Source organism: Podarcis liolepis, assembly GCF_965112155.1.
Source record: "Podarcis liolepis genome assembly, chromosome: 8".
NCBI lineage: Eukaryota > Metazoa > Chordata > Lepidosauria > Squamata > Lacertidae > Podarcis > Podarcis liolepis.
Genome location: NC_139560.1, coordinates 11,228,046 through 11,516,403, shown reverse-complemented (window position 1 = coordinate 11,516,403; position 288,358 = coordinate 11,228,046). Strand labels below are relative to the sequence as shown.

Below are 288,358 nucleotides of genomic sequence, written 5' to 3'. Positions count from 1 at the left end.
AGGTGCTTCCAGCAGAACTGAGCCAAAATGACTCCTTGAACCTTTTGCAAGGGGGTGGGTGGCAAGGGTGAGAGGATGTGAAGAGGGGTCAAATGTCTCTCTCCCTTACTATTAGGGACGTAGGTGGTGCTGTGGGTTAAACCACAGAGCCTAGGACTTGCCAATCAGAAGGTCAGCAGTTTGAATCCCTGCGAAAGGGTGAGCTCCCGTTGCTCGGTCCCTGCTCCTGCCAACCTAGCAGTTCGAAAGCACGTCAAAGTGCAAGTATATAAATAGGTACCGCTCCGGTGGGAAGGTAAACGGCGTTTCCGTGCACTGCTCTGGTTCACCAGAAGCGGCTTATTCCTGCTGGCCACATGACCCGGAAGCTGTACACCGCCTCCCTCGGCCAGTAAAGCGAGATGAGCACCGCAAACCCAGAGTCAGCCACGACTGGACCTAATGGTCAGGGGTACCTTTACCTTACTAGTAGCAGTCTCCATCCTTCTTGTTGCTGTTGGGTGCCATTTTCCCTCTCCAAAATGCCCTCCCTGCCAAGTCAATGTAAGGACAGGAGAGAATAGCTTTCTGCTTTCTGCTTTCATTCTGGATAAAAAGGAACATTTCTGGTAGCAGCAGACAGAAATGTCATGTGTGATACAGAGTTAACTGTTACACTATATTGGGAAGTTATAAATGTTTGACATTTTATTATGTTTTTATATGTGTTGGAAGTCAATAACAAAATTATTACTAAATATTATTATTGTTATTTCAACTGTTGGTGGCTCTGTGTGCAACTGAGGCAGTGAGTCATGCTGTTGTTCTAGAGACTGTTATTTTACAATAAAATTGTTCCCCTACTAAATAGCCATTTTCGCCTGACCTCTTCTCTGAAATAGCCTGACATGGTTTGAGAAGTGGGATAAGAACCTACGTGCCATTAGATGCTACCAGGGTCACACAAACATGTGGCCACAGCAAAGGAAAAACAAAGAAGAGCAGGGCATCAAGGCTTCATGATAACTTTTCCCTGACTAGCCCCCAAAAGCCAAGCCAAATGAAAAACTCATCACAAGTCTCCATCTATGTCTTTAATCCCATTTGGGGGAAAGGATGTCGTAAAAAGAGCCTGGCTGCTAGATCAGACCAAAAGACCAAAACAACCTATTCTCAGAGTGGCCAACCATAGGTTTATGGAAAGTGTGTGTGTCTTTAGGTTTGAGAGAAGCATGAAGGTTTTGCATTCCTTTCCTCCAGGTACAAGTCCATCATCTGTAATTATGCATTTGCTTTAACTGAGATTTTCAGTGTGGAATATTCTGGGGGAATAGCTGCAGTCAGACATTAGACCAAAACATGTTTTCAAACGGCAAATCATGATTTCAACCCCAGCTCCACATGAATGTTGTTCTACTTCCAAAATATCTTTTTGCCTGATTTTTGCAGCTTCCCACAGCACAACCCAGACCTTTCCTGAAGGCCCACTAATCCTCGAAGAGGTTTTTTGGGGGGTGAGGATTCTCTAGTGAGGAGAGGGTAGAAAAGACCTGCTGTGATAACAGACTTGGGACTTAGCTATACAGCTGCAAATAAAACATTTTAAGTGTGCTGTAAAGTGCATTTCCCAGTAGTGATGTATGGAAGTGAGAGCTGGACCATAAAGAAGGCCGACTGCCGAATAATTGATGCTTTTGAATTGTGGTGCTAGAGGAGACTCTTGAGAGTCCCATGGACTACAAGAAGATCAAACCTATCCATTCTGAAGGAAATCAGCCCTGAGTGCTCACTGGAAGGACAGATCCTGAAGCTGAGGCTCCAATACTTCGGCCACCTCATGAGATGAGAAGACTCCCTGGAAAAGACCCTGATGTTGGGAAAGATGGAGGGCACAAGGAGAAGGGGACGACAGAGGACAAGATGGTTGGACAGTGTTCTTGAAGCTACCAGCATGAGTTTGACCAAACTGCGGGAGGCAGTGGAAGACAGGAGTGCCTGGCGTGCTCTGGTCCATGGAGTCACGAAGAGTCGGACACGACTAAACAACAACAAAGTGCATTATACAAATGTGACTCTAGATGGCAATGGTAAGCTATGGCAAATTCAATATATTTTTCAAAACGTTTTTTTAAAAAGCATTTTCACAGCATTTTTCATATGTGTCTAGATCCCACCTTGTAATCTTATGCCTATATATATATATATATATATATATATATATATATATAATACAATATATATTTTTTAAAAAAGACATTCAGGATTTCATTTTAAATCTTTATGTAGGAGTAATCATATTTGAAGCTGGTTGCTATAGAAGTATTTAACAGGAATTGCTTGGCAAAAGGGAAGAAAGAAAATAGACAACATGTCCACTCAAGTGTATTGTTTCATATACATGTCTTATTTTCAGTTTAAAATCATTGGATTCTTTTATAAATAAAAAAGAAAATCCAAACTATGTGTGAGTGAAAAGCATGTACACAATTTCATAGAAGACACATCCTAACACCAGTTAATAGCAATCACCATAGTATATTCCCTTAAAAGATTTAATTTATTTAAAATTATATACTGCCCTTCACCATAAGCTCTCAGGGAGGTTCACAGAATAAAATACAGAAGAAAAACAAGTAAATACAGTGGTACCGCGGGTTAAGAACTTAATTCGTTCTGGAGGTCCATTCTTAACCTGAAACTATTCTTAACCTGAAGCTAATGGGGCCTCCTGCTGCTGCTGAGCCGCCGGAGCACGATTTCTGTTCTCATCCTGAAGCAAAGTTCTTAACCTGAGGTACTATTTCTGGGTTAGAGGAGTCTGTAACCTGAAGCATCTGTAACCTAAAGCGTCTGTAACCCGAGGTACCACTGTAAGTAAAACAAAACAGCTAAACAATAACTTGTTTTGTTTACAGCTAAAATATCCCTGTAGAATATTAATCAGGAAAAGGCCTGCTTGAAGAGGAACATTTTCACCTGATGCCTTAAAATATGTAATGAAGGCACCAGGCAAACCTCCCTGAGGAGAGTATTCCACAAATGGGGAGCCACCACAGAAAAGGCCCGTTCTCATGTTGCCACCCTCTGGATCCCACGGAGATTATTATGTTCCCTGAGTTTATATCCCAGTTATAACCTCCCATCCTGAAGTAAAATGGAGACAGATGGACAATGAAATAAGCATGTCTTTTAGCAATCCCGTGAAGCTGCCAAACTCTGAGCAGACATCGCAATACCTATGACTCCACAGTATGTATTTAAATAATTGATAAAAAAAGTATCAGTCAGCGTTGTGTTGGGACAAGACAGAAGTACTATTTTTGGGGGACAGGAGGCGGGCAGGTGTGGAGGATTCTCTGGTCCTGAATGGGGTAACTGTGCCCCTGAAGGTGTGCAGCATGGGAGTCATTTTGGACTCACAGCTGTCCATGGAGGCACAGGTCAAATCTGTCTCCAAGGCAGCTGTTTACCAGCTCCATCTGGTATGCAGGCTGAGACCCTATTTGCCTGCGGACTGCCTCGCCAGAGTGGTGCATGCTCTGGTTATCTCCCGCTTGGATTACTGCAATGCGCTCTACGTGGGGCTACCTTTGAAGGTGACCCGGAAACTACAACTAATCCAGAACGCGGCAGCTAGACTGGTGACTGGGAGCGGCCGCAGAGACCACATAACACTGGTCTTGAAAGACCTACATTGGCTCCCAGTACGTTTCCAAGCACAATTCAAAGTGTTGGTGCTGACCTTTAAAGCCCTAAACGGTCTTGGTCCAGTGTGGTGTAGTGGTTATGAGTGGTAGTCACGTAATCTGGTGAACCGGGTTCGTGTCTCCGCTCCTCCACATGCAGCTGCTGGGTGACCTTGGGCCAGTCACACTTCTTTGAAGTCTCTCAGCCCCACTCACCTCACAGGGTGTTTGTTGTGGGGGAGGAAGGGAAAGGAGAATGTTAGCCGCTTTGAGACTCCTTAAAGGGAGTGAAAGGCGGGATATCAAATCCAAACTCTTCTTCTTCTTCTATATCTGAAGGAGCGTCTCCACCCCCATCGTTCTACCCGGACACTGAGGTCCAGCACCGAGGGCCTTCTGGCAGTTCCCTCACTGCGAGAAGCCAAGTTACAGGGAACCAGGCAGAGGGCCTTCTCGGTAGTGGCGCCTTCCCTGTGGAACACCCTCCCACCAGATGTCAAAGAGAACAACAACTACCAGGCTTTTAGAAGACATCTGAAGGCAGCCCTGTTTCGGGAAGCTTTTAATGTTTGATGTATTATAGTATTTTAATATTATTTTGGAAGCCGCCCAGAGTTGCTGGAGAAGCCCAGCCAGATGGGTGGGGTATAAATTATTATTATTATTATTATTATTATTATTATTATTATTATTATTATTGTGATTGATGGTGTCTAGCTTGTAATGAATGCATAATGTTATACTGCTAAGATTACTGAAATGAATGGCTGTTTATTTGGAAGCTGGCTTTCATTGCAATGGATGAATTTGCATCAAGTTACTAAGGGGGCAATGCTATGGCAAGATTGGCCGAGATACATGGTTTAGGACGCCATGGATCTCCAGCTCTCAACCAGAGTTAAGTGTGATGTAAAAGTTGGTTTTGCTGGACCAGTTGGATCAACAAGAGGCTATCGAACAGCAGCCTCTGATTGGCCTTGGTTCTAGGAGGGAGAGTTTGAAAGGAGAGGTTTTGAAGATAGAGGTTGTTAAGGGAGTTGTGGGAGTTGAGAGGGTTAGAATTGAGGTTTGAGAGGTTGGGAGACAGGATGGGAATCAGGATGAGGTGTAAAGAGTGAATGGGAGAAAGAGTTGGTTCTGGAAAAGCAACTTCTGCTCTGAGCGTATTGTGAAGGACAGAGTATGGTGTCATGTAGGAGGAATAGACTGGAATTTTAATAGGAGGCAGAGGTTTAGCCAGTAGAAGGAGGAGCTGGAAAGGAACAGCCTACTTGGGACTCAAATCTAGTCTGGAGAGGAGAGATTCTTCTAAGGAAAAGAAGAAACTTCCAGACCCAGTGAAAGGAGGGGGTGTGGAGAGCCCTTTGGTCTATTACTTAAAGTACCTCAGGAGCAGGATTGTTAAAGTGGATGGATAAATGAAAGTATCACCGTATAAAGGAACCAAACCTATAACACAAAAACAACAGAGGACGAATTAAAGTGAAATTGCACTGTATTCCTGAAGTAACCTAAGTTTAATCCATTTGTGTTATAAGCTACCTTGCCTCAAATAAATCTTCATTGTTTATTTAAAGAAAACCTGTCTGAGACTCCAACTTCCTAGTTATCCCCTCACAAAGGTTCCCTGCAGGATACTCTGGGCTAGAATTTTTAGAGGAAAGGAAAAGAAACCTTTGGGTAAAGGGTTGTTCAGTGAGGTAGGGGCAATTTTATCTACCGTAAGTGAGAGTGGGCCCAACGGTATGAGAGGGAAAAGTGCCCCTGTGCCTGTCACATTAAGTTCCCAGTGTCTACTCAGCCAAAGGTGTAACTTGATCATTCCAGCTCACTCAGTTGTCTGGGCCAAACTTGTCTGAGCCTCTGCCAGGCTTAGACCCATAGTTCCATGCCGAGTGCAATTTGGATCTGATGTAAATTTATGTTAGCTTAATTTACATTGGCTTGCTTTATGCCAGCTTCCTGTGTATAGGATTGCTCCTTTGGGATGGGGTCCAGCTAAGTTTTAATCACAGCAGACCCATTGAAATTAATGAACCTAACCTACCTTTCTGCATTAATTTTAAGGAATCTACTCTGAGTAACAATAAATTGAACTGGCTGTCTCAGTGCACAGATTAATACAGGAAGGCCACTATTGGATGTGTGCTTGCATGGGAGTAAGCCCCATCTAAAGCAGTGTTACTTACCTTAGAGTAACTATCCAGAGGATTATATTGCATGGTAGTTCTCTTGCTGTGCATAGTTGGTGGGGACATGTGAGAGGTTAGGATGAGAGACAGTGACTTGGTCAAGATTACAGAGTAAGCTTCATGGCTAGGCATCTGTAGGTTATGACTGTTGGCAGTCTTAGTTCTGCAGGGAAGATAAGCTGACTAAAGTGGCATTTGTTTGGCGGTTCACCATGATAACCTCAATAGCAGCAAATTGCTCACTTTGCGATGTTTCCTTATTATATCACAGAATTGTTAGAGCAGCACTGCTGAATGGACGTCTTGCATCGCCTCCTATTACTTCTCAGCAGGGATGTGCTTGCCTTTATGAGAGCGACCACATTGTCTGCTGCCTTATGGGCTGCTTCCAACACACTGCAAGGGAGAAGGATGTGCAGAAAACTACAACCCTTTGGCCCTGCCTACATGACCTCTTTGGCCATGAAAGCAGAACCAGGGACCACCAGCCACCACTGGGAGGGCTACAGTTCCTCATCCTTAAGAACGTAAGAAGATTCTGCTGGATCAAGTCAATGTTCCTTCTAGTCCAGCATCCCATTCTCAGTGGTGAACCAGATTTCTGTGGGAAGCCCAAAGAGGATCCAAAACAACAACAAACCTCTGGCTACGTGAAACGTTCAATAAACACACAAGATGTAACCGGCTGTATGTTTGAAAAAATAATATACACAATCCACACGAAAGGTTGTTGCAGTTCCATAGAATTCTTCCACAGTGTCTAAGACAAGGATTTCCGGAATATTAGCCTTGTTTTGCTGTCCTAGGCTTCATCAGTAGTACAAACTCTAGGTAAAGCAAATAAATACAACATTGTAATCTCACACATTTTTACAGCAAAAATAATACAGTGGTGCCCCGCAAGACGAATGCCTCGCAAGACGAAAAACTCACTAGACGAAAGAGTTTTCCGTTTTTTGAGTCGTTCCGCAAGACGAATTTCCCTATGGGCTTGCTTCGCAAGACGAAACGTCTTGCGAGTTCTTGCGAGTTTGTTTCCTTTTTCTTAAAGCCGCTAAGCTGCTAATAGCCGCTAAGCCGCTAAGAGCCATGCTTTGCAAGACGAAAAAACCGCAAGACGAAGAGACTCGCGGAATGGATTAATTTCGTCTTGCGAGGCACCACTGTATAGAAACCGTCAACAACCATACATACCATATATGATATCACAGGACAGTGGATCTTATAGCCTAGTAGTAACTGCTGTAAGCAGCAACTTTTACAGATTGGAGTTTGATGGACAAGCACAATATTGATTCGAGTAACAGGTGTTGGCAATCAACAGATACAAAATGTCTTTCTTAAAGTGACCCATATGGCACAGCAGAAGTAAAACCAACTTAATCAATACTCAGATGTCATACATATAAACAGTAATGCAACTCATACAAAAATGTAATCAAATATCAGATTCTGTTTAACTGCAACAACCTTTCGTGTGGATTGTTGGACTCTATGAACAGACAGGTGGAATAGACACTTTCACGTATATGGACCTTGATGCATAAACTGATTAGAGAATGGACTGATCCACTGGGTCTTCTACTTTTTTTGTTGAACTTTGTGAGCTACTTCTGTTAAAATCTACAATTCAGTACAATGAATAGTATATATTATTTTTTCAAACGTACAGCCGGTTATGTCTTGTGTGTTTATTGAATATACAGGATCTAAGCACAAGAGCACACGCCCTTCTTGTGGCCCAGCAACTGGTATTCAGAAGCACTGCTGCCCCCAGTGGTGGAAGGAGGGCATAGCCATCAGGGCTACTGGTCACAGATAGTCTTATCCTCCATGAATTTGTCTTACAGTAGACATTGGGAGCCTATCTGTTGAATACATTCATAACACTATCATATCACTTTAAACAGTCATGACTTCTCCTCAAAACAATCCTGGGAAATGTAGTTGGTTAAGAGTTCTGAGAGTTGTTAGGAGACTCCTATTCCTTTCACAGATCGCCAGGTTTCTAATGTAAAGGTAAAGGACCCCTGGATGGTTAAGTCCAGTCAAAGGCGACTATGAGGTTGTGGCGCTCATCTCACTTTTTAGGCCAAGGGAGGCGGTATTTGTCCACGGAGAGCTTTCCGGGTCATATGGCCAGCATGACTAAACCACTTCTGGTGCAAAGGAACACCATGATGGAAACCAGAGTGCATGGAAATGCCATTTACCTTCCTGCCACAGTGGTACCTATTAATCTACTTGCACTGGTGTGCTTTCGAACTGCTAGGTTGGCAGAAGCTGGGACAGAGCAATGGGAGCTCACCCATCACAGGGATTTGAACTGCCGACCTTCTGATTGGCAAGCCCAAGAGGCTCAGTGGTTTAGACCACAGCACCATCCAAATCCCTGCCAGGTTGCTAAAGGATCGGTAGCACAACAGAGAGAAATAAGCCATAGGATATCCCAAGAGTTTCCACTGGAAATCCTCTTGGGATTGTTGCAATTTGACAGTCATAGATGACCTTGAGTCAGGGTGAGTTTGTGGTAGAGTTTACAGTGGACACTAAATTATTCAGGACAGTAAAAACCCAAGCGGGCTGCAAAGAGCTCCGAAAGAATGTTACCAAACTGCAAAGGGTCAACAAAATGACAAATGTGACTCACTCTCTATGTATAAATCCAACACACGTTTGAGTAAAACATCTTCTAATATCGTTCAGTGAGATCTGAACTGGCAGTGACTAAACAGGAAAGATGTGTATGTTGGGGTCATGGTAGTTACCTGGATGAAAATGTCAGCTCAATGTGCAGAGTTGTTGAGAAAAGCTAATTCCATGCCACATATTATTAGGAAAGGGATTGGAAATGAAACTGCCGATATCATGATGTCTTTATAGAAATCTCCAGCACAGCTGCACCAGGGATATTCTGCACAGTTCTGGCTTCCTCATCTCAAAAAGGATGCTGCGGAGGTGGAAAAGGTGTGAGGAAGAGCAATCTGCTAGTGCTGATGAAGGCAGATGGCCAACAGTAGGTAACCCCTCTGCTAAGACATCTATACTGGCTTCCCATTTGCTACTGGGACAGGTTCAAGGCTCTTGGGAGCCAGTGTGGTGTAGTGGTTAAGAGCGGTAGACTCGTAATCTGGGGAACCGGGTTCGCATCTCCGCTCCTCCACATGCAGCTGCTGGGTGACCTTGGGCTAGTCACACTTCTTTGAAGTCTCTCAGCCCCACTCACCTCACAGAGTGTTTGTTGTGGGGGAGGAAGGGAAATAAGATTGTTGGCTGCTTTGAGACTCCTTCGGATAGTGATAAAGCGGGATATCTAATCCAAACTCTTCTTCTTCTTCCCAAAGCCCAGGAAGCTTCTGCCCACCTTAGGGAGGCACGATGCTCATGTGTGTGATGTTGCGACATCAGTTCCCACCCCCAATCACCCTTGCAAGCTGGCACCTCTGGGCCTAAGAGTTCCCCTACGAAAAATGTCACCCTGCACCACTGCTACATATCAGTAGCAATGCATCAGCTTCACATGCAGAAAGTCCCAGGCTCAACCCTGGCTTCTCCATTTAGGACTGGGACTATCCCCAGTGTGAAATCCCAAAGAGCTGCTGCCAGTCAGTGTTGACATTACTGAAGTAGACGGACAAGGCAGCTTTCTGTGACCCTGCATCCCTACAATTGTACAGGTCTGAATGTGCAGGTCTATAGTTTTGATGTTTCTCAATAACTTCTCAGCCTCACTCACCTCACAAAGTGTTTGTTGTGGGAGAGGAAGGGAAAGGAGAATGTTAGCCACTTTGAGACTCCTTCGGGTAGTGATAAAGCGGGATATCAAATCCAAACTCCTCCTCCTCTTCCTCTTCCTCCTCCTCTCCTTCTTCTATTGATATACAAAGTCCTGAACTTGGACCAGGATATCTTGAGGACTGCCTGAGTCTTTTCCTCCCAGTTCCATCACTGAGATCATCCAGAGGAGCACGGCTATCCCCCATGTTAAAGAGGCTCAACTGGTCTCCAGCAAAAGTTGGGTATTCAGTGTGGCAATGCCCTGTTGTGGAATCCTCTTCCAGCAGAGCATCCTTGCTGTGTGACTCACCCTGGCAGCATTCCCTCTGGCCCAAAGATCAGGCTCATTTGCCCTCAGTGACACCATCACACAGCCAATCCTCACTGGCAGGCTAGTGACTAAAAGCTATCCCGTTCATTACAGGACAACCAACGAGTCCTTTAAGCATTACCAGCTAGGCTAGAAAGGAAAGAGGAGGAGGAGAAGGAGAAGCAGTAGTAGTAGCAAAGGGTTGGAGAAGGGAAACGGTGCTGAGCAAATAGCAGTCAAGGATTTTGCTCACTTCTTCCTCCCTTAAAAAAAAGAAAAACGTAAAGGACTCCTGGACGGTTAATTCCAGTCAAAGGCAACTATGGGGTTGCAGTGCTCATCTCGCTTTCAGGCCGAGGGAGCTGGTGTTTGTCCACAGACAGCTTTCTGGTTCATGTGGCCAGTATGGCTAAACTGCTTCTGGTGCAATGGAACACCAGGACAGGTACCAGAGTGCACGGGAACGCCGTTTGCCTTCCCACCACAGCAGTACCTATTTATCTGCTTGCACTTGTGTGCTTTCAAACTGCTAGGTTGGCAGGAGCTGGGGCAGAGCAACGGGAGCTCACCCTGTCCTGGGGATTCAAACCACCGACCTTCCGATTGGCAAGCCCAAGAGGCTCAGTGGTTTAGACCACAGTGCCACCTGTGTTTTACACCTTTACCTTCCTCCCTTGTCAGCCAATTGGAAAGAGAGGGAGAGAACAGATGAGAACTAGAGCTTGTAGGGACAAATGAGCGAGGAAAGACCCAGGCTTTGGGTTTCATGAGAACATAGTAAGAGTCCGCTGGATCAGGCCAACGGCCCACTTGGTCAAGCATCCTGTTCTCACATTGCCTGTAGGAAACCTGAAAGTGGGGCGTCGGCACAAGGGCAGCCTCCCCTCCTGTGACTCAGAGTGACTGGTTTTCTCCTCCCATGGGGCAGGAAAACTGAATCAAGTAGTATAGAGGCCATGGTGGCAGCTGGAACTGGTTGGATCACTAGCTAGACGGAGGCCTGGCAGGCAGCAACAGTGATGTACAGACTACTACCTCCCTGGAGCATTTGTGTGGGGGAAGTTTCTACCACATTGAAATTGCTAGTTTTGACCCAAAGGTCAAAACTTTTGAATTTATTTGGTGCTAGCCTACCATCAATATGGTAATCACACTTCTTCCAAACATCTGATATATACACTGAAAATACACTGCCACCTAGAGGGGACGGTGAAAACGAAACACCATAAAAGGGAAGAAATAAAGCAGGCATAGGCAAACTCCAGCCCTCCAGATGTTTGGGACTACAATTCCCATCATCCCTGACCACTGGTCCTGTTAGCTAGGGAAGATGGGAATTGTAGTCCCAAACATCTGGAGGGCTGGAGTTTGCCTGTGCCTGAAATAAAGGGCTCCTTCAGGCAGTCAATTTCTGTGTACCTAGATGGGACATCTACTACTCCAAAGGCCAGTTGACCAATCCATACCAGTTACCTTCTAAACGGTCAAACATAGATGTGTGCAGATCCCTAAACTTGCAGGATTTATGAAATTGCTGGAAGCTAACTTTCCTTCCTTAATTTTTATTACGTAATCTCTTTAATTTGTCAGTTATTTATTTCACTACATTTGTGTTTCACTTCTCCAAGGAGCGTGAGGTGGCATAAATGGTTCTCCTCTCCCTCATTTAATCCTCACAGCAACCCTGTGAGGTAAGTTAGGCTTTGAGGCAGGGACTGACACAATAAGAGTCTGGATTTGGATCACTACCTGAAGGAGTCTCAAAGTGGCTAACATTCTCCTTTCCCTTCCTCCCCCACAACAAACACTCTGTGAGGTGAGTGGGGCTGAGAGACTTCAGAGAAGTGTGACTAGCCCAAGGTCACCCAGCAGCTGCATGTGGAGGAGCGGGGAAGCGAACCCGGTTTCCCAGATTACGAGTCTACCGCTCTTAACCACTACACCACACTGGCTCAAACAAACAAACAAACAAACAAATAGGGAGTAAAGGTAAGGTAAAGGTAAAGGATCCCTGGATGACTAAATCCTGTCAAAGGTGACTATGAGGTTGCGGTGCTCATCTCACTTTCAGGCTGAGGGAGCCGGTGTTTGTCCACAGACAGCTTTCCGGGTCATGTGGCCAGCAAGACTAAACCACTTCTGGCGCAATGAAACACCATGATGGAAACCAGAGCACACGGAAATGCCGTTTACCTTCCTGCCGCAGCTGTACCTATTTCTCTACTTGCGTGCTTTTGAACTGCTAGATCGGCAGTAGCTGGGACAGAGCTTACTCCATCATGGAGATTCGAACCACCAACCTTCCAATTGGCAAGCCCAAGAGGCTCAGTGCTTTAGACCACAGGAGTATTGCCTGCCTGCGTAGGATTTCGCATCTCTCTGCTCCTTCTTCCCACAACATAATCCTATTTTGGACTCCTGGCCATCAGAGCAGCACCAACAGTGGTGAGGCAAAGCCAGAGTGTGCCTACCAGCACATACCTGGTGTAATGCCAGCATCAGCCCCCTGACTGGGGGTGTATCTCAAGACTAATTCAAGGGCACTGCAGAGCCAGAAACTGTGAAGAGCAAAGCTTGTTAATTCTTTCATCCCCTGCTGTATACAAGAGCTCATCAATGCAATTTGTCAGCAGCTGAGTCACTTTCAACATCTCTCTCTCTCTCTCTCTCTCTCTCTCTCTCTCTCTCTCTCTCCCCACCTCCAAGCCGTTTAGCTTCCTTTATGAAACTTCGTTCCTTCACCAAAGTGTTGCTAATGAGGAGCTCTCCGAGTTTGGCGGCTTTCCAAAGTTTTTGGCCTGGCCCCAGACTCTCTGCAACACATTTACAGCTCTGGCCTTTATAAACAAAACTAAGAAACCGTGAAAATAAGGTTTCAGAAGGAAACTATGCTTTTAGAAGATGTGTGCTCCCAAGCTTGGGTTTGCTGAAGTAATGAGAAGGTTGGTGGGTGATGGAAGAGGGAGAAGATGGGGAAATTTTGGTTTTCCTCATTTTTTAATTGTTCCATTCTCAAGTTCAGTTCTCCACTTTTCCGCATTGGTTTGTGACTTTAATTTTTAAAGTCATCATGAAAATTCATTTGAACTTCGAAGCGAATTTCTCCTATGCAATTTTGCCCTCATGCCCACATTTTTTCCAGAGCCATTTCTCTATATGTAGTGAATATTTACATGTCATTTTCATTAAAAGACCAATTTCAAGGATCACTTTACCCAGCTGTATTTATTATTGTACACGTTACCTGGTTGGAGAACCACATTTCAAAATTCTCAGCAGGGGGATTTCAAGCAACTGCTGCATGTCAGGCCAAGTATTCTTTCAGGAAGTACAGATCTGGTAGGTTTGCCATTAAATGCAAACTTGATCAAGTTTCTCCCTGATCCCTATGGGTGGGGACACGAAAAGAAGTGGCAAGTGGGAAGAAAGGGTGCTTAACCCTTCCTGTGCCTCTCTCAAAGATTCTCCGCTGCAAACACTGGCTTCTCTAGCCCTGCGGTTCGCCTTCTTTTAGCCTGAGACCCCAATTTTTGGGGTGGGGTGGAGGATCAGTAAAAGAAAATGCCTGGCAGGGCAGTTTTCGGCTTTCATTCCATGTCAATTTTGCATGTGCTCAGTCTATGTCCATGCCAAGCCTACTGCCCAGGTGGTAACTTTTTTTAAAAAAAAAACTTTTTTCATTTATTTATTTATTTATTTATTTATTTACTTTTAATGTTGCAATACATATATGAAATCTTTACATAATGATACATATACATTATATTCGTAAATTCACATTTTCACATTTCATTTTGTACCAACATTTATCCATTTCTTATTTCTCACCCTGTGTCTTCCCTCCACCCGCGCGTGACTTCCTTGTTATTATTTTGTAACTTTATCATTGAGATTGTAATTTTGTATCTTAATAATTAAACATTCAATCTTACAATTTAGCTTACCTTAACTTTGTGAAATCAGTCTATACATATCAATAAATTCTTGTTGGAGCATCTTTTGGCCATGTATTCTTCTACACATTTCCATTCTTGTTTGAGATTTTGATTAGATTGCATTCTAATTGTTGCCATCATTTTTGCTAATTCAATCATTTCAATGTTGGTACTCCTTCTGATTTCCATATTTTTATTTGCAACTTCAAAGGTGGCAACTTCAAAGCTCATGATCTTCCTTCTTAGGTTCTTTATTTATAAATCTATAAAGGAAAAGGGGCAGCCCTTCTCATAAATGGTCCCTTCAAATAGAGTTTGAATTTGGAAATTTGTGCTAAGTTCCTTCCCTGTGGGGACGGTGGAAGGAAGTGTAGCAGGTGTGCTTGATAGGTGGGGAGGGCAGGAACTCACTCATTGCCCTCCACATGATGGGCTGGCTCAAGGGAGATGTGTCACACAGTCCAGAGCCAGTGTGGTGTAGTGGTTAAGAACGGTAGACTCGTAATCCGGTGAACCGGGTTCGCTTCCCTGCTCCTCCACATGCAGCTGCTGGGTGACCTTGGGCTAGTCACACTTCTCTGAAGTCTCTCAGCCTCACTCACCTCACAGAGTGTTTGTTGTGGGGGAGGAAGGGAAAGGAGAATGTTAGCCGCTTTGAGGCTCCTTAGGGTAGTGCTAAAGCGGGATATCAAATCCAAACTCTTCTTCTTCTCTTCTTCCAGCCCTTTGGAACTAAGGCAAGTTTTGCTTCATAGAAGCAAAAGGCCTACCTGGTCTAGCATGCTGCTCTCACAGTCACCAACCCAATGTCTATGTTGAACTTGCAAGCAAGTCATGAGTAGAACATCACTCCCTGCCTTTGTGCTCTCAACTGCTGGTAGGTCCAGGCATATCACCTCCGGAGGTAGTTGTTGTTGGCGGCATCCATCTGTCTCGGGAGACCATGGACGACTGCACCTTCGGGGATGAAGTCAAATTGCTGGAAGGTTGTGGCTCCAGAGACCAACACAGGAGCATCATGTTTCGTTGCAGCTGGGGCAGATGAAGGCTCCCAGTTGCGTTGGTGCAGTTGCACCATGACATTTCTTCGCTCTCCTCCCAGCAGTCATTGCTCCTATGGATACACAACCTGACTGTCAGTCTCCAGGCACTGTGCAAGGGATTCCCACACAGTGGGGTTGATGCTGCCAGCCTTCATCTTGCAGACATCTTTAGAACACAAAGTTGGTCCACCAATGGGCCTGGTGCCTGAAGCCAACTCCTCGTAGAGCACACCCTTGAGGATACTACTGTCAGGAGTGCGTGCAGGAGCCAGGCCCTGTGACCAGTAGGGCTTTGCAGGACTGGGGCATTCCTAAGTTTGTTCTAGAGAGGCAAAGCACTGCCGCACAGGTGAGGCCGCTTGGTAACTCACTGCACCTGGTGGCAAGAGCCGGGAAGGGATATAAGGTCAGCATTTCCCTTCGGCTCTTTGCCACAGCAACATGTTTCCTGCCTTGCTGCGTTTGGCTCCTTGTTTCCTGATCCTTGGACCTCAGCTCCTTGACTCCTTGCTTCTTGACCCTTGGACCCTTGATGTCGTGACTCCCTGTTTCCTGACCATTGGACCCCTGGCTTCTGAACTTTTCATTCCTGCTCCCACCCACACCCCCATCTTGCCCCCGGTCCCAATGTCCTCAGCAGGGACTTCAGTCACCCGTAGACCGGACTGTGACACCTACCATCTTCCATTCTGTGAAAATGACCAAGCTGCAGTGTGAAGGTAGCACACAGCCAGAGGAGCTGACTTCGGCCCCAGGTTATGGGTGACCTTACACATACCCCACACACGCCTTGAGGCACCGGACATTGTGTTGGGGTTCCTGCAGTGTGGGTGCTGAACACCCACAACAAAATTATTGTTGGTCCTCGGGCACCCAGAAGAGTCCCCTATAGTTGGAGTCCCTGCACACAGCCATCATGGCTAGTAGACATTGACAGCCTTATCCTCCATGAATTTGTCTACCTAAGTTGGTGGCCATTGCCACATCTTATGGCAGCAAATACCATAGTTTAACGATGAGTTGCATGAAGACGTCCTTCACTTTATCTGTCCCGAATCTTCCAATTTCCTTGGTCCTGGGAAAGAGAGAGGGATAATAATAATAATAATAATAATAATAATATCTCTGCCCACTTTCTTTGCACTATGTATCCTACATATTGAAATCTTGTCCACTGTTAATTCCAAATGCCACGTACCTTTTCAGTATACCTGAAGGAGCATCTCCATCCCCATCGTTCTGCCGGGACACTGAAGTCCAGTGCCGAGGGCCTTCTGGTGGTTCTCTCACGCGAGAAGCGAAGTTATAGGGAACCAGGCAGAGGGCCTTTTCGGTTGTGGCGCCTGCCCTGTGGAACGCCCTCTCACCAGATGTCAAAGAGAACAACAACTCCCAGACCTTTAGAAGACACCTGAAGGCAGCCCTGTTTAGGGAAGTTTTTAATATTTGATGAATTATTGTATTTTAATATTTTGCTGGAAGCCACCTAGAGTGGCTGGGGAAGCCCAGCCAAATGGGTGGGGTATAAATAATAATTTTTTAAATTATTATTATTATTATTATTATTATTATTATTATTATTCACTCTTGTCACCGAAAGGTGGCACAGACATTTGTCACTGCCATTGTGCTAGTAAGAGTGGAGGGAGATGTGGCAAGTCAGTCAATGTCTGTTAACACCAGGCCTGGACAACATGAGCTACTAAGCTGCTGAATGACAGCTGGCAGCCATGGCTGGTCAACCACCAAAGTTTCAATAAACCTCATTTTCTTTCCTATTTGCCTGGGAGTGTTAGATGGAGCAAGAGATTGTCACTCAAACACCCAGCAGGTCACAATGGGCTGTGGCACCTCAATAGCCATAACCTGCCTAGGCCTGGTGCATTATAAAGCCCTCAAATTTAAGCATACCCGTGCAGGGAATGGGAATATATATATATATATATATATATATATATATATATATATATATTCATTTGCATTTGAGCCATTTAATTCATTGCAGTACAACCCTGGAGAATGGGGAGGGCTTGCATCTCATACAATTAGTTTCCAATACCTCTGGCTCAGTTTGCACCAAAATAGCTGCTAACATTGTAAGTTAGCTGCTAATATTGTAAGTTATTTCACGTGTTGTAGGCTGCATTTTTTTAAAAACCCCCCACCAATGCCTTGAAGTCTCAAGGCAAAGAAGCATGTCGTCATAAAATAACAATAACCAGACAAGCTCTTGGGGAGTGGGCAGGCTGCTATGGGTGGAGGCGGACCCCAAGCACTGCCATATTTTTCTGTATATAGGAATGGATAAAATTAAGATATTCCTATACGCAACAACAGCAGCGAGAACATTGGTAGCCAATTACTGGAAAGGAAATAACATCCCAACAAAAAGGGAATGGTTAAGTAAACTATGTGAGCATCCGGAGATAGCAAAATTGACGGATATAATAAGGCATAAATCTAAAACTATGGTACAGAAACAATGGGAGTACTTAAATGAATATTTACACAAACAGGGATCAAACACAAAAGTTTGGTTGTGCGTAGACGTGTGGTGAATGCAGTGGAAGTCTTTTACAATATTTTAACTAGGATTTAAATATTGTAATGTTTGCAGTATGAATTTGGAATAATTGATTGTGAAAAGTTTTTTCCCCTCTCCATTCTTTTTCTTGTTTCTTTCTTTTATCATTTGTCTTTCTTCTTTTCTAGTCTGCATTCTGGAAAATTGTGTAGATAAAATGTTTTTCTGTATGGTTATGTACTGTTTCAATTTCTTTTTTTCTATTCATTTTTTTGTAACATTAAATATAATAATAATAATTTTTTTAAAAAGGAATGGAGAGAGTCATTCGCTGCACTGTCAGGCTTCGGGGAATCAGCTTCCTCCCCCTGTGGCCATAGATAAGAACAGGCATAGGCCCTCCAGATGTTTTGGGACTACAAATCCCATCACCCCATGACTGGCAGAATCCAAGACCAGGGAGAAGAGTTGGTGAAAGAAGACTGGAAGAAATTTAAAGACTATTTACAGAAATATTGTAAAATTAATGAATGTTAGAAGGATGTTGGAAAGAAACTAAGGGGTTTCCAGCTGTAATGCTTTAGGAGATATAAAAAAAAAAAAAGGTTTACAAATGGGTAAAAGCTTAATGGTAAGGATTTGCTGAACTAACAAATTGAAGTGGAATACAAAGAAGGGAGGTATGAGGAGGTCTGGGGAAATAAGCGTAAGGAAGATATGTTACAACATATGTTATGTTGTATTTTGTTTTTTTTATCTTTCATTTTCATTGTTATATTTTAAAAACTTTAATAAATATCTTTTAAAAAAATACAAATCCCATCACCCCTAGTTACCAGGACCAGTGGTCAGGGATGATGGGAGTTACTACACTTGATCTTAGCCAAAAGGCCGAGAAGGAGTTGTAGTCCCAAAACATCTGGAGGGCCGAGTTTGCCTATGCCTGATTAAGAAGATCAAATGAAAGGAATATCTTACCAGTTAGAATCTTTAATAATGACAGTGAGAGAACAAAGAACACATTTCCTAGAAATGGTGGTGCTCCCAATTAAGGCTTACACCCCCTCTGTCCCTATTAATCTACATCACTCCCATGTCTTGTAATCTAAGCTTGCACCCTCTGCACTTTCTGTTTTGAGGCTTTCTGAGCTCTTCTTGACTTTGGGGAGGGTGGTGGAGGAATGTTGCTCAATGACTGTGAATCAGTTAACCCTCTCTCTTCCAGTGTTTCTTCTGCTAGCTGTTCCCCATCCAGTATTTCCCAGCTTCTGCCTTCTGAACTATGCCCACTGCAAACCACTGTTCGAAATCTACACTGTCCTCCTGCTCCTGGGAAGATTCAGGATCAGAGGGAGGGGGTGGTTCCCACCATTCCTCCTCAGTGTAGCCCCTCTCAGCACTTGGACATCCACCTTGCAAAGCAGACTAACCCGATTCAATGGTCCAGGAGTTGCTTGTGGATCAAGGTGCAGCATCTATCCAGATGATGTACTTCTAAAGATTCTGCAGTGCAGTCTTGGTGTGTGAAAAGTGCATTCAAAAATCTGAATTCTACTATTTTTTTACAAATGCATGTTTTACAAAAAAGGACATTGAAAAACATTGATGTGTTTGGGAGGGTGCATGAATTAAAAAATGCATATAACATTGCATATAATTTAACTGTGATTTTTTTGTGCGTTTTTCTAAAACACACACAGAGAGAGACACAAAATGGAATGGATCTATGGTTGGGTGCCAAGAAAATGATAGGTCACGAGAACTTGCACAACCATTCTATAAAGTCAATACATTATTAAAATGCACATTAACAAATCCATGGGGACTTTGTAACATCCCTAACTGAAATATACAATTAAACAAACAATTGAAAAGCATATCAATTAAAACAGTCTTTAAAAACAGTCAAAGCAATAAAACCACAAGTTCAGCTCAGGGGAATGGCTGCCTAAAGAACTGCATCTTCAGGATGATAAAGTGTTAATAATATTGGCTGAAATTCATCCCTCGTGAAAAGACATAAATGTCGGTAAGGATTGTTTTGCCCTGTTATAAGTGGTGGCTTAACGGTCTTTTTGTCTCTCTCTCTTTTTTTAACTGGCATTGATTTCCTGTGTGGCCATCATTTATAGCCATATAAAACCAGGCAAGGTGATAGATGCTCATCAGGAGCCAATAAAAGATGAACTGAAATACATAGGCTTCCATTGAACATCTGTACTCTGCTGGCTACTGCTGCATTAGTCCTGAGGCACACTGGTCCTCCTTGTATCTCAAGAATGGCACAAGAACATCAGGTGCAAAAGCCAGGGCAAGTAAAACATCCTGCCTGGATTTGTTTCCTTGCTTCGGGCCATGAGATCTGGAAGATGAACCTTCTAGTTTAGTTCAGGAACACGAAATCGGATGCCGCGGCTCGTACGTAAAGGTAAAAAGGTAAAGGACCCCTGTTAAGTCCAGTCAAAGGCAACTCTGGGGTTGCAGCGCTCATCTAGCTTTCAGGCCAAGGGAGCCGGTGTTTGTCCACAGACAGCTTTCTGGGTCATATGGCCAGCATGACTAAACTGCTTCTGGTGCAAGAGAACACTGTGACAGAAACCAGAGCGCACGGAAACACTGTTTACCTTCCTGCCACAGCAGTACCTACTTATCTACTTGCATTGGTGTGCTTTTGAACTGTTAGGTTGGCAGGAGCTGGGACAGAGCAATGGGAGCTCACCCCATTGCAGGGATTCAAACAACTGACCTTCCAATCAACAAGCCCAAGACAATGTGAGATGGATCTAATGGAACCCAGGAGAGAAATGCAGCTCTCAGATAATTTTAGAAGAATGTCAAAAGGGAAGATAATGAGAAAGTGGCTTCTTTTAAGGAATGCACCCCTGAGTTTCTTTTTTTGAGGCAGGGAAAGAGGGAAAGGTGAGAGGCATTTGTTCTTCAATGATGAGGGAATTTGATCTTACAAAATGTTTCATAGCGTGAGAGCTTCCAGCCTCCCACTGTGGATCCCAAAGCTCTTCAACTAATCCAGAATGCAGCAGCCAGACTGGTGACTGGGAACGGCCGCCGAGACCACATAACACCGGTCTTGAAAGACCTACATTGGCTCCCAGTACATTTCCGAGCACAATTCAAAGTGTTGGTGCTGACCTTTAAAGCCCTAAACGGCCTTGGTCCAGTATACCTGAAGGAGCGTCTCCACCTCCATCGTTCTACCCGGACACTGAGGTCCAGCACCGAGGGCCTTCTGGCAGTTCCCTCAATGCGAGAAGCCAAGTTACAGGGAACCAGGCAGAGGGCCTTCTCGGTAGTGGCGCCCTCCCTGTGGAACGCCCTCCCACCAGATGTCAAAGAGAACAACAACTACCAGACTTTTAGAAGACATCTGAAGGCAGCCCTGTTTAGGGAAGCTTTTAATGTTTGATGTATCACAGTATTTTAATATTCTTTTGGAAGCCGCCCAGAGTGGCTGGGAAAACCCAGCCAGATGGGCGGGGTATAAATAATAAATTATTATTATTATTATTATTATTATTATTATTATTATTATTATTATTATTCTTCAGAGCCTATGGGGTTCTCCTGCCTTCAGAAAACACCTGGTGAGCTCAGATAAGTTTGAAACCCTTCTCATCCTCAAGCTCCTCTGTGGTCTCTTTTTCAGCGACCCTGCTTCCCCTTTCGCACGTCTATGATCAGCTTTGTAAGTAGCCTCTGCCTTCCTTCGGTTAACCTTTCCCCACATGAGGAACTCTGTGCATTGGATTATCGGTGTGCCACCTTCCCACAACATTGCGCCCAAAGTGTCTCACAATGCATTTTAATAGTTTTAATAGTTCAAGTTCATAGGTTTATTGTTCTAACTAGAGGGCATGACAAACTTGTATTAGGCAATAGTATTAATAAAATAATACAGGACACACTGTACATCCATAATATAAAAAAGACTAAAAAGGTAAAGGGACCCCTGACCATTAGGTCCAGTTGTGGACAACTCTGGGGTTTGCGGTGCTCATCTCACTTTACTGGCCAAGGGAACCGGCGTACAGCTTCCGGGTCATGTGGCCAGCATGACTAAGCCACTTCTGGTGAACCAGGGCAGTGCATGGAAACGCCGTTTACCTTCCCGCTAGAGCGGTACCTATTTATCTACTTGCACTTTGATGTGCTTTCAAACTGCTAGGTTGGCAGGAGCAGGGACCGAGCAACGGGAGCTCACCCCGTTGCAGGGATTTGAACCGCTGACCTTCTGATTGGCAAGTCCTAGGCTCTGCGGTTTAACCCACAGTGCCACCTGCGCCCCTACTTATTCAAGGTCAAAGCAAAATTCCCGAAAATAATAATAGTTTAAAACATCCTGACAAGCTGTTTTCTAGAACTGGTTATCACCCAATTCCATACAGCATAGCACTGCAAAATGCCCAGTAGGCACAGAAACATTTTTAAATACACTCTAACAGAGCGCAGTTCTCTCTTGCCTTAATTGTTGTTCTGTACGAAGAAGAGCTGCTGATATTCCTGATTGCAGAGAGAATAGCTTTGGGGGTGGGTGGGGGATTATTCTGCAGTTTCTAAAACTTTAATGGAGTACAAATCAGAGCCCCAGATTTCAACACCTGGAGTATTAAAGTACATGGGATTTACAAATTGAACACCAAATATGCTAGAGAAATATTCAGCCCAATCAGAATGCAAATGTGTCTTCTGCATTGGCTCCAGATGGAGGAGGGGAGCTGAACAGAGCCCTAATGCAGAGGACTGAATTTCACATATGGCCATATATCCTGTTCGACTGCTCTATGCAACTGTAAAGATAAATGACCCCTGGACGGTTCAGTCCAGTCAAAGGTGACTATGGGGTTGTGGCACTCATCTCGCTTTCAGGCCGAGGGAGCCGGTGTTTGTCCACAGACAGCTTTCCGGGTCATGTGGCCAGCAAGACTAAACTGCTTCTGGAGCAATGGAGCACTGTGACGGAAACCAGAGTGCTCGGAAACGCTGTTTACCTTCCTGCCACAGTGGTACCTATTTATCTACTCTCGCGGGTATGCTTTTGAATGGCTAGGTTGGCAGGAGCTGGGACAGAGCAACGGGAGCTCACCCCATCATGCAGATCCGAACTGCCAACCTTCCAATCAGGAAGCCCAAGAGGCTCAGTGGTTTATGCAACTGTAATGTTAGATTAAATGTGAGGTAAATTCATCTTATGCACTAATATTCAGACACTTTCATTGAGAAAATCTGTGTTGCCAATGCAAACTCTTATTTAATTGCTCTGACTTTTTACGTACCCCAAAATAGATCAGATTGCATTTCTATTTTTCCTTTTTCCTTTTAAAAAAGGTTATCTCACTTCATTAAAAAAGTAGGATGATATTCCTCAGAGATGACATTTAAAGGTTAAAAGTGCATTTATATGACCTGCCCCAAACATCTCTGTAAGGTAGAACATCCTTTTAATCCAAATGATCATTTGCTTGGCTGGCATTAATTAACCTAGATTAAGTTACTGCTATGCATGGAATTAAGTCAATTTGCATGTGGGAAGCTATGTGTTTGAGTGCTGGTTCCTTATTAGTGAAACACAAAGTAGGAGGCTTCCTGGGGGCTGCTGCAAGCAATTTGGCTTAGTCCTCAGCCAAACATTTCCTCCATGTTCCTATGAAAATGATGTACAGGTGGTACATGACTCCAGTCAAGCTTGCAAAAATATATCATTTGCCCGATAATAAATGTTGGAAATGTAAGGAAACTGAAGGCACATTCTTTCACCTTTGGTGGACGTGCCCAAGAATTAAGGCTTTCTGGGAAATGATCTATAATGAAATGAAAAAGGTATTTAAATATACTTGCCTGAAGAAACCAGAGGCTTTTCTCCTGGGCATAGTTGGCCAATCGGTGATAAAGAAGGATAGAACTTTCTTTATGTATGCTACAGCAGCAGCAAGAATTCTTATTGTAAAGCACTGGAAGACACAAGAGTTACCCACCCCGGAAGAATGGCAAATGCAACTAATAGACTACATGGAGATGGCGGAGATGACTGGCAGAATCCGAGACCAGGGAGAAGAATGGTTTCTTTACATGTAAAGGTTCATCATTGTTCCACCCGATGTGTGTATCTTTAAGGGGCCGGAGCAAGGGCCAGAGCAAACTAACGAGACCCAGCTTTACAGCTGTGGAACATAGCAGGTGCTGCTGAGTTGTACTGATTAAACTATGTCAGCAATTGGGTAGAGTATATAAGGAGCAGCACCTAGCTCTCCCATTACCCTGGGGGATGGGTGGGTGGTTGGGTCTGGTTTGGTTTGTTGATGTATTTAGTGTAAATGGAGTTTTTGTTTCTCTTATTAAAACCTTCTTTAAGTAGCTTTTGAGTCCCTTTTTAATGCATGGTCTCCCCAGCAAGCTCTCTGCAGTGTTACTATACTGCAAAAAGCCAACAGTGGAAGAAGATTGGAAGAAATTTAAAATTTATTTACAGAAACATTGTAAAATTTTTGAATGCTGATGATGTTGAAATGAACTGAAGGGGTTCTAGCAACAAGGTAAAATGTAAGATGGAATTGATAATAGATAAGCTAAATTGGATATGAATTTGCTGAACCAATTTTTAAAAGGGATACAAAAAAGGGAGGCGTGAGGAAGTCAGGAAAATAAGTTAACTAAAGATGGGGGGGAGAGAGAGAGTTTTGTCTTCTTTTATATGTGTTTTTTCTTTTTCTTTTTTGTGTTTAATGTTTGTATTTTTGTATTTTGTAATTTTGTATTTTTCTGTTTTTGTATTTTTCTGAATCTTTCTATTGATAAAACTTAATAAAATATTATAAAAAATAAAATAAAAAGCAATATGCATAAAAACACACACCAAACATTTCCTCCATGTTCCCCGCCCCGCCCCCGGCAACTCCACAACCTTCATTGACTTTTATTCCAAAGAAAGCCTGAAGAAACCTGCAAATGAGGCAGCAAAACAGAAATTCTTCCACGAGAGAAGAAAGCCTTCAAGAAATTGGAGACAGTGGCAGAGGAACGGAGGTGCGGTCTCCCCTGGGTGTCATCACTGGGGAGGGAGGCTGACAAAATGATTTTTTTAAAAAAATAAATGGGCTCACGGAACTTTTTAGGAGTGACATGGTGGCTTAAGCACCTGCAGGTTCCACGCTGCCTGAAACGGCAGTGTGGGACTTGCATCTGCCTACTGCCTTACCCTCAGCCACCCTGCAGCTGAGGGGAAGGTGGCGGAGAGGCTCCAAGTGTCGGAGGGGCTTGCCCCGCCCCCATGGGCAGATGACTCCGCCCCCAGCTGCAGGACACGCCTCCGCACCGGGCAGTGGCGTAGCGTGGGTTGTCAGCACCTGGGGCAAGGCAAGTAATTTGCACCCCCTAACCTGCCGCCGCTGCCAGCTTCTTCTTGCTGCTGCCTGGCCTGGTCTAGTGTGGTTCTCTCCCGCGCTCAGCGCTGCGCTGGGCGGCCGCTGCACTGTCCCTCACCCAGATAGTCCCTTGCTCTCTCTCTGCACCGCACGCCTGGCACCCCCCCTCCACAGTGGGCGGTGACCCGGCGGCTCGGATCAGATTCGCACAGCCAGCACTGCAGTGAGAGAGAGTGAGTGAGCCAGGTAGGGGCAAAGAGCTGCGAGTGCGAGCGCCCCCCCCAGATGTTGCGCCCGGTGCGGCCGGCCCCCCCTGCACCCCCCACGCTACACCACTGGAACTGGGCATCTGAGCAGCTAGCTACGCCACTGATTGGAGGACTGTTTTGAGGCAGCACTTGTCTGGCTACTCTTCTTAGGGTCGCAGGAAACTGCCTTATATAGAATCGGACTCTCAGTTCATCTAGTTCAGCGGTTCTCAACCTGTAGGTCCCTAGATGTTGTTGGACTACAACTCCCATCATCCCTGAGCTCTGGCCTTGCTAGCTAGGGGTGATGGGAGTTGTAGTTCAACAACAAAAGCTTCTTTTTTATGTCCATGGAGTTTCCTTGGCAAAACTGGTTTGCCAGTTCCTTCTCCAGGTGGATCACATTTAGTCTAAACTCTCAGCTATGACCTGTCCGTCTTGGGTGGCCCTGCATGGCATAGCTCATCGCTTCTTGGGGTTATTCAAACCCGTTTGCCATGACAAGGCAGTGATCCATGAAGGGGTTAGCTGGCAATAACCTCCTTTTAAAGACAGTTCTCTGCATGTTCACAGGCACTATCTTCCTTGACTTGGCAAAAGTGTCCTGGACCACGCAGAAGGCAGTGTTTTAATTTTAATAGAAGCTTCATTGCCTGCGGCTCCGTAATGTTCCGAGGCCCCATTACAAGATGGAATAACTTTCTATTTTAAGCCAGAAAAGAACAGTTATCAAAACACTTCCTGATCTTAATTGGTGCTCTGCTTTTAACTTCACAGTTCTTCTCCTGCAGCAGGAAAAGCTCCATTTCTCACCCTCTCCCAAATTGAAGCTTCTTCTTCTTCTTTTTTCGGAGGGAGAGAGAAGCAGCTGTATCTTTTTCATTCATTAAGGCTGGACGTTCACAATCAGGGAAGAGATGTTCTGCCATCATATGCTGACATCTCTTATCTGCACCAACCTAAATAGGGACATTTTAATGATGTGCCATTTTTCTTTGCAATCGGTCCTGGATTACAGCTTTGCCTGCAACGGGAATGGGGAACCTGCCACCGTCTGCCTGCTGCTGTGCTCAGGGATTTTTATTTTATTTTCAGCCAGAGCTCAGCTCTGGCATCTCTTAGGTGGGGCCCATTGCCACTCTAAGAGAACAAGGGAGAAGCTCATGGTGAGTTCTGGAACCTCTTTTTCTAGAAAAAGAGCACTGGTTGCACTCAAACAGCACTCAGCATCAGCAAAGAAGGCCTATTATTATTATTATGCCCCACGGAGGACCATAAATAGCAACACCCTAGAGGTCATGGGCCCTAAGGAAGTCAGATTAACCTCAACCAGAGCCAGGGCCTTCTCAACACTGGCTCCGGCCTGGTGGAACTCTTTGCCTCATGAGACCAGGGCTCTGCAGGATCTGATTTCTTTCTGTGGGGCCTGTAAGACAGAGTTGTTCTGCCTAGCCTTTGGCTTGGAATCAACTTGATCCCCTCCCCCTCTTTCCTCTTTCCTTTCTCCTTCTGTGATGGAACTCCTATTTAGGGACTTCCCTGGCTTTTTTCTGGCCCACATAGGACCAGTCTGGATAGTTGGCCTTGGTGAAGATTTGACGTTTTCATCCCCAAAAAGTTTTTGAGTTTCTACTGAAATAAGGCTGCATTTCAATGTTGTATTTTAATCTTATTTTTAAGTGGTATTTTAATCAATTGTTTTTATACCTGGTGTTAGCCGCCCTGAGCCCGGTCTTGGCTGGGGAGGGAGGGTATAAATAAAAATTATTATTATTAATATGCTGCCCTATACCTGGAGGTCTCAGGGCCCTTCACAGAACTAAATTAAAATATAAAACCACAAAATAAATAATCAAAATAAAAACAACTCAATAATACCGCCTCCCAAAAAAACACATTTTAAAAGGGCATAGGTCATAGGATGTCAATCAAATCAACCAAAGGCCTGGTTAAAAAGGAACATTTTTGCCTGGAGCCTAAAGGTATACAATGAAGGCACCCGGCAAACTTCCCTGGGGAGAGCATTCCACAGACAGGGAGCCACTAGAGAGAAGGCCATGTTCTTGTGTTGCCACTCTCTGGACTTCTCGAGGAGGAGGCGCATGAAGGAGGGCCTCAGAAGATGATCTCAGGGTCTGGGTAGGTTCATATGGAAAGAGGCGGTCCTTGAGGTATTGCGATCCTGAGCCATTTAAGGCTTTATAGGTCAAAACCAGCACTTTGAATTGGGCCCGGAAACTAACTGGTAGCCAGTGCAGTCTGACCAATGAGCGGGGGTGGTGGGAGTCCCATCCCCCCCAAATGGAATGAGAAGCCAGTTACCACATGAGCATCTTCCTCCCAGCTTAACTGAAAGTGGAAACCCAATTTTTCCTTTTTAAAAAATAGCTCAAAACTTTTTGCAACTAGGGCCCCTGAACGCAGACATTCTTTTTATTGTGCTCTCTGTCTCTCTCTCTCTCACACACACACTGCTTGAAGAAAGGTAAAGGTAAAGGTACCCCTGACCGTTAGGTCCAGTCGTGGATGACTCTGTGGGGCTCATCTCGCTCTATAGGCCGAGGGAGCCGGCGTTTGTCCACAGACAGCTTCTGGGTCATGTGGCCAGCATCACGAAGCTGCTTCTGGCAAACCAGGTTGGCAGGAGCTGGGACTGAGCAACGGAAGCTCGCCCCGTCGCGGGGATTCAAACCGCCGACCTTCTGATTGTCAAGCCCTAGGCTCAGTGGTTTAACCCACAGCACCACCCGCATCCTTGAAGAAAGGTAAAGCATGTTTCCCCCCAGCCTAATTATGAGCATGTGTGTGCATGCATATCTGAGTGCATGTGTGAGTGAATGTGTGGTTGTGATGAGTGCATGCATGTGTGCTTGCTGTGTGCGCTTGATTGTGGGTTGTTGTGTTTCTGTGGACTCCCAAACGATTGGTAACTTCTTGCCCAGCCCATAATCATTCAAGGCAAGTGTACACTGCAAACTCGAGCTGAGAATGTTTGCATTGAGGCTATTTCAGCTTTGTAGAGCTATCAAGTACTTGTCAAGGGCTTTGAGAGGGTACTTGAGGAAGAAACAGCTAGCCATTTCTTTCTTCTCCTCTCCTCCGTGTTCTCCACAGAGAGAAACAGAGAAAAAGGACCCTGAAGCTTAAATTCAAACACATTATGTGCATTGCAGAAGATATAATCACAATCTGGTTTAGCTAGTTACCATTATGATTTAAGGTACCAATGAAATGCTCAAATTTATTTTTGAGGGAGAGCGTCAGTCACCCTCCATACGCCATACAACTTCTTCTTCTTAAAATGAATTCATTTGGTGATTAAGAAACAAACAGAGCCATTTCACAGAGTGTGATGGCCTGGGATTCCGATTCGGAGGATGAAACAGAGGAATCCCAGCCTGCACAGGAGTCCCCGCCTCCAGGGCCGGCTGAACTGGGGCAAGGCCTAGATGCTGAAGAGCCTGCACCTGTGGCAGTGCATCAGGAGCTGGCCCCAGGTGAAGCCCTTCTGGCCCCAGAGGGGCTTGATGACTCAGTGGCCACAGGTGAGCCTCCTCCAGGGCCCAGTAACCCTTCGGCCTCTCCTGATCTGCAGAGGCTTAGGGCAGAGAGGCGAAGGGAACTGGTTGCCCCCAGGAGGAGTGCTCGCCTTAAGGCCAGAGGAGGCAGGGCTCCTGGGGGCCGGGACCGCTCCTGGCCTTAGAGGAGGATAAAAGCCCACTCAACCCGGCCCCAGGTTGCGGGAGCAACGTCGTTGTTGGCTTTGGACCTTCCTGTGTTCTTGATCCCTGCTCGGCCTCCTGTTCCTGACTATCCGGTACTCCTGTTCCCTGCTCGGCCTCCTGTTCCCGACCATCCGGTGTTCCTGTTACCTGCTCAGCCTTCTGTTCCAGCGTTCCTGTTCCCCGCCCGGCTCTCTGCATCGGACCTCGCCCCTCTTCGTGTGGACTCTGCTACACTCACGGTACCTTACCCCCGGGACCAGCACACAGAGCAACCTTGTGTGAAAAGGTTGGGCATGATGGTGACTGTGATCATGTTACTCATAATGAGGTCTGGGTGAATCAATCTCTTTCCAGTCTCTGTCAGTTTTGCATGTGTTCACTCATGATGAATCTGTTTCACTCAGTTTCCACATTATTTTGCTTAAAAATAAATTGCACTAAAATTTACATTTAAATTCTTTAAAGAAACACACCCATGCATTTCCTTCCTTCTCAAAACCATTAAATATGTTTCGACACATTTTTGTACCTCTTCATGAAGTGGGAAAGTAAGCCTGGGAAGTCGCCACCCTGGGTTCTCCAGATCATGTCAGCTTGTGCCTGAATTCAGAAATGGGGTCCGGCCCTACCGTTAGGCAGGGTGAGACAGCTATCTTAGGTGGCACCTGCTGAGGAGCAGGTAGCAATGGGAAGGTGATGGAAGCTAGAGCTGGGTGCCCTAAGTTAGCCTGCTATCCTGTTTACAGTACTGAAGGAACCTCCAGCTACCTGCCCAGTCAGATTTTGTACACGGGATGGGGATAGGCAGCAAAGGGCTCTGTTCACAAATAATGAGTTCATTAGCTTTCTCCCTCCCCTCGCTAGAAGTGGGGAACCTTAGGGCTGGGGGCAAAATGTGGCCCTCCAATACCTCCACCTGGCTCTCCAGACTCTCATCAGACCACACACCCCTCACCAGCCCTGCTCTGCATGTTCCTTGTATGATTTTGCCTGGCTAGAACATGACTTTGGCCTGAGATAATGCCTCTTGCTTGCTTCTCTCTCTCTCTCTCTCTCTCTCTCTCTCTCTCTCTCTCTCTCTGTGTGTGTGTGTGTGTGTGTGTGTGTGTGTTTTGTGTGTATGGTGCTGGAGGAGACTCTTGAGAGTCCCATGGACTGCAAGAAGATCAAACCTCTCCATTCTGAAGGAAATCAGCCCTGAGTGCTCACTGGAAGGACAGATCCTGAAGCTGAGGCTCCAATACTTTGGCCACCTCATGAGAAGAGAAGACTCCCTGGAAAAGACCCTGATGTTGGGAAAGATGGAGGGCACAAGGAGAAGGGGACGACAGAGGACGAGAGGGTTGTGTCTGTCTCCCATTCTCCGCAGAGAAGTTGGCCATTGACTCTTCCTTTGGCACTGGGAATGGAACCGCATCTTCCACTGCACCTGAGGTCAGATGAGGGACACAGAGCAGGCCATGGCGTGCAGAAATGTTTGCTTTCTGCCCCCAGCCACCCAGTTATCTGCTGCCCATGGCAGCCATCTGATTCTGCCTAACGATAGAACAATACTAGATTCTGCCTAACGATAGAACAATACTTCAGAACAATACTAGAAGAGCACCATACATGTCTAAGCTCATTTTGTGCCACCTTTCTCCCCTTTGTGGTGCTGCTTTGCTTTTTTTAACTGTGTTGCCCACATTGCCAGCCTCATTTATCTCTGGCATTTTCCACATCATTAGCTGTGTACATTTCCTGAGCTTGGAAGCTTTGCTAGCTCTTGTTAGCAACGAGCTTCCAATGCAGCTATGTTAAAATGGAGAATTTGCTAGGTACTCTGAATTCAGGGAGGAGTGAGGGAGTGGGTAGGAGAGACCAGATGGCATCCATACTAGTTAATAATATACTCCCTGGTTTGCCCTCCAGCTCTTGCAGATATATATAGCTAGGATCCTGGTCAGGGTTTGCCCAATTGTATGCTCTAGATGTGCAGCTGTTGGTCAGAGGGGCTCAGGGGCTGCCAAGCTCCCTTGCTTGCAGAGTGCAAACTCAGCTGGGTTCTTTGGGCTAGCACTGAGTATCCCAGAGTCTTAAAAATCAACCTTTGGTTTGGGTTTGCTTTCGTGTATCTCTCTGAATTCTGATTACTGGACAGGAGCTGAATGGGAAAAACAAATAAAAATAATCTAAAAGCAGAGAGGGAGAGCGTCCTTAATCTAGTCCCTGTAAAATACTTCTGAAGGGAAGTAATTACCGGTGGCGATTTCCACTAAGATGACACACTGCACCCCAAATGAAGCATGGAATTCAATGCCATCTGGTGGAAGAGGCTCTCCTGGAGGTATGACTAAATCATTTGTGGTGGCCCAGGGATTATTTTGGGGTGGGTGGGCCCCTGTTCCTTAGTCTCGTCTTCATAATTATTGACATCTCTAGACATTGTATCCAATGGAGCGCTAGGATAAAGTCACTTAGTGGTATGTTTCTTCCACCAACATTTTTGTGCAAGAGAATGAATAGGGCCTGCTTGCTGGTAACTTTGTTGCACAGCAGATTTGTGGGAAATCCTGTGCAATAAATTCCCTGTTGCATTGGATTCCTCTGTTGCACAACATCAAGCACATCCGTTTGGCAGCACAAGTAGACAATGGACAGAGGGTGTTGGATACAACCCTATATAATTATAAGCATATTCCTATATACTATTATATTAGTTATTTGTGAAACACTCATACTTTGGCATACATTTTGTGGATATTGGTGCCATAGTGGTTCTGCAGGAAGATGGCCAGTGGCCATTTTGGCAAATGGCTTTTTCAGACTTATGCCCACTTGCATGTGACATCTACCCAATTTTCCCCCATTCCAAACAATGTCTTCTATGTCACCCAAGAACCAATTGCCATCAGCTAGCAACTTTCTAATAGAAGTACACTGCAGGGACAGGACAAGTTACCATTTCGGTGCAATTTGCCATGCTTTCCAGTGAAAGGATCTCTACCAATGAGCAATGTAATTTGGGCTATAGCTTCTGAGAGACTGCAGATTCTTGGAACAGAAGAATGTGCCTTATACCAGGCCCGACCATTGACCCATCTCAGCTCAGTATGGTTTACACCAGTCAAAATGGTACCCTCCAGATGTTTTGTACTACAATTCTCATAATTCTTGAACATTGGCCATGATGGCTGGGGCTGGTATAAGTTGTAATCTACAACATCTGGAGGACACCAAGTTGGGTGACTGGCAGTAGCTCTCTGGGGTTTCAGGCAGGGTTTTCCCCCAACCCTACCAAGAGGTGCCCAAAATTAAAGCTGGGATGCTCACACTCTTCCTACTACGGCCCTTCTCCAGTGGCACTGAGGTCAAGGAAGCTCAAGTAGCCTCAGGTGAGTTTCCATTCCTAGACAGTGCAGAGCTGAAGAGCATTTCCAGGACAAAGAAGAAGAAGAAGAAGAAGAAGAAGAAGAAGAAGAAGAGGAGGAGGAGGAGGAGGAGGAGGAGGAGGAGGAGGAGGAGGAGGAGGAGGAGGAGGAGTTTGGATTTGATATCCCGCCTTTCACTCCCTTTAAGGAGTCTCAAAGCGGCTAACATTCTCCTTTCCCTTCTTCCCCCACAACAAACACTCTGTGAGGTGAGTGGGGCTGAGAGACTTCAGAGAAGTGTGACTAGCCCAAGGTCACCCAGCAGCTGCATGTGGAGGAGCGGAGACGCGAACCCGGTTCACCAGATTACGAGTCTACCACTCTTAACCACTACACCACACTGGCTCCCAGGACAACTGGGTGGTCTCCAGTGCTAGTCCTGCTCAGAGCAAACTCATTGAAATTAATGACCATGACTAAAGTAGGCCCATTAATTCCAATGGATCTGCTCTGACTACAATTTAGTGCTTATATCAGGAAGGATCATGCCACCCAGTTTGCAGCTGAGAACCTGCCACCACCTGGAATAGAAAGGTGGGGATTTTGAGCAGCCATTCCGAGATTCCAACTGCTGAAGATGTTGGACTTTTTGGAGTTAGCTGACCTGACTGGAAGGATCCGCGACCAGAAAGAAGAGGAATATCAAGAAGATTGGAAGAAATTTAAGGATTACCTGAATAAATATTGTAATATAAATAATTAGAAATCACCTGAAAGTACCAAATAGGCCTAGGAATAAATTAGGATTTGATTGTAAGTAAATTAGATTGAGAATAGCAAGAAATGAGAATAAGATAGTTAATTGCTGGAATTGACTTTAGCTAAGAATGCTTTTGGAGAGCTGTCACATGCAGATATAATGAAATTCAGAAGGGAGGGATCTGAGGAAGTCAATTAACAATGTAAAAGAAATTGGGTTTTTAAGATTACATCTTGTTTTTGTTTTTCTTGTTTAATACTGTATTGTGTGTTTTTGTGTGTGTGTTTTTCTCCCCCACCCTTTTCTTTTCTCTATGTTATATTTGTTATAATTGTGGAAAATTTAATAATTTTTTGGGGGCGGGGGGGGGGAAGAGGTCCCAACTGCTGGAGTGAGATGGATAAGTGCCCAGAAAAGAGGTCCAGTTTCTGATGTCCTCGGATTGATCTGGCCTCCGGTGCTCTTCCCAGTGGAGAACTGTCATGTCCCATCCAAATACACAGCTTGCTTCTTTTGAAAGAAAGAAAGAACACTGTGCTTCAGTTGGATGGTGAGAGCACAGCTCTGTCCCTCTGTGACGTCTGGGTTTTTCCTTCCTTGCCTTGTCATTTCCATCCCTCGTCCTTGCCACTCATGTCTCTTCAGCTTTGCAACATGTCCTATCCATCAGACTTCATTTGTTGTGCTAAATGTCGAATCCCCCTAAGACTCCCTCTCCCGACAGCGGAAACCCACTGGTAATTCCGCAGGCATGCTAACAAGTTGAGGGATGTCCCCTTTCATTTCATTGCAGCAGAATGAGTGACCTATTTTTTATGCCTGTAACTTATTTATTTCAAGGGGGTAGTCAGTGAGTATACAAGTGCTGTTGCCAACAACACAGTTGGTTCCTTGAGTCCAGACAGGAAGTCGGTGATTTCCAAAGGTGACACATTTGTTAAGATCCTGATTCAGATGGTCACTCTCAATTGTTGTCAATGAATGAGGCCATTAGTCATGCATTTGTTTGTGCCCAGAACTGACAAAGGCTCTTTGCGGACACTGAGCTAATTAGGATGGTTAGAGGCAAGGCAACCAGACAAGTTTGATGTCAAATAATTAGAAGGTATTTGCCCCTTATGCAAATAATTCTCATAATAAAGAGCTTGAATAAGGCCTTAGATGGATGATCTGAGGGATTGCAATAATGGTGTCACTGAGCAGGATGAAGAGAGGAGCATGGCTCCAGGATGATTATTTTTCTTTTCTTTTTTATAAAATTTTTATTGGTTTTTCACAGTTTTTATAAACACAAACAATACACAACACAAACAAGGGAAAAAAACACAAACAAACATGTATAATTTCATATCCTTTTTTTCTTAAACCTTACTTCACCGACTTCCCTATACCTCCCCTTTCTACATCCCAATTTCCAAATTTGTTTCAGCAAATCCTAACCCTTGATTTCATCAGATTTTCCCCTTATTCTTATCTTTTACTTAATCTTTTACAGCTGTAATCCTTTTTTTTCCTAAATCCTCGACATTTTAGCATTCATTAATTTTACAATATTTCTTAAGATAAATTTTAAATTTCTTCCAATCTTCATCCGCTGTCTCTTTCCCCTGGTCACGGATTCTGCCAGTCATTTCAGCCAGTCCCATGTAGTCAGTCACCTTCATCTGCCATTCTTCCAGAGTGGGTAGATCTTGTGTCTTCCAATACTTTGTGATGAGTATTCTTGCTGCTGTGGTAGCGTACATAAAAAAGTTCTATCTTTCTTTGGCACCGATTGGCCAGGATGATTATTTTTCAGAGCAGGAGCATTGATACCATCTGCCAGAGCACAGACTAATCATGTCCTTAATCTGACGAGTGAGTGAGGTGATAACAAGGCTTTCAAGATTTGCAACAGATAATTATTATTATTCTCATTCATTCATTCCCTGCCCATCTGGGCAGCTCCCAACAGAATATTAAAAATGCGATAAAAACATCAAACATTAAAAACTTCCCTAAACAGGGCTGCCTTCAGATGTCTTCTAAAAGTCAGATAGTTGTTTATTTCCTTGACATCTGATGGGAGGGCGTTCCACAGGGTGGGCACCACTACTGAGAAGGCCCTCTCCCTGGTTCCCTGTAACCTCACTTCTCACAGTGAGGGAACCACCAGAAGGCCATCGGAGCTGGACCTCAGTGTCCAGGCTGAAAGATGGGGGTAGAGAGGCTCCTTCAAGTATACAGGACTGAGGCCGTTTAGAGGTCAGCACCAACACTTTGAATTGTGTTCGGAAATGTACTGGGAGCCAATGTAGGTCTTTCAGGACCAGTGTTATATGTTCTCGGCGGCCACTCACAGTCACCAGTCTAGCTAGATTAGCAGAGAAAAAGTCAGAGAATGGTCAAACAGAGACCAGCTGCTACTTCTTTCCTTTGATCAGATTCTAATAGAATAAAAGAATTGTAAATTTAGACGGTACCCCTGAGGATCATCTAGTTTGGGCCCATTTCTCCAATCTGTTAAGGTCATCTTGAATCCTGGTTCTGTCTTTTGTAGCATTAGCTACCTTTCCCAGTTTGGTGTCCTTTCCAAATTTGATGAGTATTCACTCAGTTCCTTCATCCAGGTTGTTTATAAACAACATCAAGCCCAGGACAGAAGCCTGTGGCACCCCACTTGTCACTTTTCCCCAGGGTGATGAAGAACCATTTATGAGTACTCTTTGGGTTCAGTCAGTCAACCAGCTACTTACCTCACCCAGCCCACATTTTACGCGCTTCTCCACAAGAATATCATGGGGAACTTTGTCAACAGCCTTACTGAAATCAAGATACATTATGTCCTAAGCATTCCCCTGATTCACCAAGCTTGTAACTCTATCAAAGGAAGAAAGAAAAAGAAGCGAGGTTTGTGTGGAATGACTTGTTTAAGAAACCCATGCTGCATCTTAGTAATCTAAGTGCTCACAGGCCGACTATTTAATTATCTGTTCTAGGACCTTTCCTGGTCCTGTCAGTATACAATATACAATATATATGATATCTTTATTGTCATTGTCCCATGCAGAACAATGAAATTGAAAAACTACATGAAACTACATAAAACTACATAAAAACTACATAAAAACTACATAAAACATTCAAAAACCCCTAAAAACTCTGAAACCCCATTTTAAAATACCCTATACTATAGAGACCCCTTATGCTGCGTTTAGAACCAGAATTGCATTCGCATAGAAACTGTTTCTCAGGCAGCTAGTTCTGGCCTTTATAACCCTGTACCTTCTTCCAGAAGGCAGAAGCTGAAAGATATCATTTCCGGGGTGCGTACTATCCTGCGCTATCTCTGCCGCTTTCTTATGGCACCTGGAAGCATAGATTTGATCTAAGGTGGGAAGAGTGCACCCACTTATTCTCTCTGCAGTCTTTACAACCCTGAATAGCATTGTTTTTTCCCTGGCAGTGCAGCTCCCAAACCACACACACAGACCATAAGTTAATACACTCTCCACAATACAATGGTAGAATGCCATCAACAGGTCCTTTGAGAGATTGTTTTTCCGGAGGATTCTCAGAAAATATAACCTCTGCTGTGCTCTCTTCACCAGGTCTTTGCTGTTTTCTCCCCAGGTTAGGTCGTCTCTCAACTCCATTCCCAGAAATCGAAACACCGAGACCTGTAGTTACCCAAGTCTTCTCCCCCCCCCCCTTTTTTGAAGATGGGGACAACATTTGCTCACCTCCATTCTGCAGGGACCTCATCTGCTCTCCAAGAATTCTCAAATATCATAAACAGAAGGTCTGAGATTACACCCACAAACTCCTCTAGTATTCAACCACATCATTAACTGTGTACATTTCCTGAGTTTTGCTAGCTCTTCTCAGCAACCAGCTTCCAATGCAGCTATGATAAGATGAAGAGTCTGCTTGGTACTCTGAATGTGTGGACCATTTTTCTGCATCCTCCATGTATGAGTATCTGTGCTGGTCCTTTGCACAGGTAGAAGCATGCGGTACCTTTGCTCCTGGTGGGATCTTGGAGGACTGCACTAACTCGAGGGGGAAGTGAGCCAATCAGCGAGTTTCAGGATACAGAGACCGAGCCAGCAATGATATTAAGGTATTTCTGAAAAGTGAGTCATGATGCAACTGAAGCTGGCAACAGCCAGCTTGTGTGTCTAAAATTAATAAGTATCGATGCTGTTTTTATAAGCAGGTGATAGAATTTTACAGCTGTAATTTCAGCCACAATAAATACACCCGCTTCGTATTGACATTGTTACCCTTTGTAGAAGCCGAGTGAAATAAATCCATACGAATTAAAGCCAGAGCTACAACTCAAGCTGTTTTAGTTCAAGTAATTGAATCTGAGTGAATTGACCCTGGTGATATCAGTGTGGGGGGTCGGGGGAGGAACCAGCTTAAATACAAATTCTTTGCCTTGGTGCACTTGTGGATCAAGATATAAAGAAAGTGAGAGTTTTAGATTCCCATGGTAAAATAAGCACAAAGAAATCAGTTTTTCTCTTGCTCTTCCCTTGCCCACTTGTCCAGAGTCGAGCTTACTTGGAATGAAGCTCATCAGAGACTGTGGTATGTTTAGGGTACATGGTTTTATTTATACATATACGCAATCTGAGCAGGATATGGAAAGTCTCGCAGCATTAGCACCCTGAAAGTTCTTGTTTCTCCAAGCACAGAGCAAAAGTGGTTTGCAAGGGCACCAACTTGCCCTCGTGATTGAGGGGGCCAGTGCCGGGTGCTGTGCAAGTGCTTTGCGCGCATGCTACACGATGTGCTAACATCACTTGCACACTCTGTGCAGCATGCTGACATGTGTGTGAGTGACGTGAGCACATCGCATGGCATTCACACATGGGGTGTGTATGGTCACCATGGAATTTTGAGGGGACCGGGCCCCTTCCTTGAATTTATTTGGGTTCTTGCCCCTGCCCCCATGGCATACCTGATGGGTTTTGTCTGCAGCTTTCATCCTTCTGCTCTTTCTCACCCGCTTCCCTTGCGATTGTACTCCAACCTAGAAGGGAAAGGCCCACCAGTTTGTTCTATGGCACAGAGCAAATTCTTTGGTTATGCTAATGTTGGTGCTTAACTAGTCAGCCCAAGCCATTACCTGGTTTTCTTTCAGACATTCTACCTCCACAGACCCAGGATCCCAAGAATTGGAAGGGACTCAGGGTAACATACAGTCTGAGACTCCCCCCACCACAACTCACAACACTATATCTCAAGAAGTACAAATGATAATAATAATAATTTATTATTTATACACCACCCATCTGGCTACGTTTCCCCAGCCACTCTGGGCTGTTCCCAACCAAGTGTTAAAAACAATACAGCATTAAATATTAAAAACTTCCCTAAGCAGGGCTGCCTTCAGATGTCTTTTAAAGATAGGATAGCTGTTTATTTCCTTCACATCTGAAGGGAGGGCATTCCACAGGGCGGGCGCCACTACCGAGAAGGCCCTCTGTCTTGTTCCCTGTAACCTCACTTCTCGCAATGAGGGAACCACCAGAAGCCCCTCAACGCTGCATCTCAGTGTCTGGGCTGAACAATGGGGGTGGAGAAGCTCCTTCAGGTATACAGGACTAGAACTGGGAGCCAATGCAGATCTCTCAGGACCGGTGTTATGTGGTCCTGGCAGCCACTCCCAGTCACCAGTCTAGCTGCCGCATTCTGGATTAATTGCAGTTTCCGGGTCACCTTCAAAGGTAGCCCCACATAGAGCAGATTGCAGTAGTCCAAGCGGGAGATAACTAGAGCATGCACCACTCTGGTGAGACAGTCATGCGGAATATAATGCAAAAATGATGCTGAATATAATGCAAAATGACAGCACAATGCAATATGATACAATTAGATACCCCCAAAAGCAAAAACATAGCAGCACATTTTGAGTCAGAGATCCTTTCCTCCTTCAGCCTCCCTCTAGCCAAGGCACATTCTGACACAAAAAGCAACACTCCCTCCACTAACACATGTACATCGCACCCAGATTTCTTCTTCCAGCTCCACAAATCATGCCAAACCTCCTACTCATCCAGTATCACTCATCCCTCCCAGTACACACAAACACACTCATCCATGGTGTCACTCACAATCTACCTCTCAGTCACCAGTCTGCTGTCACCAATCACTCCTTCCACGTTACCAGAAATGTACCGCAACAGCACCAGGAGACAATGAAACTGTTCACCGACAGAACTATAGAAATGGTCAAAACAAATTGCCACCTGTCATTCACACCAGCGTACTGTTCCTGATGGCAACTGGCTGTCGCTTAGGTTGCTATCTGCCACCCAATATTCTCAACCAAGAAGGAGAGGAACTGCAGACACCGCTCCCTAGTACCCCTTCCTCTCAGCAAGGAGGCCCTTCAGACATTCAACCCATGGAAGATATACCACACATATGAAATTTGAAAGAGGACACCCTAATCACTGTGATGGCCTGGGACTTGGGCTCGGACTCGGAGCCAGAGAAGTCTCAGTCTGCACCGAATCCTTAGCCTCAGGTGGCAGCTGAACCTAGTCTGGGGCCTGATTCTGAAGAGCCCCAGTCTGCACAGGTTCCCCTGCAACAAGCACCAGCTGGGCCGAGTCAGGGGCCTGAGCCTGCCCTGGCTCCAGATGTGGGGATTACCTTGTTGCCTTCAGCTGGGCTATCACTTACAGCTGCTCCACTACCAGTTGGGTCAGGAGAGGCTGAGGTGGCCTCTGGGTCTAGTAACACACTGACGTCTCCCAAGCTGCAGAGACTAAGGTCTGAGAGAAGGAGAGACTTGAGTACTTGCAGGAGGAGTGCTCACCTTTGGGTGAGACAGGGAGGTGAGTCACCGGGGGATCAGGACCAGCCGTTACCCCAACAAAAATAAAAGGCTGTTGGACCCTGCCCCAGGTTGTGGGAGCAACATTGCTGTTTGCCAGAACCTGCCTGAGATCCTGTGCCTGACCTTTACCTGGTTTCCTGCCTCGTGTCCTGCCTTGGCCCTGTCGGAATGACTCCTCGCGGAACCCTTCGATTCAGGACTGGACCTGGACTGCGTGGCTTGGGTTACCTCCAGGCCCAGCCCAATCACAATCCCAAGCCCCCTTCAAGAGCTAGTTTTCTAGTTCTCTGGCTTGATGGCAATGGGCTTGTGATCGACGTGGGTGGTGCTGTGGTCTAAACCACTGAGCCTCATGGACTTGCCAATCAGACGGTCAGCAGTTCAAATCCCCACCAACCTAGCAGTTCGAAAGCACACCAATGCAAGTAGATATTTGGGGACTGCTGTGGCAGGAAGATAAACAGCATTTCCATGCACTCTGGCACTCATCACAGTGTGCCATTGTGCCAGAAGCGGTTTAATCATGCTGGCCACATGACCCGGAAAGTTGTCTGTGGACAAACGCCGGCTCCCTCAACCTGAAAGCGACATGAGTGCCGCAACCCCACAGTCGCCTTTGACTGGACTTAACCGTCCAGGGGTACCTTACCTTTTACCTTTTTGGGGATTGACAGCTTTCCAGCCACTAAGAAAAGGTGAACCAAATGGGGTCCATGAGATTTGAATTTCATTCGTTACAAAGAAAATTCCAAGATGCAATGTCTAGATAACCAGCAGGCACCAGATGCGGAAATGCTGGGCAGGAAGAACAAATGGGCACCAGAATGGTTCATCTTGGCTATCCATATCATACCTACCCATCAATTATTTGGGGAATACTTTTGTCTTCATTAGGGGAAGCCCTCTTGGGGGATGTTTCATAGTGGATACAATTTTATTTTCAACAGCATGTCATTCAGGAGCAATGGGTGCTGGTGGAAAATGGTGGCTGCCACGGGGGGGGGGGATAGCTTCAAATGGGGACTGTCATATTGTTCCCAGAATGCCCTCTAAACTATGCAATGGCTGTGACATTCTGGGAAAACAAATTTTCCCCCATGAGTCGCTGAAAGGATGTCTGTTATTTACTGAGTTGAATAGGATTCAGAATGCAGCAGTCTGATTGGTCCCAGAACAATAGGATCCAGAATGCAGCAATCTGATTGATCCACAGGAGCCACCCAATCCAGCTCCAGGTGGAATTGAATCCGCAACCTGATTGGCCTACAGGAGAATCCCGGAATTAGCCAATCATGTGGGGCCCATTGTGTAAATAATGTATATAAAGCAGACATTCTGGGGGAACTTCCATTCCTCCTCACCACTATGAGCTGAATAAAGAGCATGAAATCCACTCTCAACTCCGAGTATATTTCAATGTCCACGGCCTGTGACTGTCACAAGCTCAGCAGAGCACAGAGTATATTTGTTTGTTATTGGAATGTTGGAGATATTGTGTTAAAAAGGAAATTAATAAAAATTATTGTCAGAGGCTTAGTGCTGTCCAGCTGGCCATAGATAAGACTCCGGGCTCCCAGCCAGTTCCAAACAATTGATTTATTTGACAAAGTTCAAACGTACATCTCCCGTGTTTCCATTAGCCTCCTTGTGCGCAGTTGCTCCCTCTAATCTTACTTCCTCCTTTTCTGCACCCAGCATGCAAGTCTGCAAAAACTCCTCCCCTTACTTCCTCTGTGTACAGCATGACTTGTCCCAGGCTCCTCCTCCTCCCCCTCTACGTCAGACTGACAGTCAGAGGACAAGCTGCTGATAATCTCTTTAGGCTCTCTATAACTGCTGGTTTCTGTCGTTTCATCTTTTCCCGTTTGCCTCTCCCTGACAATTCTATTGGAGAAAGGATGTCCACGGCCACTGCTGCAAACAGGCTAAGGCCATTGGCCAATGTCCTTTTCCAAATACCACTTTCTTCAAAGGTTAGGTTTGTTTCAACAAAAGAAAATGCCTTTTTTCAGCAATGATGCCCCAACTTGAGAATCATTTTTCCAGGGAATCATGTCTGGCATCAAATTTGCTGCTTTTCAAACACCAGGTTAAACCATTCTTTGTATTTGCTCAGATGTTTTAATACTTTAAATGCAGCTTGGATGTCATTTGAATACAATTTGGCTGGCTTTGAAAAGAGGATTAGGCAAATTCAGGGAGGATGAAGCTATCAAGTGCTGCTAACCAAGATGGCTCACTTCTACCTCCACTACTGGAAGCAGCAAAGCTCTCAATATCACTTGCTGGGAATCCCAAATGAGGAGAGGGCTGTTGAATTCTGGGTCTGCTTGCAAGCTTCCCATGGGCATCTGACTGACCATGGTGAGAACAGGATCCTGGAATTGATGGTCTTATCCAGCAAGGGTTTTTTGTTAATTCGGAACTCCTTGAAATCCCGTGTCATCTTTTTTGGAAAACCAGTTCCACACTGCCCCATTTTGGCGGGTGTAAAATGCAACACTCCATGAAATAATGTGTGCCAAATAATTATCTGTTTTCTTAATCAGTGCATGTTTTGCCAGTCCCCCCTTATTTTGCTGAAGAAAGGCATATAAATAATAACCTTCTTCTTCTTCTTCTAACAAAAGATAGACTTTATACGAGAAATGAAACAACATAATTAAAAAACGCCTGCTTCTTGGGAGAAAAGCGATGACAAACCTAGACAGCATCTTAAAAAGCAGAGACATCACCTTGCCAACAAAGGTCCATATAGTTAAAGCTATGGTTTTCCCAGTAGTGATGTATGGAAGTGAGAGCTGGACCATAAAGAAGGCTGATCGCCAAAGAATTGATGCTTTTGAATTATGGTGCTGGAGAAGACTCTTGAGAGTCCCATGGACTGCAAGAAGATCAAACCTCTCCATTCTGAAGTAAATCAGCCCTGAGTGCTCACTGGAAGGACAGATCGTGAAGCTGAGGCTCCAATACTTTGGCCACCTCATGAGAAGAGAAGACTCCCTGGAAAAGACCCTGATGTTGGGAAAGATGGAGAGCACAAGGAGAAGGGGAAAACAGAGGATGAGATGGTTGGACAGTGTTCTCGAAGCTACCAACATGAGTTTGACCAAACTGCGGGAGGCAGTGGAAGACAGGAGTGCCTGGCGTGCTCTGGTCCATGGGGTCACGAAGAGTCGGACATGACTAAACGACTAAACAACAACTTCGTAATGCTACAATCCTCTTACACAGGGCTGGGGGACTTGTCCCCACTCCCAGATGTGGTTGGACTCCAGATCCCATCAGCCCCAGCCAGCATGGCCAGTGGTTAGGGATGATGGGAGTTGTAGTCCAACAGCATCTGCAGATCCACAAGTTCTCCTTTCCTGCTCTACGACATATTTAGCGATTCAGAAGTGAGATTCCTGTAAGACTCCGACTTCTAACCAGAGTAAGAGGCAGAGAGAAATCAAAGCGCCTTCATTTGAGCCCAGCTATTTATATCCTACCGATCAGAGGCAAGGGGTGGGGGAATAATGCAGTGAAACTTGTAAATCTCCTTCAAACATCATAAATTGAACGAGATGGGAGAAGACTGATAAATTGCTGGCAGAGGTAATTCAGTGCTGGGGGTTCTAATGAGCTCATCAATCAATCAAGGTTTTGCTTCTTTGGTTTGTGATATCATCTCTATCCTTTCTATTAAATTATGGCTTTGTTATAAATCTCCCCTTATAAATTACTTTTCTCCCAAATATACTTCCTTATTACAGCTGTACCAGAATTGAAGGACTGCCTGCCCTGCTTCCAATAGAAATCCTCTTTTTTTTTAATAGGGTTACAGTTCTGTCCTTCTCAATGCAGGCCAGAATTCTTGCTTCCTGACCCTCGGACCCTTGGCGTCTTGACTCCCGGCTTCTGGACTCCCATTCCTGCTCCCACCCTGCCATCTTGGCCCCGATCCTGATGTCCCCAGCAGAGACTTCGACCACCCATGAACCAGACTGTGACAAGGAGCTTCAATAAGTTCATTTTTTTAAAAAACTTATTTTTTCCCAGTTTGTCACCCCCCCCCAGTGGTGACAGCCGGGGGGAACCACCCCACTGCACCCCCTTGCTACGCCCCTGGTCCTACCCCTCCCCTAACACCCTATAAACCTCAGCAATGCATTACTGAATAAAGTTTGACCAAGTGGGAACTTGGTGTGAGCCTCTGTACTTGAACCGCCAAGGGGACTTTCCCCCACGCATGCCCCAAGTCCCTTTCTGGAGATGAGAAAGACCATAATGCCATATGGAAAGCATGATTATTTTCTTCTAAAAACTGATGTAATTGACATGGGGGAGGCGGGGGAAATGAGCAGGTCCTCTGTGCCCAGGAAATTGTATCTGGCTTGCTCTTCTGTTGCAAAGGAACAATACAATGAATTACTTTCTTTGTGGACGAGGGATGATTAATTAAACTTGTCTGAGAGAGTTTAATTCCTCTTGAGCCTTGCTTCTATTTTTAGCACATGTAATTTTGGAACTGCCACTTATTCGGATTCAGCAAACAGCTTCTGGTGAGGCTTCTTAGCTCCAGAACAAGAAGACGGGTTTGCAGCAGGCGACGTACACAAGAGTCGGCAACCAGTTTATTTATTTTATTTCCGAGCAAACTAAATTAATGGGCGTGCATAACTCTCCCACAGGTGGAAAGGTGGACCGGTAGATTTGTACTTCCCAGACTGCAATCCTAAAACCTCAAATCTCGATTATTGAAATGTGCTTTATGTGGCTCCAAGTGGTACAGAACACTGTGTTAGACTATCAATGGGGATAGACTATCGCCAGCCCTTAACTCCTGTGCCCCAAAGTCTGCACTGGCTGACCATGTGCTATCGGATCACTGTGACCTTCAGAAACCAGCAAATGAAGCTTTCAATGGCATGCCGATAAGCCAACATATCCTGTCAATTTCTGCTGGCTAGATAAAAAAAAAGAAAGGTAAAGGACCCCTGGACGATGAAGTCCAGTCAAAGGTGACTATGGGGTTACGGTGCTCATCTCGCTTCAGGCTGAGGGAGCCAGCGTTTCTCCACAGACAGCTTTCCAGGACATGTGGCCAGCAGGACTAAACCGCTTCTGGCGCAATGGGACACTGTGATGGAAACCAGAGTGCATAGAAACGCTGTTTACCTTCCCGCCGCAGCGGTACCTATTTATCTACTTGCTCTGGCATGCTTTCAAACTGCTAGGTTGGCAGGAGCTGGGACAGAGCAACAGGAGCTCACTCCGTCTCGGGGATTTGAACCGCCGACTTTTTGATCGACAAACCCAAGAGGCTCAGTGGTTTAGACGACAGCGCCACCTGCGTCCCTTTCTGCTGGCTATGTTTCTGGGAGCCCTGTGTGAAAAGTATAAACACTGATGTTTACGGATTCAACTTTGTTGCACACCTTTCTCCAGAATAAATTGTATACACACCACATTCACACACACACACACACACACCCCAAAGCCCACTCCTTCTCATCCTCTCTTCACTTTAAATGGACCTGATCACTTTAAGAGATGAGTTATGATATTGTGTTCAGAGCAAAAAGCTAGCCTGTGGCGTCTGTGGTAAATTAAATCAGTGTCATCCTCCTGATTTTCTAATTCACCCCTTAGGAAAAGCAACCAGGCATTTTAGTTACTGATTTCTAACAGCAGCTGCAGACTGAACCGAAACCTTCAGGGATTTGTCTGTAATGATCTGAAAACCTTTGTTCTGGCACATCTGCTCTATGGGAGGTTTCTCCACATTGGCAAATTTTCATCCCCTGCCCCCAATTTAATCCAGTGCTTCTGCAGTCCATTATTCTGTATTCATCTGCATTGAAGTCTTTCTGACATCTATTAGCACTATTCCACAGCAGAGGTTTAAATCCTGCTGGGAGAGATACCATTGGTCTTCGTCATCATTTAGCACCTACTAAATCAGAAGTCCAGGAGCTGTTTGCAACATCTGAGCATTCAAGTCTGAGATCAACAGTAGCAGGGGATGTCTCAGATCCTCTTGTTGCCTTGGATGAAGATTTATTTATTTTTGCCCACATTGTCACCTTCTTTTTAAACAAAGGTGGGAGGCACTAAAGTTTCCTCCAGGGTTTTCCTGATTGCACTTCCTGTTCCTCGGTCCCATAAGAAATGAATGGTATACAAAAGATGAATTTAGGGCACAATATTCAACTTTTAGATTGGGAAAGGTTATAGAAAACTGATTTGAAATTCTCAGCATGTTGTGCGCTGAAAGAAAACTATATGAAAATGATATGCAGGTGATTGTTTGACTCCTAGTAAGTCAGCAAAAATGTGTAAGACAAGTACAAATACCTACTGGAAATGTAAAGAAAAAGAAGGTACCTTTTATCATATGTGGTGGCTGTGTAAAGTAATAAAACTTTTTGGGAAATGATGTATAATGAATTGGAAAAAATGTTTAAAATAACACACACACACAGAAGCCTTTTTATTAGAAATTGTAGGTACCGAAATCCCAAAGGAACAGAAAAGACTTTTTTATGCATTTGACAACAGCTGCACGGATGTTACTAGCCCAGAGATGGAAAGAAGACAAAGTCCCTATCGGAGAGGAATGACAAACCAAGTTGATGGACTACGCAGAAATGGCAAAACTGTCTGGAAAGCTCAGGAACCAAGAAGACAAAAACTTTAAGAAAGAATGGGAAAAATTTATAATTTACCTAGGAGACCACTGTAAGCAGATGAAAACACTAGCAGGATTTTAATAACACTTGTAATGTAACAATTACTATGGATAATATGGACAGATACAAAACATGGACTATGAAGTAATATGCAGTTGAAAATGTTGACAATAAGACCCACGGAGGGAATGGGGGAAAGTCTCGAGATTCAGAGAAATCTCTAAATGTGGATATTTACTTAGATATTTACTTACAACTCTACTCTTGTAAAATCAAATAAAAATAATTTTCAAAAAAACAAACGAATGAATGAATGGATATTTGTGCTCCATTTCCAGCTATGGATCAACAGGTAGAAACTTAGGAAGCTAGCTCAGAATTGTCTGCATTGCTGATGGTGGCTTTCCAAGGTTTCAGACAGGAGTCATTGTGGCGATCACACAGGGTCCCTGTATGTTTCACCGTCCATTGATCCCTGTGCCACCACTTTATTTCCCGCTGCCACCACCAAGGCCCTACCTGGTACAGTGGTGCCTCGCAAGACGAAAAGAATCCGTTCTGTGATTCTCTTCGTCCAGAGGTTTTTTCGTCTTGCGAAGCAAGCCCATTGACGGATTAGCGGATTAGCGCTATTAGTGCTATTAGCGGCTTTTAGCGGCTTATCTGCTGATCGGATCAGCTGATAAGCGGCTTAGCGGCTTAGAAAAAGGGGGGGAGGAAAAAAAACCAGCAGGAACTCGCAAGACATTGTCGTCTTGCGAAGCAAGCCCATAGGAAATTCGTTTTGCGAAGCACCTCCAAAACGGAAAACCCTTTCGTCTAGCGGGTTTTCCTTCTTGCGAGGCATTCGTCTTGCGGGGCACCACTGTACAATACTGAGTCCAGTCAGGGTTAAATTGGAACATAAATCTCTGCTTATTTATTGCAGTTTAACAAGTGTGTGGTTTCATAAACAGTATTGGTCAATTACATTCATGGGGTGCCTATCCAGACCTATAACTTCCGCTACCTGCTCTCACTCACTAAACCACCTCTCAGATATTTACTAGTCTTCCTAGCCCCTAACTGTTCCTGACTCAGCTTGGCCAGTGTAGTGTAGTGGTTAAGAGCGGTGGACTCGTAATCTGGTGAACTGGGTTCGATTCCCCGCTCCTCCACATGCAGCTGCTGGGTGACCTTGGGCTAGTCACACTTCTCTGAAGTCTCTCAGCCCCACTCACCTCACAGAGTGTTTGTTGTGGGGAAGGAAGGGAAAGGAGAATGTTAGCCGCTTTGAGACTCCTTCAGGTAGTGATAAAGTGGGATATCATATCCAAACTCTTATTATTATTATTATTATTTCACTATGTAGCAGGAACCCCCCCACCCCAATCATTCTGTTTGCACAAACTTCACACACACTCACACTCACACACTACATACGCCATATTTCTGTTATAAATTCATAGAAAATCAACCATACATCGGATTTGCACTGTTCCATCTTTATTTACTATCAAAGGAGGGTGGCTTGGTTTCTGGTCAGCCATAATCCCTTCACCATCCCAGCACATCCACAGGAGCCCTGCCCAGTTGCTATGTCAACCCTGATAATCCCAGACAGAAGACAATCAAAATCACAAAGAACAGTGGATTCACCACAGACTGAAACAAAGGACAATGATCAGATCTTCCCTCTGGGGGCAGGAAACTGCAAACTCCCCTTTGTCTCCTAGAAGTGACTCATGGGCAGGGGGAAAGCCAGGTGACAGGACACTCAGGTTACCACCACAACTCCTCCCTCAACCCCTCCTTTCTGTAATGTATGCATGATGTCGACCCCTTCTGTAATGTATGCATGATGTTTCTGGGGGTGGGCTTGACCTAGAGGAGGGGAATTTCAAAAGTTTTTATAAGGTCTTGCAGCCCATTGTTCTGGGTCTTTCCTCTCTCTTGCTAGTGAGGGGAACACCCTGTTGCAACAGTTCAATAAAGGCCAAGCCTACAGGCTGCTGTTTTGCTCCATGTTATCCTGGTTGGTGTCTTTGTTTTGTCCAAGAGAGCCCTCAGATTTTTCCGTTAACAACTACACTAACTCAACCTACCCACAGACTCTACCCCAACTCACTCCCGCTCCAACCAACCACTCAAATCCCAACAAACTCCTCAATGAACTCCCCAACAAACTCCCCCTTTGCCCCTCCCAGAGCTGGTTTTGTAGTCCCTCTGACTCCACCCCCTGGGTCCTGATTGGGTAACCTGTTTAACTATTTCACCTCCAGCACTCTCATATATGTTAACGTTACAGTCATTCTCAATCCTACCCAGAGATGCTGGGAATTGAACCTGAGATCTTCAGCACACAGAACACATGGTCCACTATGGGTCTTCCCTTAATGAGAACAAAGGAAACTGCATTATACTGGTCATACTGGTCAAATATGCTCCGTATTGTCTACACTAACTGGCAGAAACACTCTATGATTTCACACAAGATTATCACTGAGCTATGGCTCTTGCCAGTGGAAGAAATGCATGGCAGAGCTGGGTCAGGACATTTTGCTGCTTGTGGCATTGGACAAGATGGGGCTCACCCCACTGAATGTACAAAAGCCAACCAGCCTGTTGGTTTTATGTTGATATTATTCTCATACATTGTATTCCACCTTGAAACATTTTTATACAAGTGCATGTGCAAGTAAGTAAAAAAATAAAATCTGAAAGACAGCAGGTTGGGTAAGTTTGGGATATGGATCCAGTCTCTCCCTGTATATATTCCCTCATCTAAGGCTGTCTGACTCCCAGCCAAGTTGGAGTTATGTAAAGAATGAAGTTCTGACTCAGCAGCTCATGGTATTTGCCCATAAGGTATGAGTCAGCAAAATTTCCCTCCTCTTTGTATGTGAATGAGAAGTTCCAAAGTTCTTCCAAGTAGCTTCAGCCTGACATCCTTAATCATTTCTCTCTAAGTTATGAACCATGACTATTTCTCTGACCCAGAGGAAAACTGGGAAGATGATTGGCTTAAAATGCTTCTCAGTCTCCCTGCTGTGGTGTAATCGTTCGACAAATTTCGCTACAGCTCTAGCAACAGCGTAATAAGCTGAAGAGAATTTTTTTCCCCAAGGTTTGTTCATTCCAAACAAAAGATGAATTTGTGCTGAAATGAATGTTATGCAACTAGAATTGGGTGATGGGGTGAGAAGTCAATGCCCGGCGAGGTGGAAAATCCACAAGACCATTGCTCCTTGAAATAAACTAATGTTCAGCTGTGAAGTGCTGAACATTATTCCATATTATTAGAATTATAAGTTGAAAGAAGACTCAAAACTTTGACCCCTCCATAGCCACAGTGGATCTACAATCCTCTCTTGGGATTATGGAATTCCCTGGGCCCAACATTATTTCTCTGGTCCTTCTCCTCTGTCTGTGCTTTCCCCATCCCTTTCACATCCTGCCCCATTCTGACTCTGCATCAGTTCCACTGAGCACCTGATGCTCCACAGAGTTTTGGGTGCTTCCATAAGCATTGCTAACAGGAAAACCCCGGCAAATTCCAGGAGCTTCTGCACTAAAGACTGGACTCGGGTAAGTGGCATAGTTTGGGACCTAGTGAATGTGCTAAAGTTGTTTTTCTTTAAAATTCAAATGTAAAATGTTTAGGTAGAGTGTCAAATTTCGGATAACAGGCATCCCTCCTCTCATTATGAAGAACACCTACTCAATTTTTCTTATATTATTTAGCCAGTGTGGTGTAGTGGTTAAGAGCGGTAGTCTTGTAATCTGGGGAACCGGGTTCGCATCTCCGCTCCTCCACATGCAGCTGCTGGGTGACCTTGGGCTAGTCACACTTCTCCAAAGTCTCTCAGCCCCACTCACCTCACATAGTGTTTGTTGTGGGGGAGGAAGGGAAAGGAGAATGTGAGCCGCTTTGAGACTCCTTAAAGGGAGTGAAAGGCGGGATACCAAATCCAAACTACTACTACTACTACTACTACTACTACTACTCCTCCTCCTCCTCCTCTTCTTCTTCTTCTTCTTCTTCTTCTTCTTCTTCTTCTTCTTCTTCTTCTTCTCTTTTCTTATTGATCTTGGAATTCCTGATTATCATGTGTCCCCGAAGCCAATTAATTGGGAACCAAACAGGTACATTCTGATTGGAGTTGAACAAGCAGTTGTTCTGTTAGGGTGATTGGGTAGTTCCTGACCAACCATATTCTACTCTCTGTCAACTCCCCACATACCTGCCTTCTGACTTACAACCAGTCCAAAGGGTGCCACAGCCTGCCAGCTTTCTCTTCCTTAGTCTCAGTGTTGCCCCTGTAGAACTGAGCAGGGAAGAGAATAAAGACAAAACTAGAACGAGCAGGCTGTTCCTGTTATTGGCTCTTGTTCCACCTACAGTTTGAGATCTTACTAGTCCTTGTGAGCACCAGCCACCTCTGGCCACTAGTTCCCCAACCCTGTTCAACATCCATTTGAAGTTGCCTTGTACAGAGGCATGCTATTGGTCTGTCTAGACCAGTGATGTCTACTCTGGCTGGCAATAGGTCTCCATGGTCTTTAGTAGAGGCCACCTAGGTGTTCCAAAATACTAGAGATGTCACGGTTTCAACTTGGGGGCTTCTAGACACAACACATATGCCAGGGGTAGGAAGAAGAAGAAGAAGAAGAAGAAGAAGAAGAGGAGGAGGAGGAGGAGGAGGAGGAGGAGGAGGAGGAGGAAGAGGAGGAGGAGGAGTTTGGATTTGAGGAGTCTCAATGTGGCTAACAATCTCCTTTCCCTTCTTCTCCCACAATAAACACTCTGTGAGGCGAGTGAAGCTGCATGTGGAGGAGCGGGGAAGCGAACCCGATTCACCAGATTACGAGTCCACCGCTCTTAACCACCACACCACTCTGGTGCCCTCCCTCCATATGTTGTTGGATTACATCTCCCATCTTCCTTGGCTGGAGCTGATGGGAGTTGTAGACCGAAGAAGCTCCCTGTCCCTGGTATGTGCAAAATACTGAGCTAAGATTCTGCCTTAAGGGAGTCCTTATCGGCAGCATGCCTGAACATTGTTCATTCTGGCTGATGGGACCTGGAATCTGACAATATCTGGAGGCTGGGGAAGACTGCTTTATAACTTGAGTGAAAGGTTTGCAAGTGTCACATGCTCCTTTATATACTTCACAGATATCAGGAACACTAACTGCAAGAACCTCACAACAACCCAATTATCTCAGCCCCTGGAGATGGTTGCAACTTTTCTTCATAAGACAGGATTCTTAAGAACTTTTCAACTCTGGCAGTCCCTCACATAAGGTTATAATGGCTACAAACCATGATGTGTTTTATGGCTGTGTAGCATTTTTAAAGTTTACAACACATCAGTTAGGTGTAATGAAATAACAGCAAGTCTTCTTGGCCTCTTTTTGATGGGAACAAGAAGAGGAATGTGGAGCTATCCTGATGGATAATAATAATAATTTATAATTTATACCCCGTCCATCTGGCTGGGTTTCCCTAGCCATTCTTTGATTATTCTCTTTGCTTCCAAATAGGCCTTAAAAACCATGGTGAAATTCTTCATGATGTTCAGATTGTCCTTCTCTTCCTCATCTCACCTCCCTCCTTTACAGCAGCTTGCAGGGCAGCTAAATTTAGTTCTGAGGAATTATTCCACCATCAAGATGCTTAACAGCTGAGAAAGTCTATTTGTGCAAGAGAGAGAGATTTCTCTTTGATTAGGAGTGACGGGAAGGAAAAGGAAGAGATAAGTATAGAGGATGTCTCAGCTGAGCTTATTCAATCATTGTTAGTTAATGAATGAACATTGGTAGAAGAAAGGAGCAATCAGAAAGCCACAGGGAGAGGGTGTGGGGAGAGTAACTGGTGGTGTAGCTCAATGAAAGAGATAAACACAGAAGTTGTGAGTAGAAAAAAGGAGATAAAAGTCTAGCAAATCAGTTTGATTTAAGCTGTAATCTGATACACCAGCGTTCCCCCCACCTGATGCCCTCCGGATGTTTTGGACTACAACTGTGGCTGATGGGAGTTGTAGTCAAAAACCGCTTTATCACATACACAGCCCAACAAGACAACGACAAGAATCCACCAACAGCATATGAATCAATATGGCTGTATTGTTGTTGTTTAGTCGTTTAGTCATGTCCGACTCTTTGTGACCCCGTGGACCAGAGCATGCCAGGCACTCCTGTCTTCCACTGCCTCCTGCAGTTTGGTCAAACTCATGCTGGTAGCTTCGAGAACACTGTCCAACCATCTCGTCTTCTGCCATCCCCTTCTCCTTGTGCCCTCCATCTTTCCCAACATCAGGGTCTTTTCCAGGGAGTCTTCTCTTCTCATGAGGTGGCCAAAGTATTGGAGCCTCAGCTTCATGATCTGTCCTTCCAGTGAGCACTCAGGGCTGATTTCCTTAAGAATGGAGAGGTTTGATCTTCTTGCAATCCATGGGACTCTCAAGAGTCTCTTCCAGCACCAGAATTCAAAAGCATCAATTCTTCGGAGATCACCCTTCTTCAGTATGGCTAACCTGATTCAAAAACACACACGCACACCCCACTCACACATGAAAACAAAGTTCAACACACCCAATCGCAAACAAGAAACCACAATTTTTCTCACCACCAAAGGAACACAAGCGAATAGCAAAGAGAACCTGCACAAACGACTCTGGCACAAAAACCCACACATACATTAAGCAAAATAGAAATATCACCTCCTGACTATGGGATGTAAACACAGGAGCAGTCAATGACAACATTCCTAGAGTGTACATGTTAGAAACATGGGGAGGGATGTCTGTCCAGCAAGCAGGTAAACTTCCTGGGGACGGACTTCCTCCGCATGTGACCAGAGGTGGGTGTGGCCTCACCTGTGCAGGTAAATGACAAAAGCACAGGGCAGGCAGCCATCTCTCTCTCTCTGCCATTTTCCTTCGATGAGGAAGCATGTAAGGATGCTCTCTTGGCCCCAGCCAAGAGAGGAGATAAGGACTATCTTGCAACAAGATAGATTCTAAGTATATGTAACTTTTTAAGCCTGTCTGCCGTCTGGGATCATATTGTGAACAGATCGTGAGTAAACTCTTTTATACTTTTATAAAGACTGTGTTGTGTCTTGTATTTTAAGAGGGAACAAAGGGGAAATTACCAGGGTAATTATTATAGAGGTTCTAGCGAACCTGTGCACATGTTACCGTTGCGAACAAAAGGGGAATGTCTATAAACTCTGCTGATATTTTGGGAACTTGTTAGCACAAGTTGGATAAGGATATAATTAGTCAATATATCCTCTCCTGCACCCCAGAACATTCCCACACTGACCCCACCCCCACCCCCACCCACCATGGCCCCCTCCACCTCTTCTCCCCTTTTTTCTTCCTAATGTAACCCTAATGTCTCAACAAATGAAACTGACCTATGGAAAATGTAACTTGAAGAAAGAGACATTGTGCATACCTTTGTAAACCAAGAAAACTTTAATAAAATGTTTTTTAAAAAACAGCTTGAGGGCATCAGATTGGGGAAGGCTGCTATACACACTTACCCAGGAGTAAACACCATAGAAAACTCATGCTTCTCAATAAGCATAAGCAAGATTTCACTGCTGGTTGTTGAATCAAACCATACATTTCATGCAAGGGCAGCAGAACTGAAACATATAATCAGGGACACATCATTGCCATCTTCAGCTCATTAGTGGAAAGGTGGGATGCAAATGCAATAATGAGTAAAATTAAGGACCAAGAATGCAAGTTTGGATTAGAAGCGTAAACACCAGGAAGAAGTGATTGAGGGGCCATTACATTGCATGCATTCATTGATTTATTTATTCATAAATGTATTTATAACCCAATGTTTATCTCCAAGACAGAGCCTTCCACTCACCCCCCAATGTGACTAACAATTTACATTCAGTCTAAAGCCACAATCTAAAACAATAAACAAAAGGGGTGGGAAATGAAATTGTAATTTAGAGAGGGAAGGGGGTATTCATTTGTTTGTTTTTAATGCACCGTTAAAATAACTGTAGCTGCTAATTAGAAAAGAGCCTCTGCTCCCAAAACGGATGAATGCTGATTAGAATACGAATATGGAAAAAACGGTGAACATTGCTAATTATATTTGAGGAAGAGGTGTCAAATATAACAGAGCTGGTCCTTTTCTGTGCATTATTGGAATGGTGTTAGATGATGATGCAGTAGCTTGTTCCTCTAATATAATGTGATTTGACATGTTCTGGCATTTTTTTTCTCTTACATTTCCCCTCACCCTCCAGCTTGTAGAAGTGATGGCTGTTTTTGAGCTTGATATGCTGGACAATTTATATTCCAACTTTTGTGACATTGCTCCACTTGTGATGACCTATTGCATATTCATTCATGGGTCGATGGATAGATAGATGGATAGTGTCGCAGGAACCCCTCCCCCATTCATTCAGTTTGTACAAACTTCACACACTCACTCACTCACTCACTCACTCACTCACACACTACATATGCTACGCTTCTGTTATAAATTCATAGAAAATCAACCATACATCGGATCTGCACTGTTCCACTTTCATTTTACTCCATGAAGGAAGGACTACAAAATGGGGAAGGTTTGATATAGGGCAGCCATAATCCCTTGAGCATACCAGCACATACACAGGAGCCCTGCCCAGTTGCTATGCCAACCCTGATGGTCCTAGACAGAAGACCATCAAGATCACAAAGAACTTGCATATAGGAGTGGATTCAGAACAGACTGGAACAAAGGACAATGATCAGCTCTTCCCTCTGGGGGCAGGAAACTGCAAACTCCCTTTTGTCACCTGGAAAGTACTCATGGGGAGGGGGGAAGGAGGAACCAGCCAGGTGACAGGACACTCAGGTTACCGCCACAACTCCTCCCTCAACCCCTCCTTTTTGTGATGTAGTTATGATGTAGTCTTAGGGGTGTAGTTTGGGGGATTAGTAACTAATTAAAGTTGGGGGTCTTCTTTTGTTCTAGGCTTCCATTTTGCTTCATCTTGTTGCGGGTGAGAGTCCTGTCGCGACAGTATTCAATAAAGGCCAAGCCTATAGGCTGCTGTTTTGCTGCAAGTTATCCTGGTTGGTGTCTTTGTTTTTGTCCAAGGGAGCCCTCGGATTTTTCCGTTAACAGTAGACAGACAGACAGATAGATAGATAGATGATAGATAGATAGATAGATAGATAGATAGATAGATAGACAGATAGATATGAAGGAATATCAGGAAATGTGGACAAATATCACTGACATATAAATGGAGTGCCAAGCTACACTGGGAGGTGAGTCAGCTTCAGAAGACTATATAAACTAAGAGGAATGAGGAACCAAAAATAGCTCCCTGAAAGACAAAACAGCTGAAAACCTGAAATGTAGTCACCTTCCAAATGAGAGGGGACCTGTCAAACCCGAGAGTGCTCCTGGAACAAATTATGTCAGCTCTTGAGGCATAGAAACACCAGGAATGAAAAGTTTGCATATAAATATTATTTTCAGTTTTGACCATATTGCTTGTTTAATGTGTTCATCGAGCTGTACTCATGCTGTTAGAGGGATGTGACAAAGGTGACTACAGGGCCCTAGTATCAGTCGAGTGCCCAGGAAATCACACAGTGCACGTTGGAGTTTACTCTTTATTAGCCATAACATGATCGACACAGGAGTGTCAGGCCTAATGAGCATAGCAACCCATCTCCAGCAGGTCTTGCCCCCAATGAATCAGTTGCTGAGACTGAAGGTTCCCCACTTCCCCACAGCTGCCAAAGTTCCCCCCTCTCCAGCATTTTTTCCCAAGCAATCAGAAACTGCATCTCTGAGTCGCCAAATTCTCCTCCACTCTTTTCAAGCCTCTTCTGGTTCTGGGAGACAGGAGAAGAAGGAGAAGAGTTTGTATTTGATATTCCGCTTTATCACTACCCGAAGGAGTCTCAAAGTGGCTAGCATTCTCCTTTCCCTTCCTTTTTCACAACAAACACTCTGTGAGGTGAGTGAGGCTGAGAGACTTCAGAGAAGTGTGACTAGCCCAAGGTCACCCAGCAGCTGCATGTGGAGGAGCGGAGACGCGAACCCGGTTCACCAGATTACGAGTCTACCGCTCTTAACCACTACACTACACTGGCTCTCCAGTGGGGAGAGGAGCATGTCACAGCAGGAGGGGGAGACACCTGTACCTCTTCACCAGCCTGACTCATCTCTGCCTCTTGGCCTCCCTCTTCCCACTGGCCTGCTTCGCCTTCTGATTCTGATTCTGGACTGCTCTCTGACACAGGCTCTCCCAGCTCACTAAGCCCTGTGGCCTCCTCAGCTTCTGCCACCTCCTTTCACTCTTCTCCTTCTTTGTTGTCCTACCACCAGTCCCAGGCCTCTGAGCCTTCTTCCCTTAGGGCAGTGGTGGCCAAGCCCTCTAGATGTTTTGGGACTACAACTCCCATCATCCCTGGCCACTGGTTCTGTTAGCTAGGGATTATGGGAGTTGTAGTCCCAAAACATCTGGAGGGCCGAGTTTGGACACCACTGCCTTAGGGGTTCCCCAGCTGGTTCTTCCCACCATTCCTTTGCATCCAAGCAGTTCATGTTACTCAAGGGCTGCTGGCACACAGGTCCATAGGGACGCAAGAAATTGCCTTATACTGCCTCAGAGTGTTGGTTCATCTAGTCCAGTATTGCATACATGTATTGGCAGCAGCTCTTTGAGATTTCAAGCAAGGGACATTCTCGGTCTTACCTGGAGGTGCCAGGGATTGAATTTTATAATTTCGGTCACAGACCAGTTCCAGCCCACATACAATATCAAGGAAGTCATAAAACACAATAGGGATACATTTGAATTTGCGATTAGGTATAACAGGGACAATACAGATATTGTTGTTGTTGTTTAGTCATTTAGTTGTGTCCGACTCTTTGTGACCCCCATGGACCAGAGCACGCCAGGCACTCCTGTCTTCCACTGCCTCCCGCACTTTGGTCAAACTCATGCTGGTAGCTTCGAGAACACTGTCCAACCATCTCGTCCTCTGTTGTCCCCTTCTCCTTGTGCCCTCCATCTTTCCCAACATCAGGGTCTTTTCCAGGGAGTCTTCTCTTCTCATGAGGTGGCCAAAGTATTGGAGCCTCAGCTTCACGATCTGTCCTTCCAGTGAGCACTCAGGGCTGATTTCCTTCAGAATGGCTCGGTTGGATCTTCTTGCAGTCCATGGGACTCTCAAGAGTCTTCTCCAGCACCAACAACAGTTAAAATATATATAAATTAAAACGTAGCCAGGGATTGAATCTGGGATCTTCTGTATGCAACACAGATGGGAAAAAAATGTCTTGGGTCAGATGCTCCATTTAAAAGTATGAAATCAACCAAGTGTAATATCCATAAACTGTGAAATAGGTTGCTTAGTTTTTATCGGACAATATAGATTAGTGGTTTTCAAACTTTGGTTCCAGGAAGTGCTGGGGTTTGTCAGGAGTTGATCGGAGGTGTCTTGATGGAAATATGAACCATGTCAGGCAAGCTTCTCTCACATAGTGATTGCCCACCTGTACTGATCTTCCCTGCTTGAACAGATTTTGGGATTGGTCTGTGTGTTCTAGAGAGGGATGTTGGGGAATATTATCGTTGCAGACTTGGATAGGAACTGAATTCAAACAAGCAGCTACCAGACTAACGTGCAGCTCAGAAGACAGCTGTCCATCAAATCTCTCTGCTCCAAATGTTGCTGGGCAGTTTTCAGCTAAAAATGGAAACAAGGAGGGGGGGGAAAGAATCAAACTGTTTCTTAAAATGTGTATTTTGAGATAAAATATATTTTAAAATGTGTCTTTCAAGACAAAACAATGTTTAGAAATATGTATTTAAATGTGGAATTGAATACAAATTTTCCATAGATATTTTTTTTTTTAAAAAAAAAGGTTAATGGAGAAATGGAATGAAAGGAATGCAAAAAGGTGGTTCCTTTGGTACTCAGTCCCTATGATTATCCGAGGACCACAAGCCACAGATACATGAGGTGCACTGCCTTGCCAGTGGTACCTTCTCAACCATTTCCCTTAGTTCAGCCTGCTTGCTGTAGATTGAAGTGTCTGCTATGCATCATAGACCAAAACACATCTATAAATAGGCATTGGGAGTATTTTGCTGGGGGAAATTGAGATGTGAGAATAACAACAAGGCAGGGCAGAACACAACAAGCCAGAGCCAGTATCAAGCAATCCAGCTGAGTCTTTGACTCTGGAAAATATACATCTCACCTGAGAACACCTGCAGAGGAGTATTTTCGCCAGTGCTTCCAAGACGGGCAGCGGATAGGGAGCAGAACATCACAGCAGGAACAGTAATACATGTGAGCAGTTATAGATTGGAGCAGTGCTGAGAAAAAACAGAAAAGAGGAAAGGCCACTTCTTAGTTGCAGTTATTCGCCAGCTATCAGACACATATTGTCGTATCTCCTCATAGGGTTTTATTCTTAGTTTTCCTTGATCTTCCTCCAGTAGTTGTCTATATGATACCCATTTTTTCCCTCATATTAACTTTATTCACAACATTTGCCTCCAGGGGTGAAAGCCACCAGGGGGTCCAGTTGTAACTTATATTTGTTCCAGACTTTATATAATGCGTTCCTGAGTAAATGATTTGTAAAATCTGTATGGACTTTTGCCTTCTCATAAACGAGATAGGTATGCCATCCGCATCTGTTGTTAAAACTTTCAAGATCTAAGATGTTAGTTTTCTCCAGTATAATCCAATCTTTTACCCATAAGAAACTTTCTGCCTCATTGTATAATTTTAAATTTGGCAGCGCTAGCCCTCCCCTCACTATTTTATCTGTCAAAAGTTTATATTTTATCCGAGGTTTCTTGCCTTGCCAAATGAATCTTGTATATCTTTTCTCCATTCTTTGAAGCATTCCCCTCAGACTCTGGCCAATTTGGTCCACAGATATGGGGGGGCAGGGGGGAGGGTAGGGCCACAAACCTCCAGATTATGGAGCTACAGGTAGATGAGAATGCACCGAGTAAGAAGGAAGGTACCTTAACATTGCATCTTTTAAAAAACAAAACAAAACCCACAACAAATTATCAATGTTATCAGTTATCTGTTGTTTTGGAACATCGTCAAATCCAACAGTGCCAGTGGATGTGCCAAGTTAGCATGTAATATTCATTGTATGCCCATCATAAATAGTGAATGATAGGACCCACTGATGAATGGGAACTATTTGTTCTTACAAAGCGACATTCCATCTGTTTGGTTTCTCTATGGGTGGCATGCATAGGTTATCTTGAAGTCACCGAAAGGTTCAACCACCAGGATTTTCTCCAAATATATTTTGATAGAACCATAGTTGGATCTGTTCCACCAATGTTCTGTTGGAAGGTCCAGGTTAACCCAGAGATGGAAAGAAGAAAGAGTCCCTACCAGAGAGGAATGGCAAACCAAACCATTAGACTACGCCAAAATGGCAAAACTAACCAGAAAGCTCAGGGACGAAGAAGACAAAAGCTTCAGGAAAGAATGGGGGGAAATTATAATTTATTTAAGAGACCACTGTAAACAGATGAAAACATTAGCAGGATTTTAATCTCACTTGTAATGTAACAAATACTATGGACAATAAGGATAGATACAAAATATAGTTTATGAAATAATATGCAGTTGAAAATGGACCCGGGTGGCGCTGTGGGTTAAACCACAGAGCCTAGGACTCGCCGATCAGAAGGTCGGTGGTTTGAATCCCCGTGACAGAGTGAGCTCCCATTGCTCAGTCCCTACTCCTGCCAACCTAGCAGTTCGAAAACACGTCAAAGTGCAAGTAGATAAATAGGTACCGCTCCGGTGGGAAGGTAAACGGCGCTTCCGTGCGCTGCTCTGGTTCGCCAGAAGCAGCTTAGTCATGCTGGCCACATGACCCGGAAGCTGTATGCCGGCTCCCTCGTTCAATAAAGCGAGATGAGCACCACAACCCCAGAGTCATCCACGACTGGACCTAATGGTCAGGGATCCCTTTACCTTTATGCAGTTCAAGACGCTGACAATAGGACCCATGGAGGGGGTGGGAAGTCTTGAGATTCAGAGAAATCTCTTTACATGGATATGTATCTGGTATTGTAATAAATTTATATTTGTAAAATATAAAAAGGGAAGGTCCAGGTTAATTCTGAAGTCATGTGGATTCTGGAACAGCACCTCTGCACCCTAAAATAGAGTCCTGGATGATAACCAGTTCTTGTCACACATCCCCAGAAACCTCTGACACAATGAAAGATCAGCAGCATCACTGATGTGGTTGTTAGATGTGGTAACAAACCATATCCCCTTTTGTATACACAGAGACATAGTGTCAACATGCCAATGGACACACTGGGTGCCTGGAGGGCGCTGGTACAACAATGCCTAGCAGCAGTCCCAGGACTTGTGGATTCTAGTAAGCCCTCTTTGTCTTCTGTGGTCAGTCCAGCCCCAAAGAGTACCCACAGAGCTGGTGTAAGTTCTAACTGGAGCAGAATTGGATAAAACCAGCGGGCAGGGGCTGAGTCTGGTACTAGGTTTGAAAGAAAAGGTTAAGAGAAGGGGCCTAGAAAATGAGCATTTGCTGGCTGCTGGCTCCTGCATTGAATGGGCTGTGGCTCAGCTAATTTCAGTATCTTAATCACTCTCTCACAGCTGGTATACTCAGTGTGTAGAGCATCTGCTTTGCATGCAAACTGTCCCAGCCTCAATCCCCAACATCTCCAGGTGAGGATGGCTGTGTCCATGTCTGAAACCCAGTCACTGTGGACAACACAGAGATAGGCTAACTTTGTATATGGCAGCCACCTTATGTTCTTACACTTGAAAATCATCTGATTTTTTACAAAGATATATTTATATCCGAATAGTCCCTGCTCCAAGGGAAAGGGCATCTTCAAAAGATGTCCTCCTGACCTGTCCATCACTCAGGCAATTGAGTAAAACAAACATGTTTTATTGTTGCTATGGCCATCTGCTAATGTGAATAAAGTTTCTATTTATCTATCTATCTATCTATCTATCTATCTATCTATCTATCTATCTACCATTTTCATCACAAAGAAACTAATCCAAAATAGATAGTGGCATTGTCTACTTTGGTGAAGACTGTCACAGAAGACTATCACTGCTTTGATGAAGACTGATAGTTAAATATGATGCACAGACCTGCAAAATTTATGTGTTGTCAAGCCTTTTTCTACTTTCCCTCAAAGTCCTACAGACGTTTACCTGAAGAAAGACCTCCAAATTTGCTTTGAGTGAAATCCAGTAACAACTTATTATCATCTTTCAGTGAAACATCTTATTTAAATGTTCTGGGTTTGCCTTGAAGTTCCTTAGATCTTTTGCCTGAGGTGGGCAATGTTTAGCTTCGGGCATTTTTTTTTTAATGGCAGCTCAGTAGACGGTGCTTCAAAACCAAGAGAGCCAGATCCCCTTCTAAAGCCTTTACAGCCTTCTCAAAGAAATGTGTGCAGGTGAATGTGAAAGGGAGAAGCAAAAAGAAGCTGGGAAGAAAAGAGAAGAAAGAAGCAAGTGAAAGTAGAAAGAGATGTATCTGTCTCAAGTGTATCTGTTTGATTATATCCAGTGTGAGAGAAACTCAAACTTAGTTCCACCAAATCAAAGCAATGGAGGAGTGCAAATATCGAGAGTGTGGGGATCAGATGGGATTACTATGAGGAATTATAAAATATGCATCAAGCCATTGTGTCCGCTGTGAAAGCATGGCGTTGACTGGGTTCGATTCATTGACAATAATTTCTGATCAAATCCCACAAGCCTTTGCATTTCTGGCCATTTTCTCTACTGCTCATTTCTCCCTGTCTGACAAGGATGTATAAGCATTCTAAATACACAGGCCAGTTGCTTCATCAGGCAGCCTCAGTACATAAAGATAAAGTGGTACCTCGGGTTACATACGCTTCAGGTTACAGACTCCGCTAACCCAGAAATAGTACCTCGGGTTAAGAACTTTGCTTCAGGATGAGAACAGAAATTGTGCTCCAGCGGCAGGGCAGCAGCGCAAGGCCCCATTAGCTAAAGTGGTGCTTCAGGTTAAGAACCGTTTCAGGTTAAGAACGGACCTCCGGAATGAATTAAGTACTTAACCCGAGGTACTACTGTAGTAGATAGTTTCTTTGATGTATCCTTCCTTGGTTTTGTTAATCTTAGGACCTGGAAATAGAATCATAGAATCATAGAGTTGGAAGAGACCACAAGGGCCATCGAGTCCAACCCCCTGCCAAGCAGGAAACACCATCAGAGCACTCCTGACATATGGTTGTCAAGCCTCTGCTTAAAGACCCCCAAAGAAGGAGACTCCACCACACTCCTTGGCAGCAAATTCCACTGTCGAACAGCTCTTACTGTCAGGAAGTTCTTCCTAATGTTTAGGTGGAATCTTCTTTCTTGTAGTTTGGATCCATTGCTCCGTGTCCACTTCTCTAGAGCAGCAGAAAACAACCTTTCTGTCTCCTTCTTTGGAGGTCTTTAAGCAGAGGCTTGACAACCATATGTCAGGAGTGCTCTGATGGTGTTTCCTGCTTGTCAGGGGGTTGGACTCGATGGCCCTTGTGGTCTCTTCCAACTCTACGATTCTATGATTCTATGATTGCAAGATTCAGCCACAGAGAAGAATTTTGCAAAGGTGGTGCCAGAAAGAAAGGAGGGCCAGATGACCTTTGAGTTCCCTTCCATCATCTATGATTCTGTGCCGCTATGGTCTTCTGCATCACACCAAATTTCCACAGCAGATGTCCAGGGCAGGAGTTGTTGTTTAGTCGTGTCCGACTCTTCATGACCCCATTGACCGGAGCACGCCAGGCACTCCTGTCTTCCACTGCCTCCCGCAGTTTGGTCAAACTCATGCTGGTAGCTTCGATAACACTATCCAACCATCTTGTCCTCTATCATCCCCTTCTCCTTGTGCCCTCAGTCTTTCCCAACATCAGGGTCTTTCCCAGGGAGTCTTCTCTTCTCATGAGGTGGCCAAAGTATTGGAGCCTCAGCTTCACGATCTGTCCTTCCAGTGAGCACTCCGGGCTGATTTCCTTAAAAATGGATAGGTTTGATCTTCTTGCAGTCCATGGGACTCTCAAGAGTCTCCTCCAGCACCAGAATTCAAAAGCATCCATTCTGCGGCGATCAGCCTTCTTTATGGTCCAGCTCTCACTTCCATACATCACTACTGGGAAAACCATAGCTTTAACTATACGGACCTTTGTTAGCAAGGCGATTTCTCTGCTTTTTAAAATGCTGTCTAGGTTTGTCATTGCTTGAGGACCACAGATCTGGATACCGAATATGGTCCTCTAAGCTTCTCTGTCAGGCTCTCAGAGACACCCCAAGCCACACCCCTCACCAGACCTGCTTCACTCTCCTTGAATGTCTTTGTCCTGGCTCAAATACATTCTTGAACTCTGATAATGCCTCTCGCTCACCTGGATGGAGGACTGAGAGGTATGTTTTCTGAGTATGTGTAGAAACTTAAGAGCAAAATTGACAATAGTTGTTCTACCACTTTTGCTTGTGGCCCTCTCCACCACTGAAATGTGGCCATTCTCCAGAAGAGAATGCTTCTCTCAGGCTGAAAAATGGTTCTGCACTCCTGGTTTAGGGACTCTTTGGCAGACGAATCCGTATGGAGCATGTTCTCTCAAGATAGATTCTTCAAAGGAAGAAACAGCGGATTATGCAGTTCGTGCCCACAACAAGATTTGCATTCAGCAACAACAGGACAGAAGCAATTATGTAGTCTGGAAGGTTTCCTGGTCCTTTAAGAAACTGGGAATTTAAATCAGTCTCATTTGCTACTGATCCCGGAAAGTAGGTTAGAGTCCTCATGGAAGTAAATTTCCTGGGTTTTGCTACTGAACAATGCGCAGCTGGGCTCTCTGACAAATATGGAAGATTGGGAAAGAGAAGAGCTTCTTTGTGTTGATGAGGAGAAGAGAGATTGTTTGTATCAGATTGGACCTAATATAAATGAGATGACCTGGCAAAAGCAAGCTCACACATTGCGTTTGTATACATCCTTAAGGGACATATGTAAGAGGCTCATTTATAATTATATTTTGGGGATGGTTCCTGCTCCCATGTAACTGCATTGTTTTATGTTTTCTGGATATCACGTGATCATATTATAAAGCAGTTGTGTTCCATGTTATAAACCAGGCAGTTCTAGGAGTTGTTTCTTTTTGTTTTCCAATGCATTGCTTATCAATACAAAATTCAGTGTGGCGTGAGCAAATTTTTATTCTGAAAGTGTGGCCCAGAGAAAAAAGTTTGAGAACCACTGCACTAGAGGCAAGCTGTTTAGGGCTGACCATACTGTTATGTAGGATGATATGGCTAGCCCTAGTTGGTTTTTATTTACAGGAGAGAGCTCCCCTCTGTCTTCCAAAATATCCAGTTCGACACACACCCCTTCCTTGGTTACTAACTTACAGTGTTAAACAAAATGCTAAGCAATGTGCACCATGTGTACAATTAGGGAAAGGGGAATAATATTTGCATGATTTTCTCTTAACTTGCATAATAGGCCTCATTAGCATCACATATGATTTGAAGTTCCTTGGCAGAGAATTAAGGCTTTCATTTTCACAAAGCTACCCAAAGCATCTGATGCAGCTTTTAAAAAACCAGTGTGGTTGTTTTTACATATACTGGGCAGGAGGCCCAGACTTGTGTGCCATTTCCCATTGAAATTAGATAACCCCTTTTTAAAAAAATGAACAAGAACTTTTTTTTAATATATAAAAAATTGCTGGTCGCTTGACTTCAACAGGAGACAACAGGTAATAGGTTGCCAGAGCATTTTACAAAAGATGACTTCGGGGAACAATCAGGGTGGACAATTTTACTTGCCAAGGCATACAGAGAGTGTGTTTAACAGGCAAAAAAAGATTAGGCACAAAATAACTCTCGCCAGTACAGTAATCTGAAGCTGGCATTGGCCACAGAGTTGTTCTGCCAGCACTCTTGTTCCATAAATGGAAGTTTCTGCCATAGCAACTCACACATCAATTGTGTTTGTTCACAACTTAGGCCCTGAGCTCTAAGTTTCTAGATTTGTGAAATCTCAGGCAACTTCCATCACACAAAGGCCATCTCTCTCTCTCTCTCTCTCTCTCTCTCTCTCTCTCTCTCTCTGGATGCAGTTCAGCTCCAGATTTGGGGTGATGCAGGCATTTCTCACACACAGGGCACCAAGTTGAGGGGGCACAACATTGAGAAGATCCATAACTAAGATGATCCCTTGGGGAATGCCAAATTTGGGGGCAGCACAGAGCTCCATATTATAAAAGGTTACCCAAGTGAGGAGAGGAAAGGTTTTCATGCTGCATTTCTTCCTTCAGGGGTTAATGTGTCAGGCACTGTGTGTAGGCAACTCCCAATACAGTGATTGGCAGGGTCAGCAACAAATCATTCATTCTGTGTGTGAGGGGGAGGAGGGAGACTGCCCTCCCCCCAATTCAGAAATTGTGTTGGACACTCCAGACTACTTTCCAAAGCAAACCAAGCATACATTTGCCATGTTGGCTGGGGCTGATGGTAGATGGAGTCCAACAACTTCTGGAGTGTACCAGGTTGCGGAAGGTTGCTGTATAATTTCTGAATCTATTACAAAAAGAGACAAAACAGTGGCTTATTGCACAAGATGCTTTGCATCAGTTCTAACAGAATGGAGTCCAATAGCTTGTTAATTTGAGCAATAATAGCCTAGCACCTCAAAGTCTGGCAGACTTTTGATGAAGAAAAATGTAACTGACCATCAGTTGTGCAATTGCACATTGAAAGGGGAGAGGTGTGCATTCAGCTTAGGATGCTACTTGTATGTAAACCAATCATTTAGAAAACCTTTTCATGTAAAACAAAACACCACACTCCTTGGCAGCAAATTCCACTGTCGAACAGCTCTTACTGTCAGGAAGTTCTTCCTAATGTTTAGGTGGAATCTTCTTTCTTGCAGCAATGGATCCAAACTACAAGAAAGAAGATTCCACCTAAACATTAGGAAGAACTTCCTGACAGTAAGAGCTGTTTGACAGTGGAATTTGCTGCCAAGGAGTGTGGTGGAGTCTCCTTCTTTGGAGGTCTTTAAGCAGAGGCTTGACAACCATATGTCAGGAGTGCTCTGATGGTGTTTCCTGCTTGGCAGGGGGTTGGACTCGATGGCCCTTGTGGTCTCTTCCAATTCTATGACTCTATGATTCTATATCCACCCTGCAAATGAATCGCCTGTACATGAAGAATTGCTTTTCAGTGGAAGCAAACGTATCCACTGAAGTAATATGGAAGGCTTCGCTCATCCCTAATGTCCTTTTTGTTCATAGAATCAAAGAAGTGTAGAGTTGGAAGGGATCCAACGGTTACCCAACCTCTGGCCGTCCAACCTCTGCTTAAAAGCCTCCAAGGAAGAAGAGCCCACTGCATCTCATGAGAGTCTGTTCCACTGTTTGAACTGCTCTTACTGTCAGGAAGTTCTTCCTGGGACAACATTTGCCTGAATCCAGCCAGCAAGGAACTCACCTGTTCTCCAAGATTATAGACAGAGGCTTTGAGATTACATCCACAAGCTCCTTCAGTACCCTTGGGTGCAGCTCATCAGGGCCCGGAGATCTGAATTCATTTATAGTAGCTAAGTGTTCCCTTACTGCCTCTTTTCCTATATTGGGTTGCAGCTCCTTCCTTGCCTCAGTTATTGTCACGGTCCGGCTGAGGATTTAGGGACAGGGGGCAAGATGGCAGGGTGGGAGCAGGAACAAGAGTCCAGAAGCCAGGGGTCTGAGGGTCTGGAAGCAGGGAGTCATGAAGTCAGGCGTCCGAGGGTCGAGAAGCAAGGAGTCAAAAAACCGAGATCAGAGGATCAGGAAGCAAGAAGCCAAACACAACGAGGCAGGAAATGTGTTGCTGTGGCAAAGAGCCGAAGGGAAATGCTGACCTTATATCCTTTCCCGGCTCTAGCCACCAGGTGCAGTGAGTTACCAAGCGGCCTCACCTGTGCGGCCGCGCCTTGCCTCTCCAGAACAAACTTAGGAAGGCCCCAGTCCTGCGAAGCCCTACTGGTCACAGGGGCCGGCTCCTGCATGCACTCCTGACAGTTATGCTGTTATCACCAGGTTGGGCAGTGCTTTGTTTTGGGGTGAAAAAAGAGGCAAAGCAGGTGTTGAGCAGTTCTGCCTTCTCTCTGTCACCCAAAAGCATTTCTCCATCATCTCCACACAGAGGACTTACCATGTACTTGTTCCTCCTCTAGCTTTGAACATAGCCAAAGAAACCTTTCTTATTATTTTTAATGTTTCTTGCAACCTGGAGATCATCCTGAACTTTGGCCTGCCTGACCTTCTCCCTGTGACTGTTGGCTACTCAAACATACCCTTCCTTCATGATTTCTCCTTTCTTCCATTTCTTACGCACTCCCTTCCTACATCTCAGCTCATCTGTGAGCTCCCTGGAGACGGACTCCTGTTTTGCATCTCCCATGCATCTCAGAAGCAACATTTCCTTCCATTCACTTTGCTGAGGAATCAGAGCAAAGGAATAATGAATCATCCAATGCGTCCTGTTCTGGGTGGGGTGTCTGTGTGTGATAGCAACACTGTCACCATCATTCACATGTGTCAAGGCGCTAAGCAACATTTCTTGCACATCCCACTATTTATAGTCCTTCGTTCACACCCTCCAAGAGCCCAAGGTGGTGGCAGCTACATTTTTTTTAAGCTGCTAATAAATGAACTTCATCTTCTTGTAATTTTTATTTATTAAGGACATAGGCAAATGCCTTTACTACCCTACAGAAGGGCTATTTGAAATGCCAGAGAATGTCATCATCCTGTATAAATATAATAGTTTGAGTTGGGCCAGCCTGATTATTGTGAGTGGTCCTAGACAAAAGAAGAATGTTTTTAATGAGGTAAAAGGTAGGGTAAAGGACCCCTGGATGGTTTGTTGTTGTTGTTTAGTTGTTTAGTCATGTCTGACTCTTCGTGACCCCATGGACCAGAGCACACCAGGCACTCCTGTCTTCCACTGCCTCCCGCAGTTGGGTCAAACTCATGCTGGTAGCTTCCAGAACACTGTCCAACCACCTCGTCCTCTGTCATCCTCTTCTCCTTGTGCCCTCCATCTTTCCCAACATCAGGGTCTTTTCCAGGGAGTCTTCTCTTCTCATGAGGTGGCCAAAGTATTGGAGCCTCAGCTTCAGGATCTGTCCTTCCAGTGAGCACTCAGGGCTGATTTCCTTCAGAATGGATAGGTTGGATCTTCTTGCAGTCCATGGGACTCTCAGGAGTCTCCACCAGCACCATAATTCAAACGCATCAATTCTTCAGTGATCAGCTTTCTTTATAGTCCAGCTCTCACTTCCATACATCACAACTGGGAAAACCATAGCTTTAACTATACGGACCTTTGTCGGCAGGGTGGTGTCTCTGCTTTTTAAGATGCTGTCTTGTTTGTCATCATTTTCTGCCAAGAAGCAGGCGTCTTTTAATTTCATGACTGCTGTCACCATCTGCAATGATCATAGAGCACAAGAAAGTAAAATCTCTCACTGCTTCCATTTCTTCCCCTTCTCTTTGCCAGGAGGTGATGGGCCCAGTGGCCATGATCCTAGTTTTTTTTGATGTTGAGCTTCAGACCATATTTTGCGCTCTCCTCTTTCACCCTCACTAAGAGGTTCTTTAATTCCTCTTCACTTTCTGCCATCAAAGTTGTGTCATCTGCATATCGGCAGCTGTTGATATTTCTTCCGGCAATCTTAATTCCGGCTTGGGATTCATCCAGTCCAGCCTTTCGCATGATGAATTCTGCATATAAGTTAAATAAGCAGGGAGACAATATATAGCCTTGTCGTACTCCTTTCCAAATTTTGAACCAATCAGTTGTTCCATATCCAGTTCTAACTAGCTTCTTGTCCCTCATAGAGATGCAAAGGCAACTATAGGGTTGCAGCACCCATTTCTCTTTCAGGCCGAGGGAGCTGGCATTTGTCCACAGACAGCTTTCTGGCTCATGTGGCCAGCATGACTAAACCACTTCTGGTGCAATGGAACACCATGACGGAAACCAGGGCGCATGGAAATGCCTTTTACCTTCCTGTCGCAGCAGTACCTATTTATCTACTTGCACTGGTGTGCTTTCGAACTGCTAGGTTGGGAGGAGCTGGGACAGAGCAACAGGAGCTCAACCTGCCGTGGGGATTCGAACTGCCAACCTTCTGATCAGCAAGCCCAAGAGGCTCAGTGGTTTAGAACACAGCACCATCTGCATCCCCCCCCCCGCCTGTTGCCTGTTGATGGTTTCCTGAATGTGCAATTCACCTGCAGAATTGGGGAATCTGACAAAGGGTCTGCAGAATGCATGGGAAAGGGAAAGAGGCCACTCTGGTGTTTGAACTTAGATGATGATGATGATGATGATTTATTTGTACCCCACCCATCTGGCTGGGTTTCCTCAGCCACTCTGGGCGGCTGCCAACAAAGATTAAAAATACATTAAAATGTCACACATTAAAAATTTCTCTGAACAGGGCTGCCTTCAGATGTCTTCTAAATGTCAGGTAGTTGTTTATCTCTTTGACATCTGGTGGGAGGGCATTCCACAGGGCGGGTGCCACTACCAAGAAGGCCCTCTGCCTGGTTCCCTGTAGCTTTGTTTCTTGCAGCAAGGGAACCACTAGAAGGCCCTTGGCACTGGACCTCAGTGTCCGGGCAGAATGATGGGGGTGGAGAAGCTCCTTCAGGTAGACTGGGCTGAGGCCATTTAGGGCTTTAAAGGTCAGCACCAACACTTTGAATTGTGCTCAGAAACGTACTGGGAGCCAATATAGGTCTTTCAGGACTGGTGTTATGTGGTCTCGGCGGCCGCTCCCCAGTCACCAGTCTAGCTGCCGCATTCTGGATTATTTGTAGTTTCCGGGTCACCTTCAAAGGTAGACAAGTAGGACCTTTCAAAGGTTGACAAGTAGGACCTGTGGCATAATGTAAAACTAACATTCAACATTCCCTTACTACTCAGCATGTTCATTCTTTATTGGGCTGCTTCTTTGGGGTTGTTGCCCTTTGGAATTTTCTGAGGCCATGGATCCTGAGCTGAAGAACTGATCTTGATGCAGGCATGACCACACACAACTGAACAATAAGCCTGGCCTGGACCAAACTAGAATCGCATTTGCTGGAGCAGATGAGGGAGGAGCCAACAGCAGGAAGTGATGGAGGATTGGGATGAACATGAGAACATAACACAAGCCCTACTGGATCAGGCCAATGGCCCATCTGGTCCAGCATCCAGCCAGGTACCTATGGGAAGGTCACATGCTGCACCTGAGCACAACAGCACTCTCTCTTCCTGTGGTTTCCAGAAGCTGATATTCAGAAGCATTACTGCCTCCAGCTGTGGAGGCAGCGCATGGCCATTATGGAAACATGGGAGATGTGTGACTTTAGGGCAATGGGGTTTAATGACACAGGCATCATCTCAGGCTGAGGACCTTCCAACCTTATATCAGCCAAGACTTGCCAGGACTTCCAAGGGAAGACTTCAGCACCACAAACAGCTCCTCTGCTAAGTTTTGCATTCTCTAGATGTTTTTGAGGAAAGGTAATTAGTAGTTAAGATGAACAACCGGCAGATGTTTTAATAAAAGTCTAATTACTTTTTATGAATGATTACAGAGTCCAGCATGCAAATGAGTTTTGCTAATCTCTTTTTATTATCACTGCCATGGATTTTTATCTATAACACCTGTGAGTAATTTACAGGGAACTATCTCTAACCCCAAGGTTTCATTTCAGAGGTATCTATGTATTCTTAACAAATCCTTTAGGAGGTACACGTTAAATAAAAACAGTAGCAACAACTCTAAAGTGTGACTAATATTTGTTTGAAATCAAAGTAAGCTAGCAGAATAACTTGGGTGTTAGATTATCAGTATGGGGTAATCTACACCCCAGTTATAAAGGCCACCACAGATTTTGCTCCCTGGTGGCTCTCCAGAACAAACTATTGGAGTTCCTAGTTCATATGTAAATGTAATCAGAGACCCTTTTCTATGAGCTTCATCCAAGGAAGGAGCAAACACAAGAGCAGCTTTTTTCAGTGATAGCTCTCCACTTGTGAAATCCTTTCCTTGGGAGAACACACCTAGTGCTATCAACACCAACTTTTAGCAGCAGGCTAAGACATACTGCTTTCTCCACCTTCTGGTTGTTAATTTGAAACATGGTCTGGTATGATTCTGGCATCTTTGAGGTGCTCTTCCTTTTGTGTGGGATAGGAATTGTCCTTTTTATTTTATTGTTGAATGGGGATTTTAGGAATCCTATTTATTGTTTTCTCTTTGTATTTGGTGGCTAACTGGTTCTTTTTACTCTCTTTTGCATTTTACAGATTTGTAGGCTGTTTTGAGACATATTTCTGTAGAAAGTGGTGTGGCGATCACACAGGGTCCCTACACGTTTCACCGTCTATTGATCCCTGTGCCACCACTTGATTTCTCGCTGCCACCACCCAGACCGTACCTGGTACAATACTGAGTCCAGTCAGGGTTAAATTGGAACATAAACTTCTTTTTATTTATTGCAGTTTAACAAACGTGTGGTTTCATTAACGGTATTGGTCAATTACAATCATGGAGTGCCTATCCAGACCTATAACTTCTGCTACCTGCTCTCACTCACTAAACCACCTCTCAGATATTTATTGGTCTTCCTAGCTCCTAACTGTTCCTGATTCAGCTTATTTCGCTACACTAACTCAACCTACCCACAGACTCTATTCTAATTCACTCCCACTCCAACCAACCACCCAACTCCCCACAAACTCCTCCCTCTCCCAGAGCTGGTTTTATAGTCTCTCTGACTCCACCCCCTGGGTTCTGATTGGGTAACTTGTTTAACTATTTCACCTCCAGCACTCTCATATGTTAACGTCACAAGTGGTGAATAAATATTACCCTTAAATATATAATATGCCTACAGTATGTAGCATCTCTGAGCCCTCCAGCCCCTCCACTCTCAGGCAGCCTCAAGGGTTTAAATTGGGACCACTGGGAATCAGTCACTGTGCTCTTACTTGACTGCCCAAGCAAACCAAGTGATCAGGGCAAGAGAACTTCCAGCCAGCAGGCAGATCCTCTGAGTAGAACATCCCCAGCTAAGGAGCCAAATGAAGAAGAAGAAGAAGAGTTTGGATTTGATATCCTGCCTTTCACTCCCTTTAAGGAGTCTCAAAGCGGCTAACATTCTCCTTTCCCTTCCTCCCCCACAACAAACACTCTGTGAGGTGAGTGGGGCTGAGAGACTTCAAAGAAGTGTGACTAGCCCAAGGTCACCCAGCAGCTGCATGTGGAGGAGCGGAGACGCGAACCCGGTTCCCCACATTACGAGACTACCGCTCTTAACCACTACACCACACTGGCTCTCAGAAGAAGCCAATAATCTCCCACTATTTAGGTGTTTAATGTTGACTTTTTCATCTTTATTGTCCAATGTACCTAGAAAGAGAGGATTGTATAGCCCAGGGCTGGCACTGGCACTTGACACCCTTGGTTGAGGAACCAGTTACCACAGGCATCTTGCAAATGTCCCCCAAAACCTGCAGATGGACCTGGCACGGTCTCTACTGCCAGTAAGGGATAATCCTGCAGGACAACCTTCTCAAATAACAATGCAATAATCCTCCCATTCAAAGTGCAGCTTCACACTTCAGCCCATTCCATTATTTCAACCTTCAGAAGTCTTGGTGTCTAGCAGAACGCGACTGCTACACTGGTAAGTGGGGCAGCCCAATGGGAACGTACACCATCAGCTCTAAAAGCACTGCACAGGCTGACAGTAAGTTACCAGGATCAATTCAAGCTGCTAGTATTACTGTATAAAACCCTGAGAGGCTTGGGATTCAAGTACCTAGAAGATCACCTTCCCCAATAGCAACCAGCATGGTGTAGTGGTTAAGAGCAGTGGACTCGTAATCTGGTGAACCAGGTTCGATTCCCCGCTCCTCCACATGCAGCTGCTGGGTGACCTTGGGCTAGTCACACTTCTCTGAAGTCTCTCAGCCTCACTCACCTCACAGAGTGTTTGTTGTGGGGGAGGAAGGGAAAGGAGAATGTTAGCTGCTTTGAGACTCCTTAAGGGGCGTGAAAGGTGTGATATCAAGTCCAAACTCCTCCTTCTTCTTCTTCTTCTTCGACAACCACCTTGGACTCAACAATCAGCAGGTGAGGTCCGGTTGGTGGTGTCACCATTGGGGGGTTGCCCAGTTTGTGTTGGCCCCAACAGGGCCTTTTCTGTGGCAGTTCTTTATTTGAAGATTGCTCACCTTGGTGAGGTGTGTTTGCATCCCCCAGTGTTGCCTTCCAGGAGAATTTTTTAAAAACAATCCCATTTACCTAGGTATGAAAGACCCTGTTCCTCAGAATCCCGAGATTAGAAGAGAAGAAGAAGAGTTTGGATTTGATATCCCGCCTTTCACTCCCCTTCAGGAGTCTCAAAGCGGCTCACATTCTCCTTTCCCTTCCTCCCCCACAACAAACACTCTGTGAGGTGAGTGGGGCTGAGAGAATTCAAAGAAGTGTGACTGGCCCAAGGTCACCCAGCAGCTGCATGTGGAGGAGCGGAGACGCGAACCTGGTTCCCCAGATTACGAGACTACCGCTCTTAACCACTACACCACACTGGCTCTCTGGTCTAGACAACGTTTTCAAACTGTTGTATCATTGCCATGTTTGCCACCCAGGGCTCCTTTGGGAGGAAGAGTGGGATACAAAAAACCCCAAATAATAAGGCCAGGAAATTTTTGGTTCCATGCTGACTGGCAAAAGCACACCAGCATGGTGCCTGCTTCTCTGCTGAATATGAATCCGCACAGATGCATCCCTGAGTAATGGAAATATTTGTAGATGCAATCATTAAAATTACTTTCAGCAGTGAAAATATAGATTTCTACACAGTGAAGATGAAAATGAGTTTCAGATTATCCTATTCAGTTAATTGTACTCAGATCAAAGCACTGGGGCTTATTCCATTATGAAAACGCATGAAGAAGCAACACTTAAAGAAATCAGCTAATTGCAGAAAGCAAATGTCAGGTACAGCAAGTGCTATGAAACAGGGCATTGATGGATGGAAAAGATGTCTGTTTTCTCTGCAGTATCTGTGTAAAATTAGTAACCTTTCTCCAAGGAGCTGGGGGAGGGGTTCCAACCATAAGGAACATGGACCCGTAGTAGCTGCCTTATTACAAAATAATTTCAGAAATAGAGTGGAAAGAGAAGTTGCTGAATTGGTGATTGACTCAATGGGTGCTTGACTCAGTGGGTATGGGTATTACCAAACTTAAAACCATGGAGAGACCTGGTCTGAACAGAGACATTGGATTCTTACCTCATTATACATGATATAGCTATTTTTAGCCATCTCACCCCTTGCTTTTTCCAGTAAGACCAATTGCAGTTATCAGCAGTTGTCAACAGATTTACCACACCTATCAGCCAATCATCCATTCCCACCACCCTTCTGAGCAATACCCCTCCCCACCCTCTCACGATATATAAGGGTCTAGTGACTTCTGTTTCACTGTATCTGAAGAAGTGTGCATGCACACAAAAACTCATACCAAGAACAAACTTAGTTGGTCTCTAAGGTGCTACTAAGGGATGTGGGTGGCGCTGTGGGTTAAACTGCAGAGCCTAGGACTTGCCGATCAGAAGGTTGGCGGTTTGAATCCCCGTGACGGGGAGCTCCTGTTGCTCGGTCCCTGCTCCTGCCAGCTAGCAGTTCGAAAGCACATCAAAGTGCATGTAGATAAATAGGTACCGCTCCGACGGAAAGGCAAACGGCATTTCTGTGTGCTGCTCTGGTTCACCAGAAGCAGCTTAGTCATGCTGGCCACATGACCTGGAAGCTGTACGCTGGCTCCCTCGGCCAATAAAGCAAGATGAGCTCCGCAACCCCAGAATCGGTAATGACTGGACCTAATGGTCAGGGGTCCCTTTACCTTTAAGGTGCTACTGGAAGGAATTTTTATTTTATTTTATATAGACCTGTAGGTACATGAAAATGGCTTTGGCTTCCAGCATTCCAACCATGCACCACAGAATTCAGTGGGAGATTGGTCTACCGAAGCGTTTCAAGCTAGATTGCTTCTTCTGGAGGTAACTAGACGTCCACCCATATGGAACCGTATAAGTACTGTAAATCCTTTTGTACAGTTGTACCTCGGGTTACATACGCTTCAGGTTACATATGCTTCAGGTTACAGACTCTGCTAACCCAGAAATAATACCTTGGGTTAAGAACTTTGCTTCAGGATGAGAACAGAAATCATGCGACGGCGGCGTAGCAGCAGCAGCAGGAAGCCCCATTAGCTATAGTAGTGCTTCAGGTTAAGAACAGTTTCAGGTTAAGAACGGACCTCCAGAACGAATTAAATATGTAACCAGAGGTACCACTGTATTTCTCTCCTGGTGGCTGTACTGCTGCTGATTTTGTCAGCAGGAGGGCGTCTCATGGATCAAAAGTCCACAGTGGGAATTCTCTATTCCCACCCTCACCCCCAGAAACAGCATGCTTTAAAGGCACACATATCTGCTTCTTGGCCTCTGGACCATGTGTAGAGTCAAAATCCATTTCTGCAGGACGACCTTAGCTGGAAGGCAAAACGGGGCCTTCCTTCCCATCCATATGCAAAACCTGACCAGAGAGGCAACTGAATCTTGCTTCAACCCTGGCAATGGGACCTTGTCCTCCGCTGCATTGAAAGCTATCAGGAACATAGGAACATAGACAGGTGCCTTATGCTGAACCAGACCGTTTTGGTCCAAGTAATAATAATAATAATTTATTATTTATACCCCGCCCATCTGGCTGAGTTTCCCCAGCCACTCTGGGCGGCTCCCAATCAGTGTTAAAAACAGTACAGTGTTACATATTAAAAACTTCCCTGAACAGGGGTGCCTTAAGATGTCTTCTGAATGTCTGGTAATTATTTATCTTTTTGACATCTGATGGGAGGGCGTTCCACAGGGTGGGCGCCACTACCGAGAAGGCCCTCTGTCTGGTTCCCTGTAGCCTCACTTCTCGCAATGAGGGAACCGCCAGAAGGCCCTCGGCGCTGGATCTCAGTGTCCGGGCTGAATGATGGGGGTGGAGACGCTCCTTCAGGTATACAGGACCGAGGTCGTTTAGGGCTTTAAAGGTCAGCACCAACACTTTGAATCGTGCTCAGAAACGTACTGGGAGCCAATGCAGATCTCTCAGAACCAGTGTTATGTGGTCCCGGAGGCCACTCCCAGTCACCAGTCTAGCTGCCGCATTCTGGATTAATTGCAGTTTCCGGGTCACCTTCAAAGGTAGCCCCACGTAGAGCGCGTTGCAGTAGTCCAAGCGTGAGATAACCAGAGCATGTAGCTCAAATGTCCCTCTGGATGACGATAGCTTGGAACTGCAAGGTGAGAGAGCACTGGTCCATTTAGGTCAGTATTATCCACACTGACTGGCAGCATCTCTCTGGGGTTTCAGGCAGGAGTCTCTTTCAGGATGACCTGGAGATACTGGGGATTGAAACTGATACTTTCTCCATGCAAGATTGATGCTCTACCACTGAGCTAAAGGCCCTCCCCTGAAGCCTAGAAGGCACATGGCTTCTTCTCTGTCCTCCAGCACCTTGCTGCTTCTCAATAGCTTGTGGTAGTGTTGAATCTGTTTCTTTTTTTTGTTTCCAAGTTGTTTCAATGAGCTTCTCTCTCTTTCTCCAGATGGTAATCTTGCGATGACCTTGTGGACCCAAGGATGGGATGCTGAAAGAAGAAGCATTGCACTGAGAAAACATTGCCACAGTAAAAGGTTAAAGGCTCCCTCCCCCCACCATTACGGGAACTGCAATTTGATGTCTCTATTTGGATTTCAGCTCATTTCTTCCTCTCTCTCCTTCCCAGTGTATAAGCTTCTCAGCAAATATTTGATTTGGCTGTAATTTAGAAAGGAGCACAAGCCGTTGGCTCCATTGGGAGAGGGAAAAGAAATATCAGCTGTTGAAGAGAGAAAGAAATCACTGAGAGTGCAAAACCAGAGCAATCCAGTTCTGAAGATCATGTGCCCTTCAGGGCTTGCAGTACCTAGATCCAGAACAGCGCAGGAAGCCGAGCAGCAGTTCAAATCCCCACGATGGAGTGAGCTCCCATTGCTCTGTCCCAGCTCCTGCCAACCTAGCAGTTTGAAAGCACACCAGTGCAAGTAGATAAATAGGTACCGCTGTAGCAGGAAGGTAAACGATGTTTCTGTGCGCTCTGGATTCTGTCACGGTGTTCCATTGCACCAGAAGCGGTTTAGTCCTGCTGGCCACATGACCCACAAAGCTGTCTGTGGACAAACGCTGGCTCCCTCAGCTTGAAAGCGAAAGGAGCACCACAACCCCATAGTCACCTTTGACTGGACTTAACCGTCCAGGGGTCCTTTATCTTTTTAACCTTTTACCTAGATCCAGAACAGCACAGTAAGCCAAGCAGGAAAATAGGACGCTGAGTTCACAACTGATGGCAGGCAGCTCCATAAACATTCATTTGAACATCTAGGGTGTTCTTAGGGGTGAAAATATTGGCCATTGATGATGATGATGATCCCATTATTTATCCAATTTAGAATCATAGAATCATAGAATCATAGAGTTGGAAGAGACCACAAGGGCCATCGAGTCCAACCCCCTACCAAGCAGGAAACACCATCAGAGCACTCCTGACATATGGTTGTCAAGCCTCTGCTTAAAGACCTCCAAAGTAGGAGACTCCACCACACTCCTTGGCAGCAAATTCCACTGTCGAACAGCTCTTACTGTCAGGAAGTTCTTCCTAATGTTTAGGTGGAATCTTCTTTCTTGTAGTTTGGATCCATTGCTCCGTGTCCGCTTCTCTGGAGCAGCAGAAAACAACCTTTCTCCCTCCTCTATGTGACATCCTTTGATATATTTGAACATGGCTATCATATCACCCCTTAACCTCCTCTTCTCCAGGCTAAACATGCCCAGCTCCCTTAGCCATTCCTCATAAGGCATCGTTTCCAGGCCTTTGACCATTTTGGTTGCCCTCCTCTGGACACGTTCCAGTTTGTCAGTGTCCTTCTTGAATTGTGGTGCCCAGAACTGGACACAGTACTCCAGGTGTGGTCTGACCAGAGCAGAATACAGTGGCACGATTACTTCCCTTGATCTAGATGCTATACTCCTATTGATGCAGCCCAGAATTGCATTGGCTTTTTTAGCTGCCGCGTCACACTGTTGGCTCATGTCAAGTTTGTGGTCAACCAAGACTCCTAGATCCTTTTCACATGTACTGCTCTCAAGCCAGGTGTCACCCATCTTGTATTTGTGCCTCTCATTTTTTTTGCCCAAGTGCAATACTTTACATTTCTCCCTGTTAAAATTCATCTTGTTTGTTTTGCCCAGTTCTCTAATCTGTCAAGGTCGTTTTGAAGTGTGATCCTGTCCTCTGGGGTGTTAGCCACCCCTCCCAGTTTGGTGTCATCTGCAAATTTGATCAGGATGCCCTTGAGTCCATCATCCAAGTCGTTGATAAAGATGTTGAATAAGACTGGGCCCAAGACAGAACCCTGTGGCACCCCACTAGTCACTCTTCTCCAGGATGAAGAGGAACCATTGATGAGCATAGTCAAGACCGCATTTTACCAGCTTCTTTACAAGAATATCATGGGGCACCTTGTCAAATGCCTTGCTGAAATCAAGGTAGGCTACATCCACTGCGTTCCCTTCATCTACCAGGCTTGTAATTCTGTCAAAAAACGAGATCAGGTTAGTCTGACATGACTTATTTTTCAGAAATCCATGCTGACTATTGGTGATCACAGCATTCCTGTGATCTATCCTGTGATTTATATCCCACACTCTTCATTTCAAAAGAGCCCAGAACAGCAGGGAGTCAGAGCCTAGCCTAATAGCCATTGATAGCCTTACCTTACAGGAATTTGTCCAATCCTCAGGAGATATAGGGCTAGCAGGGTGTCAAAAGCCCACTGTGCCCTCCAACACCTAAAGTGCTATAAATTACTTGGATGAAGAAACTTCATCAGATTTGCAGGTGTCTCGAAACTGGAAGGAATAGCTAATGCTGCAGAAGACAGACTCAGGATTCAAGATGACTTCAACAGATTGGAGAACTATGCTCAAACTAACAAAATGAATTTCAATGGGGATAAAATGTCAAGTTCTGCACATAGGCTGGATTAACCAACTGCAGAAATATAAGGTGTTGGACACCTGGCTTGCCAGTAGACATATGAAAAGGTTCTAGGGAAGCTTAGAAGACTGCAAGTGTAACATGAGTCAGCAGCAGCAAAAAAGAAAAAGAAGAAAAAGTGAATGCTATTCTGTGTTGCATCAGTAAAAGTCTAGTGTCCAGATCAAGGAAAATAATAGTCCCACTCTATTCTTCCTTGTTCAGACCACACCTGGAGTACTGTGTCCAGTTCTGGGTGCCACAATTTAAGAGGAGATTGACAAGCTGGAACGTGTTCAGAGGAGGGTGACTAAGATGATCAAGGGACTGGAAACCAAGCCTTATGAGGAACGGTTGAAGGAGCTAGGTATGTTCAGCCTGGGAAATAGGAAACCAAGAGGAGATATGACAGCCATCTTCAAATATCTAAAGGGCTATCACATTGAAGATGGGGCAAGCTTGTTTTCTCCTGCTTCAGAGGCTGGGAACCAAAGCAGTGGATTCAATATACAAGAAAGGAGATTCTGACTAAACATCAGGGAGACATCCTAAGTGCTGCTCTTCCCCTCCCAGAATCTGCTGGCTGGGGCAACTACCTCCCTCTGTCTACTGGTAGGGCCAGTTTTGCTTGCATTCATTTCACAATTCACCAAATTCAGCTGAGTTTTTCATTTCCTCCAAAATCAATGCACAACCCAAGGAACCTTCTCTCCCAACCCCAGCCACCCACTCAAGACTGGTCCTGATAAGAGACAGAGACTGGCAGCAGTTATCTCTTGGCACTGAAGCCAAGGGGCAGATAACAATACTACTAATAATCCCAACATTGCCCAGATCTCTTGCCCCTGACTTCCTGCTTCCCTTCATTATGCATGGAACACTAGTTCTGTCCTGGCTGCATCATAATGACCCCGAAAGAGCATTGCGTGGGAAGGCCTTAACTTTGCAATACCCAGTAAAGTAGTAAACCGTCGGAAGAGAGAACACCATTAGCCTGATAAAATATTTAGCCTCCAATAAAAGTGTTCCATTAGCAGATCCCAGCTTCCTTTGTGAGGCGTGTGTGCGATTTATTTTGTGGGTCTGACAGACAGAAAGAGACAGGGTAGCATGCTGTCTAGAAAGGCCAGGTTTGTGCCAAATTAGGAACAGCTGAGAATCACCAACTTGTTTGTGGACAGAGGAGAGTCTGGGAAGCCAACACAGTCACTCAATGATGCGTTACTCCACAGAGGGAAGCTTTGGCAGAAGCACCATGCAGGGCTCCCAGCCAAAGACCGCTGTGGCTTATAAAACAGAAGAGTTGGAAGGGACCAGAAGGGTCATGTAGTCCAACCCTCTGCAATGCAGGAATCTTTTGTCCAAGGTGGGGCTTGAACCCTCGACCTAGAGATTAAGAATCTCATGCTGTAGCGACAGAGCTATCCCAGCTCTGTAGTGCTGCTGGTCTCTGTGGGACTTGCTGTAAAGTGCTGGTCAACTGATCCGTACTAACAGCAAGTCCACCCTGGGCAGGGACTGGCTCCACTACAGTGTCCCTAATTGAGAACTCCGTAGTGCCACTGATCCCTGCAGGGCTTGCTGTCAGCTGCTCAATGCTGACAGCAAGCCTAGCTTACCAAGGAACAACTGGGAGAGCACTCTAGGGCTCCTGGTTGTTCCTTTGCACATGCATCCTTATCATAGCTGTCAACTTTTCCGTTTTCTTGCGAGGAATCCCTTTCAGAATAAGGGAATTTCCCTTTAAAAAAGGAAAAAGTTGACAGCTCTGATCTTTATCTGCCTCAGACCCGTCATCACATATAATGAGCCACTACTGTTCAAGTACTCGTGAACTCTTGGTATGTATAGTTCAAATATTTCCCTTAAAATCCAGTAAAATAATTACTGGCCAAGATCAAATGAAAGTTAGCAGGGAAACCAGTTCCATATTTCTTGGCTGCAGCAAAACATCAGTACCCTTAAGATCCCCAACACAGCTAACAAGAAAGTTTAAAACCATAGCACACACGACAAATGAAATCACTGCAACTACTAATAAAGCACAGTTTTCATTTCTGTTTTTTAAAAAACAACAACACATGCTGCAGAATCAGTAAACACACTGGCAGTGGAAATTTGTTGAAGTCAACCAGCAGCATATCCCCAAAGATGGCAAGGACTGGCAGGATGCTGTTGAGAGAGCACTGGGGGAATCTGGGCTAGAATCTGACTCGGGAGAGAGGGGCAGTGATTTGCGGGGAACTGTTCTGGCCAGGAGGCAGGAATCAGAGGTAAGGGAAACTTTAGACCTAGAGGAAAAGGAGGAAGAGGCAGGGCAAGGAAATGAAAGGCCAGTGCTTCCCCACCTTCTCCTGTACCACTGTCTAGATCAGAACCAGTAGGGAACTGAAAAATGGTGGGCAGAGGAAGTTTTCATGCAGGCATAGTCTCCAGCTGCATGCATGTAGCCTGTTGGTGGAAGGTACATACGGTGGAGGGAGAGGAAGGTCCTGTTGCTGCAACCGCTCCATAGGGCACAGACCATAGGGAATAGCTGCCTGGACATTTGATTGGTGTGCCTAGATATTCAGAGCTGTGCAAGCGACTGTAAGCGTTATGTTTGACAATAATGAGTTAATTATCTGCCGCATGCATTCCTTTGGCATGGAAGTGCCCTTGACAAAAGCTGTTCAAAAGACAGTCACCACTTCCAGTTGCCCCAAGGCCAATCCCGATGGAAGAAGGTGAGCTCCCTGACAACATTGGCCCCGCTTTTGAAAAGGCTTTGCTCTACATGACGTCCGCCATTCGTCAGGAGCTGGGAGCACATGGTTTGGGGCCATTGAGGACACTTCTTTCTGACCTGTTAGCTTAGAGCCAGTGTGGTGTAGTGGTTAAGAGCGGTAGATTCGTAATCTGGGGAACCAGGTTCGTGTTTCTGCTCCTCCACATGCAGCTGCTGGGTGAGCTTGGGCTAGTCACGCTTCTTTGAAGTCTCTCAGCCCCACTCACCTCACAGAGTGTTTGTTGTGGGGGAGGAAGGGAAAGAAGAATGTTAGCCGCTTTGAGACTCCTTCGGGTAGTGATAAAGCGGGATATCAAATCCAAACTGCTCTTCTTCTTCTCTAAAATCTTCAGCAGAAAGGTGTCCCGCTGACAGCTTCATTCATAAAAGGGTTCCTCAGCAGTGTGAAGATTTAATAAGGCTAAAGTGAAAATTGTCCAACAATGCTAACAGCTTCTAAGAACGTCAAAGAATAGGCATATTGATGAATAAAAGGGAGTAGAGGAGAAAAAGAAGGATCCAATTTGAAATGGAAACCTACAAAGCTCCCTCTGTGTACAAGGCAAGCAATCTCTGAGATTATATAATGGCTGTAAATTTAGCACGAACCCTATTCATGGCTGAGAGTCTATTGACGGGGGCAGCGCCTTTCACAATCCATCAGCTCTTGAGGCCAGAGTGGTGTTGTTTATCTTCCGACTGCAGATGCCAGGCCCCAGGCACGATTGCCGCTCTTAGCATTGTGTTACAAACCACGGCAAAACGGAACTTGGCATTGTGCTACGTTAAAGGTGCAACTTTAACCTTTATTCACTGTCGCTTTGCATGCTCCATTTAGTTTTCCAGGGGCTTCAATCGGCACAAACTTGCCATGGCGGTAATGCACGCAGCGCTTTCAGTTTGGATTTTGAGCGGGTTCCTCAGCTGTCAGGACTGGCTTTTACATTTTCCGTAGCCCTCTATCCTTGCCTTGGGTTTTGCTACAGGGGATCAGCCTGAATTATCAGGCACTGGGGGGCTTCAACTGCAACCCTGAGGTTCTCCGTTGCCCCCTGTGAGCAATGCTCAGAGGAAGGCACTCTGGTTCAAAGGACGATGCAAACTACAGCAGAAGCAAGAAGCAGCTACTGTTTCACAGCCGGGGCAGAGATCCAAGGGCCAGCAAAGAGGCATTGGGCCCCCTATTCAGGTCTCCTGCTGCCAAGGAGTGTGGTGGAGTCTCCTTCTTTGGAGGTCTTTAAGCAGAGGCTTGACAACCATATGTCAGGAGTGCTCTGATGGTGTTTCCTGCTTGGCAGGGGGTTGGACTCGATGGCCCTTGTGGTCTCTTCCAACTCTATGATTCTATGATTCTATGATTCTATAAACAAATACCTCCAAAATAAGAACCATGCATCTGCGTGCTGTATGGGGAGGATGAACCCTGTGGTGTGGAACAGATTTTGTCTTCATGGCAGCTGAAGGTGCACCTCTTATCCCAGGTCTTTGGGGAACAGGGATGAGTATTGCGCAGTTGCATCTTTCAACCACTGCTGATGTGTTTTCCTTTTCCTTTGAGTCTTGTATTTTGATTGTTTCATGCTGTTTTCTTTACCTTCAAGGTTAAGCTTGATTGCGAAGTCCCCCCCTGGGACTTTCAGATGAAGGGCAGAGCACAAATAAAGTTATTGCCATGATTTGCCATTGTTCAAAAGGCAGTATTTTCCCCCACAGTTGCTTACAGCGCTGAAAACAATGCAAAAGAATATGCACAACACAATCACAGCCATGGCAACAGCAGTGCCATACATTTCAAGCCAATGTATCTCAGCAAGCTTTACAACTATAAGGGCTTACCACACCTCCTATTCGAACTAAATTCAAAAATTGTCCAGTAGCACCTTAGAGACCAACTAAGTTTGTTCTGGGTGCATTCGTGTGCATGCACGCTTCTTCTTCAGTGTGCATGCACAGAAAAGCTTATACCCAGAACAAACTTAGTTGGCCTCTAAGGTGCTACTGGACATTTTTTTTAATTTTTTAATCTATTTCGACTACGTCAGACCAACATGGCTACGTACCTGAAACTAGAATCACACCTTCTATTGTTCTTCTGTTCCCCCCCGGGAAAACTGCTCTTTAGCCCTCAATTGGAGCAAACAGCAATCAGTGTTTTCTGTGGATTGTCATTTGTTCCAATTTAGATCTAAAGAGCAGGTTTTCCCAGGAAAGGAGTGGGGGTGGGAGGACAACCGCTCAAACTCATGCCTAGAAAGTGTGGGTTAAGTGGGAAACGTCTCGTATCCATGCTTTCTGAGCATGGGACAAATGAATATGTGGGCGAACTCTCTGAATAAAAACAGATGGTTCTGCCTACTACAATACAGACATACATTAAAAGCAATCCTTATGACTTAGAATAATAGAATTGTAGAGTTGGAAGGGACCCCAAGGGCCATCTAGTCCAACCCCCTGCAATGCAGGAATCTCAACTAAAGCATCCTGGACATATGGCCATCCAACCTCGGCTTAAAGACCTCCAAGGAAGGAGAGTCCACAACCTCCAGAGGGAGTCTGTTCCACTGATGAACAGCTCTTACTCTCAGAAAGTTCTTCCTGATGTTTAGCCAGAATCTCCTTTCTTCTAACTTTAGGCCATTGGTTCGAGTCCTACCCTCCAGAGCAGGAGAAAACAAGCTTCTTCCCACTTCCATGTGACAGCCCTTAAGATATTTGAAGATGGCTCTCATATCTCCTCTCAGTCTCCTCTTTTCCAGGCTAAACATACCCAGCTCCTTCAACTGTTCCTCATAAGGCTTAGTTTCCAGACTGTTGATCGTCTTGGCTGCCCTCCTCTGCACACATTCCAGCTTGTCAATATCCTTCTTAAATTGTGATGCCCAGAACTGGACACAGTATTCCAGGTGTGGTTTGACCAAGGCAGAACTTTTCCTTCACTTGATCTGGAAAGTAGACTTCTGTGCATGCAGCCTAGAAAAGCATTAGCTTTCCCCCCTGCTGCAGCACACTCTGGACTCATGCTAAGCTCGTGGTTCACAAAACACTACTAAGGAGAGGACTGATCATTCATCTTAGGGGAGGGAGATTCAAAGCTGTGGAGCCGATGCAAGGAAGGTCTTGCACCCGCCAGCCTGACCACCCTTCTTGAGAGGTCCAGGACATTAATATGTTTGCTTGCTTGTTTATTGTTCAAAGTATACCCTGGCACTAATAGAGGATGAGTGAGAGGTCACATTCATGCCCTACCTTGCAGCACTATGATGCCGCTTTAAACAATTATGGCTTACCCCCCAAAGAAGGCTGGGAACTGTAGTTTGTAAAGCATGCTGCGAGTTGTTAGGGGCCACTGTTCCCCTCACAGAGCTACAGTTCCCAGAGTTCACTGGGAAGAGGGGTCAGCTGTTAAACCACTCAGAAACGTAACACTACGAGGGGAATGGAGGGTGTCCTAAGGACTTTCAGCACCTTTAGCAAACTACAGCTCCCAAGATTATTTGGGAATCGCCATGAGTACCATATTTTTCACTCCATAGGAAGCACTTTTTCCCTCTTAAAAACTAAGGGGGAAAGTCTGTGCATCCTATGGAGTGAATGCAGGAGGGGCGGAGGTTTTTGACTGAGTCTATTTTTAGATTGTGGTGTGATCTCAGATCAGATGTTTCATGCTTAATTCATCACCGGTTATCCATGGAAAGAGCATATTCTGGATCATTTGGAAACTACAACAGAGTGACTTGGGACAAAGAATGACCTGTTTTTTTGCCCTCACTGTTTACTAAGACAAACATAATGCTTTTCTCTCTCTCTGCAATGATTTCTGATCTCTGCTTCCTGTTTGACGATCAGTTACCAATCCATAAGAAGAACCATCTTCTTCTCATCTCATGGTGGCTTAAATTTATATCCAGGGGCAAACAAAGCTCTCGCATCCATATCCACGTGCCCATTTTGCTCTGAAAATTCACTCCCAAGAGAGGTTAGATTGGCTCCTATTCAGACAAGCATTTGAAAACTACGGTGCAGGTGATGCCGTCACAGCAAACTGCATCTTAATTGCTGGTTATAAATTTGTTTTAATGTATTTCAGCTATTGTTTTCAACTAAAAAATAAAAATAAAATAGTCCAGTAGCACCTTAGAGACCAACTAAGTTTGTTCTAGCTATAAGCTGTTGTGTGCATGCACACTTCTTCTTATACCTAGAGCAAACTTAGTTGGTCTCTAAGGTGCTACTGGACTATTTTTTAATTTTTTATTTTTACTGTGTTAGACCAACACAGCTACCTAGTTTATTTTTATTACTTTACAGTGGTACCTCGGGCTACAGATGCTTCAGGTTACAGACGCCGCTAACCCAGAGATAGTACCTGGGGTTAAGAACTTTACTTCAGGATGAGAACAGAAATCGCGCAGCGGCAGCGGGAGGCCCCGTTAGCTAAAATGGTACCTCAGGTTAAGAACAGTTTGGACCTCAAGAACGAATTAAGTTCTTAACCCGAGGTACCACTGTATATCTTTTAATGATGTTCTTAAATGTTGACAGCCCCATTGAATCCCAGCTTGGGAGGAAGTTAGGTATAAAAACACTAAATAAATATAATCAGGCTAGGGAGTCTACTCTATACCCGGCATCAGTAACCGATGGCTCTCCAGATGTTGCTGGAGTAGAATTCCCATCATCACTGGCCATTGGCCATGGTGGCTGGGGGTGATGGGAGTTCAACAAGTCAAACAACACCTGGAGGGCACAAAGTTGGCTGTCCCTGAATTATAGCCCCTTGACTGGCAGCAGCTTCCCAGCAGCTCTTAAATCACTTGCTTCCTGACTGTTTTTTTAACTGGAAACATTGGGGACAGCTCCTGGGACCTTCTATGTACAATGCATGAGTTCTGCCACTGAGTTCTAGTCCTTCTCAGATCTCCACAGACTAGCATGACCAAATAATCCATGGGAAATGCAGTGAAGTGCCCTGAAAACGTAGAGACCAGTGCACTCCTAACTGTGCCTATCCAGAAGTCCTACTGATTTCAGTGGAGCTCGCTCTCAGGGTAATGGGCTCAGGATTGCAGCCTAAGTTTAGAAGAGGAGAATGGGTTCAAAAACCTTTGAGGAATGGCCATAACTCAGGGCTCAGTCACACTTCCAGTTGTGCTGTGCCTAGAAAGATTTCCCACTTGATCTGCACTTTCTAGGTACAGAAAGCCTGAACTGTTTTCTCCATGCTCTGCCCCTTTCCAAGGGAAAACCTGTTGGGAAACTATGTATGTGCAGCTTCTCACACAGAGTCAATTAAGGTTTGGCAGATAGCCAGAAGGCAATCTGAAGGAGTAAGTCTGCCTGGTGATAACAGAGACATGGAGACCGCTCTCTGATTGGTCAAGCTCTCTCAAGGGAGTGATAATTAATGGCCTACTAACTGGAATGTGTTAGGGCCGCGGGTGGCGCTGTGGGTTAAACCACAGAGCCTAGGACTTGCTGATCAGAAGGTTGGCAGTTCGAATCCCCGCAACGGAGTGAGCTCCCGTTGCTCGGTCCCTGCTCCTGCCAATCTAGCAGTTCGAAAGTACGTCAAAGTGCAAGTAGATAAATAGGTACCACTCCGGCGGGAAGGTAAACGCCGTTTCCGTGCACTGCTCTGGTTCACCAGAAGTGGCTTAGTCATGCTGGCCACATGACCCAGAAGCTGTACGCCGGCTCCCTCGGCCAATAAAGCGAGATGAGTGCCGCAACCCCAGAGTCGGTCACGACTGGACCTAATGGTCAGGGGTCCCTTTACCTTTACCTCTAACTGGAATGTGTTAGTTCAGAGGTTTGTGAGTTCAGAGTTCTGTGTCAGTGTAGGAGTTGTGAGTCGTGTCAGAGAGAGCTAGCAAAAGATCCATGTTCTGTTCCTGCAAATAGTACACTGTATATAATAAACATCTAACGACAAGTTCCTGGTTCCTGCTTCATCTATCCTGTCTGCAGCCAAGTTACCAATTGCTTCCGTGGATTCTGGGTTTACTCTGCTAGGTCTGGCTAAGGTCCTGCAACTAGTCAGAAAGTTGCAAAACACCAAATAGGTTTTGCCAATAAAACCTGCTCTTTAGTGATAGTTTGCAACAAATGGCAATCTGGAGGGAACCTGAATTGCCTTTGGCTCTGATTGAGCACAAAAGAACAGTGGTTTCTGCAGCAGGACAAGACAAACTGCGGGGATACCCTAAGTGTTAGAGCACCAGCTTTACATAAGAACATAACAAGAGGCCTGCTGGATTAGGCCATTGAGTAACCAAACCAACCCCTGTGTTGTGAAATCTGAGTGAGCATTATCAAAAGCAACACAATGGCCAGAAACAATTACAATGTGAAAAACGTTATGGAAAAACTTTATAGTTCAGCATTTAACTAATTGGCTGATGAAGAATTCAACAAAACCGTAGCTGTTATCTGGAAACACTGTTCAGCAGAGTTCAGAATTGGACATTTGCTGATTATACAAAGCTTCACAGCTTGCTCTCCGCCAGGTAAAGTCTGGCACCGTGATTCATTTAAGGACTTTCAGAGACTTTCAGAGACTTCATTTTGTTAGTTTTGATGTTTTGAATTATTCCATAAAGTTTTTCACATTGTAATTGTTTCTGGCCATCATGTTGCTTTTGATATTGCTGACTGATATTGCTGGATTAGGCCAATGGCCTATCTAGTCCGGCATCCTATTCTTACAGTAGCCAACCAGATGCTTGCAGATGCCTAGAGAAGGTCACAAGTTCGTTCTCAAGGAACGTCTCCTCTCTGAAATCCTGGAAAGCTGATGCCAATCAGTGTGGACTAGGTGGAGGGAATCTTTGGGCCTTCATATGTTGTTGGACTCTCAGTGTTAAGTTGGGGTGAACATATCAGACGACACAGCGGTGCTTCAAACAGCTCTTGTTTATTCCGAAGCCAGAACAGAACTGAGCTGAAGGGCTCAGTCAGCCTGCTTATATAGAGCTCCAGTACAACGTTACTGTAGCAACTTTCTAAAACTATCCAATCACTGAACGTCACTTTCGATCCCTCATTTGCATAACTATCTACAGTATCCCCCTGCTGGCCCAGGGTGAGAACTTCAGTACATAACACTCAGCACCCATCATCCCAGTCTATCGGCCATGCTTGCTGGGGCTGATGGGAGCTGTAGTTGCAGCTGGAGGCCCAAGACTTCCCCACACCTGGTGTAGACTATTCTGAACTAGATGAACTGAGAGGCTGAGTCAGTATAAGGCAGCTTCCTTTCCAAATACTGTTCTACATCCTGCAAAGCATGTAGTTCATCTACCTAGGCTTTGCTTTTCCTTGTCATCCTTGGGTATATTTCAAACCTTTTATTTTTGCTTTTAAAAGTACACCTGAAGAAGATGTTCCTAGTATTTCCCCCTCCCCCTTAAACATGTCAATAATTGTGCCTGATTATTTCCAGTTTGAAATTGTTCACTGGAATCATTCTGTGGGGATTATTTTAATTCTCTTTTTCTTCAGAGCTGAAGATCACACCTTGGAGACCATTTCGAGAGGTACTCTGTATAAACCAGTGCTGTTAAACTGACTTTTAAAAGTCATGTTAATATCAATGTTGCCAACCTATTAGTAGTCGTATGCCCACGTGGCATTTTATCTCTCGCTTTAGGGAATTTCAGAAATGATATAGGATAATGAGTCACCGTCATGACTCAAAATCCAGTCAAGCTCTGCAGGGCTAGGCTTAATTGGGGAAATATCAAGCAGACATTGTTTATTTCCTCATTTTGTAAAAGTCTCATTAATGAGAATTTTAAAAGAGCCCCTTCAAAGTGGCTGTGTGAATCGCACAGATTCTCATACCACCTTATTTTCATCCATACTATGTGCTGCAAAATTATATTTCACTTTAGTTTTTCCTTGGGACCAAAAGAGACTGATGCTGAATTTGTGAATACAGTTAATGTGTCTGTTTATCCATCTCCTCCTTGCACTGTGGTTCTGCCAAAAAACCACACAAACCCTTCCCCAAACTGCCATTTTCCCATTTATTGATTGCATCAGTCCTCTGCAGCAGGGTTGGGGAGTATTTTTTTAGTCCAGGGGCCACATTCACTTCTCGGCAACCTTTTGAGGGCCATATTCCAATGGAGGACAGGGCCAGAGACAAAAATGGGTGGGGTGACAAATGTAAACTTTACCCTTGTACGCACATCTCTCTGTGTCCTCCATTTAGATATGCAATATGTACTATCAGAGGACCTCCTAACAACTCTTGGCACCCTTAACAAACTACAGCTCCCAGATTTCTCTGGGGGAAGCCATGACTGTTTAAAGTGGTGTCACAGTGCTTTAATGTCTGGTGTGAATGTGGCCCAGGCTGCCCAGAAAGCAATGCAGAGTGAAAAAGTTTCCCCACCCTCCTCCATTTGTTGATCACCTCGAAGATCATAGAATCATAGAATCATAGAGTTGGAAGAGACCACAAGGGCCATCGAGTCCAACCCCCTGCCAAGCAGGAAACACCATCAGAGCACTCCTGACATATGGTTGTCAAGCCTCTGCTTAAAGACCTCCAAAGGAGGAGACTCCACCACACTCCTTGGCAGCAAATTCCACTGTCAAACAGCTCTTACTGTCAGGAAGTTCTTCCTAATGTTTAGGTGGAATCTTCTTTCTTGTAGTTTGGATCCATTGCTCCGTGTCCGCTTCTCTGGAGCAGCAGAAAACAACCTTTCTCCCTCCTCTATGTGACATCCTTTTATATATTTGAACATGGCTATCATATCACCCCTTAACCTCCTCTTCTCCAGGCTAAACATGCCCAGCTCCCTTAGCCGTTCCTCCTAAGGCATCGTTTCCAGGCCTTTGACCATTTTGGTTGCCCTTCTCTGGACACGTTCCAGTTTGTCAGTGTCCTTCTTGAACTGTGGTGCCCAGAACTGGACACAGTACTCCAGGTGAGGTCTGACCAGAGCAGAATACAGTAGCACTATTACTTCCCTTGATCTAGATGCTCTACTATTGATGCAGCCCAGAATTGCATTGGCTTTTTTAGCTGCCGCGTCACACTGTTGGCTCATGTCAAGTTTGTGGTCATCCAAGACTCCTAGATCCTTTTCACATGTACTGCTCTCAAGCCAGGTGTCACCCATCTTGTATTTGTGCCTCTCAATTTTTTTGCCCAAGTGCAATACTTTACATTTCTTTGGACTCTATCCTTCTTTCATTCTCCCATGCCTAATTTCAATTGCCTCGTCTGTTTCAAGCCTCTCATATGGAATGTAAGGAAGAAGCCGTTTCCATCCCTGTCCTGCATTCCTTGCAACGCTTCTGTTCCACTGCAGTCCGGCTTCCCCTTGGGTCTACCTTGCTTGCCTTGCTATCTGCTGAAACAGATGTAGCCGGTTATGTAACCAGTTACATAATCAATGTCAATGCATTTCAATGAAGCAAAGCCTTAAAAACAATTCAGGAAACAATATAACTGCTTACATAAAACTTGTGGACTAAAAAAATGAAAATGATAGTAAATACCACCTGTGTTTCCTTGCACGATTTGCCTTCTTGACCGTCAATGAGCATGTGAATTGCTGCAGTTTCCACTCTCCTTTCTGATGGAAACCTCCTCAGTTTCTAATGCCTCTAACCCTGAACTCCATTGCTTGCAGGCAGGCCCACCAATGATAATTTCCTTTCTCCTCATATATTTTTTTATGTTGGAGTCTCTTCCCTGCACCTGTGCTGCCGAGCCTTCATTCCTCCCCTCCCCCCACCCAATGTCATCTTTGTTATTTTCTACTCACGTTGGAAAGAGCAAGATGAAATTTGCACCTTCCAACATTACCAACTGTGTCAGACCATCTGTTTAGAAAATTAGAAGAGGAATGTTCTGTCTCTCTTAATGGGCTGAAATGGCTCTATTTTGCTTTGGGAGTTTTCTTCGCAGGCTGTGTTTTCCTCTCTGCCCCGCCGATGACTCTCACAATTCCTTCCCCCCCCCCCCCGGCACAGCAATTTAAATGTCGTTACGATCAGCGCATTGCTGAGCAGTGGTGGGTTCGTTTTGTTTATTGCTTTTCAGATCTGTTTGATACTTACTGCCATTTCCTGCTTTTGACAACTTTCCCAATTTAGGCAATATCCTGAGCTTGACAATTTTGGGTATTCGAGCTATCAATAAATTGCTAAGAAATAAAATAAAATGAGTATATTTGTATCTGAAGAAGTGTGCATGCACACGAAAGCTCATACCAATAACAAACTTAGCTGGTTTCTAAGGTGCTACTGGAAGGAATATATATATATATAAACTTTGCAAATTATATATATAATTTGCAAAGTTATTGTAAACAAATCAAGATGTTAGCAGGATTAATGTAAACAATGTGCAGTAAGGAACAACAACGATGATGACAACAACAACAACATATAAGTAACATAGAGGGTAAATAACAAATTGGTGTAATATGCAGTAAATTAAAATATAAACAAGGAACCATAGAAAGGGGGGGTATCAAAATATGAGAATGATTGTCTGTGAATTTAATTTATTTTTATTTTGTCTATTGTAAAAGCTTTTTTATTATTATTTAAAAAATGACATGAAATGAAATGTTGCCACTTTTCTAGAGGGGGGTGGGATGGGATGAGCAGCGTCAGTTATTCCTGTGGTTTCTTCAATGTATATGGAGCTCTACTGAGTTTCATAAGACAAAGAGACAGGACCCTGCCCTCAAAGACACTACAGTCAAATTTTATAATTTGTGAGCCCCAAATGTGGCAGCCCCAAGGGATCCTCTTAGTTATGGATCTTCTCAATGTTGTGCCCCCTTGACTTGGTGCCCTGTGTGTGAGAAATGCCTGCATCACCCCAAATCTGGAGCTGAAGTGGATCCCCTCTTCTTGGTAACGCAGCCCCTTTCTATTCTCACCCCCCACCTCACTGGGTCAACAGCCCCCACAACAGACTGCAGTGTGGGGAGTTTTAAATATTTCCTCCCTCCAGGATGAATTATTTATGGCTGATATGAGCAAGTCGCGCACAAACGGGAGGTTATGCAAACCCCAATTCTTCACACCCGTCCTAGACCGTGTTCCTAGAACTGCTTCATGCATATTAATCTACTGTCGCAACAGACCCCAAAATCTTAAAATCAAATTAAGCCCCGCGATCCTTAATAGCCTGCAGGCTCTTTTCTTAATAGAAAATGGTCCCCATTTAAACAAGGCATTCCTCTGAGTTGACAATTAGCGCTGCGTGCTCGCTCCAGACTACTGAAGTAATTTGGATTATAAATCAAGCTAAACTTCCACTTACTGTGGAGCCGAGCTGTGAGAGGGAAAATAAGTTGCTGTTTTGTGTTGCGTTTTATGAAAACAGAATCTTTCTGCTATTGCGTATGCATAAGGGAAATATTCCAGTGTGGTGGTGCTTGAGCAAAAAAAATGTGTGGAATAGAGGTTATCTGTTAGGGTTGGTGGGCAAAGACATACCACATATGAAAAAAAACAATCTTTTTATATGCAACAACAGCTGCCAGGGTAGTGATTGCCACTGAATGGGAATCTCAGGACACACCAACCAATGAAGAGTGGATTTGTAAATTAAGTGAGTATATAGAATTGGCAAAATTAACTTCAGTTATAAGATATCGATCAAAACATAAGTTAAGAATGGAGTGGAAGTATTTCGAAGATTCTATGTCAAAACGTTCAAATAATGACATGCTAATAGGCTTAGAATAAAAAACGTAAGCAATAACAAAACCAATAAAGAAAGAAGGAAAAATCAGAATTTAACAAAAATAATTTATTATAGAATGCAAGGGGGGGAAAGGTAGAAAGAAATATAAAGAAGTCGAATTGCTGTGGAGGGAAGTAGAGGGTGGTGGGTTTTATAATTAAGTGTATAATTATGCAGCTGTTGTAATTTAGATATTATATGTTATGTGAGGGAATCATTGGGAATTTTGGTTATTATGTATATATGTTAAGTTTCAATAAAGATCGGGGGGGGGGTAATGTGTGGAATTAAGCATTTGCAGGGCTACTTATGGATAGCAGTGCCAGGGTCACCACCAGTGAGGTACCCATGGCGCCATCAGAGCATTTGCATCTTATAGGGATCTCAAACTGCAGGCACCCAGAGTCTGAGAAAAATATTACGACGTCACTGCCAGTCTGGGTCGACAGTGCTGAGCTGCATGGATGGATTGGCCCAATAGAAGACATGAGCATAGAAGATGGCGTTTATAAGTGGTCCATGTTTCAGAAGCATACACTAAGGTTGGTAGTACAATAGCTTTGTAAACAAGCATTTATGGTTTCCCTTCAGCAATACCCTTTACATAATGATAAAACTGTGGTTAAGAAAATAATAACCTTGTACTGTTTTGATCTCAACCTTTTTCTTTCTTTATTTTTTAAAAGAAAAGTAATTGCATCGAAACAGTAGAATAAAAAGACAGCATAAAATCACATAAAATAATAAGAATTGTCTCTTCCACTTAGGTGTCTCTAACCAAACGTTCTCATCCTTGGCGAATGAGCTCTCTGCACACGCTCAGAGGCACCTCGAAGTTGTCGACAACCTTTATTTATTGAACCGAAATATATACGTATGCAAAGCTGGCTAAGGCTGCCTAAACATTCAAGGATGTAAGTGCTGAGCCCTGGCTTACAAATATGTGCCGCTCTACGCGCCGCCTTGCCTCTGCTTTCGCTCCTCTGCGAGCGCACAGAGGATGCAGTTGCGGCGACGCTCCGCTGCGCTGCAGCAGCCCCTGGGCATCTTTCTCTGCCGCGCAACAGAGGCGGGAGGAGGAGGAGGGGAGAGAGAAGGACAGAAACTACAGCCCCCATCATGCAGAGCGCATCGGCGAAGCCTTTAATAGGGTAGGGCTGGGAGCAAGATGGCAGCAGCGGCGGCGGCTCCGGCTGTAAAGGGAAAGGGAGCGGCGCAGGTGAGTGCGTGCGCTGCCCGCCGCGGATGTGCGGGCATCGATCTCAGGCGCGGGTATCGCTTTGTAGAGGAGGATGCGCATAGGCTCCCATTTGCAGGGCCAGGGAGACAGCAGCAGCAGCAGCGGCAGAGTCCGTCCTCCCTGCCTCATTTTTCCTCTCCCCTCCCTTGGCTTGGGCACAGTGGACTGGGGTGCATTGCAATTTTTTTCCTTTTTTGCATGTTGCATTCTTAACATTTTATATACCGCCTTTCCTCCCAGGAGCTCAAGGCGGCGTACATATGGTCCTCTTCCTCCCCGTTTTTATCCACCCAGCAGCCCTGCGAGGTAGGTTAGGCTGAGAGCTGGTGGCTGGACCCCAGGTCACCCAATGAGCGTCATGGTTTTTATCTGGGCGTTTTCCCTTTCACCCCGTTTCCCCTCCATGCTTCCTCCCCCCTCCCGTTTCACCCCAACAACAACAACCTTGCAAGGTAAGCTAGCCTGGAAACAGCTGGCCAAGGTGGTCACCCAAATCAGCTCCTGAGAGGTGCCTGAGAGGAACCCTGGTCACATCCTTATGCTCTAGCCCAGTATTTCCCAAATTTGGGTCTCCAGCTGTTTTGGGACTACAACTCCCATCACCCCTAGCTAGCAAGACCAGCGGTCAGGAGTGATGGGAATTGTAGTCCGAAAAAACAATTGGAGACCCAAGTTTGGGAGACAGTGCTCTAGCCACTTCAACATACTACCTAATTCACACAAAGCGTAGAGTGAACCCTGTGTCGTTGGCTGCATCGTTATAATTATATCTGGGGTTTTCTGCCCCCCCCCTTCTTAACTTTATGCAGGAAAGTATCTTTCAAATTTAGCAGGACCAGGTGAAAAATGAGTTAGGTCTCTTGATTGCCCTTTTAACAGCTGTGTAGACTTTCAGCTTAGCTACACCTGCTGAAATCTAGTCTGCATGGCCATTAAAGGTGTAGGGACATTTTCTCCTTTGCATCTGCCCCCCCCCATATGCAAAGCATGCCTTCTTCAAATGCCCCCTTGCCAAACCCTCTTGCAGTGTGTTGAGCGTGTGCTCATAGCTGTCAGGATGATTTGACAACCTCTGTCGCACCTCCATTTGCAGTCAGAACCCGTGGCTGGGAAGGTGGGAAATCCTTGCTGATCAGCTTATAGCTGCTAATCTGTTTGTCATCCCCCCCACACACCTGCTTTCCTACGTTCCCTGCCCCTACAGATAAGGCAACTATATCGTGTCAGTTCTGGTGGCGAGGAGGAAGAGATTCTTCTCTGTTATGAAAAGCAGCGCTCATCAAATCCCCAAGTCTGGATTTGGAGAATGCAGCAGAAATGCCAAGATAACCCTTGTTTGTGCCCCTGTTTCCTCTCCTCCCAGATTAGGAACCTGAGAAGCAGCCTTTGACAAAGCTGCAACCCATTTAGTTTAGTATTGTCTACACTGACTGGCAGCAGCTCCCAGGGTTTCAGGCAAGGGACATTCCCAGCCCTACCTGGAGATCGAACCTGGAACATTCTGCATGCTAAGCAGGTGTGCTAACACAAAGCCCTTAATTTGTCGGTATGCCCAAAGCAATTTCTTTCCCCCTTCCCCAAGGTGTTGGTATTTTGGGGTAGGAGTCAATCGTATGCCATCAGATTAAGCAATGGGCTGTAGCTCCGTAGGAGAGCACCTCTGTTCTGCATGCAGAAGGTTCCTGATTTAAAATAAAAAAAATCCTTCCAGTAGCACCTAGTTGTTGTTTAGCTGTTTAGTCGTGTCCGACTCTTCATGACCCCATGGACCAGAGCACGCCAGGCCCTCCTGTCTTCCACTGCCTCCCACAGTTTGGTGAAACTCATGCTGGTAGCTTCGAGAACACTATCCAACCATCTCGTCCTCTGTTGTCCTCTTCTCCTTGTACCCTCCATCTTTCCCAACATCAGGGTCCTTTCCAGGGAGTCTTCTCTTCTCATGAGGTGGCCAAAGTATTGGAGCCTCAGCTTCAGGATCTGTCCTTCCAGTGAGCACTCAGGGCTGATTTCCTTCAGAATGGAGAGGTTTGATCTTCTTGCAGTCCATAGGACTCTCAAGAGTCTCCTCCAGCACCATAATTCAAAAGCATCAATTCTTTGGCGATCAGCCTTCTTTATGGTCCAGCTCTCACTTCCATACATCACTACTAGGAAAATCGTAGCTTTAACTATACGGACCTTTGTTGGCAAGGTGATGTCTCTGCTTTTTAAGATGCTGTCTAGGTTTGCCATTGCTTTTCTCCCAAGAAGTAGGCATCTTTTAATTTCGTGACTGCTGTCACCATCTGCAGTGATCATGGAGCCCAAGAAAGTAAAATCTCTCACTGCCTCCATTTCTTCCCCTTCTATTTGCCAGGAGGTGATGGGACCAGTGGCCATGAGTTTGTTATTGGTATGAGCTTTTGTGTGCATGCACACTTCTTCAGATACACTGAAACAGGTTTGCCACACCTATCAGCCAATCACCCATTCCCACCACCCTTCTGAGTAATACCCCTCCCCACCCTCTCACTATATATAAGGGTCTGGTGACTTCTGTTTCAGTGTATCTGAAGAAGTGTGCATGCACATGAAAGCTCATACCAATAACAAACTTAGTTGGTCTCTTAAGGTGTTTTTGGAGGGATTTTTTTAATTTTGTTTTGACTATGGCAGACCAACACAGCTACCTACCTGTTTCTGATTTAGGTAGTGCAATTGTAGTTGATTGGGAGGTTTGGTGCACCAGACTCACTTCCCCCAAAGCTCTGGACTTCTTGCTGTAAATAAAGTGATGGGGAAACTTAACCGGAAATGGTTTAAGGCAGCATCATCTAACCTCCTTTCAACCATGCAAACAAATCAGGATGAATGTTCAATGAACAGGTCATCTGGAAGCTCCCTAACCTAGGGAGAAGAAAGGAGGTGTCCATAGGGCACTGATAAGTGCAGTGCATCTGACCCACATTTCCCTCCGGTTCTCTGTTGTGGCCAGCCAGATGGTCCTCTTTAGTTGTTTGCTTCCCAGCAAACTGATAGTCAGATGTACTGCCCCTGAATATGGAAGCTCTATTTGGCTAGCCGCTGTTAATTTGTTTAATCAACCTCCTGAAAAATCATCTAAAGCAGCCTTCCTCAAACTCGGCCCTCCAGATGTTTTGGGACTACAATTCCCATCATCCCTGGCCACTGGTCCTGCTAGCTAGGGATCATGGGAGTTGTAGGCCAAAAACATCTGGAGGGCCGAGGTTGAGGAAGCCTGCTGGCCTGCCAAGTATTGCTGGACTACAACTCCCATCATTCCCGGCCATTGGCTACGCTGGCTGGGACTGATGGGAACTGTACCCCACAGCATCTGGCTGCCTCTGATCTGTAGAGTCACAGATCAGGGTCACTGCTCTAAAGCCAATATCAATCATTACCTTGTGTGGCTGCACACTCTGTAATTGCCCTTCATGTGATGATGGCTTGGTTTTATTGTCCTGAGTCTGCTGCCAATCAGTTTTATTGGATTTCTGGTTCTAGGAAGCAGGAAGGCAGGAAGTTAATAACCTCTATCTTCGCTCCTCTCTTTCCCTACAACAGGCATAGGCAAACTTGCCCCTCCAGATGTTTTGGGACTATAATTCCCATCACCCCTGACTACTGGTCCTGTTAGCTAGGGATGATGGGAGTTGTAGTCCCAAAACATCTGGAGGGCCGAGTTTGCCTATGTCTGCCCTACAGCATTTAAGACTTCTACCTAATCACCCTGGTTATCTTTTTATTTCTGGTATACTCAAAAGACCTGCTTCTGAATCTTTTGCATTTTTTCCCCTTTGGGAAGTTTTCCCCGCAACCCATTCATCATTAGGGCTGTTCTATACTGCTTCTTTTCTAACTCTGTGCTCTTCACTTGAGAAAATGTTCGCTGGCTTTCTTTGATTAGAAAACATAGATAAAACACTTAAACAGATGTTTCCGTTTTGGAGAATTAAGGGGTGGTATTCAGCTAAGTTTTACTCAGAGCAAACCAACTTAAATTAATGAACATGGCAAATTAATTTCAAGGGGTTTACTCTGAGTAAAACTTAAGTTGGCTACCACCCATGGTTGTTTAATGTTTAACTCTAATTACCCAGCAGTTGCAGAGTTTGTTTGACAGTAGAAAATGGCAATAAATAATAATGCAAATGTTGGGTTTATTGACTCATAGACGTGTAGATGACCCCCCGGATCATCTAGTCCTATCTCCTGCAATGCAGAAATCATAACTAAAGTACAAGGCTCATTAGAGATGTTTGTTCTGATATGCTGAAGGAATCAAATTCCCTGCTACTGGTAATGGAATCTGGCTTGTTATAGTAGATTGTTGTTGTTGTTGTTGTTTAGTCGTTTAGTCGTGTCCGACTCTTCGTGACCTCATGGACCAGAGCATGCCAAGGCACTCCTGTCTTCCACTGACTCCCACAGTTTGGTCAAATTCATGCTGGTAGCTTCGAGAACACTGTCCAGCCATCTCACCCTCTGTCGTCCTCTTCTCCTTGTGCCCTCCATCTTTCCCAGCATCAGGGTCCTTTCTAGGGAGTCTTCTCTTCTCATGAGGTGGCCAAAGTATTGGAGCCTCAGCTTCACGATCTGTCCTTCCAGTGAGCACTCAGGGCTTATTCCCTTCAGAATGGATAGGTTTGGCCTTCTTGTAGTCCATGGGACTCTCAAGAGTCTCCTCCAGCACCATAATTCAAAAGCGTCAATTCTTCGGCAATAGTAGACTGTAGCGGGTGTAAAATGGAATTGTGTCCTGGTTATTTTGTGTGTGTGTGTGTGTGTGTGTGTGTGTGGTTGTAGTTTTTCCAATAGCAGATTCCAGGCTGCTGCTATTTTTGGGGGGTGGGGGTGGGATTCAGTCAGGGCTATTCAGGTTACATAATTATAGTTAATTGGGAGATCTTTGTGCAACAAACCTGTTTCCCTGGAAAATCAGACTTTTTTGCAGTAAGGAAAGTGACAAGAAAATGCGAGACAAAAAGTGTAAGCTAACATTTGCTTTGCTGCAACTTCACCTAACCTCCCTACAAATGCTCATTAAATAGCCAGCACTGTCTAATCTCATTGCAAACAGATCAGGATGTATACTGAACAAAACAGGTCAGCTAGAACTGCCCTCATTTCAGAGGAGGTGGACTCTGCTTGTGAGCTACAGTTTTCTGAAAGACACAACAGCAAAAAGGGATGCATGGTAACTGTAAGATATGTGTAAATAAAATCCAGTATACCATTACAAAATATAATAGTGCTTAGCATTTGCATGGATCTACAGGGGATGCAATCTGCTTCTGAGTGCGCCAGCTTTTGCTGTGAAAATGGCAAGCCAGGAATAAGGCTGCTGATTGCAAGGCAGCTCATGCTGTGATTAAAGTACAATCCTGAGCATATACCGAGATTTTATTTGTCTCTTTAGCTTCTTATTGGCTGTGGTTCTCTAAGGAAATCAGGCAGAGATCTTTCTCACTCAGGCACCCTGTGATCCCTTTAACTGACATTCCAAGGGGATGAATTCGGGAGCACTTCCAGAAGGATGCACACCAGGAATGGGAAACCAGTGACAGCAGGAAGGCCACAGGTCTCTTGCTTCTGTCAGCCCCAGGCAGCGCAGCCAGTGGTCAGAGGTGATGGGTAGTTGCTGTCTTAAAATGTATAGACTCATAGAATTGCATAGAGTTGGAAAAGACCATGAAGGTCATCTCGTCCAACCCCCTGCAATGCAGGAATGCAGGGTGGGGCCTGCAACCATGCAATTAAGAGTCTCATGCTCTACTGACTGAAGGAGGACCACAGATTCCCCATCCAACATCTAGCCAAATATGAGTGTTTCAGAGGAGGGTATAAAAGATAGTTGGTAGAGCCAGTGGTGTAGCGTGGGTTGTCAGCACCCGGGGCAAGGCAAATAATTTGCGCCCCCTAACCCGTGGATTTGCGCCCCCTAACCTGTGGATTTGCGCCCCCTAACCTTAACCCCCAGATGTTGCGCATGGTGCGGCCGGCCCCCCCTGCACCCCCACGCTACGCCACTGGGTAGAGCACAAGACTCTTAATCTCAGGGTTATGGGTTTGAGCCCCACGTTGGGCAAAAGATCCCTACATTTCAAGTGGCTGACCCAGAAATGACCCTCTTGGTCCCATCCAGCTCTACAATTCTATGAGTCTTAAGTTCTATGCTGGAAGGATGAAGAAATTATATACCCAGTACAGTCATACCTCAGGTTATAGACGCCTCAGGTTGCTTTTTTTCGGGTTACAGACCGCCGAAACCCGGAAGTACTGGAACGAGTTACTTCCGGGTTTCGGCGGTTGTGCATGCTCAGAAGTGCTGAATTGCAGCCCGCCCGTGCGCAGAAGCGCCGCTGTGGGTTGCGAACGCTGTGGGTTGCGAACGTTCATCCCGCACGGATCACGTTCGCAACCCAAGCGTCCACTGTATATCCTTCATATAGTGGTACCTCAGGTTAAGAACTTAATTCGTTCTGGAGGTCCGTTCTTAACCTGAAACTGTTCTTAACTGAGGTACCACTTTAGCTAATGGGGCCTCCCGCTGCCTCCACAATACTACCACCACTCGATTTCTGTTCTCATCCTGAAGCAAAGTTCTTAACCCGAGGTACTATTTCTGGGTTAGTGGAGTCTGTAACCTGAAGCGTCTGTAACCTGAAGCGTGTGTAACCCGAGGTACTACTGTACACATAATAGATCTCTGTGGTCTGTGAGAAAGTTCCATGGGTCCCAGTAGCCCATTCCATAGTAAGGCACCATCTCTACTATACATTTGAAGGACATGTTAGCCATTCTGGTTAACTCTGTGAGCTTTGTGTACATTGGAATATAGGAAGCTTCTTTAGAATTGTAGAGTTGGATGGGGCCCCAAGAGTCATCTAGTCCAACCCCTTGCAATGCATGGATCTCACCTAAAGCATCCGTGGCAGGTGACCATCCAACCTCTTCCTAAAAATCTCCAAGGAAGGAGAGTCCACCACCTCCAGAGGGTGACCGCTCTTAGCACCAGAAAGTTCTTCCTGAAGTTTAGTCAGAAACTCCTTTCATAATAATAATAATAATAATAATAATAATAATAATAATAATAATAATAATAATTTATTATTTATGCCCAGCCCATCTGGCTGGGTTTCCCCAGCCACTCTGGTCAGCTTCCAGCAGAACACTAAAATACAATAACCTATTAAACATTAAAAAGCTTCCCTAAACAGAGCTGCCTTCAGATGTCTTCTGAATGTCAGGTAGTTGTTTTTCGCTTTGACATCTGGTGGGAGGGCGTTCCACAGGGTGGGTGCCACTACCGAGAAGGCCCTCTGCCTGGTTCCCTGTAACCTCACTTCTCGCAATGAGGGAACCACCAGAAGGCCCTCAGCACTGGACCTCCTCAGTGTCCGGGCAGAACGATGGGGCTGGAGACGCTACTTCCCCCATTGGTTCAAGTCCTACCCACCAGAGCAAGAGAAAACAAGCCCTTATACCGAGTCAGACCACCGATCCATTTAGCTGCATATTGTCCACACTGGCTGGCAGCTGATCTCCAGAGTTTTGAGCAGGGATTCCTTCCAGCCCTTCTGGAGAAGATGGGGATTGAACCCAAGCTACAGCCTTTCCCCTTATCATTGCCATCAGTGGACTACATAGACACAATAAATTTGGATGAAAGCACATGTTGAAGTCTGAGCCTGTGTTCTCCATTAAATGAGGCAACCCTGGAAAGCGATGCTGCTGTCCACAGCATTGGTGCAAAGAAGTTATTGCAATGAAGACGAGCACCGAGGCTCTTGAAATGTTAATGTTGTGCCTGTGTGCCGACGCTCCTCTAACGACTCTTCCCAAACGAGGCAAAATAGATGAGTGTTGTGGGCGGCTTTGCACTTGACATTTTCAGTGTGGGTATAAATACCCAGAGTGTGAAACAGGCAGGCTCCCCGCCGGTTGTCAAAGGCACATGCAGAGAATGGTGACCGTTCCCTGCAAAATGCGCAGAAGCAAGCGTCTGATTCTTGGCTGCCCCTTCTGCGCTAAAGCGTCTATTTATACATGCACCCTCTGTTCACACTGGATAAGGGATGTGTGCGTATACGTGTATATATAAAACACCAGATTTTGTTTTAATCTTTAAAAATAGTGGGGAGCTGTATTAGGTTGACACAAATCAAATTAATAGTTGTCGGTTGGGGAAGTGGGCGGGCAATCCTATGGCGAGATCTGTCTGGACGAGCAGTTTAGGATGCAGCCCATCTCTGGCTCGGCCAGCTGATTCCTCTCTCGGCTGGAGTCAAATTCACAACCCTGGCTCAGCCCATTATAGGTAAAGGTAAAGGGACCCCTGACCATTAGGTCCAGTCGTGAATGACTCTGGGGTTGCGGCGCTCATCTCGCTTTATTGGCCAAGGGAGCCGGCGTACAGGTCATGTGGCCAGCATGACTAAGCCGCTTCTGGCGAACCAGAGCAGCGCACGGAAGCGCCGTTTACCTTCCCGCCGGAGTGGTACCTATTTATCTACTTGCACTTTGATGTGCTTTCAAACTGCTAGGTTGGCAGGAGCTGGGACCGAGCAATGGGAGCTCACCCCGTCGTGGGGATTTGAACCACTGACCTTCTGATCGGCAATCCTAGGCTCTGTGGTTTAACCCACAATGCCACCTGCATCCCCAGCCCATTATATGTTGGTGTAAATTGCTCATCCTGGCTCAGGTGCTGAGCCAAAGCTGTTTGCCGGGGGGGGGGAGAGAATCCTAAGCCTGTACACCTTGCAGAGGCCCCCAAGTCCTAGGGGCCCAGTTCTTTTGCTCATGTTCTGAATGTTAAGGGGGAGGGGGAGGCCGAGTGTTGAACTGAGAGGGGAAGGAGGAAGGAGCTGTCAGGAGTTCAGCCTACACTCGAGGAGGACCCTGGCAGAGACACATGCCTGACTGGCATGTTCCCTCCCTCCTGGTCGATCGTTTGGGAGCTTCATAAGCTTTCTTCTGCCTGAACATCACAGCGACCGATGCCAACCGACACCGGCACACTTAGGGATCCGCAGAGTTTGCGCATCATGTGCATGACAGACCTCAGCAACTTAGCATTTTGGCTAATCTACTTTATTTACATATCAACACACACGGAGCACTGCATCATGGATCCCTCCCTCTCTGTAGTATCAGACAGCAAAGAGAAAAAGACAAAGGACAATAGTCCCACTTCATGGAACACAGTAACACCAACATCCTGTCTCTGTCACATCCCACTCTGTGGAGTCAAAACATACACCATCGTGTGATAGACAACAATCCCATGACTGCAATCATGGAGCATGAATTCTACATGAGTACAGTCATACCTCGGGTTGAATGCGCTTCGGGTTGAGCACATCCGAGTTGCGCTCCGCGGCAACCCAGAAGTAACGGAGCACGTTACTTCTGGGTTTCACCATTTGCACATGCGCAGACACTCAAAATGACGTCACATACATGCGCAGAAAAGCAACGTGTGCGTGCGCAGACGTGCCGTCGCTAGTTAAGTTTGCTTCTAGATATGAACGGGGCTCTGGAACGGATCCCGTTCGTATTTAGAGGTACCACTGTAGAATGTGTCCTTTTATTTAAAATGTATCTCTGGGTTATTTGTGGGGCCTGCCTGGTGTTTTTACATGAGTAGAATGTGTGCTTTTGTTTAAAATGCATCTCTGGGTTATTTGTGGGGCATAGGAATTCATTCATATATTTTTTTTTCAAAATATAGTCTGGCCCCCCACAAGGTCTGAGGGATAGTGGACCGGCCCCCTGCTGAAAAAGTTTGCTGACCCCTGTTCTTGTGCATAGGATTGCTCTCCTGATGGAACTACCGGCCTTCTTTTATTTAACTGTTAAGACTATCATCGCCATGCCCCTTGTTAGCCAGAGTTATGGCTCTGATTTCTCCCACGGCTGTTTGTGTGTTCTGTGATTCTGCAAAACCAAAGGCAGAATTCTTCCTGACAACCTCTGTTTTCATTTAGGGGAGGGGAAAAAAACAAGACAAAACCCTCAAGTTTCCTGTCCCCGTGGCTGCAACGCTATTATAGAATCATAGAATTGTAGAGTCGGAAGGGACCCCAAGGGTCATCTAGTCCAACCGCCTGCAATCCATGAACCTCAGCTGTTATGCAAAGACAAATGCAAACCCTGAAATATGTTGAACACATTTACCGGTAATTTATACAACTCAGGGTTTTTCAACACATTGTTTGGATTTCCTTGGTGCAGACCTTCATGCATTTGCTTAACCCTACTTGACCCTCACTTCAACAGTTTTTGACTCCGTTTTAAAGCTCCAGGTTCTAAAAGACCCGTCGGACAGTATTTCCATATCTTGTCCTCAGCCGCTGTGTGTCTCAGCCCTGTGAAAATCCGTATTTTTGAGGTAATTAAAATGTTTTGGCAGCTCTTTGATTCCTCCCCTCCTTTTAAACCACGAAACCTCAGTGAAAGAATTTTTTATTTAGTGTGGGATGCAAAAGCTGGTGGGCGACATCTGTTTGACACACTCCTTAGTGGGTCCAATGGTACATTTTGGAAGGGGGGGGAGAGAAACTTTGCTTTCCCCCCCTTCCCAAAAACCATAGGACATCTTTTTATATAACTGGGAAAAGTCGCATGCAGCATATTGACAATCTGTTGGTGCTGCTTAACCATTGATTTTTCTTTGGATGCTTCTCCTTGCTGCTGCTGCTTTATTATAAAATCATGTTGATGGATGACAATCTGCAGGTGGTAGGAGGATGAAAAAGGGCCGAGATGGGAATAGCCCATTCGAGTTGTCTGCTGGAAGTAGGAAACTGGTGGGAAGAAAGCAGAAAGGGGAAGGGTGGTGGTCGAGAAGACCAAACGCAAGTCTTGGCTGTAGCCAAGGGTTCACTAGAGACAGAGGCCCTGGAGTTGACTGGAGATGGTATGAGCAACTAATTCCATCCTCTTCCAGCATTGCGGGCTTTCAATCCTAGGTCTGCCTCTTTCCCATTGCATGCTACTGCATCCTACATTTTGGGTACCCAATAATAATAATAATGATGATGATGATGATGATGATGATGATGATGATGATGTTTCCCCAGCCACTCTGGGCAGCTTCCAACAAAGACCAAAAATACACTAAATGTCACACATTAAAAACTTCCCTGAACAGGGATTCCTTCAGATGTCTTCTGAATGTTAGGTAGTAGTTTATCTCCTTGACATCTGATAGGAGGGGTTCCACAGGGTGGGTGCCACTAATAATAATAATGATAATAATAAAAATAATAATTTATTATTTATACCCCACCCATCTGGCTGGGTTTCCCCAGCCACTCTGGGCAGCTTCCAACAAAACAATAAAATACAATAACTTATTAAACATTAAATCTCCCCTAAACAGGGCTGCCTTTAGATGTCTTCTAAAAGCTTGGTAGTTATTTTTCTCTTTGACATCTGGTGGGAGGGCATTCCACAGGGCGGGTCCCACTACCGAGAAGGCCCTCTGCCTGGTTCCCTGTAGCTTTGCTTCTCGCATTGAGGGAACTGCCAGAAGGCCCTTGGCGCTGGACCTCAGCGTCCGGCCAGAACGATGGGAGTGGACATGCTCTTTCAGTGCATGCTTTTATGCACAGTGCTCAATGCATCCACCTATAAAATGTTCATTTTGCATGCAACCTCTGTGCACACCACAAAGCACTTTGATACCACTTCAAACAGCCACGGATACCCACCCCCCAAAAAATAATAATTCTGGGAACTGTGGTTTGTTAAACGTGCTGGTAGTTGTTAGGAGACCCCATTTCCTTTCACAGAGTTATAGTTCCCAGAGTTCCCTATGAAGAGGGATTGATGGTTGAACCACTCTGGGAATTGTAGCAAATCCCACCCTCCAGCAACACACACATAGACATACATCTGAAGAAGTATCTGAAGAAGTGTGCATGCACATGAAAGCTCATACCAATAACCAACTTAGTTGGTCTCTAAGGTGCTACTGGGATGCGAGTGGTGCTGTGGGTTAAACCACAGAGCCTAGGACTTGCCGATTGAAAGGTCGGCGGTTCGAATTCCCGTGACAGGGTGAGCTCCTGTTGCTCGGTCCCTGCTCCTGCCAACCTAGCAGTTCAAAAGCACGTCAAAGTGCAAGAGGATAAATAGGTACCGCTCTGGCGGGAAGGTAAATGGCATTTCTGTGCACTGGTCTGGTTTGCCAGAAGTTGCTTAGTCATGCTGGCCACATGACCCGGAAGCTGTACGCCAGCTCCCTCGGCCAATAAAGCGAGATGAGCACCGCAACCCCAGAGTCGTCCGCGACTGGACCTAATGGACAGGGGTCCCTTTACCTTTTAAGGTGCTACTGGAAGGAATTATTTTATTTTGTTTCGACTACAGCAGACCAACATGGCTACCTACCTGTAACATACACACAGACTGGAGATTTGCAGACCCACCAAACCTCTGAACCTTTGAAGGAGAAGGTGCTGGGCAGATATTTAAAAGGGAAGCGGGTCTCTGTTGCTGGTAAACAATTATTCCCCCCCGGCTACTACCAGTTTTACTTGTCCACATCCACTACATTGTGCTACTGGAATATCGCTTTATAAAGAATGTCAAGCAAAGTGCCTGTTTTTGGGGTTTGATTCCATGGTGACATCCAAAAACTAAACTTGTGGTGGCTGTCATGGCAACAGTGTCATAATACTTGCTATTAATATTACACACTGAGAGCATGTTTTGAGGCTTGCCAATTATGTCTATATCTATATATCTGATGCTTTCACACACATCCCATCATTGCGTTTGAGCTACAATATGCCTAAATATTTTTGAGGGGAAATCTTATGGAGAAAATGCAATGGGCCTCCCCCCCCTCACTCTACAAAAATTTCACAGCGGTATTTCTCATGACCTATTTGATGCATATCACTGGTTTTCTAGATAATGGTTGTGTGGGTTTCTGCATGTCTTGCTGCACTCTTCATCTTTGGTCAAATCCCCATGTTTATCGTGCAGTGGTTTCAAAGTGTCTTCTGGAGAGTAACAAGTCTGAAATGCTATTAGTGTAAGCCAGGGGCTGAGAGCGCAGTATGTTTCCAACCAGGGTCTTCTACGGCAGCTGGAAAAGGGTCTAACCAAATGTCTCCATCCACTGCTGTTTTCATTGACTCACCCTCTTCTATATATGGTCCCTTTAAGCACACCTACATTTCATTGGATGCCAGGATTGGACTCCTCATACTTGGGTTCCAGCATGGATCTGGGCCTGAACTTAAAGGCACAGTTATGTAGCTAACATAATGCATGGTTGGGCAGCAGGAAAGGGTTAATCTGGTTGTTGTTCTTGTTGTTATTTATTAAATTTGTATACAGTGGTACCTCGGTTTACAAACTTAATCTGTTTGGAAGTCCGTTCTTAAACCGAAACCGTTCTTAAACCGAGGCGCACTTTCCCTAATGAGGCCTACCACCGCCAGTGCCCTTCCACCGTTCCGATTCCGTTCTTAGACCGAGGTAAAGTTCTCAAACCGGGACACTATTTCCAGTTTTGTGGAGTTCATAAACCAAATCGTTCTTAAACTGGACTGTCCTTAAACCGAGGTACCAATGTACTGCCCTATATCCACAGGTCCCACTGTGGTTGTCAACATAAAATCACAACATTAAAACACAAAATTCATAATAAACACAAGAACAACCCAATATCACACACACACAAACACACATTTTATAAGGGCCTTGGAAGTCTATCAGGTAGCAGCTTGTGGTCAGCACCTTGGAGAGTTCCCATCACTTGTAGGAATTGCTCCATCACCTGTTGAAGCCCACTGAGCAGTTTTAAAGTAGTGTCTGGAGATGGCCCTAACCCACTCTTGGCCATTATGGGCTGGCAGAAGTCCTGGATTTGTTCTGTAGCTTCCATGTGTATGTTCTGTCTTCTAAACCCAGAGATGAGTGCTTTTTATATGGTCCTATATTGAAATGGTCTGGACCTACATTGGCTCCCAGTACATTTCCAAGCACAATTCCAAGTGTTGGTGCTGACTTTTAAAGCCCTAAACGGCCTCGGTCCAGTATATCTGAAGGAGCGTCTCCACCCCCATCGTTCAGCCCGGACACTGAGTTCCAGCACCGAGGGCCTTCCCTCACTGCGAAAGCTACAGGGAACCGGGCAGAGGGCCATCAGATGTCAAGGAAATAAACAACTATCTGACTTTTAGAAGACATCTGAAGGCAGCCCTGTTTAGGGAAGTTTTTAATGTTTGATGTTTTATTGTATTTTTAATATTTTGTTGGAAGCTGCCCAGAGTGGCTGGGGAAAACTATCCAGATAGGCGGGGTATAAATAATAATAATTATTATTATTATTATTATTATTATTATTATTATTATTGTTGTTGTTGTTGTTGTTATTATTATTATTATTATTTTATTGTTGTTGTTGTTACCACTTTAAAAATATGGGGTCTTGGCTTTGAGGATGGTTGTTTGAAAGACTTGGACAGTTCCATTACAGGCCCATTACACAAATTTGCATACAATCTGCGTGCAATTACTCTGAGCTACAGGATGGACCCCGTACATGGTATGCGTGGATTGAGGCCTCTGAAAATTAACATAGTGAGTGACTGACCTCTAAGCAAAGGGAATCAATGGTTTTTTTGTTTAGAAAGAAATGGATAGGTGATCTAAGGATCAATGCAAAAGGATTTCCCCCACCCTGGGCTACCACTGTTAACACCAGCACTGGACAGATGACTGCCTAATTTTTCAGGACGTACCCTCGGTTTTCTCCCTTTGTTATTGGACTTTGGGCGGGGAATAAAAGTTCTCTAAGGCAAACCCCACCATAGCTGCATCTGCAGAACCTCCTATGCCACAGAAACACAGTTTCAAGTTGACAGAGAACTGGTCTGTACAAATAGGAAATGTCATGTCAATTTCTAAGGCAATATGATTGCCTGATCAGTGTTGTCTTAGTTCAGTGTGTGTGTGTGTGTGTCTGTGTGTGTGTGTGTTTAAACATTCTGAAAAGGTTGCTCTTTTCAACTGTCTGGCGTTCTAATTTAGCTTTAGTTCTAAAAGTCAAACTGATACCTTCTTAACCTGTGCATAATTGGTATTAAGAGCTAAGAATACTTTCTGCTGGCCTCTTTCTTTTGCACCTCTTCCATCCTCACTAACGTTAGCTGCTGATTGTTAATGATAATGGTTGGAGAAGAAAGTGCCTGCTTTTCAACTCTGATTTGGAAGAACTTGCAGTGAGCAAAACATTAATTCTGTGAATAATTAAGCAAACTTGTGACCTGAGTGGCTCTCCTGCTATACTGGGAGCTGTGCCAGATGTAGCAATCAGTGCTGTGGGTTTTCTGGGTTTATTTCCTGGAGGTTTTCTCCATGCATATTGGGGTCGTTTGCATTGTAAACTTTTGTGTTTGCATCAGGAAACTTTCTGTTGCCCTAGAAACGAGTGGTCTCATTTAGCATGTTCGCTTCCCTTGTGTTTAGTATGCAAAACTAAAACTTTTGAAACTCACAAGCTGTATTTGCAGTTGGCATCTATTCTTTGCTACTAATGGACTTATAAAAACGGGGGAGGGGGGAATCCATGGAAAAATAAAGCACTGGAAATTTTATCATGGGGAATTTTCTGCCCGACATATCTGGTGACAATAAGAGGGGAAGGGTAGACAAGGAGTTGAACTGACCTGTGCTTCCATATCATGTCTAAATGCAAACTTTTGCACCTCTACTGGGGAGATGTGTGCATGATTTGAGGAGCCAAGAGTGCTATTGTTTCCCTATGACATCTGGCTGGGACCAAAGGATACTGCTATCTATATACAGTGTGAAATTGGTGATCAATTCAAATTGATCCGCATGACGAAGCATGTTGATCTTTCATTGTGGCATTCCGGCTCATAATATTAAGTTCTTGAGATGGCGAAAGGAACTACGAATGCTCTCTCTAGTATATATACTGTGGTGAGGGAGAGGTGTGCTTTTCACTGCTAGCACTAGTGTTATGGAATATACTCCCTCCTGAAATAAGAGCGGCCCCATCAGTATTGGCATCTCGACGGCTTTTGAAAATTCGCTTGTTTATATGAGGATCTCTTGACTTGAGCCTCCTGTTTTAATAGCTGTGCTGTTTTAAAGGGATTGCTTTATTGCATATTTTGGTTTCTGGATGTTTACATTTTGATGCTTGTGGCACTTCCAGTTATGGAAAACAAATGCTGTAGTTGTGGATTCCAGGGTACAAAATAGACTTTCTTAAACTATCCTTCTCTTGAAACCCTTCTCCTTTCTTTTATTCATTTTTCCCCAGATAAGGCTTTCCATCCAGGTTTCACGCTGGTTTTCAATTAAGCTTCATGTGTAGCATTTGCAGCTGGTCTACACGTCATGGTTCGGAAAGGTGAGTGCATTGGGCAATTTATGCAGCGCACGTCTGGCTTATAGAACTGATATAGATAAGCTTGATGCATATGAATATTTGCATTTTGTCAGGTTGTCGTGTATGAAAGGCTTTTTAGTTGAGTAAGCACCAGCTTCTTACCAATTAACTGATTATTTGACTGCCTGTGAATAATTTTGCATATTATCTTAATCTCAGTACAGGCACCAGTTTTTAGGCCTTTGAAGGAAGCAAAAATGTAACATGGAACCAAGAAAAGCTATGTTGTCTCCTTTTCCTTTTTCATACTGGGAAAGGCCATCATTATTTCCTGTTACACTTTTCCAGTGCATTGGAATACCCTCAAGTTTATAAATGTGCTGTTTATTTGCAGCCCAGACAATGAAAACTCAAGCTTGATTAAATCGCTTAAATCAGGGGTAGTCAACACGGTGCCCTCCAGATGTTTTTTTGGAGTCCAGCTTCCATGATCTCAGAACACAGGCTATACAAGCTGAGGGTGAATCAGAATTGTAGCCCAACAGCAACATTTGAAGGTCACTACATGGGCAAGCCCTGAATCGAAACACACAAGCCTGCCATTTTGTATATGCATTCTGCTGTGCAGAGGTGCCTATGTGGAGTTCAAGGGTTACACTGTTCATTACAGCATAATAAACAGTTAACAGCACAATCCTATGCAAGATCCCATTTTGTATAATAGGAAATATTCCCAGATGAGTGCATGCAGTCTTCAAATGTTTATTAACTAAGCCTTTTGACTTGAAAGAAGGGGGGAAAGCACCTCACACAACAGCAAGCAGGGTCAGAAGGTATCCTGTAAAGATGTACATGTTCTTTGGGCACCATGATAATCTTTATTCAGTATACAAGGCATCCATAGACAGCCATGTAGAAGAAGTCTATCAATAGTCATGATGGCTGTTAAGTCTAACAACATTGCATAGGATGGGGACCTTGTGGCTCTCCAAATGTTGTTGGATGCTGACTCTAATCAGCCTGAGCCAATGTGACCAGTGGCCAGGGATGATTCCTGCATTTCAGGGGGTTGGACTAGATGACCCTCGGTGTCTCTTCCAACTCTATGATCCTGTGATGGCTCTTGTTGTTCAGCAGCATCTGGAGGGACATACGGGGTCCTTATCCCTAGTGTAGGGTTAGGTGTGATGGCAGGTGTTCAAACCTTTTAAGCAAGGGATTCACTGGCAATTATTCAGGATTAGCAGCACTGTGTTTATCTGAGGGACAAAGAAAACTAATTCAGAATAAACTGAAGTCTGAGGTGAAATAGTCATGATGATGATGATGATGATGATGATGATGATGATGATGATAATTAATAATTTATTATTTATACCCCTCCCATCTGGCTGGGCTTCCCCAGCCACTCTGGGCAGCTTCCAACAAAATATTAAAATACAGTAATGCATCAAACATTAAAAGCTTCCCTAAAGAGGGCTGCCTTCAGATGTCTTCTAAAAGTCTGGTAGTTGTTGTTCTCTTTGACATCTGGTGGGAGGATGTTCAACAGGGCCCTCTGCCTGGTTCCCTGTAACTTGGCTTCTCACAGTGAGGGAACTGCCAGAAGGCCCTCGGTGCTGGGCCTCAGTGTCCGGGCAGAACGATGGAGGTGGAGAAGTTCATTCAGGTATCCTGGGCTAAGGCTGTTTAGGGTGTTAAAGGTCAGCACCAACACTTTGAATTGTGCTCGGAAACGTACTGGGAGCCAATGTAGGTCTTTCAGGACCGGTGTTATGTGGACCCGGCGACCACTCCCAGTCACTAGTCTAACTGTCCCATTCTGGATTAGTTGTAGTTGGGCCTACCTTCAAAGGTAGGCCCACATAGAGCGCATTGCAGTAGTCCATCTCATTCCTTCTCCTCTCGTGCCTCAATGTCTTCCAGATATCAACCAGAAGTAGTTCACTAGGTGGATCAGAGGCATGTTCCCTGAAGGGGGGGTCGTTGTCGCATACCAGGAGGGAGAGGGGCAATACAGCGGGGCAGTCAGCTCAGTGCAAGTGTTTCTATCAAAGTTGTCTTCTACAGTGGTAAGGGACACAGATGGCGCTGTGTGTTAAAGCACAGAGCCTAGGGCTTGCCAATCAGAAGGTCAGTGGTTCGAATCCCCGTGACGGGGTGAGCTCCCGTTGCTCAGTCCCTGCTCCTGCCAACCTAGCAGTTCGAAAGCACGAAGTGCAAGTAAAAAAATAGGTACCACTCCAGTGGGAAGGTCAATGGCGTTTCCATGCGCTGCTCTGGTTCACCAAAGCAGCTTAGTCATGCTGGTCACATGACCCGGAAGCTGTACGCCGGCTCCCTTGGCCAATAAAGCGAGATGAGCGCGGCAACCCCAGAGTCGTCTGCAACTGAACCTAACGGTCGGGGTCCCTTTACCTTTACCTTTAAAGTAGAAGTAAATCAAAGTGTTTCTTGCTTTCGCCCCTTTTGGTGGCATATTCCACTGGCGGTTTATTAGGTTTATGGAATACTGTTCAAAGCTGTTAGACAGATAGAAGTGGGTGTAAACATGGGCCTTTTGGAGTATCCCTCCTTTAGCCCCTGGCAAAGTTCAGCACAGAGATGCACTGCTTGCTTCTGTGGATGTTGCCTCCATTTGTACAAGTGAGAGAGAACATTTAAAGAAAAGGGAATCAGAATGACTAGAGAGATAATGGATGTATTACACCAAACTTGACATTTGTAGATGTGACCTGCACTCTCATTCCATTAACCTACAGAGGTGAGCTTGAAAGCCTGTTAAATACATTTTCTCGAGCAGAGTTGCTGTTCGGTTGGGTAAAATCCCCAACAATGTTTGACACGTTATAAGCAATGCCACTGGAGTATAATTAATAATAATTATATAATGACTGAAATGCTAGACCTGTGTTCCTGTTGTGTCATCTCCTTTTTCTTTCAGGAGAACAGAATTGAAATGTCTGTCAAAATATTCTTAGTCAAAATTTCTTGCTTGCTTGAAGGCAGTAAGATGACAGAGATTTCATTTCTGTGTCCTTTATTTGACCCCGTTCCATGTGTGTGCTGTGACTTTGGAGGGGGGGGGCAAGATACTGCTGCAGAATTCTTTAATTATTATTTAAGAAATACTGCTTGAAACCTCTCCTACACTGACCTGTGCCAACTATGGGTGAAAGGGTGAAATGCAACCATTTTGCAAGTTAGGAAATTAGACTTCAGCCTCTCAGATCGCTAACTACGATCTCGTTTAAAACTGTTGTCTTACCTTCCTTGCTTTAGATTTCTTTCTCCTTTTTTCTTTCAGAAAAAAACAGGAGTCCTCACACTCCAAAGCAAAAGCTTGAATTTTCTTTCTAAATATACAAAACACTTCCAGTTCAGTGAGTCATTTGGTCATAGGGAAATGAGGTGCTAATTACCAAAATGATAGAAATAGATGATTTTTTTAAAACAAAAAACAAAAAAAACCTACAGTAGTTAAGAAGAAAGCATTCCATATGCTAAATCTATGCATTTTTACAAGTTAATGAAGCAGAACGAGTTTTTGCATAGAAAGATTCAGACATATGTGGTAGTGATTGCTATGCTTCAGCTCTGGGGCATGACGAGATATTTCTAGTGGACGAACATTGCAATGGCCCTGCAATATTCTACTGCTTGAGCCAGTAAACTTGATATAACCTTGCTCAGAGCTCTGGCACTCTTTTAATAGCTCCCTCGTGTATAGCTTATGAAATTTCTTTGTTTCATTAACTGCCAGAGATGAACATTTCGTCTCTTAGTGGGAATTCTTTTCATTATCGGCATAATCTAAGTCTGGCTTCTACTTTAAAATGAAAAGCACAGATTGCAGGTTGGGGGAGGAATCAGCCAGATGTCCAGGATCAGGTGTTCTTCAGACATGTCAGTGGGATGCTTATCAGTGATTGGGGGAGCATTTAAGTGATCCAATCATGTGAGTGGGTGGAGATAAGGAATAAGGATGTGGGTGGTATATATTGAATTTAGTTTTTACTTAAAGACACATCTAACTGATCTGCATTTTCTGAAACAATGTACCAGCTGAAATGCAGCTGTTGTTCATAATATGCCCTTCTCTGAATTTTTCAACACAGTTCAAGTAATTTGTACAAAAATGCATATGTTGAGGTAAAGTGGTGCATTAAAAATGCACACATTAGTGAAAATGACATAGAAGAAGCGCATTATGCTAGGGAAAATTGCTTTGCAAAAGTGCATGCAAACATGCATGCATGTATAAATGCTACTGAATTTTCAGGACTGCTTCCTCTTAAAAGTAAATACATTGCAAACTGATGCAGTCATGGGAAGAATTGAACTTAATAATGGAAAAATGAGAAAAACATCATCTATTCCTCCTCAGGAGTAAAAGGTAAAGGGACCCCTGACCGTTAGGTCTAGTCGTGGCAACTCTGGGGTTGCGGCGCTCATCTCGCTTTACTGGCCGAGGGAGCCGGCGTACAGCTTCCGGGTCATGTGGCCAGCATGACTAAGCCACTTCTGGCGAACCAGAGCAGCACACGGAAAAGCCATTTACCTTCCCGCTGGAGTGGTACCTATTTATCTACTTGCACTTTGACGTGTTTTCAAACTGCTAGGTTGGCAGGAGTAGCACCAACAAAAAAGGCAGCATCCCTAAATAAATTTCATTTATTGTATCACTGAGCAATTTTTCAAATTATTATTTTGGAGGAGGCAGTATTTCATAACTGTTCAAAATCCTTATTGCTACTTTCTGGTTCTTGGAACTGCATTTCTCCTCATTGCTCACCTGTCTGCCTGGTCCATGTTTTTCCAGGTGTTTGCTGCTGCTGTGCTGCTTTGCGCCCTCGCTACAAACGCCTGGTGGATAACATCTTCCCTGAAGACCCAAAAGTAAGTAAAGGAAACGTCAAGCCACGTGGCTCGATTTGTTCCTGTGCTCAGGACCTGCTTGTCGGTTTCCCACAAGTGTCTGGTTGGCTACCATGAGAACAGCATGCTGGACCAGATGGGCCATTGGCCTGATCCTGCAGACTCTTCTTATGCTCTTATGTGACCATGCCTTGCATGTGAAAGGTTCCAAGTGCAGTTCTGAGGAACTTCAGCCTGTTGGCATCCACTACCTCTGGGGATGAAGTCAAACCACTGGAGAGTCACGGCGCCTGCTGTGGCAGCAGAAACCGGTAACTCGTAACTGCTGCCTCCCACATTATTTTTGCCATGTTAGGAGTACCAAAGTGACTTCCCCAGGGCTGTATGGAGGTCTTGTGTTGATCAGAGGACAAGAGCCCCGTAGGAATAACAAGGATGGCAGGAGATTGGATGCAAGTGAGCTGTGCAGGAGCAAGCTGGCAAGCAAGCTCCAAAACAAGCTGCCAGCTAGTTCTGCAGAGGCTCCTTTTATTAGCAGAAGTCAACAATTGGAAACAGTAGTGAAACCACTCTGCACATGACTTTTTTCCATCTAAGCACATTTCCAGCATTAGCAGATACATGTGTTAGGAGGTGTTTCCCTAAAATATTCCCCGATACTTGATTACGTCTGCATCCCTGGTCATGCTCCAGCCAAGCGTTATGTCTAGTAACCAAATCTGTGAGATGATAATCGGTCAGGGGAAAAACTCTGTCTTCCAGCCAAGAAGGCAAAAGGTCAGGGAGTGTGGGCGCAAAGCTCCTTGGCGTACTGTTGCATGCCTGGTGCGAGGTTTGCCTCAGCACAAGCGGAGCGTCACCTCCACAACTCCCCTCCTCGGCCTTGTTGACGTGGTGCAAAGGAAAGCAGAGCAATACCTTTGACACCAGCTTGGCTGCAGGAGTTACCAGAAGGAAGCATACCAGACTCCATCCAACCCTCTCAGGGACTCCATGCCAGATCTGTGTAGGGTTTGCTCCTTAGTCTTTTCTTCTCCCAAAGATGTCCCACCAAACAGCAGAGGACCAGAGTTTTCCTTCTCGTAGATGGGCCACCTTTCCCAGGCTGACCAGCCCCATCTGCCTTTCACTTCCCTCTACAGCACATGTAGAAACCACCTCCTTGACCATATGACCCACCCTTGATCTTCTCAGTCCACTGGAGCCTGTCTTTGCATGCAGGGGAAATCCCTAACTCGCTGAGGGTTTGAAACCCATTGGCTACCCTCACCAGGGCACCCTCCAGGATTTCAAACATGTCGTCTCTCCCAGTCCTACCTGGAGATATCGGGAAGTGAACCAGGGACCTTCTGCATGCAAAAGGCAGGTGCTCTACCACTGAGCTGTGGGAACCAGTTCCAAATAAGATGCAGCCATTCAAGTGCCCAACACTTCAAGCTATTATCCCTCGGAATATAAATATTGCCTCAAGCTAATGCATCAGCAACATTCCAGTACATTTAGGTTTAGTCCTGTGGGATATTGTAATTCTAATTATTTTTTTCCTTGTCTTGCTAATAACTCATTCATTTTTTAAAATTAAGTGGAGTGTGCTGATAATTTGCATACCTTGCCTTTCCACAATTTAATTTTGCCCTGTGGGAATAATTTCAAGATTATTGTTTTTATTTTTTTAAATAAGTACTTTGACTTGAATTCTTAATTCTCTGTGAAAGAATTTGAAATGCTCTGCCAAACATAATTTGCAAAAAGAAAAGAAGCACTATCCTTTCTGAAGTATTTCTTTATATCCAAGTAGCTCAAGATGGTGCTCTCTTGTCCTTCCCATCCCCAGCTTTTCCACACAATAACCCTGTGAGGGTAGCATAAGTGGAAAGGTGGTAACTGGTCCAAGATCAGCTAGTGGGGTTGAGATGTGCAATCTGAAACTGGATCTACTCAGTCCTGACACTCTGGCCATGTTGCCACAACTGGTCCTCTAGTAGATGTTTGGTGGAGGGGTGAGAGCCAGAATTTAGCAGTCTACAATCCTGCTTCTCTCCCCTTCCTATAATGTTCTAGAAAACAGGCATTCAGTGGCCAGTGTCTACACGAGTGCTTCCCAAACTTGGATCTTCACCGTTTTTTTGGACAACAACTCCCATCATCCCTAGCTCGCAGAACCAGTGGTCAGGGATGATGGGAATTGTAGTCTAAAAACAGCCAGAGACCCAAGTTTTGGAAACACTGGTCTACATTATTGACTCATTTATTTTATGATATTCGTATCCTTACTGTCTTCCATCATGCGACCTAAGATGGCATGTACAGTCATAACTTGTATCCCAAATGCCTTGTGAGTTGAACATTTTGCAAACCTTCTTTGGAACCCAAATGTCCTGCAGCCAATCGGAAGCCGCGCCTTGGTTTTCGAACATTTTGGAAGTCAAACAGACTTCTGGAACGGATCTCGTTCAACTTCCGAGCTACCACTGCACATAGTTCTCAGATGGTCACCCATCCAAACACTCACCAGACCTGGACCTGCTTAGCTTCAACAAGGTGGTGGCCTCATATGCCTTTGGTCCATTCCCCAGGACGCTATCTTCACCTAATCAATATCTGGCCATAGTATCCAAAGTGCAAATCATAAGTGATTTTTGTTACCAAGGAAAAAAGAAAAACATTGACTGGTGATTCTTCTTATGATTAGGATGGGCTTGTCAAAGCTGATATGGAGAAGCTGACTTTTTACGCTGTTTCTGCACCTGAGAAGCTCGATCGAATTGGTGCTTACTTAGCAGAGCGACTGAGCCGGGATGTTGTCAGACACCGTTACGGGTAAGCTTCTTACTCGTTAATGCTGATGTTATCTTCCCACCAGTGATTCTTTCAATTTCCCCCTGTAATCTGGGCTAGAACCATGGATGTTAGATAGTGGAGAGGGTGTCTGTGACTCAGGTTGAGCAGCAGTTAAAACCAGTGGGAACTTTTTGCAGGAACTAACCTGATATCAAGGGACGCGGGTGGCGCTGTGGGTTAAACCACAGAGCCTAGGACTTGCCGATCAGAAAGTCGGTGGTTTGAATCCCCATGACGGGGTGAGCTCCCATTGTTCGGTCCCTGCTCCTGCCAACCTAGCAGTTCGAAGCACATCAAAGTGCAAGTAGATAAATAGGTAGCGCTCCGGCAGGAAGGTAAACGGTGTTTCTGTGCACTGCTCTGGTTTGCCAGAAGTGGCTTAGTCATGCTGGCCACATGACCCGGAAGCTGCACGCTGGCTCCCTCGGACAATAAAGCAAGATGAGTGCCGCAACCCCAGAGTCGGTCACGACTGGAGCTAATGGTCAGGGGCCCCTTTACCTTTACCTTTAACCTGATATCAGAAGCCTGTCCTCGGAGGAACAGAAGCTTTGTAGGGCTAGAAGTTTTCATTTTCCTTTGTCTTAGGCCAAGCTTACACACTGGGTGTCCAGCTGTCATTTCAGCATGGCAAAATTCACTACGATCCACTTGACACAGCGATCACACATCTAAGAATCTGAACTGGGCAGCGTTCAAAGCGTGGTTGCAGTCAGGGAGAAAATGAGATGGTTTCATTTCACATTAGGCCCTGCTTGAAATTAGCCTGTGGTCCATTCACCATCTTTATAACTGTTCAGCAATGTTCTCCCGAGCTTGAATGATTGCATTCACACTTAGATGTAATTGCGAGCCATTATCAGTTGTTACTGTGAAAAGGACAGTGTTTTCTGTAAGCGACCTCAAGAACATATTACTCCTGAAGTGAGGTGAAGTTGAGTTAGGTGCCATCCCACCTCTTTTGCGATAGGTCTGGACCCGTCCCGCTTCTTATGAGCCTGATTCCATCTTCTAGCCTTGCCCAGGATAAAGCTATTTGTGGAGCTGAGAGTGGCAGAGGGTACCTCATTCTTCCAAGGCCAAAGCCCAACAGAGGCTTTGCCAGCCTCTCCTTGCTCCACAAACAGCTCTGGTCCAGGTCAAAGGATTTTTCAAAATGTGGGTGCAACCCTGCACAGCGTAGTATCCTGTGTATACCCATTGAAAAGAATTGGGGTGGTTTTAAGTCCACCTAAAAAGAAGGCTGGCGCTGTGGGTTAAACCACAGAGCCTAGGACTTGCCAATCAGAAGATTGGCAGTTCGAATCCCCATGATGGGGTGAGCTCCCGTTGCTCAGTCCCTGCTCCTGCCAACCTAGCAGTTTGAAAGCACTGCAAGTGCAAGTAGATAAATAGGTACCACTCTGGCGGGGAGGTAAACGGCATTTCCGTGCGCTGCTCTGGTTCGCCAGAAGCAGCTTAGTCATGCTGGCCACATGATCCAGAAGCTGTACGCCGGCTCCCTAGGCCAATAAAGCGAGATGAGCGCTGCAACCCCAAAGTCGGCCATGACTGGACCTAATGGTCAGGGGTCCCCTTTACCCCCTATATACCTTAAAGTTACAAAGTTATTCCGATGAACAGGTTAAATAGAAACTGTTGCAGGAGAGTAAGATCCCAGCAGAGCCAACGGATTGGGCCTGGTGGATTGGACTGGAAGGCTGGCTTTGTTGAAAGACCCAGCCTCTCCGGGGGGGGGGGGGGCAAAAAGGTTTGAAATACTGCTTTATAAGCTATTCCAAACCAGGTTGCCTCTTCCCTCCTCCCCTGGAGGATACAGCAGCACATCTAGAACGAGGGTGCTAGGAATGTAACTAAGCCTAGCGTGAAAGGAGGCCCCATGGAACGTAGCAGGACTTCCTTTCAGATAAATATGCATAGGAACAGACAAATATAGCTTATTTGTTTTCCTGAGTGCATGCGCTGCCTGACACCTGTGGATCTTTGCTTGCCTGTTCTCTCAGATACGTTTTGATTGCCATGGAAGCCCTGGACCAGCTTCTGATGGCCTGCCGCTCGCAGAGCATCAAACCGTTTGTCGAGAGCTTCCTTCATATGGTAGCTAAGCTGCTGGAGTCTGGAGAGCCAAAGCTGCAAGTTCTGGGGACCAATTCAGTAAGTAAACCAAAGCTCAGCTGAGCAGGGACCGCGGGAGCAGCGTAAACACTTTCAGTTCCTCTTTTGATGGCTGTAACGAAAGAGGGAAGCATCCTTACAGTTTTGATATCCCCTAGCAGGCAGGCAGAGATGACTAAGGACGATGGAGAACTCCAATGGAGTTCACATTTAAAAGTGAACTTACCTAATTTCAAAACAGTACACAAACTGAAACCCAGCCCTCCTCTGAAATTTGCACTTCTCTGAATTTTGCAGCGCTTAAGTAATGTGTGCAAAAATACATATACACGGGTAAGGTATGTTTCCGAGCACAATTCACAAGTGCTGACTTTTAAAGGTGCTGACCTTTAAAGCCCTAAATGGTCTCTGTCAAGTATACCTGAAGGAGCATCTCCACCCCCATCGTTCTGCCTGGACTGAGCAGAACTGAGGTCTAGCGTCAAGGGCCTTCTGTCGCTTCCCTCACTGCGAGAAGCAAAGCTACAGGGAACCAGGCAGAGGGCCTTCTTGGTGGTGGTGCCCACCCTGTGGAACGTCCACCCTCTATCTGAATTTTAGAAGACATCTGAAGGCAGCCCTGTTCAGGGAAGTTTTTAATGTGTGACATTTTGATGTATTTTTAATCTTTGTTGGAAGCTGCCCAGAGTGGCTTGGGGAAACCCAGCCAGATGGGCAGGGTACAAATAATAAATTATTATTATAAAGTGTGCATATAAATGAATATATTGCTGAAGATAACATAAGTATACATTAAGGGAAATTGCTTTGTATATCAGGCAGAATTTCACGCAAGTATGTGTACATTAGGAGAATATAAGACGAGCCCGTGGCTCATCTGTTCCATCATCCTTGTTCTCACAGTGACCACCCAGATCCCTGTGGGAAATTTGTGGAAGCAGAGCATTGCCATCATGGCTCCATGAATTTGCCCAATCACCTTTTAAAGCCATCCGAGTTGGTGGCTTTCCCTACGTCTTGTGGGAGGGTGTTCCACAGTTTAACTATGAACAAATAATTTCTTTTATCTGTCTTTAATCCTCCAACATTCATCTTTATTGGATGGCTACAAGATCTAGTGTTTTGAGAGAGGGAGAAGAACTTTTTTCTCTAAAAATGCCATACATAATTTTATACATCTCTGTCATGTCACCTCTTGCTCTTGTTTTCTCTAAACTTTAAAAAGTCCTTAGCGCTGCAGCCTTATCTTACAGGGGAGTTGCTCTATCTCCTTAATAATTTTGGCTGCCTTTTTTCTGAGGAATTAGCACTGAAAGGCTGGTGAATTTCCATGAGAACTGAAGTTAAGACTGGGGGGGGGAAATAGTACCCGAGAGAAGCCAAATTTGCCAATCCCTATTTCAGGTGAACTTTTGTTGAGCAAGAGGGAAGAAATGTCTGTCCCTCAAATATGTTGGATATAATACGTGCATTAAACACATCATAGTACCTCCCTAACTCTAGCAAATGTTGAAAATGGATGTATTTTGAGTTTCATTCTCCTCAGGTGATGTGATGTAGTTCTAAAATCTGTGCAAGCCTTCTCCATAGCAACACAAAAGATTCTACAGTCATAAGGAGGAAAGAGCTATTCTGAGATATCATAAATTATTTTCAATTCCTAACTTTTCAGGTGAATCAGGTTTCAAATTGGCCTCGTGCCTGGCTACAGCAGAAGGTACATTCACTGGAAATAAAGTAAACTTGATATTTCTAAGAATGTGCGCAGAGATAATTTGCTCCCTGAAAGTAGAACCTTGCCTGGATATTTATGGAAAGGCTGAATTTAACGTGGTGACTTTCAAAGCGAAGTTTTCACGTCTTAACTTCAAGATTTTAGGGGGCTGGTAAAACAAAGTTCACACAGATCTGTCTGCCCTGTGCCTGTAGCAAAGTTAAGAAAAACAAGTTTGGTAGCTGCCTCTGATTAAGTGCGCATCCAAGTTGATCTTGGTCTTTCAGTGTAACGCCACAAGGGACATATGCTTTAAGCCAGGAAAGTTGGCAATAGACTGTTATCTCTTTCAAGTATTACCTCTGACCATAAACCAATCTTGTATTCTCTTCCTTCTGATTTCCCTAGTTTGTTAAATTCGCAAACATTGAGGAAGATACTCCTTCATACCACAGGCGCTATGACTTCTTTGTTTCCCAGTTCAGCGCCATGTGCCATTCTTACCACGAGGATCCAGAAGTACAAAATGAGTAAGTAACCAGATATGCATGCAGGGCCAGGTTTAAGTTTGATGAGGCCCTAAGCTACTGAAGGTAATGGGGCCCTTTATATGTCCAGCTGTCCTTTGTCAACAACAAATTGTCGCTGTTTTTGTGTGTGTTGAATATATGCTATATGGTAATTTATGGACCTAATAGGTATCTAAAGCCGTTTGTGCATGTTGCCATGCAACCAGTCCATGCAGAATGTAGACACCCTATATATAGAAATGAGCAAACCAGTGATATTTTAGGGAGCAGGCTAGCAGGCGGGGCCCATTACTTACATCACAGTTACATCACAGGAACCTACACAGCACAAAACACTGTTGTAGTATGTAGGTTTTATTTTATTTGTTTTTTATCTTATATTTTGGAAATGTACATCCATGTTTTCTTCCCTTTACATTTTTTTTGGGGGGCATGAGAGTGGGCCCCTAAGCTATAGCTTGTTTAGCTTATACATAAATCTGGCACTGTGTGAGTATTTGCTTCAAGTCCTCTTCCTTGGGCCAGTTCTGGCATCCTGGCTTGTTCACTTCTGCCCAGTCACAGGGAGGTCTAAAATGAGCGTCTGTTTGCAGGATTGTAAACAGCTTTGCAGCCCAAAGCTAATAAAATGGTGTTCAATCAGATACGACAAATTACTGACTTGGTAACCTAAAAGCAATAAATTCGTTGCTGCGATGGTACAATTAATATTCCATAAGTTGATTGGGCTACATACCAGGAAAAAAACCTTCTCAAAGAAGCTGCCTGAATATTAGGATGCTAAATTCCTGCCTAATTTCAGCTGGTAACTAATTCAAGAAGGCTGGAACTGCAACACAAAAAGGCCAGTTTGCTAGTAATACTCAGCCGTCCTCTGGGATACGCGATGACTCTTGTCAATGCCCCATCTGAGGAGCAGAGTTTCTGGGCAGGGAAATATGGGACAAGGCAGTCCCTTAAATTCTCAGATATTTTTCATGGAAGCTCTAGACTTGCCAGATGTATGTTTCTTAATTGAGATTGTATCCCTGTCAAAACAGCTGGCTGACTGTTGTACTCGCTTCTCCTTGGAGGAGAGGAGTCAGAAGCTAAATTGCCTTGAAAATTTCCGTGAACTGCTTTCATTTGAAGCCTCTACTCGAGATCAACTGAGGGCTTGTCAGAGGAGAAGGGGGGAGCCCAGGTTTTTCTGCTCCTTCCCCACAGGAAATGAGTCACCAGCCTGCCCCGCAATGTCCCTTGTTGTCAGTCTGATTCACATGACCTCAATTCATCCCTAAATGTTTTCCACGTTGCAGTCAAAGTTGGCATTGCCCTGACAGAGCAGATGCTGTCCAAAATGGCCGCCTGATAGCCTGGTTCCCCCCACTTTTGCCTCTCTAGTTCAATATATGTCATGATTATTACTTTTTTGTGACACCAGAAAATATATATATACCCTATTTTTTGCTCTATAAGACTCACTTTTTCCCTCCTAAAAAGTAAGGGAAAATTTGTGTGAGTCTTATGGAACGAATGCAGGCTGCGCAGCTATCCCAGAAGCCAGAACAGCAAGAGGGATTGCTGCTTTCACTGCGCAGCGATCCCTCTTGCTGTTCTGGCTTCTGAGATTCAGAATATTTTTTCCCCTTGTTTTTGTTACCATAAAGCACCAATGCTGCAGCAAGCAAAGGCTCCAGCAGCTCAGTCAGCTGCTTGTGGCTGGAAAGCCAGACAGGATGTTTGTGACTGTTGCCATGGAAACAAAGGGGCAGTCCAATCTGTACTGAGCACCGGATGTTAGCTCAGTGTGTGTGTCATATGACCCGTACTGGAAGTACATGGGTGGAGTTTCTTCTTGCTGTTGTCGAGTGCAGACATGTTTCTCTGTACTGATATGAGAGACAGAAATAAAAGATGTAAATAGTTTTCTGTCTGCTTCTTTCCCCTCATGGGGGACACCAAAGGGGGAGAGATGATGAACGGTGTGTTCCTCTCACACATCTGAGATGAATCGCCGAGACCTCGCCTGCTTATCAGCAGAGTGGAGACGCGGGGAGGTAGACAGGAATATCTGCCGGTGCCTACGCTGTGGCACATTCCTCTGACCAGGCGGAATTCCAACAGTGGCAGCCTTCGGATGGTTGCTGTTTTCTTCGATCCATCGGACATCTGGATGAGAGGCTGGTGAAACGTCCTCCTCTGCTCCATGGAAGCCTGATTGGAGAGGCTGATTCTCTGCAGCCAGAAGCTGACCAGAAGAAGCTGACAGCCAAGCCGAAGCTCAAGGTATGAGACTTTTAAGGGCTTAAAAGTGTGAATGCAGGTGATTCATTCTCTGCTTCACGTAGAGCGTGTGTGGGAAAGCAGCTCCAACTTAGAAGAGGCCTGCATACCAGGCATATTTGTGGTTTCCTGTCCAAGGAAAGGAATGCACTGTTGCCTAGCAACGTCCTTCAGAAGGCTGTGCCTCAGAGAGGAGAAATGGAAAGTTACTCGAGAGGGCTGGACAGTCAGTTTTGTTATGACTAGGTCCTCACGAACTGCTGGAAGGGACTTTCCAACGCAGCCAGAGTCAGAGTTGCCAGGTGTCAAGGGTGTAAACAAGCCAGCTATTGGATTTTAGAGGCTTGTGTTTTAGAGTCAATGCAAGGACTCAAAATGGATGCCAAGAAGGGGGGAGGTTTGCCTTCTCCACCCCTCCTGACCAATGACAATTATTCATCTTGGTCTGTAAAGATGAAGGCCCTGCTGCAGAATCAGAGACTGTTTGAGGTGATTGAGAATCCCATCCCTGCAGCACCAACGCGTGCTTGGGAGTCACAGAATGTGAAGGCTAGGACTGCTATAATTCTGTGTGTATCAGACTCGCAGCTTGTGCATATACAGCATTTGGAATTTGCGCAAGAGGTTTGGAACGCGCTGCGTACAACGCATCAGAGAGATGCCGGTTCTTCAGCGTTGCTGTATTTTGAGAAGTTGACCAATCTGAGATTAGCGCCTGATGGAGATGTTCAAGCGCACCTGACAGAGATGAAGTTTCTGCGTCAACAGATGGTGGAACGCAATTTCCGTCTACAGGAGGAAGTGTTTTGCTTCATGATGATAAACAGCCTTAGCCGCACCTACAAGGTTGTTGCCAGTCAGCTTGGTTCGCTACCTGCTCAGGATCTAACCGCGGAAAGAGTGTCTGCTGTGGTCCTGAACGAACACGACAGACTTGCTGCACTGGAAGTGAAAGACAGAGGGAGGCAAGAACAGAGTTCGAATCTTCCCACTGCTGGTGATGCTGTAGCATTGAGTGCCGTCCAATGCTATAATTGTGGACAGACTGGGCATCTACAGCGGAACTGTAAGCAGCCACGACAGTCAAAAGGAGCCAAGGACAGCTCTACGAAGCCTGAGGCGTCAAGCAAAAGCCGTACCAACTGCCAGATGAAACCTGCAAAGGCGATGATGGCGAAAGGAACCACGCCAGATGTTGGGAACGCATTCATAATCGACACCGGCGCCACGAAGCATCTCTGCCCACACAGAGGACTGTTTTCGACGTTGAAGAAGCAAAGCTTCACTGTGAAACAAGCCAACGGTCAAGAACTGGAAGCGACCGGAATTGGAACTGTGTATCTTGAGAGTCTGAACTTGACTATAAGCGATGTTTACCTGGTTCCAGAACTGAAATTTAGTCTGCTGAGTGCTTCGCAGATTGCAAAGAAGGGACTAAAACTGTACTATGATGCTAAAAGATGCAAGATCTACAAAAATGGAGAACTGTTTCTTACCGCCAAAGAGAAAGATGGACTGTATTTGTTGACTTTTGATCAAAGTGATTACATGAAATGTAATACTTCTGATTCTAACGAAATTTCTCTTGCAGGTCTGACCAGTGTGAGCACCAAGAAGGTGGCTAAAAAGGTCGACAGAGCTTTTCAGCGGGTGTATGCTGATGTGATTGGTCCCCTAGAACCATCTAGAGGCGGTGCAAAATATTACCTTTTGTGTGTTGATTGTTACACTAATTATTCTTGGGTTTACTTGATGAAGAAACCGCAGGAAACTTTAGAAAAGTTTCAGGAGTTTTGTGACAAGGTTAAAAGTATGCATGATGCTAACATTGATTGTCTTTTCACAGATGACAAGCCAGTTTTTCTTTTACAGGATTTCCAGAGGTTCCTGGATGAGAAAGGGATAAGACACAAACTTGCTAGTTCCGAAGAAGCGTGGAAGAAATGTGTCTGTGTTAGGGTGAACAAAGAATTGCAAAAGGGGATGCATGCGCAATTGCTGAGTTCACATTTACCACATGATTATTGGGCCGAATCTTTAGCGTCCTATCTTCATGTGTGGTTGAGAAAAGTCTCAACAGAGTTGGGATGTTCTCCTTTTGAGAAGCTGTTTAATAGAAAACCTTCTGTTGCCTATTTCAAGGTTTTCGGGTCTCATGTGAGAACAGAAGCTCCAAATGGGGTAAAGAATGCCAGAGGCATCTTTGTGGGTTATGAAAAAGGTCTCTACAGAGTAATTTTGTCTGAATCTGGTAAGGTGATTCTCACAAAGTTTCTAGAGAGTGCTCCTGAACAGGAGAGAGTGATTGTTCACACTTATTCCACAGATGATTCTGATGATTCTGATGATGAGTTTGATCTCATTGAGTTCAGTGGTACTGATGATGATGACACTGATAGCTCAGACAGCTCAGTTGTCACAGTCATTGAGAGGAAATCTCAAGTAATGACTAGACCCTCAGAAGAGGAGGATGAACCACTGATTAAGCTTAGTACTGGTTCTTCAGAGAGTTCAGAGGCTGAACCAGAAAGCAGAGAAGAGCAGCAGCTCTTACGTAGGTCTGAGAGAGCAACGAAGGGTGTACCACCCAAGAGGTATTCAAAGGAGTTTGCTAACCTTGCATATGTTGCTGTTGTAAACGATCAAGGACAGATTGAAGCTGTGTCTAAGTCAGAGACAAAGGCACAACAGAGAGTTGTTAACCAAGGTAATGTGAAGTCACACAACCAGAGAGGTACATTGGTAAAACCAGTGGCGGGTAGTTCCAAGGGTGGAACTGAAACAACAGGGGAATGTTATAAGTATAACAACTGTTTGTCTTCTCCTCTGGATGACGCTTTGCTCGCAGCACGCATTAATACTTTAGGGGGAGGATGTTACCATAAAGCACCAATGCTGCAGCAAGCAAAGGCTCCAGCAGCTCAGTCAGCTGCTTGTGGCTGGAAAGCCAGACAGGATGTTTGTGACTGTTGCCATGGAAACAAAGGGGCAGTCCAATCTGTACTGAGCACCGGATGTTAGCTCAGTGTGTGTGTCATATGACCCGTACTGGAAGTACATGGGTGGAGTTTCTTCTTGCTGTTGTCGAGTGCAGACATGTTTCTCTGTACTGATATGAGAGACAGAAATAAAAGATGTAAATAGTTTTCTGTCTGCTTCTTTCCCCTCATGGGGGACACCAAAGGGGGAGAGATGATGAACGGTGTGTTCCTCTCACACATCTGAGATGAATCGCCGAGACCTCGCCTGCTTATCAGCAGAGTGGAGACGCGGGGAGGTAGACAGGAATATCTGCCGGTGCCTACGCTGTGGCACATTCCTCTGACCAGGCGGAATTCCAACAGTTTTCCTCCTCCAAAAACTAGGTGCGTCTTGTGGTCTGGTGTGTCTTATAGAGCGAAAAATACGGTATATTGTGAAGTTGTAGCTGTCTGTCCCTGTTCAAAATGGTTGCCCCATAGTCTGCAATAACACTATCCACCCTTCCGTAGCCACCTCAGCATTCTCACCATTTAATTCTGCAGTGTGCATATTCCAGACTGTCAAGATTATATAGGAGGAGGGGGAAATCTCAAACCTATGTTTTGCTACCATTGCACCCGCCTTAAATGGGTCTTTATCACCAAGCCGAGAAACCTTTTTACAGACCCTCGCAAGTGTCCCTATTTTGCAGGGACAGTCCTGGATTTACAGAAGCTGTCCCGGTTTCTGATTTGATCCCAGAATACCCCACTTTTCCTTGGGACGTCCCTGTTTTCATCGGAGAAATGTTGGAGGGTATAGAGTTATACGACCCCAGAGCCAAGGAGATAAGTAATTATACAACCTTTAGAAGACATGTGAAGGCAGCCCTGTATAGGGAAGCTTTTAAATCATGTTTAGGGAAACTAAGGCCCGGGGGCCGGATCTGGCCCAATTGCCTTCTAAATCTGGCCCGCGGACAGTCCAGGAATCAGCGTGTTTTTACATGAGTAGAATGTGTGCTTTTATTTAAAATGCATCTCTAGGTTATTTGTGGGGCTTGCCTGGTATTTTTACATGAGTAGAATGTGTGCTTTTATTTAAAATGCATCTCTGGGTTATTTGTGGGGCATAGGAATTCGTTCATTTTTTCCCCTTCAAAATATAGTCTGGCCCCCCACAAGGTCTGAGGGTCAGTGGACTGGCCCCCTGCTGAAAAAGTTTGCTAGCCCCTGTTTTAAATGTTTATTGTTTTGTTATGTTTTTATATAATGGAGGTTGCCCAGAGTGGCTGGGGCAACCCAATCAGATGGGCAGGGTATTATTATTATTATTATTATTATTATTATTATTATTATTATGGAATAGGATATACCTATTTTCATTGGAGAAATGTTAGAGGATGTGTTTTTATCACAAATACAGTGGTGCCTCACAAGATGATGAGAATCCGTTCTGTGATTCTCTTCGTCTAGCGGTTTTTCGTCTTGCGAAGCAAGCCCATTGATGGATTAGCGGATTAGCGCTACTAGCGGCTTTTAGCGGCTTATCTGCTGATCGGATCAGCTGATAAGCGGCTTAGCGGCTTAGAAAAAGGGGGGAGGGGAAAAAAACCCAGGAGGAACTCGCAAGACATTGTCTTGCCCATAGGAAATTCGTTTTGCGAAGCACCTCCAAAACGGAAAACTCTTTCGTCTAGCGAGTTTTCCGTCTTGCGAGGCATTCGTCTTGCGGGGCACCACTGTAGTTTGTTTCTTGAAGGAAGCAATCTATGTAAGCATATTGCATTCGCCTCAGTCCTGTTTCCGATCTCACGTTCGAGAAGGCTGGAGCTGCAGCACAGATTATTCCAGAAAGTTCTGACAGATTTTCAGGTGCTCCCCACCCTCCTGTCAGCTGCAGGGGCCTAGGCGTCCTCACTCAATTCGTTTCTGATTCAAATTGTCTCCAGTGTCAGCCTTCCATCTGAAACACTGTTTCTATTCATAAACATTCATCTTATGGCAATCTCTTTTCCTAAAATAAACTGCTGTGGGTCATGTGTCGGCGTTTTTAATCTCCGGAGCTAGAATTCTGAATGTAGCTTTGGAAAGCAGACGTTGTTAAGGGTACATGCAGTTATAAAATACCTCAAACGGCAGTGTACTGACTTACCGCTGAGGAAATTCACAAATGAATAAAGTAAGATGGATTATGTATGTTTCACCCTGCAGTTTGCTCATGTCCTTTTAGTGACTTGCGCGCAAATAATTATTGCATCTCGATTTTAAGATAATGTATCATGGGAAACCTCAAACAACAAGAGTCTTATGGCACCTTTAGAGAGCAATGCTTGCAGCCAACTAAGTCCTACACAGAGTAGAACCATTGATATTAAAGGAATTCTTCCTGTTTGTTAATTTTAGTCTATCTAGCCTGAGGCTACGGTGTTAACAAATGAATGGGACTCTAGTCTTTAAAATGCCACAATATTCTTTGATGCTTTTGCTGCAGTGGGAAATGTGCTCAGCTAGAAGGACTATTTTGGATTTATTTGAATGGATGATTTACCATCCTATTTATTTTATATCTTAAACGTATATCTGTGAAATGGATCTTGCACAAATGAACTAAGGCCCAAATGTTAGAAGAGAAAACCGAAATATTGTTTGTGTGCCTGTACACAACCAATGAGCCAGTGTGGTGTAGTGGTTAAGAGCGGTAGTCACGTAATCTGGGAAACCGGGTTCGCGTCTCCGCTCCTCCACATGCAGCTGCTGGGTGACCTTGGGCCAGTCACACTTCTGTGAAGTCTCTCAGCCCCACTCACCTCACAGAGTGTTTGTTGTGGGGGAGGAAGGGAAAGGAGAATGTTAGCCGCTTTGAGACTCCTGAAGGGGAGTGAAAGGCGGGATATCAAATCCAAACTCTTCTCTTCTTCTTCTTGTACAATGAAGTTGTTACTCTGGTCTTTAGCTCCCTCTAGTGAAAATATGGGTGGTTTTTTGTTTTGTTTTTTGCACAAAAGAAAGGTAAGAATGATCTTTCTGAGGCCTTGTTTACGGTACTTAAGTGAATTGCACGTGAATTGCACTGAGGCAGGCCTAAATGCCAATGTTTGTTTCTTATTAAATTTATATGTCACCACCCTTACCTCAAATTCTGTCACGCTGAAAAATGGCTTGGAGCAACATGACCCTAACAATCGCTTTCCCTTCATATGAATACCCAAACCTTACGATTCTCTTCAAAGGCCATACTTCAAATGTCCCTGATTAGAGAACCTTTTCAGTGGTAACTCTCTCACTGTTGGGCTAATCTCATCCATCAGTTTTTTCCTCACCTTCCTAGGGGACCTTTTTAAGCTTTCTAAATAAATTCTGCTCTTTTTGCTGATCAGAAGGTCGGCGGTTCGAATCCCCACGACGGAGTGAGCTCCCGTTGCTTGGTCCCAGCTCCTGCCAACCTAGCAGTTCAAATGCACATCAAAGTGCAAGTAGATAAATAGGTACCGCTCCGGCAGAAAGGTAAACGCCGTTTCCGTGCGCTGCTCTGGTTCGCCAGAAGCGGCTTAGTCATGCTGGCCACATGACCTGGAAGCTGTATGCCGGCTCCCTCGGCCAGTAAAGCGGGATGAGCGCCGCAACCCCAGAGTCGGCCACGACTGGACCTAATGGTCAGGGGTCCCTTTACCTTTACCTTTACCTTTAACCTCATCTCTTAATCTTAACCATCGCAACACTGCCCCTAATAACTGCCAGCACTCATGAAAACCACAACGCAGAGAATCAAAACCCTCCACCAGTCAGAACATGCCAGCAGAGACTCAAATAATTAATACCAGTAGAATGCTTAAATTACATTAAAACGGTGTTAAAATGGCATTTTAAAGCCTGGGAGAATAAAGGCCTCACACGAATGTGGACATCTTTTTGAGGCAAGCGTTCCACAGCTGGATGCTGGAGGTCATTTTCCTTGTTGCAAATTTTATCATGAAGAGGACATAGAGCAGGGCCTCTGTAAGTGATTGTAGGGCTCAGGTATGTATTTATGGGAAGAGACAATCCTTTAGCTGTTGAGGCCCCAATCTGTGCAGGACTTTTTAGTTCAAAACCAATACAGTGGTACCTTGGTTTACGAACTTAATCCATACCAGAAGTCTGTTCTTAAAGCAAAGCGTGCTTTCCCATAGCAGCGGGGGACCCAATTTATAAATGGAGCACACTCGACAGGAAGCGGAACAGTGTTCTGCTTCCAAGGCAAAGTTCACAAACCAAAACACCTACTTCTGGGTTTGCAGCATTCTTAATCCATGTTGTTCATTAACTAAGCTGTTCTTAAACCAAGGTACCACTGTAATTTGGATTGGGCCCAGAAATGTATCAGGAGCCAACAAAGGCTCCAAAGAGGCAGTGGAATATGTCTGTACCACATAATGTTCATATCACATAAGCTAAATGCTACCAAAAAAAGGAGAGGTGAGGTCTCTATAACTATCCTGGCAGATCTTCCAGAGAGAGCCTAACACACTTCTCAACCTATATAAGGCTTCATTGGGCTCAAACTCATTGCTGAGGAAACATCTCAGGTGGCTTCCTCAGCAGGGCCAAGTGGAGTAGTCCATGGTCCTGAACGCTTTCTGCCTGACACGGACTTTGATTTCTTTTTGTTTCCTCAGCAAACCTTATACTCCCATAGAACTTCCCCCAATGGCTATGACAACATTGTCTCATACTGAATGTAAAAAAACTGTGGGGGGAAAAGACTCTTATGAATTGAAAGGGGAGACGTTGTATGTACTTTTCCTTGTTTATTTGTTTGTTCTGCTTCCAAGGCAAAGTTCACAAACCAATATGTCTTGTATTACGGGGAAAAAAATCTTTTAATAAAAACTAATTTAAAAAAGAAATAAAGACCAGGACCTGGTATAAGGTCACTTCCTGTGTTCCTACTATACTAGTGTGAGGAAACTGGCAGAAGTTTATATTCAGGTTGCAGATAAAGTAAAAACGAATCCTAATGTAATGAATCCAGTAGACTGAAAAGCCACTAATAAAACACTTTTAAAAAGTGTTGGGAATGTGCTCGTGGACTTGAATGAAGCTGTGGAAGAGCAAATCCTTATAATTATTTGCAGTCGGCCATAAAATTGTCAATGTGTAGCTTTCGTTGCAAACTCAGAATGATAGCTCTCGTTTGGATCACGCAGCATGTATGAAATAAGGCTTGAACAAAGTCATTATAAATCCTCTTTTTCTTCCCTGAGCGGGATTGCAACTGACAAGAAAGTTGCTCGTGGAGAATTTCAAGTAGGCAGCTGAGCCCAACAAGCACCGTATGTTCGCTTGCCTTTTAAATTACAATTTAAAATGACATTAAAGGTCTTCACCGGCTGATAATTCCACCCCACCCCACATGCGAGGTCCAATTACACCGAACTTTCTCACCTGTGGTAGAGTTATCTCCCTTTGCGGAATCTCTTGACTCCGAACTACCAAAGAACGGGCTTGTCACTTGCAAACAAGTTATCATATTTCTTCAGGGGGAAATATGATTTTTTTGCACACATGACCTTTCCAGATCAGGTGGTATTTTGCGAAGTTTGTTCTCAGCATTGGGCATGGGACTGATGCCCCTGCAGAGGTTGTTGGGACTCATAGAATCATAGAGTTGGAAGAGACCACAAGGGCCATCGAGTCCAACCCCCTGCCAAGCAGGAAACACCATCAGAGCACTCCTGACATATGGTTGTCAAGCCTCTGCTTAAAGACCTCCAAAGAAGGAGACTCCACCACACTCCTTAGCAGCAAATTCCACTGTTGAACAGCTCTTACTGTCAGGAAGTTCTTCCTAATGTTTAGGTGGAATCTTCTTTCTTGTAGTTTGGATCCATTGCTCCGTGTCCGCTTCTCTGGAGCAGCAGAAAACAACCTTTCTCCCTCCTCTATATGACATCCTTTTATATATTTGAACATGGCTATCATATCACCCCTTAACCTCCTCTTCTCCAGGCTAAACATGCCCAGCTCCCTTAGCCGTTCCTCATAAGAAGAAGAAGAAGAGTTTGGATTTGATATCCCGCCTTTCACTCCCTTTAAGGAGTCTCAAAGCGGCTAACATTCTCCTTTCCCTTCCTCCCCCACAACAAACACTCTGTGAGGTGAGTGGGGCTGAGAGACTTCACAGAAGTGTGACTGGCCCAAGGTCACCCAGCAGCTGCATGTGGAGGAGCGGAGACACGAACCCGGTTTCCCAGATTACGTGACTACCGCTCTTAACCACTACACCACACTGGCTCGTTTCCAGGCCTTTGACCATTTTGTTTGCCCTCTTCTGGACACGTTCCAGTTTGTCAGTGTCCTTCTTGAACTGTGGTGCCCAGAACTGGACATAGTACTCCAGGTGAGGTCTGACCAGAGCAGAATACAGTGGCACTATTACTTCCCTTGATCTAGATGCTATACTCCTATTGATGCAGCCCAGAATTGCATTGGCTTTTTTAGCTGCCGCGTCACACTGTTGGCTCATGTCAAGTTTGTGGTCAACCAAGACTCCTAGATCCTTTTCACATGTACTGCTCTCAAGCCAGGTGTCACCCATCTTGTATTTGTGCCTCTCATTTTTTTTGCCCAAGTGCAATACTTTACATTTCTCCCTGTTAAAGTTCATCTTGTTTGTTTTGGCCCAGTTCTCTAATCTGTCAAGGTCGTTTTGAAGTGTGATCCTGTCCTCTGGGGTGTTAGCCACCCCTCCCAGTTTGGTGTCATCTGCAAATTTGATCAGGATGCCCTTGAGTCCATCATCCAAGTCGTTGATAAAGATGTTGAATAAGACCGGGCCCAAGACAGAACCCTGTGGCACCCCACTAGTCACTCTTCTCCAGGATGAAGAGGAACCATTGATGAGCACCCTTTGGGTTCGGTCAGTCAGCCAGTTACAAATCCACTGAGTGGTAGCATAGTCAAGACCGCATTTTACCAGCTTCTTTACAAGAATATCATGGGGCACCTTGTCGAATGCCTTGCTGAAATCAAGGTAGGCTACATCCACTGTGTTCCCTTCATCTACCAGGCTTGTAATTCTGTCAAAAAATGAGATCAGGTTAGTCTGACATGACTTATTTTTCAGAAATCCATGCTGACTATTGGTGATCACAGCATTCCTTTCTAGGTGCTCACAGACTGTTTGCTTAATGATCTGCTCCAGAATCTTCCCTGGTATTGATGTCAAACTGACTGGGCGACTCCCATCATCTGTGACCATTGGGCCACGCTGCCTGGGGTGGATAGGAGTTGGAGTCCATCAGCACCCAGAGGGTTCTCCATCCCTGTCCCTAATAGCACCTTACTTTAGTAAGCACCTTACTTTAGTTTTGAGGGACGTGGGTGGAGCTGTGGGTTAAACCACAGAGCCTAGGGCTTGCCGATCAGAAGGTCGGCAGTTCGAATCCCCGCGACAGGGTGAGCTCCCGTTGCTCGGTCCCTGCTCCTGCCAACCTAGCAGTTCGAAAGCACGTCAAAGTGCAAGAAGATAAATAGGTACCGCTCCAGCGGGAAGGTAAACGGTGTTTCCGTGCACTGCTCTGGCCACATGACCTGGAAGTTGTACGCCAGCTCCCTCAGCCAATAAAGCAAGATGAGCATCACAACCCCAGAGTCGGCCACGACTAGACCTAATGGTCAGGGGTCCCTTTACCTTTTAGTGCTACTTCTGATACCCAAGCCTTCCTTGGAGATATGAGCAGATATCTAGCACCCTGTTCCTTCATCCCAGGCATCCCCAACTTGCGGCCCTCCAGATGCTTTGGCCTACAACACCCATGATCCCTAGCTAACAGGACAAGTGGTCAGGGATCATGGGAATTGTAGTCCAAAACATCTGGAGGGCTGAAGGTTGAGGGTGCCTGCTTTAGTCTTTTGTGGTTCCTTTTCTGAATTCCAGTTTAACAAATGGAATTCCTAAAATCAATTCTGTGCAATTTGCCTTGGCCTTCTTGCTCCTCCAGGTCATCTTTGCCTTCCCTGTGAATTGCTAATGTGCATCTAAACCAAGGCAAGAAAGCAATCTGGATGCGCATTGTTTAACTCAGCGGTTCTCAACCTGTGGGTTCCCAGGTGTTGTTGGACTACAACTCCCATCATCCCTGAGCTCTGGCCTTGCTAGCTAGGGGTGATGGGAGTTGTAGTTCAACAACATCTGGGGACCCACAGGTTGAGAAAGGCTGGTTTAACTGGTGTATACCTGCAGCCCTAGACATTGCTGAAATCACACACTATAATAGGTTTCATAGAACTGTTTGAATGATCCCATCAGTGGTACTGCTTTATCAGTGCACTGGCAGTGAAGCCTTGTTTGTTTGTTCGTATATTTTATTTTTGGCCTCATATCCTGCCCATCATCTCAATATTGTCCCCACTCCAGGGCAGGTAGCAGGGGATAGAATGCAAATATTTTAAAAACCAATTCCAATAACAATGTAATTAGCTAGTTCAAAGTATAACTGTCAAGGAATGCAGTCTTAGCCTGTATTAAAAGACATGTCTTCAGCTGGTTTCTAAAACAGCATCATCTTGGCACCAGCTAACATGTTATGCAATAAATGCACACAATGTGTTACTGTACTCTCTTGGCCACATTGTGCTGCAAGCTGTATGCATTTGTGCAGAGGATTACATCGAATCACAGAATTATCAAATTGGAAGGAACCCCAAGGGTCATCTAGTCCAGGCATAGCCAACCTTCGGCCCTCCACATGTTTTGGACTACAATTCCCATCATCCCTGACCACTGGTCCTCTTAGCTAGGGATGATGGGAGTTGTAGTCCCAAAACATCTGGAGGGCTGAGTTTGAGGAAGCCTGGTGTATACATATTATCAGGAGGTCCATTCTGCAAATTTTAGGAACCAGGCCTTCAGTGTGGTGGCACCTACTCTTTTGACTTCCCAGCACCCAAGTGCAAGACAGGAATTCTCTGCTGACTTTTTGTGCTTACTGAGGACCTTCCTCTTTCAAGAAACCTTCTAAGTTATCTTTCTGTATTGGAATTTTAGAAAAGGTGTTTCTATTGTTTTATTACTTGTTTGCTGCCCTGGGCTCCTTTAGAAGGTAGGGAAGGAAGCGTCATAAATAGGCATGCCATACGTCAGGAAATTTCCTGACATGTCCTGGTTTTTGGGTGTCGGGGTGAATTTTGATGGACTGGCAAAATGTCAGGGAGTGCAAACAGCTCAAAAAGCTTAAAATCACTACTTTTGGGTTTCCCCAAATTAGCTCTACAATTTTGGGGTCTTCCTCAAAAAAAAAAAAAAAGGCTGAATAATTTTTTGGGTGCCAGGAATTTTTACTTTTTGGAAGTATGGCAACCCTAGTAATAAATTCAATGCAAAAGTGATTGAATGAGCGGATCATATTGTTGTTGGCTTCAGCCTTGCTTTGCTGTCTTCCTCTAGGATCCGAATTGCCGGAATCAGGGGCATCCAGGGTGTGGTTCGCAAGACTGTTAACGACGAGCTGCAGGCAACCATATGGGAGCCTCAGAACATGGACAAGATAGTGCCCTCCCTGCTGTTCAATATGCACAAGATTGAAGATGTTGACAGGTGTGTAAGTGCATGCTCATTAAATCCTATTTAATTTATTTGAAAAATAAAAATAAAAATGTATATACCACCAAATATCATGGCGGCAGGCCCGGATTTAGGTTTGATGAGGCCCTAAGCTACTGAAGGTAATGGGGCCCTTTATATATCCAGCCGTCAACAACAAATGGTCGCTGTTTTTTGTGTTGAATATATGATATATGGTAATTTATGGACTAAATAGATATCTAAAGCCATTTGTGCATGTTGCCATGCAACCAGTCCATGCAGAATGTAGGCACCCTATATATAGAAATGAGCAAACCAGTGATATTTTAGGGAACAGGCTAGCAGGTGGGGCCCATTACTTACATCATAGGAGCCTACACAACACAAAACACCATTCCTGTATGTAGGTTTTATTTTATTTTTATCTTATATTTTGGAAATGCACATCCAGGTTTTTTTTCCTTTAAATTTTTTGGGGGCCCCCAAGAGAGTGGGGCCCTAAGCTATAGCTTGTTTAGCTTATACATAAATCTGGCACTGGTCAGAGATGATGGGAACTGTAGTCGAAAAACATCTGGAGACTCAAGTTTGGGAAACCCTGATCTAAGATATAGCAGGTGGCAAACTGTGAAATGACATCTTTAGTGATGGTTCCAGGCATGCAAATGGGACCCACATTTTTATCTTTACTGTGCCCTGTAAAACTGTTTTTCTTCTGCTTATTATTCTCTTGTACTCTTAAGATATTAATTGCTTTTAGCTCTGCAAGCGTTGTCAATATTTTTCTGGGCTTGCATTTTTATTCTGGCGAGTGTGTCTAATGTAAGCTGCCCTAGAAGCATGAACGAACTGCTGCTCATACACTTCTAAAATAAAATGATTAAAGTTAAATGGTTCTCAGTCTCAGCTTTTCAGTTCCAAAGACAATTGTGGGTCTCGCTAGAGTTGGAGCCAGACGATTTTTTGAACCCCGCTGCCCAAAGTGTGGTTGTCATAGTTCAGTACTGAAAAACAAGGGAGGAAATGTATTTAGTACAGAAGATTTAGTGGTGGGGATGAGTCGTGGCAGAGTATTGGTTAATGTTGAATTGGATGTTTGGTTGCTTTTACCCACAGGGTCGCGAAAGATACATTCAGCCTGTTTAAAAGCCCCTTTCAGGTGATGGTTAATTGTGCCTGTGTTGACCTGGGTCAGTGCATTCCGACAAATGCCGTTACAACCCTTCCTGCAATTGGGAACCCCATAATAGCACATGCATGCATCCTCTAAAAACTGAGAGAAGCTACACTTTCCTCACAAGTATTCCTATGCAAATGTGTAGAGATTTAATTAGCTGATTGATTACAATTCAGGCAGTGGATCAACTAAGGCTTTCAAAATTGGTAATAAAAACAGAAATACGTGAGTTAAATTTTAACACAACCGCTTTGAAATCTTTGTTTGGACGTTGCAAATACTCCACCCGAAAAGGCTAATTTCACACGATCGACCCTCTGGATGCACGTATGATAAAGAGCTTGAAAACAGTGTTTATGGATTGTTGAACTGTTGGCCTCATACAGTGCAAGCAATAAGTTTCTCGTCTCATTTTCCTTTTGGATATTATGACTCTTTGCATATGGAGGCATTGCAGAGGGAAGCATCTTGAAGAGTGGGAGGAATAAGCAGATGGTGGAGGCAGATGGCCGTGTGTAGGAGAAAATAGTATCTGCAGCCCACAGCGGAGGGATGGAAACACTTTTTCCACTTAAGGAAGAAGAAAACTTTAGGGTTGTTGTTTTCGTTCTTTCTTTTGGCAGCGATGTGATGCTGTGTGTCTTCTTAAAAAACAGCCACTCACAACAGTGGATGCCCTGGTTTGATGAATTGCATTAATCATAATTAAGCATTGTGGCTATCACACAGGGTCCCCGGACGTTTCACCGTCTATTGATCCCTGTGCCACCACTTGATTTCTCACTGCCACCACCCAGGCCCTACCTGGTACAATACTGAGTCCAGTCAGGGTTAAATTGGAACATAAACTTCTGTTTATTTACTGCAGTTTAACAAACGTGTGGTTTCATTAACGGTATTGGTCAATTACATTCATGGAGTGCCTATCCAGACCTATAACTTCTGCTACCTGATCTCAGCCACTAAACCACCTCTCAGATATTTACTTGTCTTCCTAGCTCCTAACTGTTCCTGACTCCGCTTATTTCGCTACACTAACTCAACCTCCCCACAGACTCTATCCCAATTCACTCCCACTCCATCCAACCACCCAACTCCCAACGAACTCCCCCTTTTCCCCTCCCAGAGCTGGTTTTATAGTCCCTCTGACTCCACCCCCCCGGGTTCTGATTGGGTAACCTGTTTAACTATTTCACCTCCAGCACTCTCATATGTTAACGTCACAAGCATATCATGGAATCACAGAATTGTAAAGTTGGCAGGGACTCTTTCTTCTAGGCCATACCGGTCCAGCCTGCACAACAGTGTTGGAAGCTGTGTGTGACATGTACCTCTCGAGTTGTTTGTGTTTGTGTGTCCATTCTTGGTTGATGACTTGGAAAGATGACTTTGTTGGGCACAACCATGCATGCATACGCGTGAATTTAAAATAACTTAGAGGGCATATGGTTTTGTTTCAGTCGGATCTGCCCCTCTTCGTCAGCCTCGGGAGGGGAAAAAGAGGAAAACCCCTCTGCGCTGTCTGAGAATTGTTTCAGGGAACTTCTCGGCCGAGCAACGTACGGAAACATGAACCATGCTGTCAGGCCGGTTTTTGCGTGAGTAGGAGATCTGTTTGTGTGTGTGTGTGTGTGTGTGTGTAAAAAGAAAGAAAAAGAAAAGACATCTGCAGTGTCACATTTGGGACTGCACAAAAAGAAGCTGATGTGCAGAAACCTATGGGCCACAGCTGTTCTCTTGTGGGACACTGCGGGTGGACCATTCCCCCCGCCCCAAAAAAACAAAATAAAGAAGTTCAGTTGTCCTCTTGAATCAGAGCCAGAAGCTTACACCCAGTCATGTGAGTAGCTGCCCCAGTTTGGGATGCGGGAGAAATTCCAAGTACTGTATTTTTCGCTCTATAGGACGCACTTTCCCCCCTCCAAAATTAAGGGGAAATGTGTGTGCATCCTATGGAGCGAATGCAGGCTCCTTGGCTTCAGCGATAGCAACGCGAAGCCTCTGAAGTGCAGAGGGAGCGCTCCCTCCACGCTCCGGAGGCATCACGTTGCTTTCGCTGCACACCGACCCATCTTGCTCTCCAGGCTTCAGGGATAGCCACCTGAAGCCTTCAGAGCACAGCGCGAGTTCCCGCTGTGCTCTGCAGGCTTCGGGTTCCTTTTGCTGAAGCCAGGAGAGCAAGACTCCCCTGGCTTCAGCAAAAAGAACCCGAAGCCTGCAGAGCGCAGCGGGAACTCGCGCTGTGCTCCGAAGGCTTCAGGGATCTTTGAGGCTGGTAGAGGGGGAAAGCAGCGCTCCCCGCCCGCCCCAAAGAGCAGGTTGAAAGGAACCCAAAGCCCCCGGAGTGCAGTGGGAACTCCCGCCGCCCTCCAGAGGCTTCGGGTTGCCTTCACTGAAGGCGACTGAGCGCACCTTGAACGCACTGAACGCACCTTGTTTTAGATGGGGAAAACAAGAAAAAAAATTCTCCACCTCTCTGCACAGCGCCCTTCAGCGAAGCGGGAGGAGAAATGGCAGGGGCTCTGTTTCTCCTGCCACTTCGCTGAAGGGGCACTGAGCAGAGAGGGGGAGAATTATTTTTTTCTTGTTCTCTCCCTCTAAAACAAGGTGCGTCCTATGGTCGGGTGCGTCCTATAGAGCGAAAAATACGGCACTTTGTATTTCAATGTTTGTCTATTCAAATTGCGCTTCTTGAAAATAATATGTGAACTCAACCACATCAGCCTTTCTAAACGTGCTCTCCTGCAAATTCTGCAATGCCGTTCTTCAACCAAATTGTGCGACTATAAAAATACATAATGACAGAGAACGACTTGCCAAAAAGTGCAACATATTAATGTAATGATTTCGAAAATGGGTACGTTAGGCAGAATTGCAAACAAAACCTGTGTATTAGGAGAAATATGCACGGCGATGCTTTCGATTTTTTTATGAGGCCTTAAAAAAATAAAGCAAACTGATGCAAAAATGTAGAGAAGTGAATTGAAGATTAGAAAAGCGAGAAATTTTCTGAAATTGGCATATGCATTGATCCACAGTCGCAGCACAGTGGTTTGTAGGACTCGGTCATAAGATGTGTTCACTGCTGTCATATAATTGCTCACATTTAGGAATAACTTGATAACGTTTAGGTCCCATTTGCTCTGAGCACAATGCAAAACAATGTTTGGATTAGGGGTAGTCTGGTTTAATTTAATTTATTATATTATACTTTATCTTCTTAGACATTTAGACCACCACAGACTGTGGGACCCCAACGAATTTGCTGTCGCCATTTTCAAAATCATCATGTACTCAATACAGGTAAGGTTTATTTCTCTAACTCTGTCATTTGAAGCAAAACCCAAGGAGGCAGATGTTCTTTGATGACAATCACTCATTGTTTAAATAACAGAAGGCCCCAAAACGCTACCAAATCCCTTCTCCTTCTGAGAAAATGTCAGACACTTACACATTAACTTGGTGCTCCAGAGATATTTGTTATGTCCCCCCCCCCCGATCTGAAACATTTGGCTCCCAAGAAAGGCAGCTGTGTTCATCTTCCTAAGCAGCAAATTGTCTTTTAAACAGATACTTGACATCTGTGTTGAAATCTCTTTTAGACACTTGACTTTCTTCTCCAACCCGAATCCCCAGCTGTTTAAGTAAAATTTTTGCATAGTTGTACAATGCGTGAGCAACTGGAATAATAGAATAATAGAACTGTTGAGTTGGAAAGGACCCCCAAAAGTCGTCTATAATAATAATTTATTATTTGTACCCTGCCCATGTGGCTGGGTTTCCCCAGCCACTCTGGGTGGCTTCCAACAAAGATTAAAAATACATTAAAATGTCACACATTAAAAACTTCCCTGAAAAGGGCTGCCTTCAGATGTCTTCTAAAAGTCTGGTAGTTCTTCTCTTTGACATTGGGTGGGAGGGCGTTCCACAGGGTGGGTGCCACTACCGAGAAGGCCCTCTGCCTGGTTCCCTGTAGTTTTGCTTCTCGCAGTGAGGGAACCGCCAGAAGGCCCTCAGCACTGGACCTCAGCGTCCAGGCAGAACGATGAGGGTAGAGATGCTCCTTCAGGTATACTGGGCCGAGGCCGTTTAGTCCAGCCCCCTGCAATGCAGGAATCTCAACATACAACCGGTCCTTGAGAACTCTCTGTGTCACAGTGAGTCAGTGCACCTGGCTGTTAACCAGAAGGTTGGAGCTTTGAGCCCACCCAGGGATGGCTGTGGGCCAGATTGCTGCATTGGATTACCCCCCGGGTCCTTTCCAGCTCTACAGTCCCATATTCTAAGTGTATGGAGCCTGTGGGAGCTTCAAAATGTAAACGGATTATCTCCTAACTGGGATGGAATGCTGCAAGCGCATAGACTTGTTCCTGAAGGATTCGTACTCAAAGGCCTACCTATGGGTTGGCGAAACTGGCTGCTGCAGGCCCCAGGGACACGGACTCACACACACACCTATGGTGGTGCACCACTGCTGTCACAATGAGATCTAATGTTGGATGTGAGGGTGATCTGGCTGCGACATCTGTCACCCCATTGATCGCCAGGGTTGATTCAGTTGATCTGGCTGGCTAGGCGGGTGTCCCCTTCCTCCCTCACCGCTCCATGTGCGTCCCTCCCAAAGCTGCGCGCTCGGTGGAAGAGGACGACCATCCCAGATAGAAGGAGTGTACCGTTCTTCAGTCAAGGGTATACGATAGCTGCTCTCCCCTGCTAGAACCTCCAAACACAATGAGATCTAATGTGGCTGAAGCTTCTGCTCCTTCATGCACCACAATGTGTGTGGAAGTCTTTTTCTGTACCCCACCCCCTCCGGGAGGTGGGATGATGATACAGTTATTTGACAAAGGCACAAGGGACCCTATGCATGATGGATACCGTTCAGTTTCGTGGCACAAATAAATGGGTTTGGTTTCAATATTTAAAGCCCTAAATGTCCAGCTCCGAGGGCCTTCTGGCAGTTCCCTCACTGCAAGAAGTGAGGTTGCAGGGAACCAGGCAGAGGGCCTTCTCGGTGGTGGCGCCTGCCCTGTGGAATGTCCTCCCATCTATCTGAATTTTAGGAGACACCTGAAGGCAGCCCTGTTTAGGGAAGTTTTTAATGTTTGATGTTTTATCGTGTTTTTAATATTCTGTTGGGAGGCGCCCAGTGTGGCTGGGGAAACCCAGCCAGATGGGCGGGGTATATTATTATTATTATTATTATTATTATTATTATTATTAGGCCAGAGTCCATAATTCTTTATTGACTGCATCTTTCCACATGATCCCATCCCCTTTGGTGGGTTAACATCACATTTGGAGGAATATCAGGGACTGCCTTATGCTGAGCGAGACCATTGGACCATTAGATCAGTATTGTCTACACTGGCTCTACAGGGTTTTTCCTCAGCCCTACCTGAAGATGCCAAGAACTGAATCAGTATGCGGATGATACCCAGCTCTACCTCTCTTTTAAATCAGAACCAGTGAAGGCAGTGAAGGTCCTGTGTGAGTGTCTGGAGGCGGTTGGAGGATGGATGGCGGCTAACAGATTGAGGTTGAATCCTGACAAGACAGAAGTACTGTTTTTGGGGGACAGGAGGTGGGCAGGTGTGGAGGATTCCCTGGTCCTGAATGGGGTAACTGTGCCCCTGAAGGACCAGGTGCGCAGCCTGGGAGTCATTTTGGACTCACAGCTGTCCATGGAGGCACAGGTCAAATCTGTGTCCAGGGCAGCTGTTTACCAGCTCCATCTGGTACGTAGGCTGAGACCCTATCTGCCTGCGGACTGTCTCGCCAGAGTGGTGCATGCTCTGGTTATCTCCCGCTTGGACTACTGCAATGCACTCTATGTGGGGCTACCTTTGAAGGTGACTCGGAAACTACAACTAATCCAGAATGCGGCAGCTAGACTGGTGACTGGAGGCGGCCGCCGAGACCATATAACACCAGTCTTGAAAGACCTGCATTGGCTCCCAGTACGTTTCCGAGCACAATTCAAAGTGTTGGTGCTGACCTTTAAAGCCCTAAACGGCCTCGGTCCAGTATATCTGAAGGAGCATCTCCACCCCTATCATTCTACCCAGACACTGAGGTCCAGCGCCGAGGGCCTTCTGGCAGTTCCCTCATTGCGAGAAGCAAAGCTACAGGGAACCGGGCAGAGGGCCTTCTCGGTAGTGGCGCCCGCCCTGTGGAACGCCCTTCCAGCAGATGTCAAAGTGATAAACAACTACCTGACATTCAGGAGACATCTTAAGGCAGCCCTGTTCAGGGAAGTTTTTAACGTGTGATATTTTATTGTATTTTTGGTTTTTATGGAAGCTGCCCAGAGTGGCTGGGGGGCCCCAGCCAGATGGGCGGGGTATAAATAATAAATTATTATTATTATTATTATTATTATTATTAACCTGAGACCTTCTGCCTGCAAAGCAGATTCTCCACCGCTGAGCTATGGTCCTCCCCCAAGATCTTGCTCTGGGTATCAACTCCTCTTGAACGCAGTTTTGCTGAAGCCCATCATATAATTATGTTTTTTCTGAATTTTGCACCGCTTCAGATCAAGACCTTTTGTGGGGGAACAGCCTGCACCACCCTAAATCTGGCGCTGGTTGCACATTTTCACCTGCTTGCCGAACCCTTTATATTTACCGTATTTTTTGCTCTATAAGACTCATATTTTCCCTCCTAAAAAGTAAGGGGAAATGTGTGTGCATCTTATGGAGCGAATGCAGGCTGCGCAGCTATCCCAGAAGCCAGAACAGCAAGAGGGATTGCTGCTTTTGCTGCGCAGCGATCCCTCTTGTTGTTCTGGCTTCTGAGATTCAGAATTTTTTTTCTTCTTGTTTTCCTCCTCCAAAAACTAGGTGTGTCTTATGGTCTAGTGCGTCTTATAGAGCGAAAAATACGCTAGTTAACATGTGGGGGCCTAAACTATCTATCTATCATCTATCTATCTATCTATCTATCTATCTATCTATCTATCTATCTAGGAGTGGGGCAAGGGAGTAGAGATCTTTGTGCACAGCAGGTAAAACATTGTCAACACCAGTTAAGTGTTTCCTCGGGCAGTTTGCATGAGAAAGAGCAGTTGGAATTAAAGATCACAGGAAGCAGCTTTTAATTTACAATTGAAACTGACAAGTATTTTTTGATTTCTAGGCGCAGTACTCTCATCACGTGATACAGGAAATTCTGGCACACCTAGATTCTCGCAGGAGAGATTTCCCCCGAGTCCGAGCAGGTATCATCCAGGCCCTTTTGCAAGCAGTGGCCATTGCTGCGAAAGGTTCCATAGGTAAGTGCCATGCTATGAGCATATCTGGGTGGGATTGGACACTAATTCTCCATCATGTTGAGAGGAGCAAGTCTGCACCTGCTCAAGGACACCATTCATATCCATGTGGAAATAGGATGTGATTGTGATGAAATAGAGCAGGGATGACCAGCAGGCCTATCGTGATCCAGTCTTAGATCTCCGGGAGGTTTTGATAGATTGCGGTTGATTGCTGGTTAATAATAACAATATTTATTTATTTATTTATTTATTCATACATACATACATACATACATACATACCCCACCCATCTGGCTGGGTTTCCCCAGCCGCTCTGGGCAGCTTCCAACAAAATATTAAAATAGTGGTCTGTTAAACATTAAGAGCTTCCCTAAACAGGGCTGCCTTTAGATGTCTTCTGAATGTCTGGTAGTTGTTTTTCTCTTTGACATCTGGTGGGAGGGCGTTCCACAAGGCGGGGGCCACTACCGAGAAGGCCCTCTGCCTGGTTCCCTGTAACCTAGCTTCTCTCAGTGAGGGAACCACCAGAAGGCCCTTGGCACTGGATCTCATTGTCCGGGCAAAAGGATGAAGGTGGAGACACTCCTTCAGGTATTCCCCTTTCCTCAGTGGTGGTAAAACAGAATTGGGCCCCGCCTCCTTGGCCCACCCTCCATTGTTGCAGGATCTCCAGAACGGAACACGGAGCTTTTGCAGTGAGGCTGATTGTTTCCTTAGTGATCTTTTGGTGAGTGACTCTCCACCTTTCTCCCAGTGTGGTGTAGTGGTTAAGAGCAGTGGACTCATAATCTGGTGAACCGGGTTCGCTTCCCCGCTCCTCCACATGCAGCTGCTGGGTGACCTTGGGCTAGTCACACTTCTCTGAAGTCTCTCAGCCTCACTCACCTCACAGAGTGTTTGTTGTGGGGGAGGAAGGGAAAGGAGAATGTTAGCCGCTTTGAGACTCCTTCGGGTAGTGATAAAGCGGGATAACAAGTCCAAACTCCTCCTCCTCCTCCTCCTAAAAAAGCTCAGCAACTTTTCCCTGAATGCCTCCTCTCTCAGGAGTTGACCGTCCCTGAAATAGAGATACTCTGTCCCCTACACTGGAGAAATCAGCTACCCGATTTTGGTCTGTGTCTACTGACTTTTATGTACGTAGGTTTTATTTGTATGTTCCATCACCAAATGGACATGCAAGGACATTGGAGGTGGGTTAGGATACCAGACTAATGAAAAGAACAATTACATATTTCTTCCCTGCCATGTGATGAGCTGGATCGGGAAAGAAATATTGACTTCCTTCCTCACTGAAATGTCTGGTTTTATGTGTGTGTTAGATTTCTGTCCTACTCCCAAAGAAGTCCAGGGCTCCTTGAAACAGATGCAAATGGTTGCAAATGATTTAATAATCTAATAAGTAAAAGCAGCCCCATGATTTTCAGTCTAGACTTGAATTACTTTATTTTATTATAATTGTTTTGATACTATTCATATTTTTTCTCTGCCCATCCACTGTTAATGGCAAAACCCCCTTAAATTCTTGATTTACATTATGAAGTGTTTGTTTTATTATTTTTTAATATTTAAAAGGATGCCATCATTTTTTTAGTCCCAAAGAGAACATTTTTATATCTGCAGTTGCAGATCAAACAACAGGTTGTGAAAGCATCGTCAGATGTGTGGAGGGGAAAAAAATAAAAGAACAAACCAGTGACTCATTTCAAAGTTATGCTAATTATGGTGCAATTGAGCCAATTGCCTCATCTGTGTATTTTCATTTGGGAACATGCACAAATTGCTCCCAGTTGGAAGCCTTGACCGGCTAACAATGAACAGTAGTCTGGCACGATGTGTGTGTAGTAGCTCATCAGCGCTTTGGGGAACAGCGAACAATAGTATAAATTGCAAATCCCCAAAATGATGGTGAGCGTGTGGTGGCGGTTTTCAGAAAGGCGTAAATAGCCATGGCTGGAGGGGAGGAGTATGTTTGGAACACCCCCTAATTTAAAGTTGCAGCAGAATGATGATTTGGTCAACATTTCCAGAGCTCTTAAGGCTGATTTGGTTTAACTCCAGGACTTCTGGAGGTGGCAGTGGGAGGGTCGGGTGATAAACATGTCTGGTTATAAGGCCAGGAGAGAGTTGGCGGCGAAAAGCCAATTCTTGGGGTGGGAGTCGCGTGCTGAACTTTGGTTTCAACTTAATTTGATTTATTGCATTTCAATGCCTCTTTCCATTTCAACAAATCCCAACAACAACAAATTTACAAACAGTAAATAACAGCAGCATTATTGAGCAATGCAAGTACAGCACAAATCATGTAATGTAATTAACAGATCATCCGTAGAAACAATTGCAATCTAGGACCCTCGTACCTACGGGACTGCCTCTCCTGGTATGTCCCACGGAGGACCTTACGGTCTTCAAATAAAAACATCTTGGAGGTCCTGGGCCACAGGGAGGTTAGGCTGGCCTCAACTAGAGCCAGGGCTTTTTCGGCCATGGTCCCAATCTGGTGGAACGCTCTCTCACAAGAGACTAGGGCCCTGCGGGACTTGATATCTTTCCGCAGGGCCTGCAAGATGGAGCTGTTCCACCAGGCCTTTGGCCAAGGCACAGTCTGACCCCCTACTTTGGTAATCCTCATAGAACTCTAGCCCAATGGTTGCCATTAATTTGATTTGAATTGATTTTAGAATGAATTGGTTTTAGAATGTATTTCAGTTAATTGATTGTGATTTTATGTATACGGTGTTATTTTTACTGTTGTTAGCCGCACTGAGCCCAGCTTTGGCTGGGGAGGGCAGGATGTAAATAAGTTGTTGTTGTTGTTGTTGTTGTTGTTGTTGTTGTTGTTGTTGTCTATAAAACTCCACTGAGGAACCAATAACTAAAAAATAAGCGTCACAATTGCAGTATAAGTCATATTATATGGTAATCAAATCAAGAAGAGGATTTGGCAAATTCTTGGAGGGGAGGGCTATTGATGGCCACTAGCCATGATGGCTATCTTCCACCACCACAGTTGGAGGCAGCAATGCTCTTCCAAATACTCGTTGCTGGAAACAACAGGTGGGAGAGGGCTGTTGTGCTTGAATCCTATTTGCTGCTTTCCCATAGGCATCAGGCTCGCCACTGTAAGAACACGACGCTGGACTGGATGGGCCATGATCCAGCAGCTTCGTCTTAGGTTCTTAATAAGGCATTAAGTGTTGGTGTTGACCTCTAAATGGCCTCGGCCCAGTATACCTGTAGGAGCGTCTCTACCTCCATCATTCAGCCCGAACAATGAGGTCCAGCGCTGAGGGCCTTCTGGCGGTTCCCTCACTGCAAGAAGCAAAGCTACAGGGAACTAGGCAGAGGGCCTTCTCTGTAGTGGCGCCCGCCCTGTGGAACGTCCACCCATCAGATGTCAAAGAGATAAAGAACTACCTGACATTTAGAAGACATCTGAAGGCAGCCCTGTTCAGGGAAGTTTTTAATGTGTGACATTTTGATGTATTTTTAATCTTTGTTGGAAGCCGCCCAGAGTGGCTGGGAAAACCCAGCCACATGGGCAGGGTACAAATACAGTGGTACCTCAGGTTAAGTACTTAATTCGTTCCGGAGGTCCGTACTTAACCTGAAACTGTTCTTAACCTGAAGCACCACTTTAGCTAATGGGGCCTCCTGCTGCCGCCGCGCCACCGGAGCACGATTTTTGTTCTCATCCTGAAGCAAAGTTCTTAACCTGAATCACTATTTCTGGGTTAGCGGAGTCTGTAACCTGAAGCGTATGTAACCTGAGGTACCACTGTAATAAATTATTATTATTATTACTATTATTATTATTATTAATCTATAAAGCAATATTAGCAAAATAGCAATTAAAAAAGAAGCTAAACGCTGTTCTCACACACTCTTTCCCCCCACCAATGACTCAGAATCTTTCAGTATGTTCAGTTCATTAACATAAACACACACACACACACACACACACACACACACTGATTATACAGGTGTTGTAGAAATTTAAAAGGGGTTCCTAGAATGGAGCTATCCCTTCCAGAAACCCAAAATGAGAGGATGTAGGCTCCAAGTGAAAAGTTAGGCCTTTATTGGAATACAAATGCACATAAGGACAGCGTCAAAAGTAAGGAGGAGGCACATACACACAAAAAAACCCAAATCTCACTACAGCCAACCAAAGACAACCAACCACATCCTAGGCCACCCCCCAACCTCTCTCACCACCAAGGAAATACAACAAGCGAATCGTAAGAGGACCCACACAAGTGACACTGGCACAAAACCCCACACATACACTAAGTAGAGGAATAGAAGCCTTGACACCCCACCCCACTCGCCGTTCCCCCCCTCTCCCTCTCTCCTTCCTAACCTAACGCTGTAGGTAGCACTAATGTCTCACAACAAATGAAACTGACCTGTAGAAAACGCAACTTGGGAAAAAAAGAGACAATGCATGTATTTTTGTAAACTAAGAAATTTTAAATAAAAATATGTTTTAAAAAGTAAGGAGGAGGCTGCAAACAACCACATCCAAAACAATGTTTCTGAAACACTTCCAGATTGCACACGTGATTTCTATTCGCTAATCTAAGGGTCACAGCAATCTTAACAATTGCAACCCAATGCCATCAGCCTCAACCAATCGAAACCATTTGGCTCTTCAGATCTGCCCTCGCCATAATATCCTGTGATTACATATAATCATTTTTCAATGTCTTTCTTTATTAAGACTCAGACTAATTTTCCTATTCATTAAATGTCTCCCAATATCCTCTTTCATCTGTCTGCAAAACAATTCAAGATTAATCACAGTTGCCATGCCTAGCTGATTCTCTGTTCGCGCATACAATGGCCGCCATAAATTCTAACAGGTTATTCTTTCCAGTGTTCTGGAATGGGCATTTGCTACACACACAACCTAAAAGCAGCTAGTTCTATACTGTAAAAGGCAGGCACAGCCCTCTTCAGTTTACCTAGAGCTTAGGCTCAAAAGAAAATTTCATAAAACTGTACCATTCTGATGATTCAGTTATCATTTTCTCCATCACAGGAGGACCCTTCTCTAATAGAAATACAGTGGTACCTTGGATTACATGCGCTTCAGGTTACATACGCTTCAGGTTACAGACTCCACTAACCCAGATATATTACCTCGGGTTAAGAACTTTGCTTCAGGATGAGAACAGAAATCGTGCCATTTGCCACTGTTCCTGTATGTAGGTTTTATTTTATTTGTTTTTTATCTTATATTTTGGAAATGTACATCCAGTGGGGGTTTTTTCCCTTTATATTTTTTAGGGGGCCCCAAGAGAGTGGGGCCCTAAGCTATAGCTTGTTTAGCTTATACGTAAATCTGGCAATGGACCCGTCCCTCCGAAAAGTGGTATTCAAGGCAGCGACCACCAGCAGTACAATTACAACAAAATGCAACCATCTCAATGCCCTTGGGTTTATTCAGCTGTGTCCCTCTGGGCCTCTGCTGCTATAGCCAATGTTGCGTCATATTGGGTGGTGCGCATGACAGCTTGGACTTGATGGTCTGGGTCTGCACTGGGTGACTTGCTGCCGGCGGAACAAGCATGGAGACTCCAGGACTCTTGAGTCAACTCCAAGTTGCAGATGCTCCATAGGGAATAGGCCCAAACCTGAGCCCCAGTTACCACTATGATCGACAAGAAGATGGCAACTTTGGCTTTGTTAAGATGGCTTTGTTAAGGCCTTAGCCCTTGTTGCAGACCCCCATGCTCTTTGTCCAGGCAATACAGGTCGGCACACAGGAGTCACAATAACAACAAGGCCTTCTGCCTGTCCTGGGACTTTATTGAGATCCCCTCTCGAGGCAGCCATAGATTCCCATATCTCGGCCTGGTCCCAGTGTGCTTGGTGGGTTCCAGCTAAGGGGTCACTCACTTCTGAGTCCTTTGACTCCCCAGTAGTTGCTTGCTGTAGGCTGTGGGGTTTGGGGAGGGACAGTTTTAGCGGTCCTCTGGGTGGCAGTTTTAGGACCTTCAAAGGTCACAGCCAATGAGCTCATTCCCCAGTTATACCTTTGGCGGTGGAAAGCAAATAAAAAGTGGAGGATGGCTTCTCCATTAATGGTCCGTGACTCTCAGCGCATTTAGCTGAAGACGACATCTATGGAGAATTTTTTCACTTTTTTGTGTTTAAGAAAGCTGAAGTAAAATGCCTCCATTCTTGACACTGTCCACTTGGAACAGAGAACCCCACATTTAAGAACATGAGAAGAGCTGGGTTGCTGGATCAGGCCAAAAGCCCATCTAGTCTAGCATTTGTTGCTCACAGTGGCCAACCAGATGAGTGCAACATCACACTCGCTGCCACTGATTCAAAGCCACTGGTATTCAAAGACGTACTTCTCCAAAATTTGGGCCCCAGTGACCCACCCTTTCGTTCCCAAAGGTTGAAGCCGTTGGTTTTCGTCTCTCCACAGGCCCAACTGTCTTAGAAGTGTTTAACACCTTACTGAAGCACCTGCGTTTCAGCGTCGATTTCGAATTAAGTGACAGGCGTAGCTCAGTGAGCAGTGCCAGCTTCAATGCAAGTGCCAAGGAAAATGACGAGAGAATTGTCCAGAATGCTATCATTCAAACAATTGGTAAGTAATTTTTAATAGTTTTCGGGTTTTATTTGTGGGGTGGAGGCAAAAGCAGTCCTCTGAACCACCCCAAGATCTGCGGGTACAGGGCAGTATACAGATGTAAAATAAATAAAAGCAGCCATGATAATGATTAAAAAAAGTAATTATTAAGGTGGGACATGGGGTGAAGAGCATGCAATATTATTATTAGTAATAGTATTACAATTTTTTTGTTGTCTCCAATGCTAGTCCTACTTGGAGACACATTTGAGTAACTTAGGTCCATTAATTTCCATGAGTCTACTCTTGAGTAAAAAATAACTGGATGTTTTTATTTATTGCATTTGCTAGCAACTTTATGCAAAAAGTCTCAAAGCAACTTAAGCTGAACTACAACGTACTAAAAACTAGGAAAACCAGAAAACGAAAAAAATGCTCATTCAGCGACATAACAATGGCAAATAATAAAATAAAATAAGGACTTTTCAAAATTGCACAGTCCTGATGTAGGAGTAATCCACATACAGTAACCCCTTCGGATGCTGTTTGACTACAACTCCCATCAGCTCCAGTCAGTAAGGCTGAGGGTTGGGAATGATGGGAGTTGTAGTCCATTCGGAGAGCACCACATTGGCCACATCTGTCCTAACGCATGTTAACTGGAATATTTTGGGTTTCTTTTTCTTCTTAAAATCTAAAAAATCATAACAGGAGAGGAAAATTTTTATATGCAAACCAAGGTAAATAGCAAAAAAAAGAAAACTAAAATCATATGCATGATAAAATCTAGCCTGGGGAGACAAAACAATTACCAATTGCTGGTTTTTCATTTGGGGCAGAAGAAAATCCATTGCTGTCTGTTAATATTTCTTCTGGAATAAAAAAAAAAAATCTTTTTGCACTTAGGTTTCTTTGGAAGCAACCTGCCAGACTACCATCGGTCCGAGATTATGTTGTTCATTATGGGGAAAGTTCCTGTTCTGGGAGCAACTTCACACACACTGGACACAAGCCAGTTTGGGTTTGTTCAGATTGCTACATATTTGGGGCTTCCAGTGGGAAATTTTTTTATCATACAGGCTTGGATCCTGAATACTATGGAAGCATATAGAGAAGGGGCTTTTCCTATTTGTCCTTCCCCTTTGCAGCTTCTTGCTTCCCTTGGCCAAAGAAATTCTCTGGAGAATCAGGAACACACATACACACACACACACAAACCAGGTTGGCATAGGTCAAGGAGAAATCACTCAAAATGGTGTGGAGAGACTTTGCATGAACACAACTCAACTCTTAAAATAGCCCTATTCTTTTTGATCTGATTTCCATAGAGAAAGTGTGTAGCCATAGGCGGTTTCCAATTTTGTCTGTGAAGCGAATAACAACTGGAGAGAAATAGAATTTCATTATATATGCTGAAATATGGGTGGCGCTGTGGGTTAAACCACAGAGCCTAGGGCTTGCTGATCAGAAGGTCGGCGGTTCGAATCCCCGCAATGGGGTGAGCTCCCGTTGTTCGGTCCCAGCTCCAGCCAACCTAGCAGTTTGAAAGCACACCAGTGCAAGTAGATAAATAGGTACCGCTCCGGCGGGAAGGTAAACTGGTTTGCCAGAAGCAGCTTAGTCATGCTGGCCACATGACCTGGAAGCTGTATGCCGGCTCCCTCGGCCAGTAAAGCGATATGAGCGCTGCAACCCCAGAGTCCTCCACAACTGGACCTAATGGTCAGGAGTCCCTTTACCTTATACTTCACCAAAGCAAAAGTATGTAAGAACATAAGCCATGCTGAATCAGAAAAAGGGCCCCCGCATCCTGTTCTCACAGTGGCCAACCAGATCCCTGTGGGAAGCCTGCAAACAGAAGCAGAGCACAAGAGCCCCCTCCCCACCTGCAGTTCCCAGGAACTGGTATTGAGAGGCATACTGCCTCCATCTGTATAGGTAGACCTTAACCAACCTGGCTAGTGTAGCCTTATCTTCCACAAATTTGTCTAATCCTCTTTTGAAGCCATACAAGTTGGTGGTCATCACTAACTCCTGTGAGATTGAATTCCACAGTTCAACTGTGCGTCATGTGAAGAAGAACTTCCTTTTATCGGTCCTGAATCTTCCAACATTCAACTTCATTGGATGTTTCTGAGTTCTGGTATAATGAGAGAAGGAACAAAACATTTCTCTATCTAGTTTCTCCTCTTGCACGCTCTTGCAGGTTGTAAACCTTATCTAGTCACCTACAGCTGGTGAGAATCTCCTTCTTGGTTGTTTTATTTTTTCCCTTTTATGCCACAACTAGCTGACATAGGTAGGTACATATGGAGTTGCAGGCTACTAAGACTGTTGTTGTTGTTCAGTCGTTTAGTCGTGTCCGACTCTTCGTGACCCCATGGACTAGAGCACGCCAGGCACTCCTGTCTTCCACTGCCTCCCGCAGTTTGGTCAAACTCATGCTGGTAGCTTCGAGAACACTGTCCAACCATCTCGTCCTCTGTCGTCCCCTCCTCCTTGTGCCCTCCATCTTTCCCAACATCAGGGTCTTTTCCAGGGAGTCTTCTCTTCTCATGAGGTGGCCAAAGTATTGGAGCCTCAGCTTCAGGATCTGTCCTTCCAGTGAGCACTCCGGGCTGATTTCCTTAAGAATAGATAGGTTTGATCTTCTTGCAGTCCATGGGACTCTCAAGAGTCTCCTCCAGCACCAAGACTAAGACTATTCAAGACCTAATAGCTTCTGTAGATTTCTTTGCAAGATTCTAATAAAAGAGCCATTATTTCCAACATCCACCTTTTGCAGTTTGCCACTCCCATTGGTGTTTGCAATCAGCTGTTTAAAATAAGTTTGCAAGTGTGTTTTGAGAGATGTTTTTATTATTGAACAAGAATACTTTGTTTTGTTTTACAGCATGATTAGGGGGAAATCGTTTTTTCTTGTGTTGCACTTGAATTTATTGGCTCACTGGGCCCTTTCCAGTCCTGTGTTGCTATGTTGAGCCTTCCGATCACCTAACAAATTAATTTCCCTCTCCAATAATTCATGAGGGACCCGTCCAGCCACATAGAATGTGGTTAACTGGAAACACCTTCGGCTTTCTATAAAACTAAAAGTTCTGACCAGAGTGGCAGAAGGCTGCCTATTTTGGCCTCGATTGATTCTGTAGGCTTCTGAGAAATGCTTTCTAGAGGAGAATGGTGCTGATAAATGGGCTTCTGGTGGAAATGAATAATTCAGAATCATTCGGCTTCATTCTCTGCTCATCGATTTTCAGACGGGGAGTCACGAAGCAGCAAACTTAAGGCACTCGGGATGATTCTTGTTGTGATGGGGATTTTATTCCTCCGTAAATTCAAATCATCAATACATAGTTATATTTTATTCATTGCTTTTCTAAGGAAACCACCAGACTCCCATGGCTTTTTATTTTTCAGTTTTAATTAGGCATATCAGCCTCTAGAACTCTTTATCGGTCTGGTTATTTTCTGTGCTGCATACATTGTTGTTGTTTAGTTGTTCAGCCGTGTCTGACTCTTTGTGACCCCATGGACCAGAGCACGCCAGGCACTTCTGTCTTCCACTGCCTCCCACAGTTTGGTCAAACTCATGCTGGTAGCTTCGAGAACACTGTCCAACCATCTCGTCCTCTGTCGTCCCCTTCTCCTTGTGCCCGCCATCATTCCCAACATCAGGGTCTAATCCAGGGAGTCTTCTCTTCTGATGAGGTGGCCAAAGTATTGGAGCCTCAGCTTCACGATCTGTCCTTCCAGTGAGCACTCAGGACTGACTTCCGTAAGAATGGATAGGTTTGATCTTCTTGCAGTCCATGGGACTCTCAAGAGTCTCCTCCAGCACCATAATTCAAAGCATCAATTCATTGGCGATCAGCCTTCTTTATGGTCCAGCTTTCACTTCCATACATCACTACTGGGAAAACCATAGCTTTTACTATGCAGACCTTTGTTGGCAAGGTGATGTTTCTACTTTTTAAGATGCTGTCTAGGTTTGTCATTGCTTTTCTCCCAAGAAGCAGGCGTCTTTTAATTTCGTGACTGTTGTCACCATCTGCAGTGATCATGGAGCCCAAGAAAGTAAAATCTCTCACTGCCTCCTTTTCTTCCCCTTCTATTTGCCAGGAGGTGATGGGACCAGTGGCCATGATCTTCGCTGCATACATATAAAGGAGCAGATCTCTCTTAGCCCTCTTGGTATTTTTTTTCTTTGAATGAGGCTAGCAAATGATGCATAATATACTAGTGTGCAACTGAGGATTGTCCAGATAGCAGTTGTTCTCCCCAACCGTCTGCCACATAGTTTAATGCTGCAGAGAGAAGTGATAGGTGGTCCGAAGCAAATTGTGCTCCGCTGTTCGCTACTTCTGATTCTGCAGTGCCATTCTGGTTTTGCTAATCCATCTCAGGTCTGAGAGTTACTCATCAGAATCATTAGTGTTGTCCTCTTGCTTCAGGGTGTCACCCACTTTGAACTAACGTGATGCCCCCTCCCCACCCCCCAAAATAATACCGTTCTTTTGGATGGGACCTAAATAGAGCATCAACAGTTTCAAAGGACATGGGGATATTTTGAGCATTCAAAGTGTCAAAGTCCCTCTCTTGTCTTCTACTTCAACCTTTAAGGAAGGAGGTCAGCAGCAGAAGGTATCTTCAAAGCCAGAAAAGTCTGACAGGTGTCTCTTCCTTCCTGGTGACCAATATCAATGGGCCCTGCCAACATAGTTGGTACTGGTCTTGTTGGTACTAAATACTACAGTGGTACCTCGGGTTACATATGCTTCAGGTTACATATGCTTCAGGTTACAGACTCCGCTAACCCAGAAATAGTACCTCGGGTTAAGAACTTTGCTTCAGGATGAGAACAGAAATCATGCTGCGGTGGCACGGCAGCAGCCGGAGGCCCCATGAGCTAAAGTGGTGCTTCAGGTTAAGAACGGTTTCAGGTTAAGAATGGACCTCCGGAACGAATTAAGTTCATAACCAGAGGTACCACTGCACAGACATTCACCACTGCCATGGTCAAGGCATGCTTAGAGTCCAGCAAGAGTCCAAGACTCTGCTTCTCTCACCGCAAGCTTTCCACAGCTATTCCTGGCTATTGCTTTAGAATTGCTAGATACCAAATGTGGAAACACAGAACACTCCCTTTCCATCTCTTTACACCAAGGCTGTTCCACTGCCAGCTGCTCAGCTCGCAAATCACCGGTTGGTGCGTTGGCTGGGAAACGAACCCAGGTCAACTGCTTGGAAGGCAGTTATGCTCACCACTTCGGCCTTCAGAGTTCTCGTTTGAATATGAATGACCTAGGCATCACTTCTTCTAGTCAGTGTGGATTTTAACTAAAATCCAACAATTTACAGCATTTTGTTGCTTGGGCCACATGGATTCTTCCAGCTTTTGCTTCTGTTCTGAGGCTCACTATTCCAGCTTGCCATTTTATCTTAACATTTTATCATATTCTGCATCCCACAGCCACCAACTATGGAAGTTGTTATGGTTTATCTATTTAAGAGAGAGAGAAGTGTTGATTCAAATTAACTTTGGTTTTCCCCTCCATTTCCTTTAGGGATTTGGGAACCAGACGAATTCAAATTATGCTGCTGAGATCGTTACTAATGGTAAGTAATGAAGGAAATTCACATGATGGCTTTTATATCCTTATTTTAAAAGATGCATTTTACAGCATGGCTAAGCAGGCAGAATAGCCACTTCTTTAAACTTGAAGCAAAAGTAAAATAGAGTGGTGTTTTCCATAGGACTAGTCCACATTTGCAAATACTTTTGTGAATTACTTGTCTGGTTATCTGTGAGACTGAGAAATGCTGAGAGTTGAGTAGGCAGGGAGGTTGTTGTAAATTGGGTCTTTCTTTCGTTTTTGGTTTCCACTGATGTTCTACTAGAGATTACATCAATGTTTACTGCTTGTAAGCCATTCTGCCAACCATTGTTTTACGCTCTTACACTCTCTAAAGGACCAGTTACAGATAGGTAGCCGTGTTGGTCTGCCATAGTCAAAATAAAAAATATTCCTTCTAGTAGCACCTTAAAGACCAACTAAGTTAGTTCTTGGTATGAGCTTTCGTGTGCATGCACACTTCTTCAGATACACTGAAACTGAAGTTGCCAGATCCTTCTATATAGTGAGAAGGTGGGGAGGGGTATTACTCAGAAGGGTGGTGGGAATGGGTGATTGGCAGATAGCTGAGATGAGCCTGTTGACGACTCTTAACGACTGCAATAGGTCTTACAGGAAAAGGCAAGGGGTGAGAAGGTGAAAAATGGCTTAGTCATGTATAATGAGATAAGAATCCAATGTCTCTGTTCAGACCAGGTCTCTCCATGGTTTTAAGTTTGGTAATGAGTTGCAATTCAGCAGCTTCTCTTTCCAGCCTATTTCTGAAATTCCTTTGTAGTAAAACAGCTACTTTGAGGTCTTGTATAGAATGTCCTGGGAGATTGAAGTGTTCTCCTACTGGTTTCTCTGTCTTGTGATTCAGAATTTGTGATTCTTGAGGAGTCATTGCAGGGGCAGCCAGCATGGAAGCTCACTTTAGGTGACTTCGGGTCAGTCACTATTGCTCAGCCTAATCTACCTCACAAAAAACCCCTGTGAGAATAAAATGAACTGAGAGAGAACCATGCATACAGCCCTGAACCCCTTGAAGGAAAAGCATGATAAAAACCCACTTAAAACAAAAGAACTACATCAGTTTTTGGTGGGTTTCTTTTTTTGCTGTTGAATGGGCTCAGCTTTCCCTTGTGCAGTTTGTGCAGCTGAATGGACACAGCTCTTGCCTGCACAATTTGTTCCGTTAAATGGGCACAGCTTTAGTACCCAGCTTTTGGCTGTGTGATTTGGCTGAATCATTTCTTTGGTGACTTCTCCTTACCTTCTCTTTGATGCTCACCAGGTCACAACAGGATACAGTGCCAAGACCATTTCTGCTGCCCTGCCCGCTCCTTTTCTGGATCCTTTGCTCTCTCCTTCACTCATGGATGACTCTGAACTCAGACAGCTGGTCCTGGAAATACTGCACAACGTTATTGATCGGCATGACAACCGAGTGAAGCTCAGAGGGATAAGGTTAATGCTTGAGTCTGACAGGGTCTCTGTTGAGTCCCTATGCAACAGTAGATCATGCCAGTGTACCATGGGAGTCTCGGATGTAGATGCTAAAATTGGTGGCATGCACAAAGAGATTAATCCATCTCTGCCAAAACTCCCATTAACTATGTTCCTTCTGCAGTTTGTGCACTCTTATAAAGCAGTGGGGAAGAAGTTTGTTTGGTTTGCGTTTTGATGCAAACCTATTTAATTTGCAGTTCTCAGGTCAGGAAGCAAAACACATCTGTCATTCAAAATCTCCAAACAATTGTGGTGCAACTCCCTAACCAAGATGTGTGCACATGCTAGTGTAAATTACGTACAAAACTACTATATTATATTGGGCAAAATTCCTGGGTAACTGTACCTGAATTTTTGTGTGGAATATTTAAAGGGAGGGGAATCACATATGGACGCAGAAATGGGGCAAAGTGACTTAAGATTGGGGAAAGATTGTGGTTGCCCAGGCTGTTTGTACTTTTGTTCAGAGCTCTGGTTTGCACTGAAGGCAGGCAATTAATAATGCACTACCAGCCTCAAACCTAGAATTGTTTGGGTACTTTAAGAAAGCAAGGAAATCAGTGCAGTTTTGAAGGGTTCAGTCCGCCATCTTGATTGAAAATGGTGTCTGGTTGTATCCAGACATCAATGAAAACCTGCAAAATTTGGTCTCGATATCTTATAAAGGTGTCCAGCTTTGTAAGTGAACAAGTTTTCAAAAGATATAGCAAATAAGAGAAAACTACAGTAACAAATTATGTTTTCCAACTGTGATCAATAGATACCATTCACTGTACACATTTTTCTTCTGTTTTACATGTTCCATTTTGTCAGTGAAGAGAGGAAAAGTGCAGGAATGTAACAGCTGAATGTTTTTGATGCAGCAATTGATGATTTTGTTTTCCAGGTGCCCTGCCCTGAATGTTAAATAGCTCTTCCAAATTGCTCCTGGTTTAATTAAGCTTGTAATTATATTTTTGTTTTATACAAAACATAAAATGGACTATTCCTGTACTGAGTCATAATTACTTATGATTCCCCCCTTTTTTGAATAGGAAATCTATTGTCATTGCAAAATGTGGATGTAATTAAAATGGAGATGACTTTGAAAATGCCTGGATAAATTAAATACTTTTCACAGCATGATTCCGAGTCTCCCCATCGCTGAGAAGTAATTTGCTTGCAAATTATAATTATTAATGCTGTTTTGAGAAAGTAACATACTGTTTTGTGTCTGCGCAGAATAATACCTGATGTTTCGGATCTAAAGATAAAACGGGACAAAATTTCAAGGCAAGATGCGAATTTCATCAAAAAGGTAATAATATCATTAAAGATCAAACCAATTGTTAGAAGAAAGAGATGTTGCGTACTGTTAGGTAAGGGATATAGGGACTCACTGTTCTGTGGGTAGAACCTGTGATTTGAATGTAGAAGGGCCCAGAATTTATTTTTGGCATCTCCTCTAAATGCAAAGTCTAGTAACAGAGCTGTGTTTCTTCCAGGCAGAGTTGACAATTATGGGCTAGATCAGGGGTCAGCAAACATTTTCAGCAGGGGGCTGGTCCACTGTCCCTCAGACCTTGTGGGGGGCTGGACTATATTGGGGGGGGGGCAATGAATGAATTCCTATGCCCCAGAAATAACCCAGAGATGCATTTTAAATAAAACCACACATTCTACTCATGTAAAAACACGCCGATTCCCAGACCGCCTGTGGGCCGGATTTAGAAGGCGACTGGGCCGGATCCGGCCCCCGGGCCTTAGTTTGCCTACCCATGGGCTAGATGAAGATAAGATGAGCCCTGCTGGGTCAGACCAAAGGCTCAGCTGGTTGGCATCCTGTTCTCTTGGTAGTCTACCATGAGAAGCTGCCTTGAGTCCCAGTCTGAGGAAAAGGCAGGATAGAAATAAATATAACATTATTATTAATTATTATTATTATTATTATTATTATTATTATTATCATCACCTACAACTCCGCTGGCTGGGACTGATGGGAGTCGCGTTCCAAAATATCTGGAGGGCCACTTGATGGAAGAGGCTGCTCCGGCTCTGGTAGAAGCCAATACCTGTATTGTGAATGTGCACCAAGTATTACCTAGTGGCTCCTCAGTGGCTCCAAAAAACCTGACATAAGCATACGAACATAAGGAGAGCCTGCAGGATCAGCTCAATGGCCCATCTAGTCCAGCATGCTGTTCTTACAGTGGGCAGCCAGATGCCTGTGGGAAACCAACAAGCAGAACACAAGCCCAAGAGCCCTCTCCCCTCTCATGGTTTCCAGCAATTGGTATTTGGAAGCATTGCTGGCTAGAACTTTCAAGGCAGAGGATAGCTGTCATGGCTAGCAGCCTGTGCTGGCCCCGGGGGGTTTAACGTGCAGCGTGGTCTAAGTTCAGTCCTAGATCGAGGGTAAGGAGGCTGTCCGTCAGGGGTGAAGCGAGGTCCAAAGCAAGGAGTCGGGCATGGTCAGGAACTCAGGAGAGCAGGTCAGGATGCCGGCAGGAACAGGATACCAACGATGTTGCTCCTGCAACCTGGGCTGACTGGCCTTTATCTCCTCTGAGGCCAGGGGCGGCCCAGCCCACAGGTGACTCGCACTCTCCTGGCCTTAAGGCAAGCACTCCTCCTGTGAGAAAACTTTGTTCCCTCCGCCTCTCTGCCCTGGGCCTCTGCAGCTCAAGAGAGGCTGGAGGGCTACAGGACCCAGAGGCAACCTCAGCTTCCCCTGACAGGGCTGAGAGTGGAGCATCTGCAGGCAATGGGTCCTCTATCACCTCTGGAGTCAGAGCGGATTCAGCTGGTGTCTGCTCCTGAGGATCCGGCACAGGTGAGGGCCCTTCAGGTTCAGCCGGCCCTGGAGGTGGGGACTCCTGTGCAGACTGGGATTCCTCAGGTTCAGCCTCTGAATCCGATTCCCAGGCCATTACACAGCCATTGATGGCCACCTCCTCCATGAATCTGCCAATTCTCTTTCAAAGCCACCCAACTTGGTGGCCATCAAAGCCTCCTGTGATGGAGCAAGTTCCATAGCTTGACTATGCGTAAAGAAGTCATTTCTTGTATCCCAAATCTTCCAACAAAAACCTTAATCAAGACTCCTCTCTGCTCTCTCTAGCATGGGCAGCAGCTGTATAGGCATGTCTACTTAGGATGTAAGGAAGAGGACAATGTCCAGAAGAACTTTGAGCTTCTCTACACAACGCTGGCTCTCATGACAATTGAACTAGCCAACGAAGAAGTGGTCATTGACCTCATCAGAGTGGCTATCGCCTTGCAGGTAGGTCTTTCAAAGTGCATCTGGACGACTTTGTTGATATCATGTCAAAAGATTGGAATCCGTATTTCTGATCAAGAACGGTGCGCTTATTTTGTACGCTTTGAATCTACCTGCTGCATCATTTTCCACCTTGAGAATCTCACCTTCTTTTTGTACATGCTGTGGTTTCAAAATAAAGCTTAGTTAATGTGTAGAGCAGCCTCAGAAATGAGAAGGTGGCAGTACAGTGTTCCCAGTGTTCATGGGATGGATGGGCAGTGGGCTTTTCTGATACCTGTCCATCCCAGTTGTTGCATTCTAGGATCTTACCTGCCTATTGTTCTAGGATCCAAGCTTAGTACATAACATTTTCATTGCTTCTTTTCTTTCTAAGGTTGGATTCTATTGCTATTCTATTCTATTGTTTTTCACCGACTACCCCACCCCTACCCCCCGACTACCTGAACAAAGCTCCTGAATGAATGACGGTCCATGGACCGCAGTTTGGGAACCCTTGCTCCAACACACTGTCAGATCATAACTACCCATGTCCTGAAAAACTGTTTTAAGATGTGTTGTGCACTGCACAAGCTATTAAGACTAGTTTGTCCTGCAAAATAAATAAATAAATAAAACTTGAACTGACTTCTCCACTCAAAAGACTTTACAGTGACCTGGGACAGGGGAAAAAACCTGTTTTACCTTCCTGGCTCTTAGTCTTTTCACCCATATGAAAAAAATATGACCAATGCCAGTCTTGAATGAGGTTCCCTCTTCCCTTCCTTTCATTGTAGGACATTGCAATCCTTAACGAAGACAACTTGCCCATGTTCCATCGCTGTAGTGTGATGGCAGTGGTAGCCGCATACCTCAACTTCCTAAGCCAGATGATCGCTGTTCCTGCTTTTTGCCAACATGTTACTAAGGTGCTGTATCGCTTCTGATTTTCACCGGTGTGCCTTGCATTGATACAGTAGCAGAACTGCCCTTCCGGCTTGGCTAAATCAAGAGCCCAAAGCAAATTTGGGTTGGGGGTTACTTGTGGTAATATGTATGGACTGCAGAGACAGGCCGCTGTGAGTGACAGCAGGCATGGGCTGGGGCTTAAAGGAAGCAGGCTCATCCATCAAACATGTCCACACTTGGAATGCATATTTATTTATTTATTTGCAAACATATACATTTTAACATAGAATGCAAAGTGAGAAAATTGTCAAACGCTGTCTTGTTTTTCCGCTCGTGTTGCAGGTCATTGAAACCAGACATGTAGAAGCACCCTATTTTTTACCTGAAACAATTTTCAGAGAGAAGTGCAAGTATGTGAAATTTTAAACAACTCGTAAAACATGAGAACCAGTAATGTTTTTGACTTAAGGACTGTGAAAGACCATCTCTGTTGCTGGCATGTCTAGTTAAAGGGCAGTGAGGACAGATCTTCTGCCCAAGACCCTGGAGAGCCTCTGAAACTCAGAGTAGACAGTACTGGGCTGGGTGGACAAAACAGAATCATAGAACTGTAGAGTTGGAAAGGACTGCGAGGGTCATCTAGTCCAACCTCCTGCAGTGCATGAATCTTTTGCCCAATGTGGGGCTTGAACTCGTGACCCGGAGATTAAGTGCCTCATGCTCTACCAACTGAGCCATCCTCGAAACCTATTTGGTGTTTCGCAACTCTCTGACTAGTTGCAGGACCTTAGCCAGACCTAGCAGAGTAAACGCAGAATCCATGGAAGCAATTGGCGACTTGGCTGCAGGCAGGATGGACGAAGCAGAAACCAGGTGTTTATTATATAAAGTGGACTATTTACAGGAACAGAACAGAGCACAGATCTTTAGCTAACTCTCTCATACCCAACTCACAACTCTCAACCTCCAACTCCTACACTCAACCTCGTACTAACACACATTCCAGTTAGTAGGCCATTAATCATTATTCCCGTGAGAGAGCTTGACCAATCATGGAGCTGTCTCCATGCCTCTGTATCACCAGGCAGACTTACTCCTTCACATTGCCTTTTGGCTGTCTGCCAAACCCTAATTGACTCTGTGTGAGTAGCTGCACGTATTCAGATTCCCAACACTGTGTTCCCCAGGTTTTAATGCAAGAGTGGGGGAGCTTTCTCAATCCCTTCTGAGCAATCTCTTGGAGCCAGATTCCAGTGTCGGGCAGAACCAGAGGCAAAAGTGTGCAGAGCAATCAATGCAAATCTTACCTTTGTGCAATAGTTTAGTTTTGACGCACACATGCACCCTGCTCTGCTCTGTATCCTCCATTCAGACAAGCAAGAGACATTATCAGAATTCAAAGACACATTCTAGCCAGGTACAAATACTCCAGGTGTGAAGCAGGGCCAGTGGTTTAGACCACAGCGCCACCTGCTCCCTTTCATGAGTAAAGGCAGCCCAGCCATATATGAGCCATATCTACAAGCATCTTGCATGTCCATCTTTCTCTCTGCCATTCCAATACAGATTATTTGAAATTACATACATACATATAAACATATAGATAAGACCAAATAGACAAGGGGTTTGCCTCCAATAGTTTACCTCCTACTTTTTCTTTTGTAAATGTGAATGGAGAAGGAGTGTGGCTTGGTAGAAAGGCCTGGAAGGCACATCCCTGGTCTTGTTGGTACTAAATACTACAGTGGTACCTTGGGTTACAGACGCTTCAGGTTACAGATGCTTCAGGTTACAGACTCCGCTAACCCAAAAATAGTACCTTAGGTTAAGAATTTTGCTTCAGGATGACAACAGAAATCGCCCACCGGCGGCGCAGTGGTGGCGGGAGGCCCCATTAGCTAAAGTGGTACCTCAGGTTAAGAATAGTTTCAGGTTAAGAACAGATCTCCGGAACGAATTAAGTTCTTAACCTGAGGTACCACTGTATTTAAGAATCAGATCTAGGGTGCAATATGCTCCATTGGGTAATTCGCTCTAACCTACGTTCTGAACCATGCCTCTCTTTTTTTTCTCATTCTTTGCTTCTTTTATCTAATGGTTTTAAATCCACAATTGCAAATTGTGTTTTGAAGCCTCCCCAAGTCCCTGGAGAAGGACGAAACGAGCTTGTTCTTCTTGACCAACCAAATGGCAGAATCGCTGGGTGGCAGTGGCTACTGCGTGGAGAGACTGTCTGTGCCATATGTACCACTTGTGACAGGTAAGCCACGCATCCTCTTCACCTGTAGTCATTGACCACGGTTTATCATAGCTGCTTTTTTAAGGGAGGGGGTTGCATATAGCATCCTTTGGTGCTTTCCAGCAGTCCAGCAACATTGGAAGTGCAACCAGGATCCCCATCCTTGTTGTAGGAGAATCCCAAATACTCATAATGTTATCTGAGTGAAATGCATATGCATACATTTTTAGAAGCATATCCTATTGGCTTTCTTGATTGCAGCTATTTATATCCATTGTAGAGGCCCTTTAGAGATGAATAAATGCTGTGATACATTTCACTGCTAGCGAACAACAAAGTCTTCTTGGATCTACTTTTAGGCATGCTCAATAGTCTTATTGATTCTGTGTCTCTATAATAATAATAATAATATAATAATTTATTATTTATACCATGGCCCATCTGGCTGGGTTTCCCCAGCCACTCTGGGCAGCTTCCAACAGAATATTAAAATACAATAACCTATTAAACATTAAAAGCTTCCCTAAACAGGACTGCCTTCAGATGTCTTCTAAAAGTCTGGTGGTTGTTTTCTCTTTGACATCTGGTGGGAAGGCATTCCACAGGACAGGTGCCACTACTGAGAAGGCTCTGTGCCTGGTTCCCTGTAACTTGGCTTCTTGCAGTGAGGGAACTGCCAGAAGGCCCTTGACGCTGGACCTCAGTGTCCGGGCAGAACGATGGGGGTGGAGACTCTCCATCAGGTATACTGAGCCGAGGCCATTTAGGGCTTTAAAGGTCAGCACCAACACTTTGATTTGTGCTTGGAAACGTTCAGGACCAGTGTTATATGGTCTCGGCGGCCGCTCCCAGTCACCAGTCTAGCTGCCGCATTCTGGATTAGTTGTAGTTTCCGAGTCACCTTCAAAGGTAGCCCCACATAAAGCGCATTGCAGTAGTCCAAGCGAGAGATAACTATATGCAGAGTGAGACATGCACACATACGTGTTTAGCTCTTGTGGGTGGGGAACAGGCTCCTTCTCCATCACTAACATACCATATTTTTGGACGCACCTAGTTTTTTTTTGGGGGGGGGAAATAAAGGAAAAATTGTTTTCCTTTATTTCCCCCCCAAAAGCAGGTCGGGGAAACCAAACCAGGTCGAGGAACAGTGGGATGGCGGTGCTGCGCCTCCCTGCTGTCCCCCGATCTTGTGGGGCTGGCCGATGTCTGCCCGGCGCGAGGGGCGCTCTACATCAGGGCGCCCTGCCCACCGGGCGGCAGGTTGCTATCCGCAGCGTGGGGAGCCCTGCGGGGAACTCCTGCAAGGCTCCCCACGCTGCGGATGTCTGCTGGGCGCGGGGGGCGCTCTGCTTCAGGGCGCTCCTCGCGCTGGGCGGCAGGCTGCTATCCGCAGCGTGGGGAGCCCTGCGGGGAACTCCTGCAGGGCTCCCCACACTGCGGATGTCTTCCCGGCACGAGGGGCACTCTGCTTCAGGGCGCCCCTCGCACTGGGCGGCAGGCTGCTATCCGCAGCCTAGACATCCCTGCGGGACCTCCCGCAGGGCTGCCTAGGCTGCGGATGTGTTCCCAAAGCCTGGAGAGCGAGAGGGGTCGGTGTGCACCGACCCCTCTCGCTCTCCATGCTTCAGCAAAAGCCTGCATTCGCCCCATAGGACGCACCCAGATTTCCCCTTCATTTTTGGAGGGGGAAAAGTGTGTCCTATAGGGCAAAAAATACGGTATTAAATGCAGTTGAAAGCATTGCAAAGGAACTGAGACCCAGAGCCTTTCTTGGGTTGCCTAGTTCTTTAGATTCTGGCCCAAACGTTGGTGACTTTTCTGCCGCCCCTTTCTTTTTTCTAATTTTCCATATGGTATGTCATCCTAAAGCTTCTATTTCCATTCTTATGCGTCTTCGGAAATGTAGCTCTATTCCCATCTGGCAAAAAGCCTCATAAATGCAGGCGCAAGTCGAAAGGTAAATTGGAGCTGCCACTGCTTGTTCTAGTTATAGCTTCATGGTGTTAGGACCCAAAGAAAGCCAAATAAGCTCCTTATGCTCATAGATAGAAAATCCCAGTGTTGTGCGATTTTCCTTTATTTCCCCTGCTCCCAGTAGCTGTGACCCACACAACTGTAGACATTAGGGCTGCCATACAGGGTGTCCTGGTTTTTACTTTTTGAAATATGGCACAACCAGGGCCGGATTCAGGTTTGATGAGGCCCTAAGCTACTGAAGGTAATGGGACGCTTTATATGTCCATCTGTCCTTTGTCAACAACAAATTGTCACTGTTTTTTGTGTTGCATATATGTGGTATGGTAATTTATGAACCTAATAGGCACCTAAGGCCATTTGCCCATGTTGCCATGCAACCAGTCCATGCAGAATATAGGCACCCTAGATACAGAAATGAGCAAACCAGTGATATCTTAGGGAGCAGACTAGCAGGCAGGGCCCATTACTTACATCATAGGAGCCTTCACAACACAAAACACTGTTGCTGTATGTAGGTTTTATTTTATTTGTTTTTTATCTTATATTTTGGAAATGTACATCCAGGTTTTTTCCCCTTTAATTTTTTGGGGCCCCCCAAGAGAGTGGGGCTCTGAGCTATAGCTTTAGCTTATACGTAAATCTGGCACTGTTGGCAACCCTAGTAGATGTAGCATATTCGTACACATCTCATAGGTATTTTCCCCAATGGTTTTTTTTATCTATCTTCGCATTTATATCCCACCTTTCCTCCAGTGGCTGTCCTCTCCTCCACGTGATTCTCACAGCACCCCCGCGAAGTAGGCCAGACTGAGAGGTAGTAATTCCCCAAAGTCACCTCATAATTTTCATGGCCAAATGGGGATTTGAACCCCTGTCTCCCAGATTGCAGCCTAGCACTCTAACCGCTACCCCATGCTGCCGCTTTGCGGACTTCCAGTGTGCTTCTGCGCACAGTTCAAATGGCTGGTATTCTATTACAAAGCCCTTGATGGCTCGAGGCTAAGTAATCGGAGGCACCAGCTATGAAGCTGTCTGCTTTCTGACACCTTTAGGCCTTCCTGTAATAATAAATAATAATAATAATTTATTATTTATACCCCGCCCATCTGGCTGGGCTTCCCCAGCCACTCTGGGCGGCTTCCAACAAAATATTAAAACACAGTAATGCATCAAACATTAAAAGCTTCCCTAAACAGGGCTGCCTTCAGAAGTCTGGTAGTTGTTGTTCTCTTTGACTTCTGATGGGAGGGCGTTCCATAGGGCGGGTGCCACTACCAAGAAGTCCCTCTGCCTGGTTCCCTGTAACTTGGCTTCTTGCAGCAAGGGAACCACCAGAAGGCCCTTGGCACTGGACCTTTAGTGTCCAGATAGAATGATTGGGGTGGAGACGCTCCTTCAGGTATACTGGACCAAGGCCGTTTAGGGCTTTAAAGGTCAGCACAACACTTTGAATTGTGCTCAGAAATGTACGGTAAGTGTCCGTCCTATCTTCTGAAATTAAGTAGAAGACCACTGGAGGGAGGACCTTTTCATTGATGGTGACCCAGACACAGGGCATTTCTCCCAGGGACATTTAGCTGATGCCGACTGTTAGTTTGGGTTACAGATAGGTAGCTGTGTTGGTCTGCCATAGTCAAAATAAAAAAAATCCTTCCAGTAGCACCTTAAAGACCAACTAAGTTAGTTCTTGGTATGAGCTTTCGTGTGCATGCACAATTCTTCAGAAGAAGTGTGCAATTCTTCAGAAGAAGTGTGCATGCACACGAAAGCTCTTACTAAGAACTAACTTAGTTGGTCTTTAAGGTGCTACTGTTAGTTTGGGGTTAGTTTTGCCTCCACCCATGCAAGCCAGAGGACTTATTGGAGTTTCAGGATGAATTCCAGCCAGGCAAAAGCACTCAAAGAGAGTGTGAAGCAGGCAGGTGAGGGGTGTGGCCTGGAGACAAGAGGTGTGGCTGGACAGAGTCCTAAGGGCCAGACATAGGGTCCTGGGAGAGGCCACTGAAATTTGAATTGACTCGCTTCAGTTTGGGGCAAAGAAAACAGGAAAACACCATGATGTCTTGACGAGACAGGCATTTCTCTTTTTGTTCAGATGAAGACAGGTTGTCCAGGAGGAAGAGTATCGTGGACACCTTGTCACTTCAGGTAGACATTCTGCCTGGCTGCAGCCTGGATGAAAAGGTATGTAACAGTTCCATTAAAGAAAAGATCGTGCCTCTTTTCCCCCCTATAAACATTCTTCGGTGCTTTCAGTCTATCTATATACCACAAGTTGTGGTAGTCAGGATTGTGATTTGCATTTGCAGATCTACTGTACTGCATTTAAAGTAAAAATGTCACCAGGAAAAAACACACACACATGATTCGAAGGGGTGTTTTCAGGTGGAAAAAATATTTGAGACACTTAAGATGAATTCTAGCTGACCCTTTACTGTGGTTGACACAGTACCCTAAATACTATTGTTTCTTTAGGCAAATAGCACTGAAGAAATCACCTTTGAGACCCTGAAGCAGGCAATAGGTAAGAAAGCTTTGCATTTCTGTATTCACTAGTAACAATAATATGCTCCCATAATATGCTCCTTCAAGGGTAAATTATTTCATTTCACTCTTTGTGAAGATGAATAATATTCCTGATGTTTCCCTTTGCTTTGCTTTCTGGTTACTCTGTTGATACTGATCTCTCCCAAAGACAACAATGGGCTTGAGGAACAAGAGAAAGAAAGGAGGCGCCTTGTGATTGAAAGATTCCAGAAGGCTCCTTTTGAAGAAATTGCTGCACAGTGTGAAACCAAGGTAAGTACTCGGGCCATGATCCGCCTGCTCGATCCTGCTAAGGGCTTAAACAGATGCACCAGGTATGCTGGACCTCATTAGCGACGAATGTCAGAGAGAAAGTGCTAAGGCTCTCCTGTCTCTGGACTAGGAATAGCCAACATGACACCCTCCAGATGCTAGGGACTGCAACTCCCATAATCCTCAACCATTCACCATGCTGATGGGAGTTGGAGTCCCAAACACCCCTATATACTTAGATGCCTCCTCCTTCGCCATGCATACAGGTACCCTTTGGCAAGCATCTTACAAAGGAATCTTCTAGGGCAGGCTTCCTTAACCTCTGCCCTCCAGATGTTTTGAGACTACAATTCCCATCATCCCTGACCACTGGTCCTGCTAGCTAGGGATCAACACAGTTTACCTACTTGCACTTTGACATGCTTTTGAACTGCTAGGTGGGCAGGAGCAGGGACCGAGCAACGGGAGCTCACCCCGTCATGGGGGTTCAAACCGCCGACCCACAGATCAGCAAGCCCTAGGCTCTGTGGTTTAGGCCACAGCGCCACCCACGTCCCCTCGAGACTCCTTAGGGTAGTGATAAAGCAGGACATCAAATCCAAACTCTTCTTCTTCCTGTGGGTTTCTCTGTGATGCTAAAAGGTTTGTGTGGAACCCCTCCCCTTTGAGAGACCCTAAAATTTGTCTTGTTAAAAAAAATGCCTATCCCCATTTCGGCAAGTTTACCATTCCTGCTTTTAAGCGTCAGCAGCTTTGACCTGCGGCCCTTGAAGGGTTGACAATGGTTCAACGTGGCCCTTGACCCCAGAAATGGTTAGCCACCCCTGCCCTAAGAGTTTGCCTTTACAATTTGTGGGTTACTGACACGCATTTTGGTGTGGGCAAGTTTCCTTGAAATGGTTATTCACCTAACTTTTTGCAAGGATATAATCCTGTATGTGTACCCCTCCCCCAGCATATCGGTTGTGTGAATCACTGGTAGTCACTGGGAAAGGGACTGCGCATCTGGGTGTGTCCCCAGTGTCAGGCATGCTGCTGCCCCCACCTCAAGACAGTCATGTGTTCCCACAGGCTTTCTGGTCATGGAAGCCAAATTCATAAGGAGCTGCTCATGCACAAGCTTCCATGCGACTGGACAATCCCAGCTGTGTGGGTACCCACAACCACCATGTCCAATCCCAGTAACTTCATGGTGCCCTAGATGCCCACAATGCCAGTGGATTCTGAGACAAGATCAGTGCTGCTATTGCTGGCTCTGTTTTTTTCCAGACCAATTTGTCAGAAGGTTGCGGTGGTTACCCAGCACCCCTCTCCCTAAAATATTCAATCTTTTCTCCCTGCAGGCAAACTTGCTCCACGACAGGCTGACACAGATATTGGAACGGACCATTCGGTAAGAGTTCATGGAAGTGGTTTTGCGTTTGTGAAGAATAGGGAAGGCTACCAGGTTGTTCCTGGTTTCCAAAAAATAACTTGTGTTTCTGCTTTATTTTGGGTGGGGGCGGGGGGAGATGTTGGCTGCACCCCCATCCATACTTCCTAAGGTCCCATTAATATCTGTAGCACTTCCTTCTAAGGCAGGGGTCGGCAACATTTTTTGAGGCTGGTCCGGTCCACTCCACGGCAGACCTCTTGGTGGGTCAGAGTGTGTGTGCCCACACGTGCGTGCAAGCTATTTCTGGCGCGGTTCTGGGTTGGAAGAACGCCAGAAATAGCGTGTGCGTATGGGCGCTTTTCTGTCCCGGAAGTGCGCCGGAAATGGCTTATACGCACGCGTACAGGCACTCCTCCAGGTGAGGAGCCCCCATGCGCGTGCACACACGCTATTTCCGGCACACTTCCGACCCGGAAGTTGGTCCCCACAGGAAGAAAAAAATTGGCACCGCAGGGGGGGAAAGCATGGAATCCCCACGCCGATCCATAGAACGGCCGTGGGCCTGTTCCAGGTAGCTGAACCTTACACTCCAATCTGGGAGAAAAGGTGGGATATGAATAAATAAAATAGTTGCATAAGTGGGGCAATTGGACAATTAAAAGAACCCCAGACAACTGAAGCTTCCAAAGTAAAGTGGTACCTTGCAAGACGAATGCCTCGCAAGACAAAAAACTCGCTAGACGAAAGGTTTTTCCGTTTTCGATTTGCCTCGCAAGACGAATTTCCCTATGGGCTTGTTTCGCAAGACAAAAACGTCTCGCGACTTTGTTTCCTTTGTCTAAAAACAAAGACATGTTTTGTTTATAAAGTTAATTTATTTTCCCTTCAATTTTTGAACTGCTCTTTACAGTATGTGTGACGTTAAAGAGCAGTTAATAAACTGTTGTTGTACCAAATTTGGCTTTGTTTGGACTTTTTTTGACCATAGGAATACATTAATTGATTTTCAATGCATTCCTATGGGATTTCGTGATTCGCAAGACGAAAAATTCGCTAGACGACAAAACTTGCGGAACGAATTAATTTCGTCTTGCGGGGCACCACTGTATAATGTTATGGAAAGAACCAAAATATGTTGAAGGGGGTTTATGAGTAAGTCAGACATGTGCTGTAAAGTTGAGTAGTCGTGTATACTTGAGCAGAGAGCCATTGAATATTGTAGTTGCGTGAACAGCAAAATGAAGGAGATAAGGATGAAGGCAATTGCTGTACCAGAAAACTGTAACTATGACGCATGACTTAGCTGGACAGAATACCTGTTGTTTAGGAATGCTTAAACCATAAATATTGCTGTATCTTTCAATCTCCTCGGCACTTTCTTCCCTTCCCAGGTGGGGTTAAAGTGGTGTCCATTTCAATGCTGAATAAATGCCTGTTAATTGATCTGATAGGGTTGTCCAGGCAAACCCACAGGGGGTATTGGGTATCACCCCAATATTTCTCCCAGCAGTACCCCAGGCAGGAGACAACCTGAAATGAGTGCCTCATCGCAAACACTGAAAAGCAAGACAAATAAAATTGTGAGCATGCAGTAAAGCCTAAAAACAATGCCTCTATTTGTTCTCCATCTTCCCCAGGCCTCCTCCAAGCCCTTCTGGAACGGTGGCGATTAACACTGGACACAACCATTACCAGTCCATCCCAGTCTACGAGATGAAGTTTCCTGATCTTTGTGTGTATTGAGTGTCCTCTGAATTCATCAAAAAGACAGGTTTTTGGCTTCTCAGAAAATTATTTCATTGATTTTAATGGGGCGTCTGCCCAGAGCAGATTACATTATATTTTGAATATGTTTTTGTTTTGTTTTTATAGGTGAATTCTCCAACACTTCTGCTGTGTCCCAGTAGTAGTGCATTAGTGATAGATCTATACCGGACTTTCCACACGATTAGTTACTTTATTAGTAGTTCTGTGATGTTTCCTCCAGTGTTAACTGCACTATTGCCAGCTGGAGGGGCACTCATGCGCTATTGTGCAACATGAACAGGACAAGAGAAAGGAAGAGAACATTTGTGGCACGAAATGTTGCAGGATTTCAGCAGGGAAGCCGTGGGACATGTACCGATTGGAAACAAAGCAGTATTTCCACCCAAAACAGGCACAAACAGTATTGAAAGCAAGATTGCTTATGAGCACAAATCTTCACAATGAAAAAGACTTCTGGAGGGGTCCTTATTCATTCCACTGAATTCAAGACATTTAAAAAAAAAATATTGCTACTATTTGGAAGGCAAACCTTTCTTTTGTCCCGCCCCTCTTAGCATTTTTTAATTTTAGACTACAGTTTGCAAGTGTAGTTTTGGATGGGCTCTTTTCGTTTTTTTTAACCATGAGTTTTTTGTAACTTGTTTTGACGTATGTGTTTTTGGCAACACTGATATATTTACAGCACTGGGTAGCTATTTATTTGCATAGAATTTACAGCTCCCAGGGAGGAACTATGAGAGTTATAAACAGTCTTGAAATACATTTAAAGTTGTTGTGATAAAGAAGATAATCCATGCATGGAGAGGAAGTTGTGCACACACAGTGGTTTGGTTTGCATGCTAAGCCCAAATCATTGCTTTTGCACAAACGTGTTACATCCCAGAGACAATATTGCAGCTGTATCACACCTCCCTAGTCATTTTACTTCTGCACTGCATGGAGCTAAGCTATGGTTTGGTTTAACACATGGTCAAAACCAAGGCTGGAGACAAGCCACAAGCTAGAATGAAGGTTTGGCTTACAACCTTCAGTTTGTCTGGAGAAAGCTAAGCCTGGGTTCAGACAAAATGCGTAGCCAAACCGTGCCTTAGCTCAGGCATAGGCAAACTCAGCCCTCTGGATGTTTTGGAACTACAACTCCCATCATCCCTAGCTAACAGGACCAGTGGTCAGGGATGATGGGAGTTGTAGTCACAAAACATCTGGAGGGCTGAGTTTGCCTATGCCTGCCTTAGCTCTTCATGGCGCAGCAGCAAAACAACCAGTTGGTGTGAAGCGATTGCAATATCCTTTCTGGAAGCCTGGCCACTAGAATCCCAGCCCAGGAACTGGAGCTGCATACAAGTAGCATTTATTGCTACCAATTATCTGTTGGTGGAGTCTGAGATTCACCCCACCCCGAGCGATTGGCAGCAACTTGACTTGCACATTTCTTCTTAGACTGGACTTTCAGCCTGGGAAAACTCACGCATGGTTCCCTCTGTCACATGTGTGCTTCATCCTGTTGGATCAGCACCCTGATGCAGGCCATAAAAGTGTGTATTCCGTTCAGTGGCAGTCCTCCATATGGGACGCGGGTGGCGCCGTGGTCTGAACCACTGAGCCTCTTGGGCTTGCTGATCAGAAGGTCGGCAGTTCGAATCCCCATGACAGGGTGAGTTCCCATTGCTCTGCCCCAGCTCCTGCCAACCTAGCAGTTCAAAAGCACACCAGTGCAAGTAGATAAATAGATACCACTGTGGCGGGAAGATAAATGGCATTTCTGTGCGCTCTGGTTTCCGTCAAGAGGCTCCATTGCGCCAGAAGCGGTATAGTCATGCTGGCCACATGAACCGGAAAGCTCCATATAATGTTTTGGAGCCTTAAACACCTGTTATTATAGAGTATTGGAATGTGCTGTGCATCCTGCCAAAGGCTATAATGTGGAGACCCTTGCATGCATGAGGCTCCCAATGCTGACTGTCCCATATGGGGCACTCCCTTCCACTCACTGCTGGCAGTTGGAGGATTTGCCCCATGTTTGTGGGGCTGCATCACCAGCCCACGGTCAGGGTGTCTTGCTTGAAAGGCAAGAAGCTTTCTGTTGGGGTCTCTGGAATTGCACTATCCCCCCTCCCCTTCTAAAGGAATATAATTTCTTACAGATTGTGGTTTTGAAATGCAGAGTATTTTGTTAATGAGAACTTAGGAGCAATTAAAGGGAAAGAAAGTTATATTTTTGATATGGCAAGGGATATGGTAAAGGCATTTTAAAGAGGATAAGTATTTCATAGTAGATAGGTAGCCGTGTTGGTCTGCCATAGTCAAAATAAAAAATTCCTTCCAGTAGCACCTTAAAGACCAACTAAGTTAGTTTTTGGTATGAGCTTTCGTGTGCATGCACACTTCTTCAGATACACTGAAATAGAAGTTGCCAGATCCTTCTATATAGTGAGAAGGTGGGGAGGGGTGTTACCATCCTTCTGAGTAACACCCCTCCCCACCTTCTCACTATATAGAAGGATCTGGCAACTTCTATTTCAGTGTATCTGAAGAAGTGTGCATGCACACGAAAGCTCATACCAAAAACTAACTTAGTTGGTCTTTAAGGTGCTACTGGAAGGAATTTTTTATTTTAAGTATTTCATAATGTGCCGAACTGTGAAATGGGTGTGAAGTATTTCTGTGTGTGTGTGTGTGTTTAGCAAACCTTTGTAGTTGATAAGTTTAGAATGTTGTTGTCCAGTAATAGCATACAGTGGTACCTCCAGTTGCGGACATGATCCATTCCAGGGTGCCGTTCGCACCCCAAAAAGTCTGCAACTAGAGCAGCGCCTCTGCGCATGCACGAAGCGCACAGAACGCTTCTGCACACACACGCGTGTTCGCAAGATGCAACATGAACCTAATGCAACATGAGGTATGACTGTATTCCATAGCCCTCTTAATTTGTATGTGCTTTCCTGGATTTCATGGTTAAGTTAAATTTTGTCGGCCCATGTGTTTGGTGTCAACACATTGCCTGTGCAAGGTTAGCGTGTAATATTCTGTTAAAGCTGAACTGCAAAATGTTGTGTAAAGAATGTGATAATAATCAGCAGGGCTGTTGCCCTTCCCTGTTGTTCTGTAGATAACATGGAGTGTTGTGCCAAAGATTTCTCCTGCTTCCCCCACCTCCCCAACCATTCTCCATCAATTTATGAGAAAAGAAACAGTGTTCAGAAAACAGAAGGGATATAAATTTCTGCGAAATTCTCGTGGGCCAGGAACACTTGTTGCACTTACCTGACTTGCGAGGTGGCCAAGGAGTGTGTATGAATGTTCTGCCTTTCATTCTACACAGCGTCGCACTATGCAGTCTTCTTGGGTGCCTGTGTTTCAGAAAAAAGCTCCATGACACCTCAGCCAGACCCTTCTGTAAGCACAAGGGAGCTGTCTACTGTCTGCACCTAGCAGCTGGTCAATGCCATTGTTTTTTAAGTGAAGCCTTCCTTTTTATACTTTTATGTTCACAGGACCTCCCAGACTGCACTAGAATTTTAAAATAAACCAGCATGGAAAGACTCTTTTTTTAAAAAAAAAGACAGGAAAGAGGAAGAACTTCCCTTAAGAACGAAATTGGCACACGCAGCAGTCTCAAGGGTTTGGTGGTCACATGTACCCAACTACATACCCTGGCTTTTTCCACTCTTCAGATAAAGTCCAGGGGAAGATGCCATGGACCTTTTTCAAATCAAGAAACTAGGGAGGCTACAGAGTGCTGCAGAAATGTTTAATGGAGATAAAAACATACAGCCGTGGCCTCCTCACCGCAATAAAGTTAAGCCCACCAGATTCTGAAAAAGGTTCTAAAATACCCTGGGAATAAGGGAAGTCTCTTTTTTCAGGGTAAGAAATCTTCTGAGGAATTGTCGTGTGAATGCCACACACCACTTTTCATGCAAATTTTGGGATCCTGGCCTGTATACGTCAAGACTAATAGGTCAGCAAGTCTAATCAACTTTGCATTCGTCTCAGTTGTTTTTTAAAAAAATTCTTTAGAAATGGCAGGAGATCCATGTGTTGGAATAAAATGAAGACACAGCCCCTGCATGAAATCCTTATATGTGTTCGTTTTTCAGGTTAACTGCTGATTTAACCATTAGGACTAATCCTCCCCAAACTCTCAAAAAATGGGAAGTTTTCATAATGAAGTCTTCTGGTTGGCTAAAGAATGGGGCATCAATGCTTTAAATAATAATTGTTTTAAGAAATTATGGACCCTGTAATCCAGGGGTGACTAAACTATGGCCCTCCAGATGTTGTTAGCCTACAGTTCCCATTGTCTCTGACAGTTGGCCTGGCAGGTAGAGGTTGACTGGAGTCCAGCAACATCTGGAGAACCCACAGGTTAGCCACCCCTGCTGTGAGCATGTTAAGCCAGTTCTAAAGGGCTACAGACTTCGCTTTTATGCATTGCCCCGGCAGGATTTTGACCCTTCCGGGTAGTGGTGCCCACCCTGTGGAACACCCTCCCATCAGATGTCAAGGAAATAAACTATTTGCCTTTTAGAAGATATTCGAAAGCAGCTCTATATAGGGAAAGTTTTAATATTTTATGTTTTATTGTGTTTTTAATCTTTTTTGGAGGGACTCGCCCAGAGTGGCTGGGGCAACCCAGTCAGATGGGTGGCATATAAATAATAAAGTTATTATTATTAAATTATTCTATTCCTACAGCAGCCCCCATTTTTACGCCAAGAGAGAGCTATTCCCTGGTGATTAGGAGATTACCTGGTGCCAAATCTAATGCAACATGAGGACCCGCAATCAGGAAACCCCCCAATTTGTTGATTCACAAACTGTCTTAAGGTTCTCATACAGCTCCTTTGATCTGTGATCCCTTGTATGAGGAAAATACTTTGCCTGTGCAAGATAAAGTTGTTGTGCACATACATGTTGCATGCCCTCCAACATTTCTCCAATGAAAATAGGGGTGCCCCATTCCGTCATTATAATTGTACTATTTATACCCGCCACATCTTACTGGGTTGCCCCAGCCACTCTGGGCGGTTTTCGACATATATAAATACAGTGGTACCTCAGGTTACATACGCTTCAGGTTACAGACTCCGCTAACCCAGAAATAGTACCTCAAGAAGTTTGCTTCAAGATGAGAACAGAAATCGTACTCAGGTGGCGCGGCAGCAGCAGGAGGCCCTATTAGCTAAAGTGGTGCTTCAGGTTAAGAACAGTTTCAGGTTAAGAACGGACCACCGGAACAAATTAAGTACAGTGGTGCCTCGCAAGACGGAATTAATTCGTTCCGCGAGTTTTGTCGTCTTGCGATTTTTTTCGTCTTGCTGTCGGGAAAGTTTTGGAAAAGCTTCAAAAATCACCAAAGTCTTTAAAAACCTCAAAAAAGGCTACCATATGAGTTGCTCCTCGAAGTCAAGTCGCAACTGTATTAACGGTGTTAAGAAAAAGGAAACAAACTTGCAAGACGTTTCCGTCTTGCGAAGCAAGCCCATAGGGAAAATCGTCTTGCGAAACAGCTCAAAAAACAAAAAACCCTTTCGTCTAGCGAGTTTTTTGTCTTGCGAGGCATTCGTCTTGCGAGGTACCACTGTACTTAACCTGAGGTACCACTGTACATAATAAAACATTAAACATTAAAAATACTTCCCTGTACAGGATTGCCTTCAGGCGGCTTGGGGGTCGGATAACTCCATACCCTTCAACATTTCTCCAATTAAAATAGGGATGTCCTAAGGAAAAGTGAAAAGTAAGGGACTCTGGTGGCACTGTGGGTTAAACCACAGAGCCTAGGACTTGCCGGTCAGAAGGTTGGCTGTTCGAATCCCCACGATGGGGTGAGCTCCCGTTGCTCGGTCCCTGCTCCTGCCAACCTAGCAGTTCGAAAGCACGTCAGAGTACATGTAGATAAATAGGTACCGCTCTGGTGGGAAGGTAAACGGCGTTTCCGTGCGCTGCTCTGGTTCGCCAGAAGCGGCTTAGTCATTCTGGCCACATGACCCAGAAGCTGTATGCCTGCTCCCTCAGCCAATAAAGCGAGATGAGCGCAGCAACCCCAGAGTCGGCCACGACTGAACCTAATGCTCAGGGGTCCCTTTACCCTTTACCTTTAAGGAAAAGTGGGAAGTTCCAGGATCAAACCAGAAACCAGGACAGCATCTCTGAATCAGGGACGTCCCTCTGAAAATTGGGGCACTTGGAGGGTCTGATGTTGTTGAGTGAAAGAAAAGACACCGCAGATGTGGCTTCTGCAGAACAATTATTTCGTGGCTGTTCTCTATACAGTGGTACCTCGGGTTACAGACGCTTCAGGTTACAGACTCCGCTAACACAGAAATAGTACCTCGGGTTAAGAACTTTGCTTCAGGATGAGAACAGAAATCATGAAGTGGCGGTGCAGCAGCAGCAGGAGGCCCCATTAGCTAAAGTGGTGCTTCAGGTTAAGAACAGTTTCAGGTTAAGAATGGACCTCTGGAACGAATTAAGTACTTAACCAGAGGTACCGCTGTATGTGCAACCCACCAGAGCCATTTCCCCATGTTGTGCCCCTTTGAAGCTTTTGGGGTTGGTACAAGAGACCCCTTGCACATCTTTCACGTTCTTCATTGGGGCTGGAGCAGGAGAATGCCCAGGTTGCTTGCGCCCATAGCTTTCCCCCCCACAAAACTTAAAATCAAAGTGAAGCAGCAATCGTCCCCTCAGAACCACACCCTGAGCCCTACAGATGTGGTTTCCCTTTTGCTTCAGTGGTGCGTGTGAACGAAGCACCACCAAAGTGTCTAAAAAACTTCCCTTTGCTTGCACACTTCCAGTATTGCATTGTATGTAATAAATATTTTCTATTTTTTTTAAAAAAAAATGGTTTTTGTGCACCAGGACCTAGCATTCATAGTTGTGTTACTACTGTCTTATTCTTCTTTGTATCCATCTGAAGAATGTCACTTTATCCAACAAACACAAACCCCTGTGTAGGAAATGTCACCTGGTACAGATCTCTACAGACCAGTTGGGATTCATGTGTGGACGCTAAAGCCCCTTTCCTGGGATCCACATAGTCCAGCTCTTTGTTTTCATTTCTTTCTCTAGCTTCCTAACTCTCTGGAGGAAAACACTGCTAAAACTAAAAAATGCAGATTCACACACTTCAGATTGGAAAACTGTCCAGAGTGAAAATATGGCTAGTTTATTCCTTTCACCGCTCATGTTTCCCTAACTTTTACCTAATGAAAAGCTTTTGTGAAATGTAGAACACACTGTAATCTTCTATATTTAAGCAAATAAAGGTACATGTGAAAATAAGCCGCACTGTTTGCACGTGTCTTCCTGAAATTATTATTACTATATTATGGTTGCCTTAGGCTTTTAATGGCCTCGTGATGTGCTGAGCCAGGGATGCAGAAATCTCTGGTCCGTGGGCCAAATTTGGCCTGCCAATCTGTTTTAATGAAACTACACCCTGCTGCCCCACACCCAGTCATATGTGACTATTTTGGATTATTTTACAGGGTTTTTCCTCATTAAAAATAATAACAGGACTCCCACTTGTCTTTCTCATGATTAAAATAACTTCCCTTCCAAATTTAATATTTGCCTCAGGGAGGAAAAATTACAGGTAACCATATCTGTAGGTTTTCGCTGTGGGGCAAAGAGCTTAGGGAGGGAGAGGGTGGGCATGGGGCCCTGATTTAAATTGCTTTTCCCTTCACAACTGTTTATAATGTTAAAATCCACAGGAAATCCAGAGAACATAACTACATATCTTCTGCACTGTATACTGGTGTACCTTGATGCAGGATATCATTTTGGTTTCCTGTCTCATCAGAAGTAAATCTCATTGAATCAGTGAGGCTTACTCCTAAGTAATTGGGGTCAATCTTCTTTGTATTGTGAATTTTAAATATCAAAGAAATGCATCACCCATTATTTTTATCTCATGGGCAGAAGTGATCTCTCCTGTGGGTTTTATCTAGGCTCCTCTGCTAAAGTCGCAGCCTCTTTGTCAAAGTCGAAAGAACCATCTGGATTTGACGACCCAATTTTGGCCACTCTATATTTGAATTTTAAAATTAAATTTAAAATCCCAGTTCTCCTCCCCCCCCCCATCCCATTCCAGTTTTCTTGATTTTTAACTAAACCATCCCTTCTTGGTGCCTGAGTGAGGTAAAACAAGATAGAATGACAACTTTATACTGAATTGTGAAATCAAAATAGTGAGTTATGTCAAATGAACTGTGTGGTTTGGGAGCTGCACGGTCAGGGAAAAAACAATGCTGTCCAGGGTTGTAAAGACTGCGGAGAGAATAACTGGGTGCACTCTTCCCACCTTAGATCAAATCTATGCTTCCAGGTGTCACAAGAAAGCTGCAGAGATAGTGCAGGATAGTGCGCACCCCGGAAATGATCTCTTTCAGCTTCTGCCTTCTGGAAGAAGGTACTGGGTTATAAAGACGAGGACTAGCCGCCTGAGAAACAGTTTCTATCCAGATGCGGTTTTGGTTTTAAACACAGTGTAAGGTAGTCTCTGTGGGAGTATATTGTATTTAATTGTGGGGTATCAGAGTTTTTAGGGGGTTAACCAAGCTGGGATAGCAGGCTTGTTGGTTTTTGAATGTCTGGTGTAGATATTTTAAATTTCATTGTTCTGTATGGGACAATGACAATAAAGATTATCGTATTGTTATTGTATCGTAACATTGCTTACCTGAGAGTAAGCCCCACTGAAACCAGTGGGACTTACTTCTGAAAATACATGGTTAGATTTTCAGCCATAGCTGGCCACTTTATTAAATTTGTCTTTAAGGTGTCACAAGCTTTTTGGGGGGTCATCGTTGCTGCAAAAGACTATCAGGGCTACCCATCTAAAAAAATTTTAGCTTTGAAAGGGATCATGCAGGGAAGGCTACTGATTTGTAAATATAGTGTGACTCAGCAGCATAGATTATGACAAAATTATGACAACAAACAATATAATGGAGCCATAGCAAACAGCAGGAGGGATAGCAATGTATCCGGCAGGAGCCGAGCAGCAGAGGAACGAAACCAGCTCGCTTTAATGTTGCATAAAGAGCAGAACAGACAGTACTAATTTCATACATTCCCTACTCCTGATAGCTTCCTAACTGGTGCAAGAGAAACGCCTGTTATCTTCTTTGCAGCCGTACAGCTCTGGAGATTCCCCGGGCCAGGCGTGCTGACCTCTTCCCTCTTCCCAAAAGGCTCCTCGCCAGATCGGTCTCCTCGCTGCTCCTCTCTTCCTCGCTGGAAGCCCTGGAGCTGACCCCAGCACCGCTCAGGGGTCTCTCATGCCCTCCCCTACGGCAGAACAATTTAACCTCCGGCTCCGGACAGGCTTGTCTGTTTGGAGACCCCATGCTTTCGTTGAAAGAGGCGGCCGCCATGCACTCAGCCGCCGCCTTGTCGCAGGAACACTGAAGCTTTTCGCACATCGTCCATCCGATACCTGAGAAAAAGATGCTTCGTGTTAGTTTGTCAAAATCGGACTAGATAATAATCAGGGCCGGCCCTACCATGAGGCAAAGTGGGGCAGCTGCCACAAATGAATCGGGAGGCAGCAGAGGCAGCTCCTCTTGCTGTCCCTTTTGAGCCTCCCATCCTAGCTTTCTTGTAATAATAATAATAATAAATAATAATAATAATAATAATAATAATAATAATAATAATAATATAATTTTATTTATACCTCGCCCTCCCCGGCCAGAGCTGGGCTCAGGGCAGCTAACACCAGTAAAATTACAGTAAAATCATAATAGGAAAAAACCCCACCAATTTAAAATACAGGTTAAAATGCAATTTAAAATGCAGCCTCATTTTAAAAGTAGCCCATAGATCAAAACCATAAGGGGAGGGAAAGATAAGGGTCAGACTGAGTCCAAACCAAAGGCCAGGCGGAACAGCTCTGTCTTGCAGGCCCTGCAGAAAGATGTCAAGTCCCGCAGGGCCCTAGTCTGTTGTGACAGAGCGTTCAACCAAGTTGGGGCCAGTACTGAAAAGGCCCTGGCCCTAGTTGAGACCAATCTAACCATCTTGCGACCTGGGATCTCCAAAATGTTGTCATTAGTGGACCTTAAGGTCCTCCGCGGGGCATACCCCATTGTTGACATGCCTCTACCCTTACTAGCTTGTCCTGGGCCTGTAGGTCAGTTGAAGTGGGTTTTCCCCTTCCCACCAGCAATGGTTGTACATTGGGTGGGAATTTGTGGGGGTTTCAAAGCAGTTACCCTCCAGCTGTGGAATTCCCTTTCCCTGGAGGAATGAATGCTTGTATCCATAACAGGTGCCTGTTGCCCAGTCACAATAACTCTGTTTATCCTGGTTTGTGGTGAATTGGTAGAAGCCAAACTCTAGATCAGGGCTTTCCAAACTAGGAAAACTGAATTACTGTGTCTAAAAAGTGTGTCACCTGTAGTGAGGTTTTTGTTTTCAGGGGGTACACGGTACCAGCAAATTTTTAAAGAATAAAATAGAAAAGTGGCATTTACTGTAACAACTTCATGGTGAGTGAATACCAGAACATATTTTTCCAGGGAGTGCTGCTTGTCGAAAAGTTTAGACAGCTCTGCTCTAGATCAAACAACGTTACATTGAAAATGTGGTATTGCTACATTGATTTTATGCCATTTTATTTGCTCATTCATTTATGCCAACAGAGCCTAGGACTTGTCGATCAGAAGGTCGGGGGTTCGAATCCCCACGACGGGGTGAGCTCCCGTTGCTCGGTCCCTGCTCCTGCCAACCTAGCAGTTCGAAAGCACGTCAAAGTGCAAGTAGATAAATACGTACCACTCTGGCGGGAAGGTAGGCAGTGTTTCCATGTGCTGCTCTAGTTCGCTAGAAGCAGCTTAGTCATGCTGGTCACATGACACGGAAGCTGTACGCCAGCTCCCTCAGCCAATAAAGCAAGATGAGCGCCGCAACCCCAGAGTCGGCCACGACTGGACCTAATGGTCAGGGTTCCCTTTACCTTTACTTAAGTGGTTTTACTGACTGCATTAGAAACCTCTTTGTTGCAAAAAAAAAAAAAAAAGTATATAAATGTTGGAAATACATCTCCCCCCCCCCCTTGGCTAGAGATGTGATGGGGAATATGCAAGCCTCCAGATGTTGTTGGACTGTAATTCACATCATCCCTGACCATTGGCCATGTTGTCTGGGACTGATGGGAGCTGGAGTGCCCATAACATTTGGAGTTCGACCCTGTTAAGAGGACAGAACTGTATGTGCAAGATAGTATGCCCCGGATCCCAGGAAGAGCTTCTCTCATCACTGGCACTGAAACAACATTCAGCTAGGCTGGCTGAGTTTGGTACATGGAGTGGGGACAATGTTGTCCTCTGCCTCGGGCAGCTAAATGTCATGAGTCAGTTCTGACACTAAAATTAGGATTGCTTGAAGACTTTTGAAAGATCTGGCTGGGTTTCCCCAGCCACTCTGGGTAGCTCCCAACAGAATTTTAAAAATACAATAAAACATCAAACATTAAAAACTCCCCAAAACAGGGTTGCCTTCAGATGACTTCTAAAAGTCAGATAGTTGTTTATTTCCTTGACATCTGATGGTAGGGCGTTCCACAGGGCAGGCGCCACTACCGAGAAGGCCCTCTGCCTGGTTCCCTGTAACCTCACTTCTCGCAGGGAGAGAACTGCCAGATGGCCCTTGGAGCTGGACCTCAGTGTCCAGGTTGAATAATGGGGGTGGAGATGCTCCTTCAGGTATACTGGGCCGAGGCTACTTAGGGCTTTAAAGGTCAGCACCAACACTTTGAATTGTGCTTGGAAACATTGGGAGTCAATGTAGGTCTTTTCAGGACCGGTGTTATATGGTCTTGGCGGCCACTCCCAGTCACCGGTCTAGCTGACACATTCTGGATTAATTGCAGTTTTTGAGTCACCTTCAAAGGTAGCCCCACGTAGAGTGCATTGCAGTAGTCCAAGCGGGAGATAACCAGAGCATGCACCACTCTGGTGAGACAGTCTGCGGACAGGTAGAAACTCTGGCCCTATGCAGATGATGTTCCCATTTGAGCATTCTTACACATAGTGGGAAGGGACGCTGGTGGCGCTGTGGGTTAAACCACAGAGCCTAGGACTTGCCGATCAGAAGGTCAGCGGTTCGAATCTCCACGATGGAGTGAGCTCCCGTTGCTCAGTCCCTGCTCCTGCCAACCTAGCTGTTCGAAAGCACCTCACAGTGCAAGTAGATAAATAGGTACCGCTCTGGTGGGAAGGTAAACGGCATTTTCGTGCGCTACTCTGGTTCACCAGAAGCGGCTTAGTCATGCTGGCCACATGACCCGGAAGCTGTACGCTGGCTCCCTCGGCCAATAAAGCGAGATGAGCGCCGCAACCCCAGAGTTGGCCACAACTGGACCTATTGGTCAGGGGTCCCTTTACCTTTACCTTACACATAGTGGGTAAAAAACACTATCATAAAAACATAAGATTAGCCAGTGGCGCATCTGGTCCAGCATTCTGTTCTCACAAGTTGCCAACCACACAGCCATGGGAAGCCTGTAAACAGGACCTGAACACCACATCACTCTCTCCTCCTGAGTTCTCCAGCAACTGGTACTGATGTTTATGTTGCCTTTTATTGTAACAGTGAAGAAGGGAGTCACCTTTCATCCCAAACTTACACTTTGGCGTGCGATCAAAGCACACAACCTCAGATCGCGAATTTCTTTCTGGATGGCATCCAAGTTTCTTGACTTGCTCCAGGCAGCAGTGATGAGAGAAACAGCACCTGTAGTTACACAAAAAGTGCCAAAGTGTTAAGTCTTCTGCAGAACTGCATTTTTTGTATTGCTTTGAATGTCTGGATCCCATAAAAATTTGTCAGAGTCTTTCTAGGTCACTTTCATCAAATGTCTTGGAATTATCCAAACTCTGGTTGTTGGTCATGACAAGGCATGCTTGTGGAACCATCAGAAACAGTGGTTTATTACTCAAAGCACTACATTTCCCAGTCCCCTTAACAAACTATAATTCCCAGGATTCTTTCTCCAAAGTTGTGTGCTTTGAATGTTTGAGACTCTGGACTCAGCTATACAGCTGCAAATATAATGCTTTAAGTGTGTTTTAAGTGCATTATACAAATGCAACACTAGATTGAATGGGTGAACTTATGGCAAATTCAATACATTTTAAAAACTTTTTTAAAAAGCATTTTCACAGCGTTTTTTAAATATGTGTCTAGATTCCACTTCTGTCTTTCTGAAATGCTTTCTATTTACTGCATTTCATTGGATTTCATTCATTTTATCAATGACCAGTGCATGGGGGGGGGTTTTAAAAAAAATACGAACTGTCTGAACAAATATCTTGAAAAGTGCCAACGCAAAATGGCTGCCATGGGTTGACTATTTTTTTTATTATATTGCAAGCCATCCTAGGCAACGTTTGGGGCACAAATGGTGAAATACCCATTTCTTAACATTAAATGTATTTTACTGAAGTAATGTGTGCTGGTGCTGCTGGGGTTATTGCTTGCTTGGTGCTATTTTGTGTCAAAAGTGTTTGCCAGGAGCAACCTGTCCAGTTCATCCGTTGGGTGGCCTCTGCCTTCCTGCCCACAGTAGCATCCGTATAACTCAAAGTCCTCCGGGCATCGGTCGGTTAAGCAATACAGCATCTCCCCCAACTGTGGGAGCACTCGTTTGACTCTTCCGTTGTCTCTCAGTTGCAGGAACGTAAACCGGTCACAAACTATAGAAAGAAGTAGAAATCCAAGTCATATAATTTGAGTCTATCTTTGGACACCTTCTTGTTGTTATGGTCCTCCCTAGAGTTCTTTATGCCAGGGTAGGCAGAAAATAGGTTGGGATCTCCTTGTGATTTGTAGGAAACTGACCCCCTATGACAAAATGACAAACCTAGCAAAGCAATGACAAACCTAGCAAAGGATGACAAACCTAGACAGCATCTTAAAAAGCAGAGACATCACCCTGCCAACAAAGATCCGTATAGTTAAAGGTATGGTTTTCCCAGCAGTGATGTATGGAAGTGAGAGCTGGACCATAAAGAAGGCTGATCGCCGAAGAATTGATGCTTTTGAATTATGGTGCAGGAGGAGACTCTTGAGAGTCCCATGGACTGCAAGAAGATCAAACCTATCCATTCTGAAGGAAATCAGCCCTGAGTGCTCACTGGAAGGACAGGTCCTGAAGCTGAGGCTCCAATAGTTTGGCCACCTCATGAGAAGAGAAGACTCCCTGGAAAAGACCCTGATGTTGGGAAAGATGGAGGGCACAAGGAGAAGGGGATGACAGAGGACGAGATGGTTGGACAGTGTTCTCAAAGCTACCAGCATGAGTTTGACCAGCCCTCCTCGGCACGGTCCCTGACCCCCCCCCCCGTCTGATCATAGAATCATAGAACTGTAGAATTGGAAGGGACCACAAGGGTCATCTAGTCCAACCCCCTGCAATGCAGAAATTTTTTGCCCCACATGGAGCTCGAACCCATGACCCAGAGATTAGGAGTCCCATGCTCTACCGATTGAGCTATGTTGCAGCTTCATAACTTCAACAACTAAAAAGATTCCCACCCCTCCCCACCTGCTTTAAATTAGGACACTGAAAAAGGATGTTAGGAGGAAAACCAGGAGTGGATTTCTAGTGCAAAAGGATTTCATAGAATCATAGACTCATAGAGTTGGAAGAGACCACAAGGGCCATCGAGTCCAACCCCCTGCCAAGCAGGAAACACCATCAGAGCACTCCTGACATATGGTTGTCAAGCCTCTGCTTAAAGACCTCCAAAAAAGGAGACTCCACCACACTCTTTGGCAGCAAATTCCACTGTCAAACAGCTCTTACTGTCAGGAAGTTCTTCCTAATGTTTAGGTGGAATCTTCCTTCTTGTAGTTTGGATCCATTGCTCCGTGTCTGCTTCTCTGGAGCAGCAGAAAACAACCTTTCTCCCTCCTCTATGTGACATCCTTTTATATATTTGAACATGGCTATCATATCACCCCTTAACCTCCTCTTCTCCAGGCTAAACATGCCCAGCTCCCTTAGCCATTCCTTGTGAGGTCAGTTCTGATACTAGTCGCAAATTCCTGAGCTGAGCAGACACACCCTGATATTTAATTTTTAGTGGGTGGCTGAGATCCAGTGAAGGAGCAAGATCACCCCCTTCTCACCTTCTCCAAAGGTTTCATCAGGATCTGGCGTCTCTTCTGGAGATATTGTAGAAAAAGTTCTACCTTCTTCTTCAGCTATCTTGAAATGATTCCCTGTAGATCAGATAAAATGAGGGTTTTTGTTTTGTTTTTAGAACCTCAAGCTTTAAATAAACCTAACTGGTTTAAAAAAAAACACCCCACAAAATGACACAAAGAATCTCCAGGCACTCTTAAAACGAACAATTTATTGTGATATAAACTTGCATGGGTTAGATGTCCATCAAATCAATTGCATCAAGTGGTCAGTTAAAATGGTAAGGATAGATAAATGATAGAAATAGATAGATATAGATGATATAGATAGATAGATAGATAGATAGATAGATAGATAGATAGATATAGATAGATGATAGATAGATAGATAGATATAGATAGATAATAGATAGATAGATAGATAGATAGATAGATAGATAGATAGATAGAGATAGATAGATAGATAGATAGATAGATATGATAGATAGATAGATAGATAGATAGATAGATAGATAGATAGATAGATATAGATAGATAGATAGATGATAGATGATAGATGATAGATGATAGATAGATAGATAGATAGATAGATGATAGATAGATAGATAGATAGATAGATAGATATAGATGATAGATAGATAGATAGATAGATAGATAGATGATAGATAGATAGATAGATAGATAGATAGATAGATAGATAGATGATAGATAGATAGATAGATAGATAGATAGATAGATAGATAGATAGATATACACCCTGAGTATTGTTGAGAGAGGCAGTTCAAAATGAGACCCACTGCCGGATTTACGTATAAGCTAAACATGCTATAGCTTAGGGCCCCACTCTCTTGGGGGCCCCCCAAAAAATTAAAGGGAAAAAAACCTGGATGTACCTTTCCAAAATATAAGATAACAAAACAAATAAAATAAAACTTACATACAGAACAGTGTTTTGTGTTGTGTAGGCTCCTAGGATGTAAGTAATGGGCCCTGCCTGCTAGCCTGCTCCCTAAAATATCACTGGTTTGCTATTATTATTTCATGTTATAGCAAGTTTCTAGAGACTAGATTATGAGTCTTTGTAAACTGTGTTTCTGAATGAACTTTTGTTATTGCCAAATGCCAATGTGTTTGCATTAGTAAGTTTGTTATGAATAAAAAAATCAATTTAAGTTAGAGCTTAACAATTATTTCACTATTCACATACTTTTTAATTGTATTTCACTATGAATATACTTCTTCTTAATTGTATTTCAGTTCAACAATTACTTTGATAAAATACATAATTTGTAGCGTTCAAATTGCTTTAGATACCTATTAGGTCCATAAATTACCATATAGCATATATTCAAAACAAAAAACAGTGACAATTTGTTGTTGACAAATGACAGCAGGACATATAAAGGGACCCATTATCTTCAGTAGCTTAGGGTACTAAATCTGGTCCTGATGAGACCAGACAGTCAAGCAGTACCAGGTAAGAACAGCATTGCACAATCAGGAATAGGAATGATGCACTCCCTACTAGAGACCATTGGTGATGAATTGGCATAGCAAATAGTATAAATAATCACCTAAACAGAAACAATCACATGTCTATGGACCTCTACAGACACTTTACATTTTTTTTCATCAGATGGATACCTGAGTCTCAAGACTCAGCGATTCAGCTGCAAATAAAATGTTTTAAGTGTGTTGTAAAGTGCAATATTACAAATGTGACGCTAGATGGAGAAAGTGAGCTATGGCAAATTCAATGTATTTTTCAAAATGCGTTTTTTGAAAAAGCCTTTTCACAGCGTTTCTTATATGTATGTAGATTCCACCTGACTTACCATTGTCTGTTGATCTCCCAAGAGAATCAGAAGTTGAAACCGACTCAGGCTCTGTTGAGCTAATAACAGCAGGTGGAGCAGCACTGGTTTCTTCTGTGTTGAAGGCTTTCACTGACAGCCCTGAAAGCACACTCGTGATTAAATCACTCGCCTACTAAACAATAAATTTGATTTATGTCATTGGTCTTTATTGGCATAGGTTTAAACCATGGGTAGGCTAAGGCCCGGGGGCCGGATCCGGCCCAATCGGCTTCTAAATCAAGCCCGTGGATAGTCTGGGATTCAGCGTGTTTTTACATAAGTAGAATGTGTCCTTTTATTTAAAATGCATCTCTGGGTTACATAAATAATCCAAACACACATATATAAAAACTAGGAAGCCACCATTGAGTAAATCAGGCAGCTTTAGATTTAGCTTTAAAATTTTTAGCTAAATTCCCACAAAACAATCTTGGTCATTCCACGGGTGGGGAGGCACCACTAAAAAGTCTGTGGCCTGAAAAGTGTCAGGGTTTAGAGGCCTCATTCCTGGTTTACTTAAGATATTGAAGACAGGGGTGCCTCTTGGCCCCTGTGTAGTGTTTTTTCCTGTCCTCTTGATCCATCTTGTCAACATCTGGAATAAGGAAAGAAGAAGGTTCCCAATCACATGGGATATAAACCACAGGGTGACGCTGACTTACCTCTTGGTATGGAGTTTCCAAAAGGTCCAGCAAGGCCTTCCTGCGCTTTAATCATGAATAAAGCAGAAAGTATATGTTAGCAAACCAGACAATGTGGTGTACTCTTTGCACAGTATTTGTTGAGGTTCCCTATCTCAACTCCCCACCCTAAAGCAAAGGCCAAGAAGAATGAGGATTGATTAAAAAGGTTTAGAACTTTTAGAACACCAGTGATTTTTATGAGGGCATTTTCAGCAGAGTGCAAGGACTGGAAACCACATACCTCCATCTCTGAGGGTTTCGAGGCCTCCACCGCTTTCCATGTCTGGATTAACTGTTTTGAAAGAAAAGCATCCAGTGTAGAAATAATACTTTGGTCAGAAAAGCCATTCATTCTCCTGTCCATATAAATTCAAGCAAATAACTACTGTACTTACAAAAGATTCACTACAAAGAGGTTTGTCCTCTATCCTTTATCCTGTATCTGGCCTCCTTATTTACTTCTTATAAACTGTTTCCTTTATGAATAATTATTAAGATTTTTCTAATTATAACTTAAATATCCATAAGGATAAAGGAAGTCTTTTATTTGGTTGTTTGTATTGTTGTGTGTTATGTTCACATGTTCAAGTTTAATGAGTATTGGGGGTGGAGGGTTTGTGTTACGTTGTAAATAGAAATTCCAATAAAAAATTAAAATTAAAATACAAAGAGGATTTGTGTGGCAAGTCCCCTCACCTCTGAAGGAAATTTCAGAGTGGGCCTTAGTGTGTTATTGACTGCTATCATGGACCCAAGTATTTGACGGAGCATTCACTGTGTCATGGACTTTGGTCTACCATGATCTATCAAGAACCTCTATCACTGACTTATTCTCATCAGCTCCACCACTTTTCCACTCTCCACATATGACCCATGAGTTACAAAATATAGGGAGATGTTGTTAGATTAAGGTTGCATAGTTGTTCCTTGGTTCCTTTTCTTCTGATAAATGGGGGACATGGGTGGCACTGTGGTCTAAACCACAGAGCCTAGGGCTTCCCGATCGAAAGGTTGGCGGTTCAAATCCCCACGACGGGGTGAGCTCCCGTTGCTCGGTCCCTGCTCCTGCCAACCTAGCAGTTCGAAAGCACGTCAAAGTGCAAGTAGATTAATAGGTACCGCTCCGGCGGGAAGGTAAACGGCGTTTCCGTGCGCTGCTCTGGTTCACCAGAAGCAGCTTAGTCATTCTGGCCACATGACCTGGAAGCTGTCTGCGGACAAACGCCAGCTTCCTTGGCCAGTAAAGCAAGATGTCATCCGTGACTGGATTTAACGGTCAGGGGTCCCTTTACACTTACCTATGTGATAGACTTTGCAAAACATTTAGCAGCAGCACTGTGGTGTAATGCAGAAGTAGAAAACTTGTGGCCCTCCAAATGTTGCTAGACCGCAGCTACCAAGATCCCTGACCATCGGGCATGCTGACTGGGGCTGATGGGAGTTGGAGTCCCAGCAACATGTAGTGGTCTGCTGGATACCCCATCCCTGATGTTAGTGTTTCGAGCAGGAGTAGCCAATGTGGTACCTTCCTAATGTTGCTGGAATACAACTCCATCATGTCCAACTATTGATTATAATGGATGGACTGGTGGGAGTTGGAGTTGAGGACATCACATGGGCTACCCCTGGGTCAGAGTGTTGGACTGGGCTTGAAGAGACCTAAGTTCAAATCCATCATTCAGCCATATGGCATTCACTGGGTAAATGTAACAAACTGGAATTTCTGTAAATAGGAGGAGGAGGAGGAGGAGGAGGAGGAGGAGGAGGAGGAGAAGGAGAAGGAGAAGAAGAAGAAGAAGAAGAAGAAGAAGAAGAAGAAGAAGAAGATGATTATGAATCAATGATGACTTTGTTTATGTGCTGTGCTGTCAGAAGAGGCTGGGGTTGAAGAGTGAGAAGACAGTGATGTTAACCTTTGAGATGTACAGTACTTACCACCTTCTTCTGGGTTTCTCAGCAAGAGGCCACTGGACTCAGGAGAAATGTCTGTCAAAGGAAAAACAAGAAAGTTCAAATTCTTTAGTTTATTCAGACCATTATAAATCAAAGATTTGGCAACTTCTATGGTGTATCTCTGGCTGAGCTGATGAAGGAGTTAATCCAGTGCAGTCAGAGATCCACTGGATCCTAACCTGCTCACCCTGGAAGAACTTGCTATAGGATTATTCCCAAAGTTAGTTATATCATAGAATTGTAGAATTGGGATCCAAAGGACCATCGATGGCAGATGGCTACCCAACCTCTGCTTAAAAACTTCAAATAAAGGGGATTGAAACATAATAGTTTTAATGATCAATTGATTTTATCTTTGTTTTTATGATGATGACTTTAAGAATATTATGGATTCAGCCATGTTTTATCTGTAAATTCATCTATATACCGCAGTTTATAAGTCTTCTAAACAAGTCTTCTAAAAGCCCTAAAGCCATCACACACCTCCTTCTCTGTGGGCTTCAAGGCCTCCATCACTCGTCGCATCTGAAGCAACTGTTTAAAAGAAAATAAACCAGAATGGGAGCGATTCTTGGTCAGGAAAAGCAAGCATGCTTTGGAAAAGCAACAGAAGAAATTAATCATATCAAGGAGACAAACGATAGCATCATGCCTGCGAATAACGACTTACGGTCTGCTCCAGAACTCAGTACAACCATCCCATCTGTGGTCTGTGGGATAACTGAAAGATACACAATATGGATATATGCCTATGAGAATCTGCAAGCTTCATCATCGCATCCCATAATCAGAATAACATCTGCTGTGCTATATTTTGCTTTCTGTCTGTGCAGAGAACTGTAAGGAGAAGAGACTGATCTTCTGCAAGAGGGGATAAACCACATATAGCCATATCTGAAAAACTAGGCCCAAATCCTCCCCCAAGGTAAGTCATGATATAATAAGATTTGAGGGGGTGTGTGTCTTGTGAGCCATTCAGTTGAACCCCCTTCAAGATACAGGACATCCAGAGATCTAGAGCATCAGTTGGCTGCCCAACCCCTGCTTGAAGACCTCCATCAAATATCAGCCCACCTAACGGACTAACTAGTTCCATTGTCAATCTGCCCTTAAAGGGACCCCTGACCATTAGGTCCAGTCGTGGCAGACTCTGGGGTTGCGGCGCTCATCTCGCTTTACTGGCCAAGAGAGCCGGCGTACAGCTTCCGTGTCATGTAGCCAGCATAACTAAGCCGATTCTGGTGAACCAGAGCAGCACACGGAAATGCTGTTTACCTTACCGCTGGAGCGATACCTTTTTATCTACTTGCACTTTGACATGCTTTTAAACTGCTAGGTTGGCAGGAGCTGGGACTGAGCAATGGGAGCTCACCCCATCACGGGGATTCAAACTGCTGACCTTCTGATCAGCAAGTCCTAGGCTCTGTGGTTTAACCCACAGCGCCACCCGCGTCCCTAATCTGCCCTTAGTAATAATAATATTAGTATTTATATCCCGTCATATGGCTGGGTTCCCCCAGCACTTGATGTCAAGACGTTTCTGCTAATGTTCAGCAGCAATTTACCCTCTTGTAACTTAATCCCATTTGATCTGTTCCTGCTCTCTGGGGCAGCAGAGAATATGCCTTCGTTGTCTTCTACCTGGCAGATCTTCAGGTATTTGAAAAGTACTATCATGCCCCCTACGCCTTGCTCATCTTTTCTACAGGAAAAATAGACCTATTTCCTCGAAGCTTTGCTCAAGAGGACTTGTTGAACACCCCACTGGCTATTGTTATTGCCATCTTGTGATCCGGTTCCAGTTTGTCTCTTCAGTTTCCCCGAAGAGGCTAACCTGAGCAGCAGAGGTTGGTCCATTAGAACAGATGAAGCACTATGCGGAATTGGCGAAATTGACACACAAACTACCAGTACGTGATAAGGACAACTGTGACTTTAAAGAAGATGGTAACCTTTCACAAAGTACTTAAAGAAACAACAAAATGAACTGGACTCCTTGGCAGGTTTTGAGTAAACATACACAAACTTTTTACTGGTAATATATAGATATTATCCTGAGGCTCCAAGACTTTGGCCACCTCATGAGAAGAGAAGACTCCCTGGAAAAGACCCTGATATTGGGAAAGATGGAGGGCACAAGGAAAAGGGGACGACAGAGGACGAGATGGTTGGACAGTGTTCTCGAAGCTACCAGCATGAGTTTGACCAAACTGTGGGAGGAAGTGGAAGACAGGAGTGCCTGGCGTGCTCTGGTCCATGGGGTCATGAAGAGTCGGACACGACTAAACGACTAAACAACAACAACAAAGATATTATCTATCTATAAATTAAGGATCTTTACAATTTTATAATATGCAGAGAATAACATGTGCTGAAAAACCAGAGAGAGGAGCTGAGGGAAGTCTGGGAGTGGGGTGGAAGGGTGGGTTTTTATTTTTGGGGGGAGGGGGAGGGAAAAATGGGGGGGAATGAGGGTGATGTATTTTTGATAAATTGTTATGTTGAAATTCCTAATAAATATATATATATATTTAAAAAACATATGAAGTACTGCCCCATAGACCTCTGCTGGCCCTTAGTTGGCCCCCACCTGCTTGCCTTCTTACAGCTTGCCAGCTTCCTTCCCACTAGTGTTCTCTCTCATAGGACTCGGCAAGGAGGAGGATGGAGACAATCAGAGCCGGATTTAAGTGTGATGGGGCCCTAAGCTACTGAAGGTAACGGAGCCTTTATATGTCCAGCTGTCAGCAACGAATTGTCGCTGCTTTTTTATATTGTATATTTGCTAAATGGCATGGGTAGTTTGAAAGCACTTCAAAGTGCAAGTAGATAAATAGGTACCACTCCGGCAGGAAGATAAATGGTGTTTCCATGCGCTGCTCTGGTTCGCCAGAAGCAGCTTAGTCATGCTGGCCACATGACACACAAGCTGTACGCCAGCTCCCTCTGCCAATAAAGCGAGATGAGTGCCGCAACCCCAGAGTCGGCCACGACTGGACCTAATGGTCAGGGTTCCCTTTACCTTTACCTTAGGCATACTAAAGCCCGGGGGCCGGATCTGGCCCAATCGCCTTCTAAATCCGGCCCGCGGACGGTCCAGGAATCAGCGTGTTCTTACATGAGTAGAATGTGTCCTTTTATATAAAATGCATCTCTGGGTTATTTGTAGGGCATAGGAATTTGTTCATTCCCCCCCCCCCCTTCAAAACATAGTCCACCCCCCACTAGGTCTGAGGGACAGTGGACCGGCCCCCCGCTGCAAAAGTTTGCTGACCCCTGTTAATTTATGGTCTTATTTGTATCTAAAGCCATTTGCGCATAATTGTGGAACTGAAATACAATTCAGAAGTATATTACAGTAGTACCTCGGGTTCCAGATGCTTCAGGTTCCAGACGCTTCAGGTTACAGACTCCGCTAACCCAGAAATAGTACCTCGGGTTAAGAACTTTGCTTCAGGATGAGAACATAAATTGTGCTTTGGTGGCGTGGTGGAAGCGGGAGGCCCCATTAGGTTCGGTTTTAATCCCAGCTAAACTAAGTAAGAACACTGGCAAACCTACCCTCTGCAACAGATGTATCTGTCAGCTGAGTATCTTCAGCCCTGTGGTTCTGAAACTCTATGGAAAGAAAGAAAAAATAGCTTCTTACTGGAAGGGATGAACATATTTGCATAGTCTCCATCTGGGCCTATTCACCTGGGGGAGTCAGGTTTTTTTTTTTAATATATATTTTATTCAGGATTTTCTTGTTTTACAAAAGTGTAGTGCCTCGTATTTTTTTTTCATGTAACATTTTTACAAATCCGTTTCATTTGTTGAGGCATTAGGGGGAGAAGAAAAGAAAAAAGAAAAAAGAAAGGGGGGTGGAGAGAGGGAAGATGGATAGGGGTGGGGTCGGGTGGCGGTGTTTCTATTATGTTTAATGTATGTAGAGTTTGGTGTCAGTGTTGCTTGTGTTGTTCACTTGTGTTCCTTTGGTGGTGAGAGAGGTTGGGGTTAGCCTAGGGTGTGATTGTTTGTTTGTGATTGGCTGTGGTGATCTTTGTTTTTGTGTGTGAGTGAGGTGGGTGGGTGTTTTGGATCAGGTTAGCCATATTGATTTGTATGCTGTTGGTGGATTATTGTCACTGTCCTGTTGGGCTGTGTATGTGATAAGGGGGAGCCATACCGAGGTGAAGGCGTCTTCTTCTGTTTGTCCCCCTGTCAGTTTCAGTTTATTGGTTAATTTTCCTTGTAAGGCTGTTTCCCATACTATTTGGTACCATTGGTCCATGCTTACTCCTGACAGGTCTCTCCAGTGTCTGGTTATGGTGTTTCTGGCTGCTGAGAGCAGGTCTGTTACCTGTCGCTTGTAGACTCCTGCCTCACTTTGGGCTCTGGGATAAACAGTGAAGGATACACATAGCATACCTGCAGCATGAAGCGTCGTCTGACTTCTCTCGCTGACTGTTTCTGTAAAGAAGAGGGAGCAGGTGTTCCATGATTCATTTTCGTAAAAAATAGAAATAAAAAAATGTCCAGGCATATGAAAAATGGACAGTGCGCCTGCTAAAGAGGAAAGGAGGGATGAAAAGGAAGGGGTGAACAGCTCTTCTCAATGCATGAAGTACGTACAGAAATTTGTTCTGCTTTTTAAACTTGATTGACAATCCAGTCCAGAGCCCCACATATATCCTGACACACTTACAAAGTACATGTACTAGAGATGGAGTCTGCTGTTCTGCATCTATTTGTCTTTTGATTGTATTATCGTAGCTCAAACCTGTCTGTTGCAGTTTGCATTTCATTGAACTTATAGGAGCTCTGCCCAATTTGGTGGCTTGCAGAAACAACTTTATTGTTTTCTATCCTCCTGTTGGGACACGGGTGGCGCTGTGGGTTAAGCCACAGAGCCTAGGACTTGCCGATCAGAAGGTCGGCGGTTCGAATCCCTGCAACAGGGTGAGCGCCCATTGCTCGGTCTCTGCTCCTGCCAACCTAGCAGTTCTAAAGCACGTCAAAGTGCAAGTAGATAAATAGGTACCGCTCCAGCGGAAAGGTAAACGGCGTTTCTGTGCGCTGCTCTGGTTCACCAGAAGCGGCTTAGTCATGCTGGCCACATGAGCTGTGCCCAGCTCCCTCAACCAAGAAAGCGAGATGAGCGCCGCAACCCCAGAGTCGGCCACGACTGGAGCTAATGGTCAGGGGTCCCTTTACCTTTATCCTCCTGACAGTACTGCAAGCATTCATCGGTGTTGTGGACAGTAACACAGAAGATTGGGCATGAGAGGCAAACCGGTCTTCTTTGGCATGCTTGTCCATCTCTAGCAAGATCTTCTCACTGATGAACCTTTGATAAGCCTAATTCCCTGGAAAGCAGGCTTAAAACCATTGGCTTGTACTTTTCACTCACTGAGACCTAGACCCAGACACACAAAGCTTTCGCTGCCGTGTGACATAATAGCCAGTAGCAACAAATTAACTTTGCAAGAATACAGTTCATTAAAATTCAATTCAGGGAACAGGGACGTCTACAGACCACCGAGGAAACAAGATCTCAGAGTTTCTCTTTTATATTCTCACCTGTAACCAGAGAGGGACAGAGTGAAATATCCATGCTGTTCAAGGAAGAGTTAATGTGGGAATGCAGAAAGCATTCAATAGCTGCCTTGTCACAGTTGCAGAGAAGGCGTTCACAGGCATCGTCAGACTCTGGAGACGAAAGAAAACCGAAATTGAGGGGGGTTGGAGAGATCAACATACAAAGTACTATTGAGGTATCTGTTTCCACAATCTGCCTTCTCTCTATAAGGTTTTGACCTGGAGAAGTGCATTTCGTTTTGTAGCTGAGAGTGTATATTGTGCCTCCCACACTATTCAACCAGCATGGAACGAGTTCAAGACTGAGAACAGTTCACAGTGAGAGATGGTTCTAATACACTGGAAAACTCATGCTGATATGAAATTCTTTTCTTTCCAATTACTGATTTGGACAGGACTCTCTTCAGGAAACAATACATGCAAAAATCAGCTGCACCTCTGAAAATATTATAATCTGCCAGTAGATAAAACCAAAATGCCACCTGGAAATGGAATAAGCATTTTTTTAAAAAAAAAAAAAAAAGAAGAAGAAGAAGAATCTGAATCTAAACTAAAAACATGTAGTATAGTGAAAACCCCAATAGGAATACACATTCACAGGAATACAATCATTCACATAGGACCACAGGGATTTGATGCGATCACATAGGAAGGGCATGCAAAAAGATTATCCCAAATGCAGTCATGTGCTGAAAGCTCACAAGAACTGGGGGGGGGGGAGTGTTTTACCCAAATCCCCCAATGTTGTGCAATTTGACCACAGCAGCTTACCACATTCAGTGCATGTTAGAAGGAAGCCTCCATGAACAATGATGCAAAGCATAGGACTCTTCCATGCATAAGAGAATGACGGGCCAATGATTGTGCAGAGACCTAAGTACACCATTGTGCAAATTAATTGGAACAAAGCTTGTTTTCTATGCCACATCAATCAGTCTGTCAAGCACCCATAAAAGAAGATGTTTTAGGGATGCTTCAGTTATTAGAAGAAGAAGAAGAGTTTGGATTTGATATCCCGCCTTTCACTCGCCTTCAGGAGTCTCAAAGCGGCTCACATTCTCCTTTCCCTTCCTCCCCCACAACAAACACTCTGTGAGGTGAGTGGGGCTGAGAGACTTCAAAGAAGTGTGACTGGCCCAAGGTCACCCAGCAGCTGTATGTGGAGGAGCGGGGAATCGAACCCAGTTCACCAGATTACGAGACTCCCGCTCTTAACCACTACACCACACTGGCTCTCAAAAGCCTGCAGCCAATAGAAGGAAAAATGCGCTCGCCACAATATATTGAGGTTCTACAAAAGAGAATTATTCCAGAGCTGGAAAAGAGGTATCCTGGCGGTACTGGGATATTGCAGCAGGACATAGCCCCCTGTCACACATTGAAAGTGGTGATGAAATTCATGACAGAGCAGCAAATACAGGTACTTGATTGGCCAGGGAATTCCCAGGACGTAAATCCCATTGAGAATTTATGGGCTATATGCAAAAGTCACCTCCGTGCCAGCTGTTAGGATCATCCTACTCGTGTGTCGGACCCTGGCAGAGACACATGCCCAACTGGCATGTTCTCTCCCTCCTGGTCGATCGTTCAAGAGCTACAAAAGCTTTCTCCAGCCTGAACATCACAGCAACTGATACCAAAAAGCATCAGCACACTTACGATCCTGCAGAGTATTTGCAATTTGTGTAACAGAACTCAGTAGCACAGCATTTTTGGCTAATCTACTTTATTTACATATACAGTGGTACCTCTGGTTGTGAACGGGATCTGTTCCGGAACCCCGTTCGCAACCTGAAAGAAACGCAACCTGCATCTGCGCATCTGCGCACGAGTGGGTCACAATTCACTGCTTCTGTGCATGTGCGTGACATCATTTTGCGTTTCTGTGCATGCACGAGTGGCGAAACCCGGAAGTAACCCTTTCCAGTACTTCCGGGTTGCCGCGGGATTCAACCTGAAAAAATGTATCATGAAGCAAACATAACAAGAGGTTCCAGTTACAGATAGGTAGCCGTGTTGGTCTGCCATAGTCAAAATTTAAAAATTCCTTCCAGTAGCACCTTAAAGACCAACTAAGTTAGTTCTTGGTATGAGCTTTCGTGTGCATGCACACTTCTTCAGATACACTGAAACAGAAGTTGCCAGATCCTTCTATATAGTGAGAAGGTGGGGAGGGGTATTACTCAGAAGGGTGGTGGGAATGGTAGATTGGCAGGTAGCTGAGATGAGCCTGTTGATGACTCTTAACGACTGTTAAGTCTGGTTGTAGTATTCTGTTTCAGTGTATCTGAAGAAGTGTGCATGCACACGAAAGCTCATACCAAGAACTAACTTAGTTGGTCTTTAAGGTGCTACTGGAAGGATTTTTTTTATTATAACAAGAGGTATGACTGTAATACACTCGGAGCATTCTGACTTAACTCCTTCCTCTTTCTCGTCAGACAGCAAAGAGAGAAAGAAACAAAGGACAATAGTCCTACATTCTGGAACACAGTACAGTGGTGCCTCTGGATGCGAATGGGATCCATTCTGGAGCTAATAATGTGGCTAATAATAATAATTAGAAATAATATTCCAGGACAAATACTTTGGCAGTCTCACTCACCATTGAACCAGTGGGTTTGGACTAGATGTGATTTTGGCTTTAGGGGCAATCCCCAAAATATAGCCGCTGTGTAAGTTGCAGGCTTACTGTAGTGTTGAACAGTTCTTAGAATTTGCCTGGCACTGTTCATAACATTTAGCCCACCAGACAAAAAACAAGCCAGAATAGGTGTGTCTTAGAGGCCTATTCATCTGAAGGCAAAGGAACCTTGGGAGAGGAGGGGGAACGGGGACGAAGCATTCATAGCATTTATTACAAAGCCCTCAATCTTACCGCAGGTGATGTTTTTGGTGAGGCAGCTGACATCCGTCGAAATCTTTGCCGGGTCCCACACACATTCTTCTTCTGTTGCTTCTTCGTAACACTTGCGGTGCTCAAAACAGCAGCTTGTTTGGCATGCAGGTGTTGGGGGTGTAACAATCAAATAATTAATATAAGGCTATTCAGAATGTGATTCTTGGCTTAGCCACTTAATCTGTTTAGTTTGCATTTTAATACCTAATTTTCACTTCCCGAAAAAAGACGTGAACTGTAACACTTCAGCATTCACACTTATCTGAATTCCGTGGTGCGACTCTCTAGTCACCCCTCCCCCCAAAAGTGCACTAAAACACTAATTTTATTTATTTATTTTGAACATTCTTATTACATTCATGTCCCACCTTTCCTCAAACGATCTCAAGGTGGCACATACGGTTCTCCGCTCCCCCATTTTGTCCTAATAAAACAACCCTGTGAGGTGGGCCAGCTCAAGGGACTGTGACTAGCCCAAGGTAACTCAGTGAGTTTCATGGGTGGGAGGGAATTTGAACCTTGGTCTTGAGGGACCTAGTCCTACCAGGTGCCCAATCCACTTCATGGGCTGCTAGGGTAAAGTGTGCCTATAGATCTATAGCCCAGAAAGCATTTCAGCCCAAATTCGTGTTAGGATTTTTATCTATCCGAGCTGCTCCAGTGAGTGGTACTGTGATTGTATACATCACGTGAGTGTCTCAGAGAGCGTGAGAAAGGAAGTCTGTATTATCTCTTTCTTCTGAGTACTGAGTTTCACTTCTGTGTGTGTCGCAGTTCTGCACCGGTGTTCAGAGAGCACAGAAATACTGACGGAGTCTCTGTATATAGACTGTAAATAAAGTAGTTTAGAACTACAATTGAGTCTTTCTTCTGCTATGATATGCCGGAAGACTGGTGTGGTCTTTTTAGGAGAGATGGGTTGCCTATCACTGGTCTCTCTGGAATGAAGGAGATTTATAGCCAGAGAGGACCACCAGAGAGACGCTCTGAAGACTTGGGAAGTTGGCAGCCTTCCCGGGCGTTTTTCCAACAATTTGGACTTCTGTTGGTTATCAAAGGTTATCCACCCTAGATTTAAGGTGACATGTGAACCAGGTTATAATGCATGGCAGCCTCTTGTTTTTACAGTTCCAGGCAGTCAACAAAGTCAGAATTAATGTTCCTGGATGCGGGTGGCGCTGTGGGTTAAACCACAGAGCCTAGAGCTTGCCGATCAGAAGGTCAGCGGTTCGAATCCCCGCGACGGGGTGAGCTCCCTTTGTTTGGTCCCTGCTCCTGCCAACCTAGCAGTTCAAAGCACATCAAAGTGCAAGTAGATAAATAGGTACCGTTCCTGTGGGAAGGTAAATGGCGTTTCCGTGAGCTGCTCTGGTTCACCAGAAGTGGCTTAAGTCATGCTGGCCACATGACCTGGAAGCTGTACGCCGGCTCCCTCGGCCAATAAAGCGAGATGAGCGCCGCAACCCCAGAGTCGTCCGCGACTGGACCTAATAGTCAGGGGTCCCTTTACCTTTATCGTACTAGACAGTCTCCCTCAAGAGGTGGTGGACTCTCATTCCTTGGAGATTTTTAAGCAGAGGTTGGGTGGCCATCTGTCCTGGATGCTTTAGCTGAGATTCCTGCATTGCAGGGGGTTGGACTACATGACCCTCGGGGTCCCTTCAAACTCTATGATTCTATGACTCTGTAGTCTTACAGGCCGTTGTTACAGCAAGCAACCAGACACGGACAGGCGTCCCTCACAAAACCTCTGCAAAATGGGAATGTAATCATGAATATTCCAGACTCACCCATCAAACTCATCTGCGGGGAGACCCTCCATTTCAAATCGGCAGGTGCAGCCGTAGTCTTCGAAATCTCTCGGGCAAATGTCGGTCACACACCTCATTTTGCTCACAAAGTTGAGCAGCGCAGGGAAGCTGGTAAAGATGGACTGGAGCCAGGTGAACTGAGAACCCAAACAGTCTGCAGGGACAACCATAATGTGAATTCAGAGTCTGAAGGTTGTTTGTAGTGAGTCAACCGGGCTCATCTCATAAATTGTTATTTTGGAGGCTTTCCAGAGAATCCTCAGAAACACACACACACACACCTCAAGGAGAACACCCTTTGGAGAAAAGGTTGTAGCTCAGTGGTAGAGCATCTGCTGGGAGACAGCGCTGCCTGAAACCCTGGAGAGCTACCACCAATTGGTATAGACAGCACAAAGCTAGACGAACCAGTGGTCTGATTCTGTATAGTGCAGATTCCTATGTTCTCCTGACCCCCATGCCAGTTCCCCAAGTAACCATTGTAAAGTAGGGAGAGTGATGTGAGAGCTCTTATGGCCTGCATGGTCCCAAGCATATTGAGGGGCACATTTCCTGCTGGGATGCATGGGGGTTTGCAGTTTCCCGGTGCCTCCTAACTGAGTAACTTCAATCATGCCGATTCAGTGAATTGGACAGGGAGGCAGAGGAAACTCTAAATCCCATGCCTCCCAACAGAAAATGATACTCCTCAACCCTAATGATCAGACTTATACAGACTCATTTATTCCCAGCAGGTCCTCTCCAGCATGAATTCTCTCCAAGTTTGTTTGGGAAAGTGGGAGACTGGCAAGTGAGTGGCATTGCTTCAGTAGCCAAAGCTCTTTCACCCATACAGAAGAGGGAGATATCAGAATGCTTGGGGGGGGGGAGTAGGAAAAAAAACCTTTAGAAAAAAATCTCTTAAGGGTGAGGGATAAAAACAGCCCAATGAGGATGGAAAGGGGTCAGTGGGCATGGAATGCTGACTGTTGTGTGGCCAAGTAGGAAATAATAATAATAATAATTTATTATTTTTACCCCGCCCATCTGGCTGAGTTTCCCCAGCCACTCTGGGAGGCTCCCAATCAAGTGTTAAAAACAATACAGCATTAAATACTAAAAACTTCCCTAAACAGGGCTGCCTTCAGATGTCTTTTACAGATAAGATAGCTGCTTATTTCCTTCACATCTGATGGGGGGGGCATTCCACAGGGCGGGCGCCACTACCGAGAAGGCCCTCTGTCTGGTTTTCTGTAATCTCACTTCTCACAATGAGGGAACCGCCAGAAGGCCCTCGGCGCTGGATCTCAGTGTCCAGGCTGAACGATGGGGGTGGAGATGCTCCTTCAGGTATACAGGACCAAGGGGTGAGGGAATGGAAGACTGGAATTCTGAAACGCAGCCTGTCACGCTGCAGCAGTTCTCTTCCTGATACACAGCACCACTTTTTTTGTTCTGGATTATGCACATAGGCCCCCTTCATGGATCACTGCCTTGCTGCGGCAAAGGTGCTTGAATAACTCAGAGAAGCTATGAGCTATGCCGTGCAGGGCTACCCAAAATGGACAAGTCATAGTGGAGAGTTTTGACCAAACGTGATCCACCTGGAGCAGGAACCGGCAAGCCACTCCAGTATCCCTGCCAAGAAAACTCCATGGACAAAGACAACAGGCATATAAAAGTTACGACGCTGGAAGATGAGCCCCTCAGGTCGGAAGGCGTCCAACATGCTACTGAGGAAGAGCAGAGGACAAGTACAAGTAGATTCAGAGCTGATGAAGCGGCTGGGCCAAAGCCGAAAGGACACTTAGTTGCAGATATGCCTGGAAGCGAAAGGAAAGTCCAATGCTGTAAAGAAAAATATTGCATAGGAACCTGGAATGTAAGAACCATGAACCTGGGTAAGTTGGATGTGGTCAAAAATGAGGTGGCAAGAATAAATATTGACATCCTGGGCATCAGTGAACTAAAATGAACGGGAATGGGCGAATTCAGTTCGGATGACCATCACATCTACTACTGTGGGCAAGAATACCGTAAAAGGAATGGAGTGGCCCTCATAGTCAACAAAAGAGTGACAAAAGCTGTACTGGGATGCAATCTCAAAAATGATAGAATGATCTCGATATGAAACCAAGGCAGACCTTTTAACATCACAGTAATCCAAGTTTATGCACCAACCACTGGTGCTGAAGAAACTGAAATTGACCATTTCTATGAAGACTTACAACACCTTATAGAAATGACACCAAAGAAGGATGTTCTTCTCATTATAGGGGATTGAAATGCTAAAGTAGGGAGTCAAGAGATAAAAGGAACAACTGGCAAGTTTGGCCTTGGAGTTCAAAATGAAGCAGGGCAAAGGCTAATAGAGTTCTGCCAAGAGAACAAGCTGGTCATCACAAACACTCTTTTCCAACAACACAAGAGACGACTCTACACATGGACATCACCAGATGGGCAGCATCGAAATCAGATTGATTATATTCTCTGCAGCCAAAGATGGAGAAGCTCTATACAGTCAGCAAAAACAAGACCTGGAGCTGACTGTGGCTCAGATCATCAGCTTCTTATAGCAAAATTCAAGCTTAAACTGAAGAAAGTAGGAAAAACCACTGGGCCGGCAAGATACAATCTAAGTCAAATCCCTTATGAATACACAATGGAAGTGAGGAACAGGTTTAAGGATTTAGATTTGGTGGACAGAGTGCCTGAAGAACTATGGATGGAGGCTCGTAACATTATACAAGAGGCAGCAACTAAAACCATCCCAATGAAAAGGAAATGCAAGAAAGCAAAGTGGCTGTCCAACGAGGCCTTACAAATAGTGGGGGAGAGAAGGCAAGCAAAATGCGAGGGAGATAGTGAAAGATACAGGAAATTGAATGCAGATTTCCAAAGAATAGCAAGGAGAGACAAGAAGGCCTTCTTAAACGAGCAATGCAAAGAAATAGAGGAAAACTATAGAATGGGAAGAACCAGAGATCAGTTCAAGAAAATTGGAGATATGAAAGGAACATTTCGTACAAAGATTACCATAATAAAATACAAAAGTGGAAAGGACCTAACAGAAGCAGAAGACATCAAGAAGAGGTGGCAAGAATACACAGAGGAACTATACCAGAAAGAAATGGATGTCTCGTATACTCCAGGTAGTGTGGTTGCTGACCTTGAGCCAGACATCCTGGAGAGTAAAGTCAAATGGGCCTTAGGAAGCATTGCTAATAACAAGGCCAGTGGAAGTGATGATATTCCAGCTGAACTATTTAAAATTTTAAAAGATGATGCTGTCAAGGTGCTACACTCAATATGCCAGCAATTTTGGAAAACTCAGCAGTGGCCAAAGGATTGGAGAAGATCAGTCTACATCCCAATCCCAAAGAAGGGAAGTGCCAAAGAATGCTCCAACTACCGCACAATTGCACTCATTTCACACACTAGCAAGATTATGCTTAAGCAGTATGTGGACCGAGAACTCCCAGAAGTGCAAGCTGGATTTAGAAGAGGTAGAGGAACCAGAGACCAAATTGCAAACATGCGCTGGATTATGGAGAAAGCTAGAGAGTTCCAGAAAGACATCTACTTCTGCTTCATTGACTATGCAAAAGCCTTTGACTGTGTCGACCACAGAAAACTATGGCAAGTTCTTAACGAAATGGGAGTGCCTGATCACCTCACCTGTCTCCTGAGAAATCTCTATGTGGGACAAGAAGCTGCAGTTAGAACTGGATATGGAACAACTGATTGGTTCAAAATTGGGAAAGGAGTACGGCAAGGCTGTATATTGTCCCCCTGCTTATTTAACTTATATGCAGAATTCATCTTGCGAAAGGCTGGGCTGGATGAATCCCAAGCCGGAATTAAGATCGCCGGAAGAAATATCAACAACCTCAGATATGCAGATGACACAACCTTGATGGCAGAAAGTGAGGAGGAATTAAAGAACCTTTTAATGAGGGTGAAAAAGGAGAGCGCAAAATATGGTCTGAAGCTCAACATAAAAAAAACGAAGATCATGGCCACTGGTCCCATCACCTCCTGGCAAATAGAAGGGGAAGAAATGGAGGCAGTGAGAGATTTTACTTTATTGGGCTCCATGATCACTGCAGATGGTGACAGCAGCCACAAAATTAAAAGACGCCTGGTTCTTCGGAGAAAGGCGATGGCAAACCTAGACAGCATCTTAAAAAGCAGAGACATCACCTTGCCAACAAAGGTCCGTATAGTTAAAGCTATGGTTTTCCCAGTAGTGATGTATGGAAGTGAAAGCTGGACCATAAAGAAGGCTGATCACTGAAGAATTGATGCTTTTGAATTATGGTGCTGGAGGAGACTCTTGAGAGTCCCATGGACTGCAAGAAGATCAAACGTATCCATTCTTAAGGAAATCAGCCCTGAGTGCTCCCTGGAAGGACAGATCGTCAAACTGAGGCTCCAATACTTTGGCCACCTCATGAGAAGAGAAGATTCCCTGGAAAAGACCCTGATGCTGGGAAAGATGGAGGACACAAGGAGAAGGGGATGACAGAGGACGAGATGGTTGGACAGTGTTCTCGAAGCTACAACATGAGTCTGACCAAACTGCGGGAGGTAGTGGAAGATAGGAATGCCTGGAGTGCTCTGGTCCATGGGGTCACGAAGAGTCGGACACGACTAAACGACTAAACAACAACATGCACATAGGCACATTCAGATATGTCCACAATTCAAAGTCATGCACACAAACAAACGTGCAGATATTTAAGTGTCAGGAAGTGTTCTCCCTTTAAAACGAGCCTAATTTTTTAAAAAAGAACGATGTTCACTTACCAAAGAACAACGCAACACCTTCCACGTTTGCAAAGACCCCGTTGAAGAATGTAATGTTATCTGAATGTAAATAGTTTTAAAATGTTAAAGGTTATACATGCCCACCTCTCATCTATTTCATTTCATCTACAAACTAAATTGTGGGATAATCACAAAAAATGAACCGTTTTCCAACATTCTGTCCCACTCTCCCAGTATTCTGTCACACTTTATAGTGACCAACAAACCCAACCAAAGGCAGCGAGGCTGTACAGTTAGAAACTGGTCTTGGCTCTGGGTGGGACCGCCACAGGAAGGAAATTCAGAAAATATTTAAAATGACAAAGCCAGCTAACATATGATGGACTTCTGGGAAACCTCTGCCACCCAACCCCTACTCAGGCTATGATTATTGTTCATTATTCCTCGCTACAGGTAATATTCTCATCTGTAGTGTGGATATGCAACACAGCTGCAGCTCCAGTCGATGGGTTTAGCAGCCACCATTTGGGAATGATGCATTTTTTGCAGCTGATCTGAAAAGCGTCAGAGCCCATAGCATTGTTCATTGGACCCTCCTAGCTGATCTAGAATCAATTGGCACAGGCAGAAGAATCACAACATATGTCTTTTTCTAGACTGTCCACTCCGCCAGTGTGGGGATCTTGTCATGAAACATAAGCTCCCTGCATGCAGAAACCAAGAGTGTCAGGGAGAAGGCTACCCTGGATAACATAGGCATTTGATTCCCTCTACTGCAATATGAAACAGTGCACTTCAGCAAGAGCTAAGTCTGCATAAAATAGTAAAGGTAAAGGACCCCTGACAGTTAAGTCAGGTCACAGATGATTCTGGGGTTGTGGCTCTCATCTCGCTTTACTGGCTGAGGGAGCCGACGTTTGTCCACAGACAGTTTTTCCGGGTCATGTGGCCAGCATGACTAAGCCACTTCTGGAGAAACCAGAGCAGCGCATGGAAACGCCGTTTACCCTCCCGCCGCAGCAGTACCTATTTATCTACTCATGCTGGTATGCTTTCAAACTGCTAGACTGGCAGGAGCTGGGACAAAGCAACGGGAGCTCACCCCGTCACGGGGATTTGAACCGACCACCTTCCGATTGGCAAGCCCAAGGCTCAGTGGTTTACACCACAGCACCACCTGCATAGGTTCCACTAAATCCCCATCCCTTGGAAACTGCTGAAGGCAATTCTCACTGGGACAAACTGGTTGTCTGAATCCATTCTTAAACTCCACCTCTTGTAAGCAAACAATTCAGCCCTTTCAGGTAAAGGGCAATAGTTTAGCGGCAGCGCATACTTTGCATGCATATGGTCCAAGAAGTTCAGTCTTATGCCTGCGTTATCCCTAGTCCTATATCTCCGGTATCTCCAGTAAAGAAGATCCCAGAGAGCAACAGAGTTGGAAACACAGATGGCCCATGCCACTCAGGTGGCAGAAATGCAAGAGGCAGCACTCGACCCACCTGACCCCTTGCATCCATCACTGAGAGGGAGGCGTTCCAGCGTGCAACATTGCAGCTCATCTTCCCTGCCCCTGGAGGAGAAGCCAAGCAAGCAGCAAGACTTTGAGGAGCTCTCTGGCTCCTTTAAGTTCAGCAAGAGCTAGGGAACAGCAGGAGCAGAAGAAGTGGAGGACAGCAGTGGGGCAGGAGGTGCCAATTTCCATTTAGCCCCAGGTGGTGAAATGGGCTGGGCCGCCTTTGGTTGGGAGAAACCCCTGCCTGCAGTGGAACTTGGTCCATTAAGAGAAAATGGGGCACTGCCCCAGCAACCTCAGTGAGCCCTCACCTGGTCCATGCCTACCTGCCTTCTTGCACACAGCCTGTCATTGATGCCACCTGCTGTTGGTCTCCCTGGCATCTGCCTTACCCAATGGACACCAGCCATCACAGCCTGCCTGAGACCTGGAGGAGCTATTGCCAGTGTAGGCAGCAATACTTGGCCAAGATGGACATGCAACGCCCCATATTCAGTGGTTCTGTTGCTCCTGGACAGATACAGAACAAGAGCTTCTTACTTAGGTCTCTTTCTGCTGCGTGCGGAAGATCCATTGGAATTGCTGGTGTCTCTGATCCTTGACCTCCTGTCTCACCAGTTCCGTTCAGAAGGAGCACAAATTAAAACAGAAAGATTAATCAATAGAGTGCCTGAAGCCAATTTTCGTCGACTCATTTATTGGTCTCCATTGCAATATCCAAAGTGCATCTCTTACTTGCTCTCCTCTTCTCTATATCTCTTGGTTGACTTCCTGCATTTACCGGTACCTTTGCTATTTCTATATTAAACATTCACTGAAATGAAATTCAAGATGAACTTAAAATGTGTAAGTGTGTTGTGTACCCAGGACCAGGTTGCATATTAGGAACTGAAGGCACATGTATCTGACAGATAATAATAACCCCAGCCACCTGTTGCAGAGACTTCAAAGTCAGTTCTTTCTGAAATAGGTGGGAATTATCTGCACATCTGCGACACTAAGATCAAATTTCCAGGTTCAATTTTCACCTTACTCCAACCAGCTTCACTGAAATGGGGGGGGGGAGAGAATAAGTCTGTAAAACATCACCTTACCCAGAAATTTGGATGGGTGTGAGAAAGTACAGGGAGGAAGGATCTTCTCAGAGGAAGAATTATTTATAATGTAATCAACATTTACAAAAGTATTTGATTCACTTTAATTTAAGGGGGGGACTACACTTGTGGTTTTTGTAGGATTTTAGTACATTTTGTGTAGACTTTTAACTTGGTTTAGCAGCTCCATATAGCTGTGAGAAATTTCCCATTCACTGTGATGGTGGGACACTCTCTGAAGTGAACCCTCTACTGAAGTGAATAGAGACTTCTTCTCTTACACAACTTCTGTATATCAGAAAATACACAGGCCATTGTAATACGTAGGGCTATTCCCAAAAGTTAGAAGGAACTGATACATCTCTCAGCAGCCGATGCATTGATCTGATAATTAAAAAAAAATATCTAATTACCGTATGTTTAATGCACAATTATTTTATTTTACTGTTTGGCTGACAGCTTGATCTTTGTGTTCTACTCAGATAGAGGTGGGTTTTACTGACTTCATCTAGGCCTACTTATGGATATGTTTGCAGAGGATTGCAACCTTGTCATGTGTTCATCACCTGTTGGCATCCACCTGTCTCAAGAGACAATGGAGTGAGCCTCCAGGGGCAATAATAATAATAATAATAATAATAATAATAATAATAATAATAATAATTTATTTGTACTCCACTCTTCTGGCTGGGTTTTCCCAGCCACTCTGGGCGGCTTCCAACAAAGATTAAAAATACATTAGAATGTCACATATTAAAAACTTCCCTGAACTTCCCTTCTAAATGTTAGGTAGTTGTTTATCTCTTTGACATCTGGTGGGAGGGCATTCCACAGGGTGGGCACCACTACCAAGAAGGCCCTCTGCCTGGTTCCCTGTAGCTTTGCTTCTCACAGTGAGGGAACCGCCAGAAGGACCTCGGAGCTGGACCTCAGTGTCCAGGCAGAATGATTGGGGTGGAGACGCTCCTTCAGGTATACTGGGCCGAGGCCGTTTAAGGTCAGGGGTGAAGTCTAACAGCTGTGTTAGCAGTACTGAAGTGACCTCCCTGGGATGCAAGCCTGGGTAGTGTGCCTGGAGGTCCTGGGCTGCCCAGACAACAAGACCCCCCTCTCGGCCTCATTGATGTGGTCCCAAGGAATGCAGAGCAAGACGTTTGGCACCAGCTTGGCTGGAGGAGTTGCCAGAAGCAGGCATACAAGGTGCCATCCAACCATATTAGGGACTCTGCTCTGGATTTCTGTAGGGTTTCCTCCTTAGCCCTTTCTTCTCCCAGAGATGTCCCACAAGTTAGTGGAGATTTAGGATCAGAGTTGTATGTACCTATATGTGTTTTATCATCATCATCATCATCATCAGTTCTTACTATAGAGCAGCCTTCTATAACCTTGGGTCCCCAGATGTTGTAATGGTATTCCGAATGTTCCAGCTCCCATAATCCCCATTAAACATGGCCAATGTCCATGGATAAAGGAACATGCAACCTGACCGAATCTGTGGATACAAGGCTGGGAAGTTCTGCTGTAAGAGCCTATAGGGTAAACAGTTCTCGAGGCATGCTTGATGCAAAACGTCCATACAGAATGATGACTAGAGCTTGAGAAACAGGGACATTATTTTCCACTTACCACCACTATGCAATACCATCAACATATTCACCAGGAGAATAACCATCATTGTTTTTCAGGAATCTTGCCTGGTGAATTAAGTAAAATGTTAGACCGGGCGTGCATATTTCCTTTGAAGGTAATACAATATAGCTTCCCCATTGAAAAGCCATCAGATTATTTATGTCTCCTCAGTTCATTCCACTATTCAACGACAAAAGAGAATATTAGTCCCTGAAAGTATTTCAGCATAGGAACCTAAGAACTGGCAACAGTGATGCAACAGTCAGCTTTTCTGTGGAAGTAACTGCTCATAAAAGGAGAGAATAAAAGCACTTAGAGCTTTTCTCTTCATGAAAAGGAAAAAAAGACTATAAAGATTGTTTTTTAAATTGAATAGTGTGGAAAAAGACAGTGAGTGGCACACACAGGGGCAGACTTTCAAATTTCAGCAGACCTCTTGAGATCAACCAATCTCTTATCTACAATTGCTACCTCAAGAATCTCCAAGGTAGGGTTGCTATAGACGGAATACAGCAGTAGGAAGAAATGTCTGGGAAAATCTGGACATAAGGCAACCCATTTCAGAAGAATTTCCTAAAAGAAATATGTAGCTCAAAAGCTCAACAACTTTGTCAGAAAGGATTTTCACTTTCTGAAATATGGCAACCCTACTCCAAGGGCCCACCCAATTCAAAAAACCCCAAACAGTTTTGTGACTACATCAACCAGCTTCTTCCACATCAATCCTTGGCTTGGATCCCTGACCCTACTGCTGAGTTTTCATTACACATAGGATCATGCTGCACACATGATTAGAATCTAAATCACACCTTCTGCCTCGAAGGTAAAGTGGAACGCAAATCAGGGATGGAGGAGAAATTCGATTCAGATCACATTGAGAGGCAAACCAACCTAACTGGTACCTTACGAATTAATACACAAACTGAAACACAACCATCCCTTTGAAATTCTCACTTCTCCAAATGCAGTTCTCCAGCCAAATAAATGCAAAAGCAGTACATATACATATATAGTGAAAATACCACACCAAATGCATGATATGTGGGGAAATTGCCTTACAAAAATGTGGAAATTAGGAGAGTTTTGTACTAAAATGCTGGTGATTTCCATGAAGACTTTTTAAATAATAATAATAATAATAGCAAAGTAAAATGTGGAAAAGTGGAGAACTAGCAACTGGAAAAAATGAGAAACTGAAATCGACAGATCTGACCATCACTAAAATGCAATCCTGCACATGATTCTTTGGAAGAAGTTATCTCAACTGGGTTCAACTGGACTAATTCAAGTCCGCATGCTGAGGACGGCTGCCTTGTCCCCTTACGGCCACTGGAGTTTCCATCCTTCCAAGTCAACTGCTTTAAGATCAGGGTGCCAGTTCAGATCCGCTCATCAACACGTAAGATCCCCTTCCAACCAAAAGCGCACGACTTACCTTGAGGGATATTGCTCTAAAGGAGATGGGAAGGAGGAAATGGCCTTTAAAGAAGGTTAGGGCTTAGTGATTTATACTTGCTTGGCTATCCCCCCTCACCCATGTGACCACTTTCTTCGTCAACCCCACTTTAAGCTTTCTCAATCGGCCCTTTCATGAGGTTTGTGCAGGTCACAATGCTCGCCGCGGCGAGGTTTAACATTATAGATCATTTATATACCTGGGGCTATATTAAATAGGCCTTCTCTCCAGGGGACTGCGAGTTGCCGGAATAATACAGGCCCTGTTGTAATTAAACAACAATTGCCCCTCTGTTATCCCTCTCCTGCCAAGTCACGTGACGGTGGCGGTAAGAACTTAATAAGAGACAATGTTCCATGTTGAGAGACAGGTGAAAATCTAGACTGATTTGGAGCCCCTGGTTTCTCCAAGTGTTGAAAAGGACAGAGAGTGTTGGGGGGGGGGAATTAAAGGGTCTTTAGGGAGTGTGGGTCAGGGACAGGCAGATGATAGATGATAGATACCTGTAGATAGATAGATAGATAGATAGATAGATAGATAGATAGAGATAGATAGATAGATAGATAGATAGATAGACAGATAGATAGATAGATTATAGATAGATAGATAGATGATAGATAAATAGATAGATAGATAGATAGATAGATAGATAGATAGATAGATAGATAGATAGATGATAGATAGATAGATAGATATAGATAGATAGATGATAGATAGATGATAGATAGATAGATAGATAGATAGATAGATAGATAGATAGACACACATACACACGTATGAAACAATTGCCCCATTTTTTTTAGAACAGGAAATCAAAGTGGATTGCAGGTTTTTTAAAAGAAAAAATAAATGATAATCAAAAGAGCATAAATGGAATACTACAAAGAAAAGTCAAAAAGCTTTCTTGAAGAGCCAGGTCTTCGTCAAATGCCAGGAGGCAAGGGAAGGTGGTGGGGAGAGCAGGCGAAAGTGTGCCAAAGAGCCACAACCAAAAAGGCCCAGCAATTCATCTCCACCGACCCGCAACACACCTCCTTTTTAAAAACTCATCTTTCCAACAAAGGCAGGGAGCACAGAGCTTCTGGTGTGCTGCAGCAGGCGCCACAACTACGAAGTCCAAGTGAAGTCCAAGTGAAGGCAGGAGGGGTTCGCGTCACACAGGGTCCCACCTAAATCTGAGATGCCACTGTCTGCCACTGTTTCCACTCCCATTCCAACCCTGCGCTGTGAGATTCGCTGTACCAGCCAAAGAGAGACCTTAGTTGCAAGCAGGGTCTTTTTGGTTGTGGCACCAACATTATGGAGCTCCCTCCCCTGGGAGGCTCAGTTTGCTGCTTTCCTGTTGTGCTTCTGCCATTTTAATAATAATAATAATAATTTATTATTTATACCCCGCCCACCTGGCTGGGTTTCCCCAGCCACTCTGGGCAGCTTCCAACAGAACACTAAAATACAATAACCTATTAAACATTAAAAGCTTCCCTAAACAGGGCTGCCTTCAGGTGTCTTCTAAAAGTCTGGTAGTTGTTTTTCTCTTTGACATCTGGTGGGAGGGCGTTCCACAGGGCAGGTGCCACTACTGAGAAGGCACTGTGCCTGGTTCCCTGTAATCTCACTTCTTTCAGAGAGGGAACCGTCAGAAGGCCCTCGGCGCTGGACCTCAGTGTCCAGGCAAAACAATGCAGGTGAAGATGCTCCTTCAGGTATACTGGGCCGAGGCCGTTTAGGGCTTTAAAGGTCAGCACCAACACTTTGAATTGTGCTTGGAAACGTACTGGGAGCCAGTGTAGGTCTTTCAAGACCGGTGTTATGTGGTCTCGGCGGCCGCCCCCAGTCACCAGTCTAGCTGCCGCACTCTGGATTAATTGCAGTTTCCGAGTCACCTTCAAAGGTAGCCCCATGTAGAGCGCATTGCAGTAGTCCAAGAGAGAGATAACTAGAGCATGTACCATTCTGGCATGCTCAAGAAGGACTTCTAAAGTATATTTAAATCAGGAATCAGGAAGACCAAGACTTCAATAAGGGATGGGAAAAATTTATAATTTATGGGATTGGAATAACACTTGTAATAAAACAACGAACTATGGACGTAATGGAGATATAAAAATGTGGATTAATATAAAAGACGCAGACGGAAAGGATTAACAATAAGACCCACAAAAGGGTGGAGGGAAGACCAAGAGATTCTTGGGAATCTTGATTTTATATATTATGTTACTATGTGAATGTAAATATTAATTTGGAAAATTAAATAAATAAATTTATTTTAAAAAAATAAAGTATATTTAAGTCACACGGCTTCCCCCAAAGAACCTTGGGATCTGTAGTTCATCCCCTTGTGAAGCTACATTTTTTAGCACCCATTACAAACTACAATTCCCAGCATTCTTCAGGGAAAGCTGTGGGCTTTAGAAGTTTAGTGTCGTTGTGCTGTTTATCTCCCTATGCAAGAACGCCAGCATGCTACAGTGATTAGAGGGCTTGCCTGGAGCTGGATAGACCCGGGTTCAAATTGCTACTTTGCCATAGCACCTTTCATGTGTGATTCACACGTAGAAGGCATATCGGGGGGCACACTCCTGGCCCCACCCCTGTATTAGGCACATTCCTTGCCATTGCTCTAAGGTAATGTGGTCAAGCGGTCTAAGGCACTGGATTTAGGCGCCAGTCTCTCCAGAGTCGTGGGTTTGAATCCAATGGGATACGGTGGGATATCAGCTTCGCCCTAGGCATGGCGGATAACAGCAACAACCGAGGGAAAGAAACACATAACATCTTACAAGGACAGGAAGAAACATCACAGACAGAATAATTGCCACACACAGGAAGAACAAGGATATCGTTTGAGTGCCTCAAACTTTATAAATCATTTAATGTGTCAACACAAATAAAAGTTATTAATACTGCAGTTGTTGTAGAAGGGATTATTATTATGACCCGAATGTAATGGAAATCAATAAGATTTTGGAACGCAGAAATTAAGCAAATAATCAATTCATCCAATCTAGCATAGGGGGGCATTTTATCTAAATTATATAATTCAGTATTTGAACAATTGGTATTAATGATGGTATCATAAATTGGCATTGTTATAATGAGGCTATTATTGGATTTTTAAAAAAATCCTTCCAGTAGCACCTTAAAGACCAACTAAGTTAGTTCTTGGTATGAGCTTCCGTGTGCATGCACACTTCTTCAGATACACATTATTGGATTGTAATTGAAAACTAATAAAAATTATTATTAAAAAAGAAAAGAAAAAAAGAATCTCACCGCTGTCAAGTGTCCTTTTGGCTCAGCCGGTAGAGCATGAGACCTTTAATTTTAGGGTCATCGGTTCACGTTGACCAAAAGGGGCTAGACCAAATTATCCCCTTCCAACTCTACGATCTAGACCATCCTTGAAAACCTGTGACCCTCTTCTTGTTCCAGACTGCACCTCCCACCATCCCTGACCACCAGTCATGCTGGCTGCGTCTGATGGAAGTTATAGTCCCAAACCTCTTGAGATCATTATGTTGAGGAAAGCTGCTCCAGACACCTACACATTAATATGGTTGACGGCAACTACATCGGACAAGGGTAGTGCACTTTTCTCATCCTGAGGGCCATATTTCCTTCTGGGCAACCTTCCAGGGGTCAGTGGTGGACGGAGCCAGATGCAAGAGTCGGTGGAGCAATAAATGCAAATGTCACCTTTGCACAATAGGGGCGTTTCTGCACACAAACACATACATATGACCTCTCTGTTCTCTGTCTGGGCAAGCAAGCAGTGTTGTTTCCAAGGACTAATTCCAGCTTGGCAAAAACACTCAGGGTGTGGTAGCAGCTCCTTGTGCATGGCCTTTTCGACTTTGCAGATGGCCGCACTAACATGTGGATATCTGGAAGCAGGGCCAAGAGTGTGGCGCCACAAACCCAGGACTCAGGGGATGCCTCCCCCCATCAGAATTTAGAATGTTGCAATACAGCGTGCAAGTACAGCGGTACCTCGGGTTACACACGCTTCAGGTTACAGACTCCGCTAACCCAAAAATAGTACCTCGGGTTAAGAACTTTGCTTCAGGATGAGAACAGAAATCGTGCTCCGGCGGTGCGGTGGCCGCAAGAGGCCTCATTGGCTAAAGTGGTACCTCAGGTTAAGAATAGTTTCAGGTTAAGAACGGACCTCCAGAATGAATTAAGTTCTTAACCCGTGGTACCACTGTATGTATATATATCAGGGGAGGAAGTGAGCCTTAAAATGCACAGATCCATAAAAACAGCATGCAAAGGTGGGACTCGTGACATAGCAGAAAACTGCTTGCAAAAATGTGTGTTTTAGTTCCTCTTAGGATGAAGGAGCTGGGGGTGAAATGAGAGGTCACAACAGCCCTGCAACTCTCAGATTCTTCTCCTTCTGTCAGCTCTCCTGCACCTGTCTGAGATGGCCATGGGGAAAGTCTGCTCAGGTGGCCGGCCTCCTTTTCCCTATGCAGCAGTTCATGAAGTGATGCTCCAGTAATGAGATCAACAGCTTGGGTCCTTTGGATACATGGGTGGGCAATGCATTTCAAGCATGACATAAACTTGCTTAGGAAACAGGTTTCCAACCAAGCTGATATCTCGCCCAGCATTAAATGAGAAGCCACCAATCTCCCCGCCCCCAATCCCATGCTCTGTGGCCTGTGAAGATCTACACTCCTTTCTCCATTGTGGAATTGGCAGAGAGCCTTAACTCCGGCCCCTCGCTCAAAACAGTTGGGCCTGCTTGTCTAGCACCACCCAGAGGTACAGTGGTGTGTCTGCTAATGCCATCTTTAGGATGTAGAAGGTCAAGCCTATCCATTATTAAGGAAATCAGCCCTGAGTGCTCACTGGAAGGACAGATCCTGAAGCTGAGGCGCCAAGACTTTGGCAACCTTATGAGAAGAGAAGACTCCCTGGAAAAGACCCTGGTGTTGGGAAAGATGGAGGGCACAAGGAGAAGGGGACGACAGAGGACGAGATGGTTGGACAGTGTTCTCGAAGCTACCAGCATGAGTTTGACCAAATTGTGGGAGGCAGTGGAAGACAGGAGTGCCTGGCGTGCTCTGGTCCATGGGGTCACGAAGAGTCGGACACGACTAAACAACTAAACAACAACAACAACAAGTTTTATCTGCAATTGCCCATTCACACCGCAAGTCACATTTAAATCTCACAGTCCCAGGGAGGGTCAAAACTCAGTGGCAGAGCATGGAATGGTTCCAGATTCAATCACTGCCATCTCCAGGCAGATCTGAGGATATCTCCTGTCTGAAACTCTGGAGAGCTCACTGGGCCAATGGTCTACTCATTGTTAAAGCAGGTTCTTCGTATACTGCACATGATAGGAAACAGCAATAGATTTCATATCAATTCACTTAAATATATGCCATTTCATAATAAAAAAAAGTTCTCCAAGATTTTATCACAATCGAATTCTTGAACATATTTTTATTCAGAGCTGGTTTACCACAGTTAACAACCCTCAACATGCACCCACAACAATACTAATGATTACACTTTATGAAGTACAATGTACAAAAAAAATAAATCATTTAAGTTTAGTTTCATGCTTGAGTTCCACCTCCTATTATTACAGTTCATTTAATCAGTGCTTGGAATGGAAAATATTCTACCCTACTACAGGGGAAAACTCATTCTCCTCTCTTCTTCTTCTTCTTCTTCTTCTTCTTCTTCTTCTTCTTCTTCTTCTTCATACCCGACAGTGATTTCTTGCGCTGGATAATGGGATGAAGTCTAAGAGTTTGTGTGAGTCTTCTTCTTAGCAATGACTCCTCTTTGGGCTTTAAATAGCTCTGCAAATGCTTGCAAGGCATTTTTGCTTTAAAGCTGAAAAAGCAAAAGAGGAAGCTCTTAACAATCTTAGAATCATAGAAATGTAGAGTTGGAAGGAACCCAAAGGTTCATCTGGTCCAGCCCCCTGCAATGCTGGAATCACAGCTGAAGAATCCCTTACAGATGGTGATCCAACCTCTGCTTAAAAACCTCCAAGGAAGGAGACACCATCACCTGTTGTGAGAGTCTGTTCCACAGTTGAACAGCTCCTACTATTAGAAAGTATGGGATGTGAAACACAAGAGCAGTCAAGTACAACATTCCTAGAGTGAACATGTTTACACATGGGGAGGAATGTTTGTCCAGCCAGCAGGTAAACTTCCTGTTTCCTTCTGGGCTGGGGCAGACTTCCTCTGCATGTGACCAGAGGTGGGCGTGGCCTCATCTGTGTAGGTAACAAATGCATAGGACTGGCGCCATCTCTCTCTATGACTACTTTTGTCAAAGAAGCAACATCTGCTTAGCCAAAGATGCTCTCTTGGCCTCCAGCCTCCAGCCAAGAGAGGACAAAGGAACTGTCTCCTTACGAGACAGTTTCCAGGTGTATGTAACTTTTCTAAGCTAAGTCTGCCTTCTGGGATCCAATTGTGAACAGAATGTGAGTAAAAAAAAATTATACTTTTATAGAAGACCGTGTCGTGTCTTATCTTTTATGAGGGAATAAGGGGGAAATACCAGAATAGTTGTTATAGAGGCTTTAGCGAGCCTGAGCAAACACATCCGCTGCAAGTTTAAAAGGGGAATGTTACTCTGCTAAATTGTGAGCTTGTTAACACAAGTTGGAATCAAACAATATATCCTCTCCTGCATCCTTGAACGTTCCCACAGAAAATTCTTCCTAATGTTTAGTTGGAATCTCCTTTCTTGTGACTTGAATCCATTGCTTTGAGTCCTACCCTCTGGAGCAGCAGAAAGCCAGCTTGCTCCATCTTCCCTTCAGATAATGGAAGATTGCTCTCATATCACCTCTCAGTCTTATTTGCATATATTTAATATATAGCAATGGTTCACACTCCCAAAATTGTGGCTTCGATGGCACCCTTAAAAAAAATCCTCTGCTTCCACCCACTACCCTCCTTTGGTTCTACCTCCTGAGTGCTTTGAGCATGTGCAAAGTGCAATATTCCATATTCTGACTCAGTGCAAGGCAGCTTCATTTGTCCCTGTGAGCAATAGTCCCCCACTTCAAGGATGGAGTGATGGACTGTCAAGGCTGCAGATAAAGTTACCTAAGTAAAGTCAGCTGGGAGCAAGCCACTCTGAAAACATTCTGTGCAAAAGCACAACGTATTGTATTCTTGTCATCCATTTCTGAATAGCCTTTCAAATCAGTGTCAAGGCTATTTACGAACATACCGTAACAACAATCAAAACCAGTTTTAAAACAATACCCGAAAAGGGGCAGATACAGGTTTTTTAAACAATACAAAATCAATGCCTAATGAAGTGGCTAGGGAAACCCAGCCAGATGGGCAAGGTATAAATAATAAAATTATTCTTATTATTACACCAAGATGGAAAACCCTGTCAAAATAAAAAATGTCTTCAGTAGTTTCCAGAAAGTACAGGTAGTGAACACCTGTATGATCTCAACAGAGATGCTGTTCCACAAAGCAGGGGAAGTCATAGTGAAAGTCCTGTTTTGAGTTGCTGTGGAGCAGGCTTCTGATGTTTTAGGGACTTCAAGAAGTGAAGTATAAACCCTACTGGGTCTATGATGGTTTCTTAAGTAACCTGGTGCTGTAAAGGGCCTTGTATGTTAATCCAGACTTGAGGTTGCCAGTGCACGAACAGCTGTGGTCAAGCTATCCTGTCCTGTAATCACAGAAGGGTAGTGGGAAAGGAGATAGATTTTGTCCAAGGGAAAGGGAGGCAAGCCTAGGGAATTCAGGTTTTGGGTGCCTGCAAGCTCTCCTGCAATCTTGTGAAAAAGAAGGAAATCTGGGTTCAATTTGCAGCAGAGAAAAGAGCTGAACACCAGGTCTACTTGTTTGTTGAAAACTAATGTCTGCTGCCTAGTCCAAGGTCTACCCATAGCTACTAGCCGGTAGACCCATTAGGATGGACCTGGATTAAGTTAGTCTCACTGATGTCCCACTGAAGGTCATTGTGGAAAAAGTAGTCATGGTTAACCATATCGTATTGACTTCAGTGGGTACTAAATGCAATTAATTTAGTCTTAATATTTTCCATTGTCCATTTCAAGGCCACATCCCCAAAACCCTGCGAGCCAGATGAGAATTTGTCCCATTATATTTGAGAAAGAAAACATTATGAAACACCATTGAGGAACATCTACTTACTCCTTGAATGGGCAGCCCTCTTGACTTTTTCACAGATGTATGTTGCATTCTTCAAGAACCAGGAATAGTTTTCAATACAGTACCTAAAAAAATTAACCAGAATCACAAGATCAATACAATATTGATTAGAATAAGATCTGATCATCTAGTCATTCCACAATTACACAGAACCACCACACAAACACATGGCTGGGTCATAAGAACAAAGGCAGCAGCAACTACAACACTGGAGATGCACTCCATGACTTTTCAGTCATAAAATGTGAGTTTGGTATTTCCAGTCAGTGAGTGGCAAGACATGAATCTTGAGGCAATCCAGTGCTTGGAGAAACCTGGACTGTGTCATCTTTTGTAGCTAACCTTGGCTATGGGACAATACAGCCCAAGCTTAGAGCTCTTGAGGAAGCGGGCAGAGGGACCTCTCCATCCAACAGAATCCATAATTCTATGTTTTGAAAACTCTTTGCTATAATTGTATAGGTCTGAACTTCCTCATGCAAACTCAATGTTCTCAATTATCCTCCCCTGTTCCCCAAATTTAGGATAAAAACCAAGGTGAGACCGGTTCTACCTTTTACCTCATAGCTTCATCTCTTGAGTAGCTTCTGTCCCTTGCACAGAGGCACTGCTGGAAAAATTTGCACAGCTCCATCACACAAGGGTTTATCTTCTGAGCCGTGATGTACGGTGTCGTCATGGAGGTGCCTTTCTTCATTGCCTGCGGACATCCTACAAGGGAGAAGATAATCTCCAAGTAGACCTTGACAGTAGCTCCATATGTTTGGCATGTCAGAGGCACAGGAATAAGACACTTGCTAAAGTCCTGAATAGGGCAGCCAAATGGATCAAGGTGCTGGAGTAATTCTCTACAGTGGGGAAGTTGCAATGTTTGGGGCTTTTTAGGTTAGGGAAAAAAAGAATTAAGACTTTGGGGCATGAGAAAGGTGTATAAAATTAGGATAGGTTTGGAGAAACTTGATCAGGAGAGTTTCCCTCCCGCTCCCACCCTGTGAGAACTTGGGACAACTCTTCACACAGCTCATAGTGGAGATTTGCTCCCACTTGAAGAAGAAGAGTTTGGATTTGATACCCCGCTTTATCACTACCCGAAGGAGTCTCAAAATGGCTAACATTCTCCTTTCCCTTCCTCCCCCACAACAAACACTCTGTGAGGTGACTGGGGCTGAGAAACTTCAAAGAAGTGTGACTAGCCCAAGGTCACCCAGCAGCTGCATGTGGAGGAGCGGGGACGCGAACCCGGTTCACCAGATTACGAATCTACTGCTCTTAACCACTACACCACACTGGCTCTCATCACACTTTAGGTGATGATGGTTACCAACTTGGAGGCCTTCCCACAAGGATTAGGCAAATGCATGCAGGAGAAGACTATCAGTGGCTACCAGCTCTGATGGCTATCTGCAGCGTCCACTGTCAGAGATGGTATGATTCTGAATACCAATAAACCTAGGGAGAGAGCTATTGCACTCATGTCTACTTTCTGTAGAGATCTGGTTGGCCACAGTGGGGACAGAATGTTGAACTAGGCGTAGAGTCATCAACAAAGCTCTTTAGGCCCTCCAATAATTTTCCTTGCTCCTGCCACCCATGTTTAAAAAAACTGGGGGTGGAGGAGGGCAGGTGCAGAGCGAAGTGTACCATGGCTTCAGTGGTCAGCTCCTTCTCCTCATCCTCCTGCCACTACATCATTCTGGCAGTGGTGAGGTCAGAGGATTCTGATGAAAATGGAAAAGGAAGCCAGAATTGCTGAAGTTCGCACATTCATCTGAGATTTAGAGCAGAAATCAGCCAAGCATTATCAATACAGTCAAACCTTGGTTTTTGAACATAATCCATTCCGGAAGACCATTCGACTTCTGGAACGTTCAAAAACTGAGGATCAATGGGCGGTTGGCAAAATCCATTGAAAAAATAGAAAAGCATGCAGCGGAAGCCATTCAACTTCCAAGGCACATTCAAAAACGGAAGCAATTACTTCCGTGTTTTCGGTGTTCGGGTTCCAAATCGTACGTCAACGGAGAGGTTTGAGAACTGAGTTTCCACTGTATTCATTCACAAGGTTGTTGCTGTTTTTAAGCCTACGGATGAAACTTAATTATCTTTTTAAACAGTGTTTTGACATTTCCTTTACATTGAAACGTGTGTAAGCTATGCAGCTTACATTAAATAATGTCATATGAGACAAATGGCATAGTATTTTGCAGAAACCAAACTGCAGTGAAACGGAAACAGTGCTGACTGTGTTGAATACAAGTGGAACAGAAATCGCTGCGTTTTTGCATTTCTAGCTGACGCTGCCTGTTTATCTCAGTCCAAAGGGGATCACTTACCAGTGGTTCATGATTTTCAGGGGGCACAAGCAAGTCCTGCTAACCCAATGCAGAAAAATAGCCGTGCTTAATATACTTGTGTTTGTCAAAAGCCTGGTGCAGCCAATCCTATAGGGATGCTTGTGGTTATTGGAGCTGCCTAGGCCAGGCATTTGAAATCAAGGCTCAGCTGTACATCATTTTTGCAAGCTCTCTGAGCCGTAATCTCTTTGGACAAGGTAATTGAATCTCTCCCCACCCACCCAATGCCTTGCATTCCTTATGGCTTTGGTTGTGTTACACGATAGGAGAGGTTATGGAGGTTACCCTTAGAGTAATGAAGCTCTGTTGACATACACCTGAGTTGTCAGAGCCCATCGCGAATTTAATAAAAAGTGGCATTCGTTGATGGCAGAGAAATAAAGCTTCTGTCGTCTTCAAAGGGACAGGCACAAAACTACCTTAAGAGCTGGGTGAGCTAGTGAGCAAAATGGAATCCCGTCTTTTTTAAGTCATCCTGGCCTCTAACCCACTCATTTTCCTGCCCAAGGTTACCCCCACCAGCCCCAAACTCAGCCCAAAAGTACAGCGTGTGGTCTTACAGCGGTCATTATCTCGTTTCCAAACTTACCTCCCAGGTTTGTCACAAAGATCGAATGAGAGACAGGGTGAACTGAGCTTCTTGGAGCAGAAATGGAATGGTGGGTGGTGGAATGGCGATCCAAAAGGCTAGATAACCCAGTAGCAGAGATTAGTGCTGCTGCCTTGACCCCGAGACTGAGGGAGCCCAAGGCCATGTGACGTCAGCACAGCAGGCAGCCATGCCAGGAACCATGCCTTCAGAACCGTTTGTCCAATTTTATGGAACTCCCTTCCATCATCATCAGCATCATTTTATTTGTATGTCGCCTTTCCATAGTTAAAACAACGCTCAAGGTGGCTTACAACATGACAAGATTTACATAATTACCAACATAACAAAAGTCATAAACAATAAATAAAGGTAAAGGTAAAGGGACCCCTGACTGTTAGGTCCAGTCACAGACGACTCTGGGGTTGCAGCGCTCATCTCACTTTACTGGCCGAGGGAGCTGGCGTACAGCTTCCGGGTCATGTGGCCAGCATGACTAAGCCGCTTCTGGAGAACCAGAGCAGCACACGGAAACACCATTTACCTTCCCGCCGGAGCAGTACCTATTTATCTACTTGCACTTTGACGTGCTTTTGAACTGCTAGGTGGGCAGGAGCAGGGACCGAGCAACAGGAGCTCACTCCATTGCGGGGATTCGAACCGCCAACCTTCTGATCAGCAAGCCCTAGGCTCTGTGGTTTAACCCACAGCGCCACCCACGTCCAATAAAAAAAGGAAAAATAAAACACATCAAAAGGTACACAACCAAATGGAAAACAATTTCCACATAAAACATAAAAACTAAAACTAAAAATACATCGATATCAATAACAATTTAAAATGACATAGATAAAAAATAAAAACAATATTAAAGAAGCCCTCTCTGTCGAGCAGCAGCAGCAGTCCTTGTCAGGCCCTGCCCCAAGCCCAGTGGAGAGAGGTGGGGCAGGGTCCTTCAGGCTCCCAGCAAGCAGTCATTCCAGCTGAGGACAGACAGACCCCATCCCTATTGAACTTCTGGCACCTACTGAAGACTGTTTGTTCCATCAGGCGTTTTAATTGAAGTCCGGTTTTATAGTTGGGACTGTTTATTTGTGGGGGGTTTTTACCTCTTCTTTGCAATTTCTTATACACTGTTTAGAGACGATCATAGCTAAAGCCAGATATAAACGGCTTAAATAAATAAAACAATCAAGAGCAACGTACATGAACAGTTTTATTGACAGTTTCTTGGGCTGATTTGCCCATAACTTGCAAACTGCCTTGGGTCCATCTTGGCAATTGGGTGGCACTTCATGGACAGGTGACAGAATTCAGAATATAACACATTTATTCATTTTCTTACATATATATCCCACTTCCCATCCACCATGGAGCCCAAGCAGCATACATGTGGTTCCCAGGTGGTCTGCTACCTGGGCACTGACCAGACAGAGATCTTCAGCAAACAGGTGGTCCATTGTGTCTTCAAACTGTACCTTGGGATTCTAGAGGTCATTCTCTATAGTCCCAGTCTCTATCCACATAGGACAAAAATGGCTGGTTCAATTTTATTATAATATGAATGAATCAAAGGAATATGATGGATGCAATCTCATTATCTCCTTCTGTAAAATGATTCCTTTGGGATGATGGCTTGGGAGGTGAGGCTTTATTCAGTCTTGATCAGTGATCTGAAGCCCAGAGAGCCTTTTCATTTTCATTTATTTACTCAAGAGTGTTAGCTTTCTTTAAAAACTTTAGAAGCATCTCCATTGGCAAAGGGAGGAGACTTGTAGCTTCATCACATGGCAGGTACCAACTCTGTCCCACCATCTCATTATGTCCCTGTAGAGAAACCAGAGATGATGGATCATTTTTCAGTGGGGGGCATTTTAAGGTGAAGAAGATGTTCTTCAAAGCTGAAAATGTTCACATACACATTTACCTTCTTCCAGGGACAACAGCCTCATTCTTCTCAGAAGTATCTGCCCCTCGTCACCTGCCTGAAAGAAACAGTTGTGTTCCAGTGAACAAAATATATGCATTAAGTGGATGAAAGCCAAAAGGAGCAAGGGAAAAGTGGAGAAGACAATGGATTACCTTGCTATCATTTCCAGACATGAAGGAGAAAGTCTTTTCAATCCATGCTTTTGTTTCCAGAAGACTTAAGACCGACGTTCTGCTTAGAATAGAAGTTGCAAAGATGGCATGTTGACAGCCTGCAAAGGTTGATTCCCACTCAGGATTCCTGTTATCCCATTGTTTGCTGCGGTGGTATGTATTTTTGCGTTTCTATATTGTAAACCACCCTGCGACCCTTGGATGAAGGACAGTATAGAAATACAGCCGTACCTCAAGTTACATTAGCTTCAGGTAAAGTAATTTTGAGTGGCGAACGCGGCAAACCAGGTTTCACTTCGCGCATGCACAGAAGCACTCTATCACGGCGTGCGCATGCACAGAAGTGGTGCCTCTGGATACGGACTTTTCAGGGTAAGTACGGACCCCCAGAATGAATTGAGTTCATATCCGGAGGGTCCACCGTATAATATAGAAGGACAGTATAGTAAATCAAATTTACATGTTCCTGTCAGTAGCCATTTTGCTTTGGGCAGTCTGTGGTGGGCTGCTTTTGCTGTCCTCATTTCAAAACGATAAGGAGTGGCTCCACATCAGCAAATGTGCCATGAGGCATAAAAAGCAGCTTTATACCAGGGCAGGGACCATGCTTCAGTCCAAGGACCACCTTCCTTTGTGGAGAACCTTCCAGAAACCACACGCCTGTGGTGGGCAGCGCCAAAGGCAAAAGTGTGTGGAGCAATGGGTGCCACTTTACTTTTTTTCAATGGGCATAAAAGTAAGCGTGCCAGGCAAAAGTCCTTGCAGTTGGACACAGAACAAGGCAAATGTACTTGAGTTGGGCACAGAACAAAGCCAGAGAAAGGTGTGCCCTGAGGAGAATTTTTTAGAGGCCCAGAGGCCTACATTTGCCCCCCCCATACCTTCCAACTACCCCCAAAATACTGGGATCATCAAAAAAAAACCCTTACGCTGCCATGGCTTTCCACCTTTCCACACAGAGTCCCAAATTCCCCAGGGACCTTCCCTTCTGCACAGCGTTTCAATGTGTTACTAGAAGGCTAGATCTGTGTGTCATAAGGACACACATTTCTCCCTACCGCTCACTCAATATGGCGCCACTTCCCTTTCTTGTGAAAACAAGATCTGGGGCACACAAACACGGCTAAGAAAGTTGGTCACTGTTTTCCTCAGTTGGTCAGTTTCCCATAAAGAAAGCGGTGTGTACGGGAGCAAAGGGGCAGGACTTGTCCATGAGGCTGGTGCCATGGCTCCAAGGGGAAGAGCAGCCATTGCAATCGCTTGGCTCCGGCTTGTTTCGTTCGGCCTGCGTTTCTGCCGCAGCCTCTGAGGAAGAGGTGTGCAGGGGGACAGCGACACTGAAGTTGAATGTGTCTCTATTTTCATCTGAGGAATGTTGGAGGCCATGCCCTTGCTTTATACCAGGGGAAAGAAAGCACAGCTCCATCCTTCTAGCCCAGTATTTTGTTCTCTGACTGATCATGACTCAGGGGTAGCCAAGATGACCGCAATTCCCATCATACCTGACCATTGGCCATGCTGGCCGGGCCTGACAGGAGTTGGAGTCCAACAATATCCAGAGGGCACCAAAATTGGCTACCCCTGCTCCAGGGTGTCAAGCAGGAAGGTGTTTGCCCAGTCCTGCTACATGGAGGTCCTTATGAATGGAGATGCCTGGGATTGAACCTGGAACCTTCTACATGCCAAGCATGCACCCTGCCACCAAGCTACAATTTGATGAAGTGACCTGTACCTTTGGTGTTGTTGGTTTTTTTTACCAGCCGTCTATTCAGCTGAAAAGCTGACTGCAGAGAAACACGAGAGAAGCAAACCTGGCAATACGCTTGAGCCATTTGCCCCTTCTTCTTTCGGCTCATGTCCCCAAATCCCCGCAGTCCAAGACAGGAGTCCCATGCCACATTTTAACTACCCACGGGCTCAGTACTCAAATAATAATGTAATTGCATTTCCAACATTCGATTATCCTTTAAAAATATATATATGCAGGCACAACCAAGCCAAATCCAGCATTCTGAAGAACCACATATTCCGGTGGGAAGTTTAAAACACATGCTTCCTTTCTCCCCATTCAACTCCATGAGGTTGCCGTTGCAATCCTATACACAACCTTACTGGCACTTAGAGGGGCTTCCACACAGCAGTTTATTGTGGATGCGATGCTAGTCGATCCTGCAGATATTTTTTGTGTGTGCAGCATTCAGAAGACGTCGTCCTCACCAAAAATGGTGCCCCACACAATTGCCTTATTTAATCTGGCTTTACTGTTTCCACAGCATGCAACTCACAGAGGAGGTACCCCAGTCTTCATTCACTGATATAGGTGTCAACAGCCTACGAACCACCCTGAAGGACTCTGCTGAGCTATTGCTCAAGGAAAGATTAAGACTAAGAATTTTAAATGATGTTGATGATGATGATGATCAGGCCCATTTGAGTGGACATTTTAAGATTGCTCTGTTAATAAAGATAAAGGGACCCCTGACCATTAGGTCCAGTTGTGACTGACTCTGAGGTTGCGGCGCTCATCTCGTTTTACTGGCTGAGGGAGCCGGCGTACAGCTTCTGGTTCATGTGGCCAGCATGACTAAGCTGCTTCTGGGGATCCAGAGCAGCGCACGGAAACGCCGTTTACCTTCCCACTGGATGGGTACCTATTTATCTACTTGCACTTTGATGTGCTTTTGAAATGCTAGGTGGGCAGGAGCTGGGACGGCGCTCTCCCCGTTGCGGGGATTCGAACCGCCGACCTTCTGATCGGCAAGCCCTAGGCTCTGTGGTTTAACCCACAGTGCCACCTGCGTCCAATAAAGAAAAATAAATAAAACACATCAAAAGGTACACAACCAAGGAGGAGGGACCGAGCAACGGGAGCTCACCCCGTCATGGGGATTCGAACCTCCGACCTTCTGATCGGCAAGTCTTAGCAATTTCAGTTGGGTAGCCTCTACATGGGATACATCAGCCTCGCCGCTTGAATTTCTGCTTGCTCTGCAGGCATTAATGTCAAAGGAGGGTGCCCAGGGTGGAGGATGTGTGTAGAGACAGCTCTTCAGAGATGGATCAAGTTAAAGTTCACTCAGTGGCTTGAAACAGAATCTCCCTCCTGAAGGATTTGGGCTTCTGCACAACACTGCATCCCATTGTGATGAAAAGATGGCCCAGAGGGAAGATCCAGCCAAAGGGGACACCTCTGGGATACCTTCTCCGGGGAATGTGAGCTTCAGTGTTCAGCTGATGCAAGAATGCAGTTGGAGAAGCTCCTCTCCTTTTTCAAGCAAGGGAACACAGCCCATGGATTTAATTGAGGCAAGATTCTCCAGATGCTTTTGCTTATCAGCTTCCCCGGTCTTTCCTGGACAGATCTTGCTGGATACATAGCAATAGTGGCTTGCCGCCAGCCACTACACATGATGGTGGTGGGTGGCGGCAGAGGCAAAAGGGGGTGGAAAAAATGTAAATTTTACCTGTGTGCAGTGAGCTAGTTTCTCCGCACCCCCACCTCTACCTTCCAACCATGCAAGCAATCACCAGCAAGGGGTGTGCAGGGTTCTCCTGGAATTCCCGGACATGTCCTCTTTTGGGAGTCCTACATGCCCATCCGGGGGGAAATTTTACATCTCAAAGCAAATCTCCAGGATTTTGGGTTATTTTTTGTGTGCAGGCAGCTCTGGGTCTGGCTATTTTTTTAAAAAAATATTATTTATACCCCACCCATCTGGCTGGGCTTCCCCAGCCACTCTGGGTGGCCTCCAACAAAATATTAAAATACATCAAGAATTAAAAGCTTCCCTAAACAGGGCTGCCTTCAGATGTCTTCTAAAAGACATCTGAAGGCAGCCCTGTTTCTGGTACTTGTTGTTCTCTTTGACATCTGGTGGGAGGGCGTTCCACAGGGTGGGTGCCACTCCTGAGAAGGCCCTCTGCCTGGTTCCCTATAGCTTGGCTTCTTGCAGTGAGGGAACAGCCAGAAGGCCCTCGGCGCTGGACCTCAGTGTTTGGGTAGAACGATGGGGGGTGAAGACGCTTCAGATATACTGGACCGACTGGCTATCATGTGATTGCCCCCAAAAAAGCTCAACAACTTTTTGTGTCCAGATTTTTACCTCTTGAAATATGGCAACCCTAAGTGTGTGACCTGCAGAGAGTGCCAGGGGCCAGGCAGAGGGACCTGGAGAGCCGTATTCAGCTCCAGGCCAGAGATTCCCCACCCCTGCTCTGCACATTCATCCTTAATCCACACAGAGAGCCTAAGTGCTGCTAATGGGCTGTATGGAAGATGCCCACACAAGTATAGCTTGTCTGCCACAGGCTCTGTACAGGTGTACATGAATGCATGCATGCCAGGGATGAAGCCAAAATGCCCTCTGGTGCCCCCCTCCAAAATTGGTGAGTTTTGGGGTCCTTATTTTGAAGCTTGCAAGCTGAATGAATAGCTTTATTATTATTATTATTATTATTATTATTATTATTATTATTATTATTATTATTAACCCTCTCATCCACCTAGACATTCAGGCTCTCTCCCTGCCACCTGGAATGGGGACAGGCAAACCAGGAGATTTCATTTCAGCCCTGGAACTCTGGCATCCCTATTACACATTGCATTTTAAGATGAAGTAGTAGGATGATGTTAAACATGCTTTTAACCTCCTCCTCTCAAACCCTAAAAGCTCAGCTTATGAAGCAAAACTTGGAGGTGATATTTTTTGCAGTTAAAGGACAGCTCCTGGACCCCAAATTGGCCCTAACCCCATTTCCCTTTTTTCCAGCCTGAGGCAAATTCACTGGCACAGATGGATTAGCTGCAGGATGAGATGCTTAGTGCATTTGTAAAATTCCCAAACACGGATGAATATGGGGCATTTGCAAAGTTGGATATCTTTGAAGTTGGGATAATATGTGTAGGATCTACAGTAAAGAAAGCTATGGGAACTCATTAAAAAGAAAGAAAAAGATTTGCACGCATGGTAGTAAACAAACTTAGCCTGGTAGCGGTAAGCCATATATGGTCTATGTTTTATAGCAAATTAGCACAAGACATAGGTACTTACTGGAGGGCACCTTTAGTAAAATGCCAGGCCTCTGTTGTGGTGTAGATGCTGAAGGAAGAGGCATGTTTTCTGCCACTGAAATCAGGAACAGAACATAAAAGATCAGCTGGGCTGCAAGATATAGGTCATAATATAATGTTTGAAGACTGGGAAAGATTGTGGAAAACTGATTTAAAATTTACAGATTGTGGCACCCACCCTGTAGAACATCCACCCATCAGATGTCAAGGATATAAACAACTACAGTGGTACCTCGGGTTAAGTATTTAATTCGTTCCAGAGGTCTGTTCTTAACCTGAAACTGTTCTTAACCTGAAGCACCACTTTAGCTAATGGGGCCTCCTGCTGCTGCCGCGCCGCCGGAGCACGATTTATGTTCTCATCCTCAAGCAAAGTTCTTAACCCGAGGTACTATTTCTGGGTTAGCGGAGTCTGTAACCTGAAGCATCTTTAACCCGAGGTACCACTGTACAAATAATCTGCCATGTCTGAGAGGTGCCCGTGCACCCTCATGGGACTGGTCTTTTCTGCGACCTGATCCTGCAGAATGCAGATAACCACTCACTCAACCATGGGTAGGGGAGATTGTGTGGATCTTTGCAGAATGTGCTGAACCATGTGTCACTTTCCCAGGCAACCAGCACCTTCTGCAAAGACTCGTGGGCCCAGCCAGAGTCTTCAGGTACAGCCTCTGGGCGCCTTGGAACTTGTTGAAGGAATTTGATTCCCCGTGGAGTTGCATGTGCATTTCTAAGAACCAGGAAACGAAATAATAATAATAATAATAATAATAATAATAATAATAATAATAATTTATTATTTGTACCCCGCCCATCTGGCTGGGTTTCCCCAGCCACTCTGGGCGGCTTCCACAGAAACCAAAAAAGCACTAAAATATCATACATTAAAAACTTCCCTGAACAGGGCTGCCTTAAGATGTCAGGTAGTTGTTTATCATTTTGACATCTGATGGGAGGGTGTTCCACAGGGCGGGCGCCACTACCGAAAAGGCCCTCTGCCTGGTTCCCTGTAGCTTTGCTTCTTGCAATGAGGGAACCGCCAGAAGGCCCTCGGCGCTGGACCTCAGCGTCCAGGCAGAACGATGGGGGTGGAGACGCTCCTTCAGGTATACTGGGCCGAGGATGTTTAGGGCTTTAAAGGTCAACACCAACACTTTGAATTGTGCTCGGAAACGTACTGGGAGCCAATGTAGGTCTTTCAAGACCGGTGTTATGTGGTCTCGGTGGCCGCCCCCAGTCACCAGTCTAGCTGCCGCATTCTGGATTAGCTGTAGTTTCCGAGTCACCTTCAAAGGTAGCCCCACGTAGAGCGCATTGCAGTAGTCCAAGCGGGAGATAACTAGAGTGGTCAAAGGCAATTAGAAGTGTATTGTTGTTGAGCAAGAATCATCCCTGCAGCCCAGCCTCCTCATACATGTAAATAGGGATGGATGGACCTGTCTGTTTCATCTGGTCCTGGAGGAAGAACTGTGAGAGGAGAGACTTCATCAGGCAAGGCTTCCTTCCACCTGCCTTGCTCCACCCTCCAGTCTCTGCTTCTCAATTTGTATTGTATTATTTTATGTACTGTGGCTTGCCGTTGTTTTATTGATTATGGTGTAGAAATTATATATTGTAACTGTTGAGTGGATTTCTGTTTAACTTTTATATGTTAATATTATTTAATACTATTCTAATGATTGTTGAATTTTACTTTTTTGATGTAGGTTGCCTATTTTAAAGTTGTATTATCACATTTTTGTATTGCATTAGATTGTTATAAGATGATGTAATACAATATGTGTATGTGGAGTATCTAATTGAAAAACTAATAAATATTATTCGGAGGGGGGAAGATTGTTATAAGATGTACATTTTTTGTTTCTTCAGCTTGTAAACTGCCCTGAGTATTGTAAGATAGAAAGAAGATATACAAATTTTAAAAAATGGTGATGATCTCAGTTTTCCCCAACCTTAAATTCTATTTTCCACATTTGAATTGTTTAAAACAATAAATAAATTTCAAATTTCTAACTATTCTACTGAGAATTTGTCCCAAGAAATACATTTTTTTTAATGCATTTTGGACTAATATACATATTTTTGCAACCATTTCCACTAATATATACAGAAAGGCTGGAGCCAGGGCATGGCTTCCATCATCAAGAAATTCGCTATATACACCAAAGTGTTGTGGGTTCCTTGCACTGCAAAATAAGCTCACCTGTCTGCATTGGGCGAGGCACTTTGGTCCGTTTCAAAGAAGCTGGTCGCGTCCAGAACGTAAGGGCTTCAGCTGAAAAAGCAGAAACACATATGACCTTAATTACAGTGGCAAGAAGGATTACTCTTGTAGTGTTAAGGGTTTCACAGCAGTTACGTTACTGCAGTTCCTCAAACAAGTTAGGAGAGGTGCAGGAGATTCTCCCACGAATCCAAAGGATGTGCAAATGGGTTTTTTTAGGTCCACACAGGCCAGCCCCATTCGCTGATGATGAGCCTAGTGAAACCTGTCAGCATTTTGGTGCAGATTTCTCTATTGTTTGTATGTAATTTTCTCTAAAATACACATTTTTGCAAGACTATTTCCCCATACGTAATGCATTCATGCATTTTCATTTCACTAATATATTTATGTGTACTGTATTTATTTTACCCTAGTATTTCTGTGGACATTGCTTGGCCACAGAACTGCACTGGAAATAGAACAGAGGAGAATGAGGTGTGTTTCGGTTTGCATACTGTTTCGGCAAGCATAACTTCAGTGAGTTCAGCTTTAAATGCAAACTGAATTAATTTCCCCGCGTTCCTTGTTACTCGTGCTGAGATATCATATCACAGGACTTCATCCATCACAGGCATCCCCAAACTCGGCCCTCCAGATGTTTCGGGACTACAGTTCCCATCATCCCTGACCACTGGTCCTGTTAGCTAGAGATGATGGGAGTTGTAGTCCCAAAACATCTGGAGGGCTTAGTTTGGGGGTGCCTGAGCCATCAGAAAAACCAGGCTCTGTTAATCCTTAAAACGACACACAAACAAACTTTGGATTGTTTTTGCTGCAAGAGAGTAACCCATGCAGGATCTTTCCAGTAGATTATTCAGACATTTTCATAGACAATCTCTACTCACGGGGAGGAGGACGGGTCTTCAACGCATCCTGCACTTGCTCTATGGAAGGAGAAGCCAGCGGTAAAGGAATTCCTGTTGCTGAAAGGGTTGAATGTTAAAATTAGTTGCCTCTGATCTGAACTGAATTTAAACTTTGCATGGGTTATATCTATGAGAGATAAACATGGACTAAATCTGATGTGGGGTTCTTAAACTGGAGCATCTTCGTAAATTTTCAGATCTGCTTTAAAAGAGAGAACTGATCTCAATTCTTAGGAAGTTTACTGTGTACATACATTTTCTTAAGTACAGTGGTACCTCGGGTTACAGACGCTTCAGGTTACAGACTCCGCTAACCCAGAAATAGTGCTTCAGGTTAAGAACTTTGCTTCAGAATGAGAACAGAAATCGTGCACCGGTGGTGTGGTGGCAGCAGGAGGCCCCATTAGCTAAAGTGGTGCTTCAGGTTAAGAACAGTTTCAGGTTAAGAACGGACCTCCGGAACGAATTAAGTACGTAACCAGAGGTACTACTGTATTGGAAACTTTGCTTTAAAAATAATAATCACCATCATCAGATCATTTGACTGAAATGGCATTTCCTCCCACCTTTTGTTTAGATTGGGATAGTCAATGTGGTACCCTCCATATGACATTCTTGGGTTACATCTCACATCTTCTCTGACTGTTGCCTATGCCAGCAGGGTCTTATGGGAGATGGAGTTCAGTAACATTTAGAAGGTAATACATTGACTGGTCCTATTTTAGATTATGTTGGGGGGGTTGGGGGGGAAGGACCCCAAAATAATATCAAGATAGCTGGAGCTGGAAATACGACCATGCTTTAAATCAAAGTCATAAAGGTTCCCAAACTGTTGGATTTTAATCTCGTACAAATAGTGCTTAAAACTGCACGGACACCCAGGAATAAAAGGGTGCACTCTTGTGTACAAGGTACAAGAATCCTTTGACAAAATGAATATTTTTCCCCTGAGGATCTACAGTGAATTTATACGCACTGAGCTTCCCAATTCATGCACAATAACCCATTTAGCATATCAAATGATTGCAGATGATCCACCAATTAATGGGTGAATTAATGACAGTTGTACCTCAGGTTACAGATGCTTCAGATTACAGACTCCGCTAACCCAGAAATAGTACCTTGGGTGATGATGATGATAATAATAATAATAATAATAATAATAATAATAATAATAATAATTTATTTATTATTTATACCCTGCCCATCTGGCTGGGCTTCCCCAGCCACTCAGGGCGGCTTCCAACAAAATATAGTAATCCATCAAACATTAAAAGCTCCCCTAAACAGGGCTGCCTTCAGATGTCTTTTAAAAGTCTGGTAGTTGTTGTTCTCTTTGACATCTGATGGGAGGGCATTCCACCAGCCGGGTACCACTACCGAGAAGGCCCTCTGCCTGGTTCCCTGTAACTTGGCTGCTCACAGTGAGGGAACCGCCAGAAGGCCCTCGGCGCTGGACCTCAGTGTCCAGGCAGAATGATGGTTTGCTTTGCTTCAGGATGGCAACAGAAATCATGTGGCATGGCGCGGCGGCAGCGGGAGGCCCCATTAGCTAAAGTGGTACCTCAGGTTAAGAACACTTTCAGGTTAAGAACACACCTGCAGAATGAATGAAGTTCTTAATCTGAGGTACCACTGTACAACAAAATGTTTTGCACCTGAGGCAATATGGAGGTTGCATCTGTGATGCTAGACTCATCCTGCCTCATTCATAGACATGACTCATTGCTTTTTTAAAAAAATAATATTTATTATTTTTCCAAAAACTTAAACACTAAAAAGAAAAAAGAAAAATGACTCATTGCTTCCTGCTGCTGTCACCAAATGATTAACATGAAGGTTGGTGGTTCAAGCACACCCAGGGACAGTCTTTGGGAGGATTTCTGTATTGCCGGGGGTTGGACTAGATGCCTCTCAGAGTCCCTTCCAACTCTATAATTCTATTATTCTAAGCAGTATCATATAACACCATCAGCTGAGTCCCTGTTGAACTGGGATGGGGAACATATGCTGGCAGCGGCGTAGCGTGCTGGCAGCACCCAGGGCAACGCAAGTAATTTGCGCCCCCTAACCCGGGGCAAGGCAAGTAATTTGCGCCCCCCCTAACCCGCGAGTTGCCGCTGGCGCTGCCGCCCAAACGACGCCGCTTGCCCGGAGGAGGAGGGGGGCAGAGAGGCGAGGAAAATGCAACTGCCCAGCAGCTGCAGCAGCACCGGCGGAGGCGGGGCTGTGAAGAGGGGCTGCCTGGCGCGTCCTCCGCGGCGAGCGCTGAGAGCCGCTGCCTGCCGGGCACCTTCAGCCCGGACGCGCGCACAGCTCGTCGGTTCCACGAGACATGCGGCTCCGCTACAGCCTGCGCCCGAGGCTCTTCGGCGACTCCGGAGGCAGCGAGCGCGCCCCCCCCCAGATGTTGCGCCCGGTGCGGCCGGCACCCCTGGCACCCCCCACGCTACGCCACTGTATGCTGGCATATCTCTGGCTGAGCCAAGGATGAGGGAGCTAAGCTGGCACAGCCAGCTGTTTCGGGAAACTCCCAAGTTCAGCCAGAGATCTGCTGGATCCTAACCTGCTCATCCTGGTGGATCTGGCTATAGGATTCCTCCCGAAGTGTTTCTAATGCTAAGTACAGTACCCTGTATACAGGCACGTCCAACAGGTATATTGTGATCTACCTGTAGATCACTGGACATCTGTGGTAGATCACTGGTTGATCATTGGCTCACCTCAAGGAAGCTCAACAACTTTGACCTGAAGCCCTAAAAATGGGGCTTTCCCTCTGAAATATACTGGGAGTTGAGAGTGGACTTCATGCTCTTTATTCAGCTCATAGTGGTGAGGAGGAATGGAAGTTCCCCCAGAATGTCTGCTTTATATACATTATTTACACCATGGGCCCCATGTGATTGGCTAATTCCGGGATTCACCTGTAGGCCAATCAGGTTGCGGATTCACTTCCACCTGGAGCTGGATTGGGTGGCTCCTGTGGACCAATCAGACTGCTGCATTCTGGATCCTATTGTTCTAGGACCAATCAGACTGCTGCGTTCTGAATCCTATTCAACTCAGTACATAACACCATCCTAAAAAAAAAACCCTCTACAACTTTGACCTGAACCCCCCACAAAAGGGGGTAGATCACTGCCAGTTTTTAACTCTGTGAGTAGATCGCAGTCTCTTGGGAGTTGGCCACCCCTGCTGTATACAAAGCAAGGTTTGCTTATATTCACAGTGGGCATCTATCTTCCCTCTGCTTCCCACACTCTGAATGCTCACTTGGCACTGGCTGCGTTCCAGGCAGAATCCCATAGCTCAAAGGAGGCAAGGAAGAAGCCATCGCAATAGGCGAGACTGCCCATTCTTTCACAGCATCTGTCTGCAGCCACGAGGACTCTTGGAAAGACGAAGCCTCAACACCTTTCAAGCCAGGAGTCTGTTGCCACATGGTGAACGGCGGCGAGGATGCCCCATCACCTTTTGCAGCAATCGTCCACGGTTGCGCAGGCATCTCTGGAGCTGAAAAATGAAGAAGCATAACAGATAGGGTTGCCATGTCTCGAAGAGCAAAAAAGAGGGCTGCCAGCCCAAACTGGGGAAAGAGGCATGCGAGACTGCCGTCACACTCATGCACCTTTTTCCATGGCTCAGGATGGCAGCAGCCATGGCACAAAGAGCCCAAGTCACTGCTAGTCCAAGCAGAGGCAAGACCCCAGCTCCTACCTGATCTTTGCTGCAACAGCCTCGCTCTGCTGCGCCACTTCCGCTTCTGGGTCACAGCACCCACCTGAGCATGTGTGTGCCCCCAACCCCCTACCCCCCAAATTTAAACAAAAAACCCCCCAGACTGGCTCCTGGTGGAGTATAGGGTCAGGTTCAAGGTGCTGGTCTTGACCTTTAAAGCCCTTTGTGGCTTAGAGCCCTCGTATCCACGGGACCGCCTCTCCTGGCATGCCCTGCAGAGGACCTTAAGGTCCATGAATAACCATAGTTTAGAGGTCCCAGGCCCTAAGGAAGTTAGATTATCCTCCACCAGGGCCAGGGCCTTCTCAGTGATGGCTCCGATCTGGTGGAATGCTCTGTCCCATGAGACCAGGGCCCTGCAGGATTTAACCTCCTTCTGTTGGGCCTGTAAGACAGAGCTATTCTGCCTGGCCTTTAATTGGAATTCAGCCTGATCTTTTATTTCTCTTCCCTTCCCTTCCCCTCCCCTTTTATGAAGATCACGCACTCTGAGACCCCACAGCTAATTCTCCCCCAGTCTCCTCGCTGGCCCAAGTAGGACCAATTCAGCCAGCTAGCCCTGGGGATTATCTAATGTTTATTTCCCCTAAATTGATTTTTGATTTTTGAATTTTATTGTTATTCATGTTTTTATACTGTATTTTATGCTGCTTTTATAATTAAGTGTTTTAAATTTATTGTTAGCTGCCTTGAGCCTGGTTTTTGAACCAGGAAGGGCGGGGTATAAATAAAATTAATTATTATTATTATTATTATTATTATTATTATTATTATTATTATTATTTCCTTTTAAATTTAAAAATCTACCCAGATGGGCATGTTGGCCCCCAAAAAGAGGACATGTCCAGGTTTTCCTGGACATATGGCATACCTAATAACAGATCCTGAGGCCTGCTGAGAAACCTATCCAAGAGGCCTGTGGACAAACCTTTGTCTTTTCATTGCCTGTGGTGGAAAGGCAAGGGAAACAATCCTGTGCACAGTTATTTGGGAATATTCCCGTGAGCCAGGAGTGTGAACTGCCCAAGCCATGAAAAATGGACATTCCAGGGTAGAGGCGAGGGACTGAGCAAGCAAGGGGTACTTACTCAGAATCTTAACTCTGTTCAGCTCAGTCGCATGAACTGACAACCTAGTGGGACTTATGGTGGAACTCAAATGCTATTTTAAAGGCTTGTTTTCCTACTTCCAGTGCAAGTAGATAAATAGGTACTGCTCTGCTGGGACGGTAAACAGCATTTCCGTGTGCTGCTCTGGTTTCTGTTGTGCCAGAAACGGCTTAGTCATGCTGGCCACATGATCCGGAAAAACTGTCTACGGACAAACATCAGCTCCCTTGGCCTGTAAAGCGAGATGAGCATCGCAACCCCAGAGTCGTCTGCAACTGGACTTAACTGGCAGGGGTCCTTTACCTTTACCTTTCCTCTGCCAGGCTTAGGTTGGCTCAGCTGGCAGCAGTCCCACTGCTGAATGTAGTTTGAATCTGGCACACATTACGCTCACTTAATTTAAATTACCCTAGCTTTCCATATTTTAGGGAATGAAAAAAAATGATTTAAAAACAGATTGTGTAGAATGAGGGAAGTACACTCTGAAAGGATATGGTAGTCTCCTTTTCTTAGCTATTTGTCTTTGATATGAAGATGGATTTGCTGCATACATTGGGATATCTTTTCATGCCTAATGCAGTTTTAGGTGTTTCCGTTGCAACTGCCGATATTCAAGACTTTTTTATGTTATCTGTGCAGAGTATGATTGTTTGAAATGAAACAGAGCAGGTTTTAAAAGCGTTTCCAAGGAAAGCAATAAAATCTATTAAAATAAATGTGACACAGAGAAAGCGATTGTCTGAGTGACAGATTGCAGTTGCCTGCTTTATGCTCACACTCCATCCAGATATGGACTGTGCACCCTGTTCTGAATCCTCAGAACTCACTGAGAGTTGCTGGAGCTTCTGATGGACTGTCATAGTTTCCCAGAGGAGTTGGAGGAGACCCTGCTGAAGCCGTTGTAGTCGATGAAACCTCATATGCTCTTGAAACCTCAGTCTGCAGCCATAAGGGAGCCTCTGATGATGATTCTTCGAAGCTTGTTGGACTAACACTCTTTTGTATTGTGGGATCCTGCGTGAAAGGCATCTCTTTTCCTTTCCAGTCACCCGTCTGTGACCACCTAGGTATCTTTGTAGCTGAAATATGTTTAGGAAATATGAAGATAAAATATAGATTAGATATAGATATGTCATTATTGTTTGCAGATTTATAAACTGCTTCACTGCCCAAAATTACCAAACTGGCATACAGCAATAAAAAATGAGTTTGAATACAAAAAAACAACAACCCCAAAAAGTTCTGAAAAACAATAAAACCATTTCTACAGTTGTACAAATAGTATTGCAAAAAAATGACTGAGTCACACTTTTGGGAAGGTCTCCTGATGGAAAAGGTCTTCAGTAACCACCTAAATGTCAAGTCCCATCTTATTTCAGCTGGCAATTGATTCCAGAGGGCTGGAGCTGCAACTCTAAAAGCCCAGTTTTGCAGTACAAATTAAGTGCACCTCTGGGACATATGATACCCTCAGTGGTGCCCCATCAGAGGATAAATATATATGCGATTATATATATTTCAATCACATACATGCGTAAGCACACCACTGTCTCCACCAGTACACACATTGATTTTGTGCTTCCAATACTACATAGCTAGAAGCCATCACAGGCAGATACAAGTCATGGCTTCCCCCAAAGTAGCCTGGGAACTGTGATACAGAAACCAGAGAATGCAACATTTTTAGGAATGGCGAAGATCAGGGCTAGAGCCCATCAAAGTGATATCATTGCCAGTACAATAAGGTAAGTGAAGGCATTTTGTGCTTTTGAAAGCATTAAGAACATCTAAAAACAACCATGCCCATTGAAAGACAAAGGATTAGTCAGCCAAATAAACAAAAGATTGCCTTTCCAAACACAGAGGAATACTTGCGCACTTTTAAATGTCCATGTGTCTTTTGCAGCATCACCTAAGACCTTGCCAGCATCTTCCCATAAAGGAACCAGGCCGGGGAGAATCAAATCTAAACCTTTGAGGGAGGGAGAGAAAAAGAAAGGAAAGCTATTGCGGCAGAGAAAACGCAATGGCCATCACCACCAAACACTGGAAAACACCACAGGAAACAGGTAATAACCGATTGAGAAGCACCTCATCTCTAAGCTGCCTGCCCATGGTCATGCTGAACAGGAACCAATAACAGAGGCAGTATCTGCAACTCGGAATCTTATGATGAACACTGCAGATGAGCTTTCACAAATAGCTGGAATGGGGATTCCCCCCCCCCCCAGTTTGAGGGCCACGCTTACTTGCAGGCAGACTTAGAAGGGCCACATGCCTGCAATGCAGGGAGGTTGAAGTTGATGACTCTTGTGGTTCCTCCCAAGTCAATGAAGTTGATGACTCTTGTGGTTTCTCCCAAGTCTACAATTTCTTTGATTATTGACCTCTGGGCCTGAGGTTTCCTGCTCATACTGAATGGGATTTGCATGGGAATAAATGTTAAAGGAGGAACTGGGCCCTGGGAGAGGACATTGGTGGATAGGATTGAGCTATATTAAGTACCACCATTTTGCTTGTGTGCCCGGCTGACAAGTAATGCCTCAGTAGCGCTAAAGGGTCTTAGGATAGAAGCAAGCTTAACTTCCAAAGATCAAAGCCTGGCCATTTCATGCAACTCAAACACGCTTCTTGTTCATTAACAGCTCGGTCTCCCTCCATGTTACATTCAAGATACACTTACCCAGAAGGTCTGACACATTTCCTGAAAAAGTGTAATTAATAAACGGTGACTTTTCAATGGCTTCCCACAAATCGGACAGGTTTCTTCCTGTTGGGAAAACATGGATTCAGGATGCTTCAGTAAAAACTGGATGTGACAAGGGGCGAGAAAATGACCTGGGATAGCAGTAAGCAAGCAGGCGAGTGCTTGTCCCAGAATCATGGGAAGGGCTGTAGCTCAGTGGAAGAGCATTTGAGTAACATGCTCAAGGTCCAAGTGTTGGCTAGTGGAAGGCATGGAGGCCAACAGTAGGTGGCACTAGAGTCAATAACCAGCACAGCCAACTAAATTCTAGCTTTGTCTCCATTGTCCTTCCTGTTGAGTTCATCAAAGGCAACACAGGAGCCATGAAGGTAGATGTTTTCAGTTAGTGCCACACCCTGGACAGGTTATACTGTATTTTTCGCTCTATAAGACGCACCAGACCACAAAACACACCTAGTTTTTGGAGGAGGAAAACAAGAAAAAAAATATTCTGAATCTCAGAAGCCAGAACAGCAAGAGGGATCGCTGCGCAGTGAAAGCAGCAATCCTTCTTGCTGTTCTGGCTTCTGGGATAGCTGTGCAGCCTGCATTCGCTCCATAAGACGCACACACATTCCCCCTTACTTTTTAGGAGGGAAAAAGTGAGTCTTATAGAGCAAAAAATACGGTAAGTACCTTCAGCCAGAATGAGGTTGGGGAGGCAGTGCCCCATTCAACCTTAAGGATTGGCCTCCATCACTACAACCCTTCCTCTTGGCATGTTAGGTTAGCTTGGGCAGAGATTTAGCCCTGAAACACCCCTATCCAAAGCAATGAAGCTCTGAACACCCCCAGCTGAAGTGGTCCAGTCCAAGGTGGGCTCTTGTGCACAGGGTTCTTCCAAATACAGAGTTCAGATTTCTAAGCATCATATTTGGGGAAGAGAAGAGCAATTACATGGTTACCTGTGCGGCCTGACATGACGCAAATATAGATGCAGTCCGTGTCATTTCCTTGGCTCACTGAAAGACAGATGCTGCCTTAATTATAACTCATTGAAGAGGAACAACAACAACAAAATCAGTTTTCTCATTCACATCACAAAGTCTGCGACAGAAATATCCAAAAATTATCCTGAAAGTTGTAGTGCCAAGTTCTTTCAAGTTGGAATTTCAAGGGGCAACAGCAAGGAACAAAGCCCTCCTTATAATTTCCTCACTGGACCTTCTTTGTAGCATGCATTAAACACACACAGACACACACACACACACACACACACACGGCATCCAAGCAAATCGAGCCTAAATCTGATTCCCTCCTGAATTTGTGTAGTGGATAAGGGAGCAATCCTATAGAAAGATCCACCAGGAGGAGCAGGATGGGATCCAGCAGATCCTTGGCTGAAACAGGAGGATCTGTCAGGAAAAAGCAGCAATGCAAAAGCCAGCTGCAGGTGGCTGGAATGCAAAACAGGATGTTGTTGATTGGAACAGTACTGTTGGGAAAAAGGGGCAGTCTATTCTCTGTACTGAGCACCGGATGTTAGCTCAGAGTGTCATCTGACCTGTACTGGAAGTACAGGGGTGGAGCTGTGACTCTACTGCCGGAGTCTGGAGGGTACAGACACGTTTCTCTGTACTGCTGAATGACAGGAATAAAAGACATGTAAATAGGACTCCTGTCTGTCTCTTTTCCCCTCCCTGGGGGAATGCAGGGAGGGAGAAGGAGGAGGGTGTGTTCTTCTCACGTTTGAGGAGGATCGCCGATTTATGGCCTTGCCTGTGCCCTGCCGGGAGACGCAGACGGGAAGGTCAACAAGGATCTCAGCCGAATGCCTGGAGTGAGGCCAGTTACCTCTGACTGCGGCCGAGATTCCTGACAGGATCTCAGCTCAGCCCGGCTACTCCAACTTAACCCCCTCCATAGCTCAGTTGGTAGAGTATGAGTCTCCTAATCTCAGGGTCGTGGGTTCCAGCTCCACATTGTAAGGGGTTAGACTAGATGACCCTCGTAGTCCCTTCCAAATCTACATTTCTATGACCCTCAGCTGAATTGGGATCCAGCTGACAGAGCCAAGCACTTTGGGTCTTTCTCTCTCTCCCCCCCCCCCTTTGCATTTTATTTATTTGTTAACATTCTTACATTCTTATATTACATCGGTAAACATTGCCATATTACATTACAGGGTTCATTATAGTATACTTTCTAACATGTATACCAAGATTATATACAAATTTTATATACCAAGAAAGAAAGAAAGAAAGAAAGAAAGAAAGAAAGAAAGAAAAGGGAAGAGAGAGAAAAACCCAAGGACATAATTTTTTCCCCAAAGTCATATGCATGCAAACAAATTGGACTTCCTGTCTATCCCGTTGTATATTCCTTTTTTTACAAATGAATGTACTCTTGTTATTGTATATTTCTTTACATTTTATCTAATACATTCCTATATTAATATGTGCTCTTAGTCTTATTTCTCAACTCAGTCTCTCTCCAACATCAATCAAATGCTAGCATAGATAACAAACCTTTACTATATTTAGCACTATAAAAAAATTCCTTCCAGTGGCACCTTAAAGACCAACTAAGTTAGTTCTTGGTATGAGCTTTCGTGTGCATGCACACTTCTTCAGATATCTGGTATCTGAAGAAGTGTGCATGCACACGAAAACTCATACCAAGAACTAACTTAGTTGGTCTTTAAGGTGCCACTGGAAGGAATTTTTTTTATTTTGACTATGGCAGACCAACACGGCTACCTATCTGTAACTATATTTAGCACTGTGGATCTTAAGCTGCTGTAAGTCCTGAAAAAGGGCTGCTCCTGGTGCATGGCATGGGCAGCAGTGGTGTAGCGTGGGTTGCTGATTCCCAGGGCACGGCAAGTATTGCGCCCAGTAAGGCAAGTATTGCGCCTCCTAACCTGCGCCTCCATGCATCGCCAATGCTGCTGCCAGACAGGGCTGTGGAGCATCAGCAGGACATGCGTGCATGGCTCCTCAGGCTGGGGGACTGGCACAAGTCTTGCCATCTGCCCGCCTCCCCCACCGGTGGCAGACACTGCATAGCTGAGAACGGCAAGGGCCCAGCCTCTCCCAGCTCCTGCTCAAAGTGCTGCTCAGGTTATGATTACCAGATGTCCCCATTTCCTGGGGACAGTCCCTGGATTTACAAATCTGTCCCCGGACAAAATCCGTCCCCAGAACGTCCCCGGATTTCATTTAATATCCCCGGATTTATATTTTAAGTGCTGTAGATTTATTAGTAGGGAATGAATGTTGCGTGATTGGTTCAACAGCACAAGACACATCATATGGGGACTTCTGGCGAGGCAAAATGGCAGGTGCCATGTCAGCGATCCACTGCGCTAACAGGCTGGCTCCGGGCTGCTGAGACTGCTCCCACCGCCGCCACTGCCAAGTGGGAACTGGGTACACCTAGCGTATCAACTGGGGGAACCGCTGATACACACACACGCCTCGCGACCCAAATTGATCCAGAAGGGAGAGCACTGGCCACTTGGCTGACTGCCCAGTGGTGCTCCGGGGCCAGGAAAATCCCGGAGCCAACACAGGGAGAAGGAGGAAAGGAGAAGGAGAAGGGAGAGAGAGAAAGAGGAAGGAGAAAAAAGAGGGGAGCCCCAACCTCGTCGCGCCACTGCCACCGCTGAGGGGGAGAGGTAGGAGAGCACTGGGAGGGCAAGGACACATGGCTGAGCCCAGGCCCCACCCGAGCCTACGCCACAGCAGCTAGCGCTCCAAGAGAGCAGGCCAGGACCCAGAGGAAGGCCGTGTGACAGAGTAGACCACAGAAGAGAAGATATTACTTCTTAATTATTATTTTTTAATATCTTTTTTTCTCTTTTTTTAAAAAAAGTGTCCCCGGATTCTTGGAAAAAAATCTGGTAACCTTAGCTCAGGTGAGGTGGGTGAGTGTGTGGGGGGGAGCCCCTTTGGTCAGGGTGGCAAATGGGGCCCATGGCCCGGCACCCACATTCCCTGTACCTGCCCTTCGATTGTTAAGCTTAATGGACTTTGCATCAAATATGTCAGCAATGACTCTTACCTGACACAATAGAGGTAGACTTGAAAATTTCTTTAAGGGAATCGGTGGAGTTACCAACGATATCAACTAGCAAAGCGGTAAAATCTGGAGAGAGAAAACCCAGCCAAATAAATAAAGCACTTGTCTAGTCCAGGACCTTCCCCAAGTCCATCTCTTTACCACCAAAAATGAAGTGATGGAACAGAAAAGGCCAAACTACACATTTCGACAGGGATGGTGGGATCTATGGTCCACCTGTTGGACTACAAATCCCATCATGCCCGAGAACTGGCCACCCTGGTTTATAATAATCTGTAGGGCTGCCATGTTCACCACCCCTGGTTTACAATCATCACTTCCCCCACCCAAAAAAGGGTGTTTAAATTGCCCATTTTTATTTTTAAGTATTGGCACCCAACTCCTGTGCAACAGCATATTGCTTACCTGCGAGTAAAGACTGACATGTTGGGTGTATCCCTCAGATACTTTGGCAATGTCCCCCTGGTGGCAATAGCAAATATCTTTCACGCACCACTCACCTGTTAAGTCATTTGTCCTGTTGTTCAAGCAATAGCAGTACCTCATGGGGAATTTGGTGGGGTCGATATTCTTCAGGTTGGATACTGTAAAGAAAGGAGGGGGACAAAGCAACAAGACATACGCTGCAGAGGCATTTAAGACATGGGCAATGTTCAGGAGTTGAATTGTTAAATCAGGTAATTTATGTTAGGTTTTTTTATCCATCCGTGCTGCTCCAGCAGTAGCACTATGTTTTGTGTATATCATGTGAGTGTCTGAGAGAGCGTGAGACAGGAAGTCTCAGTACTGTTGGAAGTTAGTTTTACTTCTGTACTGATGCTGAAAGAGCACAGACGTGCTGATGGATTCTCTGTATATAGACTGTAAAATAAAGTAGTTTAGAGCTACTGATTGACTCTTTCTTCTGCTATGATATGCCAGAAGACGAGTGTGCTCCTCTCAGGAGAGAGGGGTCACTTATTACTGGTCTCTCTGAACTGAGGGAGATTTACAGTCAGGGAGGACCACAGAGAGACGCCCTGAAGACTTAGGAAGCTGGAGGCCTTCCCGGGCGTGTTTCCAACAATTTATTGGACCAGTTGCTGTGTCTAAACCTAACCTCCCTCACAGGGTTGTTGTGAGGATAAAGGGGTGAACCATGTGCACTACCCTGAGCTCCTTGGAGGAGGAAGTGGTAGATAAATTCTATAAATATTTATTTAATGGCTTATGTTTTGCTTGTTTCTAAATTATAATAATTAATAATAATTTATTATTTGTACCCCGCCCATCTGGCTGGGTTTCCCCAGCCACTCTGGGCAGCTTCCACAGAGACCAAAAATACACAAAAGTCACACATTAAAAACTTCCCTGAACAGGACTTTCATCCTCCTTTTTAGGAAAATCTCATCAAAGATAGCAGAAAAAGCATGGCATACTTGTCATTGACAAACCACAACGTTTAAAAACCCATTAATATATATTTATTAGATTTATAACCCACCCTTCCTCCCTGAAGGAAAATTAGCTTACTGTTGTAGACGACTATAGAAACCTTATGGAAGGCATACGAGCTGTAAGATGTGATGCTCAGCAATGAGAAGAACTTTTTGCTGCCTGTGGAGATATAGACAAAACCTGCCCATCAGTTATATACACATACAAATGAATATTCAGGAAAGGGCCCAAGCTCACAGATACAGCATTTGCTTTCCCCCTGCCCCTGCCCCTAACATCACATACCTCCTGTCTCCATTCTCCAATGGGCATGCATTGAATGTAGTTAATCAAGGAGCTCAGCCTACACTCAAGTAGGACCCTGGCAGAGACACATGCCCGACTGGCATGTTTTCTCCCTCCTGGTCAATCATTCGGGAGCTTCAAAAGCTTTCTTCTGCCCTAACATCACAGCGACCGATGCCAACTGACACCAGCACACTTAGGGATCTGCAGAGTTTGCGCAACTACTAATCTACTTTATTTACATATAAACACACACGGAGCACTGCAACATGGCTCCCTTTCTCTCTAGCATCAGACAGCAAAGAGAAAAAGAACAAAGGACAATAGTCCCAGTTCACGAAACACAGTAACACAAACATCCTGTCTCTGTCACTTCCCACTCTGTGGAGTCAAAACATACACCGTCATGTGAAAGGCAACAATCCCATGACTGCAATCATGCAGCTGGAATTCTAACAAATAATAGAAGGGGAAGGAACAGATACCTTTGAGAGCTGTGTTTAGCATCCCATTTACCAATTCAGTCAGGTTAATCGCTGCCAGATCAACCGATTTAGCAGGCAACTCTGGAAAAGAAGAAACCATTTCTTATTAGCGCCGACATTCCATGTTGCAATTATGCCCAAACCAAACATGTCAAAGTGCATAGTTCAGCAACAGTTTTGTGCTTGTGATTGCATATGCAACAGCTATAATGAGGTCGCATAACCCATGCCACATCCAAGACAGTTATGTGCAATATAGTTGGTACACTGCCTGCACTACTTCTCTGGGTCTCACCTCACTAGACTTCTTCCTCTTTGCAAAATTGACAGAGGTGCTCTGTGAGAGTCAGTAACATCGGAAAAGTTTTCTGGTTTTGTCTCAATTAGGAAGCAGGCAATGGCACACAGAAAACAACGATCAGGTAAACAACAAAGGAACAAATTCATATGGCTGTTTTCCACATAAAGTGACTTCTGGTCAGTCAACCTCATGCATGTTGAAAAATTCCACTCCACTTTTAGTTACAGACATGGAACTGTTGCGTGTCACATGTCTGTTTACAATCCAGCACAGTCTGCTGGGAACTTCCGTTTGTGTATAGCTTTTGCTTTTCTCTGTCTCTCGGAGAAGACAAAGAGGGAGACGACATGTTTCTTTGTCCTGATTTATGATTAATAAATCCATAGTTGTAGTATGCTTCCACAAGCCTCACACCTATTCTGTGTGTGCAGTTCACTCTGCTGACATAGTGTGCCCTGGTTTTGAAGCCTGGGTCGCTGATTTACATCAGAGCAGAGGCCAATGGGTCTTCGCAGTGGGACAGCTGGAAGGAGACAACCATCTGTGACCCTCTGAATGCCAACATCCTGCTGTTCTTACATTTCTGGAAAACTTTGAGGCAGTAAGTTCTGAAGTGCTCTGGTTTGGTTGAGGAACTGCATTGTGAAATTGAGATATCTGTGATTTGTGAAGTCTAGCTGTGTACAGTGTTAGCTTGGTTCTCAAACAGCTTAGTTGTCAAACAAATCAGCTCCTGAATGCTGAACACCCGGAAGTAAGTGTTCTGGTTTTTGAACACTTTTCGGAAGCCAAACATCCAACGCAGCTTCCACTTGAGTGCTGGAAGCTCCTGCAGCCAATTGGAAGCTGCACCTTGGTTTTCGAACGGTTTCGGGAGTCAAACGGACTTCTGGAATGGATTAAGTTTGAGAACCAAGGTACCACTGTATTGGTTTGTGTATTGGTTCAAGAAGTGCAAATCAGGTGGGTTTCGTACATTGGTTCAAATTGGGTAGACAGTCACAATGATGATGTGAAGAAGGTGTTTTAGAGACCCCTAGTGGTTAGCGCAATCACACCATTTGTCTCAGGCAAAATGTTGTATTAGCTGGCCCCTTTTTGGTGAGTGGGGTGCAAGGGGGAAAATATCAATTTATTCATGTGAAACACTCATCCATCACCCTTCCTGCAGTTCTGATTTTGGGTAGTGTGCAAGACTATATATCAACACACTCCCTTATTTATAACCCTTGAGTTTCCACAGAAAGACTTACCTGCAGTTGCCAGCACTGCCACTTTCTTGCTTTCTCCTTTCACGCTTTCAGCTGCAAAAGATATTTAAGAGGCTTCTATGCTTCATGCCACAATCTATCAAAACAAAACTTACTTGTCTTGCTTGAAAATGATGAAAGGCTTCTTGGAGATCTTCTGCATCAGTAATGGTGGGATACAGGGAATGGAAAAGCTTTGAGTTGGAAACCTTTCAGGTGCCCTTGATGAATTGGGATCTGATTCAGAAAGTCTGGTTTATATTTAGTAAATGGAACTTTTTTTAAAAAAGCACAGCAGATGCTTTTCATGCACCCTACAAACAACTTCAATAATTTTTCAAGCAGCCAAAGGTCGTTAAACGGAAAAATCAGGGTTGTTTCACCCTGGCAGTGAAATTTTGCACATACTGTAGTTTTCGCTCCATAACATGCATTTTTTTCCTCCTAGAAAGTAAGGGGAAATGTCTGTGCGTGTTACGGAGCGAATGCTTCCCTCCTCCGTGGCTCACTTTGAAACAGCAAAGTGGGAGAAGAGCCGCTGAGTGGGGAGGAGAGAGGGACAGAGAGCCTGCTTCTTTAAAGGAGCAAAGCGGGAGAGAGAAGCTGCTTAGACGAGTGTAAGCGGCTCCTGTCCAGTTGGTTCCTTTAAAGCAAGCAGGATCTCTGTCCCTCTCTCCTCCCCACTCAGCTCGCTACATAGCAGCAAAGTTTTTCAGCTCGCTAAGCCGGGGATGAGCGGGGAGGAGGAAGAAAAGCAGAACCTGCTTGCTTTAAAGGAGCAAAGCGGGAGAGGAGAGGAGCCTTATCCCCTTATACCCCTCTTCTGCATTATTAGCAGCATCCTTCTCCACACACCCCAGCATGCTCCTTGTCCCCTGATTGCTTTTCCTTCCCTGCCCACTTAAAACGTGGTTACAAAGCACAGATCCACATGGATCCTCAGGATTTTTGCACTGGGTCACCCCAAATTCACCATCAGATCACATAGCATGTCCATGGCTACAGTTTGCACCAAAAAAATCACGCACCCTCTGTTGCCTGGGGCCGCAGTGGTGCAAAAATGTGGTTACAAACATGGATCCACATGGATCCTCAGGATTTTTGCATTGGGCTAACCCAAACTCACCGTCAGATCACATGTCTGTGGCCACAGCATGAACCACACAAATCATACATCCACTGTTTCGTTTAGAATATTTTTTTCCTTGTTTTCCTCCTCTAAAAACTACGTGTGTGTTATGGTCGGGTGCATGTTATAGAGCAAAAAATACGGTATCTATTCAGAAGAAAATCCCCTTTGTCCAGTGGGGCTTGCTCCCAGGTAAGTGTACACAGGTTTGCAGCCTGAATGGCAGCTTTGAGTTCCAGCTTCTCATTTCATAAATTGGTTTGACTCTGAAAGTCTGCAAGCTAATATGAAATGGGTATTTTGTTACTTGCTAAAAGCCAGCTCCTTTGCTGATAGCAAGACCCAGAGGTGGTCCGAGATGTTTTGCAGCACAAAACAGAGCCCCTTCCCTAACTATACTGGTCCGGCAGTTGAATCTTACTTCAACCCTGATGGTAGGATAGGGTCTCCTTCACCGCTAGCTTACGAGATAGCTAGCTTACGAGATGGCGGGCAGCCTGTGGGTCACACAAAGCACGGCATCTCGTTGCTGCTCCCAACCTCCCAGCACGTGCTGCCCAAAGCAGCTGTCTCCTTCTGCCTAATGGCAGAGCCAGCCCTGCGAAGATTTGCCTATGCACATATGTTACTTACCCAAGCTGGAAGCAAACAGGAGGCAAAGGAACCCGAGGGATAAATTAACAGCACCATGCAGAGGGAACCATGACATTTTGGAATCTGACTTCCAGTTATATAAACTGCCTGGAGTGTGAGAAAAGAGAGAGGTCGGGGACTCAGTACCTCTGGTGGAAAGGTATCTGAAGAAGTATCTGAAGAAGTGTGCATGCACACGAAAGCTCATACCAAGAACTAACTTAGTTGGTCTTTAAGGTGCTACTGGAAGGAATTTTTTTATTTTGACTATGGCAGACCAACACGGCTACCTATCTGTAACTATTCACACTGACACTTACATTACTTTAAATTTTGGGCAAATTTTGGTCACAATTTTATTTAATACAACCATGTGAGCGGTATTGGCTTAGGCACTGGCTCCAAAATATAACTGACTCCACCTTTCTGATTGGTAGTCTAAAAGGGTAGACCACACGAGGGAGCAACATCGATGAAGACCAACCGAAGCTCACCCCAGGGTTCTTGTGGTCCTGGCATGGCCCTAGCCCCTCAAGCGGACTTCGGATGAGATCCAGGACCCCCAGATTCCTTTACCGGAATACCCTGTTCCTGGAGGGGCTGGTGATGGCCGCACCTCCCCTCCCCCACATTTCAATGAGCGAATGCCTAACCGCCACCTTACAAGTTGTGACGATTGCTGAGGGGGTAGGCGAAAACCAAGTGGCTATAGCCAGTCTGCCAAATGGAAAAAATTCCTACCCAGCCCCTGTTCCAAAACAGGTGACCCAATCCAAAGCAAGGCCAGAGCAGCACTGCCTAATCAATAGGGAGGGAGGGTGTTCGGCAGTGCGAAGCAAGTGCCCCCAATTAAGTCGCACTGCCGTTCTTAACAGCCCCTGGGATCACGCCACCCCCAGGCGATTGGCCCAGACAGCCTGGCATGATCCCAGGGCTATGGCTAGGGCTTGGGTTGCACCCCTCCATCTAAATTAACCCTTGGTGTGCCCTGAGTGCCCGGGCGCAACCAGGACCCCTCAATTAGGAGGATCCCATTTAGTCTACTTGGTTGTCATTGACTTAAAATATTATTATTATTATTATTGGATTATTTTTTTAAGTTACAAGTATAAACTTCAAACAAAATCAAAGGTTATAATGCCATGCCCTGCCTCTCTCCACCTGGCCTGAAGTGGGGCCTCGAGGGCTCCAGAAAGGACTGCTGCTGCTGCTGCAGCTTGACAAAGATGGCTCCTTTTCAAAATTGTTTTTATTTTTTATCTATGTCATTTTAAATTGTTATTGATATTAATGTTGCATTTTTTCAGTTTTAGATTTTATGATTTATGTGGAAATTGCTATCCATTTGGTTGTGTGCATTTTGATGTGCTTTATTTATTGTTTATGACTTTTGTTACGTTGGTAATTGTGGAAATCTTGTCATGTTGTAAGCCGCCTTGGACATTGTTTTAACTATGGAAAGGTGGCATACCAATAAAATTATGATGATGACGATGATGAACTTTCCTCATTGCTAGAATGCCATAAAATGATTAATGCATTAATTATACTTCGCTGAGATGTTGGCTCATTAAGTATTTCCCATCAATATCTAACCATCACATTGGCTTATTAAGTATTTTCAGTCGATATCATAATGATGGCATTAAAATTGTGCCAAAGGTATCTTTTGGGGAAATGCCTTTTTGAGGGGGCACAAAGCAAGAGAAGAAAAAGAAGAAGAGGTGTTTGGATTTGATATCCCGCTTTATCACTACCCGAAGGAGTCTCAAAGCAGCTAACATTCTCCTTTCCCTTCCTTCCCCACAACAAACACTCTGTGAAGTGGAGGAGCAGAGACACGAACCTGGCTCCCCAGATTACAAGTCCACCGCTCTTAACCACTACACCACACTGGCTCTCAAAGCCCCTGGCCCAGTGCTCATCTCCTGACATCAGAGGAAACAACATTCGTGGAGAGGAATGATAGGCTCCTGCCCCGGGCACCATGAACCCCCGCAATGCTGCTGGCCCACATTTCATATGGTAAATTAGAAGTTCTCTTCATGAAGGCCCCCCCCCCCGCTAAACTAAAAAGCCACACCCAATGGCTGAGCTGCTCTTGACTTTTCCAGGAGGCCAAAATGGTGCCAGAAGATCACATGGCTGGGCCAAATTAGAAACCCCGCATTGGGATGGTTTTGTGTCGTATCTGCAAAATAGCCTCCCTGTTTGGGCGGACAATTACCCGAGCCTCTGCATTATTGCAACATTTTGGAATGGACGAAGGATAAAAGGAAGACAAATGCCTTTGATGTCTATTAATATTGCATGGAAGAATGAACCGCTCTGTCAGCCATCCGGCCGTCATTACCAGTTTGGTTCAACACATGGTCACGGATAAAAGGAAACGTTTCTCATATGTCCAAGCAATTTTCCAACCAGGATTCAAGAGTTCTGATTGTACGTTCAAACTGGTGGGGAGCTGTACTGAGCAACACAGAAAGAAAAGAGAATTGAATATATTAAGATTATTCAAATGGAGTTTGTGGGTGATTGTATTTCATGACAAGATACCAGTTCCCATGAGATTCATTACTGCTTCTCAAGTTATTCCCAGGAGCTCCATCTGCCCTTATTTACCAGGGACAATTCCCAGTTTCATTGTCACAATTTTTTGCTTTGGGGCCATAGCTTTTGAATGTTTTGTTGGTGTGTGAATTGTCTTTTCTCATGGCTTTTCTCCTGCCCCACCCAAGATCCCTAGAGCAGGAGTGGGCAGAAGGGAAAGATTTGCAGTAGATCGGCAAGGATGGCAGAAAACTCATCCCCCACTCTAGTACAGAAATCATGGGGGATAATTAAGAATGCACTATTGTGTAGAATGGACACGAGTGGCGCTGTGGGTTAAACCACAGAGCCTAGGACTTGCCGATCAGAAGGTTGGCAGTTTGAATCCCCATGATGGGGTGAGCTCCCGTTGCTCGGTCCCTGCTCCTGCCAACCTAGCAGTTCAAAAGCACACCAAAGTGCAAGTAGATAAATAGGTACCACTCCGGCAGGAAGGTAAACAGTGTTTCTGGTTCGCCAGAAGCGGCTTAGTCATTCTGGCCACATGACCCGGAAGCTGTACGCAGGCTTCCTTGGCCAATAAAGCGAGATGAACGCCGCAACCCCAGAGTCGGTCACGACTGGACCTAATGGTCTGGGGTCCCTTTACCTTTACCTATTGTGTAGAAGGGCTGCGAGCTCATCCCAGTTCTAATAATAATAATAATTTTTTATTTATACCCCGCCCATCTGGCTGGGTTTCCTCAGCCACTCTGTGCGGCTTCCAACTGAATATTAAAAAAAATACAGCATCAGACATTAAAAACTTTCCTAAACAGGGCCGCCTTCAGTTGTCTTTTAAAAGTAAAATAGTTGTTGATTTCCTTGACATCTGCTGGGAGGGTGTTCCAGTCTAGCTGCCTGCAGTCTGTGGGCAGGTAGGGTCTCAGTCTGCGTACCAGATGGAGCTGGTAGACAGCTGCCCTGGACACAGAATTAACCTGCACCTCCATGGACAGCTGTGAGTCCAAAATGACTCCCAGGCTGCACATCTGGTCCTTCAGGGGCACAGTTACCCCATTCAGGACCAGGGAGTGCTCCACACCAGCCAGCCCCCTGTGCCCCAAGAACAGCTCTTCTGTCTTGTCAGGATTCAACCTCAATCCGTTAGCTGCCACCCATCCTCCAACCGCCTCCAGACACTCACTCAGGACCTTCACAGCCTCAAAACAAATTCTTCTGCTTGGTAGCTTTGCAAAGCCTGGATAGCCCATTTGCTTAGAGCATGGTGCTGATAAGGTCAAGGTTACAGGTTCGATCCCTACATGGGACAGTTACATATTCCTGCATTGCAGGGGGTTGGGCTAGATGGAGTCCCACTGAAATGAATGGAAATGCCTATGGCAGAGCTTTTCAAACTGTGTCATGACACGTTAGTGTGTTGGCTACAGTGTGTAGGTGTGTTGTGCGAACGCTCCCTGCGCTACTCCTGTGGCTGGAAAAGGGGTTAGTTTAACCTCTGGTTTGCTAATAAAACTGAATGACTGCATCGCAGAATGATGCATGTCTAAAAAGCGTGTCCCCAACAGTTTGGAAAGCTCTGGACTAAGGTCTACTCTGTTTTCACTAACACTGGATAAAACCCATTTTTGTTATTTATTAGAAAGCATGTTAAATTCATTATTGTTATTATTATTATTATTCTACATACACAGAAGTCCCAGTGATCTCCCATCCAGATTAAAGACTGATTTTGTCCCTGCCTAACCCTACTGAAGATATTTTCATTCTGGCTAGCTGTTTGCACAATAGGGCAAGCTATTTTTAGGTGTAGTTTTACTGATACTATTTGCTGATCAATTGTTGCTGTTATGACTTTGCAGTTTAACTGAAAGCGGTGTTTTGTATAATTATCCATCTATTAATTTTTAGCTGTCCTGAGCTCCAGATCACAGGTGGGGCAGGATGCAAGACTCTCTAACGAGCAAGTGAATAAATACATAAAATAACTCGGCAACATTTGGCCAAATACAATCCCTTGCATTTTGAAACTGTTCAGTAAGCTCATCACTAATATTTTAAAACCTCTTCTGTAGCAGTTTCTAGTGCTGAGCATCTAAAAGGAGAGGCGCTGTTAATGATGACTTTTGAAGTCCAGCCCCACACCCACAATTTCATTCAGCTTTAAAAAATCAATACCATTTTGTTTTGCTAATATGTGTAGCATTTCTATGACACGCTATTATTTTGACGCCAAGCCTGAACTCAACAAAACATTTATTTTCTAACACATTTAAGGTTCATGATGGGGACTGGGCCATTAGCTTCAGCAGGGAAAAGATAGCTTCGTTCCAAATATATCAATTTATAACCTGTTTGATCATCCATAGTCAGACCATTTAATCAGGATTAAGTGCCTTTTCATTGCTCCGACCCGAGTTAACAAAAAACACTAGCCACGGTTCACGTGCACCATTTAGCACGACAAGTAACTTATAATGTTCTCCTTTTTGTGTGTTGCCAGTAATGTCAAATCAGGTATCAGGTGTTCCCCCTGCTTTTATCAGTAGCAATACACAAGGAATTACTGCAAATGCAAAGAACACAGAGAGATCTCTTGTTTTGCGACTCTTCCTGTTTCAGCTCATTTCCAAGCGGCAAAAGGCCGCTGTCTCAGATCTGAAGCTGACTTCAAATATTTATATATATACTGCAAATTAGAAATACCGCAAATTAGAAAAGAAATTATTTTCTTGATCGCTAATCCTATACTTAAAGCTAGCTTGTTAACGTTTAGCATTCTGTCTGGTCCATTATTAGAGGAGGGTTTTGTGTTGCTGTTGTTGTTTTAAAGCTTTTCAAAAAGGGCTATATTTATGCTGAAACTATCCAGGGTCTCTCTCTCTCTCTCTCTCTCTCTCTCTCTCTCTCTCTCTCTCTCTCTCTCCATATCTATGTATCTTTTAGTTTCTACTCACCTGGCTTCTGTGGATGGTGTTGATAAAGCCCTTGCAAGAGTACTCAGCCAAAAGGTTATCTCACTCCTTTTGATGAAAGGTGACTAGGCTGCGAATGGACAGGCTCGATAACCTTGTTTTTAAAAGATAAGCCGGTGGAAAAAGAGAAATGTCAGTCTCCATGGGATGGAGGAAGTGAAAGGCAAGCAAAAAGTGCTTGTGGCACGAACTGGAGTGAATCCCTTAGTGGGATGACATAGCAAGGTGCGATGTGAAGCCACTTTTGGCAGTAATTACTTTCCCTGAAAAGTAGAATTGAGAGGATTGTTTCTCCAACATTTAAAGAGACAGGCCCTCTTAGTGTCATAAAGGAACATCCCTTCTGGAACAAAGAGAGGTTGACTGCAGAAAATGACTCCCTCTGTGTTAGTGCTTTGCATTAATTCTGAATCCTGACAAAACAGAAGTACTGGGGGCGGGCAGGTGTGGAGGACTTCCTGGTCCTGAATGGGGTAACTGTGTCCCTGAAGGACCAAGTGCACAGCCTGGGGGTCATTTTGGACTCACAGCTGTCCATGGATGCTCAGGTCAATTCTGTGTGCAGGGCAGCTGTCTACCAGCGCCCTCTGATACGCAGGCTGAGACCCTACCTGCCCGTGGATGGTCTCCCCAGAGTGGTGCATGCTCTAGTTATCTCTCGCATGAACTACTGCAATGCGCTCTACGTGAGGCTAACTTTGAAGGTGACTCGGAAACTGCAATTAATCCAGGATATGGCAGCTAGACTGATGACAGGGAGTGGCTGCCGAGACCACATAACACCAGTCCTGAAAGACCTACATTGGCTCGCAGTACATTTCCGAGCACAATTCAAAGTGTTGGTGCTGACCTTTAAAGCCCTAAATGGCCTCAGCCCAGTATACCTGAATGAGCGTCTCCACCCCCATCATTCAGCCCGGTCACGGAGGTCCAGCTCCAAGGGCTTTCTGGTGGTTCCCTCACTGCAAAAAGTGAGGTTACAGGGAACCAGGCAGAGGGCCTTTTCGGTAGTGGTGCCCACCCTGGGGAAAGCCCTCCCATCCAATGTCAAGGAAATAAACAACTATCTGATTTTTAGAAGACATCTGAAGGCAACCATGTTTAGGGAAGTTTTTAATGTTTGATGTTTTATGGTGTTTTTAATATTCTGTTGGGAGCCGTCCCGAGTGGCTAGGGAAACCCAGCCAGATGGGCGGGGTATGTAATAAACCATTATTATTATTATTATTATTATTATTATTATTATTATTATTCCCATTGTATACTACCAGGTGTGTAATCAGGAGGGGAATTTGACTCAGTTAAGTGGGTATTCGCAGACCCACCTCATTTGCAGCTTCTGAAACATTGCACCAACTGAATCGCAGAAGCATATAATTGCAGAGTCGGAAGCGGCCACAACGGTCATCTAGCCCAACCCCCTGCAATGCAGGAATCTTTTTGCCTACATGCCTCTCTGTATGTTATTGTTGTTAATTACATTTATATACTACCTTTATCTTCCAAGGATCTCAAAGTGGTGTGCCTGGTTCTCCTCCTCCCATTCATAGCTGTCAACTTTTCCCTTTTCTTGCGAGGTATCCTATTCAGAATAAGTGAATTTCCCTTTAAAAAAGGGAAACATTGACAGCTATGAATCCTCCCCACAACCCTGTGAGGTAGGCTAGGGAAGAAGAAGAAGAAGAAGAAGAAGAAGAAGAAGAAGAAGAAGAAGAAGAAGAAGAAGAAGAAGAAGAGTAGTAGTAGTAGTAGTAGTAGTAGTAGTAGTTTGGATTTGATATCCTGCCTTTCACTCCCCTTCAGGAGTCTCAAAGCGGCTAACATTCTCCTTTCCCTTCCTCCCCCACAACAAACACTCTGTGAGGTGAGTGGGGCTGAGAGACTTCAAAGAAGTGTGACTGGCCCAAGGTCACCCAGCAGCTGCATGTGGAGGAGCGGAGACGCGAACCCGGTTACCCAGATTATGTGACCACTGCTCTTAACCACTACACCACACTGGCTCTCCAAGAAGATGGTGACTGGTCACCCAGTGAGCTTCATGGCTGAGCGGGGATTTGAACCCTGGTCTCCCAGATCCTAGCCCAACACTCTAACCATTATGCTACACTGGCTCTTTTAACTGTCAGACGACACATGATAGGGGAGATCTGCCTACAGTGGGCTGATCCCAGGAAGACAGATGGTATAGAATTGGTGGGTTCACCATTATCTTATGCAAACAGAGGACTGCTTTGGCTCTGGTGGATATTCGGCTGCACAGGCTTGAATCCAGCCAGTTATGTGCTTAATTCTGCCCAATGTGAAGGGCTTGGTTTTACCAGATCTGAAGATCCATCAGACTGTTAGAATTCCTGCTCCATCATTGCAGTCATGGGATTGTTGTCTTTCACATGATGGTATATGACAGAGTAGGAAGTGGCAGAGACAGGATATTTGTGTTACTGTGTTCCATGAAGTGGGACTATTGTCCTTTGTTCTTTTTCTCTTTGCTGTCTGATGCTAGGGAGAGAAGGAGCCATGTTGCAGTGCTCTGTGAGTGTTTATATGTAAATAAAGTATGTTAGCCAAAATGCTGAGTTGCTGAGGTCTGTTACGCAACTGTGCAGACTCTGCGGATCCCAAAGTGTGCCGGTGTTGGTTGGCATCGGTCACTGTGATGTTTGGGCTGAAGAAAGCTTTTGAAGCTCCAAAACGATTGACCAGGAGGGAGAGAACATGCCAGTCGGGCATGTGTCTCTACCAGGGTCCTACTCATGTGTAGGCCGAGCTCCTGACACAGACGTGAAGTGCATTTCTGCTGTTTATCTCTTTGGGTTCAGTCCAGGGGTCGGTCACACAGTAGCTTCAGATGTTACTGGGTGCCAACTCCCATCAGACCCACCCAGCATGGTCAAAGGTCAGGGATTATGGGAGTTGTAGTCCAACAAAATCTGGAGGGCATCACATTGACTGCCTCAGTTCTAGACTGTAGGTTCAATGAAGGTACTTGAAGAAATTAATTCCTCAGATTTCTGCTTCCTCCCCTGCTGGAGGTTTTGTTGCCATTGACTGCTGCTTGATATTTCATCAATCATGCTGGAATGAAAGGGCCTGGGAGAATGATCTATCACAAGACTCTCTAACTGAGAGATAAAGGTGTTCCCTGGGCCACCATCCAAACCGTTTGATGTTTGGATGCGGAGATAATTTGACTTTCAGCAGGACATACATCACACGGCCATTTCATCTTGGGGCAGTGCAATTTCAGATGTGCCTCCCTGCAAGGCGATGCTCAGCTAAATCACTGTATTGTTCTGCTCCGACCAGCATACAAAAAGCTTTATTTGGGGCAATAATACATTTTCTGTGAAAGCACAGCTCAGATGAATTATGCAAGGAACTTTCTCAGGGCTATAGTTTAACTTCCCAGCAGGAATCTTTTGACCAATTGCTAAGGAAAGAAGCAAAAAAAGGAAGCCGTAGAGCCTCCATCTCTCGGGGCAGTAAACCCCTTGCGGACAAACCACAGAAAAATGTTTTCTGCATCATGCCCTACTTAGGAGATTCAGAGAGGTATGTGTCTGCTGCAGACAGACTGTAGGTCTTATCTAGCAAGGCGATTGTTATATTATCAAACAGTCTCTCTCTCTCTCTCTCTCTCTCTGTGTGTGTGTGTGTGTGTGTGTGTGTGTGTGATGCTACATTCCCTGAAAAAATCACATTAGTGAATGCAGGCATTTGGAGAAGGAAGGAGTACAGTGGTACCTCTGGATGCGAACGGGATCCGTTCCGGAGCCCCGCTTGCATCCTGAAGTGAACGTAACATGTGACTGTGTGCCTGCTCATGTGTGGGCCACGTTTCGCCGCTTCTGTGCATGCACGTGATGTCATTTTGAGCGTCTGCACATGCGCGAGCGGCAAAACCCAGAAGTAACGCACTCCATTACTTCTGGGTCACCATGGAGCGCAACCTGAAAATATTCATCCCGAAGCTACTTCAACCCGAGGTATGACTGTAATCCTCCATCTTCAGCTACAATATTCAAGGAGACCACCACTGCAGAAATTAGGCTTGATAAAAGCTAAATCCTCTTTGCTCTTAAGCTTAATAAGGAGGAAGGTGGGTGTGCATGGGAGGGAGGGAGGGAGGGAGGGAGGGACTGTTTGTGTGTGTGTATAAGACAGACAGAGAGAGAGAGAATGTGGGCCGTATTGCTGTGATCAAAATGAATGTATTGCCTAGAATGTTGTTTTTGTTTCAAACATTGCAAATTGTGGACAAGATGGACTGTTTCAAGAAGTGGCAGAAAGATATTTCAAAATTTGTCTGGCAGGGCAAGAAACCCAGAATAAAATTTAAGATTTTAACTGATGCAAAAGAAAGAGGGGGATTTGCCCTGCCAGACTTTAAACTTTATTATGAATCAGCAGCTTTCTGCTGGTTGAAAGACTGGCTGCTTCTGGAAAACACAGACATTTTGGATTTGGAAGGTTTTAACAATATTTTTGGGTGGCATGCATATCTATAGTACGACAAGGTTAAAGCTCATAAAGGTTTTAAAAATCATATTGTCAGGAAAGCATTATATAATGTTTGGATTAGATATAAAGACCTATTGGAAAATAAAACCCCAAGGTGGTTGTCGCCAATGAAAGCTAAGGCTGTGAAAAAACTCAATATGGAGGCCAAATGGCCAAAATATTGGGAAATTTTGGAACAAGAGGGAGATAAACTGAGATTGCAGAGTTTTGAGAAATTAAAAGATAAAGTGAGAGACTGGCTCCATTATTACCAAATAATGGAGGTTTTTAAGTTGGACAGGAAAATTGGCTTCCAGGTGGAAAAATCAAAATTAGAAAGAGAACTGTTAGAACCCAATACTAAGAACTTGTCAAAAATGTATAACTTGCTGTTGAAATGGAATACACAAGATGAAACAGTGAAATCAGCTATGATAAAGTGGGCACAAGATATTGGTCATGACATTATGTTTGCTGACTGGAAACAGTTGTGGACCACCGGTATGAAATTTACGGCATGTAATGCCTTAAAGGAAAATATTATGATAATGATTTATAGGTGGTACATGACCCCAGTCAAGCTTGCAAAAATTTACCACTTGCCTGATAGTAAATGTTGGAAATGTAAAGAAACTGAAGGTACTTTTTTTCACCTTTGGTGGACATGCCCAAAGATTAAGGCTTTCTGGGAAATGATATATAATGAAATGAAAAAGGTATTTAAATGTACCTTCCCTAAGAAACCAGAGGCCTTTCTCCTGGGCATTGTCGGCCAATCGGTGTTAAAGAAAGATAGAACTTTCTTTATGTATGCTACAACAGCAGCAAGAATACTCATCGCAAAGTATTGGAAGACACAAGACCTATCCACCTTGGAAGAATGGCAGATGAAGGTGATAGACTACATGGGACTGGCAGAAATGACTGGCAGAATCCGAGACCAGGGAAAAGAGACGGCGGAAGAAGATTGGAAGAAATTTAAGAACTATCTTAAGAAATATTGTAAAATTAATGAGTCTTAGAATGATGTGGTTTTAAAAATTAAATGGAGTACAGCTGTAAAGACCAAGTTAAAAGAAAAGAAAGGATGACAATTAGATAAAACTAAGGGTGAGGATTTGCTGAACCAAATTTTTGAAATGGGAATGCAGAAAGGGGAGGTATGAGGAGGTCGGTGAAATAAGTTTTAAGAAAATAAGGTTTTGAAATTATACTTGTCTTTTTTCTTTTTATCTTTGTTTGTGTTTCTGTGTATTGTTATGTCTGTTATAATTTGTAAAATCCTAATAAATATTTATTAGAGAGAGAGAGAATGAGTATACAGTACAGTGGTACCTCAGGTTACATACGCTTCAGGTTACATACGCTTCAGGTTACAGACTCTGTTAACCCAGAAATAGTGCTTCAGGATAAGCACTTTGCTTCAGGATGAGAACAGAAATCATGCTCTGGCGGGGCAGTGGCCCCATTAGCTAAAGGGTGCTTCCGGTTAAGAACAGTTTCAGGTTAAGAACAGACCTCCAGAATGAATTTAGTTCTTAACCTGAGGTACCATTGTACTAGATGCTTCACCTCACTTGGTCTGCTCACCAACCCCCCTGCAGTTCTGTCTCCCACATTAACCTGTAAGTTCCCTTTCCTGCTCCTTGCAAGTACTAAGCTCACCTTTCATAGAACCATAGAATTGTAGAGTCATCTAGCTCACCTCAGTGAAATGCAGGAATCTCAACTAAAGTATTCATGCATCCAACCTCTGCCTCAAAACTTCCAACGAAGGAAATTCCACCACTTCCCGGGGAAGACCGTTCCATTGCCAAACAGCTCTTACCCTCAGAAAGTCCCCACCCCACCAAGTGAGGGATAACTCATTCAGTACAGCACGAGACTCTTAATCTCAGGGTTGTGGGTTTGAGCCCCAGGTTGGGCAAAATAATTCCTGCATTTCAGGGGGTTGGTCTGGATGACCTTTGAGTCCCTTCCAACTCTGCAGCTCTATGATGCCTTTACAGTGGCTTATTGGTGAATAGGGGGCATCGCTGGTCTCCTTGCACCCTCCTTCCTAGATCTTCACTCACCGCTTCTTCCTTGGTGGGGTAGATATTGTGTGGTTCCCCTTGAGTGCCGAAATGTCTTGAGCCACTTAAAGAAAGCACTTAAAGAATTTTTTTCAAGGCTTTGCATGTTCTCTTAAATACAGTGGTACCTCGGATTACAGATGCTTCAGGTTGCAGACACTTCAGGTTACAGACTCCGCTAACCCAGAAATAGTACCTCAGTTTAAGAACTTTGCTTCAGGATGAGAACAGAAATCGTGCGGCGGCAGCACAGTGGCAGCGGGAGGCCCCATTAGCTAAAGTGGTTGAGAACAGTTTCAGGTTAAGAATGGACCTCCAGAATGAATTTAGTTCTTAACCAGAGGTACCACTGCACTTAGAAAACTTTTCAAGGCTTTTGGAAGATGCAAATGCAACACCATAAATGGCCTCATTCATTTTCTGACCAAGGCAGCTTGCCGCTCTAGTCAGAATGCATTTTGAAATGAATTCTTCGCACACGACCAGTAATTGAAATTTCTATTCATTTATTAATAAGTGGTGCAGGTTGTATATTTTCTTTTTAAAGACAGAACATAAATTAAAAAAAAACAGGTAAGAAGTATTATTTGCATAATATATATATATATTTATATATATATATGTATATATAACACATTGAAATCAACATATTAAAGTTGTTCAAATGTTGGACAGTGCTGGAATATAAATTACACATAACCGTTTAAAAATTACATTAAATGATATTAGAAAGAGCTCTGAAGGCCACTTGTATAAAAGTTGTGTTTCCCTTGTCAGCCCGGATCTGAAGAGCATCTGTTGTAGCGTGGAGAAATTATCTGAATGAGCAAGGCACAATTACAAGTTAGAAGAACAAGAGGCTCTAAGCTAGAAAACAAAACGCAATTGATCATATAACTGGGCGGCACGTTGGTGCATGGGTGAGGTGGGTTTACAAAGTGCTTTTTTTAAAAAAAGAGGGGCTCCATCTCCAACAGAACATTTAAAGCATCATCATACCACTTTAAACTATCACGACATCCCCTGGGAACTCTAGTTTGTTAGGGGTGCTGAGAGATGTTAGGAGACTCCCTGTTCCCTTCACAGAGCTACAGCTCACAGAGTTCCCTGGCCAGAGGGGTTGATTGTTCAGCCACTCTGGGAATTGTCACTCTTTGCAAAATCTCAAGATCCCTTGGAGTGGTACACTAGTGCTTCAAATGCATAGTCCAGAGGTGGCCGTAGCCTCGTTTGGAGTACCCAATCAGCAATTCATTTTTCACAGGCGTTTGTATTTTGAATCAAGCAATGTCTGAAGGGGCAGCAAATATTGGCTCTAGTCCTATCACAAGCTGGCGCTGTGGCTTATCTCCATGGCAGTCTAGATAGAAGCAAAGCCTTCTTTGACACACACATGCACACCACCAATGTACAGTTGTGCCTTGGTTTTCAAACAGAATGCGTTCCGGAAGTCCATTCGACTTCCAAAATGTTCAGAAACCAAGCCGAGGCTTCCGATTCACCGCAGGAGTGTCCTGTAGCCAGTCGGAAGCTGCGGAAGCCATGCTGGACGTTCAGCTTCTGAGGCAAAGTTTGCAAACCGGAACACCTACCGTGTTTTTTGCTCTATAAGACACACTTTTTCCTTCCTAAAAGTAAAGGGAAATGTGTGTGCGTCTTATGGAGCGAAAGCAGGCTGCGCAGCTATCGCTGAAGCCAGAACAGCAAGAGGGAGAGCTGCGCAGCAATCCCTCTTGCTGTTCTGGCTTCAGGGATAGCCACACAAAGCCACTTCAACAACATTTGATTCAGAATATTTTTTTTCTTGTTTTCCTCCTCTAAAAACTAGGTGCGTCTTATGGTCGGGTGCGTCTTATAGAGCGAAAAATACGGTACTTCCAGGTTTGCTGTGTTTGGGTTCCAAGTTGTTCGTGAACTAAGCTGTTCAAAAACCAAGGTATGACTGTATATGTCAACACATTTTGATTGTAAACTTTGCTTGTTAAGAAGAGGGCTGTCCTTATTTATTTCTATATTTATATTTACGGTACAGCTGGAGAGGCTAGTTAACCCCCCCAGTTTGGCAACCTGATCTGCCCCCGCCCCCGATCCTGCAAGAAGGTTTTATTTTTATTTTTGGCTGCCCAAGATCTCATTGATTTTGACAACAGCAGCAGGGGAAAGGAGATAAAAACAGCCAAGACTTAGTGCTGAGGTGGGCACCTTGATGGGCATACAAAATGGCCCCTCCCCAGTCATCGGAATGATCATTTGGCAAGAGGGGGCAATGATATGCCATTCCTTAGCTGATCTCTGCAGACCTAAGAGATGCTCTTTCCATCAATGGCATGCAGGAGAAGGTTGAATGCAGCCCTTGTAGCCTAAAGAGCTAGCCACCCTCATTGTACAGTGCTTCCTGGTTTTGTGTGTTTTATCAATATAATAATTGCAACAGCAGCATCAAGAAGTGCCCTATGAGAGAGTCCTTTGCCTGTATATGGAGAGAAAGAATCTGGAGTCCTTGGATCAAACTTCCAGACCACCAGTTGTCTATCCCTAGACCAGCCTTCCCAAACATGGTACCCATCAGACGGCATGCACTCCAGCTCCCATCATCCTCAGCCAACTTAGCCAAACAGCAATGAAACATGGGAGTTGTAGTCTGGGGAGCCAAGCCTGAAGAACACTGCCTTGGACAGTAACTTTACAACGCAATCCTAATCTGGCCAGGATGAGACAGAGAGGTGTCACTAGCAGGTTGGTGGGCAGAGACCCCAAATATGTTTAGAGAATTATGCAGGCATAAATCCAAAGGCCAACGGGGTTTCGGCCAGCAGTACATGGGACCTTCGGGGACAGATGTGGCCTTGGATCTACTGGATCCCCCCCCCAAAAAAACCCTGAGAACTTCAAGCCCAATTAGCCACCAGCTGGTGCTGGTCATTTTCTACCATTGTTTTCAATGGGGAGGGGAGATTTAAAATAAAACGACAACAAGAGTCGCTGAGGCTGAAAGAAACACATTGCCCAACACCACCACTTTCTGCCTTCAGCAGAAAAAGTTGGAGGATTTCCTTAGAGGCAGGTCCCAATGAGTTTGATGTACTTTACAGCCCTACCTGCAAGAAGGTGGAGTTTATAATGTAGCATTTGCTTAGCAGCCCAGCCGAATCCTAAGCACGTTGACTCAGAAATAAGCTCTGTCAAATTTGATGATGACGACTCCCATCCCTTAGAAGTGAGCATGGGTCAGATCCAGGGAGGTGTGTCCCATTTTGCCCATCAAGGTGAAGCAGGAATTGATGCCTTGCAACTGCCTCACAGCTCCTGGCACCACTTCTCCATCCATCCTGCCACCTCAGCTACTGGCAAAGAAGCAGTGCTGGAATCAGCACAAATTTCAGGTGAGATCCCACCCGATTTGGATGAGATCTCACTGAAATTGCATGAGATCTTGCACACTTGCACGATCTCACGTAATTCAGGACACTGTTTCAGCCGATGGCAGAGCTGTTTATCTGCCAGCGGCCTCAGTCGGCCTAATGGATCGCAATCCCATGGGTAACTTGGACCTGCTACACAAATGGTCTTGCCATAACACACATTTTTAAAAACTCCTTTGAGATCAGTGCTAGAGACTTCCCTGAATTTTACCTAAATAAGAACTAAGAGGCTAACTTGGGGGGGGGGGTCTGTGGTCAGGTAAACAAACTAGAGAATGTTGGAACAATTTTGCCACATTGCCTTTAAAATTTGCCCAGTCCAAATCTGTAGATCTAACAATGAACACACAAACAAACAAATTATAAAATACAATGGACGAAACCTAGACTAAGCTTGGAAATCAATGGGACAAGTCTGTGGAAGAATGGAAGCCCTTTTTGGACTACTTAAGGAAATATTGCACTATGATGAACTCGTGAGCAGGATTTGAATTATGGGCAACAGAAGGAATTAAAGAATACAATATTGATGTTATGGTATAGAAAAAAGAAAGCAGGGGGTGGGATGAAAACACCATGGAAAATGGGGTGGGAAGTCAAAAGAAGATAAATCTATTATGTATTGAAGTATATATGTAAATTTTTTGAAAACAATAAAATGTATTATTAAAAAATGTTTAGGAATGTAAGAAAACACCAATATTTGTTTGACCCATGTCTGTCAACCACAGCAATGTTTTCATTCCACTGCAGTTCAAATTCTGATGTTATTCATCTTACTGAATGTAACTGTCCACTGTGATGGAGTTTCACATAATTACATAATTAAATCCACACCATTCATTTTGATGCAAAGAACATAAAAAACCATAAATTGAGCCTTCTGGATTGGGCCTATCTAGTCTAGCAATCTGTTCTCTCAGTTGCCAACCAGATGCCTGTGAGAAACATGAGTGGAATACTGTGTCCAGTTCTGGGTGCCACAATTTTAAAGATATTGTCAAGCTGGAACAGAGGAGGGCAACCAAGATGATCAAGGGTCTGGAAGCCAAGCCTGATGAGGAACGGTTGAAGGAGCTGGGCATGTTCAGCCTGGAAAAGAGGACACTGAGAGGAGATACGTCAGCCATCTTCAAATATCTCAAGGGCCGTCACATGGAAGATGGAGCCAGCTTGTTTTCTCCCGCTCTGGAGGGAAGGACTTGAACCGATGGCTTCAAGTTGCAAGAAAGGAGATTCCGACTAAACATCAGGAAGAACTTTTTGACTGAAAGAGCTATTTGACAGTGGAACAGTCTCCCTTGGAGGTTGTGGACTCTCCTTCTGTGGAGGTTTTTAAGAAGAGGTTGGCTGGCCATCTGTCCAGGATGCTTTAGCTGAGATACCTGCATTGCAGGGAGTTGGACTAACGGACCCTTGAGGTCCTTTCCATCTCTACAATTCTATGAGTTAATGCTGCTCTTGCAGATACACCTGGTTTCCAAAGTGGCAGTGCTATTTAGCTGATGGGCCACCATTTATTTTTTTTAAAAAAAAGCTCATTTTTTGTTTTCGTTTTCTTTAAGCCTGATTGCACTTGTTCAGTTGTTCTGATGGTGTTTCCTGCTTGGCAGGGGGTTGGACTCGATGGCCCTTGTGGTCTCTTCCAACTCTATGATTCTATGATTCTCTGAGTTGCTGAATCCCTTGAGCTATTTTCTCAGCCAGTCACCTGAAGCAATTCAAAGCAGCTTCTTAGCAGCGGCAGCCTAACAATACAAAACCTGCTCTCAGTTGACCCTTTAAAAACGATTTGCTCCGTTGTTGATTTTTTTAAGTCACCATGGACAGAAAACAGATTGAATCGGCCACAACTCCTGGATGAAAACAGGATAATAATCTTGCTAAACTTAGTGGGATATGTAAGGAAAATATTACCGCAACCACAACAAGGACAACCATGGATAGGATCAGCCTTTCTGCCAACCTGCAAGGGATATAATGTACTTTTGATAAAGTTTTTCTTTTTTGCATTCTCTCCCACATGGTCTCAGTGCTGCTTGCAAGGTTAATCTAAGGCCATGTAGAGATGCTATATTTTTCACACACAATAAAGTGATCGGATGGGAATTGGCACATAGCAACAGACTAGGGCTGCCATGGCTTTGCCCCCACCTCCCAAATAGCTCAACAACTTTTGCATCTGGATTTTAACTTTTTGAAATATGGCAACCCACAACAGACACCCTGTTTTGAAAACTTGCTAGGTGCATTAATAAGAAACACTTGTCAGATTTGGACAGCCCATTTTCTTCACAATGGGCTGCGCCAGCCCCTGTTCCACATGATCAATCGTTAATTGCTTTGCACTCTTCGGAAATTCAACTACCGCTCTTTTGTAGTGTGAGAGATGTCGTGTGCTCCCCCCCCCCACCAAAAAAAGAGAGATCTGGCATGCTAAGCTTCTCTATGGCCAAGATGGGACAAAGAAATGCCCTGTTAAAACCCACCATGGGGAAAAGGAATTCAGGTAGCTGAAAGGAAATGGATGACATTTCTGAGCATGATCATTTAAAATGGTGGTTTCTCATGTGACCATAAATTCAGCAAACACACCACTTCCACCTTCGTATCACTTGTGAAAGACAGCACCAGTATATAGAATCGGCCGAGTCCGAGTTGTTGTCATAGCATATTGCCAACCTTAATTTCCAGAATTCCTGACATGATCAATCCTCACCAAATGGTATCTGCATCCCCCCCCCCCCCGCTTGCAATTATTATGGTCCATAGGAGAAGTTTTCCAATGAGAACTGGTGGAAAAGGCATCACATTCACAAATGGTTCACCTGCCGTGAGTCCTGCAAAAGAGGTTGCCTGCCGAAAGTGATGCTCAGGTGACCTCATGATCTAGGCTTGCTTCAGATTTTTACAGCATGGATGATGACATCATCAGAGGAGCTGGCATGGGCCTGCCATATTCCTGCAGGGGTTTGAACTATATGATCCACAGGGTCCCTTCCAACTCTACAATTCTATGGTTCTATGTCCTTCACCCATTTACGGAAATAAGGGATGGACCACAGCTCAGTGGCAGAGCACACGTTCTTCCTGCAGAGGTTGAAAATCCTGGCCATTTCCAGTTAAAGGAATTAGGTAGCAGGAGAGATCCTGGAGAGCAGCGGCCGGTCAGAGTTGTCAGTACTGAGTTAGATAGCCCTAGTAATAAGGAAGCATTCTATGTTCCTAAAGGTGTTCCGTGTAAAGGCCTGTTGTGTAGAAAGACTTGATTCACATGACTTATTCCCTTAAAAAGTGTGGGGAGGGAGTGCATACAGCCGCAATGCGCATGAGGTTCTGCAAAAAAAGATGCTCACTTTGCATGTTACATGATGTATGCAGTGCAAGAGCATCTGCCCTCATCGCACCGAATGCATTGCCTCACCAGTCCATCCAGCGTCTGAAGTGAGCCTTACTCCTCTGCAAGACGGTAAATGAGTACTGTTCTCTTCCTACCAATGGTCCTGCGAATGTGCCCCACAACATACACAGGTAGTAAAAGGGGGGGAAACATATCAATGGACTTTCCACTGATTTCAAAATGCTTGGCAGATGTGGACAAACTGAGCCTCACGTAGTCTTCCATGGCAAGGTATAATTAACCCCATTTTACAGATGGGGAAACAGAAGCATGAGGGGCCCTGGATATACCAAGCTGGCTATTTTACCGGTGATGTGAAATTTCAGTGCCACTCAAACAGAGTGCCAATTTTTTTGCTGATCTCCGATGGATTAGGATACATCCTTTGCTGTGTGCCGGGTTTTGTAATATTAGGAGGAGCAGAAAAGTAGGAGGAGCTCTACTTCAGTTTGTCAAGGGTACCAAGCCGTGTCTCACTGGAGTTATCTCTCCTAAATATTGTTAATAGATTGTTCGGTCTTCCAAAATATTGCACTGCACTCCTTTTGCACAATATAGGCTTGCCCTGGACACTGATCATAAACGATGGAGATTCTGGATGCATTGAAATCACATTTAAACCAATGGAACCTAAGATCACTCTTGTGTGCTCCAATACCATAGAGCGCAATGGGATTCAGAGCTGGCCTGCGCTCCATGGAGGAATATCTGGCTGCTGTATTGTGGTTTTCCCTACAAGGATTGTGAAGGGGAGAAGCATAACTCTGAAACACAGATCATGCTTCTCAGGGCATGCCCATGGGGTGTCCGTCCTAGTGGTGTAGACTCACATTTCCCTTTGGCATGTGACCTGTTCCCTACAGAGCCAGTACTGGCATAAATGCAGCAAACATGTCTGCTATCATAAAGTAATGAAATGTGACAGGGCTGCATTCAGATGACAGTTTATCTCATTTTCACGTTTGCCTAACTGTTCATTTCTGCATGATAGGCATCTCTCCGTTTTCACACGTTCAAGGCTTGCCCGACTGTGCAGGTGCACATCACCACAAACCGGAAGTGGCACAAAAAGGAGCAAAAACAACCCTCAAAGAAGATCCAGCAATCCTACGAGCCTTTGCAAGTGCAATTCCATGGCAATAGCCTTTGGAGAGCATACCCTCCCACATTTCTCCAATGAAAATAGGGACGTCCCATTCCCTAATTTATACCCTGCACATCTTACTGGGTTACCCCCAGCCACTCTGGGCAGCTTCCAACATATATAGGTAAAAAGGTAAAGGGGCCCCTGACCATTAGGTCCAGTCGTGGCCGACTCTGGGGTTGTGGCACTCATCTCGCTTTATTGGCTGAGGGAGCCGGCATACAGCTTCTGGGTCATGTGAACCAGAGCAGCGCACGGAAACACCGTTTACCTTCCCACCGGAGTGGTACCTATTTATCTACTTGCACTTTGACGTGCTTTCGAACTGCTAGGTTGGCAGGAGCAGGGACCGAGCAACAGGAGCTCACCCTGTCGCAGGGATTCGAACCGCCGACCTTCTGATCGGCAAGTCCTAGGCTCTGTGGTTTAACCCACAGCGCCACCCGCGTCCTCCAACATATATAAAAATATAATGAAACATTGAACATCTTTTTAAAAGCCTTCCCTTCAGACGGCTCAGAGGTTGGATAACTCCATACCGTCCACCATTTCTCCAATGAAAATAGGGACGTGCTACGGAAAAGTGGGGCATTCTGGGATCAAATCAGAAACCAGGATAGCTTCTCTAGATTAGGGACATCCTTGGAAAATAGGGACACTTGGAGGGTTTGGGAGAGTTGGGAGTTTGAGCAAGGATGTTTGGAGGGAGTGATTGTGGTGCTTGCAGGCTTTTTCAATGGTGTCCCAAAGATGTGGGATTTCACTCGGAATGTAAATGGAGAGTTGCCTGAATACTTGAGCTTTCACACAGTGCAAAAGCCACCTCCAGAATTGTAGTGGAACATAATGGGATTGTAGTGAAGCATAGCACAATTTAGCACTCCTTTCCATATTATATACGACCTGGGAGCAAATAATATGGAAATTAGCATTAACCTTGCGCTATAATTTCGTAATAGTTCCAGAAGTAGCTTTCACATTGCGTGAAAGCTCAAATACAATGCGGAGCTTAACAGTTAGGGGAAAGTTCTGAAAATGGAATAAAGTAATTTATATGTGACAACGGCAGCCAGAATGTTATATGCACAAAAATGGAAAGGAGAGACATTTCCAACGAAGGAGGAATGACTTTAAAAAGTAATGGACTATATGAGGTAACGGCAAAGCTGACAGCAATATTAAGAGATCAAAACGATGGATTTTTTTTTTAAATAGAAGAATGGAGGTCTTTGGGGGATCATTTGAGGGGGGAAAACACTGCAAATGAAATTGCAGGCAGGATTTGAGATTGGAGTAGCGGAATAAAAATGATGAAGCAATTGTATTAGAGGGATTTCTGTAGTAGATAAGGGTTTGATATTTAATGCATCGGGGGAAAGGTTTGGATAAATACATTTTGGAGGTGTGGGTGAGAAGTCCACACGTGAACAATGTCAATATTTAATTTGAAGTCAATTTGCAAAAAAAAATATGGAAATTTAATTAAAATATATATTATTTTTTTAAAAAAAGAAAATGGAATAAAGTGCCATGTGAATGCAGCCTTGGTCACTTAAAAATCCTGTTTAAATTAATGGAATTTAAGGCGTCAGAAACCCACCAAGTTTAGTGAGATGGATGCTCTCAAGGTGATAGGAAGGCTGCCACAACCCAGAGTGCTAGGGCACATGTAATTCTCATTGAAAAGTGTGCCTACACTCTATGATTTCATATATATATATTCCATTACCAGAAGGGGCATGAAGAATGTTCAGTTATCAAAAAGGGCAGTAAGAGCTGTTCCACAGCGAAACGGACTCCTTCAGAAGTTGCTAGGATCTCCTTCATTTGAGGTTTTTAAACAAAGGTTGGGTAAACATCCGTCAGTTATTCTTTAGCTCTGATTCCTATATTGCACAGGGTTGGACTAAAAGACCCTCAGGATTCTTTTTTTAAAAAAGGATATAACAAAGGAAATTTGGATGAACAGAATGAATTACAGTGATGCCGGCAAACTGGAAAACCGACGTACAGAAAGACAGGATGGGAGAGTGGAATATTCCACAGACATACAGACACACATATATATATTGAAAAGGGCATTGCTCTGTAACCTAGTGTTTGGTTTTGCTCTGCTTACAAAAATGTAGCATGTGCCACTGTTAGGATATCTTTTTGTGCCCAGAGTTGACCCGGCCCTCGGTATACCGAAGAACATCCATTTTTGCTATGGGTTGTTTTTGTTTTGTTTTTCTTATTTAAAATCACAGAAGAAATTATCTGTACCATTTATAGTGTAAAGTCATGCACAACCATTGCTCAAAACTAAACCGCTTAGTTTTGGCAGCATGAAGAAAACCGCATTAAGCCGACCGTATGAAATGGTGCAGGATGACTACCACTAATACCAGCATGCATTGCAGCCATTGGTGAAATTTGTGTGTGTGTGTGTTGGTTTATGAGCTAGGAAGCTTTAGGTGTGTATAGTGAGATATACAAAGTTTATGTTTACATTACGAGAAGAAGCCAGCCAGTGACTCCAACCCCACCCCAACCCACCCCCACTGGATAAATTTTAAACTGGCTTGCTCGGAGTCCATACTGAATCAGAGAAGCCCTCCCCTGTCGAAGAAAGAGGCATGGAACCACTTGGGGTAAAAGGGTCAGTATCCGTGTCCGTTTCGCCCTCGGCCAAGTAGCGTTTCTCCTTCATCCAGCTTGAGCCCCCGTTCGACCCGAAAAGGAAGTCGTCCTTGTCTTGGGAGATGCTGAACCCGCTAGGCGATCGTTCGAGTTCCTCGTGGTTGACAGAGAGGAGGGATAAGGGAGTGTCGCTGTCTCTCGTCAGGCTATGTTTCTGCCTGGAAGAGATTCTGTCTGAGTGGGGGCTCTGGAGGTCTCCTGGTGGGGAACGGTAGGAAACGTGGGGGTCAATGAAGGTGAGTATAGGCAAAACCGTCGGCCTTTCAGCGTACGAAGTTGAGAACGGCATGGCCTGCCACCTACCGGAGTTCTGACCGCCCAACGGCAACGAGAGCGGGCCAACGTCGCAGCCCTGCGTCGAGAAACCAAAAGGGGGGACTTTGTTCACCGGTACATGGTGGAAACTCGGAGGCATTTCATGAATAGAAGGCTCAGAATATTTGTAAATGATGGACTTCAGTTCAGAATATCTGTTATCCTCTGCTGCGGACACAGTTTCTTTTGAAGGGCACACTTGGACTTGGAGATGCTCCATATGCTGCATGTGCATATCGACCAAAAAATCCAATTTCTTCCCCATGTCATGGACCTGAAAGAGAAGAGCCCATCAGACTGGAGGACAATGAGCAATTGGCCATCCAATCACATGCGGCAAGGAACCATTGTTCTCTCTAGCTCATCATGGTCTCCACCAAGGACCATGGAAACCTGTGACCCTGCAGATTTTGTTGGAACTCCAATTCCCATCAGCCTCAGGTCAGCATGGCCAACAGTCAGGGGTGATGGGAGTTGTAGTCCAGCAACTTCTAGACCAGGGGTGGGGAACCATTGGCCACCCAGATCTTGCTCAACTACAACTCTCATCAGTGCCAGCAAGCATGGCCAATGACCAGAGATGATAGGAGTTGTAATTCCCCACACTTGTTCTACAGGGCCAGACTAGCCATAGTCTACACTGACTTGAAGCCACTCTCTATAGTTTTGAACAGGGAGATTTCACAGAATAAGCTAAAACATGTACTCCACCACAGAAAATAAGCCCTTTCCCCCAGATTTTTCATGTTAGGCTGTGATGGAGAGAGGAGCTTTCACCTACGTTTCTACATCTTCTCTTGGAGCAAGTTTGTACCAAGAGCTTGTTTACATGTCCCCTTATCAATAGCTCGCTTTAGCCATTTGGAATCTGAAAGCATGTTCAATCATGAGGGTGGTATTTCATGTATGGCAGAGGGAAGCAATTTTTGCTTTCGAGTGCTGGACCAACAGTGCATCTGGAAAGCAGAGCGTCACTGGGGCCAGATGCAAACTCAACACGAACTTCAAGGAAGTCTGGAGTCTCCACCTAAGCCTTTCCACATCTTCTGCAGCCAACTGTAGCAAAAAAGATGGTCACCAGTACAAAATATATATACAAAATCTCATCATTATAGCCATGTTACACATATATATATTGCTATAGGCATGTTATATGTTATAAGTGGATGTTATAGGGAAGACTTGGGAAGAGCTGAGAATTCCTTACCTGTCTTTCAACTCTGACAAATTTGCCCATCATACTTTGGTCTTCAGGATCTACTGTCGATGCTTTGGCTACATACGGATCATTCCTAAAAGCAAAGAAGGCTCTAGTTTAGGCAAAATGTTTGCTGTTGTTTTCACTCATATTTCCACTTCTTCTGGGCCCAAGGAATTAAGTGCCTCCCACACTACCTCACCAGTCTTATGTGGCATGGTGGAAGGCCATTGGATGAAGGAGAAGTGGCCTTCTCCAGGCCAGGGGATTGGCCCTTTAAGCACCTGAGGTTCTCCAATAAAGGAGGCAGAACATAAGAGAGAAGGACTGGAGTCAAAAGGCTCCAAGACCCCATCAGAGCATGCTGCTCAGCAGGAGCTGTCCGTGGTGCTATGACAACTGATCTGCTTGACAGTGCATTCTGTAGGTGCTTCTTTGGCCCCAGAGCAAGAGGAGCACAGAAACCCGAATGAGTTGCATGTGGTTTTTGGACTGAGCGGTGCTGAGGCTGCTGAGATGTTGTGTGCATCCCTCATGCCCAACTAATGCTTACCATGTCCTCCTTTGAAGAAGCACAGAATGGCCAACTCAGTGATTCCCAAATAGTGTGGCAGGAGGCACTATGATAGAATGATGAAGGTGCTACAAGATGTTATATAATGAAGTGCTCCTGTGAACCAAAAGGCCCATCCACAAATGAGGCTGATCAATGCACCTCTGTACGACTTACTGTTCTAGCTTTGCCTACCCCCTTTCAATCAGCCTCTGTTAATAGTTCGTAAGTCTGTTGTGTCTTTCTAAGGATGTGCAAACATTCTTTCACTTCCGCCTTCCAGAGGAGGTGGGGTTGCCGGCTTCACATTCCCAGCCCCCGCGTGATTGGGGGAATCCCCAGCCACATCACCCCCTGGCCAGCCAATCGGCTGGCTCTGGGGGTATGGCCTGACCTATTTAACGGGGGCGCGGCCGGGGATCTCCCTCTTTTGCCACCTCCAGCTCCAGAAATGGTCAGGATTTGCAAGGGTTCACTTAAGAGTTTTGGTGGTTGTGGTTTTTGTAAAATCTACAGCAGGGATGGGCAACACTGGCTCTCTAGGTGCTGTTGGACAGTCATCTATTCTCAACAAGCTGTGCACAGAGGAATTTCACCTTGGAGACTGCTGCGAAGGGTAAGGGAAGGCTCCTCCTTTCTGGGATTTCTTATGCTTGGGAGTGGACGGAGCTCCAGGTGCAAAAATCATATCTATCCTGAAAGAAGACAATAAGAGGACATAATGAAACAGGTGTGATTCGTTAATTGTTGGCCCGCGGCCCCAGTTACATTCTAGGATCAAAAGGTGTGCTATAAATCTTCCAAATACATCAATAGCTTTAGCTCCCATTTGGTTATGGTTTTTTTTTTAGGGGGGTGGTGGCGATCACACAGGGTCCCAAGAGGTTTAACGGTCTATTGATCCCTATACCACCACTGTGCTTGCCTCCCCGCTGCCACCAACCAGTTACTCTCTGGTAAAACACTGTGTCCAGACAGTTGTTAAAAGTGAACAAAAAAACCCCAACAAGTTTATTTTACAGACATTAACAAGCTTATGGTTCCTCCAATAATATTCCTGTCAGTATCTCAACTTTAGTTTCTTTACTGCATGGTGACGTGATGTATGTGGGAATTTATGTGCATATACCTCTGCCTTCCTCCCTTGCCAGACAGAGGACGGGTGAGTTTAAGCACCTTCCAAAATGTGGGCAGGGTTTTCTGTACAAAGTGGTAACTTCTGAATATCTCCTACAGCCGTCACTAGTGCATGGGTTGGCAACCCCAAAGAGTCTTCTAATCCATACTGTGAAATTCTGGGCCAGTCCTTGCCAGCTGAACATCTTTACACCTTTAGCACACTGCTGGCAGCATAGCCACTTACCTCGCTTGAAGGTATTTGATCCTGGTAAGCATGTCAAGGTGTCCTGCTGAATATTGCTCTATCACATCCTTTACATCATAAGGCCTCAAGGTCTCCTTGAATCGCTTCTTATAGAGGCGGAACTGTAGTATTCTGGTACAAGGAGAGAATGTTTATCACTGGGGTTTCCCTTGGCTAATTCCCACCATTCTCATAGAGGAAGGGATTGCATATGTATCTGTGTTTAAATATCAGCCTTGCTTATTAGCCTGCTGCGCTAACCATAGTTCAGCCTTTGCCACGCTGGCTCACCTCCAGTGCCCATCAGCCCCACTCAACATGACCAATTGGCATACATAGCAGGAGGTATAGCTAATAACACCTGCTCTAACTAGCTACCGGGTTGCTCTAACTAGCTACAATTGGAAATAAAACTGTCAATATCATAATGCCGTTATTAAAAAATAGTGCTGTTATTCTAAACAAAAAACTAAGGTGAAGCAGCACTTCCCAAAACAACTTGCAAACCGAAACACAGCCACTCACTGAGATTTGCACTTCTCTGAATTTTGCAATGCTTTTCGCCAGCTCTAAATGCACCTTGAGATTGGGAAAACGAGAAAAACTAAGTTTTCCCCTAGTTGCAGTCATCTCAAAGGTCAGGTTTGCAGGGGCCAATATTTTAAACTGAGGCAAAAAGAGGACAACAAGCACAGACTTTACCTGACAGCTCGGATGACCACTTTCAGCGTGGGGATCATGTCTTCAATGAGGAGTTCATTGCTGTACCCTCTGTCTTCTGCCAGAGGATCCCCAGTTCCAGCATCTAAAAGGTGAGTGAAGAATCCACATGAAGGAAGGGCAGATGCAGAAGAGTTCAGAGCAAAGTGGAGCTGCTCCTACAGTACCAGCTAAATTCTCGTATTATTGGGTTGTATCCATTGAAAATGTCCCAATAGCACAAGACTTCTGCATGCACAATGGAAAATTCCATTATTCTCTCCCCATGCTCCCCTATCCAAAAAATATGCTTTGGAGGACTGGTGGAACCCCCAGACCAGACCAGATCTGGGGTGCCCACAGGAGGAGAGGAAGATGATATTCCTTTGTACAAGTGGAAGTCTTTGTGCAAACCCATAGTTACCACCCATCAAAACCGTGGCTCCCAAATGTTATACAGGCCAACAATGTAGAAGTCAGAAGCTAGTTCTCTTGAAATTAACAGTTCACCATGCATTCTTCTTTAGCTAAAACAAAACAAAACAAAACCCTACTCTTTTGACACTTGTTAATTAGCTGTGTTGCCTGAATAAAACCATGCTTAAAGTATTGGTCCCCATTAAGTTGTTGTTGTTGTTGCTGTTTATTGGATTTATATACCGCCCTGTACCCAGGGGGCTTAGGGCGGTTCACATAATAAAATCAAGATATAAAACCACAAAATACCTAATGAAAATAAAAACAACAACCTGATAGCCCTGAGGACACAACCTAATGTGTGGTTGAGAAGGATTTCTGACACACATTAACATTCTTCATATTACCTGGCAGTATTTACATGAATTAACCTGGGAGCAAAAGAAAGCACCTCAAGGGCCAAACCATATGTGTACCAAATTCACAAGGTAGAATCGATGTTGGCCACTACTACTCCAAAATACGGGGGGGGGGAGAGAGGGTTGACCTGAATGTGCACATTACTTCTCATTTCCTTTTCTCTGTCTTCAGGGCAAATATTGAACAGTGTCGTGTACGCCTTTCCTGACACTCTTGAAAATGTGTGTGTGATTTGAGCTATGGATTCCCTGAAAAATGTGAAAGTTCATAAATGAACACACCACCTTTTACTGCAATGTCTTAAGAGTCAAGGAAGGTACTGTTTTGTGAGGTGTGTTTTCTCATAGTTCACCCCCCCCCCGCTTTAAAATAGTTGTGTGGGTCGAACTAGTTTTTAAAACCTGAAATGCAGAATCGTATCCCGAATGCTTGCACCAAATTTCATTCCAAGATCTAAATATTCAACAAAGTGATAATAAGCAAACAAACGGGGATCGTGATCGAACTTTGTTCGGACAACAAGAAGTAAGATTTTGCTGTTTTGAAAATGTCCTCCTAATTTAAAATTCAGAAGGGTGTGGGTGTGGGTGTGGGTGTGTGTGTGTGTGTGTGTGTGAGAGAGAGAGAGAGAGAGAGAGAGAGAGAGAGAGAGAGAGAGAGAGAGACTCAACCGAAAATTCAGAGCTTTGCCAGATTATACATTTGTGCAACATTCAATTTCAACTCCAGCCAAAGGGACTCAGAAAATGGAGAGAGTGATCGGTGAAATAGCCCAGGAAAATTAAAACAGAAATCAATGTGAACCTTTTACCTTCGGAGCTTTGCCAGAATGCATAAGCTTTCATTCGGAATGCAGTGCGAAAACGCTCCCTATTATTCAAGGCAACAGTCTTAGGTTCTTTAGAAGGACTTTCTTCAATTGCATCTACATTCAGAGGGGTAAATAGCTTTCCTTTAGTATTGGTACCACGAACCCGATCCAAGAGACCCAGCTTTTGGCTAAAAAAATAAGGAAAAGGGATCATTTTCCCCCTCACTCTCACACAGACCTACATTTCAAGGTGCTCCTAATGCATTATATCCCAAGCAAACATATGCATGAAGGATACTAGTAAGGACCACATGGCAGCTGACTGTACAAACCCACAGATCAATGTTTTCATAGGTCTTCAAATAAAATGCCATCAATGGACCACCCAACATCACACTCACCCTACTGAAGAATTAATCACACATATTTATTGGCTGAACTTGCACCGCTAGTATTTTCTTTGAACAAATGAATTGTGGTGTATTTCAGCAAGGATTCCTGCATACAATGACACTCAATTTGCTAAGCAATCCCACTAGGTTACCCCACCAGGGTTAAATGAATCCACCGGTTGGAAGTTTTGATCTGCCATACATAATGTGATTCCAGTCCACCAACATTAACAAATTCAGTCACTCAGCACCCCCGTGTGGCACTGGGAAGGCATTTCTGAAGAATGCTGCGGGAAGGACAAAATTCCAGTTTGTCAATCAAAATGCATGAGCAGTGAGGATGCTGTCGAATGGTGAGCCAACTGTAATTTGCAGTGGAATGTGTAACTTCTGGACAAAGCAGCAATTGTTCTCAAAACTCGGGGATTCTGGTATGGAACTGAAAACTGCATGAGCTGAAGCTGACTTAGCTGACTAGTGCAAAAGCCTGCGAGCCCCCTTTGGATGCAGAAGAGAGGGAAGAGGGGTGTTTTTCTTTGATGGGTTGGCAGCTTGAAGCTTCTGGATTGACTAGGAGGCCTAGTATAAATACTAGGAGCCTGGCCAACAGAGCAAAATATTCTGTCCATTCTGGAAGGTACTTGAGATATCCCCGGTAATGGACAACATAGGCTGGAAAATGGCCTATAGTCTCAGTTGTAGATAAGGCCAGCCCTGCCGTTAGGTCAAGTGAGGAGACAGCCTGAGATGGCAAGTGTTGTGAAGCAGCAGTAGCCCTTGGCTGTCTCTCCCATTCCCCTCTGTGGGGGGACAGAGTTGTGTCCTACAAGCAGTGGCAGAGGAAGCTGCTTGGGTGCCTGAGGCAACACGCCCAGGGTCAGAGTGAGCTGGACATAGGGGAGAGGGCGGGGTGAGCTGCCCATAGGGGCGGGGCACACTGCGGGACCTCCAGAGTCTGCCTGCCTCCTCCCACTCAGCCGCCCTACAGCTGGGGGGGAGACAGTGGGTGGACCATTTGGGCAGTGCGGAACATGCGCACGCCCAAGCCACCGCATCTCTCCCAGGAGAGACATGTGGCTCAGGTGTGCTGTAGGCCCTGTGGTGAGTGTCGCACAACATTTTGTCACCCCCATCAGTGGTGACGCCCGAGGTGGCCGGCACCCACCACACACCCTTCCTCTGCCCCTGCCTACAAGGCCCCCTAAACCGGCCTGCTGACTCTGTAGATGACACTCCTCCATCACCAGTACAGTGGTACCTCAGGTTAAGAAGTTAATTCGTTCTGGAGGTCCATTCTTAACCTGAAACTGTTCTTAACTGAGGTACCACTTTAGCTAATGGGGCCTCCCGCTGCTGCCGCTACACGATTTCTGTTCTCATCCTGAAGCAAAGTTCTTAACCCGAGGTACTATTTCTGGGTTAGTGGAGTCTGTAACCTGAAGCGTCTGTAACCTGAGGTACCACTGTATTCAATGAAGCAGGTCACACCCACATTTAAAGCATTCCTATACCACTTTGTCATGGCTTCCCCCAAAGAATCCTGGAAACTGTAGCTTACCCCTCAATGGAGCTGCAATTCCCAGCACCTTTAGCAGGCTAGTTCCCAAGGTTCTTTGGGGTGAAGCATGACTAAGTGGTATACGACTGCCTCAGGTGCATGGCAAGAATTTGACCCCAGTCCAGTCATTTTGGGGCAGCGAAAGGTCTTGGGCTGGTCCTGGGTCTAGATTTGTGTATGTGGTTGGATCCGAGGGGCTTCAATAAGTCCAAATGTGCCGTATTAGGTCTCTGCACACATGCGGCCAATGCTTCCAGTGTGTGTCATTCTCCACAATTGTTTGCAGTGGGGTGTGTTGCAAACGGGTACCGAGCATTTGAGTGGCATAAGGGACATTTCAAGACGGTGCTTGCCTTTCCCACATACCCACTGCAAGATCTGGTAATAATCTGCATGGGATTCTAGAAGGCAACTTGGGAGGTTTACTGAAATTGGTTCAGTGGGATGGTTCAGCTCCAGCAGACCCTGTGGTTCCACCATAAACACACAAGCTATGATTCAGAGCATTCATCCTGTTTTAGGCTCATACAACCACTGTACTGGATTTGGAATTGTTAATTCGGACGTCAAGCCAATAATTTTGGCTCTTGGGGATTATGTGGTCCTCTCTTGTGATCACTGTGCAAATGGATGATGTACATGGAGTCCAAATCGGCCCGTCACATTACGGACTCTAATTCCACCATGTTTTACTGCAAACAAGGTTTTTACAATTGGGCAAATGTGTGATGACACAGGAATCAATCATGGGTCTTAGACATGTTCAAGGCAACTCAGTTTACCACGGACCAAGTAGGAATTGGAAAAAAGGAATATCTGCAACAGTCTGCCCCCAAAAGGTAGAAAACATAATGCACGAACAAAATAGGGTTTTGAACAATATAGTTGCGCCATCATGTCAGGAAGCCAATGGAAGAAAATCAGCAATATATGAATGGTGCAGAGCAAATGCAGAGAAGAGACATCGATTCACACAACTCCATTCAAATAAACTGTGTGGATGTGCCAGTTCTGAGGTGTTTCAGTCCTAGATGCCCCAGATCCTAAATAGACAGATAATCAATTGTAGGCATGCATAAAGCATGGTCTGCATTAACAATTTCAGATATTTCAATAATAATGACAACAATACTTGGCAATGATATTGCATTTGGAATATCCCCAGTGCTGGCACCAGGCTGTTTTGTGGCCCAGGCAAAGCTATTTTGCATCCTAGTTAAGGTTAAATACTTGCACCTCCCCCCAAAATATACACTAAACTCAATTTTCAAAAACAGATGTCTTGTAGAAATGATAAAATTCTTCAAAATATAAAAGAAAAGTAAAATATTATCAGGAATGTATATTTTTTAAAAAGAAACTGTATAAAATTGTGCCCCTCAAAGGTCAGGACTGCACCCCTCTGAGGTCTGTGCTGTGCCCTAGACGGCTGCCTAGTTGCCATCAAAACCCAACCCCCAGGTCATTTCCGGTAAACTATAGAGCAATCCTATAAAATGGCACAATATCATTATCCCTAATAATGCTAGTATTATCCCCGGAGAGCAGAGTGTGCACAAAAATGATGCAGGGCAGGGGACAGTGAAACGAAGAGCACAATGTCACCAGGCAATGGGCATGTTTTGCCACACAATACTAAAGATGAGCTCAATTTTTTAGCATTGACCCTGTGCTCACCGCAATGCCTGTACTGCTCTTAGCCATTATATGAGATCAGGAGTAGCCATCATGGTGGCCGCAGACGTTGTTGGACTCCAACTCCCATCAGCCCTGGCCAACATGGCTGACGGTCAGGGATGATGGGAGCTGTAGTCCTGCGGCATCGAGAGGGCAACACATTGACTACCCCTCCACTAGATCATCTCTAATACAGCAGCCAGAATCAGATGTAATGGCAAACACTCATTTATGATGACATGAATGACCATGTCATGTACAGTAACACCCTTGTCCTTAGTGCACAGGAGGGAACTGGGTTTCCACTTTCATTTTTGAACTTTCTACAGTTCCCTGTTACACATGTACACATGGAACTGTGGTTTGTTTTAACTGTGGTCACTTAACTATGTTCTGACCTCAACCCACATTGGGCTGGGTATTCCTCCAGCCATATAAGCTTATATCCATGCCACACTTTCATGTAAACCACCCTTGAACTTCAACACAGCTTGAACAGCAAATGTAAATGCAGGTGATAAAAAATACTTAGCTGTAGAAGTATGGATGAAGGGTTAAATCTGAATGAGATAGAGACTCTATGGATAAGATGAAAAGACAATACTAGACCAGGACCTCCAGGCCAACTCAAAGAGGAAGAGAATAGAGCCAGAGTCTGAGAAGAACTGGCCTAAACAGAATTAGTTATCTTATGTAGGAACAACCAGTCAATGCATGCTAATAGATATTCAGGCTTGATAAACTGTGAACAGATTAACCCAGAGAAAATGAAAACAGTTGTAAATACAGGGATAATCTTGGTCATTTGATTGTCCTTTTTACCCATTGTTGTCTTTTTAATTGTATATATTGTTTGTTTTATGTTGCTATGGCTGTTGGCTAATGCGAATAAAGTTTATCTATCTATCTATCTATCTATCTATCTATCTATCTATCTATACAGGGACCAGGTGAAAATAGAGCAAGTAGAATGATGTCCAAATGCAGCAGAACAAGTTATCAAACTATAGTTTGATATCCTCGTTTGTTTCAAAATAGGTTTGTTTCAATTAAAACATACCACAGTTTCCAGAGTTTGGACATAACAAGGAACTGTGGCAGATTCAAAGTGAAAGCAGAATCTCATGTGCACAAAGGAGGGTTAGCCGAAGGGTTGTGCAGACTTCCTCTCATAATGACAAGCCATGATCCAGCCTTTACTTAATACAGTTCTTTAGAATAAACATTGCCAGGTCTTCAACGGAAGCTTCTCCACAAAGCATTTGAATATTATTGAATATCTGAAAGTTAATGGGAAGGATAGTGGAGGTCAAACTTTTGCCTCCTGTGTAAGCAGAACGAAACTTGAATAAGCCTTTGGAACCACTCATGCAACAGCTGAATGCAATTCCTTCTCAGCATGCAAACCAGACACTCCCCTATTCATTGTCTGATTCTGCAGTTCATAACCAAATAATTAAATAACAAATGGCAGAGCAAAGCATGCCTCTTCCTCCATTTATCAGCCTTTTTTTTTTTGCAGGAGGAGGGGGGGAAAGACCAATAAAAACTGAACAAAAATATAGCAGTTATATTCTTAGATTTTGAAGCCTTAACACTGGAAACACAAGACAACCATGCTTGCTCTGATTTTTACTACATTAGAAAGATGTATGTATCAACATGGCTGAACACAGCTCCACCAAGCTGCGTATTGTTTGGTAGTGATATCAAAAACACATAAGACGGACTTACACAATGTTCTGGAAGCCCAGGACAACCTCTAAGGCAAGTGTGGGGAACTTGTGGCCCCCTGACGCTTTTTAACCCCAGCTCCCACCAACCTCAGATGGCGTGGCCAATGGTGAAGCATGATGGGAGTTGTAGTCCAACAACGTCTGCATCCCTGACTCCAAAGAAACCATGCCTCAAAGTAGCACAACTCAACGTCTGAAGGTCTGTTTGCCTGCTCTCTCTGAACTGCTTTGCTGGAAAGGGTGGAAGAGGTGACGATGGAAAACTGAGAGGCAGAAGACAATGGACTAAATTTGGCAGATCTGTAAACACTACCCAGGAAAGAAATCAAGGAGAAGCCCATTCCACCTAAAATTTGCAAATTGGGTTGGCACCCACAAGGCTTTCTCATGGTGTAGAATGAAAT

General features: G+C 44.8%; 4 protein-coding genes and 1 long non-coding RNA gene across 11 annotated transcripts in view; 2 read left to right on the top strand and 3 right to left on the bottom strand.

Moving 5' to 3' along the window:
• The first annotated feature begins 88,055 nt into the window (after positions 1 to 88,055).
• Positions 88,056 to 181,758, top strand: LOC310713282. The gene is made up of 2 exons (XR_014529183.1): positions 88,056 to 88,145; positions 181,161 to 181,758. It is a non-coding gene; the product is annotated as an uncharacterized lncRNA (long non-coding RNA).
• Positions 95,227 to 179,723, top strand: EFR3A (EFR3 homolog A). 4 transcript variants are annotated; one of them, XM_083516662.1, is made up of 25 exons: positions 95,227 to 95,353; positions 111,693 to 111,782; positions 116,584 to 116,660; positions 119,332 to 119,459; positions 121,484 to 121,634; positions 123,718 to 123,839; positions 138,495 to 138,644; positions 141,270 to 141,407; positions 143,034 to 143,112; positions 146,950 to 147,085; positions 153,528 to 153,692; positions 154,581 to 154,695; positions 159,239 to 159,290; positions 160,584 to 160,756; positions 162,020 to 162,095; positions 163,899 to 164,060; positions 164,834 to 164,965; positions 165,288 to 165,355; positions 167,078 to 167,205; positions 171,260 to 171,348; positions 171,640 to 171,688; positions 171,860 to 171,963; positions 173,307 to 173,356; positions 174,976 to 175,070; positions 178,600 to 179,723. In XM_083516662.1, coding segments are annotated over exons 2-25 (2,454 nt in total). In that variant the 5' UTR covers positions 95,227 to 95,353; positions 111,693 to 111,769; the 3' UTR covers positions 178,602 to 179,723. The 4 variants fall into 4 exon arrangements, with proteins under 4 accessions (XP_083372788.1, XP_083372787.1, XP_083372786.1 ...); XM_083516661.1 differs by having other exon boundaries at positions 174,976 to 175,109; XM_083516660.1 differs by lacking the exon at positions 178,600 to 179,723 and adding an exon at positions 175,211 to 177,371 and having other exon boundaries at positions 174,976 to 175,109.
• A 2,367-nt stretch (positions 181,759 to 184,125) lies between the features above and the next one.
• On the bottom strand, positions 184,126 to 215,692 carry OC90 (otoconin 90). Of its 3 annotated transcripts, none has more exons than XM_083516755.1 (19): positions 215,479 to 215,692; positions 214,041 to 214,108; positions 211,861 to 211,926; positions 209,844 to 209,903; positions 205,035 to 205,209; positions 203,224 to 203,336; positions 200,328 to 200,456; positions 199,176 to 199,217; positions 198,327 to 198,383; positions 195,436 to 195,486; positions 195,249 to 195,299; positions 194,748 to 194,798; positions 193,054 to 193,104; positions 192,792 to 192,836; positions 192,109 to 192,228; positions 190,259 to 190,351; positions 188,646 to 188,820; positions 187,752 to 187,858; positions 184,126 to 184,559 (listed from the first exon to the last, which is right to left on the bottom strand). In XM_083516755.1, the coding sequence occupies exons 2-19, from the start codon at positions 214,087 to 214,089 to the stop codon at positions 184,240 to 184,242; spliced, it is 1,755 nt and encodes a 584-aa protein (XP_083372881.1). In that variant the 5' UTR covers positions 214,090 to 214,108; positions 215,479 to 215,692; the 3' UTR covers positions 184,126 to 184,239. The 3 variants fall into 3 exon arrangements, with proteins under 3 accessions (XP_083372881.1, XP_083372882.1, XP_083372883.1); XM_083516756.1 differs by lacking the exon at positions 215,479 to 215,692 and adding an exon at positions 215,309 to 215,459; XM_083516757.1 differs by lacking the exon at positions 209,844 to 209,903.
• Positions 215,693 to 220,984: 5,292 nt separating this feature from the next.
• HHLA1 (HHLA1 neighbor of OC90) lies at positions 220,985 to 254,154 on the bottom strand. Its single transcript, XM_083516779.1, has 17 exons — positions 254,068 to 254,154; positions 252,309 to 252,359; positions 250,755 to 250,835; positions 250,060 to 250,143; positions 249,048 to 249,131; positions 248,530 to 248,613; positions 245,430 to 245,486; positions 244,462 to 244,548; positions 243,658 to 243,750; positions 242,606 to 242,857; positions 240,205 to 240,444; positions 236,911 to 236,988; positions 236,003 to 236,074; positions 233,780 to 233,854; positions 224,243 to 224,393; positions 223,665 to 223,747; positions 220,985 to 221,355 (listed from the first exon to the last, which is right to left on the bottom strand). Exons 1-17 carry the CDS (start codon positions 254,141 to 254,143, stop codon positions 221,312 to 221,314), a joined length of 1,692 nt encoding a protein of 563 aa, XP_083372905.1. The 5' UTR covers positions 254,144 to 254,154; the 3' UTR covers positions 220,985 to 221,311.
• Positions 254,155 to 275,859: 21,705 nt separating this feature from the next.
• Positions 275,860 to 288,358, bottom strand: part of KCNQ3 (potassium voltage-gated channel subfamily Q member 3) — a 162,009-nt gene continuing 149,510 nt past the window's right edge. The window contains exons 11-16 of one of the 2 annotated variants that reach the window (XM_083516632.1): positions 282,592 to 282,779; positions 280,947 to 281,049; positions 280,245 to 280,376; positions 279,478 to 279,576; positions 278,338 to 278,422; positions 275,860 to 277,404 (exon numbers count right to left, since the gene is read on the bottom strand). In XM_083516632.1, the coding sequence (XP_083372758.1) occupies positions 276,688 to 277,404; positions 278,338 to 278,422; positions 279,478 to 279,576; positions 280,245 to 280,376; positions 280,947 to 281,049; positions 282,592 to 282,779 (1,324 nt within the window). In that variant the 3' untranslated portion in view covers positions 275,860 to 276,687. The remainder of the gene's footprint in view (positions 277,405 to 278,337; positions 278,423 to 279,477; positions 279,577 to 280,244; positions 280,377 to 280,946; positions 281,050 to 282,591; positions 282,780 to 288,358) is intronic. The other variant, XM_083516633.1, reaches the window with a different exon arrangement.

Bases quoted from the DNA above. Each gene is read 5' to 3' on its own strand.
- OC90 (XM_083516755.1), bottom strand. From the start codon at position 214,089: ATGATGGTTATTCTCCTGGTGAATATGTTGATGGTATTGCATAGTGGT. The intron at 209,904-211,860 runs GTAAGAAGCTCT...ATTTACATTCAG, and splicing joins CGCAGCAGAAAGAGACCTAA to ATAACATTACATTCTTCAAC. The intron at 199,218-200,327 runs GTGAGAATATAA...TCTTCTTTACAG, and splicing joins CTGTCCCTCTCTGGTTACAG to AAACAGTCAGCGAGAGAAGT.
- HHLA1 (XM_083516779.1), bottom strand. From the start codon at position 254,143: ATGTCATGGTTCCCTCTGCATGGTGCTGTTAATTTATCCCTCGGGTTC. The intron at 236,075-236,910 runs GTGAGTAGAGAT...CTGCTTTTTCAG, and splicing joins GAAGACCCGTCCTCCTCCCC to CTGAAGCCCTTACGTTCTGG. The intron at 223,748-224,242 runs GTAAAAGGTAGA...TAATTTTTTTAG, and splicing joins TCAAGAGATGAAGCTATGAG to GTACTGTATTGAAAACTATT.
- EFR3A (XM_083516659.1), top strand. The intron at 160,757-162,019 runs GTTAATGCTTGA...GTGTCTGCGCAG, and splicing joins GTGAAGCTCAGAGGGATAAG to AATAATACCTGATGTTTCGG. The intron at 171,689-171,859 runs GTAAGAAAGCTT...TCTCTCCCAAAG, and splicing joins GACCCTGAAGCAGGCAATAG to ACAACAATGGGCTTGAGGAA.